Source organism: Canis lupus, chromosome 1 (genome assembly GCF_003254725.2).
Source record: "Canis lupus dingo isolate Sandy chromosome 1, ASM325472v2, whole genome shotgun sequence".
Lineage (NCBI taxonomy): Eukaryota > Metazoa > Chordata > Mammalia > Carnivora > Canidae > Canis > Canis lupus.
Window position 1 is genome coordinate 3,086,234 of NC_064243.1, and position 288,358 is coordinate 3,374,591.

Consider the following 288,358-nt stretch of genomic DNA (forward strand, 5'->3'; position numbering starts at 1 on the left):
GATCTTTCATTTCTTTTTTTATCTAAATAGTGATTTCTGATTGGTTTTTCCCTTAAGATCTTTAAATTTATACTTCTATAAGATATTTTTAGAATTTAAGGTTTTTTCCATTTTTACTAATTTTTCATTATTTTTTTCCAGTAGTAGTTGACTGTCTCTGTATTGTTAATTTCTGGTTGTTTGCATTGTGGCTCAGAATAGCGCCTTGATGATTTCTGCACTTTGGAATTTATCAGCAGTTCCTTGTGGCTTTTGTTCCTTTATTCTCTCATTTTGTTTTTACAATGACCAGTTCCACAGAGGCTCTATTCTGTCTTCTATAGTATTCCATATTTTGTTAGCTCAACTTTATTGACTGTGTTAGTCACAGCTATTTTATTTACTAGTCCATGATTTCTGTTATATATATGTTAAGTCCCCTGTTAGAACTGATGATTTGCCCATTTTCTTGAGATTTGATAATGCTTGCTTTCTGTGTTTTGAAGCTGTGTTGTTGGGTACATAAATGTTCATGACTAATCTTACAGCTTTTATCAGTTTGAAATATCCTTTGAATTTCTGTTCATCATGACTTTCTATTGTTTCTATTGTTACATTTTATTTATTTTTATTAATATTTGCCTGATGTCTATCCTTGTATATTTAATCTTCTTATTTATTTTTGAGCTCTCTCTCATGAAGAGCAAGTAACTGGATGTTAAATGCAGCCTTAGAGTCTTCTTTCTCACTTGTTTTTATTCATAACGTGTATTAAGTTGCTCTGCATATTGTGTGTTCCTCTATTTCCCGTCCTTTCTCAGTGTTTTTATTACCATTTAGGTTTTAACACATTTTTCTCTGATTTCCTTTATAGTTTCAACTCATAAATTTCAAACACGCATAATGAACTTTTCTGTCAATATCCAGTATTAATAAACTTTTTTCCACCCAACACAAACAATACCTTGACATGCTTTTTTCTACCTCCTTTGCTTGTGGGATTTGGGGGGGGGATTATTATTCCAGATAATTACTATTACGTGTCTTGTAACTAACGTTTTTTAAATGTAACAATACGTTCTCCTGGCTTCTTCACTCATCCATGCTTCTTCTACTCCTGGGTCTTTAGAAAATTTATTTATTTTTTGCTTCCAATTTTCTTTAGTCTGGCTTTCAGAAGAATTCCAGGCCCTGAGCCTGTCAAAACTTGGTGAGAGCAAAATATAAAGTTCCAATTTTACATTTGGAGGGGATTTTCATGAGTGAGGAAGCAGATCGAAGCGACAGCTGATGTCTAGAAGGGGCATCAAGATGAGTCTTGGGCCTGGAGGTTAGATTGGTCCCAAAAAGAGACCAAAGGCTTATTTCTGACATCCAGACCACTCAGCAGAACCCTTTCAACAAAAAGTCCTATGAATACATTTGCTCAGAGCAGGGGAGCCTGGCTTGCATGAGCATGAACATATTTGTAGGTTGTGACCCCTCAGGTGGTTCCATCAGCCAGGAGCAGAAAGAGCCTGAGGGCTATGTCCAAGAGGTCTGGATGCCCCTGTGGGGCGTCTTCATTCTCCTGATTTGCCTGCATTTCTTCAGACACCTTTGCATCTGCGTTAAATGTGCTCACACCTCTCCCACTTTCACACAAAGAGCAAGGATGGAAAGACCTCTGCCTCAACACCAAGGCCCTTCCAAGTAGTGACTGACTCAGACTCATCTCAACAACAACCTTGCTTGGCCCCTGCAGTCTGGCTCGTGCCTCTTGTGTCCCTTGGAAACTTCTCTCCTGAGGTTTCTGCAACAGCTGGTCGCTGTGACATGCTGCAGGTTCTTATCCCTTGGCCACTTCTCCCTCCTTCCTCAGGTGAGCTTCTCTCCTCCACGACAGCACTCCCACCTGCCTCTTTCTGCTCCTTCTCAGACTCCTTCAAAACTTCCCTGCCTCTGCCCAGATGGGAGATACTCAGAGTTTTGATCTTTGGGTTCAGTGGTATCTGACCTCCTAATTCTCCTCACTGAGGCCACACAATCTTTAAAAATTGAATCTGATCATGTCCGTCTCCCGTTGAATGCACTCTTGGTGAGCCCTGAAGGCAGGCGGTCCACCTTCTGTCCACAGCCCCTGTGGAGCTCTGCCCTTGGCATGTGCTCTGACACTCGCTGGGCTCACAGGTTGGGGAGGGAAGTCACAGAGTCGAGAGCTACCTCCGAAACAGACTGCTTTCAACTCGAAGACACAGAAATCCCTGACCTGAATGGTTAAAACAAAGAGGACAAGTTACAAAGACAGGGTGTCTGCTCTGAGAGTAGGAGGTGGCCACGGTACTCCTGCTCCCACGTTATCAGTGCTCCAAGTGATCGCCTTCCAGGACCAGTAGCAGAGCCATGTCTCCACCTCAGATTCCTTTCTCCACAAGAAGACCCTTTGTGAGAAGGGCACAGATGGGCCAGCACCTGGCAAGTACCCTGTGGCCTGAGGAGCATCCTCATGCTGAAGACTCAGGGCCTAGCTCAATACCTCACAACAAATGTGAATTCAATACACATTTCTTGAGTGAATGAAGGACTCTATGTCTGCTCATCTTGTGTATTTAATATATTATTAGAATTGTGATAGTGTCATATGCCGTGACGTAAGTCAAAAATTAACATGCTAGGTTTTATGACTTGCATGTGGTTTTGCTGATACTGTGTGCACTTAAAGCCAGATGTTCCTCGTATTCCTTTATCCTCTGAAATATTGCTTAATATCATTCATTTTTTGGAAGATGGTTACACGCACTTGACATTGGTTGATAAAGTTGAGTCTATCCAGAAACTATCCCAAATTTGCAGTTCATCATGGACTGCTACATTTTGTAAGAAAATCTTGGTTAGAGTAAGAATCATCGTTCTAAGATTTCTCAGTGTCCATATATCAGGCAATGTAGGAGTTATACAGATTGCAACAATGACACTGTTCCGCCTTAAAACCTTAGGATGGAGCAGTGTGAAATCACACAACCACAAGGGAAACACCTTCCTATGGTGTGAGAGGCAAATGGATTTTACGAACTCTATGCTTAGACACACAGTTCTTAAAAACATTGAATGAATTCCAAATGGTTCTGCTTCTAACTGTTAGACTGCATCACATAGGAAGTATAACGACTTTGCTATGGATTTTAGACTTCTTTTTAATTTTATTTTCCAAGTTTATTTACTTTTTTTTTTTTTTTTTTTGCAATCTTGGACCCCAATGTGGGGCTTGCATTCACGGCTCCAACATCAAGAGTTGCATGCTCTTCTGACCTAGCCAGCTAGGAGCCCCTTGAGTTTTAAACTTTTAAATGGTGTTAACGATATCACTTTGTTATTGTGAGCAGAATTAAAATGGAGAGAGTACCTCAAAACCAATATGTGTAAGTATTATATAATTATATATAATATAAAGCCCTCCTAGTATTTCAGAGGGAATATAACGGGCATCTGCTCTGATCACAGCTAGCACAAGAAGACACAGACACACATGCAACGGTGCTTTGGCTGCTGGGCAGTTACATGTTTCACAGTTAATGCATTCATTTGATTGTTTAGCTTTTGACTGGTAAATAATCGCCTAGAACTCACTGTCCCTACCTTCCTATCTAGGGCATTCTCTACATATTATCTCTGAGTTGGAAAATAGCATCTCTACACATGGAAAGAATTACTTGTGTCTTTATGGCTTTTATCCTCCATCCTAATGTGGACAGGACCCACCCAGACAAAGCTCCCTCCACATTTTGGAAATCATCGCTCTGTGTGTATTCACCAAACAAAATGTTTTTTACTTGGTTTCTGATAGTCTTTTTTCTCATAGTGTTAGAGAGGCAGACTTTTCACGTTCCCCTTACACACATGCTCTCTGTTTCCTCTCTGTTCAGTGAATCAAGACTAGAGTGGCCCTGAAATGAACAGGAGATTTGCCCCATTAACCTCCCCGTGATTCTGCACAGCAAGGAGGGTGAAGTAATATTGCACAACGGTGTATAGAAACACATGAGTCAACGGAAATTATATTGTTAGAGGTTCTTCTGGAGCACAGTTTAGTTTTTATTATCCTTTTTGTATTGTAGGTAATTGAAAGAAGGTTTCATCAAAATTTTCAATCAGGGGGGTGGGTATAGGTTGAGCACATAATTGTGTTTAAAAATAAGATGAAATTTCCCATAAAGGTAAGAGTGGTTTAACGGTTACCTCTGTAATACTTTGCAAATAGGTCTTTTTAAAATGTTGCCTTTGTATTGTTCCAAAGAAATGTTTTCTACTGTAGAAATATGAGTGAAGTCATGTTTTTATTATTTCCTAAAGCATATGAGATCTACAATTGAAGTTTGTTATCAGTTTGCCTAAAAGTTACTTTTCTGCTCCATCTGGGTGAAATCCCAATGTAAACAATTGATAAGCTCAATTGCAACTAAAAAAAAAAAAAAATGAAGTGTGGGAGAGGGGTAGGAATGGGGATTATCAGTTTTCCATCCTGTAAGTATGGGGTAATTTACTTTCCGGAAAAAAAGACAAAAGGAACATACAGAAAAAGACTTCCTTTTAAGGATTTATTTATTTTCGGTATTGACCAATACCGTCAATTTACTGAGGTATTATAACTCAGAAGCAAACCAGATGAAAAAGAAGAAAACCGCCACGCTCCTTCTGTTGGGCCACTTTGCACGGTGCTCCCGCTCGACAGGGAGACTGGGGCTGAGTGGCAGCCCCTCCTCTTTGAATTTCCTTGCTTTTGTAAATTTGTCAGTCCAGCCATGAACTTTGTTTGAACAGAGTTTGGTACTTAATGGAGGATTGTATTGTATTGTAACTCACAGTGTAACACATCTTTCCTGTATTTATTTTAAATAAAGGCTTTCTAGGAGCCAAAGAGCTTAAGCCGTAGGAAATAAAGAAGTAAAGTGTGTGCCCAGACCCTGCGAATGCTCCATGTCCACACCCCAGAAGTTTCTGCAAACTCAGAACCACGGGGAGGCCTCACTGGCTACAGGAGGCCAGTGAGCTCTGGAGTCAGGGATAAGCCCCATCCTGTGCCAGGAAGATTGGGGCACCACCAGGGGCGGGAACCTGACCCTTGCCCCACAAAGAGGGGAGCAGGTGGGGTGTGTGGGGGGAGCAGAATCCCAGCCCGCGTTTCACATCGTGCTTGGGAACACCTACATCAGATCCTGAGTGGAAAGATCCTGAGTTCTTAAACGTCTGTGAATTGGGGTGTGAATCCCAGATTTGCCTAGGCTTGACCTGCAATGACATCCCACCCAAACAAACCCAATTTTAAAAATCAGGGAAGAAAAATTGAATGGTTCTAGACATAGCCCACACTTCAAGAGAACTCGTACAACCTGGGATAGCATTTCTGATGCCTTTGGATACTTTAAAACAATGTATTGGAGCAATGTGGGACTGTATAATGTCGATTCCATCAGCAAGTCCGTGGTGAGGGAGACCCCGAATATTAGAAAGAGAACGGACACGTGTCCACACTAATGTACTGTTTCACAGCTGTGATTTCACATCATCAGTCCTCCTCTTCACAGTAATGCTGTTCCCAGTTTTCGGATAAGGTAATTAATGCAAATTCTTACTGTATTGCAGGTTGATGTTTTTGCTTCCAAACTATGGTGATCATCACTGTCTGAATATTTTCTGGGTAAAAATAATGTTGGAATGCAGTCCATTCTATCATCTTTTCTTAAATTTTTTTTTTAAATTTTTTTTTTTTATTTATTTATGATAGTCACAGAGAGAGAGAGAGAGGCAGAGACATAGGCAGAGGGAGAAGCAGGCTCCATGCACCGGGAGCCTGATGTGGGATTCGATCCTGGGTCTCCAGGATCGCGCCCTGGGCCAAAGGCAGGCGCCAAACCGCTGCGCCACCCAGGGATCCCCTATCATCTTTTCTTTTGAGAAAGTGTAGGAGAAATTTCACTTAGGTACTAGAATTAGGACACGCTATTTGTCTATAGAAACATGCACTTCTCATTTTATAGGTGCTGCAAATTAGTCAAAGTTTAGTGATTCCCTCTTTGTTTTGGATGCTAGGGAGCGCAGAGGAAAACCTGCCACCTCTAAGAACTCACAGGATCAATGTGCGCTTATCTTAAGCCTGGGGGAGGGTATCTGGACCTGGATTTCATTTTTTTATACTCTTATTTCCCTCACCTAATTCCTCAACTGCTTATGCTACCCTTCTGTATTTTATATACTAAAAGAAAAACAAGACAGAACAAAAAACACTGCTACCACAACAGTTCAAATCCTTTGAGAAACTAAAAGAGATTTTCCTAGAGACTCTTTGCCCATCCATTAGTAGGTATTCCTGCACAAATATGTAAGCCACGCCGTGTGTGTGTGTGTGTGTGTGTGTGTGTGTGTGTGTTTAAGGCCAACCGTGTTCCTCTGTGAGTGACAAGTGCCAGCTTGGGTTACACAGACGGCACGGGAGGTGTAATATAACTTACATAGGAGCATGAGCCTCGGTATGAGAGGTTGTGACAAGTTCTTAAGAAGACTATGAGAAAAGACAGATTTGGCCTCGTCCATCCATAGAATTACTTTGAAAAGAGCCGAGGCCATGGTGGTCTGGCTGGCGGGTCAGTTGACATGAGGGTTGGTGGTGAGGGCCAGGGTGGTCCCCTGGGTGCTGGTTTTGTCCCCTGCAACCCCGGCCCGCACCTGCTTTGCAGACCGGGTTGGGGGTACATGCCAGGCTGGTCCCTTGGCACCTGTGTGAAGGGATGACTGTGGCACCTGCCTCTCTGGATTATTGTAGGATAAAATGCGATAAAATGTAAACCCACTGAGGGTTTTCTACACAGTGAGCATATAACAAACATTCCTGACTCTCAGCACTGACTCTCAGGCCAGGGTCAGAGTGTGCAAGGTGGGATGACTGGCTGATGGGGGGGGAGGAGATCCACTGAAGACACAGGTGCTGAGGATGTAAAATCTCCTGAACTCTTGTCATCATGTGCTTGATTTATTTATATTTAAAGATTGTATTTGTAAGTGATCTCTATACCCAACGCGGGGCTCGAACTCCCCCCCCACCAGAGATCGGAAGCTGCACCTCCACCAACAGAGCCTGCTAGGTGCCCCCTGTCATCTTGTGCTCTAAATCATGTCTGCACACTTAAAATATTTTTTTAATTAAAAACTCTTTGATTTTTTTAAACATTTTAAAACATTCTAAAATTAAAACATTTATCATTTATCTTGGGATCCCTGGGTGGCGCAGTGGTTTGGCGCCTGCCTTTGGCCCAGGGCGCGATCCTGGAGACCCGGGATCGAATCCCACATCAGGCTCCCAGTGCATGGAGCCTGCTTCTCCCTCTGCCTGTGTCTCTGCCTCTCTCTCTCTCTCTCTCTGTGTCTATCATAAAAAAAAACAAAAAACAACAAAAAAAACATTTAAAAACATTTTAAAATGTTTAAAACTTTTTAAAAATGTTTCATTGCATATGTAACTTGAAATATTTTTAATTAAAAATTCTTTGATTTTTTAAAAAACATTTTAAAATTAAAACATTTAAAAACGTTTTAAAATGTTTAAAACTTTTTAAAAATGTTTCATTGTATAAAATGCTTCAGTAACTTAACAGTGTTAATGTTCCCTCTTAACACTATTACCTACCATACAGAGAGCAATGCAAAAGAAGAGCACAGGAAAGTGTGTTTCTCAGTGACTCGGTAGAAAAGAGACCCAGCTATTTGTCTCTTTCCACAATTCCACTTTGGCCGCCCAGGTTTAATATAATGCCGTGGTTTGATACATGTTTGGGGCACAAACACCTCAGTCCATTCTAAATCCAAATGCCTGTTGTCATCCTGGCATGGACGCCCCAGAGCTGCCCATGGTTCTATGGTTCTGACCCACCTCAGCTGCCTGGTGCATGAACTTCCCTGTTCCTTTTGTTGGTTTTGATTTTTAATTTTTTGATTAAAAAAATCTGTAACCTTCATTTTTGGGGCAAGTTGTCTGGGTATGAGGGATAAATAAGCTGTGAAAATACAACCCCAAGAATGTTTGACTGAAATTCAGCCTGGGGTTTGCTCCATGTAGCTTCAGCTGTACTGGTCTCCATTTGGGAAGAAGATGGGGCTTTCCTTCCTATTTCTCCTGAAGCTGACAAGGAGGCAAAGACAAGCCAAGACAGCCACATACTGGATCATTTCAGGGAAGAGATGAAAAAGTGTTGAGAATTGTTTTTGTGGAGACCATACTCACTTTGTTCATCAGTTAATTTGGTAAAGTTCTTGCCTCCATTTGTATATAAGCTCTGTGTCTTTTTTTTTTTTTTTTTTTTTGTGCAGAAGACAAAATACTACCTAGCCACGTGCTAGAGCATGGATGGACCTTGAGGATCTCACGCTGGGTGGAGTAAGCCGGACCCGAATGGACAATTGCTGTGATCCTGCTTCCTGAAGCCCCCCGGGGGGGGGTGGTGGTGGTGGTGGTGGTGGTGGCATTCACAGAGACACAAAGCAGGATGGTGGGCTCCTGGGGCTGGGGGAGCTGGGGAGCTGTTTAATGGGTATGAGTTCCAGTTTTGCAAGATGGAGAGGGTTCTGGAGTTGGGTGGTGGTGACAGTTGCACAACTGTACAACAACTGTAAATGTGCTGAACACTGGGTTGAATTGTACACTTAAAATGGTAAAAATGTTAAATTTTATGTTATGTATCTTTTGCCACAATAGTCACCCCCTAAAATGTACCCAGCCTCCTCCATCGAGGAAACTTTCTGACATCTTAATTATGTCAAGGACTCATCCATATCCTGACCTCTTATTTCCTTGTTGTTCTAACTCTGCCCAACTCCTAAATGCTAAATTCTGCTTTCCTTCAAACTGTCTCGTGGGGCAAGTCACTTGCAATCTTGGCCAAAGCCTCTGACCAGGTCTTCCTCCTCAGCTTCCCTAGAAGCGTGCCTGGCCTGCCCACAGTCAGGGAGGTCTTGCAGGTCCCCTTATGCTAGGATGGTTCTCTGGGCAAACTTTGCCTAAACATGCACATGTAATCAGTTACTCATGGTGAAATGAAATGAGATTGCGGGGCAGAGAAAGTCTATGGTTGTGCTATTGTAAGACAGGGTGATGTTAATAGGTCACAACTTCTCTGTTAATTAACAGACTGTAGCGATCATGAGAAAATGTAATAAGAAAGACAGTCCCTCTGCTAACACGGGAAATCATTCCTGAGAGGAATGTTTCCTGAATTTGTCCTTCTTAAATGAATCCTGCTCCATGGACTCCTTCCTTTTTTATTCTTCAAACCATTAAGAACCACATCTGTGGAATTCTGTATCAGCTCGCTGGCAGCCAGCTGTTGCTGAAAGTCTTTCACTTAACTTGAAATTAAGAACAGATTTGAGGGCTCTCTACCTGCTGGGAAGTCCTGAGGACTTTACCTTTCGCACATGGTAGCGAAACGTGACTGTGACCCCTTGAATCGTTGCTGTGTTTTCTACAACGCCCTCGCCACAACTGCGCATCTGCACTAACTCTATTACTGATGTCATAAATGACACCTTGGCCATTGACCAAATCATACACATGACAATCAGTAAAAGAATATCTGTGGTGGACTAGTGTCCCGGGTCAACACAGAGCGTGCCTCTGAGCAGACGACGAGCAGATTGGGAAGAATGCGGATTCCTTGGAAAATGGGGGGCGGTGGGGAGGAAGATGTGTGTACCACGTGTATGGGTACGTATTACAGAGAATCTTGGAGAGGTGCTTTGCCGATTATTAAACTATCTGAAAACTCAGGTACGGCTTCGTGTTGAAAGCAGCTTCAGACTTGGATACCTGGAAAAGGTGAAGAAACCTTCATACAAGTCTTGCAACACCACGCAGGTCTCTACCAGGAGTAATGAAGCCAGCCAGTCCAGGGCGCCTGGGCCCGGCAGCTGGTTAAGAGTGGTCTCATGCTTTCTGCTCAGGCCCTGATTTGAGGGATTTGGGATCCAGCTTCATGTTCAGCAAGAAGTAGGCTGGAGATTCTCTTTCTGGCCACGCCCCCATCCAAAGAAATAAATAAACTAAAACAAAACAAGACACTGCCAGTTTGACTCCAAATTATCCAGAATGTAAAAGACCGAAGAAGAGAAAGCAACTTAGTGAGAAGTTACGATAAATATGGGAGAATCTGGGTATATAGATCAATTAGAGAGGTGTGTGCATGTGTCTATAGGAAATGCCTATTATCTAATTCATTCCTAGAGTTCATTACCTTCAAGGGAATAAACCTAAAAAAAAACAAACTAAGATAGTTTCCTATAAACCAAGAATAAGACCTTCTGTTAGTTACCTCCAGATTCAAGATGTCTGAAACCATTTTGTAGAAGACTATTTAAAATAAAATCACAACTTTGTGCCCCTTCTACGCAGGGGATCGCCATATGTTAAATTCCCCCTCTTCCATAATCTAAAGATGGTGTATTCTCCCAGTTTCCAAGTTCTGTAAAAAAAAAAATATATATATATATATGTATATATATATATATAAAATTATATATTTATATATTTTAGGGGATAAAAGATCAAGTTAGGATTGGGCTGATATTTATGAAACCATCAGTGATTAAACAAAGAGCCAATTTCCATTTATAAATGAAATTGTTACCTACTCCACACAATATAAAGTTGGTCAGCAGCTGTACTGCTCTTATAATGGTCTGTACCTTGGAATATTGTTGACAATTCAATTAAATTTACCCCTACTCCACGCTTACCTCTGTAAGTTTAAGTTGGTTCAAAGAGTGAAAATTTAGCCTAGGTGCACACTGTCATTCTCCTTTCTCAGACATAATTTAGAATATAGGGTATAAATTTGCAGAGATAGAACTAACATTAAATATTTACTAATAAGCAGTGCACTTAAATTTTTGAGCATGCATATTTAATAAATATTTTTTAGTTTGTCTTGAATTTCATATCACAGTTTTGAGAGTTTTAGCTCCAGCTTTCAGATAGACCAGGCCTTTTCTGGGGTTTCTTTTTTTATGTTTGTTTCTTACTCTTAGCTATTCTGTAATGAAACCCCTCCAGAACCTTTCTAATCTATATGTTCACCAACCATGTTGCCTTCTAAGCTACGCAGACAAGCCACTGAACACTGTTTCATTAAAAAGCCATGTTCCTTAGCTTGAAGGAGCCGAGTCCCAAATGCTGAACAAATAATTCATTAGACAATCACAAGAGAAAATGTGTTTTCTTCTCCATCTATTTCATTAACCAGAATTATCATCTGTTATAAAATTGTAAATAGCCAAGTATATATCCAACTGTTATTCTATTAATATCACTAACTGTTCTCCACCCAAATATTGTAATTAAATATTTCAAACGAGGTGAAGCTCTTTTGAGGGATTTCAGGGATTTGTATTTTGTGCTGAAACAGTGTCCTTAATCTTTCATGGCTACTTTAAATATTTGAAGATATTATTAAACACTTGAAATTTTAGCAATGCTAAATATGTTGTAGGAGTAGTATGGGAACTCTCGCTAAATATTTTATTTTTGTACCTTTTTTTGTTTGTTTGTTTTTTGCCCCTGGAATAAGCTAATAGTGACTGACAAACGAACAACCATCAGTGACTTGGTGTACAAATGATGTAAACACATCTTGCCTGCCACGAATGCCACCCTCACCAGCAACAAAACCTGCTGGCCCTCAAGCTGCTGTTTTTCCAGAATGTAACCCTCAACCGTCTCTCAAATTACATTCTCAGATTCTGCAGGCACTGTAGAGAAACAGAGAAAGGAAATCTTTTAAAAGCACAGTATTATTGTAGAACCGCCCTGAGTGAAATCACATGTGGGTGATAAGCAGGCCACAGAAAGGAGGCAAGTCAAGGAAATCACAATTTTACATGGAGGGTTTTGGAAGTTTTACTCACCGTTCCTTGATCTAACTTGTCAATTTTGAACACATGGAAGTTACTAGTACAACACTCTAGTCTTAAATAGACCCAAGAATGCAGATAATTATAGATTTTTAGCATTGACTCAAATCCTGTCCAAAATATGACAAAAACTACTATTAAAATTCCAAGTATGCATAGTTTAATCTCTGTGGGTGCACAAACATTAATATGCCACTATTTATCTACGTCTGTATATGCCATGCCATTCATATCTGTGTCATTAGTTCAATTGGGGGCATATTTTCATTTGTGTATTTTTACCGGGTACTGTCAGGCATTTCGGGCAGTCCAATACTTTTCTGTGAATCAGACTTAAATTTGGTGAGGAATACATCCCATTTAAGCATTCATACCCAAACCTGCAATAATTGTCAACGACTTTTTACCATGCCTTGCTATCCAAATTAGTGTAGACCATTAATCCCGAGAAGCTTACATTTTAGTGTTCAAGGATCCTTCCTGCAAAGGTTCTCCGCCCTCTAGCTGCCCCCTTCCTCCACCAACACACACACACACACACACACGCACACACCCCACACGTGCAGAATGGCCTCTGTGTCTGAGAGGCCAGCTCGCAGGCACAAGCTCCTCCCTTTGGAGCTCTTCCCTAGTAGTTTCTGTTGTAAATGCCCTAAGTTGGAGGGCCCGAGCTGCCTCGGCAGGGAGTGTTAGCGAGCCTGGGGCACCCGGAGAAATCGCCGGGGCGGAAGGTAGCGCGGGCCTGCGGCGCTGATGGCGAAGCCGAACTACGTCGGTGTCTTGGACAGAATCCATCTCCACTGCGGAGTTATCACGAGGAGAGCAGAACAATATGGCCAGGAGCCTGGTGGGAGAAGACAGTGCCCCCCTCCGCAGGCCAGCTCCCTCGGCCTGCGTCATCGCTGATTCAGGGGCGCGCCCCTTCTCTTTCTCCTTCCCTCCTCCTCCCCGCCCCTCCCCGCCGCACCCCCTCCCCCCGCCCCGTGGACCGTGGTTGTTTCTTGGAGTCACAGTGGGATTTCTATTCCCAGACTTAACTTGCTGCCACTAACTACGGCCCCGCGGAGAGCAGCTGGGGGTGTGTGTGTGTGGGGGGGAGACATGGTTGGAAACAGAAAAATTAGAGTTGAATTTCCCAAGGATAAAAATAAAAATAAAAGCCCACAGTCCTTTTTAAATTGCCACAGAGCAGAATCCTCCTTCTGAGGTCTCTCCAGACTTTGATCTTGAGTCGGGACTTCATCTACCGAGGATCCTCAACACGTTTTACCAGGAAGTTCGGGGACACGCAGCCGTGAGGCGGGTGCAGTGCACACGCGTCTGGGACCACCCGCAGGATACCCACGCGGAGACGTGGCCTCGCGGCTCGTGCTCAGGTGCCCGAGCCGGCCGCAAACGCATCCCAGCACGTCTGCACGTATGGATGCGTGCGTGTGTGTCCGTGTGCGCGCGTGAACAGCTTCCCGGCACTGGGTCTGCGGCAGCCGGAGCCCCGGCGAGGAAGGGGCGACCACTAGCCGCTGGGGCCGTGATTCAGTGCTATTAGGGGAAGAATTATCTGTGTCTGAGTCATCGCGAGCCTCCAGACTTTGCCCGCAGTGTGGTAGAACTTTGTGCTGATGAGACAATAGTGGAGCGTGTGCGTTTCCTACAGGGCAGACCATTCCGTGGCTGGGGGAAGCCTCGGGCCTGCGCCCGGCCGCGGGGGCCCGGCCCCCTCCCCCCGCCGCGCAGCCCCCAGAGCCCGGACGGCGCCGGGGTCCCCGCGGGGCGGGCGCGTCCCGGGCGAGCCCGGGCGGCGCGGGGAGGGGGCCGGGCGCGTGGCGGGCCCCGCGCGCCCTCGCGCGTCCCCCGCGCCCGGGCGCAGCTGGCGCGGTCGGTCTAGTGCAGCGCTCGGCTCCGCGCCTCGGGCGCTAGGCTTCACCTTCAGAGGCGCGGGGCGTGCGCGTCCTCCTTCCCGGGCCCGCCGCCTCCCGCCAAGGTAGGGGCCGGGAGGGTGGGGGGGGGGGCGCCGCGGGGCCCGCAGGGGGCGCGGGCGCGGGGCCCCTGGCCTGGCAGTGCGGAAGGGGGGACCCCGGGGTGCGCCGCGGGGGCGGGGGGCGGGGAGGGGCCCCGGGGCGCCGGGAGGGCGGCTCGGCTGCCCTGTGGGTAGTTGCTCGGCTCGGCAATTCCAGGAGAGGGAAGATGCAACTTCGGGCGGCGAGGCGAGCGCCGGGAGGTGGTTTTTACCGCAGTGGAGGGGCGGGGTGGGGGCCGGGTGGGAGCGCGGAAGAGGCTCAGGCTTTGTACACTTCGTCAAAGGCGACGCGGGAGGAGGGGAGCTCGGATGCGCTCTCCATCCATTAGGAGACAAAGAGCAAATTGCCTTACTTTAAAGTAAAACGCTCCAGCTAATGAAGGTGGGTGATGGGGCTGCGGGACCCGAGGAGCCGCTTCAATTATTAAGGGTTTGGCTGATGGGATCGATGCCCGTGGGCACGGAGCGCTGCTGCCCCGGGTACGTGTCGGCGTGTGTGTGTGTGTGTGTGTGTGTGGGGTGGGTGTTGGGCCTCCCCCTCCCCTGGCCGCATGCCCATTAGCTGGGAGCGTCTAAGTGACCCTAACATTACAGAAGTGAGTGCGCCCGGGAGGGAAGTTAGGGCCGGGTGGGGGCAGGGGGCGATGGTCCCCTCTGTGACCGGGAGGGGTGGGGAGAGGGGTCGGGGTGGCAGGGACTCCTCGCAGACGCACCCAGCCTGGCGGGGGTCGGAGTGGGGGTGAGGGGGGGAGGGCTCCATCGCGGTACACACCCGGGTGTCTACGAGAAAGGAAGAATGCTGTGGGGCGTGTGTGATGGGGAGGGGGGGTTGGAAATGCGCCTGGTCTGCCATTTCCAGGGAGAACTAACAGACGGAATAGTTACCATCAGTATTTAGAATAAACCGCCTCGTCAAGTTTTAAAGAAACTTTGTATGAATAAGTTCGTTAAACGCCAGCCGAGTTGGGTATTTAAAACAGCGGTTTATGCAGGAGGTTGGTGTGCGGTGACAATCGGTGGTGGTGGGCAGGGAAGCCAGTGGAGGCTTGCCATTAGGGACCAGGGAGACCCAGCCTTTTACCCGAAAATGTGGGTCTGTAAGTCAGCCTCATTTATTATCCGCCTTAATAAGCTCCCCGCAGCAGACCGGGATCAGACCAGGAGCTTCAGGGGTTTATGTGTCTGCATCTTACTCATGCTGCTGGCTGACTGATAAAGAATTACTTGGTCTCCGGGTGTGCAAAGATCAACTTGCTCAGCCCTCTTTTTAAATATATTCATTCTGTGCCTCATTTAATCCAGATGCACAAAAAGCCATTTGCTGCTTCATTGTTGGTTTACATTTTTTGAAAAGGCGACTGGTGTAACCTGTGGAATTTGAAATGCAAATAGAAGCCTGTGGGAGTTGAGGCAGAACAAATCAGCATTTATAAAGTGAAAAAGATTTAATGTCTTTGAAATCATTGCAGAGGAAAAAAACTGGAGGGGGGGTGATTTTTCAGGGAGTGAATTGTGACGTCAGGTCTTTTTGGAAAAGATGTTATTTTTAAGGTCTGAATCCCGGGTATGTAAAGTGCTTACAGGAAAAACAGATTACAAGATTAACATCTGTTAACATGATCGTTTATCTCCAGCCAAAAATAGGTCAGTTCTTTCTTAAGGAAACACAATTGCTGGCGCATGCTTAAATAAAAAAATTAAAATCATGAGTTCATAAATGAGGACCAGCGTTTGTTATAATCTGATCCGTGAAAAACATTTTTTAATTTCGAGATCAATAAAGGTCAAAGTCTTTTTTGGGCGTTGAGAACAACTCTTCCCACTGCGTCCACCCCTCCGGATGACCCCCTCCTCCTCACCCCTCGCTCCCTCTCCGCCCCCACCAGGGATTGCTAATTTCCCTTTTCATCCATTGTGGAAGTACAAAATATATTTAAATGGATATTGTCTGACGCCCCCGTCGTTAAAGAAAGCAAACTCTCGGCGCAGATGGCTAACTTTCAGGGCTCTGCTGTTGTTTTACCATTAAATGAAACAGTAGGGAGGGAAGGAGGAAAAAAAAAAAAAAAAAAAAAAAAAAAAGGAAACAGCCTCGCAAAGTCTCCCTGCCCCTGGGCGTGAGTGATGGCTCTGCCGGCCAATCCGCAGCGGCTTTCTCCATCCCGGAGGTAATTTGGAGCGTGAGTGTGCGCGCGCGCGTGCACGCGCCCATGTGTGTGCACACTGTTGAGTGCGACCAGCCCCGCGCATCCGCGGGGTTCCTGATGTGCACAGCTCTGCGCCCCAGACGCGGGCAAGCGGTTCCCTGCGTCTGGGCAGCTAGAGGGGTGCTCGGCAGTCCCCATGGAGATCCTGCCTCCCCCGAGTGTTCTCCTGCAAAGATTGGGCGCTTGGAGGTGCTTTCGGATTCAAGTCGAAACCTGCAGAAGGGGAAGAAAAGAGGAGTGATATGATTATGCTTCTCAGCAGCCGGGGAATCGAAACGTGCAGTTCCCTCCGTGTCTTTCCCACGCGACAGGCGCGCCCTCTCGCGCGTGGGGTCCGGGTGGCGGGGAGCCCACCCGCCAGGCGCACAGCGTACAAAGAACGGGGACTGCTGAAATGGGCGTGAATTCCGCAGAAAAGTGAAGGACAGCACGAACCTTACAACTTCGTATTTTATTGTCTCGCCGAAAGTTCATACTTAGTCCATGGCAAATTCTAGAATGTGAGCCGCTCAGGGTCAGTGGAAGTTCTGGGCCGCCCGAGCCCGGAGTGCGGAGCGCCTGCCTGGTGTCCACCGCACAATGGGCGCATTCAGGGGCGGAGGCGCCACGGGCCGCCCCGCGGCTCGCCCCGGCCTCCTCCGGCCCCCGCTTCCCCGGGAATCCCGGTAGAGCTGTGTGGACGCGTGGGGACCGGACCTGGCCCCGGAGCATCTCCCTTGCGGTGTCGTAGATGCCGGGATGGATGCTGCCGCCGCCCGGACGGGTTAAGAACCCACGTGGGACGGCCCCTTCCCCGCAGAACCCTCCGGGGAGACCCCTGGGAGGGACGCCGCGCCCCGCCCTAGTCCACGCGGCGTGTGTCCGGGCGCCCCGGGGTCACGCCGAGGGTCCGTGGGCGACCCCCCGTCGTACCCCTGCAAGAACCTCGCTCAGTCACGAAGTAGCGCCCGAACCCGGTCGTCCCGCTGCGGCCGTGTTCGGCCCCCAGCCCGGAGTTCGACCGGGTTCTGCGCCCCCCGCCCCCACCTCCGTGGACTCGCGGATTGAGGATGGGCAGCAGGGGGGTGTCGCGGATTAAATCATTCCTATTTCCGTACCTCGGAGAGGGCGGCGCGGGGCCCCGGGCGCCGCGGGGGGCGGGGCGGGGGCGGGGGCGGGGGCGGGGGGATTTACCTGCCCGCCCCGGGGCGGGGGCGGGGCGGGGCGGGGGCGGGGGCCGCGGGCTGCCGGGCTGCCGGGGGGCGGGCCGTGGGCGGGGCGGGCAGGGCCGGCGGTGGGGGAGGGCCCGGCCCGCCCCCCGCCCCCCGCCCCCGGCGCCCGCCCCCCGCCCCCGTCATGTGGAGCGGACGTCACTCGCCTGCACTGTAACCCAAGAAGTGAAAGAGACGGGGACCCACGGCCCAACTTCGCACCGTAACAAAGGCGGGGGTCCGTGCGGGCCGGGGGACTGGCCGCGGAGGGGGCGGGCGGGGTGGGGGGGCCGGGCCGGGGCGGGGGTCTGCGCGGGGCGGGGGCGGGGAGGGGGGGCCTGGCCCGGGCGGGGGTCTCGGCGGGGCGGGGGCGGGGAGGGGGCGCCTGGCCTGGGTGTGTGTGTGTGTGGGGGGGGGGGTCTGGGGGGTCTGGCCGGGGCGGGGGTCTCCGCGGGGCGGGGGGCGGGGGGCGGGGGCTCGGGCGCGGGCCGCGCTCCGGGGGCCGAGGCGCGGCGGCGGCCAGGTAATTGGTTTCTATTTTAAACTTCACTTTGTTCTGGCGGAGGTGGGGCGGTGGGAAAGGCGTGGCCCACGAGGACGATTACATAAGTATTCGCACCTGATCCGGCCCCGGCCGGGCCCCGCGCGGCGGCGGGTGGGTGGCGCTGGGCGCCCTGGGGCGGTCCCCGCGAGGGGCTGCCGCGCGTGGGTGTGGCGCCCTGCCTGCGTGGCCTCTTTCCGTGCCGGCGGCTAGCGGCCCGCGTGGACGCGGGGGCCGGTCCTGGGAGCCCAGAGGTGCCCGAGGGCGTGGGGCCCGGCCTGCCGGCGGGGTCCACCACGCAACAAAGGGCGGGGGCAGCGGGACCCAAGGCAAGCCACAAAAGGAACTTTAGACGGGGGTCTTAATTAAACACGCCTCGGAAACGCATTTGCCTCCTGAACCTGCCACGGAGCCTGCAGTCCTGGGTACAGATGGTTTAGAAACCGGTGGTCCTCCGTCCTGTGCCCGAGCGCTGAGATGCCTTGGGAGTACTAACCCGAGTGGAAGCGAGGCTGGATGTTCCCCCAGCAGGATCCTCTCCAGATTATTTTTTAAGCCTCCCTATTAATATGATTGGAGTATTTTGGTTTAGGAATGTAAGTGCTACTTTAAGGAGCCAGGCATGCCTGCTATTTGATAGGATACTTTCTGCTGCCGCGTAGAAAAGCTCACTTTATCATTTGTTTGTTCCTCCTTCAATTTCTCTTACATTCTTCGATTGTGGCGTCAAAATAGCTGTGCTATTTATGTTGACACAGACCCGCTAGAATTAAATATACCGCATGCCTCTGCTGTGCATGATTGGGACCTTGCTTCCCCCTCTTGGTGAAATTGGGGAGCCCTAGTGGAGCTCGCTGGCCTGCATCCTGGGTCTGAGAGCTGGTTATCCGAGCCGGACGTCTTTGGTTTCAGCGGGCTCCCAAGCCATCTTGGACGGGCCCAGCGAGCTGCAGCCCTGAGCAAGCCTCAAGGACTTTGCTCATGAAATGAGAATTTTCATGGGCTCAGACACAAGCGAATCAGTCTCGTATTTTTCTTAGTTCATTAGTAGGACCTTGTTTTCTTCAATTAGCTCATTTGAATATACTGAAACATGGAGGGCACATTAACATTCTAAAAAAAATAACAGTCCCAAGGGATGTGTAATAAAACTAACCCAGAGGAGTGGGAATGCCTCTCTAAAATGAAACAAAGCAGGCAAAGCAGGGCATTTGGTAGGTACAGTATTCAGCAGTGGGGGGGTGGGGGGAGAGAAGCTTTGCTTATTTTTATTTCTGAAAGCTTTTGTTGGTCAGAATCGTCTTTCTAAATACCAAGACACACCAGATGAAGAACTTTTAACTTTGTTGTGTAACTGGTGTTAATCACCGGTGAGTATAGCTTACATGATTGGTGTTAATCCCATTGTCATTGGTAAACAACCTTTAAAGGTGACTGGCCAATTTAGAGATTAAAGTTTTCCTGGGACTTTGAAGTCCTACCTGTCTAACTTTGTAAAATGTTGTCCCAGAGACCCTCATGGAGGGAGGAGAGTAAGAGCCAGTCCATGGGAAAAGCCTATTGTTTCCATTTCTGTAGATCAAACGTCACCTTCATTTACTTTAGTTGCTTCTCTGTGGAGATATTTGAGTTTTATAGGTGACACATTCGATGTGGATGTTGTGCAGCGAAAGTCATGTGAAGAAGGAAAGAGACTTCTTTAGAGAATACTTTAGAATGAGGTATGCTCTCCCAGACGGTTTCAGTCTTACCAAATAGGGAAAAGTGGTAATGTGACCTAGGAAGTTGAATAGAGTTTTAGTCATGGGCTGTTCTTGAAAAACCAGCACTCAGTTTAATGGGTTGTTGTGGATTTTTATGTATTCGTTTTCCAGGGTAACTATTGGTCCTCTTTGTAATTTACCAGAAGGAATCTTTTAAACAGGCGTTATGTGGGAGTGGCTTTAAGTCTGGCTGGAGATGGTGTGTAGAGTTTCAAGTGCATTATACCTTAATGTCCTAGGAATAGGACACTGGGGTAGAGTACTGCTTTCCTTGAGCTCGAAGGAGCTTTGTCCAAATGCCTGCGTTTTCTTTTTATAATCTGTGTGTTTTCAGTGTTCAACACATGACATTATTTTATTCCTTTTTCAACCTTGGAGAAGAGGGCAAGTGTTAATTATATCATTAAAAGTGGTGTTTTGCTTGCAACCAGATTTCTAACTGAATAAAGCATCTGTATGAAAGGTGAAGGAAACCGAACTTTTTCTTCGGTGTTTGAAGGCCAGATTTAGCTGGAGACATCCAGACTTTCTCAAGGGCATGGACTGAGGCTGAAGTAAGAGAAATAATGTAAGAAAGCAAAAGAAAGTTACATTCATTTGATTACATATCTGCATTATAAATATTTGAATATAGACGTAACATTCCTCCCTCAAAAGCAGACATCTCACTTGCTGTAAATGTTTATGTGTTTTAGAGCTTGGATGGAGCTCTTCTGACAAGATCAAGTAGTTCTTTCAGAAATGCATCTCTTTGCTGCCCTACCCCCTCCCCCTCAAAAGTTCTAGAGGCTGTGGGAAAAGTTTAATTAGCTCTTCTCTTAGTGGCTGTGGTCCAGAGAAAGCTAGGGGTGTGTGCCACCCTCGCTGAGCTGAGTGCTCGACCCCCCAGTGGACTGTTTTGTACTTGAACTGACTGCTGAACTGGCACCTGGGACTTAGACCTTCTGTGGGTTGCTTACCACTTGGCACCTTTGACCCTTGCTTCCCGAGTCACTGATGTCCAAACGTGCAGGGTGATTGTGTTACTGTCTTTGGCTCCCAGACCGTGACTCTCTGCATGGGGAACTATGTGCCTTTTGGGTTTGTGTTTTCAGCTGAAGTGCACAGTTGGGATGTGGGTGGTTCTCAGGTCTGATCAGGTGGTGGTTGGACGGCATCTCCACGTGTGTTACAGGGATCGATAGCAGGGTGGAGCGTCTACAAAGGTGTGGGTGTAAAGCAGGTGTCAGTGTAGACCACCGATAGGCATCCATGGGCTGCCATTCAGTTTGCCCAGGAGTTTGGATACTAGCGATTATTCAGCTCTTGCTCTGTGTTTGGCTTGGCTCTAACTGGTGGTAGGGGCCAACCGGTGTGACTGTGACCCTCTTCTTCCTCCTATCCTAGCCTCCCTCTGGGGCTGTCACCACCAACCTTTCTACCCGATGGACAACAGCCAACAGTGTATTGGCAGCGGCCTGTTATGGGTCTGAGTGTGTCTCAGGGCCACGAGGGTGACAACATTTTTCTGATTCAAGCTTTGTTCTCACTTCTCACTGGTCCCTAGAAACAAGTGAGTTTGGGGTGGTGGTGGTGGGGGGACCTTCCCTTGCCTTTCTCACTAGAGCAGAGAGAGTGAGCTATGAGCAAGGGGGGTAGGGGTGATACCCTCTTTATCATCGGACTCTAGCTGGGACTATCTTAGAGTTTTCAGGAATATTGGTGACGTGTCACAAACCCATTTTAAGAAAGGACTCACATCAAATGTTTATTTATAGAAAATTTATTAATAAGATTAACCATATGAGAAGAATAAAGAAAAACTTTCACCATGGATTTAAAATGTCTCCTCTAGTTCTTTAAAATGCATGTTTATTTTAAAGCTAATTTTCTTTGACAGGGGACTATTTTAGGGGTATGACTTTAATAGCTACGGGAGAGTGCGTATACAGGCCCTATGAATGCATGGCTTGTATTTAAAATGTGTACCCCCCACTAAGGTATATCAAGTATATTTTAGATGGACTGGTAAAAATTAGCAGTTGCAACTGTCTGTTTTGTGTATTTCTTATCCCTTGCATCTGGCTACGTGTGATTTGAACAGCTGAAGCTTTTCTTTCCAAAGCTGGAACTGGCTGTCATATTTATGTCCAGAATGAGATGTTTTCCAGTGGCATACATTCGAATTGTAAAGAAGTGTAATTTTGTGGCTCTCAACATTCCTTAAAAGTAGTTTTCCAAGAAGATCTGGCATTTATTCTTCAATTCCACTGGTACTGAAAAATCACAAAGCAGGAGTAATTAGAAATGCAACTACTCTGAGAACGTAAACATGTAAATATATGTAAAGTAAGGAATAAAATCCCACACAGGAGAGTAAAAAAAATAAATCCTTTAGAAACTCTATTGGGTTTAGATACATTTTACTGTTTATTTCAAATATGAGTTCATTCTGGTAGATTTTTTTCTTTGTGTGTGTGTGTGTGTATTTGGTCAAGAATTTAATCAAGTTGTTTAATCGAAATTTCAGGCGTAGGTATTCTATGTGATTATGAATTTCAGACAGTTCCTCAGTGGAGTGCTGAACACAGGTTAGATTTTTAATATATTTTATTTTAAGACAAAATTAATCTGGCGTGTTATTCCTCCAGAAGCAGGTAGGCTGGTCTCTGGCGGATCTGGCACCCCGGGGAGTTGCTGATGTCAGCTCAGACTTTGGATACAGCTGTCCTGTTATTTTCTTGCTCATTTAGGGGATGGTGAGCTTAGGCTAACATGTGGTGTTAGCTTTTAGGACGTAGTTAAAGAGAGACTATGAAAAATTGAGGTTCTCTGTTAAAATTCTATAGTTTTTCCCCAACGGCTAAGAATTAAAGTAGGATTTTCAGCATTATTTAGGAACACTTGGAAACCCCTGTCTTCAGCTTTTCCTGTATTAAAGATAAAGGATATTTGTTTAGGAATTTTTTTCTTTGTTTCAGGAAAGGGCAACATGTGTCTGTCTTTGCCATATGGCACTATTTAACCTATATTACTTGAGCTGACTTGGCACGGTGTTAGGCATTGATTGATTTCAGCATTCGAGAACGTTCTTTGAAATTTGGTACAGTGAAGGCTGCATCCAGAGTGGTGCAGAGAGACTGCTCGTGGCTTAAGCAGCTTCCTGTTCGATTGATGAGTAGGGGTAGTGAGCAAGTGTCACTTGTTTCTTTCTGAAATCGTTTTTGTGGGAAATAGTTTGATGTTAAATGTTGACTGTGTTAATTCAGGGAAATCCAGAGCCCAGGGGGAGTAGTTAAAACTTCTGTGGGTTGCAAAAGGTCTGCTACTCCCTGTTTAGTTCCTGATTATTTCAGTGATTTTAAGCTAGACCTAAAAAATGTCCCCCCCCCCTTTTTTTTTTTTTTTTTTTTTTTTAGTGGATGGTCTAATCAATGAACAGATGGACAATCTGGTTTCACAGTTTAAACTTTTGTGGTGCTATTCTGGAATTATCCAGAGGCAGAGCGGGATGCTTTCACTTAGTGATTTGTTTTGTTTACAGATACTGCTTTTGAATTTTTGGAGAGTCTTGTGTTTAATTCACCAGAGTGGCTGCTAAGGCGACATCCCGGGAATTTATGAAGAGGGAACAGCATGGAAGATTATGCTTCCATTGTTAACATCCTGTACGGCTGTGGCCTTGCCACCAGAGCTCACGCGTCTTTCGGTGCCCTTCTCGTTCAGTCTGTCTCATTAGCTTTAATCAGACTGTTTTTCCTGTTTTAAGGGAAGAAGTAAACACATTTATACTCATTCGTGTGTGTGTGTGTGTGTGTGTGTGTGTGTGTGTGCCTTCAGAGCAGGGCATCTGTGGATAGGAAGGTGGGCCTGGGTGTCGCTTCATAGCATGTCAGCGGCGTGCACGAACGCTGCTTTTGGTGATGCATAATTTATATTGACATTATCAGTGACATGGAGAGAACATTTTTATGCCAGTTTGAGAAAATATCAGTCATTCACATTTGATAATCATATTCCCACCAGATTGAGATTCATCACACCAAAGCTTTTCATGTCTTTAGCGTGACCATTAGCATAATGACGATAATTTGTCCCTTTGAGTAACACCATGCGTAATTTACATTAGTGTTATTGTGATGAGTACAGCGCAGCCCAGGTGTTCGAGGGGTGTCCTTATTCCAAAAATGGCTTTTTACTTTTTAAAGTAAGAGGCGAGGAAGATGATCTTATTCCTAGAGCCAACTTAAAAAACATGACTGGTGGTAAATAAGTGAATTCCTCATGTAAAAGTACTTGCCATAGCAACGTAAACTTGGGGACTGTAGAGTCATGGGATTAGTGGTTTAGTGGCAGGATTAAAATTGGCCTCAGTAAATTACCCTGGTGACAGAAAAGCAGAATCTGTTAATGGTTTCACAGAAAGATTGGCTTCTCAGTTGTGTTCTAGATTGATGACAGATCACATGGGCTGCTTGGATTCTGAACTTTAGGAGGGAAGGTTAATTTTTATAATAGCTGCGCATATTTAAGTATCTGTAGGAATTGATTAAAAACGGAAGTGACTGCAGTTAGGATTTGGGATTCTGTTTGCCCACGGGAGATGATTTACAGTCCGTGTGTGGTGTTTGGCTGCAAACGGTAGAGGGGCAGTTGTCAGCGTGCATTTGAAGCAGTCATTACATGAGGTCTCCAACTGTCCGTGGGAGTAATAGACCATTTTGGAGAGTGTGTCAGCTCTTCTGAGCCACAAGGGCAGCTTTTAGAAGCGAGCAGGGCGGTGGTTTCCGAAGCTGGACCTTCCTGGCTGGGGCAGAGCCGGTGTGGCTTGTTACTCCAGGGTATGAGTTTCCTATCAGTGAAGAGCGTTAAATCAGTTCCATAGAATGACCGTGAAGGACAACATTTATTTTTGTGACAATTTGCCTTTCTTTGTAAATATATGTTATTTTTCTTTGAACTTGGTTTTAGAAGGTTCATGTTGAGGGTTCTCTTTGTGTTATAGCTGGTAGGAAACTTAGAGATGGTTTGGGGTGAATCCTGACGGTTTACAGGACCTGAAACACAGATGGATTTAGTGATTCAGCCAGGGCCACGGCTACAGAGCAGAGCTCAAACAGGTTTCTGGATTCCCAGTCTCGACACATGCCAGGAGGCTACCCAGCGAGGGGAGGTGGGTGAAAGCCCACCGTCAAGGTGACTTTGTCGGCGGTTCATTTAGCACTGCAGAGTGTAGACCTGGCAAGTGACGGGGTGTTTAGGACTGTGGGTAGTATAATGCTCCACTTTAGTTTTACCTTCTGATGCTCAGCACGAGCTCCAGAGAGAAGAAAAAAATGTGGGCTAAATGTTTGCCTCTCTCAGTGGGGATATCGTGTTAGTGTGAGAACCGGACGGGTCATCCCATTCCAAGGTCCCTGCAGCATTGCGGAGCTCAGACAAGGAGGGAAGCCCAGATCACCAAACACCTAGCAGCTGTTTGCACAGATTTCCAGCTCAGCACGGGGCCAGGATATAGATTTTCTTGGGAAACCCAATGGTAGCACCAATAATAACATCCCTTTTTAATCAGATAGTAACCATAGAAAGTAAATGACTAGCACGAGATAGAAAACCCATAAAAGAAAAAAAAAGCCACCAAAAATTTCAGGGAAAGGGATCAGAGAAGATGAATGGTAATTGTGGCTTCTTGTGGGCATGTGGTCCTAAACGGCAGTGGACGATGGTGTGTAAGGGTGTTGATGGAGAATATGCTAGGTGCTCTGAGAGGTAGGACAGAGGAGGACCCAGACCCAGGAAGGGAGCTGTTGGCTGGAACAGGGTAGGGGGTGGTGGGCACCTTTCCTGCAGCGGCATCCTTGGTGCATGTGGACAGCATGGCAGCTGAGAGGAAGGAAGGTGGGCACAGGAGCGAGCCAAGCACAGGGACACATTCGTTCCCTGTTCTTTCTCCCATGGCACTGAGGCGTGAGGCCACAGAGCAGCCCATTGCACTGGCTGGTTGCTGGAGGGACTCTGGCAGCCTGACCAGTATGTGAACAGGGCTCCAGCCCTCTGCCTGCCTTGGTTAAATTGGGAGCCGGGCCAGAACACAATGAATTTTGCTTCATTATGCAAGAGCTGCTCAGAAAGCCTACCCCCTTTTGCATCCTCCAGGTGAGCAAAAAGGGCTGACATTCTAGGTTTTCACTTCAGAGGGAAAAAAAAAAAAATCAGTAAATTGAGACCTCAGTTTAGAATCTGTTTTTCCTTTTCTGAAGAAGATAATACTGAGTACTTTTTCATTGGTTATCAAAAACTATATACATCCTAGGTAGTTTGCTGCCTTTCTAGAAATAAAAACAAAAACAAAAACAAAAAACTATATTATGTCCAGCATAAACTCAGAATTGCATAGATTTGTTTGATCAGTGTTCTACCTTATCGACAATCCTCCATAAAGAGAATATAGGCTCATTTGAGTATCTGGTAATTGAAGTTTTGTTATTTGTATGTTAGTAGTAAGAGTTTGCTGGTTTGTACCCATCTCATTCCATAAATAGGATGAGGTGTACCTGAGGTCACACGTTAAATATATAGTGAAACATTAATAGAAATCAAGAACAAGGAAATGAAATAATAGACTGTGTGACAAGGAGAAAATAGGATTATATATCCAGATCACAGTGGTCATTTCCAGTGGGTATACTTCAACCAAAATTTAGAATTGGAGCTTTTTTGGTAGCTCTTTAAAACAAAGAGTGAAACATACCATTGATTTGTTGAATTGATGACAGGGGCAAAACTCACCAGTTCTGTGGAAGGAAAGCCTCTTTTAGTGTTGACACTAAAGGAAACTTTTTACATAGATTCTCATATTGGCTGTTTTTATACAGATAACTTTTTTTTAAAGGTAGGCAGTGCCTTCATTGATATTCTTATGGCCAATGCATAGTGACTTTGGAAAGGTTATTCTCATAGTGACCATTTTACAAAGAACCAATGGCCTAATAACAAAGTCCAAAGCACCGAGAGCTGGGTTTTGAATCACCATGAGAATATATCCAAAAAAAAAAAAAAAAAAAAAAGAAAAGAAGAAAATATGATCCAAGTTACTGAGCATTACAGTTTCCCATTATATTAGAGAAGTTTAATTTTTATTACTAATGTCTTCTTAGAGACTTGAATCAAATTTGGTGAATGCCTAAATAGGCAGCCCCCAAATAAATAGCTCATAAGTGCTCTGTTAAGGCTCATTTCCTTTCTACAAACATTGATCACATGACCACGATGAGCAAGGTGGTGGCCCACGTTCCTTATGGGTATCATTTGGTATTTGTAGCAGGAGCTAAGGAGTCCTTTTGGCTCCCCGTTCCCCCAGGAGCATTCTGAGATCCACACAGATGACTTGGTCCAAGCCCATAGCTGGACTATCATCTTGGTGTATCATCTTGAGTTTATGACTTTCCTCATGCTTGCTAAAGGGTATGTTATTTATTTGAGAGTTGATCTGAGCCATCTGGAGTTGTATCAGTGTGGAGATCACCTTATGGAGGACCCATCCCTCCACCCTCCAAGCTCCTTCACCTTCAGGATGGCAGGGCTTACCCAGGAACCCCTGGAGAGGAGCGGGGAGCCAGTGTGTAGGCCCCATGAGAGGGAACCAGCTGCCTGAGCCCTTGGGGACTCAGAACGTGGTGGACTCAATATGTGGTCCTATCTGCTCTGGACAAAGATTTTGAGTAATCTGTCAGGGAACAGAGATTTAGAGGGTGGTCAGAGGATTTGAAGCAGGGAAGCTCCTGCATCAGCCCCCAGTGGTTCCAGTCAGTCTTTGCCCATTCTCCAGGTAGACTGAGGAAGGCGAGGTGCTGCCAAAGACCACCTGTGGGGGCTTGAGCTTTGGAAACTAGGGGTCTGTATTTATAAGACTCCAGGGCAGGGGGGTTGGTGGGCTTTTTCGGTAAAGGGCCAGATATTAAATATTTTGGGCTTTGTAGGCCAGCCCTTCTGTGTTGCAGCTGCTGTGCCTTGGAGCGCAGAAGCAGCCATAGACGGCAAGTCAGCAAATAAAGAAGCTTTATTTATGGACACTGAAACTTGAAATTCATATGATTTTATGTGTCACAAAATGTTATTCTTCTTTTGGTTTTTTCCCAACCACTTAAGAATGTAAAACACATTCTTAGCTCAGAAGCCGGACAAAACAGGTGGTGGGCAGGACAGGACTTGGCCTAGAGGCCGCAGTGTGCTGACATGGCCAGGACGGTGCTGCCTCATAGAATTCTGATGCATCTGTCATTTTAGAGTTTCTCGTAACCACATGGAAAAGGTTAGAGAAACAGATAAATAATGTTAATACGTCTTACACAACCCAAGAGAGGCAAAATGTTAGTTGAATATTTAAATGACATAAAAATTATTACTGAGATTTTTTTTTTGTTCTGTTTTTACACTAAGTCTTCGAAATCTGGCATGTACTTAACACTTAGGGCTTATCCCAATTTGGACTAGCCCCATTTGGCTGCTGTATAGGATGGTGCAGCTGTAGGGGGTGAGATGACACGCCCCGCCCTCCGCCACGGCCAGTCGCTGAGGTGAGTCAGAGATCTTCACTCTGAAAGCTCAGCTGTTTTTCCACAAGGACACATCGCGGGGAGATGCTTTGGGAATGTCTGTTGAATCCTAGCAGTTTAATTAAAAGGAAGAAAGCTTGTTTGTCATCCCTCTCAAGACCTGTGCCAGGAGCTGGCAGTGGCGGGGTGCTGGGGGGTCGGGAGGCTGGGGGGGCCAAGTGGCCGGGGCCTGACCCTCGGAGCGTCCCTGTGTCTTTCCCTGGCGTCTGCCCAGGTGGGCTTCTGGGAGGATGACCTCCTATGTGGCTTGTCTCCCTGCTCCTGTGGCGAGGCCCCTGGCTGGGACCCAGCATGTCAAGGGGCAGGTCAGTCCTGGACCTGCCCCTGAGCAGCAGGGACCATAGACTGGGGCCCCGTGGTCTCCAGCCCAGCATCCATGGTGACTTGGGGCTGGTGTGCCCTCACTTCTTCATCTGGGGGGTGGGACGGGATGGTGGCCTTTCCTGAGGGCCGGCGAGGGAGGGCGTGTGGTGCTTGGCAGGTGTGACAGAAAGGGAGCTGGCTCCCCGTGCATCGAACTAGTTACAGGGTCGGCTGACTAGCAGGTGAAGCCTGCCGGCCCTGAGACTGGCAGCAAATGGAAGGAGAATCGGATGCTAGGAGTTCATTTTCTGTCTCATCTTGTGATAATTTTATATCCAGCATATAAACCCCGTGAGTGACTTGGTTATTCTTCCTTTTTGTACATTAAAAAATATCTTTTTTTTTTTTTTAAGAAAAGAGGTAAGAATTGTTTTATTCAGTTAGGTAGATAGTGTTTATATTGCCTAGTAAGACTTAAACCTGTTTTATTAGAATCTGAGTTTTGCTAACCACACGGGATGAAATGCAGATGGACAAAACGTGGGGTGGATTCACTGCTAGGGCTCAGGGTATATCTGGAGTGGAAACCCGGGCAGAGCTGATTCATTGTTTTGTGGGATTTTTTTTTGGGCATCACCGTAGCCATGGCTTAGTGACGAAATGCTCTTTCTGTTGAGGGCCAGAATGGTGCACTAAGATGCTGGTTCTGCATACCGTCCCCTGTTGTTGGAGGAGGAGCTCATGGCCCCCGCCCCCCCTCATGGAAGAGCTCACGGGTTTCCCCAGGGTCCCCCCTCCTCCAGTTGGAGTAGGGGTCACTCTACGTGCTGCCTTGAGAAAATGCTGATGCTGTGCTTTTCTCGTATTAGGAGACCTCTTGGAAAGGCTACACTCTTTCTTCAGAATGGATCTGGAACAAGTATATGTGATTAGTCCTTTTTTCAGTAGGTCATTTCAATATAATAATGTTAGTAATCATGAAAATGCATATTTCCCACTCCCCCAAATGGGTAGCCAGAATGGTTCAGAAAAGCTGTTTTTCAGAAGGAAGAGCAAAGTCCTTCACTCAGAAGCGAAAGCGAAGTAATCTCCTTTAAGAGGATGCTTCTTTTTAAGGGGGTAAGGGGAAGACATCCCTCATTCCAGCAGTGTGTGGTATGATGGGTGCTTCCCAGGTGCCAGCAGGAGCTCTGTGAGTGCAGAGAGGGCTGTGAGGTCCCAGCCCCCAGGGACTTCAGAGCAGGCCATTCTGTGAGGGTTGGCGGGTGTTTTTTTTTGGGGGGGGGGGCAGCAGGGGCACAGGTAGAGGCTGGCAGGTGTAAAGGTGCAGGGGGAGCCCACTGTGTTGGTGAACTGGCGATGGGCCGCACACAGACACAGAACCCGGCCTTGTTTTCAGGAGGCAGGACTAGGCTGCAGTTGATCCCAGGTGTCCTAACACGGCTGTTCCTTTGCTTATTCAGTTTTGTCACATTTTCAAGGTGAGGCACAGTTAAATTGCTTCGTCATTGTGGGGCTGGGCCTGTTTTTTTGTGGCTTCCCTATTATCCCCGCCTGTAAATCCAGACATTCAGGTCAGCAAGTTTATTATTTTGACTGAGGGTCAAGTTCCATTTCTTGTCCTATCAATCACAGAAGTGCTTCTTTTGAGAGTTAAATGCTGTTGAGACACACTGGGGTTCTATTTACTGTCTCGTGTGTGAGTAGCAGTATCAGTGTTAAGAAAACTCAATACTTAAAAAAAAAAAATTAAGATCGACTAGCATTCAGGTGGAATAACACAGCCCGAGTCTGCTTTGTTCCGCTGTGATAAAAAGTGCTATTTATCTGTTTCTGTTTCAGCATAAGGGTGCTTTGGGCGGGTGCACCTTCAGGTGAAGGGGCATTTCTGCCTAACAGAGAAACGTTAGCCTTCACTGTTAGGATTGCCAGGTGCTGGTGTGCTGACCTAAAATTCTTGGAGATCTTTTGCAAATCCGCATGCATCTCATTGAGTTAGATTTCATCAGTGGGCCCTTATCTCGAAAATGATTAAAGCCTCCATAGCTGGTCACCCCCTCTTGGCTGTGCCTCTGGGGTCTCAGGAGCTTAAACCATTTCTACCCAGGCCTGTGAACCAAGATCTGCTGGTTGATGGGACTTCAGTATCACGATAAAGCCTTCTGATTAAAATACCCTTTCTTGGCTAGATTTGGGGGTTAGTGGAGAACAGAAACAGAACTGCAGGCTTACGTTAATCTCGAGGGCATAGTTTCTTTTATATTTATGTGAAAGTCAGTTTGTTTAATTCACTTTAAAGTCTGAGATTGGACTAAGAATATGGACGAGATCCTACATTTCAGGTGTCAGGAATGGTGGCGGCTGGAAGCAGGCATGCTTCCTTTCCCAGAACCCTGCGGTGTTGATTTTGTTTCTTCCGCAGAAGTCCCCTTGTTGGCAGTGCCTTGATCTAAATGTCATTATTCCAGGGAATTAATATGAAGCTACATGTGTTAATTATTTAATTACACAGAATTAAATTTTGACAACTGGTACCCAGTATCTTACACTGTCTCTTTGTCTCGCGTTAGGGGAGGAAGGGAGACATGAGCACTTTGCTTTTAAGATAGATACAGAGATTTGAAAAAATAAGTTACTCAGAAGTCCACAAAGTGGTAGAAAGAGGCATACTTTTGCGTTAGTACCGTGGAGGGGGCGTGGGGTGGGTGGTGTGCGATTCACAGCAGGTAACACATTACTTGATTTCCCAGCAACGTATTTGAGCAATTTAGTTAGAGCCAAATATGTAGGGTAGTGTTCTCCTTGCCCAAATTAAACTGTGTCTTTGAGGATAATTATACAAAATGCCTAGTTTGGAGACTATGAAGTTTTCATCATTTTTGCCTAGAGGATATTTACAACTTAAAGAGGAAATTGCATTTTGAGAAAAAAAGAACATGTTAGACATTTCACAATGCAGATACCATTTTACTGTATGCCTGTTACTATTTGTTGAGCGCCTTCTGTATGTCCATCGCTGTCTTTGGCGTTGAAATACGTAAGCTTAATAAACGTATTAAGATTTTTAATGTATAAACTTTAATTCAGAACATTACAATGGGGCCACATGTGAGTTTTTCTGCAACTCATTTTTTTTTTAAGATTTATTTATTTATTTTAGAGAGAGTGTGTGCACAAGTGTGCCCATGAGCAGAGGGGGAGAGAGAGAGAATCCTCAAGCGTATTCTCTGCTGAGCACAGAGCCCGACCTGGGGCTCCATCCCAAGACCCTGAGATTATGACCTGAGCTGAAATCAAAAGAGTATGGTATTTAACCAACTGACCCCCCCCCCCCAGCACCTCTGCAACTCATTTTTTAAATATATACAATTATAATAATAATTGTTCTCTTCAAGAGGTGTGTAGAGTGCAGCTTTTTGCACACATTGCACTGATTTCCAAATGCCCAATGCTCAGTGTGGCCCAGCTCTCCCCCATCTGAGCAACCAGTAGAGGCAGCCAGCACCCACCCTCCAGCGGGACGTCTGCCCCTCCTCTCTCCTCTGCCCTGTGTTTGCGCTGCTCCCCTTCCTTCATAGGATGCAGCAAACCTCTCTGATACATAGGTCTTTGTGCTTGTGGGAGTATTTTTTTAGGATGAGTTCCCTGGAGTGGAATTTTGGTCAAGAAGGAAGCTTTCATTTTACTTATTTATTTTAAGTAAGGTCTATGCGATTAAGGAAGGCATGTGACATGATGAGCACCGGGTGTTGTACTATATGTTGGCAAATTGAATTTAAATATTAAAAAAAAATAGGATAAATAAGGTCTCTGCCCAACGTGGGGCTTGAACTCATGACCCCAGGATCAAGGGTTGCATGTTCTACTGAATGAGCCCAGCAGGTGCCCCAAGAAGGGGCATTTTAATTGTTGAGGTATTGTCAGATATCTCAACAAAGATACTGATATGCTATGTTACATCCAGGGGAGTGATGGCTTTCTCTCTGTCGGCACTCCGTGTCATCCTTTAGGTCTTGGCCTTGTTGATCAGGTAAATATCTCGTTGTGTTAAAAATTTAAATATGTTGAGCATTTCCTTAATATTTCTAGATCATTTGGTTTCTGGTATGAATCGCCTGCTTATTTTCTTGGTCAGTTTTCCACCCAGTTATCCAGACTTTGTTGTTTTCTTAGGACAGTGGTCCTTGTGCTTTGTGCTCCAAGTGTCTGCTTATCTCTTTCATCTCTTACACTCTGAAAATTCCTTCTGCTGCAGCAGCATCAAAATAACCTGTGTCTTCCATGTTTCTCAAAAGATGTGTGAATTTGACCAGTTTCTTTCGCATGTGAGTCCTAGAGGAATCTAACATCTTTTGATTTCTTACATGATTGTTGGTCTGGTTACTTTTTCTGTCGATTGCTGAGTAAATGTTGATCACTTATATTTTACTAAAAAATCAATCATTTCTTTCGTTCATCTCATCAATATCTTCACCCAGAGTTTTGAAAACATTGTATTATTTCAGTTTTATTCTTTTGTTGGTCATTACACCTAATACCCTCCCCTATCCTGACTTTTTAAAAGTATTCAAATTAGCGACACCCGGGTGGCTCAGTGGTCAAGCATCTGCCTTCAGCGCAGGCATGACCCCTGGGTCCTGGGATCGAGTCCCGCATCGGACTCCCTACAGGGAGCCTGCTTCTCCCTCTGCCTGTGTCTCTGCCTCTCTCTCTGTGTGTCTCTCATGAATAAATACATAAAATCTTTTTTTTTTTTTTTAAAGGAAGTGTTTAAATTAGGCTGGCTAGTCCTTTAACTCCTTTGCTAGAGTTACCAAAGGGATAGTTACTGATTTATCAGTTTGACTGTTTTTTTTCTTATGTATTGCTACTTTTTATTTATTTATTTATTTATTTATTTTATTTTTGGAGAGTGAACCATGTATTGCTACTTTTTAAAATTCAAATTTAAGACGTTTGTTTCGTTGTTACTTTTTGAATTGAGGGTTTCATTTATATGTCTTCCTTATTTTTTAATCTCTGTAGCTAAAGGTTTAGCTTTCTTTGTGTCCCAGTGGGTTTGGACCTGGGTTGGTTGCAGGAGAGGTTTTGGGTGTGAGCTCTGCCCTGGGAGTTGTCGCGGAGAATTTCAGATTTTCCAAGTGGCTGAAGTGTTGTTAGTTTTGGTCTTGCTCTTACTTGCTCCTGTTGGTGCCGTCGTACCGGGTCGTCGCAGGCTCCTGAGCAGCGGAGCCCGGAGGGGCCTTGTCCGTCTTGGCGGTGGGGTTGCCGCTCGTCTGGCACGTGTGGAGGAGGCTGAGCCTGTGGGTCCTGCATGCCTTCCCCTTTGCTGCAAGCAAGTCCTTTATTATTTTTCCTTTTTAATCTGTGTTTTGGAGAGTTTCGTCATTTCTCCCAGATCTATTTTCTCTTGTTGGTCTTTCCATATACTCACTGGGATTTATGTATTTTATTCTGTTATTCGACTTACAGCTTTAAGGACAACTATATTCTTGTGATTTTTTTTTCCCCTTTAGTAGATGTGACTTCTGTGCAGTGAGTGCCTTTTTATACTGTGAATTAAACTTTTAATGGTATTTTCATTTTCACTGTTGCTCTTGTTTTTTTCTTTTTCTGGTGTATTTCGTCTCTGGGCCCAACTTTTGTGTGTTCCTTAGTTTTCTGTGTCTCTTGGAGAGAGCACATAGTTAGATTTTTGTTTTTCCCCAATCATGGAGTCTTCCTTAATAAATTTGTTCCGTTTATAATTTTATTGAAACAGATGTCCTCTTTCCTAAGTAAAAAAAAAAAATAGTCTTCTCTATGCTTTCTTCCTTTTTTCCTTTATTTTCTAAAAGTCTGTTGGTCTGTGGATTATATTTCTTCTTTAATTCTTGAAGTCAGAAGGAAGCCTGCAGAAAGTCTGATGTTTTTAGTTATGCTGGTAGTTATATTTATAACTTTTGCTTAAACCTGTGTTTCTCAATTTATCAAGTTCAGTAACCATATAATTTGACTTCCTCTTTGGGAAAGATGAAGAAATGGGCTACTTCGGTTACCTTCTGCTCTTTCTCCATCTCCTCCCCCTCCACACATCGCTCTTGCAATTCCTTTTCAGGGGATTGAGTCTACTGTTGTCAATTTATGATTTTTTACCTTACATTTTAGTTCAGGAAACATAATTACGTGTTTATTTTCTGTGTAGATCAGTTATTTAGACTCGATTATATTTATGCTGCTGTGCTTACTGGATGTAGTGATAATGATCAGATGTCTTTCATTTTCATTTTTTCTGAGTTCTTTGAGTCATCCTTTATTAGGCGTTGTTACCTTTATAAGTAGATTGTAAAGGACGTGCTGGTGAGGACGCTAGATCCCTGCATAGGGAGGGGTGCCAGAGCCTTGAGTGGGGTGTGTGTGTAAGCATATGTGATGCATGGCAGGTAGCCGGTGATGTTGGAGAGGTCATTGCAGGCAGAATCATGGCTCTGGATCATCGGGAGGACTTGGGGCTCCGTCCAAGAGGCTGTTGTTGCCAGCGGCAGGGTTTGTTCTGCATGACTCCTTGGTGGCCTGCTGCAGGGCGCTCCCCAGTGGGAAGGTGAAGAAGGGGTGTGTTCTGGGCAGATGATCCAAGGAAGATGGTGCTTGGGGCTAGTCTAGAGCCCGTGAGGCCAGGGAAGGGGAGCCGGGAGTGAGTGGTTCCCATTGGAAGGTGAAGTCCTGGTGAGCTGGCAATGTACCTGCTATCGTGAGGGCGGGGGAGGCCCAGTGGACCCCAGTGGACCCCAGGTGCCAGCGGCGCCTGGCGTGTGCCCCCACGGAACCAGCTGTCCAGCTGGAAGAGCCTTACACCCTGCGGGTTACCAGCTCTCACTCTCCTGTGGGAATAGGAGGAGCCACAGATTCAGATGACAAGGCCAAGGACACACATCCATCCTGGGATGTGGGCGTAAGGCCCGGGGAGAGCTCCCGCTGTGGGGTCGCCTCTGTCTCTTGCCAGGTGCCAGACGGGGCCGGAGACGCACAGCTCAGCCCTGCCGTGTGTCCCGATGGTGGCAGAGGATGCCTTCCTTGCGAGTTCTCAGGGTAGAGGGTTTGGTGACCGTAATAGTATCTGGGCTGATGATACGTCATGTGTTCTGCTAAATTTTTCTTTAGTAAGAGTTTTTTTTTTTTTTTTCTTTTTTTTTTTAAGATTTTATTTATTCTTGAGAGAGACCAGGAGAGAGGCAGAGACTTAGGCAGTGAGAGAAGCAGGCTCCCTGTGGGCAGCCCGAAGCGGGACTGGATCCCAGGACAACAGGATCACAACCTGAGCCAAAGGCAGATGCTCACCCACTGAGCCACCCAGGTGCCCCTTTAATAAGAGTTTTTAATAGTATCTTTTTCCTGTTTCTTATTTCTTTTGGCCAATAGATTGATGAGGAATAATGTAAATCATCATCTTTGATGTGGGTAGGATGCAGCTTCAGAAATGTGTCTTTTAATCAGTCAGCTTACAAAAATACTTTTAAAGAAGAACACTGCTCAGAAAAGTAAGGGAAATAGAAGGAATTTCTGAAATCAGGTTTATTGAGCTTTGTGGAAACATTTTCCAGGGCAGGATGGGCCTCACAGTACATAAGGTTTATCGAAAATCATAGGTAAGACCTTCTTAATGTGAATTAAGTCAGAACTTGAGCACTTTTGGCCAAGGCTGCCTGTGAAATATTTGTAACAAAAAATGAAATGGATTAAAATTCTCAGAATAAACCAGAGAGCACAGAATAGGATTCGTATGGAATTTCCAGGCAGGAAGAAGTGGGACATTCCAAAGCTGATTTTTCCTCAGATCCAGAAGCCACAGTGTCAGTTAAATAAATGCTGGATCTAAAGTAATTTGAACTTGGGGTTTCTCAAGCAGCGAGTGCAGAGAGTGGCTGTGGGAAGGCGTGTCGACGTGGGATGGAGATGCACCCTCTGTGGAACTCTTCTTCATGTTCTTTATGTATATGACTTACAGTTTGTGTCCTGAAACTTTCGACATGTTCCTGAGCTCAGTGAAAAGTTGAGGGAGGGAAAAAAAAATGCTTTTTTAAAGTTTGTTGGCACAGAGAACTCCCAGCAGAGCATGCAAAGTGCAGCAGGGTGATCCTCAGACAGACCGTTCCAAATCTGGCGCGTGAAAATTGGCGGCCTTGTCTAGGGAGGAAAAAAAACCAAAACCCAACACTTTTTTAAACAGTTTGTGGATTCTGGTGATGAACTCGGACATCTACAAATCTCATCATCATTTGGGACAGTGCTGTTTCAAGATTAGCATGTTGTCCATAAGTGGGACAATAGTTTAGATGCCTAAAAATGGCATTTATATTTTGTGTTATGATTTTTTTTCTGGGAATAGAATATGAAGGCATTTTAAGTGACTTCGAGCATTTATAATCTCTACTTTTTAATTTAGCATTTTGTATTGTGGCAAAGTAGATGTAATGTAAAAATTGGCATTTCATGATTACGGAGTATACAATTCAGTGCCCACATTGGTTTTTTATAATTAATGAATATCAGTTGAAAGGAACCTAAGTCGACCATGTCTGGTTTTCTGAGGACAGCGGGACTTAACCTGTCAGACTCCAGAGCTTTCTAGGATAAAAATAGGAACTGAAGTTTCTGTGTCATCCCAACATTAAATTATGTTTTTAAAAATATTAAAGTTTCTGGTCAGAGGACTCCCATCACCACCATTCCTTTTATCTAAAGAGTGAATGTCTTCCCTTGGCTCAACCCAGTAATTTTATTTAATTTCTTGTTACACTGAAAGAAAACACTTTTACCCTAAATGCAGTAGTGGAAAGTATTACTAGGTCTTTGGTTATTTCAATGTAGAAGGGAAAATATGTAACTAAAATCATGAGTACTTTCTTGTAACTGTCCCCCGGGTACAATACATACATTCATAGATCTTTGCTGAAACTTATTTTTAGAGAGCCCTCTAAATATAAAGGTATGATGAGGGTCGCTTTTTTGGTAATATAAAAAAAACAGGACAGCAAATCCCTCATAATAATAAGTTTGGGTGTAATTTTGGGCTGGTGACCTCACTGCTCTGCACGCTTTGCTCATTTTATGTTGTGCTGGGAGGAGGCTTTCCCCCAGTTGGGGCCACTGAGGCGCTGCCCATTCTGAGCACAGAGCTGAACGTGGGAGTGTTGGAGGGGGGACCTGCAGCGCCTTTCCTCACGTCCTGGGCAGTGGGGGGTCCTGGTGGGGACCTCGGGCCTGTTATGGCTGCAGAGGCCCCGATCGTGTGGCGGGGCGCTTGACACAGTCCGGACGCCCAGGGCTGCCCTTTGAGGACTCGTCCCCCACCCCCCCTCCGATTCGGAGCCCCTGCTGTACCCGCAGCTCATGAGACAGCTTTCTGAGCCACTGTGGGCCACCCCACATCACACACGTCGAAGGCCATCGCCGATCTTAATTTTGGTGTCTTTCATTTCAGATAAACTAAACATATTTCTGTGGCAGCTGAAGAAGAGCTTCTGCTTTCTATCCCGTCGGGGCGGGCTCCAGCCAGCCTTGTGGTCCTATGGCCCCAGGGGTCCCCAGACGTGGAGCCCGCCCTGTGGGGCCCAGTGCGGGTCTCACAGGCCCCCCGAGGGGCAGTCTGTCTAGGCCAAAGTTTGGGATACGCTGCCCGCCCCCTCTCGGGAGGGTGGTCCAGGGCCAGGGGGTGCTTGGGGATCCGTGGGCCGCCTCGGGAGGCTGGGATGCGTGTGGTTACTTTCTATGTGGAAATGAATTCTTTTGGTGACAGAAAAATCAGGAATTGAATGTACTTACGGTTTGAACGTGTCTGCCAGTGCAGGAAGTTACCAAACTTCTGCTTCAAACCTGAGGCCGCCCAGGCGCATTGCAAAAGTGGGCATCGGACTCTCTCAATGGATTCGATGAGGCATGTCTGGGGGGGTCACGGCGAGAGCACCCCTGGACGGGGCTGCGGCGCGCTGCCGGCAGGCGTGCTCTGAGTTCTGAGTCGTGTTGTCACCTGCGGCCGCCGGGGAGACCTGGCTCTTTCTGCCCCCAGGTACTTGCCATCTGGGGGGGCCAGGGAGGCCGGCCAAGGCGGGTGCCCCGCCACTTGTTCTCTGAGGCCAGCGGAGCGGCCAACCATTCTCCATCGGTCCCGGCCCCCAGCTTCTAGGAGCGGGTCATCCCCAGGCCCGACCCACGTCCCAGGGCCCTGTTCCCCGTCTGCCCGTCACCCTCTGGCGGGCCCCACACGTAGCCTCTGCCTGTCGCCATCCCCTGGTGTCTGTGGCCCCTCCTCTCTGGGGACAAGCTCTCCAGCTCTTTGTCACCTACTCGTGCCAGGACTTGGATGGCTTCCTGTGGCCTTTGAGTCTGATGTGAGGTGGTCTGGAGGGCGAGGGCCTTCCTCACGCTCAATTGCTTCACTGCCTGTCCCCTGGCCTGTCTCCCTGGCCCTTCACGACCCCTGTCCTCGCCGCCTGCTGGGGTGGGGGCTGTTGTGTGTCCCTCCAGGGACGTCTTCACGGCACCATCCCCCCGATTCAGAGTCCCCTCTGCCCTCTGCATGCTCTCCCTCTAGGCCAGCCCCTCCCTGACCCTGGATCTCTCGCACCCCTCTCCTGCTGGATGGACCTGGACCTCTGCCTGGTGTCTGTGGCTCCCACATTGGTGCTCCCAGGGTCCTGGGTGTCGGTGTCTGGCCCTCTGAACTGTCCCACACTGGCTTCTCCCCCTGGATGCCAGGCAGGGCCTTGTTGAACACCTCCTGTGCAGAGGAAACGGCCTGCAGTGCAGACCCCAGAGTCACAGAGGGCAGCCCGGCCGGTGCGTGGTGCCGACACGGGGTGCATGGCCCCTTGAGGAGCTCACCGGAGCCCCAGGGGGACAAAAGGCTCTGGCCACAGCATCTCCGTCCTGTGCTTCTACAGCCTCCTAGGGTAGTTGCGGGGCAGCAGGGCCGGCGGTGGGTGGTGGTGGGTGGAGGGCCCTTGGGGTGGAGCCAGGGCCGCCTCACAGGGTTCTGGGAGAGAGACAGGTGATCCTGGTGGTGGACGCCCTAAATGAGATACCTCACAGGAGCTTGGGTTGGTATTTGCACCCACAGGACCCTGGGAGTTTCATGAGGGACCTGGAAAGTCAGAAGGGGTGTCGGTGGTTGGCGTGGCCCAGGAGCGCGGCTGGTGTTTCGTGGAGTTAGTGCCTGTGCTCCTCCAGGGTGGGAGCTGAGGGATGTGGACAGCCTCTCTTCTTCCCCCATCAGGACTCTGTTTCTGGCTCTAGAAGTTTCTGCCCTTGGGTCCTCCGGCAGTCTTTGCCTGCTGCCCACTCCGTTCCAGCCGCTGTTGTGCAAGGTGGCATCTTGGCCGTGCAGGTGTGGAGCTGTGCTCTGCTGCTCCCCCGGACCAAGGACGCACCCACAAGCCACCCAAACCTCCCATGACTGCCAGAGGGGTCCAGCACTGAAACTCCCTGTCCGGCTACCTCCGCGCCATGTGGCATTCAGCAGCGTGCTTACCCTCTCTGGGCTCAGGTTTCCTTGTCCATTATGGGGAGAGCGTGGCCATGGTTACCGCACAGGGCCTGGTGGACAGGCACCGATGTGTTTGGCATGGCACCTGGCACGCGGGAGGCGCTGTTACCTGTGCATCTGAGCAGTGGCCTGCACGGGGCCTCAGGTGAGTGCATGGAGATTCCGGAGGATGCCACGAGGGCCCGCGGTCCCTGGACCAGGGGGCAGCTTTGTCTCCTGGGTTGGCCGGATGGCTCCATAGCATCGTGCACCTTCCCTTGCTTGGGGATTGGTGTCCGCCCCTCACAGATTGGTTTTGTTTTTTTCTGTAACTTTGTTTTATTGATGTATTCCTAACAGGCAAAGGATACTTTATTTAAATAGGGCAACAGCCCTTTTTTTTTTTTTTTTTTTTTTTTTTTTATAGAACACAAAAGTGATTTTTTTTAATTAGGAAAAAAATGCCCTATTTTAACACAAGCTCACTATGTATGAGAACACATACTAAAAGAACAGTAACAAACTGGTCTTAGGAAAAAAACAGTGATGACAGAAAACTTGATATACTACATCTCCGAAGTGCCTGCAAGCAGGCCCACTGGAAATAAACACACAACTCCCATCACCCCCACACACAAATCTGCACAGGTTCTATCTGCAAACATTTAGAAAACACATTGGAAGATAAGGATGAACTCACCCCCCATATGTACATCCACATGTGTATATGTGTGCATGATTTTCCAGATGCTCACGTTTTATTATTTTGAATGACCATTTTGAATGACGTGATGTGTGTTGGCCCAGCGTACAGGGCAGTGCCGTTTCACCACCATTTCACAGTAATTCTGGGTGGACGGAGTTGTCTGGCGTTCCTGACGTCCCTGCGCTGACACCTGCTGTAACTACAGTGTGTGTGTGCGCCCCGGGCCTTGTCGGCGTCCTTCCTCGTCTCCTGCCAGGGCCTCTCCTGCCCTCCCGGGACCCTGGGCTGCCTCCGGCTGTGTGCCCCGCCAACGTCCCTGCACCTGGACATGTGGAGGCCTCAGGGCAGCTGATCTGTGGACTGTTGTCCATCCAGTGGGGAGGCCACGGACCCGCCAAGTGTGCCTTGCAGGTTGTCTTCTGACCTCCTTGTATCTGCTGGTCATTCCAGCACCACTTCCTCTATCTGTGCTGGCTGTGCTGGTCTGAGCAAGGAGGCTGTACCTGAGTCTGTGTCCTCCTCCTGCACATCACAGTTGATTCTGGAGCTTTCCTCCTTTGTGCCGTCTGCAAAGGGGCAGCATCCACGCGTTTCTGGGATGTGCATGGACTCCTTGGCCCCTGGGAGATGATGGGTCGAGTTTTTAAAAGACTCCTTCCTCTGAGTTTCTTGGACTAAAGTATTCCTGCCCGAGAATAAAGGCTTTCATGTTCCTTCCTCCTTAGTGCATCCGAAGTGTCCAGGGACGGCACATGGTCTCTCAGCACTCGTAGCTCTGAAATGCTTGTTCTAGTCAGGGACATAGTCGGAAAAAAGCCAGTGCTTTGGTCAAAGGACCCACACATAGAAGAGCCACCGCCCAACGTGTGGTCTATGAGATTGCCCACTGCATGTGTCGGGCTCCAGAGTCTGGCACAGGGCCTTTGGGTGCCCAGAGAACTTGGGGGCCTGTCCTGTCCTGAGGTAGCCAGCACATGTGGGGGTGGCTGTTGCCTTCCTGGGACGCAGCTGGGGTTACATCCCCCTCACATTTCCCCCTCTGTCACTGGGATGCTGGGCCCACCCACACCTGGCCCTGCCTGTGTCCCAAGGGAGCCATGATGAATCTCAGGTCTCAAAAGACATGTCATTAAATAATTTTTTTAAAATGGGAAAAATAAATGGAAACCTGTGAACTTCTTTGTAAGTGAAGTGACCAAGCATGGGGAGTAGAAGAGGCCTTGCCAGGCTCTGGAGGCTGGCACATCTCCTTCCCTACCCTGTATCCCACATTGCCACTGAAGCTGTGCACTCCTGCCCCTGGTGACCTGGCACCTGTCAGCAGGCCTCCCGAGGTCCCCAGCTACCAGCCTGAGACACGGCCAGAGGCTCCAGGAACGCTCCGCGACCCTGCCATGAATTCTGGTTCCTGAGCCTGGACACGAGGACATGTTGCATGATCACAGAAAGATGGAGTGCATGAGATCTGATTTAGGAGGATCTCTACCTGTCTTCCTGTTTTTAGAAAAGTATGTGCAACTTCAGGTTGCGAGGAAAGACTTCCATGTGCTGCTTATGGTTCATACAGCAGAAATATTTTCTTTTAGATGGTAAGAGATGTTTGCAAGTGTCTTTTTTTTTTTTTTTGAAGATTTTATCTATTTATTCATGAGAGACACACAGGAAGAGGCAGAGACATAGGCAGAGGGACAAGCAGGCTCCCTGCAGGGAGTCCAATGTGGGACTTGATCCCAGGACCCTGGGATCATGCCCTGAGCCAAAGGCAGATGCTCCACCACTGAGCCACCCAGGCGCCCTGCAAGTGTCCATCTTAAAGCTCATTGTCAAGTATACATGGAATGCTTTTCCAGTTGGGTGAGAGCAGTGGCATGCACTGTAACACTTGCAAACCAAGCAAACTGAGATGTCAATGAAATGCTTCTTTTGATTGGCACAGCAGCTTAGTGGATAGGTCAGCATTGGTAGGCACACTCAGCCCTGATCTGAGGGTCGGCTTTGTAAATGCAGGCAGTGTGGGATGAGGTGCAGGGCTGCCCTTCAGATCCATGGTCCAGCAAAGACCAAGCCACCCACGGGGCATGGCATCTCTGGTGGCCAGAGGCATGACCTGTGTGTGGAGCATAGCACGCCAGGAGAAAACCACCACAGCTGTTTTCAGTGGTGATGAGTTGGTGGCCAGTCTAGGCGATCACAGCAGAGGCAGTTAGACACTCTGACCTGCTGTTCCCACTGGCCACTGTGCATAGAGGGGGCAAGAAGCCTCCTGTCTGCAGCGGCGGCTCCTGCCATGTTCTACAGGCCTCTGCTCGAGAGTGCTTGCATGTCTCCTGAAAACATCCATGTCTGTGCATTTACAGTAGTTCATTTTTTTCTTAAAAGCAGTAGCAGGGGCACCTGGTGGCCTAGTCGGTTAAGCAGCTGCCTTCGGCTCAGGTCATGATCCTGGGGTCCTGGGATGGAGCTCAGTGGTAAGTCTGCTTCTCCCTCTTCTCCCCCTGCTTGTGTTCTCTTTCTCTGTCAAATGGATAAATAAAATCTTTTTAAAAAATAGCAAACTTTTCTTAAAAGTATAGTCCCTTAATAGAGGAAAAAAAAACAAAAATAAATTGGGAAGAAACTAAAAATATATAACATCTCAAAAAAAAAAAGTATTATCACTTGAAAAATGAACTTGGGACGAGCTCAGGCTGTCGGAGAGGTCCAGGGGTGGGGGCGTTTCAGCTCCTTTCCTGAGAGCAGCAGCCTTGGTCAGGGTGCATCAGGACAGTTTTGTTACTCTCTTGACTTGGTCACAGGAAAGTCAAATTTGGGTTGATTAGGGTGCCTTCCTGTTTAATCTGTTGGATGTGTGTTTTGCAGACCTGGGACTGAGAGTATTTAAGCTAAGACAATAGTTTTCACTTTGACCTTGGCGTGGGGTCACTTTTCCTGACATGGCAGGAAAAATGTTAGAAGGAGTTTGGTGGGAAATGGGGAAATAGCTTGACAAGACCACCTGCCTGAAGCTTACAGGAGCGTCCTGTTTATCAGCTCATGGGGATCAGAGTAGAGTGGACCAAAAGCTCAAGAATTTTTCCTGAGCGCCGGTCATGTGAGCAAATCCTCAAGCCCGGTGTTCGTGTGTGTGTATGTGTGTGTGTGTGTGTTGAGGCAGTTTCATTTTGTTATCTGGGCAAGTGTGGCCTGAGGGACATTGTTTACATGGGAGCAGCACGTTTGCACAGCGTCTGCTGCGGGGTGTGCGGGGCGGAGAGCATGGGGACGGCTGGCAGCTGCCCGTCCCTCCTGGGAGGCGTCCCCTTGTGTGGACCCATTAATGCTGAACTCCTGGATGTCAGTCCTTCCATCGCTCGTGGAGGGACTGTCCATTGGTGTCCATGGGGGGAGAGGTTTTGTGTTCACTGGGCGGGTCTGTACCCAGCAGATCCCAGTCTTTGCCTGCCTGCCTGCTGTGTGCTGGGATGTGCATGGGCTCAGGCCCCCATGCTGTGTTTCACCTAAAGGGACATTCTAGAAGCTGAAGTGCGGTAAGCTTGCATTCCTTATAAGGAGATGTACTGGAGCACCAACTCTTCTTTCTTTTTTTCTGGTAATTGTGTGTGTTGTTGTCCTTTGGTGAAAGTGGTGCCATGGTGTGATTCAAATTTGCTGGAAGGAGTCTCCCAAATTTGGAGAACTGAAGCCCCACATGGAGTCCCCTCCAGCGGGGACCCCAGGCTTACCACTGATCCCTGGAGAGCACTTTGGGAGCGAAAACACTTTGAGAATAAGTTTACGAGCCCAAAGGAGAACACTAATGAGTTTGATTTTAATCTAAAAGATATTTTGATGTCAAATAGGGTGGAAAGGAGAGCTCATAGGTTTTATCTCTGTACTTGGGGGGTAATCATTTGGCTATAGTGCCAGAGGAGGAGAGAGAGGGAGTTTTCTTAGCATCTCCACCTGGACAGATGAGCCTAGGACCTTCCCTCTGCAGGTGTGGATGCCCAGATGTGCTCACACCAGGTGTGAGCAGCACCTGGTGGCTGCCCCGGCCTGCGGTGGGCACTCCGGGTATCTGTTGACCCCAAGTAAGCAGACCTAGGATGCGGGCCTTGGGACTCCCGTAGCAGGAGCTGCTCCTGTGTGGGGTGGTGAGCGGGTACTGGGTCCCAGGTGCTTCTGTGTGATCATTCACACTGCTACTGAACCTCGGAATTGGGGCCTCAGGGGAGGGGCACCTCCCCTTGCCAAGTGCCCCTTATGGCCCGGGCACTGTTCTAAGGACTTTATGTACATTTTCTTACTCTACGTTTGGAATACAAGTCTGCAAACGTCCTTTGAGTACATTTCTGGCAACTGTGGGACCGTATGTGGCGAATGACTCCACCTAAATCTCCTTTAAATGCCGTAAGACATAGGGTGGTCTCAAACAGTTGGTTCCCAGGCACCCTGGGTCCCCTGGCTGGTGAGGAGGCCGCAGGTGGCTTTGTGCACACGTTGCCGCATGCCGGACCAGCGCTCCTGTTTCTGGTTTGCGGCGGCACAGAGAGCTGGACATGCCACGGCCGATCCCCGGAGGATGCCGGCAGTTACCTGCTGCATAGAAAGACGGGGCCTGCTGTGGTGGGGACAGCTACCTCTTAGAAGAGCTGTCTCTCCCTGGTTCTGTGGCCGCTGTGAACCATCGCTGGCCACTGGAGTCCAGTGGGCCTGAAAAATCCTTTCTGCCCCTTCCAGAAAAACCAAGCGAGAGAACCGGTGTCCTCTGCAGGCGTCGGGCAGGAACTGCTCATGTGCACCCAGCCACCCCCTCGGTGTGCTCAGGCCCCTCCTCGGGGTGCCCCTCTGTGACAAGAGGCGTGCGTGGGGTGAGGGTCTGTGCCCGGTGGGTGGGTGTGCTGCCAGTGCGCGTGCTGCCAAGAAAACCGGGAACCTCTAGAACAATGTGACTGAGATTCTGTTCTGGAGGCTTCTCTGTAGGAGCGTGGCCCCTGCAGAGACAGGGCCACACATCCAGCTTGGCCAAAGTGAGTTATTGCTACTGTGTGCATCCTGAGGAAGCCAGTGTGGGCACACAGGCGGCCGCGGTGCTCGCAGCACGCTGGCTAGGCGTTTCCTAGGCGCAGATTTCATTTCAAACAAGCTGTGAGGCCCGTAGAGGCTTGACAGCAGGTGAGCGGCTCCCCCCCTGCGAAGCAGAGTGCTATTTTCCATGTGTTTCCTAGGGAAGCTGTGCTTTCAGAGTGTGACCCTGGTGGGAATTACTCCATTAGAAGGCAAGACTGGATCGGCATCTCCCGAAAGGAGCAGATCTGTGTTTGAAAACAAGGAAAAAGTTTGCTTTTTCCAGAACCTTCTACCCTCGGCTCTACATCAGAGCCTGCGGATCTCCCCTGAAAGCAGAGTTTGACTCTTGTCCTAATGTGGAAAGGTCCCCTGATGCTTATGCAGGGCCTCTCTTTAGTACAGTTTCCCTTGGGAGACTTTAGCATGCCCGGAGAAGGTGGTCATTACCCAAGAGAGCACGTGTTGTGTGTTCACGTAAAACACCAGGAGGTTCCGCCTGAGAAGCAGCTTGACGATCCCGGACGGGTCCTGCAGCCACTTTCCGAGAGCCTACGAAGAAGGAGGTGGACATGCGAGGATCTTAGGCAGATGTTTGTTCTTTGCCACATGTACGTGGTTGGACGTGTGCGCGCCTATAAATGTGTGAGAGTCTGTGTCTCTTTGCTGTGTGTGGTGTCCTACCGGCCGGGCTGGGGGGCCTTCCCATGAGCCCTGTCAGCTTCCCTGGGTGGCACGACGCGTCGAGTGCGCCTGGTGCTCCTCTCCCTTTCCGTGGCTTGCACTGTTGCACAATTAACAGCCAGCACCGTGCGCCTGACCCGCCAAGCCTCCGGTGCTCCGTGCCCAGGCACGGTGAGCGCAACAGACTGATTTCAGGAAAAAAAAAAAATCAAGAAACAGAACTTGGTGTAAGTTAGACATGGAAGGTGATTTGCAGTGTACGTGTATGTGAACGGCCCGTCCTGATGTTAAGGGAAGAGCCGAGAAATTCGTATTTCCGTATTTGTCATCCACCCCCCCCCCACCCCACCCGTGAATCAGTGGATGGAGCCTGTGCATTGCATCAAATGGGTAAAAATATGCGGTGGCGCCATTTAAACCAGGTCTGGAGCCCTGAGGGTCAGCTTTGATGGCTTGAGGAGGTGAGGTGCTGCCTGCTCACTCTGGGGCGGGGTGGGGGCCTGGCCGCGGGCGGTGACCCGAACTGTGATGTGTGCTGCCCACGGGGTGAGAGGCCGGAGGCCGTGGGGCGGGGGCGGTGCTGCCCACGGAGGCTCCAGGGGCCGACCTGCCCGGAGCTCACGCCTGGGTGTGGACGCAGCCCCAGGAGTGGGGTTTGGTTCTGTGCATGACCCGGTTGCTCTTCGTTATTTATGAGTCAGAGAGGGACAATTTTTTGAGGGGGGCCCTTAGTCGAGGAAGGTCTCAGCTATACTTAGCTCTTTGCCTGCATTTCTCAAACAGTAATCCACACTTCCCCGAAGAGGCACGGGTGCCCGGGACCCCTCCGGAAAGGTGGGAGAAGTGGCGCGTGGACGGGGTCAGCACCCCGGGAGTCTGGCGAGGAGCAGAGCCAACGTGAGCCTCTCTTGTCCCCGTGAGAGGAGGGAGGAGTCACCCTGTCCTTACCTGCCTTGACAGCATCTCAGGTGGGTGGGCCCTGCCCTTCCCCCCCGGGGCAGGAGGCCGTTGTTGTGGGGGAGCTGGGCACCGGAAGGGGCTCCGCTCCTTCATCGTGACTGTGAAGTAACGGAAAGGAGTTCATTCAGATAATTGAGTTGGAAACACACTTTAAAGCAATTCTATTTTATTTTTCCAGTACTTGGCTATTTGGCGGGTGAACTGCACACCTTCCACTGTTTGCTCTCCCCCTTGGGGAGGTCTTGCTCACGAGGGATCCGCTCCTGCAGCACAGGTGTGCTGTGACGTGGCATCTCCGTGCCACCGACTCCTGTTGACGTGTGTGTTGCGTGTGTCGTGTGTGTCATGTGCATCGTGCGTGTCGAAACAGGATGTTTACGAGGAGCTGCCCCTTCCACCAAGTTGGCATTTCCAGAGTTTGTCTCCATAAACTTGAATTCTGGAGTCATTTTCAGGAGCCAGGGTCCCCAGTGTGGATGGCACTGTCCCTAGACGCAGGAGCAGGGCCCCCGACCCCGTCCCGGGTCCACACCCAGCTGTGCGCTCGGCTCCCTCGCTGGGCCCGCACACCCCTAGAACCTTGGTCTGTCCCTTGGCAGTGCCTGCCGTCCCCCCGAGGCACTGGACCCCTGGCTGGGGGACCTGGTGCGTGTCGTGCTGCTGGGTGTTGGAGTGGTGGAGTGGCGGGGTGGGGGCCGAAGGGACAGAGAAGGAGGACCCTGCTGCAGTGAGCCACAGAGACACTACTGTGCCCCTTAAATAAAGCACTGCGCTCTATCCCCTGATGGTCCTGCCCGGGGCCCAGGGCAGAGATGCCTGCGGCCACCCCGAATCTCCCTCCCCAGGGGGCCCCCGGGCTCTGAGATCCGAAAGCGAGCTGGGTTGTATCTTTATCTACCTTCACTTTTCCCCCAAAGCTGTTGGTGGATAAGATGTTCTGGCTTCGAAAGCATCCCGCCCCCATTTCTTGGAGTTCCTCCACGATCGCTTCACACATGGCCTTTCCTTCAATTCTGTAGCCGAATAACACAATACCATTCTTATGGGGAGTTAACGTGGTATTTTGCGTGTTTATCCTTTTTTTTTTTTGTTCCTTGCAAGAAAGGTAGACATGGTCTGAAGATATCAGAAGTTAGAACTTGCAGGGATGTGTCATTAAGTGTGCTTGAAAATATATTTTTAGACAAGCGATGCAGGATAAATCCTAGGGCGATGTGACATCATGTTCTTGTCAAGAATTGCTCTTTGTAAACATTCTCTGACAGATCGCTCTCCTTAAGAGGCTGAAATATCCAGCTGCTCTCAAAGGTGCGTTGTGTGTTGGAGATAAACTAGGTCATGTTACAGTAGTTATTGGCAGTAATGGATCTGGAAAATTTAAGCTGGTTACCCTGTATGTGCTTTAGATTCTAACGCATTTGGGGAAGATCTGTCCGTTTCTAATTTTGATCCTCCTAAAGTATCGATTGGTGTCCGCACAAGGGCAAACAGGGTCTTAAATAATTTCTTGCGCGGGCGGCATGCCTTTCTGCCGTCCTACCAAAAGCAGCTCAGTCCAGGGTATCTTTACAGAAAACGTTTGGTGTGCTGTTGCTTAGAATTCAGTAAAATTGATCACGGAATGTTTATTTCTCAGTGTGTGCTCTTAAAGAAGGGATTTTTTTGGTGGGCTGGCTTCTCTGCTAAACAGCACTACCTCGGAAGGTAATGTTTAACAGAATGTTTTATGGTTTACTGCACATAATTATCTCTCTTTGTATTCTTGGGCACAGTTCTTTATTTGACGGCTGTTCACAAAAAGCAGAGAGGAAGGCGATAATGTTCGATAGGTATTCATTGCAGACTGTGTTCTTAGGCTGGGAGAAAAATGTTGGTTTTAGGTAAAAGTCTGGAAAAATAGGTCAATGTGAATGTGTTGGGGGGCAAGTACTGTCTTTTGTTCTTGGTTTCCATGGAGTAAAATACAGTTCATTTATAGGAACTTACTTCTGTTAAAATATGGTTTACAGTCCACTGACACAGATTTCAGAAAGCTACGTCCAGTAGACCAGGAAGTGTCACCTACTGAGAAAACATGGCAAGTTTCTACACGGGATTATTTTATTTTCACAGTTGACAATTTCTGTTAAAAAAAATTTCTGCCAGGCACTGACTAGGTTATCGTTTCTACACTTTGGGGTTTACGCTCAGTAAAAACTTATCCTCTGCTTGTAAATGGGATATATTTTTTTTCCCTTGCAGTTTACTAAAGCCTTCTTGTCTTCCAGGTTTGTTTTAAAACCAGAAATTTATGAGTCTTGATTTTTCTCTGGTATCCCCCATGTTTTCAGCACTTCTGAATTGATCAGAACTTAGGCTTTCATCCCCTTGATGCAGCATGGAAAAAAAGTCAACATAAAAACTTGACGGCTTTTGTGGTTCATGTAGTGAAGCGAATGATTTACTCTCTATTTTTGTAAAATGCTGAGCAGCCTCTGGTGGCTGCAGACTTCACCCGCGCGCCCAGTTTGGGGGATGTGAGCTCTTGATGGAAAGGTTGACTGGATCAGTAGCTGTACTGGCAGTGGCTGTGGGGTTCCAGGACTGCATGTGCCCTCAGGGCCCCGATATTCGCGGCCAGCCAGGGGTCCAGCCGGACATTGATCAGAACCTTACAGAGCAAGCTCTGGCTCCTGTTATTTTTCATTTTTTTCCTCCTTTTTCTTTCCTTTTTCCTTTTTTTTGTTTTTCCAGTTTAGAGAAGTTCACTTTTTTAGGGACAAATAGATTGATAAAGTCACTACATCCTATGAGACTTGGACATAGTAAATAGCCAGCGACAGGGATGTGTTGATTTTGGAGAGCAAAGGAAAAAGAACTAGGAAAAGCATGCTTCTTTCTTTTTGGTATTAAAACATCCAGCCCCTGCTTATTTTCACATGGATGCCTCTTATTAAAGTCTCCATGACTACTTTGGATTTTTCTGGATATGTTATTAATGACTGGGGAGGGAAGACCCCCATATCCTCCCCCATCTATTCTTGGGCTTTCCTGCATGTAATCAATAATTAGATTGTGTTCATCTGCTTTTTTCATCTCCCATAAGGTAAGATTTGACTGCCGGTCTTTCTAGTTTAGTAAAAGGACCTATGGGCAGCGTTTATACTGATGTTAACTCATATTTTCTTTTGGAACTGTCTGGGCATACCGTTGTGAACGGTGTGCTTCTATTTCCACCTTCTCTTGGGAGGTGATGATGGAATCTCTCTTTTCAGGACCAGGAGTTTATTTGGGTGTTTGACAGATTGTGGTAAACAACTTCATAAAAGGGAGCCTCCTCGCAGTCACAGTGAGGTGGGAGCAGTCGTTTGTGCTGTGCATGGAGCCGGTGGCTGCAGCCTGGGCCTGAGCTACAGGGTTGCAGTGAGTCTGGCCACAAGGCCTCGGAGTTTGCGTAGTAAAGCCTTATCAGAGACAGTTAACTACATTTGGGGACTACCGAGTATGTGGGCTCTTGCTTGCTGTGTTGGGTGCTAGAGAATTCACAGGAAACCTTTGTTGTTTGAGAAAATGGGATTTCGTCCTCGTGGCCCTGAGGGTCTGGTCTCCTGCCTTCCGTGCTGAACAAAGCATGTTTGAGACTCACCTTGAAAACAAGGGCCTTTGGCAGAAACGTCCGGCACATTGTTCTTGGGACACAGACTTGCCGTACCCGTGGGCGGTTGTGTGTTCCTTAGGCCCCAGGATAGTGGGTTTGTGTCCTCCTTCCCCTTGTGGGGGAGGTGGGGTGGGGCTCCTTGTGAATGCCGCTGATTCTGGTGGCCCTTTATTCATTTCTTCTTATTAGAGTGGAAATGTAGTTTGCTCATAATGGATTATTGATTGGCCTGAGCCAGGCAGCCTCAAGGCCTTGTCAGCGACGGTCCTTACTCGGAGCAGTGAATGCATCACTTCATGCAGTGGCTCGGACTGGGCTGCGGACTATAAGCCTGGGATTGTTCATGTGGGCCAGATTGGTGTATGCAGAGAGGAACTCCTCATTGTTGTGGGACTTCACCCCATTTGTTCAAAGAATGGGCGTTTTGTCTCTGCAGTAGATAAGCCTGTGCACGATGTTAATGATGTATTTGAATTCCTGCCCATAATACTATAGTGTAAGGAGTAGAGCCCCTGTCATTGTCTTCGGGCGAACAGACGGGCAGTGTACCGAGCCAAGTGGCCCAGCACCCACTGGGGCCCATGTGCTGGGCTTGCCCTGCAGCGAGTCCTGCCCGCCAGGGGCCTCGCCTTCAGACGTGCACCGCCAGGCCAGGCCAGGCCGGAGACTCATTCTTTTTATTTTATGACTTGCCTCTTGGAGCCATAATACTCCCGTAAATATCCTGAGCTGTGTGCTGAGAACTGTTTTCTTTGTAAGGGCATCCTCCCGGCCTCCCTGAGACTTTTCAGATTTCACCAACTCTTCCCTTACTCAGGCCAATCCTGCCTCCCTCCCCGGAACCCAGCCCCCACCCTGAAGGTGACCAGGGAGGCAAGACGAGTGACCCCTGGGTGCCCAGGAGAGCAGACCTACTTCTTACTAGCATGATACGGTTAACTGATGAACCAGAACTGAACAAGTACCCAACTGGAGACTTCTTTGAAAAACAGGACAGGCTTCAGGTTCTGCTTCCCTAAACTGAAAACTCTCAGCTCAGAGTAGGAGAGGCCTCTTCCAGTTCTCCAGGAGCCCCTTGGACCCTCTGTATGCCTCCTGTCCAGCTTGGGTGGGTTTAAAGAAACTTGCAGAGTTGTTTTGTTATGCAAATTACTCAAAATATTAGACGTTACTTGAAAATCAGCCTTTGGGTTGTTTGTGCTGCATAAGATGTTGATAGAATTATCTGTGATAGTTTTAGGGAAATCAGTTAAGTACAGAATCCATTGGTGGATTTATTTCACAGAGCAGAATGGCAAGATTTCCTGTAGAGTTAGAGCTGTGCTTACTGTTTAAAAATACAGGGAATTTTACCTTTTTCCCCTGGCGATGCCATATTTAACTGGTTAGAAAATGATTGGTTAAAATGTGGGAAAGAAAACTCAGCTGTATGACTGTTTTTTTTTTTTTTTTTGCCCTGGGAAGCGGTGGAAAGGGTCACTGTGAGTCCCAGGAACCAGCTGGGGTTAGTTCATGTGGCTGGAAAGCCACTGTGCTGTCTGCAGGAAGGCTGTGACCCAGCTTGGCGTGGATTCCTGAGTGTCTCTGGGCAAGCCTCTGAAGCATCAGCAAGCAGTCTCTTAAAATACTACTTTTCATCCAAACAGTTTACTACTCAGATGATCGATCTTTTCTTCTTTCTTTCTTCTTTCCTTTCCTTTCCTTTCCTTTCCTTTCCTTTCCTTTCCTTTCCTTTCCTTTCCTTTCCTTTCCTTTCCTTTCCTTTCTTTCCTTTCTTCCTTTCTCTCTCTCTTTTCTCCTTCCTTCCTTCCTTCCTTCCTTCCTTCCTTCCTTCCTTCCTTCCTTCCTTCCTTCTTTTTCTTTCTTCCTTTCTTCCTTTCTTCCTTTCTCCCTTCCCTTCCCTTCCCTTCCCTTCCCTTCCCTTCCCTTCCTTTTTTCTTTTCTTTTCTTTTCTTTTCTTTTCTTTTCTTTTCTTTTCTTTTCTTTTCTTTTCTTTTCTTTTCGTTTCTTTCTTTTCTTTCTTTTCTTTTTCTTTTCTTTTTTTCTTTTCTTTTCTTTTCTTTTTTTTCTTTTTCTCTTTCAATTCTAGAATCAACAAAAGGTAGTGTTCTCAAACTGTATTCCTCAGAGCTCTCTGATCTTCCTCCAGGACCTGAATGGGGGGAGGAGTGCGGGGGAGGGGAGGGAAAGAAAAGGCAGGAGGGGGAAGGCCCACCAGGCTTCCCCAGAGCCACTCTTTGAATTGTGTTCTTTACTGGGGTTGCAAGTGGGAGTAAATCTTTTTAAACTTCTTTTGTGAAAAACTTCCAAAAACCCATGAAAACAGGAAGACAAAGAAACATACATAGAGTCTCCAGCAATTAACAGTAAAAAACAAAATGATGTAGAGGTGCTTCATTTACATTTGTTTACTTTTGACTGAATAATATTCCAACATTCTGTTTTTTTATGAGGTGCGATTGGGATATAACACGATGCACACATAAGGTGTACAACATTATAATTTGACATCTGCGTACACTGCACTGTGATTGCTACCAAAAGACGAGTCGCCATCTGTCCGCGCACAGTGACCCCCATTTCGCTCACCCTGGAGTCACTACTGATCTCTTCTCTGTATCTATGAGTTTGTTTTAATACTGTCTTATTTTTTTCAGATTCTGTATGTGAGTGGAATCATATGGTATTTGTCTTTGTTCGCCTGACTTACTTCACTTGGCCTCATCTCTGAAGGTCCACCTGTGTTAGTGCATGCGGCGAGATTCCATCCTTCACGGCCGAGTTGTATTCCATTGTGTGTGTGTATATGCACCACACATCCTCTTGACCCATTCATCCCTCGATGGGTGCTGAGGTTGCTTCCAAATGTTGGTTACTGTCAATAGTGCTGCGTGAACATGGAGGGGGCGGTGCACGTATCTTTTTGAATTAGTTTTTTTGTTTTCTTCATGTAGGGTAGACACCTAGCAATGGAATAGCTGGATCATATCATAGTTCTAATTTTTTTCAGAACTCTCCATATGGTTTGATATTCCCACTGACAGTGTACAAGGGTTCCCTTTTCTCCAACACTTGTTATTTCTTGTCTTTTTGATAATTGCCATTCTAACAGGTATGAGGTGATATCTCGTTGTGGTTTTGATTTGTAATTTTCTAATAATTAGTGATGTTGAACACCGTTTCCTGTGCCTGTTGACCATCTGTGTATGTCTTTGGAAAAATGCCTCTTCAGCTCTTCTTCCCATTTTTTCCTTTTTTTTTTCTTTTTTTTTTTTTCCTTATTCTTCTTATTTTTCTTCTTCCCATTTTTAAATCAGGTTGTTTTTTAAATTGTTGAGTTGTAGGAATTCTTTATATATTTTGAATATTAACCCCTTGTTGGATATATGATTTGCAAATATCTTTTCTTAATAGGTTGCCTTTTTGTTTCGGTGATTGTTTCCTTCTCTGTGCAGAAGCTTCTTCATTCATTGTGCTCCCACATGTTTATTTTTGCTTTTATTTCCCTTGCCTTTGGAGTCAGATTCACAAGCACACTGCTAACACCAATGTCATGGAGCTTTCTATGTTTTCTTCTAGGAGTTTCATGGTTTCAAGTCTTACATTCAAGTCTTTAATCCGTTTTGAGTTAATCTTTGTGTATGGTAAGATAGCGGACTAGTTGCATTCTCTTGCGTGTGGCTTCCCACTCTTCCCGACACCATTTATTGAAGACACTGCTTTCACCATTGTATGTCCTTGGCGCCTTTGTTGTAAATTAATGGTCTGTATACATGTGGGCTTATTTCTGGGTTCTCAAGTCTGTTCCTTTGGTCGGTGTATCTGTTTTTATGCCAATACCATATTGTTTTGATTATTATAGCTTTGTAGTATAGGGAGAATGATGCCACCAGCTTTATTCTTTCTCAGGATTGCTTTGGCTATTTGGGGTCTTTTGGATTCCATACAAATTTTAGAGTTATTTGTTCTAGTTCTTTGAAAAATGCCATTGGAATTTTGATAGGGATTACATTGAATGTGTAGATTGCTATGGGTGATATTGATGCTTTAGCAATATTCTTGTGATCAATGAGTATAGGATATTTTTAAATTTGTATCTAACCATTTGTAATTTTCAGTGTACATGTCTTTATTCCTAGGTATTTTACTCTTTTTGATGCAATTGTAAATGGGATTGCTTTCTTCTTCTTCTTTTAAAGATTTATTTATTTATTTATTTTAAAGATTTATTTATTTGAAAGAGAGAGAGTGTGTGCACGCATGCATGAATTGGGGGAGGGACAGAGGGAGGGAATCTTAAAGAGATTGCACTGAGTGTGGAACCTGACATGGGGCTAGATCTCACGACTCTTGAGATCATGACCTGAGTCGAAACCAAGAGTCGGCCGTCCAACCAACCAAGCTACCCAGGCGCCCCTGGGATTTCTTAATTTATCTTTCTGATAGTTTGTAATTAACATATAGAGATGCCACAGATTTCTGTATATTGGTTTTGTATCCTTTAACTCTAATGAGTTCGTTTAAGAGTTTTTTGATGAGTCTTTAGAGTTTTCTGTATTTATATCATGTCATCTACAAATAGTGACAGTTTTGTTTCTTCCTTTCTGATTCGGATGCCTTTTATTCCTTTTTATTGCCTTACTGCTCTAGCTAGGACTTTCAATACTAGGTTGAATAATGGTGGAGAGAGTGGAAATCTTTGTCTTGTTCTTGATCTTAGAAGAAAAGCTCTTAGCTTTTCCCCATTGATTATGATGTTGATTGTGGGTTTGTCATATATGGCCTTTATTATGTTGAAATCTGTTCTCTCTATACCTGCTTTGTTGAATTTTTATTATAAATGGATGCTGAATTTTGTCAAGTGCTTTTTCTACGTGTATTGAGATGATCATGTGATTTTTATCCTTCATTTTGTCAATGCAGTATATGTATCACATTGACTTATTTGTGGATGTGGAACCATCCTTATATCCCTGGAATAAATCCTACTTGATCATGGTGAATGAACCTTTTAAAGTATTGTTGAATTCCATTTGCTAATATTTTGATGAGGACTTTTGGATCTCTGTTCATCAAGGATATTGGTTGATAATTTTCATTTTTTTTGTGGTGTTTTTGTCTGGTTTTAGTATCAGACAAATAAAAATACCCACACTTACTATCTAGATCCAGCAGTTGTTAACATTTTGATGTATTAGCCTTTCTCTTTTTTTGTAAACCACTTCTAAAATATTTAATAATGTTTCCAAAAAAAACCTAAGAATTTATTAGTTTATTAGAATTAGAATATTATCTATATTACCAATCTAACAAAATAGTAATCCTCAAATCTTATTTAATATTTAGTCTTTATTGAAGTTTAGTTTTTATAAAGAGTTTGGGAGCTAGAATGTGTTTGAGCATGTCTGCTGTGGGTAGTTATAGCTGGTGGAAGTCTTTAGAGTTGTGTTGAGTAACCTTTTGTAGTGGACCCATCAGACCCCACTGAACACATAGGGGTCACTAGTGATTTCTAACTCAGTTTCCTAAGCTTCTATTATTTTGTCCTTTTGAATTTATTAAACTGAATATTGTCACTGTCAGTGAGTAGGTATCTTTGGGTCCCGCACTGACATTTCATTTACTTATCTAACAGTTATTAATAATAATATGTAACATGTTAGCCATTTACCATGTGTTAAATATTGTACCTAGAATGCATCAATTTAAAGCTCACAAAATTACTATTATATAGTTTATCATTACCATCATTTACATTTAAAAAGTGAAGTGGACTGAGGATCAGAGAGATTAAGACAGGGGTCATACGGCTCATCTGAGTGAGTGGCATAACTGAGTTTGGAGCTTGGGTAGTCTGATCTGAAACTCACGGGCTACAGCACCTCGGTGACCAGGGTGTGCTTGGCTCTGTGCTTGCACGGGGCATTCCGTGGGGGGAAAACTTGTCCTCTAACATACAGGTGACCAATCGAAGAAGCAGTAACAGTAACACGTACAGATGTGGGCTAGGGTAGTGCTGGGGCCATGCAGAGACCTCGGGGAGGGTCCTGATGGAGTCGCATGGGTACCAGGGGTCAGGTGAGATGTCACATGGGTAGGTGGGCTGAGAACCATGGTAGGCCCAGAGGTGAGAGGGAGTGTGCATCTGCCTGGGCATGTAGGAGCTCACGGTCATTGAGGGGGTCTGGGGGACACACACCCAGCAGCACAGGGGCTCAGGCCCTTGTAAGTCCCGTCGGGGAGTTGGGGCCTCATCTTCAGGGCATGAGTGCTGTGAAGGGCAGATGTGTCAGGCCGGCCCAGGTCTGCACCTGGAATGTCTTTAGGCTTGAGATGCAGGGTGCGTGGATTCAGCAGTGCATTGAATGGCCTGCCAGCAGGCCGTCGACGGTGTTTACTGGGTGTTGGTGGGAAGGAGGAGAGAGGCAAGGTCACATGGGACCATCGGGATTCTTGGTTGGGTCCCTGCCTCGGGAGAGTTGGTCTCTCCGCTCAGTTCTGCTGCATTCCGCATTCTGGAAGGAGCCTCAACTTCTCTGAAATACCGAGCCAACTCTGTCAATTCAGGTCATCATGTCCCTCCCTGCCCTCCTGGAAACATCTACCTGTCCTGCTGGTGCTTGGGCAGTACTGCCAGTACATTGTTTTCTGCGTGTTGACATGTTTCCCTTTCTGACTTCGGATTTTCTCGAGCTGAAGGTGGTTTCTTACCTTTGAACTGTTAAGTTCCTGTAAGTGGCCCGGGGCCCTGTAGGCTCTCAGGAACTGGGATGAAACTTTTGTTAAACAGGCCCTGCTGCTGACCTGTGGGGCTGACCATGAGGCGCTCACCCAGGAGGGGGCTTGGGCCGTTAGCAGAGACAGCAGGGGTGCACATGGGTTCTTTCTAGGTCCTTCGGCTGTCCGGCTGTCTCTGTCTGTCCGGGATGTTAGGTGTGCAGGGCTTGCTCGTGCAGGCATCCCTGGAGGGCAGGGGGCTGGGGCCCTGCCTGGGGCCAGGATCCTCACTCAGAGAAGTGATTTACTAGTTGGAACATTTACCCACAGAGTAAATTAATCCCAAATCCAGTGAGTGCAAACAGTCTTGAGAAAGTCCCTTCATTTCAGTTGTGCTCTGCAGGCCTGTGGAGAGAGGATCTGTGGAAGGTGTGACAGCGACCTTGCGTCTGTGGATTTAGACCTAGTAACTTATTTATGTGTTCACACAATTGCTCGGTAAAGTTTAGCTGCATGTCTTACTTTCACAGCTTTTCCATATTGCCTCTTAACACCTGTCTCCATCTCCACTGGATTGCTTTTTTTTATGTTATGAATACATAATTTTATTTTCTTAAAAACTTTACCTATTTTTTTTAATAAATGTGATGACATTACGTTTTATAAAATGACATTTCAAAAACTGTAGAAGATATTTTTAAAGAGTGGCTTCAGACCATTCTCAGTAGAGAAGCACACACAGGGAGTGATCCATTGGAAATCTATTTTAAAACCCTAATCAGCAAGCCATTTTTATGCATAAACAATTAAATTATAGTCTTGCCTGGCAAGTTTCCAATTACAGCCCCGGAAAAAGTTTGTAATACGCGACGACAAGACTGGTTCATTATGAGCAAGCAGTGTGTTCCGATGGGGTTGTGTGGTTTGTGTATGTGTGTGGGTGCTGTGTTGTCCTGTGTCAGCTAAAATGCGTACGTGTTTGCTCCTCCCCTCCTTGTATTCATGCCTCTGGAAGATGGATCACTCTGGTTCTGCATCAAGAGCTCACATTTATTCATACATTTTATAATACAAGTTATCTTTAGGTTAATGTGTTATTGTGGGAGAAGTTGGAACGGTAAATCCTGTTTGGTATGTGCTTGTCCATCTGGGAGAGTCAAAGACAGGCGGCTCCATACGGCCATGTACCTGACTTGGACGGAGCAGGATGACACTGCCTCTCGTGGAGGTGTTGGGACATGACCCGCACCCCACCAGGGAACCAGATGAGCGTGGAGAGACCATCTGAGACCCCATAGGCCCAGCCCACGGCCATGGCCGGGGTGGTGTTTTCCAAAGGCCGGCAGAGCAGAGCCAGCAGCCCTGGAGGGCTGGTTGCCTCCCCGTGAGCCTCCTAACTGGGGCGGCTGCCTGGGGTGCATTTTTAAGTTGAGAGCTCTGATGCCAGCATTCTTGTTCTTTTTTGGAAAAGAAGCGATGACCCTGTCTTAAATAGCAGTTTTTGCTTGTAGCTAAAAAGAATATCAAAGATCTGTTGATTTGGCCGCTGATGAAGGAGGGCCAGTTGCTGGGAAATCACTTTCTGACTGTTGCTCTAAAGGTTCTCAAGGAACTTTGTTAGTGGACTGTGGGTGTCAGGAAGGGGGCCATTTAGGGACCTTTTTCAAGAGGAGCTAGTTTTGTTGATGTTACAATTTCCTTAAGATAGTGGCGTTTGGGGCTTAAGTTATTACTTCTGTTACAGTGTTTTTTTTTCCCCCCATTTCCACATTGATATATTTTCACCTTGGTAATATCTCTTAGTTCTTTCACACTGTGCCCGAGCAGCTCTCCCAGGGATTTATAGTGAAGCTTAGTTTTGAAAGTGGGGGTGGGTGAGAAGAGGAAAACAAAAGAAAGAAGAGCTTGTTTTGCTGATGGCAGGGGCACTGCTCATGTCCTTCCTTGAGGATCCTCCTGGAACTCACAGGCCCCGTTGGCTTGGGGCTAACGCTTCTCAGCTGGTCTTGGAGGGCGCCCATGAGAACCGACCCTCTGCCGTGTTTGGGCCCCGAGGGAGGGTACCCAGGCCTGGGCGGATCAGGCTGTTGGGAATCAGACACCTCAGGAGGCCAGGCCTGGGGAGGAACCGGCCCTGTCAGGCAGCGAAGATGGCAGCCGTGTGTGGACAGCGGGGGACGAGGACCCCCCTGGGAGGGAAGGGAAGTGCAGTCACTTCCCTTGGACTGGCAGCCCAGCTGCCCAGGCTCTTGGGGGCCTGAGACCACCTGGCAGGTCCTGCGCCTGCGCCCTGGTGGCCTGGTGCACACACCCCTGCGCCTCCCCTCTGCGGCTCACAGGGCCTGGGGAGGCAGGGCATCAGGGTGGCCGGATGCATGTATCCCTGTGCCTCCCCTGTGTGGTTCACCAGGGCCTGGGGCGGCTACGCAGGATGCCGTCAGATGTCCCATGGGAGGTCTGGCCCCAGTAGGTGCTTGCTGCCTACGGATGGGTGCAGGGATCTGGGGGGCGTCCTGAGGAGGGGCTCCCTGGGGCTTCCCTCTCAGCCTGGGCTGTGAGGGCTGCCCCCCAAGAGCCAGCCGGCTGGTTAATGGGGGGCCAGGGCCCCTGGGTCTGCTCTGCCGCACTCCATGCTGGTGCTGGGACTCCCGGCCTGCCGCACCCCATCCCTGGAGCTGCCCGGCAGCCTGGGGAGCCTTTCCCGGTCACAGCCCCTGGGCTCCTGAACTTGGGGTGGCAAAGAAGGCAGGAAATCAGCCCACCACAGAGCATCGGCATTTGTGATGATTGGAACATGTCTTCTTGCTAGAAAAATACACTTTTATTTCCAGGTGCGTTTGTGAGTTGAGCACAGCACTCCGTGAACCTTGTCTTTGTGGCTGGTGTTTGGCTGTTTGATCCCCTTGAATTGAGACCTGTCTGCCTCTGATAGTCGGTCAACCAGCGAGAGGTCCAGTGAGGTCTGTAGGATCATTTCAGAGCCACCAGTTTCCAGTGGTGTTTTCCTCTGTATAATTATTTCTGTGTACTTCTTTAAACTCCGAAATCTTTATGCCCAGATTAGATCATTGAGCTAAGTGTGAATAGTGTGTTTCTTCGTTCATATATTAGTATATCACAGTCAGCATCTTGAGGGGATGAAATAAATCTTGGGGTAGGATGCAGGAGGATCATTTGCCATGTAACCCATACATAACACACAACCATCCAGAACTGGTGCCAGGACCAAAACAGCTTGAAAAAAGTACTTAAGTTTGCTGAAATTATCACTGAGAGGTGTTCTCTTTAACCTCATTTGTCCAATTTTACGGGGAATTTTTCTGTATTTCTCTTATTGGAGTTGTTGATTTCGGGGAGGCTCTCTCTTGGCTGCAGGAACTCCATGCACCTGTTAGCGTAAGGAGTAAGCCTTACTCCTCTCTTGTGTGCCTCTCTGCTTCCCACCTCTTCCCACACTTTGCTGCTCTGGCTGCACTGGTTTCCTTAGGTGCCTGGGAAACCCGCGGCATGGCGCTTTGTCAAGACCTGTCTTAGAGTACATAATTTAAAATTTAAAATTTTAATAATTAGAAATTTAGGTTTTAAATTTAATTTAGAAATTTAAGTTTCTACTAAATAAGATTTCTTCTAAGGGTCTCTGGGAGGCGGGGTTTGAAGGAAGCAGGAGGGGTGTGGTCTGTTGGGGGGGGGGCGTCTGCCAGCTGTGGCAGCTGCACCCTCGTGGCCAAGTGGACAGGAGGTGTCGTGCGCTCAGATCCCTGCTGGTGGGCAGGTTCCCCATACTCATCATTTCCCTGCTCTACTCTCAGGATTCTTTCCTGCATCTACTCTGCAGAAGACAGGTCAGGCTGGACAACCCAGAGCAGACAAGGAGTCGCCACCCAGGGTCTTCTGGGACAGAACCTTTCCTTTGTGAGCAAAAAAATGTGTATTAGTACATTGGTTTAAAACGAGAAACCTTTAACTTCTTCATGCTTTGTAAATTTTACAGAAGAGTTCTTAGTGTGTATGAGGTTGTGAGTTTATACAAAACATGACTTCCTTTTTATATATGTCATGGCTAGTTTTAAAGAAAATCTGCCCATCTGGGTGCCTCTCTGCAAGTCTAGGGTCCCACCCCTGCCCCCATAGGGAGACCCTATGAGAATCCTCTCATTTCTGCTTAGAGGTAAGAAGGATAAACAGACCACGTCCCAGGGGAGCTGTGGTGTAGCTCTGCCTCTCTTTCTAACCCCTCAGAATACTATTCGGAAAGATGCCCTGTCTCTCTCCCATCCTTTCTAATTGGCTCACTGTTTTGTTTATTCTACTGATCACACATCAGATGGAAGTTCTCTTTTACTGCAGATAATTGCTTTTTTGGTGTGTACTGTCTTGGGTCCATTTGGCAGCTTACAGGCACTCAGGTTGGCTTTCCTGCGGCGTGGGTGGTTGCCCGCTGTGTGCCAGGCACGGCACTCGGCCACCTCCCTTGTCTGCTTTGTCTCTGCTTGTGCACAGGGTGCTAGAAACACCTAGACACCTGGAGGAGTGGCCCCTCATTCTCTGGAAGGTGGGATGGGCATGCACATGACAGTGATGGCACAGTGTGACTCCTGCTGTGTCCAGGGAGAGGCATACCCTGCTTCCCTGGGAAGGTACTATGGGAACCTATGCAGAAATTGGGGGTTCGGGGGGGTGACTGCAAGACTCCTGGGGTCCAGAGGGTGTTCTGTGCTGGGGCCCACACTTAGCCCTACAGCAAGAGCCTAGGGTGCCTTTGGGGGACTGGGGTGGTGGTGCAGGATAAAAAGAATAGGATGGGAATGGGAAGGGCCCACAGGTTGGGGCTTTAGGAGGCCATAGCGGTTTCATGGCCATAGGCAGCTAGAGTGGTGTCAGTTGTGGCCTCCGTGCCGAGCAGCCGCTTCCAGGTGGAGACCTTGCATGAGCTCAGGGTAAATCACTTGTGCTCTCAGCTGAAGTCTTGTTTCCCTGACGTCTAAACACAGCAGTAGGTTTGTGAACTGCCTTTGCGGCTCACTTGTCCTGGCCACGAGCTGTGCCTCTGTGTCCTTGGCCGCCCTTCTCCCTGGTCCTGTCTCCTTGGTTCTTATCCCCACACTCTCTCCTTGGTCAGTGGCCTGTGTTTCTCACCCTCTCCCTGCCAATGTTACTCATTCTGTCTCTCCTTAAAGACTTGATATCTTTTTTCAGAAATACTATTTTAGGGTGCAATCATGTACAATTATTTAATGATTTAGCGCACACTTATCAATAACTGTTTAATTATTGATCTTGTAGAGGAAAGCAGCTGCGTGCACATCTATTTGAATTTGTGTTGATGTCTTCTTTGGACTGGATCGCTATCTTTCAGGAGCCCCCATCACTCCCTGTGGATGTTACTGGGTCCCTGTTTCGGGGGGAAACCTTGTTCCTAAGATCTCTGTGTCTTTTCTGTTTTAGGTGCTCTCTGCTGCTTGCCATGCTTTCAAGGTAGGATACACGGGCTGTCCTGGCAGGTGCGTCTCTGCAGCTGGGAAGCAGGAGCCTCATCTGAAGATGGAGAGATAAGACGTTGTCTGGCAGGCTCGCGTGACAGAAAGTGCCCACCCCGGCCGGGGAGCCCGTGTCCTGGAGATGGATCGCAACCGAGAGGCTGAGGTGGAGCTGAGAAGGGGCCCGAGCCCCAGCAGGGCCAGCAGGAGCCCCGAGGTGGACGGAGACAAGGCCATGAGCCACAGCTGCTGCATCTGTGGCAAGAGCTTCCCCTTCCAGAGCTCTCTGTCTCAGCACATGCGCAAGCACACCGGGGAAAAGCCCTACAAGTGTCCCTACTGCGACCACAGGGCTTCCCAGAAGGGCAACCTGAAGATCCATATCCGCAGCCACCGCACGGGCACTCTGATCCAGGGCCACGAGCCAGAGGCTGGTGAGATGCGCGTGTCTGAGGGCCTGGACGGCTGCACCAGCCCTACCAAGAGCAGTTCAGCCTGCAACAAGATCCTGAACGGGGCCACCCAGCTGGACGACAGCAAGATCCTGCTGAGGAGCAGCAAGAAGGAGGCTGAGGGGGCTGTCTGTGTCCCAGAGGAGGGCAAGGTGGCAGCCCAGTGCTCCTTCTGCAAGTGCAAGTTTGAGCGGAAGAAGGACCTGGAGCAGCACGTGCACCAGGCTCACAAGCCATTCAGGTGCAGGCTGTGCAGCTACATGACCCTGAGGGAGGAGTCCCTGCTGAGCCACATCGACAGGGACCACATCACAGCGCAGGGGCCCAGCGGCACTGAGGCCTACGTGGAGAACGGCAAGCCCGAGCTCACCCCCGGCGAGTTTCCTTGTGAGGTGTGTGGCCAGGCCTTCAGCCAGACCTGGTTCCTCAAGGCCCACATGAAGAAGCACAGAGGCTCCTTCGACCATGGCTGCCACATCTGTGGCCGGAGATTCAAAGAGCCGTGGTTCCTCAAGAACCACATGAAGGCACACGGCCCCAAGACAGGCAGCAAGAACAAGCCCAAGAGCGAGCTGGACCCCATAGCCACCATCAACAACGTGGTGCAGGAAGAGATGATTGTGGCCGGCCTGTCCCTTTACGAAGTCTGCACCAAGTGTGGGAACCTGTTTACAAACCTGGACAGCTTGAACGCGCACAACGCCATCCACCGCCGGGTGGAGGCCGGCCGGACGCGGGCCCCGGCCGGGGAGGGCGCGGCCCAGGGTGGCCCCCCGGACTCCCAGCAGCTGTTCCTCCAGTGCCTGAACCTGCGGCCCGCCGTGGCCAGTGTGCCTGCCCGCGGGCAGGCGGGGCGGCGTGTGGCCGAGCTGGACCCAGTCAACAGCTACCAGGCCTGGCAGCTGGCCACGCGGGGCAAGGTGGCCGAGCCGGCCGAGTACCTCAAGTACGGGGCGTGGGACGAGGCGTTGGCCGGGGACGTGGCCTTCGACAAGGAGCGGCGCGAGTACATCTTGGTGAGCCAGGAGAAGCGCAAGCGCGAGCCCGAGCCTGGCGCACCGGGCCCCCCGCGCAAGCGAGCGGGTGCGCCCGGGGACCCCACGCCTGGGCCCCTGGACCCCAGGCCTGCCGCGCGCCCCAGCCGCCGCGCCGCCGCCCCCGCAGGCCACGGCAAGTCGTCCGAGTGCTTCGAGTGCGGCAAGATCTTCCGCACCTACCACCAGATGGTGCTGCACTCCCGGGTGCACCGGCGCGCGCGCCGAGACCGCGATGGCCCTGGGGACCGCGCACCCCGTGCGCGCTGCGGCTCGCTCAGCGAGGGCGACTCGGCCTCGCAGCCCAGCAGCCCGGGCTCGGCCTGTGGTGCTGCCGCCGACTCCCCGGGCTTGGGCCTGGCCGACGAGGCTGCGGATGAGAGCGGAGAGGAGGGTGCAGCCGACCCCGCACCAGGTGAGCGTGGGCGCCTGGGTGGCTGGCTGGGTTCAGGGAGCTCTGCACCCAGGCGACCCCATGTCGGGATGGCCCAGAGCCCGGGCATCCCAGGCCCAGGAGCCCGGCATTCAGGCAGCACAGGTCCAGGGAGCCCTGTGCCCTGGTCCCCCTTCCCAAAGTGTCCCCAAACCCAGGGAGGTCAGGTGCCCAGGTAACACGTGCCTAAGTTATGCAGGCTCGGTGGCTCTCTGACCCGGTAGTCCTGGCACTCGCATAACCCAGGCCCAGGTAGTGGGGGCTCAGTCCTGCACCCTCAGGGCCTGGTTTCCCATAGCAGTCTCATATCTGGGTAGACTCTGCACCCAGGTAACGCTGTGCTTGGATAACCCTTGCCTGGGTTTCCCAGGCCCAGGTGGCCCCACAACCCAGCCATTACGTAGCTAGTGTATTCTTAGAGTTAGGCTGGTGGGTACAGACACAGGTGCCTGTCAGCTCCACTTCAGGCTCCTTTCTTGCTAATTTGCCCGTATGTGTTCACATTAATTAGCACCTTTGGCCTGTTGAATTAATGGTTTCTCTGGGGCATCAGCCATTTCTGAGCAAAGAACAGGTGATGGGACACCTCCATGCATAGTCCAGAGCCTGCTCCCTCACCATGTGGCATGTGCATGCATGTACACATACACACTTTGCTCTTCTCTTTTGCACCAGACAGCTGAGTAAAAGAGTAACTTCAGATTGGTGTGCAGTTATAATTAATCTCCTTGGATTCAACTAGCCCTGTGGGTTTAGAGATGGCTCATTGGAACAGATGACTTTCCAAAGAGTAGCTATGTAAATATTTAAAGATGCTTGGCTGACTTTGTTTTCATCATTTTCCTAGTTTTTATAAATCTTAAGCGTTTTGATATTTTATTCATTATTTTTTAGGAGAAGGTGATGTTCCAGTTAGAGAACTTAGACCTTTCTCTGCATAACTGAGACTGTTCCTCTCTTCTCCCTGGAAACTGGTTCATGGATGTTGCTTTTACCTGAAAGGCCAGGGATGTAGAAAGTCAAGTGCTTCAGAAGGGCTATTTTATATTCTCTAGTGAGGAACATGACCCTAGTGCATTTCTCCAAGACAAAACACAAATCTGCGTCATTTTTTCCTTATTAGATTTAGCCATTTTTCTGGAACAGAGTTTACTGTGGGTTTATACAGTGTATTATGTGAGAGTCTATTACACTCAAATTATATTGAGTCAATAAAAGTGTACAAGAAAGTTGTTTGTCTAATCCCGTAGAGAAGCCTCTGCTGAACCCGCACCTCCATCTTATCAGCATCCGTATAGATAACTGAACAGTAACACATTATGCCCTGACCCTTGTTTCCCATTTCCTTTCTTACTCATTAACCGTGGGAAGGAGCAGGAGAATACACTACTCTCTGAAAATGCAGTGCTCATTCTGTGATTCTTGGAACAGTTTGTCATGTAAAGTCTGGCAAACCCAATCGCGACCTTTCGTTTGCATTTTTGAAGAGTAATTCTTGGTTTTTCTCTTTAAAAATTTTGATAATGATAGATTTTACTGATGATATTCCAATAATACTATGTTTTTTTGGAGCACACTAAACCTTTTTTTTTCCCGGAAGATAAATATTTTTAATATTTGGAAAAGCTCTTGAGCCTTTCCCTCATCTGTCATGGTGGTGGTCAAATAATTAATAATCTGATTCCGTAGTGCTTTGAAAATCATGATGCTGGAAAGATCAAATGATTTTCTTTCACTCTACGTTGGAATTTACTTTTTTTCATTTCAGCTTCATTGAGATAATCATTTACCTCTTAACGAGATTGTATGTCTTTTCTCTGTGTGATCTGCTTTTTGAGAAACTTGATACATCACGTTTCTGTAATAAGTGCCTGTATCCTAGTGGAGTTCAACAAGTTGACAGTAGAATCAACAGACTACTGTAGATCATCCAGCGGCTAGAGAAGGAAGTTTATGTCATGACAATGGCGTAAAGTGTTGAAGAACATGTGAGTCCACATTGGGTACCTTTCGTGACTCTGAAGGATAGAATCTTACTGTCTAAAACCACCGACTTTCCAAGCTCAGCAGGCCCTTAACTGGTCTAGCGTGGGCATTAACCGCTGCTTCCTAGACGTTTTTAAGGAGAGAGATGCACTTTGCATGTATGTAACACCCCACAGACACTCCCATTTGCAGGGTTTGGCTAAGGACTTTGGGAAAGTAAATGAGTATTTTGAATCCTCTGTTGCAATCTGCGGCGTGCCTTTGCTATTACTAAACGATGCCTTAGATCTTTACACATGGAGGCAAAACTTAAAATTCTTAGGGAATTTTGATGGGATAGCTAGTGAAAACTGGTAGATGAAATACGTGGAAGTTGAGAACAAAACACCACTCATTCCCATAAGAATCATCAGGCTTCTGGGGGAAGCAAGGTTGACATTAGAATTCTATCTTTGTGACCCTTTTTAGCAATTCCCCATCATGCCCTAATTTTACCCAAAGGTTTCATGACATCTAGGAATGGATTCAAATGCTGCTTTTGGCTCTAGAGAAGCTTTGCATTATCAGATTAATTAAAGATACCTTTTTTTTTTTTTTTCCATGAAACATTCTTTGTCGAGTATTACCGTGTGCTTGTTTGGAAAGCTCCAATTGTTACATGCTTTTATTTCCACAGAAAACCGGGTCCCAGCAGCCCCCTTTACGGACCAAAAATGGTAGAAGAACAAACTTATGAATAAAATTACATCAGATATAAAATTATTGAGTTAGATTTCAATCCTCCACCAAGAAAGTGACGTGGCACTGATGGAAAGGACACTTTTTGGAGCTCATGAAAAAAATAAAACCTTTCAATTAGGGAAGAAGAGCTTTAGAAGGGTGTGTAATTCTGTGTAATTCAAGTTTATAAAAATGAACATTTCCAAACACAAAACAGAGTCAGGGTGCTTTGAGGTCATCATGAGGACCAGGAGTGTTACTTTATAAGTAAATAAGCCACAGCAGAATTCTGCTCAGGAAGCAGGTGGGTAACTTAGGAATGATGGACTCTTGTGGGCTTGTCAAGAGGTCGGTTCACCACCTGTGCCATCGTAAGAAGCACCTTTGCGTGGCCTGGCTAGTCTCGGCCATCACAGGTGTTTCAACCTGCCTTTGGGCAAAATGCTGAGGACTTCTTTCCTATCGTCTATCTGCATATTGTTTCTACAAAAGTCACTTATGGGACTACCCAGGTTTTGCCCATTTCTTGTTATTCTGAACTCTGCTATCACATCAAATCCATGTTCTGTTGCGCCTGCTTACTACATTTTTGGATGCTCAGGGCAACATAATCGATAGTAAAACCACAAGTTTTAGATAAAGTCCTATGAAAGCGCAAATACTTGTTTCTGACCCATAAAAATGTCAAGCCCTGCTCAGCCTGATAGAGCAACAAGTTCTTAGAGCAAGTGCCACAATGTTATATGCAGTTTGAAGAATTAGGGAGAGAGTTTCCAGAATGAAGCCACATCATCAGGGAATGGAAAGACAGAGGAAGAAATGGATTTGCTTCAGAAAGCCCCCATCTGCCTGGCTTTCTCTGCTTGTTGCCCCCTCAGGCCAACAGCCTTGTATGTCAGGGCTCATCTTCTTCCCATCCCACAATTGAAGGAAGACCGCCATCTTTTAACCATGAAATAGTAGTTAAGTACAGGCCTTGAGACTGACTAGTGGTCCAAGGAGTGCCCAGCACGATTATGCAGCTGGTACACAGGGTAACAACCATCCTGCTATTCAGAGCAAGAGCAGTCATTAGAACAGCTCAGGGAGAGAGTGTTCCCATCCTGTTCATCCATCAGAGCAGGATTTAGGGTGAATCTCGCTAACAGAGGCCGACATGGATATGGGGTGTGCCAGTGAGGGGTGTCTGTGCATGGCCACGGGGTCTGCTGACCTGGGAAGTGTTCATTAATACCTACTCTTTGAGTTTGCTTCAGTGTCGAGCAGAAGGAGCTCTGCAGGATGCTCTGTCCCCACTGTGCTTCTGGCCAGTGCACCTTGGATGTGTGTCCTGAGTGGCAGAGTCAGCCCTGCGTGGCGGCTCCATGCAGAGGGGGTGAGTGCGTGGGCCCCTCACAGAGGCTAACCATGGTACAGTAAGTCCAGGGCTTGTGGAGGGAGGGGACAAAGCCAGTGGGGTGGGATGGGGCAGCCCCAGGTGCAGGCAGGAGGCCACAGGTTGTGGTTGACCTGGGGAAGGAGAGCATGCACATTGGGGGACAGGTCCAGCCACGCACCAAAGCGCTGCTGGACGGGGCGATGGCAGGTGGTACTTCTGATGAGGGGCCTGGGTGGTTGGGCGCATTGGTTACAGATGAGCTCGTGGAACTGGGAGCAGCAAACCTCTAAGGGCCAGCTCTCCAGTTACCAGGCGGGTCACCTAGCCTCCCTTTGTCCAGTGTCTCCCTTGTGCTGGCCACATGGAGGCCATTGCCTGCAACATCTGATAAATGTCCCCCCCACAGACTGCTGACGGCTCAGGAAGTGCCCTCGTGGCACGCTGTGACACTGGCGGCAGGTGCCAGACTGTCATGTGCAAGGTGCTCTCCGCTGTGTGGCTCGAGCCAGGCCTGCCGCGGCTCCTCCTGAGGCCTTGTTCCCCACCCCCCCACAGTGCCATGTAAGCTAGAGAGCAGCACCACAGTGGGGTCTGCTGAGAGTTGATTCCAGTGTCCTGGGAGCCGGAGGTGACAGATAAGCAGGTCTGGTCCCAGTTACAGGAGAGCCGTGCAAGGAAGTAGTTCTTATCAGTTTTAGGCCATCATGAACACTGAGTTGGAAACCCTCATATTAATGTCTTATTTAGTATAAAAATGCAGTGAAGGGCTTTAAGAAAGCTGTTCAGATGTACATGGCAGTGGGAAGCAGAAGGCCTTGTGGTTTTAGCCTGTGTCTTAGCAACCAGAAACCACTGTGTGTCTGCGCTGCATGCGTGTACCTGTGAGGGTAATTGTTCACATGGCACCCAGCACCCTGGCTCGCTTTCTGAGTTATCGGAGGATGATTGAATTACAATGAGAATAGTGTCTTTTGAGTATGTTTTCTTCTGTTTTGATTCATCTTCAGACATTGGTATCTATGCATGGCATGCATGCTAATATTTGCTGGAGCAGAATGCTGCATTCCCTGACCTTCCAGAATGAATTTATTATAGGAAAGGCATCAGACTCTAGAGATTATACTCTGGGGTTTTCTTCCTATCGCTGAGAGACAGCGTAACTGGATAGACATACCCGGTATCATGAAACAAACACCGCACAAACATTTGGATTTGCTAGCATAATTCAAACACTTGACTCTCTCTCTCTCTCTTACTTTTTGACACAAGACAGATTACAGGATTTTAGAGCTGAAAGGGAACAAGAGGTGTTTCGTCTGTCCCCATTTTATCAGGGTGGGAACTGAGCTACAAGGCAGTACCCTGATTTGCCGGGAGCTGTGAGGTGTCGTTGCAGAAGACAGCACGGTGGCAGATGCCGGGTAGGAATTCACCGTTTGCACAGAGGAGTGGTGTGCGGTCGTGGTCTGCTCTTGAGCATCCAATCTCCTGGCAGTAGTGTGGGGTGTGTGGTCCAGCCCCCTGCCCTTGGGCTGTCCCTGCCATGTCCTCTGCTGCCTGGCTTGTTGTGGGCATCCTGTGGACACATCTCATGTTGGGACTTGAGTCAGACCAGAGTCAGGGGCCACAGCACCAGCTTCCAGCCTGGGAAGTCCCTGTCCTGCTCGTTTGTTGCTGAGGCATGGGAGGGCTTGGACCCCGTGCAGGCCCCAGATCTCCAGTCTACACTGAGGCTGGCTCGGATCCCTGTGTGGGGCTTTGGATCCCAGTCTACACTGAGGCTGGCTCAGACCTTGTGCATATATGGATCCCCAGTCTACACTGAGGCTGGCTCAGACCCCCTGCAGTTCTGGATCTCCAGTCTCCACTGGGGAGGGACACGGTGGAGGTTGCCGTGCTGCATTGTGCGGAAGCTGAGCTGCTTGGAGGCAGGGAGCTGGTTCCATCTGTCCCCTGGGAGCCTGCCGGCGCCCTGCGTGGGTGTCCTCTAAGGGCACAATGAACGATGTTCCCATGTTCTGGTGAAAACACATGCCATGTCTACAGAGAGTCTCATTTGACATGTGACCACTTTCCAGCCTTTGCGCCTCTGCATCTGTCCTCTGTTGTGTGACCCTTGCCCTACCAGGTGTAGCTTCTCTCATTTTGCCGTGGGGACGATGCTGGCTCTGGTTTTCGGCTCCGTCCGGGTTCTAGTGTCACTGGTGCCGTTTTGTCACCAAGAGGAGCTGTTGGTCTTTTCCGGTTCACACTTGAGATATCAGAGCTCCTGTTTGTGGGTCTTATCCAGCAGCAGGTTGGTTCTTCCGCCCTGGTCCTGGGAGATGCGGTGGGGCATGCGAAGGCATGGATTGCACCCGGTCTGGAGGTGTCTGCAGAATAGGTTCCATTGATTCGGCTTCTGGAAAATCAGCCTTTGCTAGTTGGGGTGGGGGTGATTCCTGGTCAGCTCTGCAGGAGGGTGGCCCGTTCACCAGGTGGGGGGAGGGCACAGCACCTGCTGAAGATGTGGCCTGTCTCAGCGCTGTCCTAGACACGGCCAGGCCTTCCTGTGTCTGCACACCTGCTGTGTGTGTGATGATGGCAGTTCCCCTGCAGCAGTGATGTGGCACCTGTACCTGTGTCCACTTCTTCACACTGCTACCAGGTACTTGCTGGAAGCACAGATGAGGTGGAAGACTCCGCTCCTTACGCGGCCCTTCTGGGACCACAGCCATAGCCTTGACTAGCTGCCACTGTTGCATCTTTGCTGCACCCCGAATGCCTTGTCCAGAACCCCCCACCTGCCCTGTGCGGCCTGAGCATGCCCTGGATCTGGAAACCCATCCCTGCCACGTTGGCCAGTCCCAAGGTCCCTGCTGGATCACCTTGTTGCTGCACGCATCATTTCCGGCAGGGTGACTGCTCCCGCTCTGTCCCTAGAACTTCTGTTTCAGTTCCACGGGTGTTTGTCCTGTGCCACACAGTGTCCTCGTGTCCCGTGTCTGTCATTGAGTGGTGATCTCACAGAGGACAAAGCTTCACCTTGTTGGCCCTGCCAGCCCCGTGTGGCTTGTGCTGTGGCTGGCGCTGCACTGGGACAGCTTGTCTTTGGTTTGCATCGAGCCACGCTGAGACACGTCTCCCTCAGGGAGAGTTTGCGTGGGAGCAGTGCGCTCACTGGCTTCTAGGTGCCACAAGGTCACTGATAGCGGCTGGACTGCCGACTGGAAGGCTCAGGTGAGAGCAAATATTCACACGAATGAGTATGTGCCTCCAAGATTTTTAGCTGTGTGGATGTGGACTGGCAGTGTGGCCTCTTGGGGTGGCAGGAGCGCGCTACGTCTGGCCTTTCCCGCCAGCATCAGACTTGGGGTCGGGACTTGGGAATTTGCCTGCCTCAGAGCTCTGGCCCTCCTGTCCCAGGTGGTGGCTGGTGTCCGGGGCATCGCTGCTGCGCTCGGGGAGCAGAAGCGGGCAGGGCCTGTCCGGTCCCTAGCACCCGAGGACACACAGCCTGTGCTCCCCCAGTCCTGGCACAGCTCGTGGCTGGTGTGTCGGGAAGCAGTGACCAAGGTCACTGTGCGGTCCCCACCTCCCTGCCTTGAGTCCCCAGCGGTTGCTACTCAGCACAGGTGGAGGGCATGGCGCCCTTGGCCTCGCCCCTCCCAGAGCCATGCTGCGTGTGCAGGTGGCAGGCGGTCAGAATGTCATTCAGGTGGATGGCCCGGGACCAGCAGGACCCTCCTGATCTGGACGGCCCAGAGCACCCCACCCTGGTGGTGGCCCTCCCTGTGGGCCACATTCCTCCCCACCCCGCAGCGGCGGCTTGGTGGGCCTTCTCCTCGGCGGGCCTGTGCGTGGCGGGCACACTGAATTATTCAGTGAGTTTAGACTCTTTTTTTCAAGCATTTAGCCTTTATTTGGTCAGTGTTTTTGCTGTGTGCCCATCTCTGGCACAGATTCTTAATGTTTCATTTATAAGTTTTTTTTTTTCTTTTTGACGTTTCTTAATGTGCATGTGCTAGACCTAATCCTAATCTGAGGCCAGTTCTTGGTGAAACCTTCATAGGCTGCTGATAGGATCAGTATTTGCATACACGATTTGCATAAGCCTTTGCGTGTTCAGACAGATTGTGGTTTTAGATCTGTATTTTACTAGAATTGAAAGGTGAGGCGTGGTCTTCTCCAGAGAAAGGTTAGAAGGTCACAGTTTCCTTTTCTTTTTAGAGTCTTGCCTGATTCTGTGAGAGGCCAGTGCAGCCCTCTCCCATTTTGCAGGATGTCTCACCTTCTGTTTTATTTACAAAGGCAGACGTTGATTTGAGACAAGTATTTTCACAGATTAGTAAAGACATTTGGGCTGATTGCAAGCTGCCAAATACATTCTTGTAAAAGTGTGCCAGAGCGGAGTCTTACTCCGAGTCTTCCTTCTGACTACAGAATAATTACTTTCAGCACCGTGAGTAACCTGTTCCAAATTTACCATGATTGTCGTTATCATTGGTGACCTCACAGGTTATTGAGATCTCTCCTCTAAAATGATCACTGAGTGGTCCCCTCTGGTGTGGCAGCTGTCCCGTAGAGAATCTGCTGTGTGCTCAGATGTGGCTCTTGACACCTGCCGAAGGGCATCAGCTTCCTTCCAGGTAGTCAGATCGTGTTGTTCCTGTGCATGAGCATCCTGCAGTAGATTCCTGGGTGAGCATCATTGGAATAGTTCGTTAATTGGGTTGGACACCTGGAGGACGTTGTTTGTGATGTTGAAATGATGATCATTTCTAGTTTTCACTTCAAGTTACCGTAGTTCGTTGATATGAGACTCATCTATAATATTGCTGGTTTTTAACACGATGACTGCACGACTTATGGGATATAATCTACTACAAGCGGGTTTGGTATCAGATTAGAAATTGGTAGTAGTGGGGTGGATGGAACATCTCCATTTTAAAGAAATATCAGGTACTGTGTTTTCGAAAATGACAAAGTATGGTTGAAGAGATCCATGAGGTTGAAAGGGAGGCATAACCTTTTATCATAAACCTCCTGTATTGGTGGGGAGGATTCGATGAGAATCTCAGAAAGCAGTTCAATGTGTCACCAAAATATGACTTGCCAAATTCCTGCTTTTTAAGCGTTAAAGGCATTGCAAAGTTCTGACAGGAGATTTTTGGGATATATGAACATGAAGGTTCTGGACAGGTTGTATGCACAGTGTCTGCAGTTTCCATGGTGATAAGCCTACACACCACTTAGAAACAAATTCTTGATATTGTTTTGAAACCCAGTTACAAAAGGGCATCGTGCTTGCAAGTTAGTTGTGAATAGATAAAATTGCTTCCGCAGAACTGCCTTGCAAGCTGGACAGCACTTGGCAGACATTAGAGTCTTGTACCTTCTAAATCGCCCCTGTTCTGAATATATCTTTCCATTCTAGATCAGAATTCCTTCCTGCCTTCCTGCCTTCCTTCATCTTTCTCTTCCTCTTTCTCTCCTTTTTCTCTTTTCATTTATTTTCTCCTCACATTTTGAGTTAAAGATCTTTACCTTTGAATTTTAAGATCTAATGAGGGGGGTTTCTGTGGATATTCGTAAGAGTTTTCAGAGCTATGCCATGCCTGGGAGCTGGGTGGAGATGAGGCCCTGGTGGTGACTTCCTGTCACCCCCTGGTCCAGCACCACCCACCCACCTCACAGCTGGCCCCTGGTCACTGTCTCCCCTTCCCGTTCAGCCTCTGTGCCCCTCCTTTCCCTCCTCTTCCATTCAGAATGATCAAAGGCAGTGTGGAAACAGGGCATCATGTAACAGCAAATGCCTAGCACACATGGTAGGTTATGATGTTGGGGAGCAGTAGGTCTGATCTCGGAGGACACCCGTGCTTGCCTTCTTTGTTCTGCCCTGAGGCCAGACACAGAATCCCAGATGGTGGTCATCCTAGGAAAACCAGGAATGGAGCGCCCTGTGAGCCTCCTCCTGGGAAAGCCCAGTCCCTCTATACCGGCTGCAGCGTGAACCTGTGGTATCTCAGCTCCTGCTGCTGCCTTGGTGCGGACAGGGCAAGGCTAGGGGCCCTGGACCTGGTTTTCTTGCCTTAGGACTTCACACCCCCCTGCTGCCCAGGCTGCCTCCCTGGGACAGTGCTGGGAGGTGGAGGAGAAGGAGCCAGACCGTACTGGGCCCATGCTGCTGATTTGAGTTCTGTTCCTTCTTCAGGAAACCGACAGGTTTGTTGGTTGCAAATAACCCACGTTGTCTGGGAGTGCACAGATGAGACATCCTCCTCCTCCACTGCTCCCCCTCACCTTCCAGAGAGACTTGGGTTTTGCCCTCTCTTGTCTTTCTAAATGTGCTTAAGTGTGTTAGTATATATGTGTATGTAGATTTTTCTTGTTTTGATACCTAAGAAGATTATCCTGTGTGTTTCATTCTAAAGCTTGCTCTTTCTGCATAGTCATGACTTGGAAATCATTCATGTCCATAAAGGTGTCTGCTTCACTTTTGAACTGCCTAAAAGTGGACCATGGTCATAATCTGTTTGCCTTTTGGTGGACATTCAAGTTCTTGCATTACACATAGTCCTGCAGTAAACCTGCTGGCAATGTGGATCCTTGAGCACGCTTAGGAGTTTCTCGAGACCGATTTCTTCATGAAATTGCTGGTTTGGGGGTTTTCATATTTTATATTTCAGTAGCTCCTGCCAGCTAGGTCATAGTAATCCTCACATCCACCAGCAGCTCACGAGCCTGGCCATTGTCCCCACCTTCCATAATGCCAGGTATTATAGATTTTCTACAGCTCCCTCTGTGAAAGATGGAAAATGTTATTTATTTTTTTATTGCTTTAATTTCCATCTTTCTGGCTTCTGGGGGGAGAGAGCGTGTTTTCATGTTTGCTGGCCATTTGCATTTCTTGTGTGATTTACCTGTTCATGCACTTTGTCCATTTTTATAATGTGATGTTTGCCCTTGTCTTATTAACAGGAACTCTGTACATCATGGAAATGAATCTTTCATTGTTAGCTTTACTTTCTGCTTACCTTGTTTGACTATATGAAGTCTTCTATCGTACAAGTTCTCAAAAGTCAGAACTGTTCATTTTTTCCTTGATGGTTTTTACACATGACTAGAAAGACATTCCCTGGCCTACTGTTAAAATATTTTCACTGAATAAAGTGAGTTTGCTTGATTCTATGTGCTTATTGCACATCACATGGATCCATGTGGAACTTTTGGTTGGTCCTGGGAGGCGTTTTAATTTTTTCCCTTATTGCTATTCTGTGTTTCCAATATAATTTATTCAGTCATCAGTCTTTATTTCTACTGATTTGAAATAGCGGCCTTAGCCTATGCAGATGTCCATGGGCCAGCAGCTTCACCCAAGCATTTGAAGGCTTGGTAAACCCAGCAGGTATAGGTGCTCGTCTTAAGATATGGATGCAGTAGCTGAGGTGTAGAGGTTCAGAGAGACTTTCTTAAGGTTGTACCAATAATACTCTTGAGGCCAGCCTGCAAGTCCCAGGTTGGTGCTCTGGCAGTGAGGGAAGGCGGGGAAGGGGTTTCCAGGAGGAGAGGATGGAGACATGTCCTGTGCGTCCTTGAGCTCTTCCTGGCCTGTCTTTGGCTCCTGGGCAGTCCCGACTTGTCCTGACCTTCGTCTTATAGCCATGCTCTCCTCCAGAGCCACCCAGCTGCAGCTGGGCCTTAAGCAGGGCCCAGGGGTGACATCTCAGCAGCCTGCTCAAGGAAGACGCAGGAGGGCCGCCGGGTCCTGCAGGTGGACCCTTGCACGTGCATACGGGACCTTCAGAGTCGCAGGGCATCCCAGAGGCCCCATTGCACTACAGCCTGTCACTGAGCACCTGTGGGTTGGGGCTCTGAAAGGTAATGGTCTCTCCTCCATTATCTGCGAATAGACTATTCTTATCAGTGAGAGAATGAGACTGTTCATAAATGACAAGTAATGTTTCTCTTCGTATGCAATGCTCAGATGTTTCCGTCAGCATTTACACATTTTGGACCGTGTGTCTTAACTCACACTGCGCTTCCTTGGAAGTAATTCATTCAGATGACATGTTTCCAATAAGAACAAGTCGGAGTTGCCAGGTTTAGTAGTAAACATAGAGGACACCTGTTAAATATGGGTTTGAGATAAGCAGCGAATGTTATTTTTTCAGTTTATGTGTGTCCCATGGAATATTTGAGACCTGCTTGTGCTAAAAATGACTCGTGTATCTGATATTCAGGCTACTTGGCTGGCCTGTGTTTCTTCTGCAGAGTGTCTCTGTGAGCCATCTCTTCTTCAGGCAGGATGCTATTTTCATGCATACAGGAAATGTCTAGTCTTGTTGCCCGGCCTACTTGTTGGTTGGTTCAAGCTTGTTGAGCAGCTCTCTGTTTGTTTACTACTAGACAGGGATGCTGGTTGCCACACACCAGTCAGTGTTCCAGGAATAATTAGCTGAGGAGAAGGAGAGGACCCCGTGGTAGGGCTTGCTCTCTTTCAGCAGTTTACACTTGTTGATGAATTAAGCACACGTTAGCGCTTGGGAGGGTCAGAACAGTGCTTGAAGAAATAAGGGATTCAGGAGCAAATAAAAATGAACCTCAGTCCATTGGCTCAATTCAGAAAAAAAAAAAGACAAACACGGTTGTGTCAAGTTTCTGGAATCAGGATGATCTGCCGTAGTTGAGTATGTGGTGTGGCGGGAAGGAGCATGGATGGCTGGAGTTTCCTCCTGGTGGCCAATGCCCTGAGGGATCATGCTGCAGGTGCCACTTCTCTGGTACAGGTGTCTGTCATCAGACTGGAAAGTTCTGTCGTGTTCGGAGTTTTGTAGGTGAGGTTTCGGTGCTGAGGCCCTGCTGGCACCCTCGTGTGGGTGCTGTTCATGGGCATGTCAGGGTCCCCGGGGTTGCCCAGGGGCTGTAGCCTTTCCCTGATTGTGGGAGGGTGTGTGTGTGTTGGCCAAGCTGCTGAAGGTCACAGGTGTTAACAAAAGACCCGAGCCCTCAACACAGAAACTCAGGGCCTCTCTCACTAATTCAAAATAAAGAGAGATCCTGAATCCTTTGTGTAGAGCATACTTGAGATGTGGAGGGATGCTTTGTGATCATGCTGGTACGCGATCTCTGGGCTGTGACTTTCAGAAGAAATAGCTAGCGAGTGGTCCCAGATGGACTCTCTCCTCCACAGAAGAAGAGGCAGTCCGTGTGCTGTGGTTTATTGGGCACATCTCTCTTCTGGTTCTAAATGGATTTTGTCTGCATATGTATGATCTATTTCTTTTTTTCTTTTAAAGATTTTTATTTATTTATTCATGGAAGACAGAGAGAGAGAGAGAGAGAGAGAGAGGCAGAGACATAGGCAGAGGGAGAAGCAGGCTCCATGCAGAGAGCCCGATGCGGGACTCGATCCCGGGTTTCCAGGATCATGCCCCGGGCTGCAGGCTGCGCTAAACCGCTGCACCACCGGGGCTGCCCTGTATGATCTATTTCTATTTAGCTTTGGTTTAAACAAATACTAAGTAAATATGCATGGAAAAACAAATCCACGGCAAGCCAGTCTCCCCTCGGGATTTCTTTGTTCCGTGTCCAGCCGTGGAGAGTCACTGACCTATTAGCCGTAGATTCCACGGCACAGATGATGACATTGCAAAAACCATAGGCTTCCTTTGTTCCTCTGGCCTCACAGAATATGCAGAGATCTTAGGTTCGTTTTAAAAGACGGGTCTGGGGATCCCTGGGTGGCGCAGCAGTTTGGCGCCTGCCTTTGGCCCAGGGCGCGATCCTGGAGACCCGGGATCGAATCCCACGTCGGGCTCCCGGTGCATGGAGCCTGCTTCTCCCTCTGCCTGTGTCTCTGCCTCTCTCGCTCTCTCTCTCTCTCTGTGACTATCATAAATAAATAAAATTAAAAAAAATAAAATAAAAGACGGGTCTGTAATTGAGATAGAAGGTGCGGGAACCTGGTGTTCCTTGGAGATGAGGCCTCACCTGAGTGCTGTCCAGGTGCCCTGTTGCCTGGACAGGTGTCCATGGTGGGGAGTGCCTGGCACTCTGTTCCCTCCCAGCCCTTGGTCCAGGAGCCTTTTCCCTTGGAACTTGTCAGGAAGCTCCCTGCGGTGGTTTCCTGGGGACTCATATGCCTCTCCTCTCATGGGAAGACAGTGTGGAGATGCTGTCGTGGGGTTGTGCTGCGAGCCACTGGTGTGAGGGCCCACTGTCCCTGAGCCTCCCCGGGGTCCTCTTGGGCATGTGGCACCCAGCAGCTCGATGGCAAGATAGTCGGAGAAGTCAGCAGGGTCTTGAGAGGTCATCTGGTCTATTCCATGAACCAATCCCAGAAATGAATTATCTGCACTATTTTTTTTTTTTTTTTTTAAGACTCATGCAGAAGAGCATCGCTCTAGTTGGTGGTTCTTCTCTGTTCTAGTTCATCACTTGTCATGTGTCACAGGCTAGGATTTCCTTCTCGTCTTTACTGCCTGCAGTGGGACCTGTTGTGGCCGGTCCCTTCAGTGGCAGAACTGGGAACAGGTGTCCCGCCTGCACCCCTGAGGTTGTCCCGCTTGTCCTTCTTGGCCCCCTGATCCTGCACCTTCTGCATCTCTGGTCTATCTGCCAAGTGTCCCCGGTCCCGTGTCTTTGCAATGCTCGGTGGCCTGTGCTCTTGCAGCCTCAGAACTGCCCCCACCTTAGTTATTTTAATTCGAGCTTGTGGGTGGTGTCACCATTGCCTTGACCAACATTTCTGAATCCCAGGCGACCAAGCAGAGCTGCTCCAGTCACGTGCTCTCAGGTTGGGCCCGCTTCTGTGTGTCCCCCACAGTCTGATGGCATGGACGGATAGTAGGGTCCTTCGGGCTGAGCCAGGTGGAGCCCCCCAGGCAGACAACACTGTCAAGGTGGTGGGGACGGGCTGTCTCCTGCTTCCCTTGGGGGACAGCACCGCCCCTGCCTTGGTGCGGGCACACTCTCCGTGTCTGCACCTGATGCTAAGTTAGCCTCCCCAAGTTCTAGGCAATGCCACCCAAAGCCGATTGGGCTTTATTAGCATCTATGGTAACTTGGCAGAGATTTGCCGGGGTTTACTTTAAATTGCTCACGTCCTCTTAGCTTGACTTAAAACGACCATAGTAATCATTAGTAGTCTGGTGTATTAATTGATTTTCAAGATTAAAAAGAAAAACCTTTGTCTTAAAATGGCCAACGTTCTGCAGTTTGGTGCACGCCTGGCACAGAGAAGCCTGTGGTGAGTTGGATGCTAGGCCCTTTGTGTAACTAAGATCTATGGAAATGTCTTCCCTGTGGAAAACTCTTCTTTTCTTTGAAACTATAACTTCTGTGGCACCATATATGCATTTTTAGTGTGAGTAAAATCACAGATATGTGAAGTGTTGCCAAAGTATAAACAATACCTGGTGCAACTTCAAGTACTTTCCATACCAGTGAGCAAGTGTCCTTGTTCCCGACGGTCCTGCACCATCTGGCTTGGCTGCTTCCAAGATACCAGCAGTTAGTGGTGTGGACCTGTGTGTCCCTGAGCCAGCTCTCGAGCAGTCCAGCAGGTTCTTCCTCTGGCATAGAGAGGGAACTCAGCCGGGGCACAGCTGGATCTGGTGGCCTGGAGTATGTTCAGGAACACACATCTGCTTCTTACACCCCCAAAGCCCTGACCCAGGATAGGCCGGCTTCGTGTCCACCACCCGCAGGTGCCTCTGACTTCCTGCTTGGACATGGGGACAGGTTGTCTGCATGGGGTGGCCAGGAGGGCAGCAACTGGATCTGGGGCCCCTCCTGTGTCTTTCAGTCTTGAGGATGACCTGAATGTCACCTGAAGCTGTGACTCCAGCTTCCTTTCCTGAACATTTTTTTTTTTTTAAGATTTATTTATTTATGACAGACATAGAGGCAGAGACACAGGGAGAGGGAGAAGCAGGCTCTCTACAGGGAGCTGGATGTGGGACTCGCTCCTGGGATCTGGGATCACTCCCTGAGCCAAAGGCAGGTGCTCAACCACTGAGCCACCCAGGGGTCCCAGATTGTGTTTAATTTTAGAGTGTGAGAGCAGATATGCAGAGGGAGGAGCAGAGGGGCAGGGAGAGAGAGGAGTAGGAAGGAATCTCCAGCAGACTCCTCAACGAGTGTGGAGCCCGACACAGGGCTCCATCCCATGACCCCAAGACCTTAACCTGAGCTGAGACCATGACCTGAGTAAAACCAAGAGCCAGATGTTGGACGGACTAGGCCACCCAGGCACTCGTTTCTGGAACTCCTTCCCAGTTGTCTTTCCTAAGACATTTCTGAGTCTTGGGCGGCTGTGCACGTGGTGGTGTTCGTGAGCAGAGCGTGGCTGACACGTGCTGTGCTGTGAGTGGGGAGCTGAGACCTCGTCCCTGTGAAAGGGGCTTTGGGCTGCCACGGGTGTCCACAGAATCCCGCCCTCTGTTCTCTGCTCTGTATCTCCCCTTGGGAATCACCTGAATTCAGGACTGTGTTTTGACTGTTAGTCATGTTTTCAAAGTGTTTCCAGGCTGTGGAAGCTCCCTTAATCTTTGGTGCTCTTGTGGCGTGAGAACCTGTCTACAGCTTCGTTGGGAACTTAACTACGAGATATAACATTTTCTGATAAAGAACCACATTTTTGGTTTTGGGTAACTAGCTTATAAATGCTTTCTTAAGAAAACAACGTAACACGTTCAGGAGGGGTAGCCACCCAGACATCTGAAAGCACAGTAAGGCACAGGAAGCTCAGACTTTATAGGCACCAAAATGGACTCTGTGGCTGAGTTCTTTTGAGCATCTGTCAGGTTTAGAATACTTTTGTGGGTATCCCCAGTTTTCCGTGAGCTAACAGGACCCTCGTGTCCTGCCTGCCGTCAGTGAGGTCGCACAACAGTGTGTCTGCACTTAAACTGGGAAACATGCCCGACCATGACTTTGCAGGGGCTCTCCCTCCTGTGTCTGGCACATTCCTGCTGTTGGCAGCCCCGCTGGCCACCGTCCTGGACTCAGGTGTGTGGCTTATGCCCTGCAGTGGCGGGCGGGCCGTGGCAGGAGGCCCCCGGGGAGCACCGTGGCTGGGTGGGGTGTCCCCGCCATGAGCATGCAGCCCCAGCTTGCTTGCATCAGCCTCAGCCCACTGAGGGGGAAGGACTGGGAGCCGACATGAGCGCCTGCTGGGAAGGGGAGCTGAGAAAGGCAGAGGTTGAACAGATGCCAGAAAGACCCTTGCAGCCCCCGGAGCTGTGTTGTGCCCCTGCATCCCTGGCTGGGTTGACTTTCACTGACGACTCGCTTGTGCACTGGGCCTTGCACACAGTAGCAGTGTCCTGGCGTCAGGTAAGGAACGGGGGTGGACAGGTCACGGTTTATGAGATGATTGATTGGTATTCTTATTGTGCATGTTCTCATGGGTATTACGTATAAGTTAGTCGTTGTGGAAGATGCAGATAAGGAAGGAAGGAAGGGATCCCGTACTCAGAGATGATTGGGTGGGATGTTTTGGTCTAGCTGTTCCTTTCTAGGCATATCCTTTGTGTTCTTCACGTACATTTAGCAGGTGTGTATCTTGTGTGTAGTGTGTGTACACAAACACTGGCGTGCATCTGGAGAAGAGTTGTTTTACCAACTTTTTTTTTAAGATTTTATTTATTCGTGAGACACACACAGAGAGGGGCAGAGACGTAGGCAGAAGGAGAAGGAGGCTCCCTGCAGGGAGCCTGATGTGGGACTTGATCCCAGGACTCTGAGATCATGACCTAAGCCGAAGGCAGATGCTCAATTACTGAGCCACCCAGGTGCCCCTTTACTGACTTTTTAAAAACTTACCCCATTTGGAACTTCTGTGTCCAGTCTCAAGGGCAGTTCTGGACACTTGACACCCACAGGGTCTCAGAAAGCCAAGACCTAGTTCATCTCTGGCAGTCGGAGGGTGAGGTTTTCGGGGTCGGACGGTTGTGACTTAGTGGCAACTTCTCCCAGAAGATGGGCTTTATTGGTGGGGCTATGTGGGTGCTGGCTCCAGTGGGACTTCATCATGGGCTGGGGCACCGGGTCCCCTTGGTACCCCCCCTCCCTGCCTCAGTAGCACCCATGTGCTTCCAGCATGCATTTCCGTGTTCATCTCTAGAAGGAAGCATTTCTGTCCTCACTTACTGGCAAACTGGGTCTACCATTATTTTTTCAATTTTCGCTTCACAGGTCAATTCTGTATATACTGTAAAGCAATTGTTCATTTTTCTCTTGCATAGTGTTGCATTCTGTTTCCAATAGGAAAGGAGAAAGTAGAGATCGATTACGTTTCAAATGAAGCTATTGATAAAAGATTTTTGTTTCTACCTTAATTTCTTTTTTCACATGTAGAGTAAATCCAGGAAAGACAGTCTTCCTTTTTCTATTTTTCTTTTCCTATCTTAGTTTGTTTTAATCCACAATCTGAGTGAGTTACTGTTATTGAAAGATGCCATGCCCAGTGGTGAAACATTGGGGACAAACCCCCAAAAGCACTGTGAAAGAGAAATTTAAAAATCCCCGTACCTTACACATTTATTTTGCCAACAAATTATTTATAATTTGATGTTAAGAATTCACAGTCATTTTTGATTTACAGCTTGATAATTAGCTAAACTGTAGGATTTCATGCTTATGGGTGACCAGGCTTTTGTCTTTTGTATATTTATAGATCACTCCTCAGAGGTTGAGATGATGTCAATTCTGATCATGGAATTTCTGACACCTCTGCAGAAAATCAGTGACGTCAGTAATTCCATAAAAGGAACTGTGAATTTTTTTTGGAATAATAAGATGTTTAATGTGGGATTCTAATTGAAGGCTACCAAGTTAATATAATTGATGACATCAAAATAGGAAGAAAAAAAATCCTTTCCAGTTTTATCGCTTCGTGGCTGTGAGTGGCAAAGAAATACTAAGAGATAACTCTTGAGATGACAGGATGCAGGATGACTTAAGGTGACAGCTGAAGATAATGAAATTGTGGTCGGGTTATGCACGTATTTAAATATTTTAACAAAACACGTGCTAGAGAAACTGATGCATTTGGCTTGCAGATACACTTGGGAGAGACAAAAAGTCACCGATGTTTTCAAATCGGGTGAAGACAGAAGAGTTTTCGGATCTTAAAAATTTCTTGAGGTTCTTGGCGTCGTCTGTATGGCTCTGGTGTCCACATTGTCACGGGTTAGTAAAATGTTGAAAGAACTGGGAGGTTTTGGGCCAAAATTGCGCCCCTGGATGGGTGCCCCTTGCGGGGACGAGGGAGAGCCCGCTCTTTGAAGTCGGGAACGGGGACCAGACGAACCACTCAGTGTTTGTTCCAGGGTGGAAGCACTCGGAGTTCAAAGGCGCCTCGCGGAGGGCCTTTGCCAAGTCCCATCGAATGGCTGCAAGCTGAGGAGTGTCGTGAAAATCTGTTTATTTCTCCGTATCACAGACCGTCCTGACCTTGTATTCTTTGAGTTATTTATGGAGGTCTTTCAGGCTGTGTTTGCCAAGCCTGGGAACGGCTCAAGATTTCCTTTTCCTCTTTGAGTGCTGATTCACAGCAGCGGTAATTGGAGATGAAAGCCCCCCTCCTCCCCCCAATTTAATTTGGAGGAGGGAGAGTGGAGAAATGAAATATGTATATATTTGTCTGGAATCCACCCAGGAAAGAGGCCGTATTTAAGAAAAGGAGGGAAATGTGTATTTTCAGAGATTCATGTATCTACTTCTGCCAGGGATAAGGTTTGAGTTTGTACGAGACTTTAAACCCTAGTCTCTGTTAGAGGAGAGGTCGGGCGTGTGGTTATTGCCTGTTGAAGATGGCCTTCCGTTTACTCTTCAGATATTGAGATGTTTCAGGTGACGTCTGAGTGGTAGATATTCGGGAACTCTTGGTTTGTGTTTCATGAGGTCTGCGGGAAAATCTAAATTGTGGTGTTCTAAACTGGCGTTTGGGCTTGGGTTGTTTTAGGATTTGAAACGGGATTAAATATTTGACTAAAAACCAAAAATCCCCAAACAGTAAGTTTGGGCAACTTACACGTCTTGTCCATGGTCATCATCAGGGAAATCTGTGGCCCCTGACATTGTGCAAAGCCCACACGCCATTCCATGTTGTCTGTGCCCATGGGCAGACACATGGGAGACGTGACCATGGATCTGGGGAGCCTCACCAGCTTTGCCCAAACGGAGAGAGACTGCTGTGGTTCTTTCCTAGTGTGTGATGCCTGAAAACACATTATTCCTATGGAATTGGCCGCTTCCGGGACGGCTCAAGTGTGACTTCCAACTCTGACGTTCCTAGTACTTCCATAAAATGTCTTCCTGCAGAGTGCATTTCATCCCTGAGTTAGCAGTTGTGTTTTTTGGAAGTCTCTCCTTCCCTTTCTATAAGATACAGCAATTCTGTATGCGATGCCGGGTGACCTTTTATTCAAAATAATGCCTCATTTAATGTGGAAGGCTGTAATGTTGGAAACAGTTTATTCTGTTCCTGTTTATCAGTGAACTTAATTTCTAGTCCCTGAAGGAGGTTGCTACCATTATATATAACTCATTTGCAAACAGACCTGGTTGGTAGTTGGAACTGAAGCACTTAAAACCATACCCTTTTCAGTCATTGGGATGCTAGCTTTCCTAGAAGTGCTTTGGGGAAAGGATTTGGGTTTCATTGACAGGCATGGATGCTGAGCCCAGAGAGTCTGTGCTGAGTCAGAGACTCGAAAGTGAACTTGGTCTTTAGGACGTAGAACTGACGTTCCTGATGCTCTTTAAGCCAGTTTCTCTGTGCAGTTGAAATGAGAGAAATAGACTTTCTGATAAGCTATACAGAAGCAGTCTTTCCTGGGCAGGTGGAGGTCTGGCCGTTGGTTCCAAGGGCCCAAGAGACTCTGTTCCTATCATAGTGACTTTTCTTGAAAAAGCCCACTCCTGTCCTGGAAGCCCTCGTCTGAGTCTGAACCATCAGGCATGGCCTCTGCAGGAGCCACCGCCCAGAAACCACAGGGCCTGTGCCTCTGGAGATGTGGCCTCTGCCTGGCACACCACCCCCCCCCGCCCCTGGGACATCGGCTGCACCCTCTCTGTGGTCCTTGCCACTGCAGCACCGGTTCGGAGAGCTGCTCTTGGCGGTGAGGACCCTGACACTGAGTGGTGTTAGCTAGGTGTCCCAGCAGGGCGGGTTTGTTCTGTCGTCAAGAGAAGTGGTGAGCACAGGGATAGGTCGGCTATGTCCTTGCATCTCCAAGTCCTGCCTTCATGTTTCTGGATCAGTTTTCAGTTTTGTAGTGTCAGAGTTCCACTTTGCCAGCTCCAGAGGATGTGGTCTTAGTAGGTCACAAAGTTGACCCACCACAGTGAAGCGTTTCACTTAAGAGTTTGTGTGTGGGAGTACGTGTGTACCTGTGTGCTGGGTGTGAGCCTGTGTGGGTCTGTGGGGTGTTAATACGACTGTGATTATTTGTGTGTGTACATGTAGGTGTGTGTCATTTCTTTTGAAAAATAGATCAAGAGCCAGATTCACTGTGGGTTTCAATACAGAATGTGTAGTGGGAACATGAATAGTAGTATATATGCTTCATTAGCATCCTTCTCATGACATGTCATTGAAGAAAAATTAACACTGTGATTTAAGAACAGAAGTAGAATTTACCAACTCACTTTACCTTTCTCTTAATTCAGTTATTCTAAGTAGGCCAATTTGGCAAGATGGACGTCCTTAGAAAAGCTCCAGTGCTGTGAAGTAAGTAACCCGTTTTAGGTGAAGAAAAATCTAAGAAACCCTAAAAAGAGGGTTTTGGTGGGCGGTTCTACTACATCAATTTTGGCAGTAGGTTGTGGCTTCAACATTGAGCTCTTTTGAGGGTCACTAGATCCACGAAGGCTGGCTTTTTGTGTATGTTCCCGTCCCTCCGCCATCTGGTGGTGTATACGGCAGAGACTATTTGTCCTGTGATCAGCTAACTTTTAAAACCTTACTTAAACTTTCGAAAAAATTCCACAAATGAGGAAAATCATCGCTAGCTAGTATGCCAACCTCAAATAAGATCATTTTTCAGTGAAATCTCACTTAAGTACGTGCTAGTCTGCTTCTCCAGAAAACACGATGACTTGTTTCAGAATAAATAGGATTTTGCACAGCAGGATTGTAAGCAATCAATTAATAATGCTGGAAGCCAAACAATGAAGAATGATCTAGTTTATTTAACTTAAATATAGAGCAATATGTGTTATATATACACACAAGTCTTTAAAACCCTGTGAGAAATGACTTGACAGTGAATTTGTTCAGAGCAAGGGCAAGAGATAATGTGATTTTTGAAGGTGTTGGAGTTTCTAAAAAAAAAAAAAAAACCCTCTCTGCTTCAATGTTTCATTTTTTAGAAATAAAATTTATATGAAATCCTTTAAGCAATTTGGTAGTTCTATAAACTTATATATTGTATCAATTTGAGAAACCATGTAATGAGACCTTATATAAATAGGCTGATTTCACTCGTTCCAAAGACATCATGATTGTGTTGGAACAGTTTTGTTCCCAGAGATTCATGAAGAGTTTTTACTTGTTCACTAATATTATGTGCTTATGTCATTCTTTAAAGACCTGCTTCGGTTTTAGTTTTATCCGGTCATCGTTAACTTATGCCAGAAGTGGGTTTAGATTAAGGAAGCGTTTTCTGTCTTGGCATAAAATTGGTTTCTGGGGGCGGCAGGGTGGGGATGTGAGAGGGTGGAGTACTTGAGAGGATAAAAACCTGACCCAAGTCTCATTTTTATGGATAAATAACTCAGAATGCCTCAAAAATGTTAGGAAATATTAGGAAACAGGCAAGTAGAAATCCTAGTCATCCTGCATTTTTTTTTTTTTTTTTTTTTTAGAAACTTGCTCTTTATCTTGTCCACGCAATCCTGACAAGTGATTTTAGTTCACTGGTGTGCATGTGGTTGTATAGAGAACATGGGTTTTTTTTTTCCCTCCGTTCATCCTAGGATGTGCCTATCAATCAATCGATTGGTTCAGCAGCCCCTCATTGGCCTTCGTGCTGCAGGGAATCAGAGGCAAATGAGGTTCCATGTGGATGTTAAGGAGGTTTTGAGGAGAATTGAGGGGTGTGTCAATATTTATCCACAAATTATCTGCCTCTCTCACACAGATGTAAATACATGGTTATGTTCTATGTGTGTGTATGTGTATAGAACTTTAAAGTCATATAGTAGCAAGATTTAGTTACTTAATTCTACTTCAAAGAGTTAAGAAACAACTTTTTAATTTTGGGGGGCAAGGTTGCGATTGTGATGGGGGAGCTGAAGGGAAACCCTGTGCATCTCGAATCTTTGGGCCGTGTAAACAGCATGCCATGTTTCTACAGCATCATGCTTTCTCAGTCCTTCTCGGAGGACCTGGGTTTCAACACGCTTGTCTTCTAGATGTGGTCAGAGGACCACAGTCCTCCGTGGGCCTCTGTGTAGGGGGCACGTTGGGGCCGCAGGTGTGCCTGACCCCTGCTTGACCACCGTGTCACTGTTGGGGACTGAAACACAGGGCTGTGTGCAGGTGCAGATAAGGGAGATGTTGGACTCCATTGTGGCTTTTCACCACAACCAAGCTGAGTTCTTAGGGACACAAGTGATCTGAATGCAGCCCAGGCCTTTGTGGCCACCCAGAAATTGTGTCCAGAAGGGTCAAGTTGCCCACAGTGTCCTGGTGCCCTGGTTGCTGTGTCACTAGAGCCACACTTGCACTGCAGGCCTGGCCTCCCGCCTTTTCCAGCCACAGGCCTCCTTGTCTCCGTCTGCTGTCCTCTTTCTTCCCCAGTTAATCCAGTGTTCTGCAGCCCCTTGGAGCAAGACGGCTGTAACATCTGTAGCCAGTGTCTCCCCAGGGCTGACCCACCAGTCACCAAGCCAGTTCGTCTGGTGTGTGCAGACCTGTTCTGGTTCCCCTGCAGCTGGAGGTGGTGTGCGGGGCGTGACAGGGGCAGTCCGGGAACATAGATGTGGGCTGGGTGGGGGTGTCCCTGGGGGTTCCCTGCCCCCCCCCATCCCAGCAGGGAGCTCAGCCTCCCCACCCTGGAAGCTCTAGGAGCAGTGGGCAGGATGATGTCTGCGGCCAATGACACGGCTGCTGCCATGCCTCTCTTTACCTCTGTGTGTGGTGGCCTCTGGGCTGCTGGCACATTCTGTCCCCTCAGAAACTCTTAGGTTTGATGGCCTCAGGTTCAGACATTTTCAATTTAAGCTTATTGGTTTTTTTTAAGACTTTATTTATCCATCACCAACATCTCACTTCTCCTATTCTTTCCTTTCTGTGAATTGACAGCCCATGATCATGATTTTGTAATTTTTTTGTAATTTTGCTTTACCTCCTTCCTTCCCCTGCTGCTTCCCAGTGTCAGGGAACACTGTCTTGTACGTGAACTCTGATATCTGTGGTCCCAAATGAGGAGCGCGAGCTTACAGTTACCCTTTGGGTTAACATGTATTTAACTAAAGCAACACCCTGCTTGCTTAATCGTTGGGAAGTTTCCTTGTCTCACCTATGGGGTGTTGGGGACGTCTGTTAATATTTGTATTTTGGAAGATGCTTACTAGAATCAGGAGGAAGAGAAATCCTGTCCATAGCTGATGCACTGGCAGATGTTTATCTTGGGGGCATTAGAAGGTGGTAGAGCAGGTGTGTTTGTCCAGGACGACATGCATGACACCTAAGGCCGCTCTGTCCCCTGCACTGGTCCTCAGCCACTTGAGGTCACGGTTTGGACCAGGGAGATGACAGGGCCTGTCCGTCACTGGGGCACATTTACCAGATGGTGCTGACCATGGATGGCTTCAAGGTGCTTGTTGAGCATCTCAAGAACACAGCTTCTCCGACTATGATGTGTCCCAGAGGAGAAGCTGTTGTAGGATTCCAGTTGTTCTTCCCTTTCTTTTGGCACCTGCAAGTTGGTGTTCCATGTAGGACACACTCGTTCCTCTGGTTGAGGAACAGAGAGGGACTGGAGGATGTGCTGTGCATGTGCTGGAGTGCGGGCAGGTGTTCACGCTGTACAGTATTTAGTTGCCTGGACCTGAAACCTTAAAAAAAATTCTCGTGGGAGACTTCTTGCTGGCTGGGTGTGAGTCATGCAGGGTGGCTGCCCGATGGACTTTGGGGAGTGAGCAAGCCTGTCCCAGGGGACAGGAGCCACCCGGGGATCCTGAGTGGAGCCCCCCCCCCTTTCCCTGACCCACGCAGCACCATCGGATGTTTGATCCAGCAGCAAATGGAGGGCAGGAGAGAAGTTTCTGTTCCAGCTGAATAATTTGAGGTTTTCAGTGGCATTGGGCTGCTTCTCCCTTGCAGGGGCAAGGCAGTGTTACCTGTCGGGGCTCAGTGCAGGCGACAGGAACCGCTGTCTGTGTCCTCAAGCAGAGGCACATGTAGGACAGGGCTTTACAGAATCGTGGGGCGGGCTGAGAGGGCCTGGCGTGGGCTGGGCCTCCCGGGGTGGCTCCTGGAACATTCCAGAATTGTCTCCCTGCTGAAATAAAGAAGCCACTGTTCACAGTCTTAAAACTGCTTTGGAAACCCAGGGCTCAGGAGAATGGATGCCTAGATCTGGGACCCAGAGTGGGAGGCTCTGTCCAGCTGCCATTGTGGCCACTCCTGGGACAGCCTGTGGGGGGTATGGGGCCCACGGGTCCCCTATGCTCCACATCCTCCTTCCCAAGCCTGCCTGCAGTGCCAGCTGCACCCCACCCCTGCAGGGCGGTGCAAAGCCTGTGGCCCGAGGACGAGGGGCTCACAGTGGGCCCGCCTCATGACAGCTCGGGGGTGGCTCTCTTTTGGCTCTGGGAGGCCACCAACTCCACAGAGGCGGTGGGAGGCTGGCCCATGCACCCTGTGCCCCTGTACCCCACATCCCTGCACCCCTGTGCCCCTGTACCCCACATTGCTGTATCCCCATGCCCCTGTACCCCTGCACCCCATGGCCCTGTACCTCACATTGCTGTATCTCTATGCCCTACTGTACTCCTGCACCCCATACCCCTGTACCCCACATTGCTATATCCCTATACCCCTGCACCCTGTGCCCCTGTACCCCACATTGCTGTATCCCCATGCCTCTGTACCCGTGCACCCTGTGCCCCTGTACCCCGCATTGCTGTATCCCCATGCCTCTGTACCCCTTGCACCCTGTACCCCACATTGCTGTACTCCCATGCCCCTGTACCCCATGCCCCTGCACCCCTGTGCCCCTGTACCCCACATTGTAGTACCCCATGTCCCTGCACCCCTGTGCCCCTTCTACCCCCATGCCCCTGTACCCCACATCCTTGCACCCATGCCCCTGTACCCTGCATCCCTGTGCACCTGCATCACTGTACCCCGTGTCCCTGCACTGTGTATCCCTGTACCAGCATCCTGCACACAGACACCAGCAAGTGTCTCAGGCTGGCTGGGGAACAGAGTTTTGTCATCTTGTCCATATAGTTAATTTTGGTGCATGAATGCTTGGTGTTCCCACTGGCACAGTGACCTCTCCTGAGGTGAAATTCAAGTGCCTAGTTTTTTGTTTTATTTTTCAAAATTAAGTTTTACTGTTAACTTCAAGATAATCTTCATAGTTTTTCTCTTTTAAATTTCATTTGGCAGAAGTATTGTGCGGGTGGTAGGATTTCCTGTCGTCTTGTGGCATGAGGTGAAGGCCGTAGGATTTGATTAATTTTTGTAATGAAACTTTCATCGTAAAATTTGACAGTGGAACATGGGTCATCCAAGAGTTTTTCTCTGGGTCCCCGATCTTACAGAAATAGGGTTTTCATTGATTTATGGTACGAACCCCCGCAGGGGAATGAATGCTATAAGGGCGGTGTTAACTTAGTTCTCGGGGCCCCCTCTGCTGGCTTGGGGTTTGTGTGTCTGCGAATGTTGGGGGGTACGTGTGTATGGGTTCTACTCAGGCCCCGGCTGTGGACGCGTCTGGAATGATCACTGCTGTGAGCTTCGTGTTCCACAGCCCTCCTTCGTCCCTGAAGGTGAGTGGATCCGGTTAATGTTCCCGTGTTGGGCTCTGGGTGCCGACTGCGCCACGGGGCCTCCGCTTAGGGAGCTTTGTTCGGTGTCGGTGTCTGCACCCGCCGTGGGGCTTGAGCTCGTGACCCCGAGGTGGAGTCACCCGCCCGCCCGCGGAGCCAGCCGGCTGCCCCTCGAGGCCCAGGGCTGCCCTGGCCGTGCTTCCCAGGGTCGGGGCTGCCCGTGACCACGCTGGCCCGAACCTCCCCAGGAAACCTGTGCCTGGAGCTGGGCCTCCCTGGACACGGGACAGCTCCGTGCAGGTGGGTTCCGGCGAGGAGTGAGAACACGCGCAGGTTTCCCAGTTTCGAGCCCCCCGGCCCCTGGCCCCGCTGCCTCGGTCCCCGGTCCCCTGCCGGCGGGCACGTCCCTCCCCGAGCCTGGCTGCTGCCTGTTCCTAGTGGCCATTGCGAACGTGTCAGAATTCCCACGTGTGAGTGATGCCAGAGCCCTTGGCTATCTCCAGTGGCTGGTGGCGCGCAGAGCGGACGGGTCCCGGGAAGTGTGTGGTTGGGGGGCCCGAGGGGACACGACTTGGCTCCTGGGCTGGCCAGCCCTGTCAGTAGCAGCTCAGCATTGTGACAGTGGTGCGGGGCTGTTGCCAAGGACTGAACTGCGTCTGTTTCGAGGGTGTGTCCTGCTCGGGCCGCTTCTGTGCCCCGAAGGGCCACGTCCCCCTCTCCCTCCAGTCACAGCAGCCCCATCTTCCTCCATGCTCACCCAGAAACCCATGGGAAAAGGCATCCAGGCCTTTCTAAAACAGTGAGGCCATCCTGCCAGACACGTGCTGTGGCGTGTGGGTGACCCTGATAGGCAGGCCAGCTCAGAGGTGACAGGGGAGTGTCCTGCATCAGGTAGGCTTGAACAAGCCAGGCCTCCGACCAGGTTCTTCTCAAGGGACGCAGCCTGGAAGCAGATTTCAGTGTGCCTCTTGTGTGGTGCTTTGTGGGGACAGAAGTGACAGTGGCGTCACTTACTGGGTCAGTGCACAGTGTGTCCAGGTGGAGTGGAAGCCGCTCGTCCAGATGGATCTCCAGCCCATCAGACTGGACACGGCCGCCACGTGCCTGTCCCCCACTGGGATTACGGGGTGGGGGAGCCCAGAGCACAAGCCGTTGTCTTCTGACCCCAGTTGAGTCAGGGAGGACCGGCCGTCGCCCCTGCATGTGTGGCACAACACCTGCACGCGTCATGTGCTTTACACCTGAGTCACAAACTAACATGGGATGTTTTGTAAAAACACAAAAGGGTTTATGACTGGTTGTTGTCTGTGGAACTGGTGAATCCTTCATTGTGCTTTTCACGTGAACTGTGAGCAGACCTGCTGCTGGATCACAGACACTGGAGTGTCTGGAAGATAAAGGGGGGGGAGAGACTCTACGGAGCCCTCCCCTCGCGTTTGGACACCTCCGTGGGGGCCCTCTGTCAGTCCGGTGCCAGCCTCCTGGTCTGCACACCCCCTCCCTACTGGTCTGCCGCCATCCCCCCAGCCATCTGACTGTTTTGAGTGTGCCTCCTCACTCTTGGAGGCCTCAGGGTCCCCCCATCATCCAGGCAGCCTGCTGGTACTGCTTGAGCCCTTGCAGGGGTTCCTGTCCTGCCCATAGTGCCAGGGCTGTCCCGGCGGGGGGCAGGGGCATACCTGGGAAATCTGGGCCCTAGCCTGGGGCTTCTCCTCCTCGTGCTGCTGACTTTCGAGCTGGTGGCTTTGTGGTGGGGGCTGTCCTGGGCTCCAAGGGGTGTCTCACAGCGTCTCTAGTTTCCAGCCCTCGGTGCCAGCAGCCCCCAACACCAGAAACAACCCAGGCGGTCTGCAGACTTTGCCAGGATGCCACCAAGACCCACCGTGTTAAGTGTGTGTGTGTGATAGCTCAGGACGGATGGAGTAGGTGGGGTGTGGCAGAGGGGGTGCTCACGTTTGCCAGGTGTGTCACTTCTAGGGGCAGAGTTGGGCCGATTCTGGCATTGAGAGGGTTCATCCTGGCAGGGCCTGGTCGCACCGTGAGGCCACACTGTGAGCGTCTGATGCATGCCCAGAGTCCTGTATGCAGCTGGCTGAATTGTGTCCCCTGCTTGATGTGGCAGCGGGTGCAGGGGGCCCTGGCTCGGGGCCCCAGAGAGGACACTGATACAGGCCTGACCCCAGGCCTTTGCTCTTGTGTTCTGGCTGCAGGTGCATGGGGCAGAGGGCAGGGCCCAGGCAGCTCTCAAGTCCTACCTGGGAGGGGCTGAGGGGCCGCCCCCACCCTAGATGGAGAGCGGACTCAGCCGTTCTGCCCCCATAGCCAACGTTCTGGCGGGGGCACAGTGGTGAGTCCTGTCCGTGGCTTCCATCTGTTCAGAAACTGTGTGCTTTGTTCACTTGGAAGGTATTTCATTTGCCATTTTGTAGACTTCCTGAGCATGTTTTAGTTTCTACCCAAATCCGAAAGTTTGTACAAAGATTAGGTAACACACGCACTCCTTGAATGGTAGTCAGCCTCCTTTCACAGTTAAACTATGCTGAGACCCTGTTGGAATGTGCTGGAAGTGTGTCTGGCAAGGGGGGTCGGGCGTAGAGGTGTCTTTTGACCCGTGGTGCTTTGCGGACCCTGTTCTGGGGGACCCGTGTCCCCTGTGAGCTGCTGGGTGGTGCCATTGCCTTGGTTTCAAGGGGGGATGCTGCTTCATCAGGCACTTTTCAAGGAAAGATCTGTCGATCCTGTTTCCTGCCCTGCACGCCTAAGCCATGGGTTTGGAGTCTTTTTTTTTTTTTTTTTAATTTAAATTTTTTTATTTATTTATGATAGTCACAGAGAGAGAGAGAGAGAGAGAGAGAGAGGCAGAGACACAGGCAGAGGGAGAAGCAGGCTCCATGCACCGGGAGCCCAACGTGGGATTCGATCCCGGGTCTCCAGGATCGCGCCCTGGGCCAAAGGCAGGCGCCAAACCGCTGCGCCACCCAGGGATCCCAGGGTTTGGAGTCTTTACAGATCTTTTCATTGGTACATTTGCTTAGCTGCTTTCCTGTAACCTCCAGTACCTATAATTGGTTCCCGCCCACTAGGTGCTTTGCAGGAGGCCCTGGGGAGGAGCGGAAGGCCAAGGTCCTCGTTCTTGCACCTGACCAGTAGAGTGGACGTGTCGTGATTTCTGTCCCAGGGCTGGCGAGCTGCAGGTGCTTTCAGACACTGCTGCATGGGAGTGGGTGAGCCTGTGGCACATCAGCCCACGTGGCATGGGAACTCTCTGGGGGTGGAGAGAGCTGCCTGTGACCCATCTGGATGCGGGGTGGTCAGAGCTGTGGTTATGAAGACATTAGGACTGTTGCATGTGACTAATAGGGGTTTTAACCAGATTCTAAAAATAACACGCATTTCATTGTTTGCATTATGTGTTTTAGTTTTGGTGTGGGAATGTCGTGTGAATCACCAAGTGGACGGAGGTCTGTGAATGGAGGCAGGAAGATGGGGCCTCGGATTTTGGCCCCTTAGCTCCTGGTGGCACTGAAGATCCTACTCTAGAGGCTCTTTTTCTTTTCTTTTCTTTTCTTTTCTTTTCTTTTCTTTTCTTTTCTTTTCTTTTCTTTTCTTTTCTTTTCTTTTCTTTTCTTTTTTTTAAGATTTTATTTATTTATTCACAAGAGGTATTATGCCCTGAGCCAAAGGCAGATGCTCAACTGCTGGGCCACCCAGGTGCCCCTCTCTTGAGTATGGATTGATGCTCTCAGTTTTTTTTTTTTTTTTTTTTTTTTTACGAATAGCTTCAACACACAGTTTCTCCTTGGAAAGAATGGTCTGCTTATCGGGATTTTAAATTTCGGACTTTGTAATCATCTGGCTGTGGGAAAAGGAGCAAGTTCTCAGGACTTGGTCCTGTGTGTAATGACCTGGTTGGATCCCTGTGGTCTGCCCCACCCCAACACACCATGGTTCTCTTGTGGGAGATTGTGTGTGCACGTGGTCACATGTGGTGGGCCATCACGCACACCGTGAGTGCACATGTGTGGCATGAGTGCCCCTGTGACCATGTGTGCTAGGTGTGCAGGGTGGAGACAGGCAGACTCAGACACACGGTAGAGAGTGCCGTAATCTGGCCTCGAGCCTGGTGATTTCCAGGGCGGTGATAGGATGACTCAGCAGCACTGTAGATAATTAACATACATGAACACAGTCTGTTTTTCAATGTGGTTTATGGCTCTCAACCCCATGGCTTCAGCTCTGTCACCAGGACCAGTACACCTTGGTGGCCCTGTATGAAACTGTGAGCTGCCCACTTTCTGACAGATAAGGAGGTTATACGTTGGGGGCAGTAGGAACGTAGTAGCCAGACGAAGGTTTTTTTTTTTTTTTTTTTTTTAAGATTTTTATTTATTTATTCATGGAAGACAGAGAGAGAGAGAGAGAGAGGCAGAGACATAGGCAGAGGGAGAAGCAGGCTCCATGCAGGGAGCCCGATGTGGGACTCAATCCTGGGTCTCCAGGATCACATCCTGAGCTGAAGACGGTGCTAAACTGCTGAGCCACCTAGGCTGTTACGAAGGTGTTTTGAGGTCAGAGGGAAGATGTAGTATGAGATGCAGAGCCAGTGAGGCCACCGCTGTTCTCCAGTGACTTTAGGTGACGGGATTTGGACACCGGGATTGGTCCTGTTCTGCAGCCACCAGTCACACTCACTGCCTGAGCACCGCTCACCGAGCCCTTGGGGAGGGTTGGCTTCTGCTGCGTTTCTAGCGCCTGTGGGGGCCTTGGGGGAGAGGGTACAGAGGGAGAAGGCGGATCACACAAGGCCCCCAGAACAGCTCACAGACTTAGTACAACAGGTAAGGCCCCAGGAGCTAGCAGAACCTTCCGGGCCTCTGGCACGCAGCTCAGGGAGGCCACGGGCCGATTCGGGGCAGTACTGCTTCCACGCTGGTGGAAGTACTGGTTCACGTTTGTTCCTGGTTATCCGATAGCTCCTGCCTTCCATGTAGGTAGGTGAGCTTTGTTCGTATGGTGGTGTGTACTTGGCTCACTTGTGAATGAACGAGAGGAACTGGCGACTCCTGAGGTTCTTATAAGGGCAAATAGTATTGACTTCAGTGACACCTCTAGCAAATCGGAAGCTCAAGGCTAAGGTGTGACTTGTGCACGCAAAGTATGTTCTCGGAGCCCTCCCACGTGCACACATGCACACATGTGCAGCAGCATCGCTATCTGGAAATAGCCTGCACAGAGTCCATGTTCAGAAATGCTGGCTTCCTGGGTCACCCTGCAGAGCTGACCATGTTCCTATGAGTGGGAGAAACACAGTAGAGGTGTGAGTCACTGGCCGGGAAGCCGGGGGCAGTTCTGTTTCTTGGCCTATTGGCTGTTCACCTTTGCCCCAGGTAGCTGGTGACCGTGGTGGGCCGAGGTCCGGGCTGGGCCCCGGTGTGATCTCCGTGCAGGGGGATGCGGGGGGTGGGGGGGTGGGGGGGGCAGACAGGCAGAGCCACGGGGCCCTTCCTTTTGGGTTCAGCTAACAGAATTTGATGGAAACACTTCCCTTAGTGGTAAAGTTTCAATTCATAGATGCAGGCCTCTGGCTCAGTCATGCAGCTCCTGGTAAACAATCTCAGAAATCCTATTTTGCAACTCCTTCTCAAAATAGCATTATGACTGAAATGATTGAGAAAATAAATGAAGTAATCGGGGCTTTTCCAAGGTCCTCTGAGGAGCATTGTTCCATCAGGCTTGTGATTCTCTCCGTCTTGACTTTCTAAAAACTGGGTAGGCTGACGTGAGCCGTCACTCAGGAGCAAAGCTGAAAGTCCACAGGCAGGGGAGCATAGTTACTGCCTGTTTATCAAAAGAGGAGGAAAAATGAAAAGTAAGGGATGGAGAAGTTCACGAAGGAGGAACGTACATGAGCTCCTTTCTCCTTTTGCGTTTTAACGAAGAATGTTCTAATTACAACCCATGGCCACAACTCCTACTAATGTGGTTTAGGGCAGCCTGCCTGAGATTCCAGAAAAAATTCAGTGATGTGATTCAGGAAGAGTTGTTTAAATTATTAAGTGAAATATAAAACAGTTTTTTCCACTAAGTATCTCTGGTGGAGTGGAACTGTTGAGACTTAATAGTTCTATCATGGTTGAAACTCTTTGTATGAGATAGAAAGTCTACGTGTTTTATACTCATTTATTCATTTATAGCCATAAAAGGCTGTACAATCACCGGCTCAGTGTCCCAGTGGATGAGACCACCCGCTACACAGACTCTGGCCAGCTTAGTTAATGTCTCTGCCACCGCTTCTCTGCTCATGGCTTTGAGGTTCATGCTACATCCTAAGCCAGGACCATCCCTGTCTGGAATCTGCTAGAGCCATGGGGGAAGGAACACTTGATGTTTATTTTATATATTTAGTTTCATGAGTAGTTTTAACTTTGTGGACACTTAGATGGCGAATCTTGGTGGGTGCTCAGAAAAATCGGTCCCCAGAACTAATCAGTGCATCTCGTCAGAAGATACACAGGACACAACCCAAAGAATGGAAGTGATTTTAATTTTGACAGATGCAAGTTTCTGTTTGTGGAAGGATGTAGAAAACCAGGCCACACCGTGCATGCAGTGGGCCATGCTCCCCTCTGAGGCAGTCTGTCTTGGGGCAGTTGCCCATGGCGGCTGTCTGCCATCCCCCACCCCTGCACCCCCAGCAGGGCCAGTCCCCCGAACCCGGCCTTGCATGCAGCTGCCCTACGCGGCCCTGGGTGGGTGAGCCCTCCTGCTGTTCTAGAGTAAGTGTGCATGGGGAAGGGCCTGTCCACACTGAGCACACTCATGATTCTCCTGGGGTGCTCAGTGGTCTGTCACCTGGGTAAGTGCAGCAGGGCCCCATCCGGGGGACCAGCTACACTGAAGAGCCAGCTGTAGAGACGTTTTCAGGTTATCACCTCCATCCTGCATACAGTCTTCAATTACTCCTGTTCCTGGTTTTCCAGCTCAAAGCCCAGAGGGCTGGTAACTCATCCATTGCAGGGTGGAATGTGAGACACAGGCCAGATGTGCAGACCTTACTTGTTGAATGAGGTGCCGTTACCCAAGCTGGGTTATCCTGGGTGAGGGGCTTCCCACATTAGACATTGGTGGCCCTGCAACTAGAACTTGGGCCTTCAAACTTGAGTTGGAGGAAACAAGGCCAACAGACCCACCTTCCTAGGCCGGCTACGGCGCTTGCACCCCTAGAACATGCCTCTGTCTTAACCTTGAAAGGAACTGCTTTGAAGCCACAGTAGAAATACCTGCTGATAAAACTTTTCAAGGCATTTAGTGAATTGCTAGAGTCTTTCAGATCAATCCCTAGATTACTAAGTTAAGTTTCAGCACGTTGGACACTCGTGGGTACTGGCTGGGATCCCCGAAGGCTCGTCTTCTAACCTCATGTTTGCCGAGAGATTCAAGGGCTTCATTGGTTTAAAGCCTTCTGCCTTTTACCCCTCTAAAAGTATCGATGAGCAAACACACACAAATGTTAGGTGCTTGGAGACCTTTTGATGGATGACCTGATGAGGCCTTTTCAGAAGAAAAGTGCAGGATTATGTTGACCAGTGTTTAAGGCATGTTCCTGGTGTGCATCTGTTGCTAATAAATCGTGTTTAAAAGTAGATACTTCTCTACTCCCATTTCTGAGCTCCAGGGACCACACAGGTAGCCGAGTGGGAGTGTTGGGGTTTTAGATTGTGAGCAGCTGCCATCTAGTGGTCGGTGGCCCGCACGGCGCGGCGCCTGGCAGCCTGAAGCTGCTGCTGCTGCGGGGAAAGCCGGTCTTCCCCGCCACCGTCCCTGGGAGCGCACGCCCTGACCTGGAAGTCAGACACATGTCCTGATTTTAGATCTGAAAACTATTCCAATAAATAACTTGAGTTTTTTTTTAAAGATTATAATTTCTTCGCAAATACTCAGAATTAGGTGTTTGTTTTGTTTTTGTTTTTTTTGGATAATGAGCAGCAAAGAAGTTTTAAACCCCGTAAATGCTAGCTTGCGTGTATGAGTCTTATTCTTCTTGTGTTAGAGATTCACAGTGCTACTTCTCGTCTCAAATCTTACCCATTCCCGATCTCTGAAAAACACTTCTTGTGAAACAGAAAGCAGGCGGTTTTAGTTATGTGTTTTTCACCTGAAAGCAGCTCGAGGCTCTGTCCTGTGAGCAGGGAGGGCCCTGGAGGGTGAGGGGAAGAGGCGTGGAGCTGAGCTGTCCCGCACTTTTCTCTGTGCTAACGTGGTGACGTTTTAGAATCCAAAAGTTGTAGAAGTGCTTTCTTTCCAGCAGTTCCTTTGGCCGTTCTTGGAGGTTTGATTTTCTTTCCTTCTGTTTGTGTCAAATGGAGATGTTTGTTCTGTCCAGAGCCTGGAGCCTGGTTTGTCTAGTTTTATTTCATGATTTCTTTTTGCTTTTGTCTGCATTTTTTTCAGACGAGTTGTAGTTGGCGGCTGGATTTTGAGGGTGAAGGAGGGCATGTAGAGGATGGAAGCTATGAAAATAGACTTGAATTCTGTTCACTTTAGCAAGGATAGGATTTAAAAAAACAAAAACCAAAAAACACAGCAACCACCCCAGTGATGGGTTTTCACAGTTGAGTCAGGAAGCAGTTAGTGAGTTCTAGATTTCTAGGATATGACTGTGCTGATGGCGGGATGGACTGCTGGTTCATAGCTGAAGCTCCGTGGAGACTCTAGGTGTCTTTTTGACCTTTAAAACCTCGTTTTGTACGTAATGGATAGTAAAGTTTTTGAAAAAGTTCTCTTCCAGATTTTTTAAAAATTTATTTATTCATGAGAGACACACACACACACACACAGAGGCAGAGACACAGGCAGAGGGAGAAGCAGGCTCCATGCAGGGAGCCCGATGTGGGACTTGATCCTGGGTCTCCAGGATCACACCGTGGGCTGAAGGCAGGTACTAAACCATGATCCACCCAGGCTTCCATATCTTCCATATTTTAAGCTTGAGACTTTCTTGTGTAACCTGGTGAATTTGTTCAGACAGAAATCCTGTATTTGACTTGTAATAACCCTTTTTTCTTCAGCAATCAAAATATGGTTTCCAAAGTGCAAAGATGCTTCCTCTTTTTCTATTAATGCAAACAAGTTACCATTTTGCAAGTTGTTCCTGTTATTGCATTGATTCTTTAACATGAAAACTTGGACACTGTGCTCACCAGAAAAGTAGCAGGTGCATGTCAGGATAAATACATGTTCATTTATATAAGGACTTGAAAATATCATTATTTAGCTGTCACCCCATTATTTTAGTTACTGGCACTTTCCTTATCTTCCAGGCTTTCTTCTTCTTTTTGACATTCATGTGGTGTGCACGCATGATGATGTAAAAGAGCTTTAACAAACGTAGGAGAAATTTTCCTGGCTGTGGCACGGACCAGCCCTTGATGGGCACTGTCCGAGCCCGTCCGAGCCACTGTGTGTTGTCGTTATCGGTGGACGAGGGCTTGTCGCTGTGCTACTGCTCCGCTCTCGGCGCTTCTAATCTCATGGCAAACATGAGGTTAGAAGACAGCTCCTGGCCTGTCCCGGAGCGGGGGGGGGTTGCATTCTCTGTGCTGTGGCCCCTCCTTGGTCATGCAGCCTCTGGCATGTGCTCTGCTCACCTGCTTTCCTGGCTCCCTCCGTTCCTGCTCTGACTTTGGCTCTTGGTTATTTTTCCTCCTTTTCCCAGAAGGAGAATTTCAGGGTTAAACCAGCCTGTGGCAGTGTTTTTCTGTGTTTCCTTTGCTTCACTTGCACGGAACGCCTGAGTTATGTTTTTTAATTGAAAGGCCCTGTGGTTTTTACCACTAAAACGTTTCATAAGCATTTTCTACATCATACCCCAAACATCTTATGGTGATAATGCTCCACATCTCCTTTCATGCCGAGTGCTAGATCTTCATCACATTTCATTGAAAATCGGTGTTCCTGTTACTGAGATTTTTCTCACTGAAGGATCTTTCCAGGGGCTCTTTTTTTAAATTTATTTTTTATTTTTTTATTTTTTAAATGTAGACATGTGTGCTGTTCTCTCTTTGCTAACATGTTGCATGTCGATCATCTGAGTAACTCCAGGCTTCAGTTAAACCTTGATGCCTTATTGCTCCCAGACATCTTACCTTGACTCTGGCCTGTATTTGGTTACTGGTTATCCCTTTGTCAGGCAGGTGCAACAGTTATAAGAGAAGAATCTGCTGAGAAACATTCAAAAACTGTAATGTTCTTGCTGTCACATCAAGGTGTTTGTAACTGGTAATATAATAAAAGTTACTAGAAAGTCACAAATATTAACTGTGGAAATATGAGACTTATTTTTTTCCCCTCTTCTGCTTCTGGCAAAGCCTGGTGCACCCCTGGGAGGTGCTGGGGAGGCGCTGGCTGTTGCGGGGCATCAGCAGGAGGAAGTAGCCCTGTCTCTTCAGCTTTTGGACCCCGGGAGGTGGGCCGGGTGGTCCTCACCATTTGCTGCTGCTGCCCAGGGTAGACCAGTCGCTGGTGATGGGCTTTAACGTGCAGTCTTTTTTTTTTTTTTTTTTTTTTAAAGATTGTATTTATTTATTCATGAGAGACACAGAGAGAGACGCAGAGACATAGGCAGAGGGAGAAGCAGGCTCCATGTGGGAGACTGAGGCAGGATTTGATCCCAGAACTCCAGGATCATGACCTGAGTCAAAGGCAGACACTCAACTGCTTGAGAGCCACCCAGGCATCTCATGTCATTTTTAATTTTACTCATCACTGTGTACTCCCGCTTCCTATCTTGGACAGAAAGTCCTCTTCTAGACTTGCATGACTTGAGGCCATTTGGGTTCCATGTGGACAGTTCTGGAAATTGGCTGCTTCTGTGAGGCCCAACGCTTTACCCTAAGTGCACCCAATCTAAATATAGTCATGTCCCAGGAGAAGCCGAACCGAGCCTTGCTGCCATGGCATCGGATTCTCCCCCAGCAGGTGCTCAGTGCCACACAGCCAGGAGGCGGCTGGCTGACACCCTTCCGAGGTAGAGCTTATCAGACCTTTCCCCTCTGAGATCGCTTCCATCCTGTGGGTCATTCTGCAGGGCTGTATATCGGCACAGTGCTCCTGTCTTAACTGGGAAATTTTTAAAAAAGTCATTTTTTTTGTCCTTTGCATATTTCGCTCGCATTCATCACAAAAATCCTATTTATTTTTCAAGAGGAGAGGATGCAGTCTTTGGGAACAAAGGTGGAGCCGTGGGTTGGTTCAGGTGTTAGCCCTCACAGCCAGAGTACTGATGGATTGGCCCCCACGGGGCTGGCTCGCAGCCTGATCGATGACACTGGCGGAGCTCATGGGGGATCAGAGCTGGAGTTAGGTCATGGCCGGTGATGAAAACCGAAGTTCTGTTCTCAGGTCTGTGGGAACTTGGCGGTGGAAAGACGGTCTTAATAATAAGAAGTCCTTATGTTTTAGTGAGAGCAAGACAAAGGTTATTGCCCCGGCCAGACCATTGTGCGTAATGTCCGAGCAGGTGTCTCATTTCATTGGTGGACCAAGGAATTCCAGAGGGTGGGGTCACTTTAGGACTTTCCAGGTCTGAGCAGTGCGGGGATCCAGTCGCCACAAACCACGAAAACCGCCATGCGTGCCCCTGTTCCCGTAATGGGGTTGTCATATTTCTAGGACATGCACCCCAATGCATGCATTAGGTTGGTAACTAGGTTAGTGGTTTTGCGGCATGTTGCTAGGACCCCAAGGCCTCGCGACTACCCATGCCCGCTTTACTTTTCATCTCTGCAAGCTCTTGAGAAATATTTACTGCATTAACTCATTTATATTCCACTTCATACTTTTCAGGGTGCTTTCCTGCGCACAGGAATCATGTACGTTAAATGGTTTGTTTTATTCACTCATTAATTCAGTGTGCATTTGTGGAACATCTACTCCCAACCAGGTGCACTAGATGCTGGCAATCAGTGTTTGAGTAACACGGGGTTTGTGTTTTTGGAGCTCAGATCCTTTTGGGGAGAGGCGGAGAGGACACACACACGTACAACACTGAGGAAGACAATGCCAGGGAAACAGAACAAGTGGTGGGAGTGGGTGTGCTGGGGGGTGTGATTTTAGGTAGGGGGTCTGGGAGATGCTCCTCAGGGAGGAAGCAGAGTCTGGTGCAGTCCTGGGGCCTCAGTGGTGGCTGTTGGCTGTGGGAGGCCCCCTGCACTCTTAGCAGACATCCTGGATTAGGTGAGAACGCCTTTCTCAAACGTTCTCTCCTTGTGGCCTAAGGAGGCATTCTGCAGACCACGGCCGTGACTTTGTTCTGTACCTTAAAGAACATCCCTGCTGTGCCTTTTGTGACCAGACACTCATCCCCGTGTTTGTCTGAAGCGGCAGGGTGTGAAAGAAACCTTGAGACACACAGAACCTGGCTAGAGCCCGGTTCCCACCACTTGTCCGTAGCTGCATTAGGGGGACAGCGTGGCACTTGGACCTGATCTGGCGTGGGCGAGCCCTTCCTCCTGGCGCCGGGCTCCCTGCCCTGGAGCCTTCGCCCCCCTCTCCCCCCGCCGTTCCGTCCCCATGACCCCCTAGGGGAGCTTTATTATCCTGTTTTCCCCGGAGCCCGTTTTTAACCTGGTGAACGCGGGCGGTGTGGCCGCCGAGAGCCTGGTTGACCCAGGGATTCCAAACCTGTTCCTGGGCCTGTGGTTCCGGCGCCTCTGGCCCCTAGCGCGCCTTCCCCTCCACTTCTCAGTCCAGCTGCTCACATTTGTGGGGACAGAGAGCAGAGAGTCCAGTGCACGCTGGGCGCCAGGTGCGTGGCTGTAGAAGTGTCCTCTCTGGTCATCAGCTGGTGCTGTGTCCGGGTCGGATTCCTTCTGGGGACAGATGGGCTGCGCGGTCACTGCCGCAGGACAGTGAGTGGCAGGAGGGGACCCTGCGCTGCTTATTTGCACAGTCACCACCCTTTTGCATTTCTGTCGGGCCTCACTGGACTTTGGCCTCATGCTCCTGTGATGTTGGTGCGTGTGGCTGTCTGGCTGTCCGCCTCCTCCCTCTGGCCTGTCCCGCGAATCCGGCTGCGGACCCAGCCCAGCACCTACCCCAGGGCCGAGGCCAAGCAGATGTGGTGACACCTGAGCACCCAGCCACCTACGGAAATCTTGCTCTGTTTCTCATCTTTCATCTTGGGGGCTGTGGGCTGCATCCCACCGCGGTCAAGTTTCCCTAGGGGTCCTGGTGGGAGATGTGTGGCCTTCAGTCCCCAGAACCTGCTGTGGGGGCTAGAGGAGGCGACTGTGAGCCATGGAGAGCAGCCAGGAGCCCTGGCAGCCGTGCCTCCAGCTCCTTTCCTGAGATGTGGGGTCGGCTCCCCCACAGGCAGCCCTTGTATCGCATGGACCCAGTGCCCTGCCTGTGGCCAGGGGTCCGTGACTCCCCCGGGTTTGTCCTGTGTCACCCCACAGCTCTCAGTCTTGGCCACGGTGTGAATCACCTCGAGGTTTTTTTTTTTTTTTTTTTTTTTAATTATTTATGATAGTCACACAGAGAGAGAGAGAGGCAGAGACACAGGCAGAGGGAGAAGCAGGCTCCATGCAGGGAGCCGGATGCGGGACTCGATCCTGGGTCTCCAGGATCACACCCTGGGCCAAAGGCAGGCGCTAAACCGCTGCGCCACCCAGGGATCCCCACCTCGAGGTTTTTGTAGGAAAGGCAGGTGGCATGGCTCCCTTCCGCCCCCGGGTCTGGGCTTGGGTGTTTCCCACCTGAATACTTCATGTTTTTCTGGATGGTTCCAGCATGCAGACAGATTGCTGCCCTGGACAAATCATTCCTTCGTTCATCCCACACCGAGTGAGCGTCAGGTTGAAGCAGTGCAACCGCCAGCCCCATTTTCTAGGTGGGAGCATCTGAGACCTCACAAGCCTTGTCCCTCTTGCTCAGTTTCCAGAAACCTCCCCCGAGGAGGCCTTCTCTGGACATGCTCCCATCCATCCCGTGCTGAGGTGGCTCAGCACCAGGGCTGGGCTCCTCCAGAGCGATGTCAGCCTGCGGAGGCTTTCCTGATCACACACGCTGGGCTTGTGGTCGTCTAGGGCCCTGGAGTCTTTTTCACAGCACAACTCTTAAGCCAGACCTTTTGCTTCTTGTGCTTTCTTTTTTTTCCTATGAGCTTTCGTGTTCTTTTCCAGCCTTTATTCCATCTTGTTGAAAACTTTCAAGTCTTTCTTCTGTTGCTGAAGCTTTTGGCTGCCTCTCCCAGTGGAGTGTCAGTCTCAGATATGATAAACTTGTCTAGTCCCACTTCTTCATCGAGGTCACTGGTAATAATGATGTCATGAGCACAGACACTATAGCATCCGTCAGAGTCCTTCACCCAGCCTCCCTTCGCCTAGTCCCCACACCATCAGGAGAGGCCAGGCCCAAACCCCACGCTATCCCCCGAATGACTGGCATGGTATGTCTCCCTACAGGGGATCGTGCCATACAGTCCACGGGCTTTTACGGTGCTGGGTGTCTTATTGCCAAACCCAGGATAAAATATTTTGAAACTCATCCTATTTTATAAACGAAAACACCAAGGCATGCAGAATTGACCTACTCTTGCTCAGTAGGTCAGTTTCAAAGTATGTTTTGATGGTGTCACCGTTCCACAAGGTGCCTCCGGTGCTGTTCCCTGGGATTCAGGTCCCGCGGGTGTGTATGGGGCAGCGCAGAGGTATTCAGAGTCATCATGCAGGTGTGCTGCAGGACCTGATGCGCCTGCCTGCCTCTGTGGCCTGTCCTCGCAGGGCAGGGCTGCGGAAACATGGGTTTATTTAGATGTGGCTGAGCTGAGTGCATGGCGTGGAGGTGAAGGCCCTGTGGTATGTGCTCCTTGCTGTGTAGCCCGCCTGGGAGCACAGCTGCACCTGCGCAGGTGCTGCTTCCCTCACAGGAACCAGGCCGTGTAGGCAGGGGCTGTGTCCTCATGGAGGATGAGTCCGCTCCTGGCACATGGCCCAGAAGGGATGGGAGGGAGCCCTGTGGCACGGGACGACCATGGGTGATGCGCTCGGGCTCCTAGAAGGCTGTGAGCAGCCGTAAAGGTGTTCGGCTGTGAAGATAAGATGTTACATGTGGACAATGGCATCTGTTTGTAGGGACCCACAGTGGGAGATATGAAGAAGTCAAACTTCTCATTTATCTGTTGAGAAAAGAAATCCTAGTGATCAAGGGCTGGAAAGAACTAGATTAAGTCCTTATGAGAGACTGTAGTACGGTTGTCAAAGGAGCCCTTGTTGGCCGTTCCTGTAAAGCCGTTTTGGGTTTGGGTAAAGACAGTTGTTTCCAAGACTCCTTAGAACTAGGGCAGTGTCACCAGCTTCTTTTTTTTTTTTTTTTTAAAGCATCTCAGCAATGGGGCTCAGACTTTGTTCCTTGTGTAATTTTAATAGCTTTGAAGTTTTACCCTTTCTTAACCTTGAAGGCAGCCCCCCTCATTTTCCTTGTCAGCTGGAAGCATGGTGAGGCCAACTTTGTATGTGGCCCTGGCAGTCGCCCGTGTCGTCATCCATGTCCTGCTCCATTGCCGCGGGGAGCCCGGCATGAGAGATGGTGGATGTGGCCGCTTATGGGTCTCCTGGCAGCCCTGCAGACTTGAGCACTGGGAGGCTGGGCAACAAGAGAAGCCGTGATGTGTATGGAGTCATGGACATCATAGTTGTCACAGAGATCAGCGAGGACCGTGATGCAGCCAAGTGCAGGGGGAGGTGGGTGCATCCCCTGCAAAGCACCTCTGAGCAGGCAGCTCAGAAACGCAGCTCACTCGGGGAGGGCGGGCAACCCACGTGGGAGTCTCTCTTAGGGGAAGGGGGAGCCCGCCGGCGGACAGGGAGTGTGCGGTGGCCTGTGTGTCCCCTGCCCTGGTGAGGACCCACCTGGCCCCGCGGCCCTGCTGCTGTCGGCGCAGTGAGGACACACTTGCCGGCTCCATGCTGTGGGTCTGTGCCTAAGGGGGGAAGAAAGGAGGCAGCTACAGCCACTCAGAAGTAAGTGCCTTAACATGGGTGTGAAAACAAAAACAGGCCGTGCAGTGAAACCCAGGTCAGTCACAGAGGTGAGAGGGGACGCAGAGGAGGGTTAAATGGAGGATTTTTTGTTACACAGGTCTCACTGCAATAAAAATAAATCAAAAAAGAAAAAGTCAACAGGGAGTAATCTTTCTTACACCAAGGAAACAAGATTACTCTTGTTTCAGGGGTAGTTGTGTGTGTGCACGTGTGTATGCATGTGAGTGTCAGGTGTTGCTGCAGGGATTTCAAACAACAAAGTTTCCACCTTCTCAAACTTCCAGGGCTGGTGGGCATCTCCAAAGGATCTGCGCACATGTGCATGTGAGTACCTGTGTGTGCACATGCAAGTGTGTGTGTATGCGTGTGCACATGCACAGTAAGCACCAGGTATCTCCAGATGTGAGGTACATGTCACGGCTGCAGAAACCTAATCAGTGCTGCACTTTGCAAACCATTCCCAGAAGGGGCCTGTTTAGAAAGAAACCAAGAAATTTAAGGCGTGTGTAGTTCACACACTATCATCTAGGCTGAGGTGAGAGCAGACCCTGGAAAAACGACTCTGTGCATGTGCAGGCAGCCGTACATGTGTGACCGTGTGTGCCTGTATGCACGCGTGGACCCGGTCACCCTGCACAAGAATGGTGCGCTGCAGCTGGATGTGCTGGCTCTGGCTTCCTGCAGGGGTGCTGAGGGCTGTGCCGCTCGGAGCCGGTGTCTTTCTCAGCCTCGTGGTCGAGGTTACCCGCAGCCGTTGATGGGCAGGATGTGGAATCCACACTGTGGCCGTCCTGCCCTTCATTGAAGCCTAAGAAAGTCCGTGGTGTGGGCTGCCCCGAGACAGGTGTGGCTCATGGAGCAGTGGGTGGGGAAGTGTGGGTGCCCCATGGGCCGGGCAGGTGTGGCCCATGGGAGGTCTACCCCGTGGGTGACTTGGCCTTGTGAACAAAGTCAGAGATGGCATTCAGGAACCCGGGGGCAGGGGCCTGTGGTGGGTGCACCGAAGCCCGGCAGCCACAAGTGACCTTGCTGGTTCATGGGGTGTGCCAGGGTGCCAGCCTGCGGTGGTGACCTGGGGTTCATCAGACCTGGAGCCAGGGAACCTCACAATGGAAAGGGCTCCAGGTCCAGCGGGGGTTGAGGGGGGACGGGGAAGAGCCACAGACGGCTTCTGGTTTGAAGAAGCACCTGGTTGCTCAGCTGCCCACCTTCCCTCCGTGGACGTCTGATCATCGGCGTCCCCGTTCTGAACTGCCCTCCAGGAGTTAGAGGCCATTGGGAAGGACCAGGTTCCTTTTTTCACGACTGGTTTCCTGTGACAACAGCTTTGCTCCACCCCCACCAGTGGCTCCATGGACCCCGTGTGGTATCCCGTGCTTCTTGTGTTTTAGTGTCTTGGTCAGAGGCCCTGGAAGTTCTGTCGTGATGTATATAATCCTTTCTGGGAGTATAAAACGTGGGGACTTGGGCAGGTGTGCTCTGAAACCCTCACAGATGTGCAGTGTTGGGTTACGCTGGCCTCCCTTTCAACTCAGGAATTTGACTCAGTCTCTGGTGTGTGTTTTCATAAATCTGTGTTCTTATAAAACAGGAGACACGAGGGCCCCCAGCCCCCGGCATTTCTCTCTTTGAAAATGTAAAAGTGACTTTGACATTGCGAGCATCGGTCACAATGAGCGAAGGCCATGAGGTTTCTGTAGGTTTAATTCCAGGTTAAGTGGAGAGTCCCAGGGCCGCACCAGCCACCTTCCGAGGAGCAGGGTGTGATCCTCAGGACAGGTGGGCACTCCCGAAGCGGCTTACCTGTTAGCATCCCAGAGCCAACAGGAGCCTGAGTGCTCATCCCTCCTGTGTCTTATCTCCTCATCCCTCTGCTCATCACTACCTGCTGCTCATGTTTTACGTGGACAGAATCCTTTAAAATTGCTGAGGGTGGTTTGCTAACTACCTCTGCATTGAAACTGCGCATTTGTTACTGTGCTCATCCTGACCTGTGTCAAAGTGCGTTCTCTGAAGGACGCCTTCATGCTGCCATGAAGATCCTTCAGCATACATTTTAAAAAAAATACCAATTTGATGGGATTCCTGAGTCTTAACTCCAAAAAATATACTTAGAAAATGTTTAAAGAACCTTTTTTTTTTTTTGTAAATAGATACATATGTTCTACTGCAAATGTTTAAGTCTCTAAATACTCTTACATTAAGACCATCAAGGGGCACCTGGGAGCTCAGTGGTTTAGTGCCTGCCTTCAGCCCAGGGAATGATCCCAGGGTCCTGGGATCGAGTCCCATGTCGGGCTCCCTGCATGGAGCCTGCTTCTCCTGTCTGTGTCTCTGCTTCTCTCTCTCTGTGTCTCTCATGAATAAATAAATAAAATCTTTAAAAAATAATAAAAAAATACCATGAATATTGGGCCTCGCTGTAAGTAGGCACCTGACATTTTAACCCACCCATTCCAGAGGTGACAGGGTTTTATCTAAGGAGATAAAATATGCCCAGTGGCGTGTCCATGATGAAGAACTCGTGTTCTGTAGTCGGGAAAGTTTTAAGCTATCCAGAAGCATATGCACACCTTCCAGGCGTTGATCTCATAACACCCGAAGTCATCAGACCCCAAATGTCAAATGGGGTTTTTCCCATGTTGTCTTGAATCCCTTTGGGGTGTGGTGGGGTCCAGCACGATGGTGTGAAGGGCATGGAGCCCTGCTTCCACCTGGTGCCGATGCCCACCTGCAGCCTGGTTGAGGAGGAGGTGGGCCTCCTCGTGGCAAGGCATCCAGGTGCACCAGGCTATGTGTCTTGCATGAACACTGCAGGTGGAAACTGCAGGCACAGAGAGTCCAGGGTCCCTGACCTGGGCATGCTCTTTCTCTTGGGCATCCCTCCTGGGAGGAGAGGGGAGGAGTAGCTTCACTTAGCCTTCCTGCTCAGGCCTCTGAAGGAAAACTTCGGGTATCACGGTTTTGGACTTTAAGGGAGAGAGTCACGGGGGCCCTTTCTGGATCTGTCTACAGTCAACCCGTAGCCCAGAAACTCCTGAGGCAGCCACGGGATCCCCTGGGCAGAAGAAGCTGTTTTGGGGCCCAGCCTCTGTGTGACCATGGGCTGCACATCAACCTCTCTGGGTTTTCTTGCCTTAAGTCCACGGGATCCCTAACCATGACTACATTTAGGGAATTGTCTGAATGTCACAGTGGGGGCAGAGGGGGCCCTGTGCTGTTATAGAGCAGGTGTTTCTTGGTTCTTGAGGTAACTAGTTAGCCTCTGTTAACTAGTAGCTGTGTCATTATAGGCAACTAGATTTTATATTTCCTGACAGTCTGCTGAGTTACTTAATCTTCTGAAAAAAAAAAAGAAGCCCCACCCCAAATACCATCCTTTTGCCCTTAAATCTGGTCAGCTCTTGACAGTGCTTTGGGGAGTGGCCACATTGTGTCCCCGAGGACCAGTGCGCCCTCTGTGCGGGGGCCACAAGACCTCTGGATGTGCTGCTCTGTGTCTCCTTCTGTTCTGACAAGAAATGGTAACTTCACGTTTTACATTTTGATCCTCCAGGGGGAAAGCCACACCGCTTCTGCTTTTCTGAAGAAGTAGCACCGACTGTGCTCTCCAATGGAGACCAGAGCCATGCGCCTGGAAATAACGCGCCGGAAACAGACACTGGTGAGCCCAGAGCCGGGAATGCATCGTCATTGTCCACCCTTGAAAACAGGAGCAGGGATGCTTCCAAGAGATCCGAGCAGCCCAGGTTTTCTGTGGACTTGAAGACGACAGGGTTTCACCTGAAGCAGGAGGTCTCCGTCTCGAGGGATGCTGCAAACTTCCCTTTGCATTTGGGTCAGACTTTTCCAGAAGGAGCCAATCTGCAGCTCTTGTCTGAGAGCCCAGCCAACCACCTGAAGGAGAAGCTGTCCGACCTGCTCATGAAGGGACACACAGGCGGTGGAAGAAAGGGGCCGGCCCCAGACTTGATCCCGCTGGACCTCAGCGAGAGGTCAAGTCGGGATGACCCCAGCCGTAAGGAACTGGCCTCGTCGCTGCAAGCCGCGCTGGCTGTTCACCCGTGTCCTTACTGCAATCACAAGACCTACTACCCCGAGGTCCTGTGGATGCACAAGCGCGTCTGGCACAGGGTCAGCTGCAACTCCATGGCCCCCCAGTGGATTCAGCCCAATGGTTACAAAAGCATCAGAAACAACTTGGTCTTCCTAGCCCGGAGTGGACGCACGGGCCCCCCACCTGCTCTGGGGGGCAAGGAGTGCCAGCCTCTGCCCATCGCTCGGTTCACCCGCACCCAGGTGCCGGGAGGGGCTCCAGGGCCCAAAAGCAGTTCCTCGCCGCTGGGTGTGACCACAAAAGCCGCTAGCATGCCTAAGAGCAAGGAGAGCCACCCCGGGGGCCCCTGCGCACTTTGGGTGGCCAGCCCTGAGGGGCACCGGCAGGCCAAGCCTGGCCATGGCCCCGAGCAGCACGGAGCCCCTGCGCAGCCGCCCCTGCCCAAGCCCAGGCAGGAGGCCAGCCCTAGACCCGGGCCCACGGGGGGCAGCGGCTTCAGCCGGAGTGCCACCCCCACACCCTCTGTTATTGCTCGGGCGGGCAGCCAGCCCCCGGCTGGTGGGAGGCCGGGGGACAAGTACATCATCCCTCCCGCGGGGGCCAGCCTCGGCCCCCCAAATAAGCACAGTGCCCCGGACCCCCTGAAAGCCAAATTCAGCCCTCAGCCTCAGGGTCAGCCACACGTGAAAGGTGATGGGGGCCCTTCTCTACCTCCCCGCGAGCCCCCCTCCAAGGCCGGCCAGGAGCTGCGGCCACCGGCCAGTGGTGGGGCGGGCCCCAGGGGGAACGCAGCCTTGCCTGGCCCGCCCGCCCTGCACGCCAGCAAGCAGGAGCCCATGTCTGACGGCCACGAGAAGCGCCTGGACATCCTCAATATTTTTAAGACGTACATTCCAAAGGACTTTGCTTCTCTGTACCAGAGCTGGGGTGCCAATGGTCCTGCACTAGAGCACAGAGGTAAGACGAGCGGGCCCCCTCCCTGCCTGCCTGCGGGAGCGCTGTCACCATGATCCTCATCCGGTCCTCAGGCCTCATAGACGAGCCCCTCCTTAGGAGGTTGGGATGCTGCCTGTTGGCGGGTATCTAAAACAGGACAGAGAGGAAGGAGCACGTGCACCCCTCTCCTGCCCCTGCTGCTCTGCCTGCTAGGGTGCAGATGCCTGGTGCCGTGACCATTAACCTGACGGTCCCTGTAGGGCTTCCCTCCTGGTTATGTTCACTTGGAAATGCTGCAGGTTGACAGCAGCAGGCAGCCTTGATGTCCTTTGTCGTTTAATTTTTATTTTTATTTTTTAAGTGAGCTCTGTGCACAACATGGGGCTTAAACTCATGACCCTGAGATCAAGAGTCCTGTGCTCCACCGACTGAGCCAGGCCACTTCACTGGCATCAGGGAGCAAAGCCCTCCAGTACAAATGTACCATACAAAGTTTAGGGGACAACTGAGCTAAAATTCCAGAAAAGATACACATTTAGTGGCCTTTTTCCTTTCCTGCCAGTGTCTAAGTATTGACCTCTCACTTAACAGAGCGCTGGGAAATCTAAGGATTTGCTATTAAAAACTGAAAAGCAGGTCCGCAGAAACCCCTATGAGCTCATCAGGCACCGTCATTAAAATAGGTCACCATCAAAAATGGCCTGAGAGCCTCAAATTCCAGGAAGCTGGAAGGACTTTTGGGGAATGTGGCTCAGGCTTTGGTGGAAGCTGGGTGACCAGTGAGGTATCCCAAATCTGTGTGGGATGCACGGGTGGCCTGGGTGCCTGGCACAGAAAGGCGGGTCTCTCACAAAGTTCCAGGTTTTCTCCAGGGACTTCGGAACCTGCCCGGATCCCCACGTGCACTGGAGCCGTCCTGGCTCCGTTAGCCATGCCTCTGGCTCAAGAAGAAAGCGAAGGTGTTTATCAACTAGGAGAACACTCGGAGGTTCCTCAGCCTTAGAGGTTTGCCCGCAGGGCCTTTGTTCGAGACTGGTGTCTGTTCCTGGTTGCTCAGAGCCAGCACTTCCTGTGAGCTTTCTGGAACAAAGCTAAAGGCCTGGAGGCCCAGAGATCATTGAGACATGGTGTTTGCTGAGAAGCTTGTAGGCACAGCGAGCACCCTTGTGTCTAAGAGTGTGGTCCCTTCAGGCAGAGGGGCTCCGTGCGTGGGCGTAGCCAGGCACGCGCCCCTTAGCAGGTGGCATGGCACGGCTGCCATGTGGCTTAGAGTTTCCACATTTTCAGATTTCAGTTAAATTAAGTGAGCTTTTCATAGTCTGGGGGTGTTTTCCAATCGTGCAAATTATTTGCTATGAAATGAGATAATGTATCTATTGAACTTCAGACCTGATGGCAACCTCATCCCTTTAGGCTTGGGTTTTCTTGGATCTGAAAGCTGAGACGATGTAGGCACCCGAAGGTGGGCAAGTTTCAGTGAATACCTGTGTTTCTGGCAACTGGACCCTCTGCCTGGTCCTTCCTGGTGACTGCGGCCCCCAGCACCCTGAGCTCTAGGCTCGCGCCACGGTGTCAATGACTTCCATTTAGTGCCCAGACTTGTGACATGTCATGCAGATGTGCACCTGTCAGTTGACGCCCAGTGAGTGCATTCCTGCTTCTGTAAAGGCCCTTTGTGCTGCTTGTGGGTCTGTGTTGCTCCCTCCTCAAAAAAAAAAAAAAAAAAAAAAAAAAAGTGAATTTAAAGGTAAGGTTTGGAGAGTTTCAGATGACAGATTTGAAGTACATGGTAGCCTGAAATGTCTTTCTCATTCTTTAAAAATTTTTAAATAACTGGTTCACAGGGTTTTATGGGTTTGTTTGTTTTAAGAGAGGTTACATAGTCATCTTTTGCATGTGAAAGATGCGAAGTTGTTCATAATGCAGGTGTGCTCCTCTAGGGTTATTTGCTCTTCCAGCAGGCGCACCGAAATACAGCAAGGTGTGAGTCAGCAGTTGAGGGTGTTTACGTTCATGCTGCCTTGGGTTTCTAAAGGGGAGTGTTCTGAAGTTTTTGGCTGTAATATACTAATCAGTGTGTTTTTAGAACTGTGGCTTCCCGGGTTTAGGGAAGAAAGGAGATCGGTTCGTCTGGACTGGTGTCTGAGTGGGGGGCTGTGCAGCTTGATGGGATGCCCCGGGGAGGGAGTGGTGCTCCCCTGTGCAGCCCTTCCTTCTGAGGCTCCCCCAGGGCTACAGTCTCGACTTTGGGGCCAGGCCTGCACTCCTGGAGGAAGTCCTACTGACTCTCCATCACCCTAGTGGGTCTGCCCCCTTCTCAGGTGTCCCACCTGTAGCGGCTCCTCTAGGGCCTTGGCCGGTGCCTTTCTCCTGTTTGAATGTTTATGTGTGGCTCTCAAAGTGCTGTAGGGGAAGGAAATCTGAGGGGTGGACAGAGAATGTTTCCTGTTATGGAGGCTCTGTTCCCCTTACTGCAGCCTGGGAAGTGTGGACGGCTCCCCCAAATCACACTATTGACGCATTACTGAATATGCCAGGGACTCAGATTTTTAAGGTTTTTGCCTCCCACTTGGCAGCTGTGGGCCTGTTCCATGTGGACTGGGCCTGTTCCATTGGTTTGTGCGTCGCAAATCTAGAAAGTTCAGTGCATCTCTATTCAAAGCCGTCTCGTTGGCCTGTCTGACCCTACAAGTCTGTCCATACGACTCATTCTGTGGTCTGAGGCATTTGCCACATGCTCGATCTGCAGAAGAGGTCCCAGCTCCTTGTGGAGGCCTCCGGGTGAGCACATGTCCAGCGTCACTGTGTAGTGGGAGAGGCAGACACACACGGGAGAAAATCTTCCAAGTAGAGCCATCGTCCGTGTATCCGCGAAGTGTTTGTGAGTGGCTGTGCAACTCTGATTTCTCAGTGCCTGCCTCTTGTTGGCACGGCAAGCACTGCCGTCGGGAGGTGCCTCTGAGACATCGGGTCCTCTTGGAAGTCAAGGAGGATGCGTCTCGGAGGCCTTACCCTGCCTGTCCGTGGACGGGGTGATGTTTGTGCAGAGGGCCTGGCAGAAGAGGCAGGGTGATCCAAGGGATGACCATCGTCGCGTCCTGGGGGGAATCAGGCTACAGCCATTGAAGTCAGAGACGCGCTGCTTTCCTGTGACCGTTCCGCAGCATGGCCTTCAGGTCAGGTTCGCAAACATTGATCAGTGTAGGAGAGGTTTTTTGTTGGGATAGTAATAAAATGATACACAATCTGCGTTTCATACTTTGTGGTCAACCAATGTGGGATGATAATATGGATTTTAGAACAAAAACTTGAGGATAATAGAGCGAGGTTATTCTTTTTATTTTTTTTAACAGATTTTATTTATTCATGAGTGACACAGAGACAGGCACAGACACGGGCAGAGGGAGAAGCAGGCTCCATGCAGGGAGCCTGATGTGGGACTCAATCCCGGGACTCCAGGATCACACCCTGGGCCGAAGGCAGATGCTCAACTGCTGAGCCACCCAGGCATCCCTAGAGGGAGATGATTCTAGATAGAATAAGACCTCAGGACCCTGTTACTGGGGCTCAAAATCTTCTACCAAGGACATGTTGCTGTGAGGATGGTGGAGGTCTGTGCGTCCTTCGTTTGGCTCTGGGCAGAGTCCCAACACAGCGTGTCCAGGCTCCTCCTCCTTCTTGCAGACGGGCACGTGTGTGGCAGCCTAAGCGGGTTGAGCTAATCCTCCTTTCTCACACACCCCAAGTTTCTGGGTCACAGTGTTAGAGCTGTTGCTCACCAGACAGTCTTCGATTCAGATGAAGTTTATGACCTTTTTGATGAGCTCAGAATTGTGGAGTAGCTTGGGCGCAGTATTATTGACCACTAAGGGCAAAGGGGTCTTTTAAGACTTAAAAGCGAAAAGAAGACGATAAGGCAAAGTGCACTGTAGGGCCGTGTGTAGGCGCGCGCACACCGACGCATCCTTGATGCAGGGAAGTGTGGTCAGCCAAGCAGAAGAGCTGCAGCCTGGGTAGGAAATAGGCTGCTGAAGGGTCATGTCCAAGAAAGTACTGTGATGACTTAGCGTGTGAAGACGAAGATGGTGGGAGAAGAATCCATGGGTCTGGAGGGATTGGCCAGTGAACGTTCTCGTAGGATGATGCACCTCAGTCATGCTGCTAAGGGGTAGGGTTGGGCAGCAGAATCGCCTTAGAAGTTGAGCTCTTTGCGGATCAAATGCCGGGCGAGGAGAGAGCTAGTCCTAGAAGATGTTCGAGTGCCGTTGGTGAAGCTTCCACGTCAGGAAGGTGTGCTCAGGACCGGGTGTGTGCGGATGTCTGGATGCAGGCCTGTGGTCCCCGTAGTGCTTGGGGTCAAACACGGCGGCCACCCCGGGCACCAAGGATACTGGCCAGTGATGCTTCCCTGTGTGAGGGCCGGCGAGGCCTGTGTACCGTGGTCCCTGTGCTGTTGCGTTGGTGACTGTGGTGTGAGTGCGGGTTAAAGTGTTCTGGTCCCCTAATGAGGCAGTGGGAGGTGGAGGACGCTGTGGGCAAGCTCTGCAGGGTCTCCAAGGCCCATGTCCACGACTCGCCCGGTGAGAAACCCCACACGGGTGGCCTGACAGCGCCTGCACGTTTGGGTTCTGATGTCTGCACATCGTCTGCGGCCTAACAGCAATTTCGTATGATGCTGTCAGCGCGCTCTGAGTTGGGGCGAGAATTTGGTTTCAGCTGATTTGACAGAGATCATTTGTCATCCTTTCCATTTGCCTTTCACATTTTTGACACTCAGGTGTTAGGGACAGACGCGCTTGGTGCAGTGAGCATCGTTTATTTCTATAGCTGTTGCTCAAGGCAGAACTTTTCCCAGTTGGGGTTTTTGTGTTCCCATCGAGTGAGAATGGGGCTGGCGGGAAGCCCCCGGGGAGCTCCCCGTAGGCGGACCCGTGAGGGCCGTGTGCACCCCGTCCTCGCAGAAGGGACTTACACCCGGCCCGATTCCCGGGGGTCCTGGCTGTGCCCCAGAGGGCGCAGGCACACAGGTAAGGGGCCAGGTGGGCGGTCGGTGCGGGGGGCCCGGCGCGGTGGAGACAGGTGAGCAGGAGGCCGCCTCCCCGTGCCCGCACATGGCTGTCCCTGCGGCGCCACCCTGACCCGCCGGCGGTGGATGGCGGGAGGGCGTCCTGGTGCCCTGAGGCCCCGCACTCCACGGGCCGCCGTGCCTCATGCCGCGCCGGCCACGCCTCAGGCCCTCAGGCGCCCCCGTCACCGTTAGACGGACTAATGGTGTTTTCCTCTCCCCCTCCCCTGCCGCCGCCCCTCCTGCGCCACCCATGGCCACCACCGCCCAGGGATGCTCCGGACGCAGGCCCGCCAAGGAGACTTCGTGTGCGTGGAGTGTGGGAAGCGCTTCCACCAGCCCAGCCACCTCAGGGCGCACACGCAGGCGCACACAGGTACCTGCCCGCCGCTGGGCCTGGGCCTCCGCGGACCCGGGAGGGCACTGGGGGCGGAGCCGCCGCTGCCGTGGTGCTGTCCCCAGCCACTGGCCCGAGGCGGGCGGCCTTCTCCCCGACCCCGCGCCCGCTTGTCCCATCGGCCCCCCAGTCGGTCTTCCTTTGGCATCGGGGTGCCCTGTGCTTTAATTGGACATTAGCCTGTTTGCAGATGTCCCACTTTAATCAGAGAGTCGAGTCCTGGGTGGTGACTATGCTGATGACACCTGCTGCCCCCAGCAGCACGGGAGTCGCCGTGGCCCTGTCATCCCAACATGCAGCTCAGGGTCCCTGCCCGCTGGCGTGGGCAGTCACGGCACCGGGTCCCTGAGCCCCTTGTGCTGGTCTGGGGTGGTGGCACAAGCCCTTGGCCTGTCCGCATGAGCTGGCCCGTCACTGCCCAGGCAAGAGACGCACACTGGGACCCCCACCCCGGGAGGAGGGGGCTGGAGGGCTTGGGGTCGGAAGCCCGTGTGACGTGAGCTGACTGAGGCCAAGGGGTAAGTAGTGCAGGAGGAGGGCCCGTGTGCCGGCGCCGATGATGAATGTCGTCACAAGGGCGAGGTCTGCGTGGGCGAGTGCGCCCCGGCTCTCAGTCTCTGACACTGAGTGTCCAAGGAAGTGGGTGTTTCCGGCCACAGGCTGGGCGCCGGTATGTGTCTGCTGCCCGTGCTTTCTGTTGATGGCCTCGCCTCCCATGGCGGCGCGTCATCACTGGCACACTCCTGCTAATGCGCCCCTTGTGCCCACGGTGGCGTGTGAGTCTCAGGACCTCCGAGGTGCTGGAGACCACGCCGCCTCCGCAGAGGGCCCCGGGCCAGTAGGTCTTCGATTCATCAGCTGTTGGGGTTTCTCGTGGCATCTGGGAAGAGGCGTGTGTGAGGCCCGCGTCACCAGGGCACCGACGGGCTTGTACCACAAGCGTGAATACCTGTGCGTTGCTTTGGTGCCGAACCTGGCCCTTGGGGACCACCCTGGACCCTTGCCAGACACTGTTGGCCATTGTGGCCACGAGTTACAAGGACACAGCAGGTCCTCACAGCCACCTTGGGTCCTGTGGGGGGTGAGGCTTTGCCACACTAGACGGCCCTACCTTTCTCCCCACGAGGTTTCTGTGCCAGTTTGTTCCAGAGCACTCTGCCGTCTTCTTCCTTCAGCGTGGCGCTTTTGTATTTCCCATGAGAAGTGCCCTGCTAGCGGCCAGGGCGCCGTGGCCACATCCCCTCCTTGATCTGCTTCCTGCCAGCACAGCCACCGTGCACAAGTACCCGTGTGCACACACCCCTGATGTGCGTGTTACCCCCGTACACTTGCAGCTCGGCGTCCGCAAGATGTGCCCGTGCTTGGGCACGCGCTGCTGGAAGACTCAACTTGTGCCCCCCAGGAACTGGGTGCACATATCCTCGTGGCCACCTCACAGGTTGTCCCGGGCTACGAGCCCCCCGCCTTGGTCCCCTCACAGAATGTCACTGCGCCCTCTCCTGCTACCTGCATCCTCTGAGGACCTTCTCACTTCTAACAGGCCTCCGAGTCCACACACGGTCCCCCTTGTCAGGGCAGAGGTGTTTCTGTGCTGCCAGACAGGCATCCAGGCCCTGTCTCGGGGTCAGACCAAGCTCGCGCACATCCTGTCCCGACAGACGTGACCATCTGGGGGACTCTGGGCTGTTGAGGATGGCGATAGTGATGGAGGCGCCCCGGGAACCGCTAGAGCGTTCCTGGTCTGGAAGGTTAGCAGTGATGCAACCGGTAAGGCCGGGCCGCTCCCAGGTACAGGTGGACCTTGGAATGGCCGTGTCCACATCGGGGCCTCTGTTCTTGTTTTATTGCAGTTTTAGAATTCCCGTTTGTTGCTAAAAAGCCTTTTCTTCATATGAACTCGATTCAATGCCCTGTTGTGTGTTACGGTTTTTCAGTCCTGATTGTCCACATTTGAGATGGTGACCCTTGCTAGTAATTTTGTCCGTTGTTACAATTGCCTTTTTTTTTAAATAAAGATTTTATTTATTCATCTATTTATTTACTTATTTGTTTATTTATTTATTTGAGAGAAAGTGTGCACAAATGAGGGAAGGGCAGAGGCAGAGGGAGAAGCAGGCCCCCTGCTAGTAGGGATGCGGGATGTGGGAAGCCCGATGCGGGACTCAGTCCCAGAACCCCAAGTTCACAACCTGAGCCAAAGGCAGACGCTCAACCGCTGAGCCCCACAGGCGTCCCACAGTACTGTTACCGATGAATCATTGAATGTTCTGATTCTCCACGAAAATTCCATTTCTTTAGCTTAAACCTTCAGAATTCTCAAAGAGGTGTGTCTGTTGAGACGACTGGAAACCATATCAGTCACAGGTAGAGGTTTACATCTTGGTATTTCCCTCATCCTATAGTTCTCAATGTTTAAAAAAAAAAAAAAAAACCCACAGCTGCTGTGTTAGGTTTAGGGTACCACAGATCCAGGGAGCTATTCTGTGGTTACTTGTCCAGAGCAGGACTCATGCTACTTACCAGCCATGTTCTGTCTCATGTGTGGCATGCTTTCCTAATATTAAATAATGGAATATGTAAGTCAGATTCCTTTCTTGACAGCTTGAGAAGCTGTGCATTGTGGGCTTTTTTTTTTTGTGATCATATAACATCTTGTATTCATGCAGAAATCATTTGATGTTACACTTAAAGTTAATGGACTTTTACAAATATTCATAATTGATGCAAATTCAGTTTTAAAATCATTTACTCACCCATTAACGATATTTATTGAGCACCTACCACGTGCCAGGCTCCGTAATACTAGGGAGACAACCAGAATATTGGGGACACACGGCAAATACTTTTCCTGCTCTGTTGTGTGTTCAGGGCTGGGGGGCGGTTTAGACAAGGAAACAGGGCAAAGCAGCACAGCAGCAATGGTGCAGGTGAGGGTCCTGGACCTGGACTTGGGCATTTGGAAGACCATGTGGGGGCAAGGGTGGTGTTGCCCTTGGGAGCCTGCCCAAGGGTGGAACAGCACATTCCCTTGGAAGAGCCACACCGAGTTCAGCGGTGCTGGAGGATGGAAGCTTCTTAAGGGCAGTGGAGAGCCCTGAGCCGGGGGGTAGCATGATCAGTGTTGTGTCCTTAGAGGGGGTGTCAGGGTTCAGATGGGTTACGGCATCCACACAGGTGGCTGAGCACCACTTTGGTGGTGCATGGGGTCGTCTGCATGGGACACGGGGGCCCAAGTTAGGGTGGAACTGGGCATGCAGGTGTTTGGGCACAGGAGCTGAGATATGGGGGAAGGAAGGGAAAGGGGTGGAGGTGACCCCGATTCTGGCTGCAGGTACCAGCTCACGTGAGGAGTCTGGCCCCTAGCATGGAACTTGGAGGAGGTGCAGGAGGAAACCCGGGTCATGGGCGCACGTGAGCCTGGGTTGGGGTGCTTCCTGGGGATCCATCTCAGAATGTCCAACAGGAACGCGAATATGTGGGTTTGAAGTGGAGGAGGATGAGGGGATCCTGGTGGTGGTGGCGATGTGTGTGGCTTCCAGCGTTAAAACTCTGTCACGAGGAATGAATTCTGTGTTCAGAGACCTAGATGATACAAACTGATACAAACTGTTGAGATCTTGGGCTTCTGAGTGGAAAGCTCTAAATCTGAGCCACCCCAGGCGTGTGACTCCACGCAGTTCCTGCATCTATAAAGTGACTGCGACAGTGACAGCGACAGCAGCGCTCGGCACCCTTTCTGGACCAGTAACACGGAAGCACCAGCTGAGCACTGGCAGCCGCGGTTACCCCGGGCCCAGCCCCTGCCCTCCGTGACCAGAGGAGCCTTGGTGCAGCGTCTACACGGCGCGTGCTTGTGGGCAAGGGGAATAGGGTTCATGCTGCCGTGCAGGTGCCGGTGGGCAGGATGCTGACTCACGAACGGGGCTAAGAAACCAACATTCAGGGCCATTGCCCTTCCTCTGGGTCTCCGGGCTTTGCCAGAACCCAGCAGCATGCTTCCGGAGGCTCTTCTTCTGTCTTGTTTCGTTTTACAGACTAGTTGTTCCATGAAGGGCGGAGGTATGGCTTGAGAACAGTGTTCTCACCCAGACGTCGGGCCCTAGGGGGCTGCCCTGTGCTCCCCAGGGTAGGCAGGCATCATTGTACACTTGCTGCCGTCTGGCCAGCGGCCCTACTCTGCCGTCTTACAGCAGGATGTTCAGTGTTGGCTGATTCTGACAAATCATCATATACTGCGTATCTGCGTGAAAGTCCGTCAGGCACGAGGTCCGGGTCCACGTGTCAGAATTGATCTGATTCCATTACGTCAGAATGAATGAACACTTTGAGATGTGAATTAATGTTCTTTTGATGTGGTTTCGGGAGCAGTGCCCCTTTACATACCCTGGTCAGCAGGCATTCCTCCGTAGGTGGAGTGGAGACAATCTCCGAGCCCCTAGACGTTGCGTTGTGGATTCAATAATAGGACATCCAGACCGAGGCTCAGGGTCACAGTGCCTGCTCCCCAGGCATTCACGGTACCTCCTGTACCGTGCTGGGGTGCTGGAGGTGAGGAACCAACCTCCTGAGTGGGGCACGACCTGGCTGTGGGCTAATTGTCCCTAACCTCAGGAATACAGGGCCCAGTGTTTGTGCTTCTAGTAATATACATTGAATTCCGATCATGAGGGTGCTAATATTTGGAGCAAACTTCTAAATGAGAGAAGGGCTTCATACATATTGTCATTTTCAAGGTGCTTTTTCATAGATTTAGCATGACTGAGTAAATGTTTAATTTCTAGTAATCACCAATATTCATCATTAGGAAGAACGTGTTTTGAAAATAATAGGCTGAAATATTGGTATCATGTCATATGGATGTTGGGGGTGAGGGGAACAAACCTAGGAGGCTTCTTTCGGTGTGTATCGTGAAGAAATTGTCTTTTTCTGTTATGTTGTTAAACATTAGAAATTAAAATATTTAGCACCAAGAAAAATAGCCCTCTCTCCCTGCAAATCCCCCGTCCCCCCTGGTTTTTGGATTTAAAAGACCAGACTGACTTTTGCTGGAATAATGAAGTCTGGTGTTTTCAGTTTGTTTGGATTCCTTGCCAAAATTTAAAGGCAAGGCTATGATTAATAGTTTATTTCTTATTATTCTAAATATTATTTAAAAATAGTTAAGCTCAGAGAAATAATCCTATTAATCAAAATAAGAAGAAATGAGAAAATAAATGGGACGCTAATCTATCTCGTGTTTAGCCATGGGTATTATAATGCAGATGATGGAGAAGGCATGTAGCAGTTGTACCTGAATGCACGTACGGTCTGGTTTCCCATCACTTTCACATTCTTGGCGTCAGAGATCAAATTCAAAATCCAGCTCGTGTCTAAGCAGCTTTTGTAATCATAAAACCAAGCAAACACTTAAAAACACTTTATCCATTTTTCTCTTAAGTTCAACAAAACTATGAAAAGTTGTGGATGTGATGAGTGATTTGTCTAAAGTGATACGTGTGTCAGATGTGTGAAGACTGAGGGGTTTCGTGTGTATCCTGGGAGGGTCCAGGCTTTTTTCATGTTTATGTCATCGACCCCCAACGCATGAGTACATATACATCCCCTTAACCTTTTAAAGATGAAAAGAGTAGGCCTCATAAAGTTCCAGAAGTCAGTATCCATCCCTAGAACATTGAAATGCATTAAAGAAAGATATTTGTTTCCTTCCGCATTAGCTGAAAAGCCCACAGTTCACACGGCAGCAAAAAAGAAAGTCAAATTTTCTAAAAACATGTTTCTCATTTTCTGAGTACCCTGTCTCATAGGACTGAGAAAGCAACCTGCATGTGTCAAGATACTATGTGTGCACTTAATTTAAGTATTTCTGTGACTCCTTTCTTCTGTAGCTGTATTTCTTCTTTGCCTGATTTCTTGGATGAATTTCTTTCATTTCCTAAAAGGCCTGTAGGACAGCTGTATGGAGTAATAATAAACTGTTGGTCCCAGTGAATCAGTAAGTGAAAATGACTTCCTTAAAAAAAAAAAAATGAGATGCTATTTGAACACATCCCTTCAGTTTTAAAGCAAAAAATAGACCTCTCTGTGTCTAGATTTATGGACTGACTTTAACAACCCAGTTATTAGGGTTTTCCAGATTACACAGTCCTTCGAAAATAAACATTTTTTTTTTAAACTTTCTGACCTTTGCAATTTAAAACTTCTGTCCTTTATGGAGGTGGGCTCCTCCCCCTGTTACTGCTCTAATGGCGTGTTTTCATTGGCCTCGTGCAGGAGTGTGTACGGTGGTCCCACGGAAGAGAAGTCCAGGCAGCTGTTGGGGGGGGCGCGCAGTCCCTCTTGTATGGAATGCACACTGCTGGGGATCGCCAGCAAGTCTGTTTGCTACACACAGTTAACTTTGTAGAGACTTCAATGACTAACAGTAGCTCCCATTTCTCTCCTGGCAAACACGAAGGCCACCTCTCTTCCTTGAAGGTATCTAGACGCAGTTCTCAAAGTGCCTGGTTGACGATCTCTCTGTGATGGGATGTCACCGTGCAAAAACACGAAACCTCATTTTCAGCTTTCCTGCAGGCAATTCACCTTCTACTTGAGGACGCTGAGTTCCTGTGACGTGTCACATACACCTCTGTCCGTGCCACCACACCCACCCCCTGAACCCCGGAAAAATTTTCATTGGGTCTCTTACCAGATGTCCTTTGGTGTTGACTGCTGGATGTCAGCAATGTAGGGCTTGTTTTAAGTGGGAGCTTTCGGAAGTTATTAACTGAAGAGAAGCGCTTAATTCATTATGTCACCCAGACGCCCCCCTCCAACCCCGCCCCGCACACATGGCTTCCCAGGGTTCCTGGAGGCATTGCTGGAAACCAGTTAGAACCCAGGGAGTGCTCTGGTTTAGGGATGCATGTTCATTTCCGGCGGTTGGTTTCACTTCATTGAGACTTTAGCTGAAGGTTAATGCGGTTGAGTGAGATTAATCGTGCTCTGTTGTTTTTGTCCTCGGATTGTAAAACCCATTGTTCAAATAGCGATGCTTCCGACGTCGTTGGAGAGCCTTCTCTAAAGGCGGCAGGCTCACGTTTATAGTCCCATTTTTACCTCGCAGTGCACTTGACTTGAGAACACTCCTTCTGTGTTTCCGCCGTGGTGATTTTTTATGGAAATTAGCGGGAGCACCGTGGCTTCTCCCAGGCCCCCGTGAGAGCTGTACGTCTCTTACCATGTTCGTACAGCCTCTGAATCTGGCCCTGTTTGGCACTGTTGCTCACCTGTACATGTGCTGTGGACTACAGAATTCTGCTTTTTGGGGCATCTCCCCCCCCCACCTCCCCTGGTTCTGTCTTGCCACCTTTGAACCTCTGGAGCTGGTTTAGATGGTATTATGTGCCATTCCTGGATGCGAAACACAGGTTTGATGATCCTCTCTGAATCCCTGGAAATGATGGTGCAAAGCTGCCTCTGTAGGCCAGGAAGGCACATTTAAAATCATCATGCTTGAGCAAAATGAGTTGCCGCTAAAACCAGGGGTGTTGGCCGACCTGGCGGTGTTGCCGTGTGAAGGTCATGGTCAGCGTTCTGGGGTGTTGATACAGGAATCGATAGGAAAAATGCACTTAGATGCCAAGAGGCAGAAATGAGCTTTTCTGTTGTGTGCTTTCTCTCATCCAGGGGAGAGACCGTTCTAACACAGATCCCGTCCCGACAGTGCCTCTCAGAAAGGGAACCTGAAGACACGTTTCCAGCGTACCCCGGTGCCCCTGACAGCCGTCAGCAGCCCCCTTGCGGATGTCCCCACAGCGACACTGACCACCTCGTGGAAGATCAGCCGCAGGACTCCCGCCCGGACACCTTGAATCCTGGAGCCGCTGAGCCGGAGTAGAGACCGAAGGGAAATGCTTCTCCTCCTTGTTAAACATTTAAGAATAAATGAAGATGGTGTGTCTACTCTAGAGTCACCCGTAGATATTCTCTATGCATATATGTGCTCATCGACCAGGCCCCGTGCTTTCTTACCATAAACAGTGGTGTCGGCAGGCACAGGCGTCTGTGCTGTTCAAGACAAGTTTGAGACACTGGAGAGAGGTTCGTGTGTGTGCAGAAGACACTGAGGAAGCCCTGAGCAGGAGCCGCCGCCGCCACCCAGGAGGACTGTCGGGTAATGTCCGGACACAGTGGTGGTGGAGCTGAGGTCGGCCAGGTGTTAACACCACGGCCTCTCTGTGTCCTAGGGGCTACGTAGAGTGGTCCGTAAGAGAGCAGAAGGTGGTGGCGCAGGGCCGTGACGGGGCCCCACCGTGCGGCAGCCCTCGGGGGTCCGTGTGCATTTCCTGCGGGCACCCCTGCCCGCCCACCCCACCCCCCGCCCCGTCCTTCCCATCATTTGCTCTCAGTGAGCCCGCAGAGGAGACGCAGCTCTGGGAGTGCTTCTGTTCTGCTTTGGAAAAGAGCTAGTTGAACACTAAGAAAAGCAGGCTTCTTTGTTTATTCTCAGGACCTTTTTGTAACAGGGCTACATTCTACAAACTGCTCATCAAGGAAGACTGCCCGTCTTAACAAATTCTCTAGCCACTGAACCCTCCTGGTCCAGACCCGTTTTACTGATCGCGGGAGAATCCCTGAGCAGATTTGGGAGCCCTGGTGCTCTGGAAACTTCTGCTCCCCCTCCCTCCCTCCCTGCCTACCCGCCCTCACCACCTCACCCCCATCTGTCCCTCCACCAGCCCAGCAAGTAGGTGTCTTTTCTTCTCGGGCCTGGGGACCCCCGCAGGATGAGTACCTTCATCATCCCCAGAGCGTGGAGGTCCCCAGGCCCCTGGGTGGGGGCGGCTTTATATACCTCTTCCTCAGTCCCGCAAATGCAAGTTTTTATGGTGGGGGTTAAGGCCCGTAACAAAGGATCTTAAACCGTGCAGTGTACGCCGTTAAAATTGTATTCCACAGATATAAATATTTTCTTTTCCTGTTACCGTGACACTATGTGTGATGGTAATATTTATGAGAGTTTCAGATTTTTGCACATATGATTTTATGCATTATCAAAAGTTACTGCTGCCTTGAATGAAAATGTTCTGTGAAATTTTTTGCAAAAGCTTTACTAGGTTTTTTTTAATTGTGAAATTTTGTAAAGGCAGGAAATGGATTAAAATGAGCATGCTAAATATATTTTTCAAAAAAGCAATAATTTTACATGTACAGAAATTATCCTAACCTTTAATACTGGTGAGAGCGACAGTTTACTTAATACGGTAATGGATTAGTGCAGTTTTTTGTAGAAAATGGGCTTCTGATACAAAGATTTGTTTAAACACGTGCGTGCACACGCACACACATACACACACACACACACACACACACACACAAACCCCGAAGTGTGGTTTTCCTGTTCTAATGATTTGTTGAATTATTATTATATTATTATTGTTGATGTTGTTATTAGTTAATGTTTGATTCTGAATTCTACTTGTTACTGAATTTAAATTACTTGAGGTTCAGGTTACTTTGCAACACTTGCAAACAATGCAATGTAACTGGCTAGCTTCTCTATACATACGTATGTATACACACGTATGTATGTGCACATGTATATGTATGTGTGTATATGTAACGTTTCTACTTATTTTTTTCCTGATACTTATACACCAGATATGTACCAGAATGATCTGTTGTGTTGGTGTAATTAGGAATATCCATGCAGATTCTATCGAGCAGCTGTAATTGACTGTTTTCTGTAAAGTTATTTTGAGCAAAGTTGCAGAGACACATTCCTCTGTCCACCTTAGAAATCAGAATGCCGCCTTTCTGTTGACTTATGTTTGATCATTTTGATAGTTTCCCCAAAGTGATAATTTCTGCATTTCATTTTCTTGGCTGAAAGTGAATAGTGACAGTTCAGGAATGCACAGGGGTTAGTGATTCAGTCCTGTCTGTTTCTCTGTGTTCTAGTTATTAAAAGCAATTCTGTACCCAAAGTGACACGGAGGTGTCGTGTACATTCTTACTGTTTCAGAAGCAGCACCCGGGAGCCCCACTGGCAGTTGGAGCTGCCTGGTGGAGACAGGGGTGCGTGCCTGGGGTCCCGCTGGTGGAGTGTGCAGCCGAGTCATTTTACGTAACCGTGTGTGCTGTGCCGAGTGCAGAAATAGGTTTCCACGTAACTAATCAGACGGAGGAGGACCCTCCGAGGATGCCACCCTCCAAGACACGCTGTTCTCGGGCCTGACTGTGGTTTCTTTCTTCCACTGGTCATCAGTATTGTATTGGTTTGTTAATGCGTTTATGTCAGTTTGACCATAGTATTTAATATGATTTGTGTTTTCTTATTTATTTAGCCAATATGTTTTGATTCGCTTTTTTTTCGAATGGTAATTTCCGCATGATCTCTCCTGTAAGTCACCTTCTGACTGTTACAGACTTTCTACTACCTCTACCGATCTGCTGTTTCCTTGTTTCTTAACAGGATTTTTACAGTGTTGGCGTCTAATGTAACTTAGACAATAAAGGGTTTGGTTGTCTACACTACAGCTTCTCCGTGTATCTCCCCGCCCCGCCTGCGCTCTCGCTGTTCCTGGCGCGGCTCTGTTGGCCTGGCTCTCCTCCTCGCCTCGCCCTCTCCGCCTCCCCGCTCAAGTCTCTTACTTGTTGTCGAAGTCAAATAACACGTAAATAATGAGCTTATAGGAGTCTTTCAGGTTATTCACTCATATTCCTTAATTTTGAAGAATGAACATTTACATTCTCTGAAAAATCGTCTGGTATGCCTCTTCTCTGGGAGACACTTAGCTGTTTTGCCACTTTCCTGCCTGCTTTTGGAAGGTCTCTTGGCACTCCCAGACGGAGACTTTTCATTGTTGGTCAAAACACAAGTAGATTTTCAAGGCAAGCGGATTTTGCCTTCCCAGTTTTGAAAAGTATTCAGTGCTTTTAGAGGTCCCTCCAATACTTACTTGTTTTCGAAACCAAGAAAGACCCTGGTTTCCTGATAAAAACATGCTCCAGGAAATCACTCTAGTTAATAATTACACACGGCCACTGGGTTAGGTGAAGGGCTGTTCATTTTGCCCAGGGTGTCAAGAGCCGTCTTCAGACTTGGCGACTCTGGCACAGGCTACGTACGTTTATAGGAGCATCTGTGTCAGGGCACAAGCGTCCGTGTCAGGGCACAACACACGCACAGATTTAGTAATCTAGCACTGCCTTCCGATGGATGTAGTGTTGAATGCAGCCAGTAACCGGTGCCGTCTCTCTGACGCCTTCCAGGGCGCTGGCTCAGGGAGCTGCTCAGTCTTCCCACTGGATAGAGAGGCACGAGAGAGAGCGAGAGAGTGAGCACTCCTGGCTCACAGGATGCATGTCCCCTGGATCGCGGACAGCAACTGCACCTGTCAATCTATGCCCAAAGGACACTGCACCTCTTGGACGCTTGTGGCCATATTTCACTTTATCAATAGTCCTGCTTTAAAGCAAAATAAACGATGACTCCCCAAACATCGATGATGTACAAACAAGAGGGACTGTATGTGTTTGACTTTCCCACTTTCCAGACAAAGTAGCATATGCTGTTTTACTGCTTTAACTTTGGTGAGTTCTGAGTGCAGAGCATTTTGTTCACTGAGTAAAACAAAAATCACAGGCCAGGACTTCAAGAGGTGGTGTAAGTGCACTGCAGAGCCCTAGCACACCTGTGTGAGGGGACCCATGGAGAACGTTCATTCTTCATCAACTTTGCTAATGATACTTTGAGGCAGTAAAATGCAAAAGACCATAGAATTTGTATTTCTTTTTTTTTAAATACAATTTATAACATTATATTTTGTACTCTTTATATTAGAATTTGTAACTAGATTGATGTATTTAACTCTATTTCTGAAAGAATAAATCAATGTTTCAGTTATGTGATAAAAATATTTAGATAAAACATATTCATTCTATTGGAATTTGAAATCAATAAAAAGATCTTGGAGTTCTTGAGATTTGTAAGAGCTTTTTCCCCCGCTTTCAGGAGGTGGCCTAAATCCTTTGTCTTGATCTGTGGTTTTCTATTTTTCTTGGTAGAACACAAAGCAAAGTGTTGGCGCTCTTCATATGAGCAGGAGAGCTTTAGTGTGATTCACAAGATCATTCATCTAAAACTATGTCAAGATGGCCAAAGTAGTTTTTAAGGTTTTTTTGTAGACTCCAGGGCATACACACTGTTTGTTTTTGAAGACAACAATACCTCAATTTCTCCCCCTGCTTATCTCTTCTTTCCTGCCCCATGTACACACACCATTCTTACCCTTGCTGTGTGAGCCATACAGGATGTACGATATGGACATGAAGGGAACCCCGAGTCAGATGAAATCATTGTATCAAGGGCTTGGGTTCAGAGGCACTGATGGAATTTTAATTTAAAAAGATAAAAAGCGTTTTAAAGGTAGAAGGTATAACTATGTCTCAGCTGGTGGAAAGGAGAAGGGGTGTGTGGGCACTTGCACATGGCCTTCTTGCTTAGACAGTAGAGGGCCACACTTTCCAGAGCCGCAGGCCGGAGCAGCTATCGAGCAGCTGGCATCTGTCCGTGGGGGCAAGGACCACACACCGAGTTCAGCCCCTCTGCACTCTAGGGGAAGAGCACCAATTTGAGGACTTTGTAGGCTGTGGAACCAGACCTCGTCAGAGGGGGTTTATGGCTCAAACTTCAGAGAACCTCTGCCTGCTGGGTAGCTGGTTCTATGAGAAGGGTCTTGATTCTAAATGAGGACTTGGCATCACCAGTGACTTGAGAAGGCAGCTGACATTAACTGAAAAGCAGACGGCACTGTGCTGTGATCAAGGAGAAATCCCCTGCCTAGATCTCTGTGTTTCCCTTGATTCGGGGAACTCTTTCCAGATGACATGGGGATGTGAGTTCATTGGTTTAAACCCACATAGACACACCTTCCCCAGGCCTGGGATTTCTACAGGAAGCCATACTCCTTTCTCCAAGAAGGTGGCTTTCCTTTTGTCTATCTGCTGGTTGCTGAATAGCTCATGGCACCGCACCCTGCCATGAGTTTAGGGGCTCATTGGCCATTGGGAGTTGGGCAGAAGGTGGCCATTGAACGTTTGCTGGGCTGTAATTTGCCACATATCATGCTGAATGTGGGCACTGGGCTTGGCCATGCTGTGCACACACACACACGCACACGCACACTTGAAAAAGATCCCGCTATTTATGACAGCACCTTCTTTCCCCTGCTGTCTTGCTGTTTGAAAACAATGGTGTGCATTTCTAACCTATGCTGTTCATGTTCTCAACCTTACCTTTTCAAAGGTGAGTTCTCATTCAAAAGATTAGCAGAATTTTTGAAAGAAAATGTAAAATGCTTTGGTCTGGGCCCGTGTGACAGGTTCTTAAGGTGTCTCTCCCCATGGATGTGCAGGGCCGTGGCTGGGGTCCGTGGCAGGGGAAGCACTGTGGGGACCTCGCAGCATGTGACCATCATGTCACACACCTTTCCAGGTTCCTTTATGGGAAGAGTGAAGTGAAGATTGTAATGAGAACACTCTTTTTTTCCAACCAAAGAAGGTACTATGGAGTGTCTCATTACAAGCCCTCTCCTGACAGGCTTCTGAGGAAGCCCCAAATTCGGTGGCCAATAGTCCCAACTTTAAGAGGGCAAGAAAAATCTCGCCTTTTTCTGTTTCTGGGTTTGTCAGTAGAGGAGCAGGGTTCAGGGTACAAGGAATGTCATCCCCACTTGACCTGGTGCTTCACCGTGTCTCCTTATGTCACGTTCTCTTTGGTTCTGGAAATTAAAGGGTGGTGAACTAGAATATGTCCAGGACAGGGTAACAGGAATCGAAAGAGGAGGTGTCTTTTAAAGAAGAAAAACTTCACACAACGCAGGTGAGTGGTTGTGAGATCTCAGATGTCTACCAAGAGAAATAGCAAGTCGAAACTTGTGGAAATTTTGCACTGCAGAGCTGTGCCTAGTCAGTGGAAGGGACAGATGGGCTTGGGCTCGACATACGGAATTACCTGAGGGTCAGGCCATGTAACCATAAGACCATCTGCCCTTTAACCTGATAAACTCCCTGACCCTGGAGAGGTCAAGCAGAAGCTTGATGGATGGGCATGTGCATTTTTAAGGAAATAAAGATCAAGGTTCCTGCACAGAGAGGCAAATTGGAACCAGATGAATGTGTAAGTCTCATCAAAAGATTTTAGACTTCTTTAAAAATGTAGAAATTGTACAGGAAGTTTTTGACATTATAGATTCTTCCAACGAATCTTGGGCGCCTGCCACAGCAACGCAAAGCCCTAGGTGCTGGGTGAGAAATATGAGTGAAATGGAACCTGCTCTGACATTCTCTCACCGGGGGAAGGAGGCAGACATCCAAGGAGTTCCACATCAGATGGATGAAGGCTGCAAGGAGTAGGTGGAGGAGGCACAAGCCCACTTGAGGAGAGAGGATGAGGATCTCATAAAACCAACCAAATGCTTCTGTGTCACCGAGACCCAGTGGCACCAGCCTGAAACTTTTGAAATGATTTTATAAAATGATTGAGGTGATTACATAGAATTAAAATTTGCATCTGATCTCAAACCTCCGTGGACTTGGGTAATCTACGGGAAGACTTTGATGTGGGTGAGAAAAGTGACACGTGAATTTCAGTGAGGGAAAGTATTTGGATAACTACCCCACAGTACCTTTAGAACATATTTTGAGTTGTCAAGTTTGAGAGAGGAAAGGGACCGATATCATCAATTATTCCTTGAAGACCGTAACTCAAAGTGAGGTGTCAAAGAGATAGGCAGTGTGCCTCAGCCTCCACTCCTCGGAGGTCATGTGCATCTGTTCTAAGTACTGTGACCTGCCGTGTTTCAAGTTCGAGGAAGCAGAGAAGCCAGAGGTGGGCGATCCAGTGGTTGGTTAACGAAGGGGAAGCTTGAACATGAGATAGAACAGGGTTGAGAAAGACATGGGTCGAACAGTTTTGTACAGTGACTTGTCACTCTAGATCTGGTTCAGTCCAGAGAGATAAAATCAGAACCCAGTCACAGGGAGCTGACGTCTACAAGGACAGCCTCTGTGCTGGGAACTGTCAATCCTATGTCAAGTCTCACAGCAGCCTTCAAAGTTGGCATTATTAACTGTGGTTTATGGGTGAAAATGTAGAAGGTCTAAGAAGGGCACGTTACTCAAAGTGACACAACCAATAACTTCTGGACACACCACTGGGGTCCAGGCCTATTGGGCATGCTCATCCTCTACTCCTGCCTCGATGCTGTGTGTGCAGGTGAGTAATGGCGATAATCTCTACATGATGGGTTACCACCTTCCAAAGCACCGAGACATCCATTACCCCATGGACCATGGCAGCGATCCCGCCAGGTAAGGGGTGTAGACGATATCCTCTGTGTTCCAGAGATGGGCAGGTGACCCATCTGGTTCTGAATCAGAACCAGATGTTTCAGATTTCTGAGCCCTTGTTTCAGGATCAGAGTATCCCTTGGTTAGGCTTTATGTAAGTTCAGAACTAACATGTAGGGATGAAAACACGGATTGGGATTTCTGAGACCCTGGGTGTGAGTTCCAGGTGTGTCCCATGCTGAACACGTGCATCTGTCAGCCAGTTTGTCCCAGATTTGGTCTTTCCTTCTCTGTTGATTCTTTCCTTCATGCTTGAGACATCCTGTTCCCCTAAACACCACCTTTGGTCCTTTGGTCCTCTGTTCCCTCTCCATTTGGTGCCTGTTCTGGCTTTTTTTTTTTTTAAATTTTTATTTATTTATGATAGTCACAGAGAGAGAGAGAGAGAGAGAGAGAGAGCAGAGACATAGGCAGAGGGAGAAGCAGGCTCCATGCACCGAGAGCCCGATGTGGGATTCGATCCCGGGTCTCCAGGATCGCGCCCTGGGCCAAAAGCAGGCGCTAAACCGCTGCGCTACCCAGGGATCTCTGTTCTGGCTTTTTAAGGTGAATCTTCCACAAAAAGTAGTTTCTGACCATTTTACCATTCCCCACACTAGCTTTGAAGACCATCACCTACTTCACTGAGTTGTTTCATGTTTAGGTTATGAAAGACCTATTAGTTGAGTATTGTGATTTTTTTTCTCTTTCATTCTACATGTCATTCAAACTCCTTTGGAGAGCACACACGTGCACATGCCCATACATTCTTTATAAAATATTTACAACATTTTGCCAAGTTTTGTTGCTGCCTTTCACTTTGTTGTTATGGCTGGGCTTCTTTTTTTTTTTTTTTAATAAGTAATTCCCAAACATGACGCTTCCACTGTAAATACTTCATCTCTGAGTGATGTTTTTTTAAAAAACATAATTCATGTCATAATCCTTGCACTCCATGATGCTTGCATGAGATTTCTTCTCCCTCCCCACTTGGTTTCTCTCACCCACTCCTTTGGTCTTCCTGGCCAGTGTCATGCTCTTCTGTGTGTCTCTTATGCTGGATCCACTGAGGGCTGGGCACAGACCGCCTGCCTCTGCAGTGAATGTGACTCCTGCACTCTGGGAGTCTTACCCACATGGGGCTTAGCAGGAAATTGTGTACGGGGACCACACATGCTACCTCTCCTCTCAGGCCTTCCTCCCCCAAATCCGTCTCAGTAAATGGCACAACCACCTGCTCACTGGTCACCCGTGCTAAAAATCAGTGGGTGGTCCTGAATTTTTCTCTCTCTCGGTCACACCCCTGTCCATTCTGCAGACCAGAATTGGCCTCTCCCCTGCACTCACTGCTCCAGCCCTGGTCTCTCTCTCTCCTCTGAGCCCTGAGGACCACCTCCTTGGTCTTTCTGCCATGGACTGATTTGCCTTCAATTCACTCTCCCTCTATGGCCACCACAAGAATCTTCTGGAATGCATGTTAGATCTTTCTATTCTCCTGATTGAATTCATCAATAATTTTCTGTTACCTTTAGAAAAATGCTGAATTCCTTTGTGTGCCATGCAAAGCATCAAACAATATCAAGTAACTGGTGTTTTGTGAGGGTGCCTTGCTCTTGTATACATTCTTTATCTTCTTTCCTCCAAGCCTTGGGTCATGCAGATCCCCCCGCCCCCCCGCCCCCCGCCAGGAAGCCTCTGCTGGGGCTACCTTCTTTCCTTGTACCTCCCATCTCAAGGTGGTAGCTACCTCTCCTCTGGGCTCCCTGCAGTACACTGGGATCCCCTCATTTGAAAGTAAGTAGACCTTTTCTACCTCTCCCACTGAGCCCTGAGCTGTTGGAAGGCAGAGAAGGTGAGCTGCTTGAAAGTCCCTAGTAGGACCCTAGTGTTTGTTTCTTCAGTCAGTATCCAACCTTCAGTGCCTGCCTCAGTTTCCACAGCCATACAGGGATGACCCCTCTCAATCCCATCTCTCTTCCACTGTTGCTGTGCCAAATGGTGTTATGCGCTGCCTTTTATAACCTTTAATGTGATACATAAATGCAAGTTGGAATTACTTTCAAGAAATTTCTTAAGAATGATTTTTGCAGTTCCATAAAATCATCATTAAGTAACATGGTCTCTATGTACCAGCCTTTTAAAAAATTGGTATTGCACTTAGGAATCAAGAATTTTCCATTACTTACTTGAGATACTAAAAATGGATCATTTTCCTTTGCTCGCAAAGCTTTTGGACCAGCCAAAGATAGTTGGGTTCCTTGTATCCACAAGGTTAAAACTAATAAAAGCAAGCCTATCACACACTTAATGAAATAAATTGTGCTTTATTAGTAGTATTATTGGACAATAATTGAAGAAGAGCTGATTGTACTCTCTGTAGACAGAACTCACTTCATGAAGACCAAGCGAACAGTCTTGGAGTGTTAGATCTGCGTTTTAGGTCTGCGGCGTGCCTTTGGATTTGTCTGCTGGGGTGTGTTCTGTCGTCTGGCTCTTAATAGTGCTGTTCAAGGGAGAAGCCTAACTAATTTCTTCACATTTCATGTAGTGAGTGCGACAGCTCCCGCAAGGGCCTGTAAGTCAACCAGACCACTCCACATGTGTCCTGGTCATTCAATGGTGGCACACTCTGAAAACAGGCTTTTTTTGTTAATTCTCATGGGCAGGGAAGATCAGGCCATTCCAAAGGAGATAGGGTGCAGTTCCTGGAAGCTCTGTGATCATCACTGTGGAGCATCAGGGGTGGAAGTTTGCTGGCTGTGCAGCTGCCTGGTGGGGGGCCGTGGAGAAGGTGATGAATCTGGGGCCTGATGGGCAGTGAGAGCTGGCACGGGCTGGCTGAGGATGTCAGGGTGCCAGGGTGCCCCAGTAACCTTGAGGGGCTCTTTTCACGCCCACTGAGGGTTTCTGTGCCAGCCTGGATGTGCCATACGAGCATTCGGTAGGCGATGGCTCTGCTCTGTGGTTCTAGCACAAGGACATATGTGAGCAATTACCAGCTTTGAGAGTGTGGGCGGAGGGTGGGGTGGGAAGCGTGGGAGGGGGCGCAGCTCAGAAACCCACTCCTTCCTGCTAATTTCCCAAAGAATCAAACTGGCTCCTGTCCTACAGTTGTCTTTGTGGCCTGAAGTCAAGGAGATGCCTGGGATTTATTAATGCACAGGCTGAGAGATCATCATGGAAAGCATTTCTCAGTGCCTACGTGACATGTGATTGTCCCTGCAACGCAGCCTGCCCGCCTTTGTGCCCAAGGCCTTGCCACCCGTCATGTACCATGCTCTTAGACACTCGTTGCCTGGATCCCCGTGTGTCTTCAGCTTTGTTGAACTTCTGCAGGTCTTCACAGAAGCTGCGTGCAGGCCAGCGTGGTGGTGAATCACATAATGTTTTGTCCCCATTGCCACCTTCGGTTTGGGATGAACCCCCATAGGAAGAAAGCAGTGATTCAAGGACATAGCGAAAGGCTGTGTCCTTGTTAGGAAGAAGATACATTAAGGTTTGGGATAGGGATTTGCCTTAAGTTAATTTAAAATTAGACAGTTAAAGAACTTGAAGGTGGAAAAATCTGTTTGAACCATGTTGTCCAAACTTTTTGTTCTTACAGATGGAGATGGGTCTGGAGGGGTTACTGACTGCCACACCTGACGGCCTGCAGGTTTACTGTATTTTGTGATCTTAGGCAGTAAGTGTGGTGTTAGTCTTTTGACTTTATGCTTGGGGGTGGGGGTGGGGGCTTTGTCATTTCTACTGCATTTTATCCTGTTCTTCCCCTCAGGTTTGCATTCCTCACAAAACATTAGTTTATTTTAAATTTCCCCAAGTTCTCTCAAGCCTTCTTCTTCAACTGAGGAAGCTGGAAACAGCATTCCAGCATTCTTCAGCTAAAGCTTCTCTATGGATCTGATCTCTGACACATCAGAAGCAAAGCACAAGTCTCAGGACTGTCGCTCTGAGGTATCAGGTGTAACTTGGAACACAACCTCCCCATGGATCCCCTGGGAAGCTCACATCTGCATTTCCTGCTGGGCCTTCTTATCCTCCTCAGCCATCCCTTTACTTCCCCCAGGAACGTGCACAATCCCTAGCACTTGCACTAAGGCAGCGACAGGGCCCTCCCACGGGTGCTGACCTGCCCCCGCCTCCTCCCTGGTTCTTGTCCAGAAGCAAACCACCCTGAAGTTGCCTTCTCCCACCACTAGATGGTAGATGGTGGTCACACATGAATGTAAAGTAGCCCTGATTTCAAATACATGGCCTCTTCATTATTGTTTCCAGCAACCACGTACTGAGCACCCACTGTGTGCCAGAGAGCAGGCTGCTGCCGGCCAAGGGGCTCCCAAGGTGAAGACAGGTGAAGGGGCTCAGGCTGCACAGCCCTTGGCAGGCGAGTGGCGAGGGTAGTCCTTCCTCCCTTCCTCTGGTGTGAGCACCTGCTGCATGTCTCCCTGGGTCTAGGCACCTGGAACGCTGAGGCACATCAGGTGCTGAGCTCCCGTCTCTCAAGAGCCTTTACCTTCTTCTGGGTATACACGATGGCCAAATACACAAATCCCCAAATGAGAGAAGGAGGACGAGAACACAGGATGGCCGTTAGGGCCTCTGGGGGACATTTTCCCAGTCTGGAAGGATGACCTCCATGAGAAGAGGGTCCAGGCTGAGGGAGAGAAGGACCAAGGGCTGAAGGGGAAGCCACTCTGGGTGCACAGACCAGGAGGCCAGAGAGGCTGAGCCCCGCTGGCAGGGGAGCAGGTCCAAGAGGGCTCAGGCAGGGGAAGGCCCCAGGTACAGCCACAGTTGGGGTTAGGGCTCCCACCTATGGGTTTTGGGAGACAAAGTCCATGATTATGAACATCTCCCCAAGAAAAGGCTGGGGAGGAAGGGAGAGGGCAGACTTGGGAGGGTTGCTGGTCATGTAGAGACATGACCCAGGGACAGTGGGGAATGGAGGGAGGCAGAAGCAGCTGCCCTTGCTTAGCCTGGCACCGGCCTTCTGAGGACCAGCTCTGCCACAGCTGAACGTAGCAGGAGCAGGCCATGAGCTGAGGCCTCAGGGCCTCACCATCTGGGTATGTAAGGGCCCACAGGGAGCCAGACAAGTGCACCCTCAGCTGATTGCAGAGTTGACATGGGCTTAACAGAGGCCAGGCAAGTTCATATGTTTGTCACAGGCCCTGGGGGGTGTTTACTCCTAAATGTTTCATGAAGAATGTGCAAGTTAGTGAGTTGTCTTAAAGGTGAGAATTGACCGTTAAAAATAAGTGATGGCAAAGAAGCACAAGTGCCAGGCTGGGTATTGGGGCCCCACGTTGTCTGCTCTTTCTGCCAGGCAAGTGTGTATGATGCTCACCCTGCCAGCTCTGTCCACTTGGCTCCACCAACATCCAGGATCCTGGCCAGGGCAGTCTGGTGACAGGAGTAGAGGTCCCCTGGGATTTCACTAAGGAGAGGCAGAAAGACGGCTACTGTTCTAGGGCCACAATCCTGGGACATGGGGTGGAAGGTCCAGGGACAGGACACAGGCCCCTCCTTCGAATCAGGAATTGGTCTGTGATGAGTGACTCCAGACAACTGCGGTTTTCCTCACTTTTTTAAATGACAAAAATCACAGGAAGATTCTGGAAAGCAGATATTAATGAATAAGTCAAATGTAGGTGATTAAACTTATAAGGTCTTCCTAGATTTTCAAACTTAAGTATGTTTCTAGATGAAAGCTTGACAGTAAATCTACCCATAATCATAATTAATTCCACTAATGCTAGAAATATTTCTGGTTTGGAGAAAGACTCGTATCTAATGTTTTTGGTCATCATTTTACAATATTGCTGAAGCCCAATATAAACCCTGTATTTTTCTATATTCTAGTCAACAAACATGCAACATCCTGGGGAGTATGCAACCTGTTTGTGGTACATAAAACATTATCCTTGGCAAGACATTTGTGTTTCGGGAAACTTCTTTCCTTAGATCTTTCTCACTGTGTGTCCTCACTTCAGTCAGCTCCTGGCTTGATGCCCCTTTCAGAGGCACCATCGTCACCACTACCATCAACACTATCACCACCACCATCATCATCACTAACACCATCATTACTATCACCACCATGATTATCACCACCAACATCACCACTTTCAACACCATCACCACTATAACCACATCATCATCACTATCACTATCACCATCATCACCACTATCACCACTGCCATCATTATCACCATCATCGTCACCACCACCATCACCACTATCACCACCATCATCACCAACACCACCATCAACCCACATCGCCATCACCACCACCATCACTATCATCATTCTCATCATTGCCATCATCCTCATATGTAAATGAGTGTCCTAAAAGAAAAGAAAATACCTGAAAACTTAGAACTCAGATTTAGGGAGGAGGTAAGATTAAAAATGAAGATTTGTGTGTGACTCATTACTCATGGCTAAAGCCAGGGAAATGTGTGAGCTTCCTAAGGAAAAAACAAAAATAAAAAAGAAATCAGAGTATCAATAGGAGATTATGCTCCTACAGGAGTGAAGGGATGTAGCCAGTTATAGGTTCAGAGAGAGCTGCCAGGGAGGGGAGCTTGAAATGTAGAGTGAGATCCAGGCACACACTAACTACAATGTGTTTTAAGGAGACCTTATGTTTTAAGGAGACCCGTCCTTGTTGAGGTGAGGATGAGGGTCTTGAGGAGCCATGGAGATGGATTCATTAGGTGGAGCACACCTACTGCAATAGCAGATATGGCAGGATGTCCACCATCCACCTGCCTGTGCGCCTCCATGTTGCCCATGGAAGTCAAGCCTTTTGCTTGCTGGGTATCTGCTGGCTTGTAATCAACCAAAGTAAGGAGCCCCTTCTGAGAGGTTTGCTTGGAGAAGTAGAATTCAAACCTGCACTGTTAAAGGAAAGCATTTGGGAGCCACTTAAATCAGTGATGTAATTGGCAAATGGTCTCTTGGCAGAGGGTTGTCATCGGGGATGTCCAGATTCTTTTCTCATAGCACTACTTCAGGAGATGATAAAGAAGGATCTGTTAAGGGTGAGATTGCAGGGGGAACGTAGTGACCTTATTGCAGGAATGATAGGCATACCTGAGAGATTCTGTGGGTTCGGTTGCAGACTGCTGCAATAAAGTGAGTATTGCAGTACAGTGAGTTAAATGAACTTATTGGTTTCCCAGTGCCTATAAAAGTTATGTTTACGCTATACTAGTCTATTAGGTGTTCCATAGCACTGAGTCTAAAAAAATAATGTGTGTACCTTAATTAAAAATATTTTATTACTAAAAAATGCTAACCATCATCATTGCTTTCAGTGGGTCATAATCATGGATCACACATCACCACAGCTAGTGTAATAGTAATGAAAAAGTTTGAAATATTGCAATAATTACCGAAATGTGACACAGAGACACGAAGTGAGCAAATAAATGCTGTTGGAAGAAATGGCGCTGATAGACTTGCTCAGTGCAGGGTTGCACAAACCTCTAATTTGTAAAAAAAAATGCACTACCCATCAAGTGCAATAAAGCAAAATTCAGTGTATCATGATGTATTGCAGTGAGTTTATCTTGTCACCTAAATATTTTATTAAAATAATTGCAAGGCAAATAGGTAAGTGATTGTCATATAAAATGGCTGAAATCGATAAGCTTGTTTATTATTTTGGGATAAATTATCGATTTTCTAACCATGAGCTGGTATGTTGGGAAAAGCCTCCCGACGGGAAGCAGAGCTGTGTGTATGTGTCTGGTACCTCACAGCAGATGGGCCCTCTGGCAAAGGTTGGTGGGGGCAGCATGCAGGGGCAAGAGGGAAGGAGAAGGAGGGAAAATGAAATTGTACAGTGTCTCCAAAATAATCTGAAATGTGCTTACATGTCCTAACACTGGATCGATTCCACCTGGAGACACAGAAACAAGTTGCAGATGAGAGCACCGTTGGTGACCTTAGTAGGGTTGGGAAAATCGAGGAAGTGCCAGGAAAGAGACTCATGTCGCTCTGATTTTCAAAAATAATAAGGTAGGTGATCCGCAGAGTGCCTACCGGTTTGCTGGAGTAGTCTTCTGGAAGACGTAATTAAGGAGATGGCCTGAGAGCACCTAGAACAGAAGGCAGTTCACTAGGAGCACATCATGGCACCCCCCCTTCACCTCCCAGTCCAGAGCTGAGGTATAATTGGCATTCTGGGGCTGTCTCTTGAATAAATGAAAATTGTCTAAACAAGTATTGTGAGTCTGACTGCATTTCCCTCTTTGAAAACTTAAAAAAAAATTTAGGCAAAGAAAAAAAATTGAGAGGAATTCTGTATTTGTCCAGGTATTCTCATAGAAAAATAAAAAAATATATAAGCTGGACTTCAGTTCAAATGAGACCTCTTTGTGGGTTATGTATTTGTTCACACACACACTATATCTTTGTTTATTTGGTTTGAAAGTTTTTATTTTTTGAAAGCAATCTCTAGGGGCAGCCCAGGTGGCTTAGCAGTTTAGCACCACCTTAAGCCCAGAGCGTGATCCTAGAGCCCCGGGATCGAGTCCCACGTCGGGCTCCCTGCATGGAGCCTGCTTCTCCCTCTGCCTGTGTCTCTGCCTCTCTCTCTCTCTGTCTCTCATGAATAAATAAATAAAATCTTAAAAAAAAAAAAGCAATCTCTACACCCAACCTTGGGCTTGAACCTACCACCTCAGATCAAGAGTTGCACGTGCTACTGGTTAAGGCAGCTGGGAGCCATTAATATACTTAATGAATATTTATGCAAATACATTTAAAAATGGGGGTTCTGAAGGAACCTTTATCCGAAGTAGTGTTGAAACTGAGCCCAGAAGGGTGAATAGGAGTTTGCCAAGGGAGGGTCAGGGAAGAGCGTCCCAGAGGGAGGAATTTGGCTTAGCAGGGGAAATGGGAGGCTGTGTGTGCAGGGGAAGAATGGGGAGGTAGAGTCACACGAGGAGCCATCAGAAACACAGCACGTAAGGGTGACAGTGGGGCAGGACTTCTGCTCCTAAGGCTCAGTGAAGACATGAGACACTGAAACGTTTTTAAAAGCAGGTTATGACACGAGCTGAATTATATTTTTTAAAAGCCCGTCATGCTGCTGGGTGAGGAGTGGGTTGGAAGGAGAGACTCTCAAGTACGGGGGCGGGGGGAGGACAGCCAGTTGCAGGCCAGGTGTTGAGGGGGCAACATGTGGCCGGTGCGGCCATGTGTTTGGGAGGCAGACGGGGTAAGACTCTGTGATGGATGGGACAGGGTGCGGACCCGGCTGAGGGAGGTGTAGGGCTGACTCCCCACATGTGCAGCGGGGTGGCATGGACACGGGCTCTGTGTTCTTCATATTCACCTGATGACCGATGAAGATGGAAAGACATGCAAGTCAGATTTTTTAGGTAACAGATGCAAATAGCTTGAGGACCCCTAGCTCCCTCCTGGCCATTGGCAGGCTGGGCCCCGACTGCAGGCTCCCCTGGGAACGTTAGCACATGGCTCCAAAGAGGAGAAGGAAAGAAAATACACCAAGAAAAAAGGCTTGATCCCTTGTAATCCTTACCCCAAAAGTCCCACAGCACATAGGGAGGACCCATTGCGTTGACTTGACGACCCAGGGGTCTATCATGTGCCCCTCTAAAGGGCTGGGGGTCGGGTGGGGGCTCCTGGAGGCTGCGAGCTACCTGAGGCCTGCTGCTTCCGTGACGTAGGTCTCCAGAGCTTTCTAGCCTCTATCGTGGTACATGTGGGCCCTTGGGGACACATCGAATCAGAGCGAATGACCGCCTCTCGCAAGCAGCGGGAGAGTCCCCGGGGCTGGCAGGTTCCCAGGGTCCCTAGGCTCCCATGCTTTCTTCTCTACCACACTCATCTGCTTTCCTTGTTTGTCCATGGGCCACCTCCCTGGGGTTCCAGGATGGGCTGGCAGCTGAGTCCTCATCTGGGGACTCGTGCGGGCCGGTGAGACACAGGGACCAGGGAGGGATGCCCATGGCCGGGGAGGCGGACACGCATGCACCTGTGGTCTAGCATTCGTACTCACCTCTGCCCCCAGAAACACTGCGCCCTGGGCCTGCAGAGAGGAAGATGGCTCGCCGGGTGAGGCCTGGAAGCCCCTGGATGACGTCGGCGATTCTTTGGAGATGGGGTGGCCCTCCCTGGGAGGCACTGACCTGCACACGATCTCGATAAGAAAAAAGTCAAAGGTAAAACAAGTTAGGTAACGCAGTTGATACCGCCCTTCTGCTGCTTGTCGGAACGATCCAGGCCCTTTACACAGTGTCCTACGTCGCTTGGTGTGTGTTTTCCCACGCAGAAGTGGCTTCGTGCTGTGTCAAGTAGGGAAACTCTCCGGCTTGGGGGTCAGGGCGAAGCTAGGCTAATTCTTTCAGGGATGTGGAGGACAGTTAGCTAACACGCCTGAGAAGCCCCTCCCATGGGGCAGAGTGCTGCGGGCCCAGGCACGGGCCCCAGGGCTGGACTGGGACTGGCGTGGGAGGCAGGGCTGGCGTCTGGCACACTCCTTAGAGCTGGGGCTGGCTCCCGGGGACTTCACCCAGGAAGCAAACCCGAGTCCCTGTTACATTCATGCAAATCCTTTCTCTTTTGAAAAATGATCCTTTTATAGGTTTGTCTTGGCAGCAACACCAAAACCGTGCAAGGGATTTGGAAAAAAAAAAAAAAGTGGACATTTCCAGTAATGTGCTATGGAGAAAGCAGGCTTACACCAGCCCGCTTGATTTCACCATAGAAATGAGGTTAATGAAAGAAATACTTTTCACATAGGGAAATATCATGGCAATGGCCTTAATATTGATGAGGTAGAGAAGTGACGAGGGGAAGTGTGGCCGACATCCAGTGGCTGTCCCTAGGCCAGTGTGGCCGGAGCCTCTGCTTTGGCTCATGTGCCACCAGCAGCCTTTCTGGGAGGCGGGCGCCCGGTGCATTGGGACGGGGCCACCGTGTCCCTCCCCACCGTCGCCCTGTGCTGCCAGAGTTGCCCGGCGGCCCCGAGCCCCTAGGCTGTCTGGCGTCCCCTCCCGACTTCCCCGCTGGCCGCCAGCAACGGTCTGACCGTAGATCCGTGTGTGGCTGCTTCGTGCTCACCCCGCCGTTATTTCAAGACGTGTCACTGTGGTAAGGGCCAGCCTGGCTAGTGAGTAACTATTGTCCAGGCATGTCACCTCCCCTTGTACAGGGAGTAACAGTATTCTCTTAAATGAATTGGTAGGAAAAAAAATCAATGGCTGGGCTGTTCCGTGCGCTCTGTCTCCGGCTAATGATGAACCATGTAATCTTGCAATGCGCCTTCCAGAGCCCTGTAGAATCTCCCAGCTCCTGGCGGCTGGGACACAGGAAATTTCCTGTTACGCTTGGGGACGGAGGAGGCTGTGACCTGTACTCGGGTCACACTTCGGGAACCAGTGGCCAGGGCGATCACAGGCTGACAGCCCATCTGTAGCCACCGCAGCCGCATGCCTGCAGCTCTCCGCCTCTGCCCTGTGCTGGCGGCGGGTTTCTTCTGCGTCGGCTTCTTCTCTCCTTCTCTCTCTCTCTCTCTTTTTTAGCTTTCACTAGTATCCACCATTTTTTTCCTTTTCATTTTTTTTTTTATTCCAAATGGCTTCCCTCTAATATCAGGTGAAATATGCTAATTTTATAAAAAATGAGAAAAGACAGGTAAACAAGAGAAAAGGTAACAGCCTGAAATCCCATAATGAGGAGACAACTGCGGTTAGCATTTTGGTAAATAGGACTCCAAACAGAGTTTATATATGATATGATAACTAATATGATAGGATATGATAGACTGTATTCTCCAAAATGAGCTATTTTACATACTGGTTGCGAACCTGTTTATTTCATCTATGATGTAAACATCTTCCATGCTTAAGGATTTTTATCTACGATATCATTTTAAGTGGTGGCAAAGTGATTTGTATTGTGGATATATTATTTGCACACTCACCTCTGTTTTGATGGGCCTATGGGTTATTTCCTATTTAAAATAATTAATATCAACAAAGCTCTGATAAGCACCTTTGCTCCCCCATCTATGGGCACTACTTCATTCTTTCTCTGGTAAGTTTCTTGGATACGAAGCTGCTACTCTTTTTTTTCAATGCTGCCCATACATCTTGTCAGGTGACCCTTAAGAAAGGCTCTTTCGCTCCATCTCCGCTCTGGTCGGGTATGGCAGGCCCATCCCGACACCTGTGCGGTCTCCCCCAAACGCCGTCATGCAGGTCCTTTGAAAGCAATCTCTTCTTTTACATTTGGTCTGTACTGACTGTATCAGTCACTGTCTAATTGCTACCCCAGTTTGGGGCCTGTTCTCTAATCTCTGGTTAAAACATCCAAGGTGCCAATTTGAATACTTACAGCAATCTCTGCATTCTAGTGACAATGAATGAATCCAGCCCAAAACCTGGAAATTGTCTCCTTTCCCTTCTTTTTAGCATACCAGGGCCTTGACCTCTCTTCTCAGACCCTGCACAGAGTCATTTGCAGTCCGAGTTGTAAATTGTATTGAGATGCTCCAAACCCCAGATATCTGAATGGTAGAGGAATGTGTTATCTTGGCTGCACTCTTGCCAAATCTTACATTCCTGATAGAGCTTTTCATTCGTGATCAATTCTTTTTTCAATCAAATTCCCGAAAGTTTCCACTATTTTTCTCCAGGTATTAGATGCTGATGGTGTAGACATTTGCCTCTACCCCATAATTTGTTTAGCTCTTTGTGCAATAGATTTCATTAAAAAAAAAAAAAGGTTTATTTGTTTTGACAGGTCCATGTGCCACCATCGTGTCATGCCATGAACATGTCATAATATAAAATAGTCCCCGCAATTAGCTCGGTGGTACAATGACGTAGAAATGGCTGTCTTATAATTTCTGAGATTTTGAAACCCAATCCCAGTGCTCCCTATAAACACCCTCATTTATGAGATGGCTGTTTCTCTGGTTTCAGTAGGGACAGGAGCCAAGATAAACCGCCGGCCTCTATCGTCATCAGTGCTGTAGAGGTGGCCGACCTGCAGAAGGGACAGCGGGTCCAACAGGACAGTGCCCATGGTAAGTGAGTGCCCACGGGGTCACCACCTGTCTACAGTGGGTTGGGGGACGCATTCTCCCCCAGGCCACATCCAGGGAGAAAGGCCTTCAAGTTTCTGTATCCTCCTTAGCTTGGCCAAGACTTGGATTTATATCCACAGTATACACTTACTAGCACTTCTAGTAATTTCTTCCAGAATAGTAATTCTTTTTCCTATTTCTTGACATTTTGGGTTCTATTCTAGCTTTGGTTGGAATTTTTTTTTTAAGTTATGGGATAAAGATTCAGCCAACAGCAAGATTCAGCCTTTCTCCCTACCTCCCCCCCAACATTTCTCTGGGTTCTTTGGAGGAGGTGTGGTAACGTACTGACTCTGTGGATGTAAATCATGTGCTGTGCTAACAGCAGGAACTGGATTCTTCATTTGCTGTAAAGCACCAACGAAACATCTGACTGTGTCAGACCATCAGGAGGCTTGTTTTATGTCTTTGCAATTGTTAAGTAAAAATAGAGACCATATTATTGTCTGTGTTTGGTAAAATGTCTTACTCACTTAACATGCTTTATAAATAATAACATTAATAATAGTGCAGTTGGATCACTAAATGTCTTCTGATTTTTTTTTCTCACTGAGTTTGGAGCTGGCTTTTCATTCTGTCCTCTTCCCACTCACCCGTGCTTTTTGTGGCATTTTAATGAGTTATTTTAGTCTTAAGCATATTGTTGTGCTCTTCATATACTCATCTTGTTTTTACCTACCTCTTGAGGATGATTTTCGTTATTTGCACTTTGGAGATTCAGAGATACTAGCATCACCAGTCTAGGGTTCCACAGGGGTCAGCAAACTTTTCAAACTTTGCCAAATTAACAAGTGGCAGAAACAGGATTTGAGCTTGGGTCTGTGTGGCTCCAAAGTGTGATTGTTTTCACTATGGTGTGGTGATGCTCTGAATGGACCAGGCCAGACAGCATAGAGACTCCAGTCTCGTCAGCGTTGTAGGGTGCCCAGCTGCTCACAGGGAAACGATGTGAATATTGCTTTTTTGGAAATCAAAGGAATTGTTAATAAATGCAGCCAGCATAAGCTTGTCACTTTATCATTGGTTTTGCTGATGGGGTCTGGGAGTGCCTACCACATGCCACACACCCAGCATCATGGGGGCACAGGGTTCTGGCATATGCAGGTGGCCTCATCCATGCATTAAGATCCTGGCACGCAGACACAAGACAGATGTGGGTTCTGACTCTGGGAGCCCAGAGTCCAGGCAAGTAGGGACACGTGGATCTGTCCTTAGTCCACACTGTGATCTTGGAATGGACCAACGCTGGGTGTGAGTTGGCCATGGTAAAGTTGGGCAGTGCACCAAGAACCCTGTATGAGACATTCCAGCTCTTTCCAACTAGCTCTGTGGTTTAAGAAAACCACAAGAAGAAAGAGGAAAGGAAAAGGAAAGAAAAGAAAGCCAGGCCCACTTTGTAAAACCTACCCCTCTCAGAAGCTGGGGTGTTTTCTGAAAATCAGAGGCTGGTGCACAGATGCAAAATCCTTTACTATTACCTTTACGAAATGTGGCTATTTGAAAGCTTTAAATGGGTAAACTTTGAATAGACTTGTATAATTAACTGTAACTATTTGAGTCTTCAGAAAATATCAACTAAAGTATTTGAGCAAAATTTTTTTTTTTTTTTTTTTTTTGTACCTTGAGACCTGATTTGTGGGCCAGCATGTGATCTGTGCTGGAGGATGTGCTGTGCGTGTGCATGAAGAATGTGTTTTCTGCTGCTTTAGGACGAAGCACTCGGAATATATGCGTGAAGTCCGTCTGGTCCAGCATGTCATTCAACACCCTCGTTTCCTTGTTGATCTTCGGCTTAAACCATCTGTCCATTGATGTGAGTGGGCTGTTAGAGCCCCCTACTATTATTGCAGTATTATCAATAGGGTATCTTCAATTTTGTTATGAACCGGTTTATATATTTGGCTGTTCCCAAGTCTGGGGGATAAATACACAACACTCTGACTCCTAATATCTCTTTGGCTTTGTTTGGTACATTGATTGGTTTTCCTTAACAAGGGAGAAATGTGAATGAACTCTTCATCGAGCCCGAGTACTGCTTGATGCTTTGGCCAAAACTCTGGTGTTAATATAGGGATCCTCGAGCTGGCTCCATGTTGATTACCCTCTCCCCATGTACATAAGAGAAGAAGTCTATGCCAGCAGAACTTTAGAACATAGAACACCAGACAAATGCCTTCCAAATAATTTTCAAATAAAGCCACTGTGCAAATATTTTGCTACCTTGCGTCAATTTTGAGCCCCCACTGACTGTCTTTCCTTCCTGATTGAGATTGTGGCAATCTCAAATGCCATGCCCTGAGTTCGTACTTCCTTCCCATCCTCAGCCCAACGATAAAAAGACGGCTATCTCGAAGGGTTATGTGAACCGCTCTGATTGACATGGTGCCTCATAAGAACAAAATATGACAGCAAAAAAAGGTGAGCTGGGCACATTACCATCTTTTTAATTCCAGTGTTGGATTTTTCTGAGGCCCTGGGCGTGAGTCCCGTGAGGCTGCCTGGATTTAAGTTCTGGTCAGGTGAATGAGGGAACGTTCAATTATTGAAGTGATAAATCACACTCAAAATCTATCATTTGGACCTGAAACGAGGGTCAATGTGTCCAGCCACTGATGTGAACTTTCTCACATAGGCTTGACCGTGCATGTACTTTGGTGCCATGCGTTACCACCAGAAGAGGGGGCACCAGGATAGGCCATCCCTGGGCAGGCGTTCCCTTCTCAGATGGTCCCAGAAAACCTCAGGGTGAACCAAGCCGACCCAGGGTGGATGTTCTTACTGTTGGAACAGTTAGCTAGATCATTGCTTTACCAGGCTTGCTCCATGGCCATAGATCTTTACATGTGAAGCTAATGGAAACATAAGCACACACGTCTGTGTAACCTGTGTCTGTATCTGTACCCGAGCTTGTACCTATGTCTGTAACTAAATCTGTATCCTATTAAATTCTATCCGTAGCAACATGACATAGATACAGGACATATGTTTGACAATAGGAGGAAGCTAGGAGGAGGAAAATAATTAGGATGGTTATGATGCAGTTGTGTTTTTTGCATTTCAAAGTGAAGGTCATTTTCACGTTTCCCCTCTGGGTTCAGAGACGATGAATGTGAATTCCGGGCGTGACGGAAGCCTCAGTGCAAGGAGTGGATTTGGGGAGAGTCACTAGCAGGTGAGCTGGTGTGGGAAACCTCTGCGGTTCTCTGTCTCTTCGCTTGGCACAGCCCTGCTGCTTCCTGAGGCAATGGCTAGCAGGACTTGTCAGTGCCTTTAACCAAGTAAACCAAGTGACCCCACCCTGTGCAAACATGGCTCGGTTTACTTCTGGCAGCCTATTGCTGTCAAACCCCCAAGCTCGCATAAGCCCATGTGAAACTAGGGCTAGCAAAGCCCTGTTTTATCTTCTATTTTAATTTCTGCATCCTCACCTTCTTAGGTTTCCAACCCTCTCTGTATGTAACTTCCCGCTCAACAAGCAGAGGGAGAGAAGAAGCCCCGCGTGCCTCCTTGCCTTGTCCGGGCTCAGTGAGCAGGATTCAGCCTTTGGTGTGGGGCTGGAGCAGAGGGTCAGAAGCACGTGTGCCAGGAAAGGAAGGGTTTCATGAATCCGCAAAGGAACAATGACTGAGCCTCCTATAAAACTATCATGGGATGAGTCGACATCTGCTCAAAATGCTGAACTCCCCACGGTGGCACCGAGGGAAGGAGGCCTCACTGCTCGGCTATGGCTCCAGCCCTGCACGTACCTGGTGCTCACAGCCACCCTCATGGTTCCTCATGGCCTCCCCATTCCGTCTCCAGTGCTGGAACCTCCCCAGATCTGATCCCTCCCCAACTGCATTTCTGACTTATGCTGTCACCTCAGAGGTTTTAGTCGCATCCCTGCAGGGACACCCCAGCACGTGGTCCTATCGCCGAAGCCGGCCCTGGAGGGACTGTTCCGAGTGGTAGTTTCCAAGTTCCAGGTCACCTTGGAACCAAGCCCTTCCCTGCTGGGAATGGGGGTCTTGGGCTGGCAGGGTGGGGGCTGCCTGGGAATAAAACAGACATGGCGACAAATGGTTTGATATGTTCGATGGGCAGAAAATACAGTTCTCGGCTTTCACCCGGGCAGTGACAAGGCCTTGAGGCAGATCCTGGGTGGGCCGCAGCCTGAGCATAGGTCGGGGTGGAGCATCTGTCACGCAAGTGGAAGGCAGAACTTCCGTTGTGTTTATGGTAGTGTTTTTGTACTTAATATACAAGAATTTGACAAAGCACTACAGTCTAATCATCTAATAATATCTATTTTACCCCTTCAAATTATTATCTCTAGTCTTAAAATGTTAAATATGTCACTATCCTAAGAGAGTAACATAAAACTCAGTTTATAATATTAAAACTCTTGTGACACAATGGTATCAATCACATTCCCTATAACATTAAACTTTTCTTGTTTTTCTTTAATTCTGCATTTTTAGTGTAACAAATGGGGAGTAAAACAGCAGCTTTTGTTCATAATTTCTCGGCAGAAGAGTTACAAGCCGAACGACGATGATGACGACAACCGCAGAGTCACAAGGGTCCTGATGCCAGGAAGGTTCCAGGTGGATGATGGAGCTGGCGGTCGGGGCGGGAGTCGTTCGGACTCAGGTCGGCCCCAGGCTGCCTGCAGAGGACTGAGGGCGATTGGGAAAATTGCAGACCTTGGAAGAATATGAGCTGTTCCTCTAAGGTTTCATTTTTTTTCTCCGTCGATTTTTATGCGCTCTCTGCATATTTTACTTTAAAGGCAGAGTAACCTGTCCTAGACTTGGAATTATTTTTTTAATAAATGTGCTCATATAGCTTAACACTTAGCACGATGGCTGCTCTCTGTCCCTTTCCCTAGTATGTTTAAGGGGCAAAAAGCGTTTCCCTGCGCGAGTCGTTAAAAATGTCCTGGTGCGCTCACTCACGTTTCTTAGGGAAACGGATCTGTTAAAAGTTGCCTTCTTGAAAAAACAAAACCAAACCAAACCAGTGAGTTGGGGAACGAGTTTTAGAAATCTCTGTGGTCATTTCTGAGTTGAGGGCCACTAGACGAGAGAGTTTTAAGAAGAATGCCGTGTACGTTTGCCAGTCTTTCCGCTTGCCCATCACCACGCCGGCTCCTCTGCGGGGCGTCCCGGCCCCGGCTCGCTCTCCGCGGCCCAACTCACTGCGCGGGCTCAGCGGCGTCGGGCTCGGGCTCCAGGGCTCCGGGCGCGCCGGCTCCCCCCGGGGTGCTCCTCCCCAGGGGCTCGGGTGGCCCTAGTGGAGCTGCTGTGCTCTTTGACCAGATTTGCTCACTTGCCAAAGGATGCGCTCTCTCCAGGCAGGAGGAGGACTCTCGAGCCGTGGTTTTTGTGTCGAGTGCCTCCTGCACGCGACCTGAGTGTATCCACGGTCCCCCAACGGCGCGTTCTTTAGTGCGTCTTAAAAATTTTTATTAGATGTTTGCAGTTGTCTGAGAACTGGTTTCACCAAGAAGTAGAGGAGTGGACGACAGTGTTGTGGGAGGGCCTACGGATTTCTCCTCGTTGTGTACCGGGAGCCACCTTTTTGTCGTTGCCAAAGAAAAGCCTCCGTCGGTCCACGGAAGAGTTAGTAGTGGTTGCACGTAGCTACATAGTGAGATTTACCAAAAAGCCTGATAACTACTAATCTGAATGGCCCAGGGCCCAGACAAGGTCTCTCATTGCCTTTCCAGAGAAGGCCGACCTTCTGTGCCTCTGGTGGTACGATTCCTCCCCATTTTCTTGCCCGAATGCTTTGTGACTCGTAACAACCAATGATAAGAAGGCTGCCTGGTATGAGGTGAGCTGTTTGTGGCCACAAGAGAATTCAAAGTTAATCGGTCGGCATGGAAGTAGACAACAGTCCCTCTTGGAGTCTGCTCGATGTAACTAGTCCAGTCCACTGGGCAAAGGGACAAGCACTGCCTCGGCTACAGATTCACTTTGGGTGTAAAAGTTATATTCATGACTCTCGCTGTGCACGTTATGGGCTGCAGGAGCATAAAGTAGAACTCTCAAAGGTCTAATTCATATCTTCTATGCACAAAAAGCCATGAGAGAGGGACAGAAAGTATTCAGAGAACAGACAGTATTTATATAATAGTTTTGAACTTCCGCACCATGGTAACTTCCTTTCGGGTATGTGTGTTTTTTTAGAGGTGGGGAAAAGAAGACAGATGTTTGGGGGAAAGGGTACATTTGGGTACAATAATTGTTAGCACTGTGGTACATTTGCTCAGCAGACATCTGAGGGCGTCATCTGAGGGCGTCTGGAGCGGGAGCGAGGCTGCCCTTCCACCTGCTTGTTTAGCTCACTGCCACCACATACATAAAATAATGTTTATTTTCACTTAATCTTTAAAATCAGCTTGGCACACGTCTCCACGGCAAGGTTATTCCTGTGTAGGCATCTTTTTCCGAAGGATGTGGGGCCTGGTCTTTGATGGGAAATATTTTGAATGGGAAACAAAGTATCGGCACAAAATTTAAGTCTGTATACACAAGCTTTCTTCCAGAGCCTCAGCCAAAAGCAACATGGAGCCTCTGCTAAATCATGGTAATGAGTTAAGTGTTGCGTGTGGTTTTGTTTCCATAAGCAGATGCATTAGTATCTGTTTCTGAAACTGTCAGGTCAGTCAAGCAAATATTGCTGTGGAAGAGAAAAATATGTGTGCCCAAAACTCGACTGGACTGATTTCTCTCTGTGGTGAGAAGGGTTTGTTCAAGACAAGGCTGAGCCACCGGGTTCATCCCTGTGCAAAATAAATACATCCTTCCTTTCTACATCCGCACCCAGGCACTTTTATCAAATCCATATGCTGCACAGAATGAGCCACTTCTCCTCTGAAAGCAAGAGAACTCAACCGGCCAGATGAGAGAGGTGATTGGAAGGGGTCCTAGCTCCCTCCCTTGTCTCTGCCGTTAGAAGGAGAAGGGTGATGGCCACGTGGAATGGATGTAGCTGTTAAGGTGCCCGAGCACTGGCACATCCGTAAGGGCAAGCTGGCCCTGTGTGCAGCTCCCAGCTTGTCTGCGGTGCCGCTTGCCCTGGGCCTGCCACCCACCCCAGCCTGGAGGGGGTCTGTACACACCTGCCTCTCCCTTCCTCTCTGCAAGCTCCCTTCAGAGAGACTTTCCTGGCCAAGGTGGAGGTAAAATCCTTCTCCAGAAGTGATAACAAACGCTCATTTTCTTTTCAACTTGATGCTAGAATTTCACTTTTATGAATAAGCAAACAAAATAGTAAAACTATTTCCATGTGTGCAGCCAGCAGGTTGTTGGGACGTGCAATCAACGTTCAAAGTTTGGTTTGTGCCTCTCGAAGTCCTGTTTAGACCCTTAACAGAGTGGGTGGCTCCTCTCGGACTCATGCTGCATGTGATCCGTGCACTTCTGCAAGTCCTCCTTTCCTTCTAGACGACATGCTTATTGCCTGTTTACTTTTGGGAAGTTCAAGTTGTGCTGGAAAGGTTTACAGATTGCTCAGCTGCTGCTGGTGTGTGTCATGAGGTCTACAGGTGGTGGGGGGAAAAATGTCCAGTTTGCTGGATCTTGGTTTAGTCATGTGGTCAGATATTGTTTTCCTTTGCCTGAAAATTTTCGACTTTGGCAGATGCTGTGACTCCCCACAGTAATAAAAATGTGCCTTTGGGATAATCCCAAACACTGGATGATCCTGCAGCCATTCCATCTGCTTTGGGAATGCATGTTTGTACCTGCATTTTCAGAGGCCCATGAAGGGGACCAAACAAATAACAAAGCTTGGTAAGGCTAGTCTGTTTCTGAAAGCATTGTGGATAGAGCATTTTCGTTTTATTTTCTCATTCAGACATGATTTATTGCCCCCCTTCATGCCTAGGCAGCATTAAGCTCTTTTGGTTCAGATCTTTCTCAGAACAAGTGGTCCACCATGAGGCCATCCCCTCCTTGGCCAGGCCCATCACAGCTGAGTGCCAGGCGTGACAACAGATGGAGAGAGAGGAGGTGCACGTCTTGAATAAGCTCATGGTTAAGAGCTTGAGGTCAGACCCACATTCAAATTCCTTTCTTCCACCACCAACCTATCCATGATTGCAGACAAGTTGATTTCTCTCTCTGAAACTTGGGGTCTCCAGCTGAGAACAAAATCTCAGCCCCAGGGAGGTAAGCAGAGTGACTATTAATGATATGGTACACATACCTTGGGCAGCCCCAGGACTGACATCTAGTAAGTAAGAGCTTGCAGATGACAGCTGCTGAGGTTACTCTGCAAACCAGCTTCCTGACGTGACAAAGACATGTCGCAGAAGTTGGGAGAAAAAGTCTGAATGCTTCATATTCCAAAGTGAAGATTCATTGCCAAGGAAATTTGTATTATCTCAACCATACTTGTTTCTCTAACCAAGCTAAAAAAAATAGCACATTTTCCTAGATGCTAGGGTGAATGGGCTACATTTTATTTTAAAGATTTATTTATTCATGAGACACACATACACACACACATACACACACACACACAGAGAGAGAGAGAGAGGCAGAGGGAGAAGCAGGCTCTTTGCAGGAGATCCCAGATCCCGGGATCACCACCTGAGCCAAAGGCAGCCGCCCAACCGCTGAGCCACCGAGGCATCCCTGGACTACTTTTTAAAATATTCTTTTAACTAATAAAATGCAGAGATGATATTCTTTCTGTTTTGATGGGTGGAAGTGTAATACTGTTATTTGCCGTCACAGATGTTTTGGAAATGTGGATATATTAGATACCTATAGTTTTTTTTTTAAATTTTTTATTTATTTATGATAGTCACAGAGAGAGAGAGAGGCAGAGACACAGGCAGAGGGAGAAGCAGGCTCCATGCACCGGGAGCCCGATGTGGGACTCGATCCCGGGTCTCCAGGATCGCGCCCTGGGCCAAAGGCAGGCGCCAAACCGCTGCGCCACCCAGGGATCCCGATACCTATAGTTTTTTACATGTTTTTTTTTTTTTTTTTAAATTTTTTTAATTTTTATTTATTTATGATAGTCACAGAGAGAGAGAGAGAGAGGCAGAGACACAGGCAGAGGGAGAAGCAGGCTCCATGCACCGGGAGCCTGACGTGGGATTGGATCCCGGGTCTCCAGGATCGCGCCCTGGGCCAAAGGCAGGCGCTAAACCACTGCGCCACCCAGGGATCCCAGTTTTTTACATGTTTTTGCGTGGACCATCAGTCAGAAAGATTTCCATCCATCTTTCTACATGGATTTCCATCATCTACATTTTTGAGGAAAGAGAAGAACAGGATTGGAAATGGTGCATAAGAAGGAATATCAGGTGAAAGAGTGGAAGCAGGTGTGGATGTGACCTGAAAGGGTGAGAGAAATCCCGAGAGTTGTTTTGAAGGGGGTGTGAATCGGGTCCAGCATCATAAATGCCCACAGGTCACACCCACTTTTGGTCTCCAGCCTCTTTCCTACTTCTTAGCGCTGCACACTCATGAGCCTGTCCTTTTACACACAGGAAGATAGAGTCAGGTCACGGCAGGCAGCTTAAAACCCTACAAGTGAAAAATACAACTCTTTCTTCATCGAACACCAACATATCTTAAATGATGCTCAAAGTTTCAGATGGGAGTTAGGATAAGTGAGAGAAAAATGTTTTCTGAAATTTGAACTTACACTAGGCAAGCACATGTGCAATGTCCTGGGGTGGAGGGGAAGCCATTTTGGGGAGAAAGTAACAATTACACTTCTGTCTTTTCAAAACCACAGTGCAGCTCTGAGTATCAGATTAAGGGAGGTTTGTAAACTCTGTTTCTGAAAAAGTACAGTATATTCCTTGCTCTAGAGGGTAGAGAAATGCTGGTAAGAAGGCTGAAGTCTGGTTCTTGATGGGCTTTGGCCATAGCTCTGGACAACTTTTCTAGGTTACATTTTATTTTTAAGATATCATTTTGCAGAGTAACATTGAGTCTATACAGCTTTGGGGGCCACTATTTTAATATGGGAGTTTAGCAGCCTTGAACTAATCTACCCATTGGCCAAGGCAACAAGCCAGGTGAAGGCTCAATATAGCCATCGCAGCCAGTGGAACAATGGAGTTTGGCAAATTAAAAAAAAAAAAAAAAAAAGAGGGGATATATTGATCATGCAAAGGGAACAGGAGGTGCTCCCTTTTTATGGGAGATCACAGAGTCATGATTGGTGATCTCTTTCTATAAGGTGATGATGCAGTAATTCAATGATGTTCTTAAAACTTCCAGTAAATTTCCACCATTTCAAATCCTATGGAGGCCATTAAATCAAGGCCTGATTTGGACAGGAATATTTCTCTTCTACAGAAACATATAAATGGGATCAGATGGTCAAGGTAGTTCGGGTAAGTGGCAACTATTAATTTTATTGAAGAGACCTCCCTCGATTGATGTTCTTGGTTTGAAAGGCTAGCCCCTCTCCTAAAGGGTTAACTGGTGTCCCATTAATGGAAACGCTATCACAAGACAAAGTAATATAGTTTAATGCACCCTGCTTTGAATTCAGAGTTCATGCATAGTCTAGACTAAAGGCCAAACAAATTTACAGCACTTCATGCGTTTCTATGGAGGAACATTTTTTCCTGAAGGATATGTAAATATTGCACTAATCAGAGGTTCTGGAATTCCAAATGCCATAAAAGGTTATGACCTGAAGCCCTGTTAATATATGAGTGAGGGCGTAGACCGAATCCTTTTGAATGACAGCTAACATGGGGTGTTTTGCATGAAAAATAACCTATAATAAATGACCTCTGCTTTTTTCTCTTCAAATCTATGACAGTAATGAACGGGAAGGGGGAGTTTCCTCCCCATCCCGTGTTATTTACACCTAAACAGATGAAAGTCTTGCCTGAGTGTTGGCGTCCACTCAGGAAGATGGAGGAGCAGAGGACTGATCGCAGAGAACCGTCTTTTCTTTTTCACATCTGGGCTTCCCAATGGACTCCAAGGAAGAGAGAGAGAGACAGACAGACAGACACGTGCAAAGTTGTTAAAAAGGAGTGTTTCATTTCCTAAAGAATCCATTCCGTGAGAGGGTGTGTGTGGAATCTCCTGGAATGCTGATAAAACCCTGCCCGCTCAGAGAGCCGGTGACCTTTAGCCTGTCAGAGCAAAGCTGTGTCTCTCGCGGGGCCTGGAGAGGTTTCAGCAGCTCAGCATCCCTGCCAAGAAGCTGTATTTTCTTTGGGGGCTGCATTCACACGCACAGACAATGCTGTGATTTTCCCAGATTCCAGCTGGATCAAAAAAGCAATATATCGCCTTAAATATTGGAGGTCTCCCCCTCCTCCTATAGTGCGAGCAAGTCTTCCCCTACCGGGTTTTGGGTTTTGGAAGGCCAGGAGCCTTCCCTCGCTCCAAACCTCTGCTCAGGGCTCTGTTTGGTCTTGCGGGGTGTCGGGCTGTGACCCTGCCGGGTGGTTTCGCTCCCGGGGTGTGGAGGAAATACCTCCTGGTGGCTGGCCCGGTGTTCCCTTACAAAATTAAGATCGGACTCCTCCCAGTGACATCCCTTTGAATTTTATGTCAGGATTTGTCTCCAAACCTCGTGTTCCTATCGGGGTTAGTATTTTCGGATGTTGTTCTGGCTCCTGGTCCCCACGTTCCCTTGCAAGCTCTTCCCGTGGCTGCATGTGTGACGTCCTGAGCTCTGGCCCTGCCCGCACGCTGAGCTTGGGCTGCGCACGGTCCTCCTGCGGCCACTTGTTCTCTGTGAGCGGCCCTTGTACTTGTTAAAATGTTCCTGCTTAGAACTAAACGGCCTCCTTTCATGTGTTTAGAGAAACGCGGTGTAGGGCTTTCCTTGCCTGTTGCCTGAAACCTCCCCTCCAGGCACAGGATCTGTGAATCTGTTTGAAGGAGACTGTGCTGGAGTTGGCAGGGAGCGAGGACATCCCCCCCCACCCCCCCAACCCCCCCACCCCACCCCCGCCCACCGCAGGGTGAGGTCCCACTCAGAACGCAAACCAGCAGGGCCCGGGCTCCCGCTTACTCTCTCGCCGAAGCTCCCTCTGCCCTGCCCAGTGCAATCTGGGGGCCAGCTGTGTCCCACTTGGTTGCACGCCCCCAGATGTCACCCCATTGGCCCAAACAGCCTTTTGTTTCATCCACTCACAGGAAACTCTCACTCATCTTCAATAGCCGAGACGAATACCACCATCTCGGTAGGAATCGTGGAGGCATGGTGACCTGCCCCCCCAGCCCCAGATCCCTAGCCCAGCTCTGAAGCCAACCCTGTCCTGCCCATCCATAGCATGTGGGTTATATATTTCCAGATCTCTTTGCAGGTTATCAATCTGGGGGATCAGGGATTCTATTTTTTCATATTTATATCTTTGATGACTGGCACAGGGCCGGGACCCCATCTGTGCCCCTCGGAGGAAGAAAAGCCTGCCTCAGGGGACAATGGGCTGCCAACGGTTCTCAATGGAGGCTTGGGAGGGGTCAGGAATATGCTCTTTCAAGTCTTGAGTTCACTTCGTGCCCAGTCTCCAGGACTGTGCCCTGGGCAGTCTTGCAAACAGTTTTCCATAGTTTCCAGAAATGCGCCTGCTCACAGACAATCTGCAGGTGCATTCTAGGTGGGCACAGCTGGTACTGAAGCAGTGGTATCACCGTGGAGCACTCAGGACCCCCAGAATCTCCCCATCTCCAGTGTCGGTCGGTTCCACATCCATCCCCAGCAGCAGCCCCACGCTTGCCATGATGCTGGACAACAATGCCCTCTCGGGAGGCTCAGCTGACGGCACTAATGGCGCTCTAGGCACCAGGCAACAGGGGTTGCACACAGGGCACTAGGCACCTAGGATTGCTGGGGGGCTGGAGATGCAGACGCGGCTGCCTTCTGGGACCATCTCTGGAACAGTGGAGCGAAGCTGCTCAGCAAGGGAACCTTGGCTTCAGGCAGGAAGCCGCCACTCTGCTTCGATCTCTAGGACGGCACCTGCTTCACCACATTCTACAGCCCCGAGAGTCAGCGCCATGCCTCTGGTCTCCAGGGCCACAGTGTCCTCACTGTCACCAAGCACTGGAGAACCGCTCTCAGAACTTTTGGCCGTGGAGCCAGATGGACCTGCCAAAACTGCTGCGTGAAATAGCAGCTGACCAACCCGTGCAGAGTACGGGGGGGATGCTGGCATGCATGCAGTGCAGGATCTGTTGTGACATACGTCGTCCTGCCCTGCACCCCGCTCTGGATACCAGCCCCTTCTTGGGAGCTGCGCACGGCCTGGAACCATGTGCCCTAGAGATCTAAGCCCACTGCTAGAAGCCTGGCCATGCAGTGTGGCTGGGGCGTACAGCCAGCAGCTCATCCCAACAGAGGACTGAGGCTGGACTTGAGGCAGCCTCCTGGAAGGAACTGGAGCTCAATCCCACCTTGATCTTTAGTTGGGATAGACCTGAGCTAGAGGGGAATGCAGCTTTGTCATGCTGGCCTAGCGAAGTCTCAGGTGAATGGTGTGGGGCAGTTCCTGGCCGGGGGTGGGGAGGGCAGCTGGAGGATTTTAAGTGAGCATCTGTGGCCTTGGGCATGTAGAGGAAGGAGCCATCTATGCCACCTTACTGGGCGTGCCTGTTGCTGAGAATCACCTGCTTTCAGGTGCTTTATCACCGAAGACCTCCTGCTGGGAGATTCCTCTCATTCAGAGGTGGACAGTGATGATGTTCATCTTCAACCTGCCCTCTGGATGTTTTCTCCACCGATCACCCACCCACTCCAGCGGGCATGTCTTACTCCAGAACCCTTCTCTTCCCATTTGTCTGTGGCCCGACCTGGGCCATCTGACCGTGTCCTGAAATAAGAGACTCCAAGTTGCAAGTTTTTGGAGCAACACAGATCACCTGAAAATAAAACAAACGTGAGGCAATTATAACATCGAAGAGCAAAGTCACATTTCCTTGGGACTGACTGCCTGGTTTTATTGCTCTTTAGCCTTTTTTTTACCCCTTCAGCTTATCCCTTCTTCCTTTTGTGCCTTGGGCATTAGGTTACATTTTCAAGGCTCACAGGTTTGTGACACTCCCACCTCTCAAAACAATCTTGGTGGGTTTTCCTTCTGCTCAATTTTCTCAGCAACCGGATCCAAAAAAATGTAAACAAAAAATAAACAATTCCCAGCTTCCATTTATTTGAATTTTAGTTTTTGAGTCTGAGAACTCAGGGAAACTTCCCAGCACAAACTGGTAGAATGGGAAAGAAAGTAAATATCAAAATAAACACAATAATCTCAGGCTCTGTTATCATCTCGGTTTGCACAGAGCAAGCTATTGCAGCTTAAATATTTAACTAAACTTACTCCTCTTAAAGCCACAGCCAAAAATCTTATTTTCCTCTTTTTTTTTTTTTTTTTTTTTTTGGGCCAACTGGTTTAAGTACAGATAAGGAAGGAGAGGGAAGGCATTTCCTTTGGTCAGACTGGGAGCCTGTAACAGAGGTACCTTTACATTGTCGCTTCCATATTCTTGTGACAGGGCTTCTCCGTTAGACATCTGCATAAAAATTTAATGACCGTGTTGGCTGCATTCATTCATGACCCATGTCCTCCAGGGGAAGTGAACATCTTGAGTCCCATGCAAGTTCCATATTCCCCATCTGGAACCGTGTTTAGATTCAGTGAGCGTTTAGAGAGTAACTCTAGCCTGGTTGGCACCAGACCAGGCACCGTGCAGCGGATGAGGAAAGAACTTCTTGTCCCTGTGAAGCCGGGTCATCGATTCTTGATACTTTAGTGGACGAAAATAGTTATCATCAAACTTAGGCTGAGAAAATGTTTACATTCTGATTTACCCTCCATCTTTCAGAGTGAACTAATCTGTGTATTTGTTCTAATTTTAAACTTACTTGGATTTGTTGGTGGAACATCATGATACATAATATTCCAACTGTACATATTTGTAACTGTTAAAAATTTCAACTCAAGATTCTGTTTTGAGAAAGTAAATAGCAATCAAATTCTATGTCTGCATGCAGATAATTTTTCTGTGGGCTCTACACTGTATAGTCTTTATCCCAGCCTGAGGTCTTGTCATCCGCGTGCTTTGTTTTGGAATAATGCAAGCCAACTTTACCATTAGCTTGAATAAAGCTTCATTTTGATGGTAAATATGCTACAAAATCAGTATAATACAATCTCAGGACAAATAATTTGGGATTATGCACATGGATCTTTTTAACTGTTTGAAGAATCTGTGAGCCGATCAAATATATTGGCTTGGTAAATTATTTTTGCATAAGAAATTTGGAATATTCTGTACAAATAATCCATTTATTCTCCAGTGCTCATATTTGTTTTATTATGTTTCCCTGTTCCTCCTTAATTCAAACATTCATATAGTTTATTTTCTTATAACTAAACAAGTAATGGAAGGCAATAGATGTTTCAGATTTGTATTTTCACTTCAACCTTTTTCCCTATAATCATATCTACTCGTGTGGTGATGCTGGAAGTCCTCAGTCATGTGAACAAGATACTAAGTGGTCAATTGGAGACAAATTTTATCTTGGTCATTAGGATTTGCTAAAGTTATCCTCCAGAACCAGAAGCAACCTATAATTTTATTCAGAGATGCAAAATGTCCTCCCTACACCTCTCTAGTCGAATTAGGATTTTGGTGACAAAATGACTTCTGATTGAGAATCTCTGTCTTAGATCAAGGGAAAAGACATGTCTGACATGACATGTCCCTGGGGGGCAAATCTTTGTAGCTGGGACACCAGAATAAAGAAGAGAGTTGAGCAGAGATCAGTAGAACTGCAGTAGAGCCACAGTGACATGTAGCATAAGCAAAAAATAAACCATTGTTGTTGTAAATGCACTGAGATCTTGGGGGTTGTTTGTTATGAAGAATGACCTGCAAGAGCTGATTGATACAAGGAGTCAGCACAGGCCCGAGGCACAGGCTCTTTCCATGAGTCAGAAGACGGTCAACTCTATAGAATTAAGTGGGTGTGAATGGGTATGAAGGCCTGCAAGGGGCAGGCCTTCTGAGATGACAGTGAGGAACTCCTTAAATTTGTTTGTGGTGGGCTGGACAACAGCTCCCCAAAGATGTTTGTCTCCCAGTCTCTAGAACCTGTAAATATGTTACCTATCCTGGTGAAATGGTGAAAGGGACTTTGAGGTATGATTGAGTAAAGGATCTTGAGGTGAGGAGATTATCCTGCTTCTTTGGGTGAACTCAGTGTAATCACAGGAGTTCTTTAAATGTGGAAGAGGGAGGCAGGGGAAACAGAGACAGAGGAAGAGATATGACGATGGAACCAGAGGTCAGAGAGATGTGATTAATGGCTGTGAAGATGGAAGGGGCCACCATCCAAGGAGAGTGGGTACCCTCTAGGATCTGGAAAATGCAAGAAAACAGGTTCTTCCCTAGAGCCTCCAGAATAAATGCAGCCCTGCTAATATCTTGATTTTAGCCCTGTAGGACTCATTTCAGACTTTTGGTTTCCAGAACTGAGATATGATATATGCATGATTTTAAGCCACCACATTTGTGGTGAGTTGTTATAGTGGGAAAGTAATATACCAGTCCTCTATGTAAGTAAGGAAAAATACAGGCAAAATTGTTAAAATCAACTTTTCCAGAACTGCAGAAATTAACTAAAAGCTGCAACTAGATCTAAGAAGTATTTATTAAAGAAAAGCTACTGAGACTTCCAATGGCGAGGTTTGTGGTATTTTAATATGGTTGACTCCCAGAAGCTTCCCAAGTTCTGTTGCAGCCTTGAACACAAGTAGCCTTGCAACCATGATTGCTGTGGAAACCAACAGACTTGCAGCTACCAAATAAGGATGAACACATTTGGAATTCCAAAAGCTCCATTCCCAGAGTATTCCCACCAACTGAGCAGCTGCCTGGAGGAACTGCATTAATAGGTTATTATAGTTGGACTTAACTCAGACCTCACTCTGCTGGAAGAGCTCTGTCCCCAGGGCATTTGTTGAAAACAATCAGCTCTAACTGTTTAATGACATAGTTGCCTAAGACTGTGATATCAATTGGTGCAAACAAGAGTATGGCCAAAAATCTGAAAGGACAATCCAGAGAATGAATTGTCCATGAAAGATTGTGAAAAGCTCTGCTCTTTTCTTGGTAGGCTGCAAGACCACATGCATGAGCAGGCTGTATGCACAGCCAAGAAAGATAAGGACCTCATCTTTCAACTCCAAATGACCTATAGTCCATAGGGAAGTAGGGAGTGAAAGCTAATGCATGCTTATCTGCACCCTAAGTATTGAAGTCATGTCCCTACATAGGAGCCAACAAGATGCCTGCTCCTGGTTCAGCTTTCCAGAACCTGCACACCATCTTATATTCCACAAATATTTGCATACAGATGTTGGAATTTCTGTGCACTAGAGCTCTTTGTCAAAAGGCCAAACACATACTGGATTAAAGCATTTAAAAAAAATCTCACCAATCATTAGCTCATGTCTAAACTAACCAAGTAGAGACTTAGTTGGTCACTCACTACAAAGAATACAGATTTTGAAGAATTAATCCATCCTGATGAACCATCCAGGTGCAGTTGAAAATACGCATAGATTATAGTTGTGTGGTTAATAGTGTTATCTAATTGTCCAGTAACTTACTAAGAGAGTACTGTCAGAATCTCCAACTCTGATTGTATGGGTGTCTATCTCTCTCTTTAGTTCTTCCAGTTTTTGCTTCAGGTATTTTGAAGCTCTTTTATTAAGTGCATGCATGTTTAGGGTTGTTTTGTCTTCCCGATAAGCTGATTCTTTTATCATAATGAACTATGTCCATCTTTATTTCTGATAATACTCCTTGCTTCAAAGTCTATTTTTCTGATATTAATATAGCCATTGAAGCTTATTTTGATAAATACATATACATATAATATTTTACTTTCAACTTGTATATATTTTATATTTCTTTTTATATTTACAGGTATCTCTGGTAGCTAGCACATAGCATCTTTAATAACATTATGTGTAGGGTTAGCATTGTATTATTTTATGTAATAGCTAAGAAATTTACAACAGTATAGTTCTCTTCTCATCCTTTGTGCTGTTGTGATTATATATATCACAACTACATATGTCTATAATATTTGCTATAATATTTGTTTTAAATAGTCATGTGTCTTAAATTAATTAAAAAATCATTATTTTAATAGTAGCCCTTATAATTACTATTTCTAGTGCTCTTCTTTCTTTGTTATAGGGTCATAGGGCCATCTAGTGTTATCTACCTTGAGCTTAAAAAAATTAGGATTTCTTGTTATGCAAGTATGTGGAACAAGAAATAAATGCATTTAAGTTCATTTTTGAAGAATATTTTTTGCTTGGTAAAGAATTTTCAATTTATATAGTCCCCCCCCAACACTTTAATGATGTTCTGTTGTTCTGTTGCCCTTGGCCTCCATGGTTTCTGATGAGAAGGTAAATATCATTTATATTGTTCTTTTCTTATATATAACATATCATTTTTCTCCAGTTACTGTATTTTCTTTTTCTTTTGCATTTTACTCTTAGGAGTTAACTGAAAGTCTTGAATGTTTAAGTTGATATTCTTTGCTTAATTGGGAAAATTTCACCCATCATTTCTTAACTTTTTTTTTTTTTTTTTTTGCTTTTCCCGTCTGACACTCCAATTATATGTATGTTAGACTTGATATTCTCCCTCAGGTTTTTGACTCATACGGCCCACCCTTCCTTCCTTTCTTCCTTCCTTTTTTTCTTTCTTTTTTTTCTCTGTTACTTAGATTGCATTATTTTATCAATTCATTTTCAGTTTTTGAAACTTCTGCTTTTGTTTTTTTACCATATTCAATATAATTTTTATTTCAGTTAGTATAGCTTTCAGTTTGATAATTTCCATTTGGTTGTTTAATAGTTTCACTTTCTCTGCTGTTTCCCCATTTTAAAAAATCATTATGACCATATTTTCCTTCAAGAGTTTGAACATACTTGTATTTGATTAGAAATTATTTCCTGCAAGTTTCAATATTGGTGGTCATCTTGGAGTTGGTTTTTATTGACTATTTTTTCTCTTGACCTTGGTCTTATTTTTGTTTATTTTTTATGCTTGTCTACTAATTTTTTATTGTGTACTGAGAGTGTAGATATTACATTGCAGGGACTCTGTACTTCATATTTTTTTTTTGAAGAGTTTTCCAGCAGTCAACTAACCCGACTAGACTCAAATTCCAAGCCCTATCTTCTCTATGATGGGCATCAGCTAAAATTGCCCCCCCCTTTTAAAATATTTTATTTATTTATTCATGGGAGACACATCCTCCTATCTGTGTTTCCTCCCTTAACTTTCTAACAATCTGACCACCCCAGAGTTTTTACTGACTTCTCATGCTAGTAATGCTTGGCTTTTTGTTTGAGTCTCAGCTGCCTCATTTGACTCAGTTGGGTGTGTGCTCTCAACTAAAAGTCACATCATCACATTTATCACTCTATGCAGTTCCCCTCCTTCAAGGGCCATCCTCACCTAGTTTATGCTTTTTTTGATCACTCCCTAATTAGATAATTTTTATATTTTTTTCAGACTTAAAATTTCTTACATGTAGGAGGTTGGTCTAATATAAGCTATTCTGTCATACTAAAGTAGAATTTATCGTCTTATTTTGTTTTCCATTTTTCTTATTATTGGTAATAATGATCATATTTTTCTGAATTTTGTGCCATTTGAATCCCTTGTAAGCTTATTTATATCCATTACCTTTTTGCCTAGCTTTTTCTCATAGATTTGAAAGAGCTCCTTGTATTTTATGAGTATTGACATTTTGGGTCTGTTTTAGCTACTGTATTTTCTATCTTTATTTATAATGTTTCTTAATAAAAAATATAGAAATTGAGAATATCTTTTAATCTTTCCTTTCATAGCTTCTGGTTAATATTTGTTTGATAAAAATATCTCCAGCTGGGATTATAAAAATATCATCATATTTCACATTAATATAAGATAGCCATCCTGAATTTACCACAGGAAATGAGACAGCTGTTCTAGTGAGTTTATTGAAGAGTTAATCTTTCCCCATTGATTTTGAACAATATTTATTTTATATTTAATTGCTTCAGAGAAAACTTCTATTTCTGGATTCTGTTTCTTCTATTGTCAGTTCTTTTTTTTTTTTTTTTTCTATTGTCAGTTCTTTCCACAACATAATCTTTTTCAATTACTATGCTCTGTTATGCTTTTATTATCTGCTGAGGCAAGTTGTCTCTTATTGGTCACTTTAAATTCAATAGTTGTCTTGTGTATTCCCTCTGTTAGATGTACTTTGGAGTCAGCTAACCAGACTTAATTAAATTATCTTGGGATATCAATTAAGATTTTTCTTTTTTTTTTTTCTTTTTCTTTTTTTTTTTTTTTTACACATACACAGAGAGAGAGAGGGGGGGGGCGGCAGAGACACAGGCAGAGGGAGAAGCAGGCTCCATGCACCGGGAGCCTGATGTGGGATTCGATCCCGGGTCTCCAGGATCGCGCCCTGGGCCAAAGGCAGGCGCCAAACCACTGCGCCACCCAGGGATCCCTCAATTAAGATTTTTATGGGATTCATTAATTTATTTTAGTAAAGATAACATATTTAAGCATTGAGTCATCACAGCAAAATGATTTTCCATTTATTTATATTTTTTATGTCTGTCAGTAAAGTTTATATTTTCTTTAATGTTGGTATTGCACATTACTACCATTCCTGGGAAAGTTTCTTTTGCATTAAGAAATTAATTTTCTTACCTTGGGGACCCTGGGTGGCTCAGTTGGCTAAGGGTCTGACTCTTGATTTTGGCTCATATCTTGATCTCAGAATCATGAGACAGAGAGCCCTGTGTTGGGCTCCACACTGGGTGTAGAACCTGCTTAAGATCCTCTCTATCCTTCTCTGCCCCTCCTCCTCCCTTTCTTGAAAATAAAAGTCAATCTTCTTCCTTTTATTGACATTTTTGGGTTTATTTTGCAAAATAAACCATATATATATATAAACTTTTATATTATCATGTAGTAGGATGAAGTCAATGACAATTTTGATTTATCATTTGGATTTACTAGGAAGGCAACTATGAGTTTCTCTTTCTCTGTATCTCTCTTTCTATTTCACTACATGGACTGAAAAAAGCAACATTGAATAATGGTAGCAATGGTACCTGTCTTGTTCTGATTTTAATGGGCAATGGTGTGTGTGTGTGTGTGTGTGTGTGTGTGTGTGGTTAAATAGAACTTTCACTTTTTTACTCTATATACTTATACATGGTTATATACGGAATAAAATTTCCAGGGTTGGTGCCCAGGAAATGAAATTTTCAGAAGCACCTTTAAGTGATTCTAATATATGGCTAGTTTTGGAATCAAAACAAAGAGATGTAAAATTAAAACTAATAGCAGCTTAGCTCCAGGATCCTTGGATTTCTGGTCTTAGGCAAACATTTGCTTTGAACAATTACAGAAAATAAGAGAAACATGCATACACAGACACACGCACACACACACACATTTTCTCTAGTAAAGGTCGAGGTAACTAAGTGGAAGGAGACATCTCATATTAGAAATGTTAAATACTTCATATTCATATACAGTATTCCACATGATTATCAATATGTGGCCCTCTCTGGGGTATAAATAACTGGGGCCTTCCCTATCAATCAAAGGGTCACCTATGTCCACAATTAGTCAAAGATAGGGTTACGAGTTGTGGCCTGGTGCTCAACCTCAAATTTTCTGTAAAATGGGATCAAAATGGACTAATTTATAGGATTATTGAGAATTAATGATGGAAGTAACTATGGGATAAGAATGTGAGAGACTTTGGGAATATTTTTTGCTATGTATAAACACTAGGAAGTGAATTGACTTTCCATCTGTATCTTGACCCCAAGTAGCACAGATGTTTTTCTGTAAATAACCTGTCACAGGTGCAATTATTTACATATATGTTTCTATTTAAAGGATGTGTACACAAACAGTTATTTGTAGAAAAAGGAAATCTACCATTCGTTAATACAGCCCTGATTTCCTAAAGTTGTTTTTTCAGAGTTAAGAAAATAATTTTAATTCTACCTACTTCAAAGGATCATGGGCTATTGGCATGAAAACTCTATAAATGACAACTGGGTAAATAGTTTTGAGAATAACCTAAGGTAACCTCTTTAGTTTGTGAACTGGCTGGAATAGTTGCAAAGTTTTCCTGTAATAATAAAAGATCTTGAGAAATGGAACAAATAAACAAATGAACAAAAACTATTAGTAAAAAAAAAAAAAGAGGAGACACAGGAAAACAACCTTGAAATATTGAGTGTTATTAAGATTGGAACATGCTACCAAGGGAAATTATAGAACACTCCTCTCCAAAGATCCTTTGAAAATACAATAACTTCCCATATATTTGAGATAGTTGGTCTAGTTGTAGTATAGTCCTATTTGAAAACAGGGATAGGAGGCACAGAATATGTAGCTTAACCAATTCTGCAAGCACTAACTCATTCCAATCATTGTGGCTTTGTGCTGAAAGCCCTCAGAGAAGCTGAACCCCTGAGGGGTAAATGCTGAGCGCCAAGTCAGCCATACTCAGCCGTGTGCAGTCACTTCTTTCCCCTTTTTGATTCTTTGGTTGTCATCCTTGAGAGAAACCCCAAAATTTGTGCTAACGTTTGCTTTTGGTAATAAGCCCAACAAGCTTTTAGGCTCCTTCCAATGATCCTCAGGCTTCGGGGAGGGGCATGAAGGGTAGTACACTGGCCAAGTGCTGTACAAAAGCAGCAAGTTTGGTATGGAAACTATGTCTCCCAATTTATACCAGCCTGGGAGTAAAACCAGTCATACGCACAGGAGCAAACAATGGTGCTCAGTGCTTACCTATGCCTGAGACTCTTATGATTCTGGAAGGTCCTGGGAGTTGGTGGGGTAGATGGGGCAGACTGGCCTCTGCTTGAGGTCTTCACTCCTTGCCATGCAGTAGCTTTGCTTCCTTCTCTGTCCTCTGGGCCCCAATCTGATTTCTTTTTCAGACTGCCATTGCTTGCTGCTGAATGCCATGATGCTCATTGCTCAGCCTTGCCCGGCAGAGAGGGGATTGAAGTGCAGCCTGAGGGAAAGAGGACTCTATAAGAAATACAAGAAATGTGTTTACTGTCTCATCTGCTTCACTTTGACTTCCTCTCATTCTTTATGCACTGAGGTGTCTCTGGGTTTTTCTAACGAAGCTTTATTCTCCTTACCTCTGGGTATCAAGTTGTAGTGAGCAAAGTGACAATACAGGATCTGTGGGATATTCATTTTCTTTAAAAAAAAAAAACCTGTCCATTCCCAGAAATCATATAAACATTGGAATAAACTCACCATTTCTGAGAGAGAGAGAGAGAGAGAGAGAGTTTCAGTCTTTGAAACTGAAGAGATGGGAGATATATTAGGGAGATATCCTGTTCTGCTTTTGTTGAACTGCCTGCTAGCAAGTGGCCCCATCCCCCCATGCACAAGGTCTACCTTCCTTGGGTATTTCAGACTAGCATGTAGGGGAGCGTGGGGGAGAACTATCTTCTTCTGAGCATGTCCTCATCCAGCGATGCCTTTTTAAAAATAGAGGTCAACCTCATGTAACATAAAATTAACTATTTTAAAGTGAACAATTCACTGGAATTCAGTGACAATTTTGTGTAACCACTACCTCTCAGTAGTCTGAAAAGAATTTTATCACCTCAAAAGATTTTTCAAATCCATTAAGACATTTCTCTCTCTTCCTGCCCACCTCTAAACCGGAAACCACTAATCTATGTTTTTAATTCCATTGATTTATTTATTCTGGATATTTTGTATAAATGGAATCATAACATTTGTGGTATTTTGCCTCTGACATTTTAAATTTAGCATTGTTTTCAAGGATCATTCATATTTTAACATGAATAAGTGTTTCATCCTACTTTAAGGCTGAATATAATCCCATTGTATGGATTGTACTCAAATCCAAATTTGTTTATCCATTCATCTATTCGATGTACATTTGTGCTGTTGGCACCACTGACTGTTGTGAATAGTGATGCTATGTGTGTGCTATAGACTTGTTTGAGTACCTGCTTTCAGTTCTTTGGAACATATACCTAGGAGTGGATCAAGTGATACGTTTTGATTAATTCCTTGAGTGAGAATAGGTTGTCCAGATGCTTTTTATGTCTGTGATGAAAAGAAACCCCCTTCCCTCACTGTGAGTTTTTTGATGTGTCATTTAACCTTGGCTAAGTGAGGACAGATGGGAGGCACGAGCTGCCATTTTGTAGCATGCACACACACCTTGCCCACTTAGACAGGGGAGCACTAGGGTACACCTGCTGTGAAGGGACTTTACAGATGCAATTGAGCTCCCTCATCAGTTAATCAAGTAAAGGAGATTATCCTGGTAGGTTGGCTGAACCAGTACCAGGGGAGGTCATGTAAAAGAAGGCTCAGGCATTCCTTGAGCCAGACTCCAAAAGGCAGCTAGGTTTATACCTGCAATTCCTTTGTTGGATCATCCCTCCCTGACTACCTGCTCTACAGGTTTTGGATCTGTTTGGCTCACAATCATGTAGGTGGATTCTTGTCATAAACTTCTTACAGGTATCTATCTATCTATCTATCTATCTATCATCTATCTATCTATCTCTCATCTATTTATCTATAATATCTCTATCTACCTATCTATCTCTCTAATAATCTATCATCTTTCTTTATCTCTCTCTAGGTTTCTATCAATCTACAAATCATCTCTCTCCCTATCATTTATCTATCTTCTATCATCTATTTATCAATTATTTATCTATAATCTCCATCTCTCCCTCTCTCTCTTTATAATTTATCAATCTATCCATATATCTTTTCTACTGGTTCTGTCTTTCTGGGTGGACCCTGACTGATACTGACAACAAATCAGACCCTCCCTTACTTGGCTGTGTCTCTTCCCACAGGACCAGGCAGGTAATGGAAATGGGTGAATGTATCATTGGCAACTGAAGGAAATGGAACAACACTGGACCAAATGTAGGTCTTACCAGCTGCTTCTCCCAGGGAAAAAACTTATGATTTTTCAAAAAAATTATAGAAGTAGACTTACAGATAATTTTGTAATGTTGACAACTAATTGGCACTCTTTAAAAACAGTAGACTTCTATATTTAGGTAAACCTACTTTTTTCTGTTGAATACAACTAAAACATTGCATGGAAAGCACACTTAAGAAGACAATGGTAGACAAAGAAGACAAAGGTAGACAGAGAAGACAGACTGGCTTGGGACTGTGGTCCCACGGAAGGACTCTGGTTTTCCTTTTGCCTCATGTACCCAAGACCTGGAGGCGAAGAAGCTTGTGACCTGGAATTGCCATGTCGCAGACAAAATCTCAGCTCCAAGGGAAGTGCTGTCCCTAGCCAAAGGGGCGGGGAAAGAGGCAGCTGGGTAAGACAGACAATTTTGAGCAATAACTGCTGGCCAAACACTGCAGCAAACTGCGTTGCTCACCCTTTTACCCTCCCAGGAGAAGCCTAGTTGGCTGTCTCCATGACTGCATTGGCTAGGCTATAGGGAAGGCCTCCCTAACCTTGCCAAGCAGGGTGACGTGTCAGTGGAGACCACATTAAAGCCTGGCCTTCCAGCCCAAACATAGCCTGAAATGGGTCCCCCAATTCATATGTTGGAATCTTTTAAGGAACTTTAGGAAGATGATAAAGATTAAACAAGTCATAGGTTGGAGTCTTGATCTGATAGGATTGGTGACCCTATATGACAAGGAAAAGGGACATTTCTCTCCCCCGCAAGTAGGTGCACCAAGGAAAGGCCACATGGGGACAGAGAGAGAAGCCACTATCTGCAACATGAGGAGAGAGTTCTCATTGAGTAATGACCCTGCTGGCCCCATGATCTTGGACTTTTGGCCTCCTGAACCAAGAGAAAATCATGTCTGATGTTTCAGCCCAGAGTGTGATACCTTGGCATGGCAGTCTGAGACAGGACAACCCCTATCATGGATCAGGTGGTAACAAGATGTCCCCAGAAATCTCCACTGGTTTGATGTCAGAGCCACTGAGTACAGAGACAAGACATTCATCACTGCCTAGGAGTAACAGGGCCAACCCCTCCCATGGTGTCAGCTGAGGCCATGTATTAAGTGGTCACCACACAAAGCACATCTCTGCCAGAAGGTGCGGGTCCAAGGGACCCAGAACTACCTCCCACTCCCTGCCAGCAGTAATGACAGCCCACCCTTGGGTGCCCATGGAGTACAGTTGAGGGACCCGCACTGCTGCCCCCTTCTGGCAGTGATGGGGTGGTGGAGCAGTGTAAAGGAAGCCCACTAAAACCCAAGTTTTAGATAAAATCCTGACCTAACATGTTACCCCAAATGTCCAAGCTTCAGTTGAAAGTCACTCGTCACACCAAGAATCAGGGAGTTGGGTGGGGGGAAGGGATAACTGGATGATGGGAATTAAGGAGAGCATTTGATGGGGCTCAGTGGGTGGCTCAGTGGTTAAGCATCAACTCAGGCTGTGATCCCAGGGTCCGGGGATTGAGCCCCACTTTGGGCTCTCCTCAGGGAGCCTGATTCTTCCTCTGCCTGTGTCTTTGCCTCTCTCTCTGTGTCTCTCATGAATAAATAAATAATATCTTTTAAAAAAAAAGAGGGCACTTGATGTAAGAGCACTGGGTGTTATATGCAAATGATGAATCACTAAATTCTACTCCTGAAACTAGTAATACTGTGTATGTTAACTAAATTGAATTTAAATAAAAAATTAAAAAAAGAATCAATGAGATCTCAAATGGAATGAAATGAGATAGTCCATAGATGCCAACACCAGATGACAGGGATGTTAGAATTACCTGAAAAGATTTTAAAGAAATATCCGGAAAATTGTGTCAATAAGCTATTATGAACATGCTGGAAACAAAGGAAAAAAGAGGAAGTATGAGAAAAAAAAATAGAGAATCTCAGCCAAGAGCTAGAAAGTCTTAGCAAAATACTAGAAGATATAAGGGAGCAGATGGAAGTTTTCAGATGAAGAATATCATCAATGAAATAAACAACTCGATGGATGGACGTAACGGATGAGGGGAAGGAGGCAGGATCTGTGAGCTGGATGTAAACTCAATGGTAAGGAAATAGACAATCCAATTAGAAAATAGGCAAAAGTCATGAACAGACAGTTCACCCAAGAGGATATACAGATGGCAGAAAAATGCCTGAAAAGATGTTTAGCATCATTAGCCATTAGAGAAGTACCAGTTAAAACCACAATGAAATATTCACATTCATCATAATGATCAAAGTAAAAAAATAGTGTCAACATCAAATTCTGGTGAAGATGTGAAGAAACTGGGTCTTCTGTACATTGCTGATGGGAATGTAAAATGTGGCAGCCCCTCTGGAAAAGGATTTGGCAGTTTCTTGAAAACCTGATGTATACTTGCCCTACAATCCAAACATTCCACTCCTTGCCTTTACCTCAGAGGACTGAAACTTATTTTCACATGAACATGGTACATGGATGCTCAAAGTAGCTTTATTCATAGGAATCCCCAACTAGGGACAATCCCAAATGTTCATCAATGGGTGGGTGGTGAAACAAGCCGTAGTCCATCCACCCAGGGAACACTCTTCTGAACAAAATGGACTTTCCTTGATACAACAACCTGGATGAATCTCCAGGGAACTATGCTGAGTCAAAAGAGCCAATCCTAAAAGTTGCGTACTCTTTGATTTCATTTATATGACATGGCTGATAGGATAAAACTATGTAAATGGAGAGGAAGTTGATGGGTATGGGGGAACGGACCTGGAAGGGTGAGAGACTGGCTGTACCCAGGCAGGCAGGGGCTGGCATGTTTTATGTTTGGCTGAATCCACGTCATCATCCTGCTTGTGCTATTGTGCTATGGTTTTATGAGACATTACCTTTGGGAAAACAGGGTAAATGGTCCAGGAGATCTCCGTTATTTCTTGCAACTACCTGCAAGTCTACAACTACCTCAAAAGAAGTTTAATTAAAAACAACAACAACAGAGATATTGGTATGTGAATTTGCAAGATTTGCTGCAGGATGTCTGGGGCCCCTTTTAACACACCGAGCTCCCAGGGCAGGGACAGTGGTCTCTGTCCTTTCTTGCTGCTGATGGACATCTAGAAAGCCCACCATCACTGCAGGCCCTCAGATGAACATTCAGCATCAGTAAGAAATGGGAGATACTGGCTGCAAAGACACCTCTGTTTCTCTAAACTGTTGAATCCATTTCTGGAAATTCTCTTTCCTTCATGAAACCAAAATTTGGCCCTTGCAGTGGAAGCACCACGTAGGGAGGTACAGCCATCATGGGGAGATTCTAAAATGCATCTGGTCACCCCAGGATCACCTCTGCTGGGCCACGTATGAAAGGCAGCAGGGGAAATTGTAAGCTGTCTTGACAGATGGACCCCATGTCATCAACACATCCACACAACAAAGCTTGTGAGCAGGGAGACTGGTGTCATTATTTCACAAGATCGAGAAACTTTCAGAGACTTTTGCTCAGTTACTGTTCCAGTGAGCTAATTATAGTATATCAAGTCACTTGGCAATATCTTCATGAGACTAAGAGACGCAGTGTGATTTAGCTGGTGACAGTTTTGGAAACACAAATTAACCGTAACTTGTATCTCAGCTTTTAAAGACAATATATTTCTCACATTATGGAACCATGTAATTTGTTTATGCCCATTGGTCATCTATTTATTTACTTATTCTGCAAATATTTGTCAGACACTTAATATGTGTTCTTCTGACCCAAGGCCTTGTATTTACACGTCTACACTTTTATGTAACACTTTAACTTTTGGGAAATAGTCATCCCAATGTATTGAAAGAAGTGAAAAAAGAAAGTATGTCTCGAAAACATATCCTTTATCTTCTACTCATGTTTTTGTGATATTTGGCACTAGGGGAAATGGCCTGTAGGTTCTGCGTGAGGGCCCTTTATAGGATAAAGGAAAAATTTCCTAAAGTCAGTGCTGTGCTCCCTGCATGGAAGAATGAGATATTTTTGCCTTTTTGTTTCAATGACTTCCCTATGCTGATTCCATATTTGCTGTGCCTACAGTTTTATTTTCAAATAAGTTATCCTGTACATGGCAGATCTCAGAAAAGTCTTCTTGTTTTCCTGGTTATTTTCATTACTTTTATTATTGCCTTTCTGTGGCTGTTGAATCGGTTAAATTGTCCTCAAATTCAGCTTAGACTGAAATGCTCATACTGAAAAATATATGCATTGAGGAAGTAACGCTTACTATGAACTGTTTCATTTGTGATCATGTCCTTTCTTTTTGTGTGTGTGCAAACATTTATATTCTGTGCAATAATTTTCTTTTTTTCAGATTTTAATGTTTAATTGATTTAATCCACTATCCAAAAATTTTCATCTGCAAATTTTGTCTCCTTCTTGAACCAAACTTATTGGAGTTGAAGTGCTATTTTCTCTCCCTCCCCCAGAACTCATCATGTCGAGAGATGCTAACGAGACATGACGGAAGAAGGGCACACAGGTGTATTATGTGGGCTCAGATTGGCAACTCTCTGAGACACACAACACAGGCGCACACACTCACGCACATGCATACACAGAGAGCCAGGCCTGATCAAAGACTTCCATTTGGTTGAACTTGGCAATGATTTTGAAATGTTGACAACTGTCAAATTAAGATCACCCAAGCCATTTCACAGGCTCAAATTTGGATGCAGGTCTCAGAACAGAAGGAGATAGCTACTGGCTACTGCCCAAGTGACTTCACCATCTATCATTCGGTTAGCTGTGCTTTATGAAACGAAGCCACAGAGAGATGGGGGAGGTCAGCATCCAACTTAGAAATCATTTCTTTCCACATTTGCCTTGATTTACAGGAAGAAAATACATTAGTCCTTTATTGAAATGTCCAAATAAGGAGCTTGGTTATGTTTGTTCAATGTTTCCTTTTCATTTTTCCCCTGGCTTCCCGATGCACCCTGGGAGAAGCATCGGTGTCCTGCAGTGAGTTGGGGGCTGCGACAGGGTGGGGCATGTTCATTCTTCAAATCTCCAAAGTGCCGCGTGCTCGGTTTGGTCATGGTGATGTGTTCTGTTGCTGTGCTCCAGGGCCTGTCTTCCCTGCCAGTCCTGGTTAAAATGTCCATGTTTTTATTGCCTTCCATTGGTTTTAAGCTATTTAGAAGCCATGACTGCATCGCCTCGATTTGGGCTCAGTGTTTTGGCACCCAGGACAGCACTCTGCGCACAGTAGGGGCTGCCTAATAAGTGGCACCAGTGCATTGAGAAGAGAGCATTTTGGTGCCTGAGAATTAAGTACCTTTTTTTCTGGTGTTACTGTATTTATTGGAATGGATAGCAGAACAGAGACAACGAAGTTATTCACTGAAAACTTTTTCTTTGTCAAGTTTGGTAAATCTTTCAGCAGGTTACTCAGCTAATGTTTGAATAGAATCCTTCTGAATGGTGTGGAAAGTCAATATTCTGAGCGCTTGCAAGAGAGGTACTTCTCTGTCCAGTTGTCCCTGGGAGGTCAGTTTAAGGCCTGGGAAGTCCTCTGACCGAGTAATGGATGTCAGTGAGGGCGCGGCCGCCAGTGCAAAGGCTACAGCATGTGCTTCCCAAAGCCCTTCTATCCAAGGGAGTAGTTACAGTCTATTGGTAAGTTTATATCCAGGGAGAGGAAACAATCCAACCACCAACTAACTTCAGAGTCTGCTGTGAACCTACAAAGCAACTGAAGTCAAAGCTGGAAGCTAGTCTGATGACACCCGAATGAACATGCTGCCGCAGACCTCCTTCTGGGCTCCTGAACAAAAGGGCTGCAACCCCATTTGGGGCTGTTTGGGGTCCAGACCAGAGGCCAGTGGGCTGTCAGAACAAAATGTGTGGGTAGATCATCAACACATTTAATATTTTTGTGATTTCTTTTGTGGAATAGAATTGATTTGGGGACTGTGACAATAAAATGGCCCCAGATCAGTTAAAAGCAGACCCTTCAATTAAACAGTCAATTTTTCTTGCCCATAGTTTGCAAAATCACAACTGTGAGAACACTGCATGGCTATTTTGGGGTGACACTGGCCCACGTCTTGCCCGTGTGTAACACACAGGGGACTATGGCAGTGCTTCAACACATAATAGACTCCTGTATTGTGCAATTCTCAGGTTCTAGGACATTAATTGAATGTTTTTTAGTGGGGAAAAAAATCTCTGCCTTTTTGTTTCTCACTGTCTTTTGAAACTTGAATAGGAAAGGGAATTCCCTTGAGGCACCAGCCATCAAATTTTCTTTTATCCTCCATTTGGGAGCCAGCATCTAGGCCAGTAGTGAAGGTAGGAGTACAGAAAGAAGGCTCAACCTGACCCAACCCCTGCCGTGCCTCTCCCAGGCCATGAGGCTGAAGTACAGAGCATCGAACATACCCAGAAGCTGGTGTTGATAGCTGTGCAGGCTGTGTACTGCATCACATTGGGAGGGGCTATCTGTGTACACAGGTGCATTGTGCAAACTGAACATCCCATATGAAGGACACAAGGCCGGGTGGGCTCCTTCTCTAGGAGTTCTGAATTTCCTTTTCTTGGGAAGCACAAGCTTGGGCTTTTCTGCATCCAGCACTATTCTGCTACTGCCAAATAGTGGGGACACGGTTGTCCTGAGGTTGTTGAGAGAGAGGATTTGAATTTATGGAAGTGGTGCTAGGCCCAGCAATAAGGGAGGGGGGGGTCTACTAGTTCTTAATATATCATGAGTTGAATAATTTTAGAGAAAAACTCTATCTTTCCATTTACTCTACAGAAAAAAAAAACGAGTATGGCAATGTCTCCATATCCTACCTTGAAAGATTGTCCTGAAAGTAGATTATGCAATAGTTAGGAAAGCGCCTGGAATGGTAAAATTGGTGCAGTCAAGATGATGTGCTGTAATAATTATCTTTGCAAATAATGAGCACCAATGCAGTATGTTTCATAGATTAGATTTAAAAGATAGTATGTACTCAAAGTAAAACAAATTCATTTGTATTCGATATCTTGGTGGCCTCCAAACATGAAATGTGGTTTCTTTAAAAGAAATACATCATCCCATTTGCTTTGATTAAATAATGTTATGTTTTTCTGAGAGTCAATGCCTCAAAAATTATCCGAACTCGTAACTCACTGTTTATATAAAATGTCTCTTAATTCATTTGAATAAAATGTAAGTGCCGGGAAGAGCATGGGGGAAACACTAGGTGTCTCTCTTATCTTAACCTTTCACCTTCCCTGTGTCACTCTGCATGGGAAGCACCCAACTCATGTTGCTCTGAGGACGGTCCTGCTGGTGTTTCCTGGAATGTTCTCATTGAGGGGCTCAGGGTTCTCAAGTATTGACTTCGGCGACACTAAAAAAAGAATATTTTTGAATGAATTTAACAAAGATTACAACTATGATGTGACAGCGACCAACTACTCTCCAATTCGAGGGCTTTGCGGGGAGAAAGAAACTGGCACATCTGGGAATCGAGAGGCTCATCAACAGGGAAGGAGAGAAGGTTCCAGCAGGTGCATGAGCGGATCCTGGCAGTGGCCTATCCACGCCCCGGGTGTCTCTCTGTGGATGTCTGAGTGATGACATGGGAGGGTGCTTGATGCCCCTGGATGGCTTGTGTCACCAGGGCAAGGTGTGAGGAGCGCTGTCGCAGGCTGCAGCCACAAGATGTCACTAGCACTGCTCCGTGTCCTTCGGTACCATGAGCACGTTGCTCACAGGATTAGCCCGGTTGCCTTCAATTGTTTAGACACTGTTCTACAGCATCTTTATTGAAGGTGACGACACAGGCTGCTGAGGGGCTCCGTTTCTTGTCTAAATGCATGCAAATCACAGGGCCGTGTAGGGATTGCTTGATGCCCTGGAAACACGGATAGGCAAGCAGAGACGAGCAGTGTGAAGGGGCTTAGCGAGCAGTGCCTCGCACCCAGACAGGGCAAACAAACACGCGCGTGTGTAGAGGTCACGGAGCGAGTGCCGACGTCTTGTGTCATACCTTGGTGGCTAATACCAGTGCCAGCTTGCCCTCCCTGCCGGGTTTCAAGTGCTCTGGGTGCGTGAACAGTTTGCATGTTTCCCAGGACTGAGTGTCTGATCCCATCAGAGGGTCACGACTTTGGTGTCGCTGCCATACAGATACTAAGCCTCCATTGCAACAAAACTAAACTCCCTTGTAAGGGGTCTGGGTGCCAGAGAGAACCCACCCTCTGCTGAGATGCTGCTACCAACATCCAGGTGCTTTGTGTCTCCAACCTCTTCGAACCTCTTTCCCGCAGGATCTTCTGACACTGGACATTATTATGTATCCCGCCCAAGAGCCACAACTGTTCAAGCCCAGTTTTCCCAGGAGGCTGCAGAATGGTTTTGTGGTCTACCAGTTGCCTCAATCTTGAGGGATCTGTGTGGAAGTCTCGAGATCCAGGCCCGAGCTGGCGGCTGCCTCTGGGCACAGGGGAGGCCGCTGCGTGATGGAAGCACTGGGGGCCCAGGACACGTCTCCTCGTTATTCCCCTCTCTGCACTGTACATCAAACCCCCCTGAAGGGCAAGATCTTCCTTCACACTTAACACAGACCCATACTTTGAAGCACGTTTTTTAAATGGATCACCTTGACAGAACAGATAAACTTTTGGAAAAAATGGCTGCACACTTATCTGTATATCTCTGCAGGAAAAGGGGGTGTGAGCACTTACACATTTATATGGCAGGTGGGCCAGACATTGGACAGGGTGTCAGGGCACAGAGTAATGTCCTTCTGAATGGGGAGTGAATGGGGGAGGTGCGGGCAAGGGGGCTATATAAAATATCATATGTTGAAAATGTTAAATTACAAAAATGTTTATATTTTGTGGCTTAAATCTTTGAGCAGTGTATTCTTTCTTCACGGAGTGTGAACTCACATCCTGGAAATCAAGATCTGAGCTGAGATCAAGAGTTGGACGCTTAACTGACAGAGCCGCCCAGGTACCCCTGAGTGGTGTGTTCTTATTAAAATTTATCATCGGGGGTGTAAAATAAGTTTTGTGCAGTTACATGTTTTCTGAAGATTTTAATGCATCTCGAAGTGACAATTGCTCAGTGAGACATAAAGCCCCTACCTCAACAGTTATGAGTGGTTCAACCTTAAGTAGAAATTGGTTGGGATTCATTTTGCATGGAAGTTATACGGTTTTAAAAAACCCTAATAGATATTTTTAGGCCTAATGTACATGTACTTTGATGGAGGAACTGTCACCTAGTGACTATGCAGTAGGAGTGGAATGAAAACCTGAATATGTAATAGTGTGCGGGGCTTCGCTGTGGCATCTTTGGAGTTCGGCTGTCAGATGGGCTGTCAATATCTGACGAGAGCATGATGGGCATGGATCATGCCTCCTGCATTGTCTCGACAGGACCGCCGTTCTCCCCGTGGCCACCACGGAGTCATTCTCTGGTTTATCACCTCACAGGGTTACGCAGTGCTCTGTGGCCCAGAAGCTGTCCCTACAGCCCCTGAAGTACCATGGAGAGTGGTTAGCATTCCCGGGGAAGGTGATGGTTTGCGATGCTGCCCCTTCTCCAAGCCTGTCCCCTTTCCAAGGTGGAGGCTAATGTGAGTAAGGAGTGAGCTTCTCACAGTGGACTGGGGTGTTAGGATGGCCCAGGGGGTGTGAACAGGGACATCACTGCAAGCCAGCCCACAGCCCTCTGCTAGCACAGCCTTGCACAGCATGGCCCAAGCATCCTTTACATACCTGTTTCCTGTGTGTCCTTGCAGTGGGTTGAATTATGCGCCCCTTCTGCCCCGAGAGATTTATTGAAGCCTCAACTCCTGGTATCTATGAATGTGAGCTTGTTAGAAAAGATGGTCTTTGCAGATGTCATCAAGTTAAGATGCCATAATTGACAAGTAACGTTCCATTAGTATCATGTGCACGACAAAATGATCCAATATGTGGAGGTATTGTGAAACAATTTGTTAACTGTACAATTAAATACCTCAGGTACACACCAGTTAAAAAAGTAAGTTAAAAATTTTAAAAATCGTGAATATATTATATTATATTCCTTGATTATTGTAGCTCTTCTTATTTATTTGTTTGTTTAATATTTTAGAGACTGAGAGAGAAAGAGCATGAGCAGGGGTGAGGGGCAGAGAGAGGGGGAGAGAGAATCTCAAGCAAACTCCTTGTTGAGTGCAGAGCTCGACCTGGAACTCCATCTCATGACCCTGAGATCGTGATCTGAGCTGAAACCAAGAGTCAGACGCTGAACTGACTGAGCCACTCAGGTGCCCCTGGATCTTCTTTAAAATAAAATTAAAATAATGAAGACGAGGTCATCCTTGAGTAGGGTGGATCATAATCCAGTGACTGGTGTCCTTAGGAGAAGACAGACGCTCAGGGAGAAAGCCTGTGGAGACAGAGGCAGAGATTGGAGGGATGCAGCCAGCAGCCAAGGAGCTCTGAGGACTTCCTGAAACCACCTGAAACTGGGGAGGACCTCAAGGCGGGACCCTACCCCAGGCCTTTGGAGTGAGCATGGCCTCGGAAGCATGAGAGAGTGAACTTCTGCTGTTGTCTGCCGCCTGGTTTGTGCTTTTGTTTTAGAAGCTCTAGCAAACCAATATACTCCACTAGACATGCACATACTCTTATAAAACCCACATCTGTCCTGCCCTGGCCAGGCCTCCCAGGTTCCCATCCAGGCACCTTCCTCCTCTCTTCTCTCTGCCCACCACCACTCGTCCTGTAGGAATCCCACCCACCACCCATGTTCCCCCCGCACCGCCTCTGCTGCGGGGCCTCTTCTGACCTGAGATATGGCTGGTGAATTTCTCTCCTCTGAATTCTTGAAGGATCCTGAACTTTTCTTTTCTTTTCTTTTCTTTTTTTTTAAGAATTTATTATTTATTTATTTATTTATTTATTTATTATTTATTTATTTATTTATGAGAGACGAGAGAGAGAGAGAGAGAGAGAGAGAGAGAGAGGCAGAGACACAGGCAGAGGGAGAAGCAGGCTCCTCACAGGGAGCCTGATGCAGGTCTCGATCCCAGGACCCCATGATCACACCCTGAGCCAAAGGCAGATGCTCAACCACTGAGCTGCCCAGGTGTCCCCTCCTGAACTTTTCTGATAGCATTTATATTTGTATTTTATTTCTTTGTTTATTTCTTTGCCTTTTCTCTACTAGATTTAAAGCTCTTTGAGGGCAGAGTTTGATATTCCCTGAAGCATGCAATTTAGCTGGCATGTAGGATGCTGTCAAAATATTATTAAATCAAAATAAATAGTTTAATTCTAGATTGACGGGCTATTTGGAAATTGTTGATGCCTAAGATTCTTCCAGTATTCCTTGAGCATCTGTCTAGTTCTGGGCTCCCTTGTACCTGGCTAGTACCATGCAGTATTAGAAATGGACCATCCAGCACAGTGCTGGGACGGGACAGATGCAGAATTTGTTGAATGCAGGAATGCATTTATGCCAATATGACTATCCCTCCTACCCACGAGGAGTTTATAGTCAAGCAGGGAGTGAGTAACCAGATGTTTTAGCCATCTGTAGAGCATGCCCCGAAACCGTGTGCACAGAGTGTGCGTAGTGCAGAGCCAGGCATTTGGTGTAGCTCCGTGAAAGGTCAGAAGGTTCCCAGAGGTGCAGAGTCTGGAGCGGAGTCCGAGAGACAAGACTCAGAATGAAATGAAGAGGCCTCGGGGGCAGGGAAGGAGGGGCAAATGCTCTGGACACATGCTTGAGCACTTTCCAGTGTGTTTCCTCCCTAAGACAATATTTTTCAATTTCTTGTCTATTTATTTGAGTCGATTGACGTTGAACATCATTGGGTTGTTGGAGATGAGACATGATCAGCAGTACTGGGGGCAGACTGCAGACTTTGATTATTCTGCTAAATACCCATGTAAGATAAGGGTGTGGTTCACAGGACATGGTTAGAAATTATTTCAAAATCATATTCTTGTTGATTGCTGTGTAAAATCTACACAGATTACTCTTTGGGCCAGAGGTATGAATCTGAGTGACCTATCCTGGCCCCGAGCAAAATAATCATGATAATGATGATAATGGTGATCGTGATAATGATACTTCTAGCCACGAGCATTTGAAAAGCACTTAAATGTTCCAGGCACTGTTTTAAGTGCTTTTCATAAATTATGCCCCTTAATTCACACACAGTTTTAGGTTGGTAGTATTTTAATTTTAGCTTAATTTTATTTTATTCCAATTTAATTAATCTGAATTAATTAAATCAAATTAAACTTTAATTTAATTTTATATTATATTAAAAAATTAAATTTTAACATTTTACTTTAACTCACATGCAGCTTCTGATGGGCAGCATTCATGCCCCCATTTCATAGATGAGGAATCTGGGGATGATTGCACCTTATCCGGGGCCGCACAGCTTGATTTCCTGCTCTCTAGCTTAGGGACGAGGCTCAGGTGTCCTCAAGGGTCATGGCAGCTCCAGGACAGAGTGAAGAGCCCATCTGAGGACCAGTAACCCTGCTTTTTAATTCTGGCTTGTGTCTGGTTGTATAATTCCAGCTTCTGTAAGAGGAGGACTGCTAGAGCATCTCCCAGGCTGGTGGGAAGGAGGGAGAGGAGAACACCTAATAGTCACCTGTAGGGGACGCTGTTTCCTAGCAGGTGCCCCGAGCATGTGTTTCACAAGTAACCACTCAGAACGTTGCATTATGTGAGCTCGTGGTCAAGTCTAGTTAGAAATGCTTTATTAAAAAAATGTAATAGGGGCACTTGGGTGGCTCAGTTGGTTGAGTGGCTGGCTGGCTCTTGGTTTCAGCTCAGGTCGTGATCTCAGGGTTCTGGGATTGAGTCCTTTGCGGGCTCCCTGCTCAGTGGGGGAGTCTGCTTCTCTGCCTCTCTCTCTTCCTCTGCCCCTTCCTCTGCATGTGTGTGCTCTCTTTCTCTCTATAAAATGGATAAGTAAATCTTACCCACCCCCAACCCCCCCAAAAAAGAAAGAATAGAGTGAAAAGAATGTAGGAATGTAGAGTCTGCAACACAGAGGCCAAATTCTAGTCCTTGGCTCACTGTAGCTGGGTGACCTTGAATAATTATCTACCTCAGTATAGTGAGTGCCCAGAGCCCTCACCACGCTGGGTTGTCTAGAGTAGCCCAGGTGGGTTCTCAGTAGAACTCAAAGGGACTCTAACTAAATGGCAACTGTTTGTTGCTTTATGTTTATATCACACCTCTCCATAGCATCCCTTTGGGGTAAGCAGGGAAGATGCTCTAATTTCCATGTAACTGATAACAGACTTTTTCCCCAAATCTCCTAAAAAGTAAGCATGTCTACCCTTTAACCGTGCTGAGTGGTTTTCCGAATTTATTTCTTCAGTGGGCCCCATATTTTCCTTGCTTCATGGTGCTGCAGGCCTTCATATACACGAGTGTGGACAAATGTTCATTGAGGGTCTGGGACAGGACTGCCTGTTATATCAGGACCTTCTGATCACCAGAGATCCCCTTCTGTGGGTTCTCTTGCTAGTTCACCTTCATGGTCAGCACTCTAGTTGGCTTTCACTGGCTACCCTTTTTCATGGTCTGTACCACATTTTGGGCCATTTATTGCATAGCATTATTTCTTCCACTAATGGTTTGTGATGGTTGTTTGGCCTACTTTGAGTGTTCTTTTGCTTTGCTTTATGGACAGGGGTTATGCCTCATATTTCTATGCGCTTAACTCACTTTGACCTATATTAGGTTCTTATACTTTTCGATCATGACCCAGAACTTACACTGGAACTCTGACCTTGCCCAGCATGGGTGGAGGGTGGAGGTTTCAGGAGAGGTTTGGATGTTCAGTGAAGTAGGTAGATGAACAACCACACACCTAAGAGAAGACATTTCACTATGGAGCCACTTTCTCAATGATTAAGATCAAGTATGTCTTATGAGGCAACACAATCAGCAACGTTTGAAGAACTTAGATCCAAGTAAATTCTGGATCCTCCAAAGACAACTCATGGAAATGAGGGCCTTGCATTGTTCCAGGAAGAGGAACTTAGTGGGGGTGGTTTGAGGGTGTAGGGGGTGGCTCTGAAGTTCCCTCTAAGGCTATGAGACCACCTGACCCGGCCACAGACCCTTCTCATGAATTCCTACTCTCCCTAGCTGCTTCTTGCTCTTCCTCGGACCCTCCCGGCCTGAATGTCAACAGTACAAAGTGGAATTCCCTTTGTAGATACAGTTTTGTTTGTCCCTTGACAGATAAAAATGTAGACTAGAACTGGATGGAGAAATCCTAATAGTATGGGTATTTTCTTCCTCTCCCTGCCAGCCCGTCCTCTTCCCGTTTTGTGGCTGTTGTGTGGGGCCTAGATGAAGTACAGAGTACTAGGGGGCCTCAGAGCAACAGGGGTACATGGTGCCCCCCTGGCTGGCGGTGGAGGCTGGAGACTGTGGCTGCTGTCCCTGCGAGCCGGGTGCCCTCCTCTGTCCCAGACGCTGCGCCTTGGCAGTGGGATAGCTGGCCAGGGGCCCTTGCCAGCTCCTTCCAAGGGATTTCACGGGATTTTTGCTTTAAATGCAATCAGGAGGAAGTGCAAGCAGCTTTTCTTCTTGGAGAAGTCCCTTCCCCCCCTCCGCACCCCGCCCCCAGCCTTCGCCAGTCAGTCTCCCTAACGGAGCTTCAGAGAGAGATCAAAGTCAGCAGAGAAGTGCTCTTTTACACAATGTTCGTGACACTCCATTTTGTAAACAGATTTTTTTATTTTTTTGGTTTAAGGACGTATAAACATGCCGAGGGAGATGGATGGACCGCGGTGCTCTTTCATTTTCTCCTCCCTGACTCGGGAGGTGGCAGCGTATCCAGTTGCTGCGATACCCCCCCCCCGCCCCCTCCCCGGGCCTGCCCCGAGCAGGAGGGGAGACTGGCCCACGAGGATGGGGATGTCAGGGGAGGCCACACGAGGTCACCCCACACACCCCGCCACCAAGGACCTGCCCCAAGCAGGATGGGAGACTGGCCCACGAGGATGGGGATGTCAGGGGAGGCCACACGAGGCCATCCGCATGCCCACCTCCTTTGGCACTTGAAGGCAGCCTTGCTTCCTTCCTCTGTCCGTGAATTTTGTAAGGTAAGGACCGCACGATGGACCAGGAACAGCGTCCCCACCGCTCAACTCTCTCTGAGAAAGGAAACACCAGACAAACAAAAACTCAGAACAACGGGGGACTGAAGGCTTTGCTGTTTTTTCTTAGTTTCTCCAGAAACATGGGCTAATCAGACACACAGACATAAAGCCAAAGAGCACCGGTGAACACCTCGGGGACAGCTCTTTCAGATCTTTCCCTCTTTCCCCACTAATTGCAAACAGGTTTTGATTACTTCTGGTGACCAAGGATTTTACCTGTAGGGATCTGGGCTCTGGCACCCGCGACCCTGTGGGCCGGGGCTGGGCACAAACTTCTATACTGCCCCCTGAGGGCAGGTTTTCAGGAGGGTTTCTTTCTTTTTTTTATTTTTTTTATTTTTTATTTTTTTTTATTTAGGAGGGTTTCTTTCTTTTATTTATTTTAAAATCTGTAAAATAGCAGGTAACTTCCTGGGGCTTGGGGGAGAGGGAATGCGCGGGGGACATGGGTCATCAGGCCTATGCCGCTTCCCGCCTCTGGTGCAGCTGGGCCTCACTGGAGCAGGTGTGGCCATGCCGCGACGGGAAGGGTTTCAGGAAGGGGACTGGCTGGCCCTGCTCTCCAGGACTCTGCAGGCTCCGTATGTCCTGGGCCTTGCCGGGCCGGGCCATTTGCTCGGTATCAGTGAAGACTTGGGGGGAGCTCCCAGGTAGGGGGGAGGAAGTGCAGGTGGGGGGCTTACCGAACCCCCCATCGGTGGGCCCGCGCCATGTCCTCTGGGACCCCCCACGCCCCTTCTCTGCCCTGAGGGTTGCGGGTCTCTGCCATCAGAAGTTGCCAAGACGGGGTACAGCCCCCGGAGGGAGTCTCTCAGCCCCCTGCCTTCTGCGGGTTCCCCTGAGTCTCCTCCATTCTATCTTGATGGCTTGGAAAGAGATGCTTTTCCTGAGACGCCTACATCTTCTGGAGTCCGCTGACCGGTGAGAACCTGGGTATATCAGTGAGGCCTGCAAGCCTTTCTGAGGTGCTAAATCCCATTCCTTGTGAATTCCCAAATTCCTAAGTGAGACAAGTCCCCCTGCCTTGTTTTTATGGACGGCCCGTCCTTAGGCCCAGCCTTCCCACCTGGGACCAGGAGACCCGCTGCCTGCCTGCACCCAGATTCCCAAACACTTCAAAGTGGTTACTGCTTCCACAAGATCCAGGCCCTTGATGTGTGCAAGATCTGATCCAGTCACTCCGGCGTCAAAGACCTGGTTCTGCTATTTTGCATGAAAATTTTTCATTTAAAAAAAAAATCCAAAGAGCAAAGTTGCTGAGTGAGCAAAGGACTGATCGGCCTCTCCGTGCTGGGGCTCCCTGCAGACCAGCTCGCGGCCCTAAGAAAAATGAGTCGATGGTCTCAGCTCAGTCCCTAATGAACAGTAGTAGATCACATCACAAAAACTGGACACGCATAATTTGGCACCATTGACAGCGGCCTCCCCACCAAAGCTCGGCGCTTTCATGTCTGAACTAATGTGAAGCTTGGAAGTATGTTTGACCTTAGTGTGTGAGGAGGGAGCTGGCGGGGGAGGAGGAGAAGGACACTGGCGCCCTCGGGGATGGGGCTGTCCTGGGCAAGGAGCCCTGGGGCCCCTCGCACGCCTTCCCTCCCCCCGGGGAGGGCGGGCACTCCACCACCACCAGCACCCCAAAGGGCACGCTGCCCAGGGTCCCCTCCCCGCGGACTGGGCCATGGGGACAAACAATCATAAATCAGGGCCCTGGTGATGAAATCAGGCATGGATGGCAAGAAAGTTAATTGTGGCAGTGATACACTCATTTTTGCAATGTCTTTCAAACACCAGTTGTGATGGGAAACAGCTGTTAGATCCAGGAAAAAAAATGAAGGGAAGAAAAGAGGAGAGCTCGGGATTCAAAATCATAATCGTGTCTGTCTTCTCCATCCCCCTCCACAAAGGCTGGAGCTGCTCCCATTCTCCCCGAGACAATCGCTCGCGGCAGGGGGTCCGAGGCGGAGCGCACTACTGCGCTGCGAGTTCATCTGCCGGGACGAGATGGCAAGAGAAGAAAGAACCCCGTCTCCGAATGTGGGAGAAATGGCATGTTTAAAATAGGTTAGAGATTCAGGTTAAAAGCGGGAGAAGTCACAGGGAATAGGGGCAGAGACGGCGTCAGCGGTGCCGTTGCCTGCAGGCTTCAGGCAGACGAGAGAGAGCGAGAGAGCGAGGCTCCTTGGGGATCTTCACCTGAGGGAGACGGAAAGTGGATAATTCGGGTGTCCCGAACGTTTGGGGAGAACCCGTGGAGGGAGCGTTGGAACCGGCCAACGAGCCGGGGGTCCGGGTCGGGAGGTGGGTCGGGCCAGGGGTGCGTCTGCCCTCGTGGGGTGCAGCCTCCTGTCCTCTCCCCTGCTCCTGTCCCCTCTGGTGGTCACCGCCAGGCCTGGAAGGACGAAGCGGGGAGCCAGCCCCAGAATCAGCCCTCTCCCCGCGTTTCCTGGGCCCCAGTTGTTCTCCAGAAATGTTTATTTACAACATCTTGCAAGACGTTTCTTCAATTTATAAGGCCTGTGTCATTACATAATGGGTCGTAAATGATGTAGCCCGCGGTGGAGACACAGAGAGTCGTCTGCCAGCATGTGCCTGTGAATAGGCCCCCACTCCCGGGGGCCCTCGAAGCTCCTGCGGCCTCAGAACCGGTGGAGACCTCGGTCCCGCGTGGGCCGGGGTGGCTTACTCTAGCATGGGCCCCTTAGTTGTTCTGGCAGGCCACTAAATGAACTTGAAATGTGGAGGCCTGAGACTTGATCCTTTACTTTTCGGATCTAACACAAAGCGCACCAGAGTGTTAAAGATGTACAGGTAAGTAGAGGCCACGGATCAGCTCCCTTGGGGCTCCCTGTTTTGTCAGCCCTGGGATTCCTGTCCCACTCCCACTTGCCGACTAAGGAACCCGCCTCAGAGACCCCCACCACCCACTGCTGCTGTGCTGTGCTGTCTATGGGGTCAGGGTTCACCCAGGACTTCTAGAATTTTCTGTATCTGAGCTGTGGCAGGTGTGGGTGTGTGTGTGGGGGAGTGCCTTATGGTCCCACACAGCTGGCTCTGCCTCTCTCCATCCCCTTGCTCCAGCTGGCCCCTACAAAATGCCCAGAATTCCAGAAATGGGGCTGTTTCTCTCTCCTTTGGACCAAGGATACGCCCCCATGCACCCTGAGAGGTCTCTCTCCTTCCCACAGAGCAAGCAGCGAATGCTTCCCGGAGCGTCTCCCCTTCGGGCTGGAGAGCGGGCCATCCTGGTGACCCATTTGCTGGGTGGGCTTCTTCCCAAACAGGCGTCCTACAGAGTGTGAAGGAGGACCCTTGCTTCCACTTCCGCTTTTTTAGATCTTTCCCTACTCTGCACAAAGTTGCATCCCTCAGCAGGCCTGATAGCCTTTAATAGACTTTAATAGACTTATAGATATGAGTATGAGAGAAAAATCAAGATTCTCTATTCTACGATCTCGAGTGTTTCTCGATTCTTAAATTCCTGTTAAGGAAGCGTCCTGGTGCTCTGTGGCTGCCATTCGCACAGCGCCTTCTAACCCAGGCCCAGAGCCCAGGCCTGGAGCAGGTGGTGCCAGGCTTGCTGGGGCGGGCGGGGTGGTGGGGGGCTCTAGGACACCCTGCCCATCCTGCTGGGCTGGAGGGGTGCTCTCCTTCGCGACGAGGTGCTGGCTTTGCCCCGCTGGGCTGCAGTAACTGGGCCGCATGCACCTGCTGGCTGCCCCACGCGAGATGGTGCCGCAGAAACCACATGTTTCTGTGTGAGAAGCATCTCTGCTCCCCTGCTGCAGCCATGAAGGGCTGCCCCAAATGCAGTGCTCCTTTCAAGGTTCAGTTTCTCTGGCTTTCAAATCCACACGTTGGGCCTGAAATACAAGGACGAATAAAATTGAGGAAAACATAGTGGGATCCAACCAGAATTGATGGAAAGGATGCAGCCACTCTGACCCTTGCGAGCTGTGCCCATGCCTGAGATCAAAATCGAGGGCATATTAGGGGTGGATGTCTTCACACTCAGAAATCAGGGTGAGCCCCACACCCCAGAAGGCAGTCTGCTGAGTGGCTCCAGGCATACACTTTTTTTTATATACATTGTGGCCCTTGTAATTAGTAAGGTGTTAAAATTATGATGTATCAATGGCACAAACACATTTGTCACACTCCGAGGGTGGGCATGTGCTGCGGACACCCGAGCCACAGAATCCCCTTCAGATGTGGATCATGTGGAACTGCCTTTAGGATCTCCCTCATTCCTTCTGGGTCTGTAACCCTTTTATCCAGCTATTAGAGAAAGAACTCGCATCGCCACTTTGCCAAACGCTCAGACACTTGTTGGTGACAGAGGGTGCCAGTGTCCTTACACATGGGCTAGACCAGAATTTGGATAAAAAAACAGGGAAGAAGGGGGATCCTAAAAAAATATTAATTGTCCTGGAGTTTTTTCAAATAACGAACTTCGTGCTTCCACCTCCTTCTTTCAAAGTGAAAGAGCAGTGGAATTTTGTGTTCTGTTGGTAACGAGGTGAGTAGATGTTTGCCCTCTTGATTGTGAAACGCTGGTCGGGTGCTGCTCTGGCGAGCCCTCGTTTATGCAGCCGTGGGGGCCATGCAGGCAGCTTCGATGGGAGTTTCAGCTCTGGCCCCTCCATGACCTCAACCACACCAACCCTGACTGGCCAGCAGGACTTTCTCAACCAGGGGGTATTTGCTCGATTAGGACTGTGTCTACCCTTGGGGTTCCTTTGGCAGGAGACAGGATCATCAGCACCTGAGGCTGTCACACTTGGGGGGATGTGTGTGTGCAAATATTTTTTTTAAACAGGCAGCAACTTGGCATGCTGTACGGCGAAAATAGCCCTGTTAGCAAGCTCTGTGCTTGCAAATAGAACTCCCTATTCAAATCAGAGCAAGAGGCAAAGGGATCATGAGGCAAAATGAGCCGTGTGTGTGTGTGTGTGTGTGTGTGTGTGTGTGTCCTGAATAAATGAATCAGAGATGCAGCAGGGCTGGCCGTCTGTCCTGGGTCTCTGGATCGTTTCCGAGGGTTAATGCGACAGAGGCGGAGGAGGCCGGGCGAGGGTTCCCAGCTGATCTGCTTCAGCTGGTCCCTGCCAGGCAGCTGCTGTGCATTAACCCCCTCCTGCCCAAGCTGCAAGCTGTGGACAGGCCCAGTGGGCACCAGCAAGCGCTGGGATTCCCTCCCAGGATGCACAGTCTTATACATTCAGCTCTGCGGTGGCCGCCAGCCTATATCAACACTCTGGTGACATGGCTCTTTTCTCCGGGTGGCCGCCAGACACCGCGGGTACAAAGCTAGCTCATTGGGATGAGTTCAGATGGATTCTCCCCCAGAGGAAGGCAGATGACCCATTGAGATCCGTCATGCCAGGGCTCTGTGAAGGATTTCCTCGTGCTTTATTCCACAGCACTGGGAAGCCGTGCCTTGCTCCTTCCTCCTGTGCATGTAGGGGATACAGTGCACTGGTTAGCAGATATTTGCAACATGAAGATAAATTCAATTTTCCCAAGAGAGTCTCCCTGGCCATTCCTTAGGAAGGCGCAGTTCTTACCTGTCTATATGTGACTTGATATAAACGAAAGAGCCAGCTCCTTCAGCTTGCTCTTGCTGTGTCCTCCACTTGGCACATCACCCCTGAACGTCAGGATCTTAAACTATCAATTACAAGTATAGAGCAAAATAACACAGTCTAGAAGGTACGTATTTACTATTTCTTAGGGCAGAGAATAAAGTTTTATAGTGCTAATTTCACTTTTTCTATTCTTGTTCTCTTCTATAACTTGAAAGAATATTGGCTTGTCTAACAGATCGGTTTTGCTGACTCTATGTTTTGAAACTATCATTCCATAAACACTTTCTCCTGAGCTTCAAAAATGTTCCAACCATTTGCTCCAAGCCAGAAAGTAAGGACATACACCTAATGACATCAAGTCTCCATCTCCCGCAGGTAACATCAGCCTGAACATTTGTTCGTAGCATGATTTCTAGGATAGATCCTGTCTCTGGTGATTGGGAATCCACACTGACTTGCATGGTTTGGTCACTGCAGGAAGCAGAGTAGCATACAGCTTCACCGCTTGGAACACGTTGGCATTTGTGTGTGTGAGAGGATGGCCTAACTCAGACCCATTGCTGGCCCTGGAGAGCACTGAGAGCCCTGAACCTACAGCTGGCAGCCTCCAAGTATCTCATTTTATTTTTTATCAAATGTGCAGATAACTAAGAGGTTTTTCTGGCAAAATATTCTAGTGGCCATTTTTAATTTTATTAATTTTATTATTTTTATCTTTATTTTTTAAAGATTTTATTCATTTATTCATGAGAGACACACAGAGAGAGAGAGGCAGATACACAGGCAGAGGGAGAAGCAGGCTCCATGCAAGGAGCCTGAGGTGGGACTCGATGCCAGGAGTCCAGGATCACACCCTGAGCCCAAGGCAGACGCTTAATCGCTGAGCCACCTAGGCGTCCCCATTTTTTAAAATTTTTTTTAAATTTATTTATGATAGGCACACAGTGAGAGAGAGAGAGGCAGAGACACAGGCAGAGGGAGAAGCAGGCTCCATGCACCGGGAGCCTGACGTGGGATTTGATCCTGGGTCTCCAGGATCGCGCCCTGGGCCAAAGGCAGGCGCCAAACCGCTGCGCCACCCAGGGATCCCAGCCCCATTTTTTTTTTTTTTAATGTGAGAAGAGGACAGGTAAGTGGAGAAACACAAAATAAGCATGTAGGCAGTTAAATAAAGATCTCATTTGGATTCCCAGAAGCCCAAACTAGAGAAATCTCACTGCGTCTTTGTCAACCTCCCGGAAACTGGTAAATTCACTCGGTCTTTGAGATGTCTTTTCATGCACAGACATTTTCTCCACACTTTCTTTTTTTTTTTAATTTTTAAATCAAGTAACCACTTTCTTATCCACATTTCAAATTTCCAACCTCCTTACAAATACAGTGAAATAGAATTCTGAAGATGGAAAAAGGACCTGCAGTAGAAATGTCCAATTTCACACTGTGGCTTCTTGGGCAGGAACAAGAGTCATTTGACTATAGCTTCAATTTCTGAGGCATTTTTAGCTGTGCATTTGGTACACATACATGGCAGCCAGACTGACAAGACAGGCCCTGATGGCTCCGAAGGGTCAATAAAATACACACCATGAAGGATTTACACAACAGACAGTAATGGCTTCTTTGGAACTGTTATGGTCTATTGGGTCAATAATAATCCACTTTTTAAAGAGTGCCAAAATATGAATTTACACAGCTGACTGTAATAGCTCCTGATCTATCAGGTAAATTATACGAATTCTCAGAATTTATATATGTGCCATGGCACATGGATGCCTATCGCAATGCACCTTTGCGTAAAACAAGCATGCTGTATAGACCAGTATGCAGATTCTTTCCCAATCGCTGGTAAAAATGATGCACTGTAGCTCAGGAAATGGAAATATTTGTTACCATTCAGAAGTTTAATGCCATGATTTGTATTTCATATTTAATTGACTATATTTTGATAAATATTCTGTATTGCTTGCATCAATGTAAACCCTGTTTTCCCTAAAATGAAGTTATTTTCAATCCAAACTATATTTAACATATCCTGACTACACATTTTCGGGGTAGGTTGACACATAATATTTAATTTACATGTGATGTTTATCAATAAACATCTATTCTACACATTTACAATTTCTATTTTCCCCTGTGATATGAAAATAGGCATCCCCGATGCACAGTGCCTCAGCTGCTCTTAACAAAGATGCTCACATCTTTCCAGCAGGTGGAGGCATTCTGCAAGAAGCTCTACGAGAAACAACTAAAAATATTTTTCCCCCAGCAAGCACTGACATTTAGGGGAAAACAAAATATCTACAAAAGAGGGAAATTAAATGAACAGTTTCCAACAGGAATGGTGGTGTGACATAGTTTTACCTAATAAAGAATCTAGAAGTAAAGATATTTCAGAGCCCCTCCTTGCCATAAACATTCTTCTCTCTTGGCTTTCTTTCTGTTATAGTTGGAAATTTTTCCAGGAGGAAAGGCTAGTGAATTATTTAATAAATAAAATCCTTTAAGACAACGATGTTCAAAGATATCTTCTCAAATGTCCTCCAGATAAGGGGAGCAGGAAGAGTGCCACCGGCAGCTGGCACACGCACATAGGTGTATGGGCTCACGAGCGCATGCACACACACACTTGTGCATGCATGCTGATGCACACGCCCGCTCACAATGAGAAACTCTAGGCTTGCTCTTACCTTGTTTCATGCGCTGCCAGTGTGGATATTCGATTCTTTTGGCTAACACAGTGATCGCTCTGATTCTTCTGTGTTGGTGTGCATGTACCTGTCTGTGCATTAAAGCCATAAAAAAGAATTTAAAGCAGAGACTAACTAGGAATTCTCTTCCTGAAAATTGGGCTTTCCTAGAGGTAGAGAGATTTCTTTCAAAGATCACGTTACATGGGTTGTCCATTATGGTGCAATGATATGACCCAAGAATGTCTGTGCACATGTTAGGATGGTCTACCTGGAAGGATCTGGATGTTTCTGGATTTGTGGTGTGATAACACTATACGACAAGTTGTAGGTCTGACCGTAGACCAGAGCTGAGAGCAGGTGCCAGCGTGAAATGCTTCCATCCCCACCCCCCGTTCTTTTCGCAGTGTCTATTTCCTGCTGGTATCTACCATCTGCAATATTGACTGGTTTATCAGGAAGCAGGTACCATTATCAGTTCCTCCTGAATTGTCATCCAACAGAAGATTAAAAGCTGCCTGCCTCCTTCTTGTGATTTTCAGTGTTCATGTCACAAAGTTTTCAATCAAATTTTAGCAGTGTGCATTTAGCTCACAGAACCCTGAGCACTTATCTTCCCAAAGCAGGGGATTTAGACCATGTTTACCTCGCACGGTTTCGAGATATCTCCCTGCAAACCTGTCCACATATAGGGTGTCAGATGGTTCCCAAATCTGGTGCGGGCTCACTCTCTTTCATCCCCACACAACTAGGCTCTTGGCTGAACAATGACCAATAAAAAATACGAATAACGGACGAGAGCCAATTTTCTGAGGAGTGATTCCAGTGCAGTGGCCCTGTGTTGTTAGTTTTCAAGATGAAAGAACCATAACTATGGACAGCATTGTTCTAAATGACTCTCTTATTACCAGTCTTCAGGAGGCCCCGATCACCATGGCTTTCCGCTTGTGCAGCAGCCAGAACAGACGGGGGATGTCAGCTGTGCACTTCTGGCCGCACCATCGGATGCCTGGGAGGAAGCTGTGGTCTGGGAGGGATCCGAAGGCATAAACGTTGCTTCCATTTATGAGGAATTGGGCACAAACACGTTGACACCAAACCAGCATTTATCTGCCATTGAGCCTCTTTGATGCTTCAGATTCCCAATAAATAGATCAAGGCAATGTTGGATAAACAGCAGCCAGAGCAAAGGACACATGTGTTCTCCCCAGAACGGCTGTAGGCACGTGTTCACGGTAAAGGCAGATGGGAGCCGGGGAGGCCCAGCTCCTGTCCTGCACGGACACAGTCATGCTGACCAAGATCCATTGACAGTCATCCCACCCCTACTGATGTTTTTTCATTAAATATTGGAGGATGGAACCTGTCCAGTGGGGACAGGGATGGGTTTGCAGATGGTCAGGGGCATGTGCAGAAGAATCGAGATTCCTGAATGCAACACTTGGTTCAAGAAAGTGCTGGAAACACTCGCCCTGGGTGCTACTTTCCAGCTTCTTACTATCTGTCTCACACGTATGATGCTCGTTCAGTGTCTCATAGACACGGGCAGAGGGGCTCATGCTGCTGAAAAGGCAGGTATCATCCCCCACCAACCCTTTGGCATTTTAAAAACCTATGCTATCGCTCAGACACGTAACGGTGGAATCCGGAGTTGAGGAGAACGGCCTAATGCCATCCCCCTGCCAGTGACTTGGAAATCGGGCTACAGTTTGCTCTGATGCCTGCAGCCTGTCATTAGTCTACTGCTGCTCTCGCCCTTGGAAATTGGCTCTATTATGTCACAGGGGCTGGGGCTGGGGCTGGGGCCTCACCAAGGAGGCTCACAGCCCACTCAGACATGTGGGTTATGGGTTGGAGACCAGGGTGGGCCTTTTACTCTCGAGCTGGGTTCCTTCTGGTGAAACCAGCCTTCAGGTTTTCCAGCAAAAGGGAATAAATCTTTGAAGAGAGGCTTTGCTGATGACTGGGGCCATCGGAGCAGGATTGTTATGCTTTGTTGAGTGCATGTTTGGGACCCCATTTCTGCTTCTGCAGCATCAGAATATAGGTGGAAGGTAGAGCCTATGATGGGGGAGAGTCCCATCCACGCACAGGCCTTGAGTACATGGGGCCAGAACTAGGACTTTCGTTGACAACATGATACACAAATGTCCCCAGAGCAAGGGTGATGTAGGCTAATTATCAACCTTCCCGCCACATATCCATGAAAACACAGGCCTTGCAAAAAGTTTCCAGGTGGTTTCTGAAACCCCAAACCCATTGCCTACACAAATAATCTCACTGGGATTAGGCTGCCTGACCCATGATACTGACTGAAACACTTTGTTTTTAATATCCACCGCCTAGCGCTTAAAGAAAAAAAAAACATCATCCATCTTTAGCTCCTTGCTGTTTATGGCAAACTTTGGAAAGGTTGAACCATATACAGTCACCACAAAAACGTCATTAATGCCATCAAGTTTACACCCATTAAAATGACCAGAGGTGTGAGGAATTAACAGCTCAGTAGAACAAATAGACCCAGATGAGGTTACAAGCAAGTGACGGAAAATTTCCTGTGCGCGTTCTCCTGTGTTAATGCCTTAAACTCCAGGAAGTGCCATTTCTGGAGCCAGGGGGAAGAAACTTATCTTAGAAGAATGGGTTCACCTCTCACTGCCAGGTTCTTTGCAGAATTCCTTGTGTCTAAATTGCAGATGCTTGCATATGAACTTGATTTCAAGGGGGAAGTATCTTAATATGGCCTCTAAATTGCATAAAAGCCATCCTATTACTAGGAAGAGGGTGGTGGGAAATGGCAGGTCTGTGCGTCACATTGCATCTCTAAACTAGATGCAGAAATCAATATTTGTTGAATTGATTTGAATATATATTGATTTAATAATTTTTCTACCTGCATGGTATATAGGTAGGGAGATCATTTGCAAAGGAAGGGGGTGGGTAATATTTTGTTTTGGAAGGCTGCTATAAAATTTGTTCACTTAATAAGCTTTCATGTGCTAATAACTGGAGATTTGTAAGCTATAGCGTCTGATTTGAAAGCTATAGCATCCCATCTCTGTCCTGTAGGATCGTACAGGCTAAATTTTGGGAGTGGAGAGGATGGGAAATTGGCATGAACACAGGAATGAGTTAATTGAATTAAGTGTCATAGTTTAATGTGTTTGGTGAAAATAGATGCATAAAAAAGTTAATAATTATTAGTTTTATCTGGAAGAGCTAATAGAACAAACAGCGTTTGGCTAACATCTTGTAGGATGAGTTGAAGTGTTGGCGGTGGATGAGGAGAAAGTGGAAATTAGGCATTTTAGACAGAAGAGCACTTGTTTCAAATTTGTTAAATGTGCGTTTTTGCACTGGCAAACTCAAGAGCCATTCCTGCCATTTTACACTGATGAGAACAATTTTGTTATGTTTGCTCTACATTTTTCTCTATCAGCAAACCAGAGAGGTTTTCCTGGCCAACACACACAGGGCACCACAGTTGGGAGACTTTACTTAAAAAGCCTTCCCACCTCATCCTATTCCACAGCCACAGTATTTGACACAAAGCTCTCTGGTGTGGGCCTTTCCAAGCATTTGCTTAACTGCTCGTAGCCCACACGTGGAGGGTTTAGGTTAGCTATTTCTTGGATCAAAAAATAAAGCAAAAGCCTCAAGGATCTAGAAATTCACTTTATGCAACAATCACAAACAGTAGCATGCAAAGTCCCTAAAAACTGTGTTCTCCACAGTGTGCTTTGTGATATGATGGTTTTGAGGTAAAACAAAAACAAAAGCAAAAACAAAAACGTGGTTTCATCCCCTTCTCCCCATTAATCAGAGTTGGTGCCTTAAACATAACTTGTGATGTCTCTGAGTGTCAGTTTTCTGCTTGTAAATTTAAGCCAATAGTCAACAAATCATACTGCAGTTTATTGTACCATACGTGGTAGGAGGTATGTGAAAGGATTTCAAAAACGAAGAATATTATCATTAACCTTATTACATCAGTAATGATCACTATTATTTTAAATTTCGGTTATGTCAGTCCAGAAGTATTTCTTAATTAAACATGCCAAAACATGGGAGACTTCCTTTTCTATCAAAGTCCTGGATTGGATTTACTTTATAAAAGTTATCCATTTACCCAAGTATGGATGCAGCTACGCCTTTACACATTGTAAATAGAGAGACTGTAAAAATCAAATATGCATATTTTAGACTTTTAAATTTGCAGGGTGTTAGATTTTGAATTTATCTCTCCAAAGCGCCATATGGGGATGAGATATTTAGATATGAAAAATAACCTGCAGTCTTCAGAATGTTTGGTGTAACAACGCTAATTCCCTACTCAGTTGATCAGGATGCAATGATTTCATGAAAATGTCAGAGCAGGTGTATGGAAAAGACATTATGGTGTCAAAATGAGATGAAACGATGTTAATTTGTCTGCGGAAAGTCCATGCCTCTGCCAAGACGAAACCAAACCCAGTATTCAGCCATGTTGAATCTTGGCACTCCGATGCCCAGGGACATTGAGTGGAAGGCCCCAGCACGCCGGGCGATGTGACAACCCACAGGGAACAAGATTTATCTCCCTCTTCCTGCCTTGGGGCCGAACATAAAGTAGGCAACACGGTTGGAGGGATTAGAGTATTGTAGAAAGGAGTCCAGCCCTCCAGCAGTCTCTCATGCACAGCATAGCACAAGCACAAGGAATACCCAAGCTGGGGGGGGGGGGTGAGAAAGAGAGAGAGAGAGTGTGAGAGAGAGAGAGAGAGAGAGAGAGAGGAGGGAGGGGGATGGAAATCCCTTTCTAGCAGCCAATACAGATTAGGATTTAAGAGTTTGAGGGTCCCACCTCTTGGTAAATTGGTGTGTTTTTCTGGTGTGAAATGTTCTTAAGTGTTAAAATGTGTTCAACACCTCAGTAACATCTGGGAGTCTGAGTCTGCAGAACAAAGGTGAGCATTAATTCCAGTTTGGATGTTAATTTGGCCTCAATAAAGCATTCTAGTAAAACTAACATTTGAACAGGACCCAGAATTCAAGAAGCAGCCAAGGATATGAAAGGCAAATAATAATTCTAAGTACTTTGAAATGTATAGCAGTTTGGTTTTTTGTTTTGTTTTGTTTTTAAATGCCCCCTTCCCCTCAACCCTTAGCTTTTTTGCAGCCCTGTTCCCACGTCATCATTTAATATGGCTTGTCTGGAGTTGACCAGCACTCTTAAGAATGTCAAGTCTTCACTTTCCATTCAAGAAATAAGGGCCTCCCAGGACCTTCTAAACATTTCTGTTTTCCATCGAACGAGAATTACCATCTGCTGTAATGGAGCGAGGGCCTGGCTGGTTTCGGAGACCCTGGTTGATGGGCTGGCTTTGACAGGGGCTGACGTGAGAAGTCCTTTCTCTAGACTGTGGCTTTTCATCTGTAGGTGTGGGGCAGACTGGGTGTTGGTTTAGGTAACCCCTAAGGATGTCTGCTACGATGCTCCTCAGTTTTTTTTTTTTAAAGATTTTATTTATTTATTCATGAGAGACACAGGGAGAGAGAGAGAGAGACAGAGACACAGGCAGAGAGAGAAACAGTCTCCATGCAGGGAGCCCAACGTGGGACTCAATCCCTGGTCTCCAGGATCACGCCCTGGGCTGAAAGCGGCGCTAAACCGCTGAGCCACCTGGGCTGCCCGATGCTCCTCAGTTCTGTGGGACTTTGCTAAGTGCAGGCATCCGCTGGTAACATGTAAATGGAAGGCTGTGTCATTAGTGAATTTGTGATAAGCAACACGGCCACACGATTAATGCAAACAACAAAAAAGAGCTTATTACTGAAAAAGTGGTTGTTGATGGGGTTTGATTCCAACTGTGAGGGTGCAGGCCAAATGTGCTTCTTGGTGCTGGGCTTCCATTTTGGAAGAGGGGGTTACTAAGTGGACTCCCAGATTTCCTGGTTTCATGCACCTTTGGAGGGGCCACTTGATGCTGGGTGTGCAAGGCCATGACATCCAGCTTCCCATCCAGCAGTGTGGGGATCTAACTTCCCTATTTACCTGGGGAGTGTTTTCTGGGGGAAGACAGTTCCCTTCCATGTTTCGAGATGTATTTATTCTGGTGCCCTACTACATCTCGTCTTCTTCCTCCAGTACTCCCAGGAGACTTTGGATCAAAGGTGTTTCCTTCTTATGGTCATGTTCTCTGCTCTGCAGGTGGAGAGAGTTGATGTGGTGGAGAAATGCCTTTCAATATTTTTAAGTGCAATATTAACTCACATCGGATATAACAAGTAACAGTGCAATGAAATGAAGTCAGGAACAGCAAAGCCATTAAGAAAATGTGCCATTAGGGAAAGGCTAGTGTTTTCTATGGAAGAGATTCACCAGGTACACACGGCACACATTCAAGGAAATGATTAAAATGTTTATGGCCCTTCTAATTTTGTTCCTTTTAAGAAGTAGAGATTTTGGAGCCAGAAACATTTTCTTAATTCACTTTATTGGTAATGAGATCTAGTTTTTTCATTTTGATGTGATGGAATCTCAATTCAAATGTACATATGTAATATGTGGACATAAGTACAATCTGTACAAAGGGAAACCTTCTTTTATTTTTTTTTTAAAAGGGAAACCTTCTGAGGGAGCCATCGGCCAGATTAGAATGTTGGCTCTGTTTTACCCATTCTTTTTTTTTTTTTTGGGAAAGCTCAAACTTCAGGTTTTGTACAAACCTGAAAAGCACATATCAAATGTTTCCTTGTTTCTTTTTATGATATCATAGGACAGGCTGCTTTATCCTTTTTTCCTGAAATTTAACATAAAGAGAAATAGTCGACACTCAATAGTTGTTTGTTATGTTCAATGATGAAGTGCTTGCATTGTGGATCATCCACCAGTGTAAGCAATGTCTCTTGAGTGTCACAATAGCAAGAAAACCTGCTAAACTGTAATGAGAAATACAACAATCTGGAGGGTGTGGATAGGATGTGAAAGGCGTCTGGTGTTTGCTTATGAAATACACCCTCTGCCCCCAGACTCTGCCCCTCCTGCGGGAGTGCCCTGTGGTCTGAGGCATAGAGACCTGGGCACTGGTCCATGGGCCAGGATGATCCTCATGCATCCCTGGGCTAGGAGGTGGGGTTCCCTCTGCTTCTCTCTGTGTGTCTTTCATGAATAAATCAATAAAATCTTATAAAAAAAAAGCTGCTGTCCCCAATTGTGTGTAGGTTTTATGTGGATACAAGTTTTCATTTCTCTGGGATGAGTGCCCAGGTGTGCAATGAATTATATGGTAGGTAAATGTCTAGTTTTTTAAGAAACTGCCAAACCATTGTCCAGAGTAATGCACATTTTACACTGCCCCCATGTATGAGAGGTCCAGTTTCGCCCCATCCTCCCCAGCATTTGGTGTTGTCACTGATTTTCACATTTGCTATTGTAACAGGTCTACAGTAATATCTAATTATGGTCTCAATTTGCACTGATTATTGGTTATTGATGTGGGACACCTTTTCATGGGCTGGTTGCTATCTGTATATCCTATTTGGGATCATGCCTCTTACTGTCTTCTTCCTGTTTTCAATTTCAATTTTTTTTCCAGTTTTGAGAGGTTTTTTTTTTTTAATTTTAGATATGTGTCCCTTCTCAGATATGTGGTCCACAAGTATTTTCTCCCAGTATGTAGCTTGTCTTTGCATCCTTTTAACAGGGTCATTTGTAGAGAGTTTCTAATTTTGATCAAGTCCAACTCATAGAAAATTTTCTTTTATGGCGAGGGTATCATGTCTAAGAACTTGTTGTGAGATCCTAAATCCTGAAGATTTTGTCCTGGTTGCTTCCAAAAGTTTTATAGATTTACATTTACATTTCGATCAATTACTTACAAAAATTAATCCTTGTCTAAGATGTGAGGTTTAGGTTGCATTGCTTTTTCCTTTTGTTGCCTGTGCATATCAAATTGCTCCAACACCTTTTGCTGTAAAGACAATTCCTCCACTAAATTGCTTTTGAAAAAATCAGTTTGCATACTTGTGATGGGTAATTCTGGGTTCTCTATTCTGTTTTATTGATCTATGTGTCTGTCCCTCTACCAATACCATCCAGTCTTGATTATTGTAGCCAGATAGTAGCCAGATACATGATATCATGTAGTGTGATTTATCCTACTTTATTTTTCAAGATTGTTTTAGCTATTCTGTGGCCTTTTGACTTAAAAGCTAGATTTTAGAATAATCTTTAAATATTTGCAAAAAATCTTGTTGAGATTTGATATAAATTGTGTTAAATGTGTATATCAACAAGAGGGCAATTGATATCTTTACTTCTGAGTCTTCTAATCCATGAGTATGGTATATCTCTCTTTTATTTAGATGTTATTTGAATTCTTTCCTCAGCATTTCTTAGGTCTCAGCATACAAGTTCTGTGCATGTTTTGTTGTACTTACATCTCAGTATTTTTTGAAAGACTAAACTATTATTTCATTTTTAATTTGCTTCTCCTTGCTGATTTGTACTACATAGAAATACAGTTGATTTCTGTATACTGCTCTCCTATCTTGAGAATCTGCTGAACTTAATTGCTGGTTTCATCAGTTCTTTTTGTAAATTCCAGGAGATTTCTACATAGAAAAATCTGCAAATAGGGATTTCTTATTTTCCAGGCTGTGTGCCTGTTATTTATTTTTTTCTTGTCTTACTGTGCAGATAAAACTAAAAGTACTATGTTGAACAGCAGTGGTGTGAGCAGACATCCTTGCCCTGTTTCCAATTTTATGTAAACAGTCTTCAGTATTTCACCCTTAAGTATGAGGTTAGATGTGGAGATTCTTGTCGATGTTTTTTATTAATTTGAGGAAGTTCTCCCCTTTATTCCTAGTTTTATGATAATTTTATCATGAATAGATGCTGAATTTTGTCAGATGTCTTTCCTGCATTAATTCCTGTGGCCATATGATTTTTCTCCTTTAGTCTGTTAATATGGTGGGTTATATTAGTTGATTTTCAAATACTGAATCTATCTTGCATCCCTGAAATAAAATTTACTTGCTTATCATAAATACATAGGTTCATGTATATGAATCATAATAGTAAAATATAATAGTAAATAATAAAATTGCTGAGTTCTATTTGCTAATATTTTGTTAAAGATTTTTATGTCTATATTCATGAAAGATATCACTGTGTAATTGTCTTTTTCATACTGTCTTTGTCTGATTTTATTATCAAGGCAATACTGACATTATAAGATGAATCAGGAACCCCCTGAACTAAGGGGCTACTGGCCACATACAGGCATTATTCCCTTTAATTGTCTAGAAGAAGTATTCCTCTTCTTCAATATTCTGTAAGAAATTGTGTGGTTTGGTTTAAATTCTCCTTTAAAAGTTAGGCAGACTTCACTAGTGAAATGATCTGGGCCTGGAGGTATCTTTTCCAAGAGTTTTCAAATAAGAAACTCAACTCCTTTAATAGTTATTGGGCTGCTCAAATAATTACTTCATATTGGATGAGCTGTGGTTATTTTTACTTTTTGAAGAATTGGTTATTTCAGTTATCAAGTTTATGTTGTACGTTGTTTGTGATGTTCCCTTGTTCTTTTGGTGTCTGCAGAGTCTGTAATGATATCCGCTGTTCCATTCCTAATGTTAATGATTTAATATAAATATTTCTTTTTTTTTTCAATCTCACTAGAAGTTTGTTCTTTCAAGGAACTATCTCATTGTTTTATTGATTTTCACTATTGTTTTTCTGTTTTTATTTTTATTTATTTATTTGTAAAGATTTTATTTATTTATTCATGAGAGACACCACACAGAGAGAGTCAGAGACACAGGCAGAGGGAGAAGCATGCTCCCTGCAGGGAGCCTGGTATGGGACTTGATCCCAGGACCCTGGGATCATGACCTGAGTCAAAGGCAGATAGATGTTCAACCACTGAGCCACCCACGTGCCCCTGTTTTTCTCCTTTTAATCTTACTGATTTCTGTCCTTGTCTTTATGGTTTCCTTCCTTCTGCTTGATTTAGGTTATTTTGCTCTTTGATTTTCTAGTTTCCTGACATGGGCATTTAGATTATGGGTTTGAGAATTTTCTTCTTTTTTAAGCTAAGCATTTAGTGCTATGCATTTCCCTTACTGTGTTGCTTTAGCTACATCTCACGAATTTGGATATATTTCTGTTACTATTCATTCAATATATTTTTAAAAATTTCCCTTGAGACTTGCTCTTTGACACAGACTGTTTAGAAGTTTTGATTAGTTTCCAAATGTTCTGAGTCTTTCTTGTTCTTACTGTCACTTTACTAGCTTGAGTGAAGTATAAACACTATTTCCCTTTATGTCATCTGTTGTCCCTGATTTAGACTGTACCTGTCTTTTTAAAAAAGATTTTATTATTTATTTGAGAGAGAGGCAGAGACGTAGGCAGAGGGAGAAGCAGACTACCTACAGGGAGCCTGATGTGGAACTCAATCCCAGGACCCTGGGATCATGACCTGAGCCAAAGGCAGATGCTCAATCACTGAGCCAGCCAGGTGCTCCTAGACTTCAATTGTCACAAATATTTCCTCTACATACACAGAAACTACATTGTACAATACTATTATTTTTGTTTCAACTGTGATGTATAATTTAAATGAGAGGAGAAGGAAAATCTATTGTATTTACTCTTATTTTTTGAATCTTTGTATTTCTTCCTTTCTAATGTTCCAGGATCCACCTTTTAGTATTTTATTTCTGAGAGCTCCTTCAGCCATCTTTTTTTGGGAAGGTTTGTTGTGTTTCTTCAGTCTCGTAGTGTTTCTTCATCTTAAAATACTTGGTTCCTCCTTTATTCCCAGCTATAGAATCACAGGTTGACAGTTCTGTTCTCTCAGAGCATGAAAAATGTGGTGGCAATTCCTCTGGCCTTCTGAGTTTCTTATCATAAATCTGCTAGCATTCTAATTGTTTTTTCCTTTAGGTAAGATGTCATTTCACTCTTTGCTGCTTCAAGATTTTTTTTTAAATTAGCTTTCAGAATTTGACTATGATGCATCTTGTCACGGATTTCTTCAAGGTTATCTTGTTTGGAGTTTTCTCTGCTTCCCAAATATGTATGTAGATTTATGCCTTTTTCCAAATATGGGACATTTTCAGTGATTAGTCTTTGACTACTTTTAATATCCTACCTTCTTCTCTCCTTTCAAGACTGACATCACGCATGTTAGATATTTTGTCACAGTCAACAGGCTCTGGCTACTATTATTGATTTTTATTTTCTTCTTAAATCTACATTCTTTCTGTTGTTCACACTGGATAATTTCTATTTTCCTGTCTTCAAGTTCATGGATTCTTTCCTCCTCTTCTAGTCTCCTGTTGAGCCTATACATTCAGTTTTTTTTTTTAATTTTAGTTGTTATTGTCTTTTAGTTTTAAAATTTTTATTTGGTTCTATTTTTATATGTTCCATTGCTTTTTTGAAACTTTCTATTCTTTTCATCTTTCTCAAGCATGTTTGTAACTTCTCATTGAAGTATTTTTTTGATGATTGCTTTCAAGTCCTTGCTAGATAATTCTAACATCTCTATCATTTCAGTGTAGGGGTCTATTATTGTATTTTCTCATTGAAATTGAGATTTTATTGGTTCTCATTATGATATATGATTATTGATCAAAAGCTGGGCTTTTTATTTTTTGTATTATGTCATGAGTCCTGGATCATATCTATCTCTTCTGTTTAGCAAGCCTTTTCTGACATTGCTTTGTTAGGGCGAGGAAGGGTAAGGATGAAAATCCATGCTTCTCACTTGGCCTCTGTTGACATGGGAAAATGGAGAGGTATGGGCCCCTTGTTACTGTTGAATGGTATGGGGGGAACCTGGACTTGCCACTCAGCCTTTGCTAACACCACTTGGCTTGGAGGGGCTCCCCATGTGGTGACCATGGTGGGTGACTTTGCTCTTCCTGTTCATTCCTGGTACTACCCTGGTGGGGAGGGGGAGGGTTGCCTACTACTCTGCAGCAGGCTGGAAGTCTAGGCTCCCCAAGTGGCCTTCTTTGATGACACTGCGGGGGGAGAGGGGGAAGGTGGGATGCCTTGTTATAGTCCAGCGATGATGGAAATCTAAACTCTCCACTGACTGGCAGGGATGAAGTGGGCCACAGTTTTTTTCTGTAGTATTTGGCTGGAGTTGAATGAGTTTTGTCAAAACTTTTCACTCATATTAAACTGACCCTTTGTTTAGTGAGAACGCTCTTTCTGTCACTAGTTTTTTGTCTGCTCCAGTTAGTATTGCTGGGTTCCTGGCTTCTCTAGTCTAGTACCTAGTCTAGTAGATACAAGAAAAAAGATGCCGCTGCTGATGATGGTGATGATGCTGATGCTGATACCATACGGTGTTCCTTGGGTTCCAAGGTCCTGCTGGTATGGTTACACCTCTCTAGCCTTTACTCTCCTTGTGTACAGGTAATATGTAGTTTGTTTTATAAGTGATTAGCTGTTCTTCATGAGAGGGACAAGGAAAAGCATGTCTACTACATTTTTGGAAGTGTAAGTCTCTAGACTAATGTTTAAAAGACTGATATGAAGCATCATATTATTTGCTGAATATGTCAGTACTTCCAGGTCAACTCAATGCTATCCTTGCAGCTCTATAAGGAAACCCCTCCCTCCCTTCTGTGCTCCTCTTCATTACTTCTACCTCACTGTCTCTCAATTTCTTTTGAGCTTTTTCTTCCAAAAGAATTTAAAATAGGCAATAACATGGGACACCTACGGCTCAGGGAGTGAACCCAGATCTGGGGATTGAGTCTTCATCGGGCTCCCTATGGGAGCCTGCTTCTCCCTCTGCCTATATCTCTGTGTCTGTCATGAATAAATAAATAAAATCTTTAAAAAATAAGCAATAACAAAAGACCCTAATGTAACTGTTAAATTTTTTTTGGAAGTTAAAAATGTTTGCATTTTTCTAAATCCTGTGAATGTTCTCATCCCAGGTACTTCCCACATTTTGAAAGAAATCTGGATCTACAATATACTTTCTTGATGTGAGGCTGGAGAGCTTTAAATACAAGGAGAGAAAAAAGATGTGACAAAATGATCACCTTCTAACTCAGGGAGACTTTTATCACTGTTTTTGATGATGGTTGATGGCCTATGACTATTTTTGTGCTCGTAGTCCTGGCAGCTTTCCCATTCAGCATTTTCTCAATCATCTCATCCATGTGGCCCTTGGTAAAGTAGAAAGCCCCCTCTATGTCATGTTTTCCTTTCTATGAGGAAATGAGCTGCTTTTAGATGTAAAATTCATACTTGATTTGTCCCTGGGATAAGATCAGCTGAGTGCAAAAAGAAGTTACATCAGTACTGGGTTTACCCCTGGTCATAAGGAAGGTCATAGACAAGGAGGATTTTAAGAGGTGGCTTCTGCTTTCCCTTCTTCATCCCACCGATTTTCATTCCTTCAGTTGCTTGGTCACTTTATCATTGCTTTCTTGGGTTTGTGTTCAAGCTAACACCAGTGTATTCTCTCTGCCAAGAGTGTATATACCTCAGGAGGTATCTTAGCAAGCAGGTGGGGAGATGCCCATCATAAATCATAAATCCCTTCCTCACTCCAATCATGCCATGTCACAGCCATAACATGGGGATAGCTTGTCATTTGCCCATGTGTTGGACCTGTCCTGCACACACAGTGAAGGCCACATATTGAGGGACCATTATACATCATGAACTAACCTACACTCTGAAGGGAGCCCATTGTCACCTGCATCCCATTCCAAGGGACAGTGCTGCGGTAACACCGTGACCAAGGATAGAGAGCTTCGTGAAGGTGCTCATCCTCAGATAAACTGCCCTCAAATTCAAACCAAACAGCAGCACACATGTGGGATCGGTCTGTTTAGGAATGAAGTATCCTGTTGCCGGCGACCACTCATGGATTCATTATTTGTTCAGTTCACAACCTCAAACCACATGGAAGTGAGAGGGCCAGGAGAGACCCCGTTGTAGAAACTTTGGTCCAAACGAAGAGAACAACCCTTTTTCCAGGTTGCTTTCATATTCAGGCATGAGATGCATGATTCTTCATAAATAGAGAAAAAGGGGACACAATGTAGATAGACTTTGTCATCTGTCAAGCAGAACCTGACTCCTGCTGATGGGCTTCGGGTGTTAATGGTGAATGAGGTGCACATTATGGGTCTTGGGCATCCACAGGCCGGGAAGAGACCCTTCTGAAGAGGAAGGGGACATTGTGGGGATGTGACACTGGCCACCTGCGTGAGGCGAGCCTGGCACACAAAGCAGGCTCAGGGAAGACACATCATCCATGAAAGGAGCCAGCCATCAGGCGGAGAAAGCCGTGAGCAAAGGCAGATGCAACCCATCTCCTGTAAATAGCAAGGCCTCGGAAAAATAGTCAATGAGCCCGGTCCCTTTTTGTTTGGCTTTGCTGCCATTGACTGGTTGTCTCAAAGTAAGCGATTGTGCGGAGCGCGGTGGTGGGAAGCAGGCCAATGCCCCGAGCCAAGAGCTCCAGGCAACTTATCAAGAAAAGCTTTTCTTTTTTTCCCCCCCGCCCTCCCCCTTTGCTTTTTTTTTTTCTTCTTTTTTAAATTCAAGAACATTTTATTTAAAATGAAATTCCCTGTTAAGTTGTACATTGCCTTTTATTTAAAGATGTAGTATCTCTGAGAATAAAGGAAGGAAAAGAGGAAATTAAAAAAGCAATGAGGGAAGACGTCTGGCGGCTTGGCCTCTCACCAAGTGACCCTTTGATAGACCACATGGGACGCAGAACTGTATGAGCCGACCAGGGAAGTGAGCGATTTATGGGCCTTGTTTGGGCATTTGATAAGTATCTCTGTAAAGCAATGCAAGGAAAAGCAACCCTGGGCCCACTATCATCGCAGGATTCCTGTAAATTATTTTAAGATGAGAGAGGCCATCAAGATTAGAGAGAAATAACCCCCAGACTCAGGATATTTATGTGTGTTTCATTTTAAAAATCGGTGCCACAATGTCCCAATGATCATTAAGCAACCTGTCTGGGTGTCCTTCGAAAGCCAGAGGATTTTTTCCCTGGGGAGGATGAAACAGTTAGTCATAAGGCAGGAGGTGAGCACCATTGGGCCACGTCCCATGCATGAAACATGAGAAACCCTGGGACCATTGGGATCACCTGGATCATTTAGAAGTTCCCCTATTGGAAAATCTCTTGGAAGAATGTAAGGGATTACCCTCCCCATCCCCAAAGCTGAAGTGTCCTAGTGTAAATACGTTGGTTCATTTAGTTGGGAGACAGTCATAGACTGGTATCTGATGTCACAAATGAAGGAGACCTTGTTAACTTAGGGCAGGGGTTCCCAACAGAAGGCAGATTTTGTCACTCCCACCCAAAGGACACTTGGCAATCGCGATGGACATTTTGGATTGTCATAACTAGAGGGTGCTACTCGTGTCTGGTGTGTAGAAGCCTGGGATGCCGATAAGCTTCCTACAATGCACAGGACAGCCACAACAACCAGGAATTATCCCCCTCAAAATGTCAATAGTGCCAAGGTTGAGAAATCCTGATTTAGGGGCTCTTTTGCGGGTCATTGATCTTACTGTCAAGGACTTAATCTTCCAGGACCACTGAGAACATTCTGTCTTCAGAATATCTAAGTTGGCTCTTTTGGAAGGTCCTGGTTAGCCCTGGTGGTTAAGGAGAACTTACATTGAGTTGTTTTAGCATAAAATTACTTTTGCTTCATGGCCAAAGCTTTTCCCCCAGAAAGCTACATCACAAGTTTATACTATTTTCCCTAAAAGGGCTTCAGAAAATCCAACACCATAGTTGAGAAGCATCATTTTATCCCAAGTACAATGGGCTATTACTACAATTGGCCACCTATTGTGATGCTGCATCATTGCTGGGATGAAAATCTCTTTCTATTTTAAAATATTAATGCTTCCAACTTCCTGAGATCATTATAAAATAACGACATCATAATCTGGGAAGACCCGCCAAAAATCCTCCCAAAATGAAGTTACGCATGAAGTGGCCCTTCTCCTGCTGTCATCCTGGAGCTCACCTGCATACTCTGCACCCTCTGCCTTTGCGGTGATGCTCTGTGGGCACCCCAGGCCCCCGAAGGCTCCATCCATTTTGTGCTGCAGCTTTACACATGACTTCTGGCTGCTTATGGAAAATATCAGCATCGGGTGTTTTTCTGCTAAAGCAGAACTGAGGTCGAGGGAAGCAGGAGCTGCCTGTTCTTGTTCAACTTTTATCGATGAAAAACTTTGGGCCTTGTCTTGTCAATCTCCACACGAGGCGCGGCTCATTAGAGGCCCTCTGTGGACGATTCCAGTGTTCCTGTGTGTTTGATCTTCGGAGATAAGTAGAACCAGCCCTGCTGACTGGCTCTGTGGTGCGGCGTTCTTCCTGGCAACGGGTGTCTTCTGAGACTGATGTAATTCTTTCAAGATTGATGTTTCCATTATGACACAGGAGCGCTGCGTGTTTGAGGTGTGTTGAACTCAGTGAACTACCACCACCCTTGCTCTCTGGTCTCTCTCCCTCTGTTTTACTTTCAGGCACACTGTCTGTTGAGGTGAGTCATTATGGGCAAACAATGCAGTATTCACTGATGACTGGTGGCAAACAGGAATATCATGCAGAATTTAAACCCTAAGATTCCCTAACTTTTTTAGCATTGCAAGTGGATTAAGCAGCCAAGGGGATCTCCCTACTCAGTTCCACTCTGCCGTGAGTGGTCCCCGGGAAAAGGATGTATCAAGGCCAATTCGACCTTTTGTGAAGTGGACTTCTTGGTCTCCAGAGCTGGCTGCCTCACAGCTTACCTGATATGCCCTCTTCTGGGCACACTGGGACACTCGGCCTTCCTCTGAGAGTTTCCAGTGTTTGTAACTCCAGCTGCTTGGTGGTAGACAAAGCGTCATGGACGGTACCATGGCACTTACAAAGAAATACAGCATGAGGTGCCCTTAGCAATCCAGTTAGAGGGACTGCATCACATCTTAACATAAGAATGCATAAATGGTATTTGAAGAGTGTACGTGTTTGTGTCTCAAACAAGAGTAACATTCAATTAAGGCTGTACATTCCCAAGCGAGAGAGATTATCATAGATCAAATTTGTGTGGAAGGCTTCCTGGTGGTGGTGGATATGGTCTGGTGTTTCAAGGAAGTAAAAGTAAGATAATCGTATGAACATTAAAGCTATCATTTATTGAGAATTTACTACAATCCATTAAATGCTCAATGTGAAGGGTTTTTGTTTGAACCTTGTTATTTTTCAAGGTGAGTGCTATTATGATACCCATTTCATAGGTGAAGAAATGAAGGCAGAGCAATTGGCAGGGGGACATTTAGGTGGGGACCACAGAGAAGCAGGGGCATGGTGTCAGGACCTGTAGCTTTGGAAAGGAAAGAGGTCCTAGAGAACATCTGGTCTAGATGGTACCAAGGCACATCAGGGATACACAATTGCCTGAAGCCACGAGGCATCCCCAGAGAGCCACAGAGGAGGCTTTTGTCAGCCCCTGGCTCTCTGTGTGAGAGGAGAGCATATTGACTGGTCAGGTTGGAGCAGAGAGTTTATGAAAGAACAGGAGAGGTATCTGCACAGAGAGCTTGATCTACCCGTGGTTGGGCAATCACGAGTGGCAGGATACAGGCAGTGACTTGGTTCCCAAGTTGACCACAAGAGCAGGTGGTACTGAGGTAGGGCTGGAACACAGGCCTGAGACAGTGGCCACCTCAGTTCCTCGGGCAGCACTGGGATGGGGGTGGATAGAGCTGCAGGAAGACCACTCACCGGTCCCTGATGCACCAATCAGAAGGAAACAAGTCTTCACTTTTGATCAATTCAATGCAGATAATTATCATTACAAGAGGAAATGAACAGCAAATGAACTTGAAGGATAGCAAACAAAATACAGCAACAACCAAATCAATCCAAATGCTCTGGCTTCATGATTTGTCTGAGTAATTTCCTAAAGAATGTACTGGTGAGGACCAGCGGCTCTAAGTTGGTTTTTGGCAGTGATTCTCTGGAGGTTTCCATTACCTCGTCCTTCCCCCCAGTGCTCAGGGGACACGTAATGTGCCACTTTAGGAAGGGAGGGCAAGAGGTTCTCCGCGTACAGATTAAGAGATCACACTGGCTTGGAGCTCCCAATCCCTACCTCGGGGTGGCCTCATCATCCATCACCCGGGAAGCACATCCTCAGGAAGGCTCTGCTTCCCAGCTGGAACAGAGTGGTGCATTTGGAGGAGAGAAAGAGCTGCCCTTTCTGGCTCCAAGAATTCTTGGCTTGGAAAGGAGATCTTTGGGAAGCTGTCCTTCCCCAGAGATCTCTCAGTGACATTGTTTAATTCTCCAGTTAAGTCCCAGAGGTAACTATTAATAAAACCATTTGTGAGGGGAAAATGAACACTAAAGAGGATTAAAGCAGGCCTCTGAGGGAAGCCAGTGTTCTGACACAGGTGTGACCCCTGCCCTCCACGTCTGCACTTCCTGCTCTGGTGACTCTCCCCACAATATACACAAGTAACAAATAAGTGGCTGTCAGTCTGGAGGTTAAAGAGTGTGGAACAGAACATTCTGGTCTGTGAGCATTGGCGCTGTCAGCCAAGGCATACTTTAATTTGGGGATTGTTGTGTCCAGAGATGAAAAGGTGAAGCTCATTTGTGACAGTGAGTTGATACCAGCTTTAATACTGTTGAATGTTATTTACAGGAGGTACAACTCTTGGTTCCCAAACTCTTGTGCAAGAAGTAGAAAAATCTTAAGTTTTTGGTAACCTGATTTAATTTTCGATTCAAGTTACCCTTCCTTTCAGAGTGGCAAAGACTTATTAAGAGTCAATCAGTCCTACGAATACCCCATCCCCTCACCCCCCAGGATTGCCGGGATGCTGAGGAAAGCCTGTGTCCTCACTCTTTGTCTAGGGCCACCTGCTAAGTCCAGAGAATCTGCTCTGGCCATGGTCCCATCTAATTGTCACACTGATCTCCAGTGTGGTGCTTGGAGTTGTCTTCTTCTCAGCATATGCTCCCTGCTGGCTCTGCTGATACTTCCATGCACTTTATGGTTTACTGTTGCCATATATGAGAGGATGGAAATCTCTGGAGGATCATCATGGGCTTGCTTACCCAGACTGCAGACCTACCTCTGAGGATGTCCCCTCCTTTTTTTTAAATTAAAAAAAATTTTTAAGATTGCTTTTGGATGTTCCCTCCTTGTCTTCTCCCCGGCACTCTATCTCAGGCATTGAAGAACTCTGCGTCTCACAAATCCCTTCCTGGTTGTGCAGGCTCCCAGGAACCTACCTGAAACTGGGCTCTCTCCACTTTTCTTCTCCACCTTTCTTTCTTCTCTTTTCCTGCAAACCATGAGATTTTTTACCTCGTCTGAGAATGTGTTGGGGCAGATGGCTGGGGAGAGTAGTCCACTTCTACATGTCTTGGCTTACTGATTTGTTCCTGCAAGGGACTAGAGTTCTGGAAAACATGAACAAGAAGACATTCACCGATTCTTTCTTTTCTCCTTTGCAAGTTCTTTCACTTGGAAGGCAATAAACACAGAACAGCATAGGTGCTTGAATGGAGTAAGAACAAAGGAAGAAAAGGGATTACCAGAAAAAAGAAATAGGGCAACATTTAAAAAAATACTATCTTGTCATTGCTAAATATGATATTTGGGCTTATGATGTATGAAGAAGTGAAGGATGCATGAAGGTTTTGCGGCAATGTGAAATCAAGCTCTTTGGACTTCTGGTCCATAGGAAATTGATGTAATGCATTGACTAGCTTGCTTCCAAAAGAAATAGTTTCAGAAAGTGCACCAAATGCAAATTTTTCCTGTACCTACAACACTTTTTTCAAAGCAATACCAACAGGGAGGGCCAGATTTTATTTTATATTTTTACTAAAATGTTTGGCTATCTGAAATCTTTTAGGTTTATGTATCCATGAAACTCTGGGTCTATAGTGATTTGCATGTGTTTCTATGTGGAAGGTGAGCTGAATCTTTGGTCAGGATTATAAATTAGATTTAATTTATATATATACATACATAATCATATATATTTATATATTTTAGATATATTTTACATTTGTTGTTTCTTTTATTTTAAGAAGAATAATCAAATACATGCCAAAGTCAGAGACAAAGTACAGAAGTCCTTCTGATGGGACAGAAAATCTCTATTTGGGTAGGCTTCCCTTAAAAAGATTTATGCACTCTTTTTAAGAAACTTGGTCATTTTCACAGAAAGGAAACTGAACTCTAGCCTAGCATCACTATAATAATTGACTCCAGAGGAACCACAAGCTGTTTTTTGAAAATCTTATGCATAAACCTATCAAAGCAGACCCAGATTTGGCAAAATCCTAACACAAATTTATCTTCCTTTTCAGGAAGTTGCTGTATTCCATTATTGTGGGTAAAATATACCCAACCTAAAATGTACCATTTTAACCATTTTAAAGTGAATAATTCAGTGGCATTTAGTTCCTCAGTTGTGCTAGACACATTTCAAGTGCTCAAGAGCCCCATGTAGTGAGTGGCAGCTGCACCTGGTGCTGCAGATAGGGGGCTCTGTTACACAGCACTGCGCTGCTGAGGGAAACCCGGAGCAGGTGGTTGATATTTGAGAGAGAGACAGGATGGAGTGTTTGAAAACACCCCTTCTAGTTTTCTAGGCTCATTGAGAAGCAAAGTCTCGAAGACAATATCTTTAATGAACTAAAACAAAATTCTGTCCTAGAAAAGAACTACATTCTATTTACTTTTGCAGTGTAAGAGTATTTTACAATAATGCATTAGTTTTGGAATTTACAAAAACAATGAAATTAGGCTTTTGATTTTATCTTAAAGGAGATGCTCAAATAACCAACATGTTCTCATGTTCTAAAAAAATGTTGTTAAAGACTATTAACAGCATTATTCAGTGTCTTTTATATTAAGTGTAGAACTTCATAGGGGGGAAAATGTTTGCTTTTTTGACAACTGTAATATCCTTAGAAAACAATAGGTTTCATTTTTTGACTCAACTGCCAGGAAGCTCAAATTCAGTTAAGTATCCAACCCCTGGCTGCTTTTATAATTAATTTACTTTCACATTTTTCATTTTGAATTTATTTTCACATTTTTTAGTTACCTGACTTCTTTCTTAAATGCTTTTTCCAAAAATGTTCATGTGTATATATATTTTGCAATTCTAAGCTCCCTGAAAATATTTAGGGAAGTAGACCATATATGTGTAATAATACTACATTAGTATTATTTCAGAATTATCCACGCAGTCTCAGAATTTTATCATCTTTGAGGTCTTCATGCATAAGCTTGTTGTCACTCAGTAAAAAGAAGTGTTTGCATAGTTTTTGTGGGAAGTATCATTTGGAAGCTCAAGAAGCATTGGATTCTAGGATATGACACAATCTTTGTTGAAGACGCAAATGCAGTTCCCCATCAACCTCTCCTACCCTTTGTCCCACCATGGGGGGCACTCATATTTATGCTACACGGCCATGATAGAGCCACCAGAGGCCATACTAAGCTTTTGGTCTGTATTTCTCCATAGGCCAAGGCTTCTTTTACCTTATGTGCTTCTATTATTTTGGTTATCATAAAATATTTTTCCTAAAAGTCTTTGAAGAGCCTCACAGAGCACTCTGAAAAACCAGGTTACCTGAGAATGTGTGTGTATGTGCTCCAGTGTGGGGACAAGCCTAGCAGTCAGCACCGGGTATAAAAAAACAACAGCAGTCGTTTCATAAAGCAGGAGATACATGAGCCAACGGCACATGTAACTGAAGTCCACACTTTCTTGGGTGTCTATTATGTGTCAAGAATTAAGACAAAAATGCTCATCAGTACAGCAAGATCCCTGTCCTCAAAAACTTTGTTTGCTGGAGGAAACAGCTGTTGTAATATAATGCAATCATTTATTTATGTGAACAATGTTTAGGGAACACTGTTTAGGTGCCAGGTGCCACGATGAACCCTGAGAAAAACAGAGTCTCTCTAAAACACCCTTTGACCCTCAGGGAGCCCAGAGGAAAATGAGGAAATGCGAAGAGTCCTGTCATATGCGGGGCGTGCACAGTGCCCTGCTGGGTAACCCAGGGACAGGCATCCTTGCTGTCACCTATTTGTTGATTGGGATATTGCCCCTTTTGGCACGTTTTCTTCCATTTCCTAGTCCCGATATTAGCTGTTTTCTGAAGATGTCCTTTGTGATGAGGTTTCCAGACAAACAGATGAGGGAAAGTTGGCTGCCACCACCGCTCTAGGGACCCCAGGTTGGAACACAGCTCCTCCTGTGGGCTGGGATTCTAGGAAATCTTCCCAGGTCGGGACTGTAGCAGCATTCCCACATGAACAGAAGATAAATCTGTTTGAAGAGAGGAAATCATTCATTCAGAGAACCCGCAAAGCCAACCTTGCTTCAGTGCCATGCCGGGCTGGGTTTGGATGGGGCCACGCCGACGCCCAGACTGGTTATGCTGAAGAAGTGGCAGGAACTTGTTTGCAGCCAACCCCTCGTGTCCACAGCCATGGCCTCCCCACTTTCCCCTGGGGCGCTCTCGGTGCCCTGGGCCCCTGGGGGACCGGTCGTCATCAGAGCCTGAATGTTTCTGCATGCTTTCCTCCTCTGATTTGAAGACAGGGTTGCCCTACTTGGTGGGGTGGGGACAGCATCCTTGGTGTTGCAGCCTGTACCCCGCCACCCCCTTCCCGGGACGTACCTGTCGGGAGGGCTGCTGGTCTGGGCCATGGCTCAAGCAGCTCGAGGACCGGTGTGTCAGGCCATTTCAGAAGCCCTGAAGGAGATATGAACCCCCACCTGCTGCTTCCATGAGTTCTGCTGTCGTTTGTATTTGGTGAAAATATTGCAATCATTTGGCTTTTTAGGCCACGTGTCCTGAGGCTTTTAAAATTATTTTGCAAGAATGCCTGTAGCTGCGGACACAACACAGATGTACCCAATCGGGCCGACCCCCTGAGTGCAGGCCAAGGCCTCCCCTCTGCGGCGGGCCCAGCACCGGGCGGAGGGCCTCTCCCGCAGCTGGCGGGAAGCACCTGGACACAGTAGTGCCCCTGTTCTCTGGTTCCTGAGGCTTCCGGCCACTTGGTTCTGGATTTTTTTATTGGTTGCATAGCAATTTTCTTAGCAGATGGAGTTAAAAGAAACAAAAAGTCTGTGGCAGCTCCCACTAGGAATGAATTCCCACTAGGAATGCTGGGGGGTGCTCACCGGGGAAAGTGGACCTGTGTTCCCACTGACTGGGTTGAAAACATCTCGTCGAAACCACTTCAGAGCCTGGCTTGATTCTGCTACCTGATTCTGTCTCCTTTCTTGGAAGGTCGGGATCCGGGTGAGTGGCCATACGTTTTCTTAAGTTGTGAACCTGTTGAGCTGTACCCAGCTTGGGCATGTGGAAGGGAACATTTGGGTTTTTTTCTATCTGCTCCTTTTCCAATGCTCAGCCTCCTAGAAGCTCTTGCCCACAAAAGAGCCGGGCGTCTGCCGCACACCATTCTGGGAATGGGACAATTGGCTCTGGAAATCCTGGCCTCTCAGGATGCTGTGGTGTTTGCTGTGGTGAGTGATTTGCACAGAGGTCCTGAAACGCCAAAGCCATACGTGGGCTACACTCTGCATTTGCACCAAACTGCAGAAATTGGGCTGCGTTGTGCAAGAGGTGTGGGTGACTCACATGCTTCCTGCCAAGGTTAGAACACTGACCTTGAGTCAGGTTGATTGGCTATTATTTCCAAAACTTTTCTGGTGAGAAGAATTGCCTGGGTGCCTGCTACAGGCAGACCTACAGAGCCCTACAGAGCACCTGATGTTCTGGGGCTTGATAAGCAGCCCAGCAGTTCCCGTCATCAGGGAAGTTTGGGAAGCCTGAGGCAAGCTTGTGTGGGACCCAAGCAGGTTTCCTAGACCCGTGTGCCTCAATTCCCGGGCTGAGGAGGGACAGCCAGGGACACTTTTCTAATGGCTTCTGCCTTAGAAATAGTTGAGCTGGGCTTCATGTGCTCTTGCTGGGAGACCCAGAACTCACTGAGCTGTCCATTGTGATATGAGGCTAAGGTATTGTAGACCTGGAGCACCTACTGATGTTGGCTTAGCCTGACCAGCAAAGAGAGTGCCTCCCTGTCTCCTTGGGAGTCTAGTTGTTCCGCTGTTTTAACAGGCTCAAGACAGGGTGAGGGCTACTGAAGGGCAGTTTAGCGCATGGGGTGAATGGGTGAATACTTGATGTCACCTATAGAACAGGTGACACTTTTTCTGATGACAGCTCTTGTGCTGATGTTTCAGGCCCTGGGCTGATGGGAGCAGTGTCTACACTACATAGACTTTTGGGCAAAGGTTGGATGGTGGGGAACACAACAAGGGATTATGAACCCTTCTCTCAGTCATGTGACCATTTGCCCATGATCTGGCCAGGCTTCCTGCTCCTTCTTGGTTTCTTCATTTGTAAAACGCCCACCTACCTCCAGGGTAGTTGAGAGGAGCCATTCAGAGAATGATGTTAGAGTACTTTTCAAGGAGAGACTGCTGGGGAATTGCTTCATAATAGTGAAAGTTTTCACTTGAGTGGGTATTGAAAACAAAGGATTGACCTTCCAGAAAAAGGAAAACACTCCTAATCTACTACAAATAGAAACAAATACATTGCTAGTTTGTAGCTGTCAGGTCACTGGCTTGCAGCGGCCAGAGATTGGCATCATGAAATAACCACAGATTCATCTTGCCAACTGTTTAAGTTGGAGCAAGTTTAGAAACACTCCGTCGGAATCTCTTGAGGCCATCACCCTACGTTCTGAACTGTGGACGTGGTTTAAAACAGGCACAGCTTTGAACATCCTTTGGTTAACCCCAGGGAGACAAGTTCTTTAGTGGCCATAGTTGGCCGTAGCCTTTCCTAGAGTTCTCACTATTGGATATTGTGGTTATTCCACCGTGTTGGGTAGATTTATATGAATACCATAGAAAAGCCGATGTTTTTTGTGTTGGAATTAATTAGTATGCTCATCTTCAGATAGAAAGGAGACCCATTCATTCCTTCCCTGTGAGGACTATTGCCTGATCAAGACTTCTTATAAACTCAATAAACTATGGGGGTATTGTCACCCTCATTTTATGGATGATAAAACTGAGGCCAGAATATCAAATAATCATGTAAGTGACACAGGATTATCAATATAGATGCATGACTAGTGGCTAAATCTGAGATGAAGTGTTCCCCATCAGATTCTGCTGCCTTAAGTAACTGATTCTTCAGGTATTTGGCCAAGTGTTCTTGTGGCCAACAAAATAAATTAAATTTAGTCCCTAAGAGAGAGGCTATGGGAAACAATCAAGTTGTCTTGTCTAGCTTTTTTGGGTTAAATCTTACCTTAGAAAGGAAATGCTTTCTTATTTGTTGGTGTCAACATGATAAATAAATGTACCCTATTGGCCACGAACATCAGCAAGTAAAACTGGAATTGACATTTTATAATTACGAAATTTAAAAATGTTCTGGTGTAAGAGTGACACTGATAATATTGATGTGTCATGGTCCAAAGGCACTCACTTTAATGTTTATGTATCCCTAATACATAATAATAAAGTAAGTGGGCAAGCATAGGGTTCTAAGCATTTTTCTAATTTATATGATTAATAAACAAGTACTTCATCAAATGGGATAAAGTACTGGTTTAGAATTATGATGTTGCAGAATTTTTTTCTGTAACCCCTTGCAAAGACCCCTTCAGTAAAATTTTAATCTTTGCTTCTAGAGGACTTTCGTTTTCCAGACAATGGTAATATACCTCTGGCCTACTGGGAAAAAACGTCTACCTAACCCTTAGATATTTTAAAAGAAGTCTTGTGAATAGATGATACATCTATTGTGATTACTGACATTTGTCATCCACACCTAATTCCGCCTTTGTCCCGGCTGGTTGAGGAACGTATTACCTTACCCAACACCTCGTCACAAAGGACCCTCTCTGTTTCTGCTGTAATCAACGATGTGTTTCTTAGTTCACACAGGTAATCCCTGGTCTGTTAGCACAGGGCTGCTGAAGAGGGAGTCCATGGAGTGTCATCCTGTATTTTTTAGTGATTATTATTATTAGTTTTTCAAAATATTGATGGAAATGTTTCTCCTCCTTTTTGGGGGTGGCCAGCATCCTTGATCTCTGGGTGTGCAGAGTAGAGCAGATCCCTGAATGGGGTTGATGAGCTCCATTCCTGGCCAGAGTTAATTTAGACACAGACTACCCCCACCCCCCCGCCTCGAACAGACCTGGGGCCCATATACAAGTCAAATCTGCTATTTTTCCTTGGGCAATGATTTATTCCCCTCTTAAATTGGCTGGACCAGTTAGTTTTTTATTTTTATTAAGTCACACTATTCTTAAATGAAACTATTGATTTAAAGTCAGCTTAGTGAGGATTTAATTTGTTTTCACGGGATTAGAGCAGGTAGCATGGGATAATTTTACAATAAAGTGGGACAGAAGCGCTCCTTCACACAACCCGCGCCTTTTTATTCTTGCCAGGCTGCACAGACATTACAAATTTTCAAGTAAATTGTGGAAATACATTCATAAATCAGTCCTAATTCCTCTGCCTGCTTAAGAGTGATTCAGAAAAGTGTTTTCCCATGACCTTGTCCTGTTGTCCTTCAGTGATGGCCCCAGGCTTGGGGCGAAGGCCCCCTGTGTGCACCTGTGGACACACACGAGTCACCTCCCCCAGGGCCAGCAGACCGTTCCTTCTACCTGTACCTTCCTTACTGTGTACCATTCTCTCCATGAAGGGAGTAGAGGAAGAAGAGCTTGGTGGGGGCTCCCTAGTGCTCCCTCTTGTCCCCTCCATCCTTCTCCATCCCTCTGCTCTTGCTTCCCCAGCAGGGAGTCTGTGGGAGTCTGCTCAAGGCCAGTTCCAGTTCTGATGGTGGGAGGGCAAGTGGAGAAGGGGAATATGAGCAGCCCTCATGATGGCCTTAAAAACCAACTGACCGAAACTATCCAAACAGCTAGAAAGGTTTTCTGTTGTTTTTTTTTTAAAGAAGTACAGCCTTGTCACTGCCAGTCTGTTATCTCTGAACTTGGCTGTCACTATCCATTTCAAAAGGAGTCTTTTCTTTCTATCGAAATCAAATAGACTCAGAGCCATTTTCAGATTAATGGCCCTTAGTCTAGAGATTGCTAAACCATTTTGGTCAATCATTCTGAACATTTCCAGTTGTCCCCAGACCCCTCCCAATGGAGTAGCTGGGATGAGTTTGCCAAGCATGAAGTGACTAGGAGCATCTGCTGAACCCTCACCGCCATGTCGGGTTGCCCGAATTGCTCCCTGACCAGCCCCGTCTAGCAGCTGTGCATCCTTAATCCCCATTCGTTCACCGCAGTTTTGACTTCCCAGGGAAACAGAAAGCCAGGGTGGCTTTTCTCTGGAACCACAGGTGCTCAGTGGAGCATGGCATGCAGATTGGAGTTGTGGCTTTCAGTGATGGGATGAAGGGAGATGGCAGGCTTACACAGCAGACAGAGGCACCAGGGGTTTCTGGGCTTTTGACACACTGTGGCATTGTCTTGGACTGCAGGGAACAGAGGAGTGCCTGAGTTGTGAGACATGAGAAACTGAAGATGTGGTGAGGCCCAGGACCTGGGAGTGCAGCCATGGATACACGTGGCCCAGTCAGCCCATAGGACAAGAAGAGGGCCTATCCCTGCCAAGAACAGGCCACTGGAAGGCTGGCCCACAGAAATCTAGGGACCCAGCCACCAGAAGAAAAATACCAGGGCACACAGTACAGTAGTCTCTGTGGCAAGAGGAATCTGAGCTGAGCAAGGATTTGTGCGGGTGCTGAAGATGCAGAATCGCTAATGGATTAAAATAAAACTTCATTTGTTTTCTGAGTAGTCAGAGGAAAGTGTCTACTCAAAAGTGTCACAAAAGCAGAAAGAAACAGGAAATGCCAAGAGCTATAGCATGAGGATAGCAGCAGGAGTGGAGACGGAGATTGCAAAGTCACAAGGCCCAGGGCTCTTTCCACCAGCACGGTTCCAGAGAATTCCAGCATCAGAAGGGGAACTGAAGAAATGGAAGGTGCTCAAGAGAACATCCATGGGGGAAGTCTCACAAGGAAACTGGGGATCTGCTTGTCTGTGTTTCAGAGAGGATGCCAACATCTTACCAAGGAGAACCTTCCAACCCACACCTCCCTCTCCCCCAAAAGAATGGTTGGACAAATAAGAAAAATGCTTTTTATATACATATCAAGGAGTTGATGTGTATGTGAGCTAATGGTTCATTAAACTGTCTGTTGGTTATTTGTAGGGCTTTCCTTTTAATTCTTCATAATCAGTTGATTCATTTTTTTGAAGCCTATAAACAGAAATGAGTCAATAACTGAGAAAGTAGAGGGATACTTGGGTAGCTCAGTCAGTTAAGTGTCCAACTCTTGATTTCAGCTCAGGTCATGATCTCAGGGTCATGGGATCAAGCCCTGTGACAGGCTCCATGCTGGGTGTGGAACCTGCTTAAGATTCTCTCTCTCCCTCTGCTCCTTCCCTCCCCTCTAAAAAAAAAGGAACTGAGAAAGCAGAGCAACTAAATTGTCTACAGTAATCTTACCATTAAATTCACCAAATTCCAAACACTTGACTTAATAAGTAGGGAAGGATTACCCTCATCAGCCTTATTAATCTCAGGCCCTGAGCCACCAGTTACCTGACTGGGGCTAGAATAGGCCGTGTTCCTTGTAAGGACTTTGGAATTTCATATATTCATGAGAGGAAGGGAGAATGTTGTATTTAAGAATCCTTATGACCAATTATGTCTGTTGGAGCAGGCCCCTGCAACTGGCCAACAAATCTTTCTAAGTAATTTATACTCTAGAAAAATGATAGTACTCTTGAGTCAGAACAACAACAAAAAACCTATAGACTGAGCTTCAGAATTAAAAGCTTCTGCTCTTTAGAAGACACCATTGAGAGAAGGTGATGAGCCATCATCCTGGGAGAGGGTATTTTTAATACACATATCTGATAGAATATTGGTATCTAGACTAGATTAAAAATCTCTCATGGCTTGAAAATAAGAGAAACATCCCAGTAAAAAACATGAGCAGAAGATTTGAATGAGCCTTCCTCAAATAAGATAGACAGATAGCAAATCAGCATGTGACATCATCCATCATCAAGGAAATACACCTTAAAATCATAGTGAGATGCTAGTGCACACCTTAAGATGGTTAGCAAAACAATAGCATGGGGTGCTGGTGAGGATGTGGAGCAACTAGAATTCTCCTGCATTGCTTCTAGGGATGCAAAGTGGTGCTCCTCTAGAAAACAACTGAATAGATCTTTACAAAATCAGACATGTATTTATCACCTTACCCACCATCCCATCCCACTCCCACATATTTATCTAGGATAAATGAAAATATAATACGTCCACATAAAAATCTGTCTTATATTGAGTTTGAGAGGACGGAATACCCACCTTTGAGCAGTGGACGGTCAGGGATTTTATGAATGTGCATGTGGCTTTGTTCATAACTGCCCAAATCTAGAAACAAACCAAATATTCATCAACTGGTAAATAAACAACCAAGGAATAGCCCCAAAGATGAGAACGCACTTCGCGTGTGTACAATCCGTAGACGACTCTCAAATGGATTATGAAAGTGAAAGAAACCAAGTTCAAGAGGCAACACACTCTGTGATTCTGTTTATCTGAAGCCTTGGAAAAGACAGACCTATAGAGACAAGAGCAGGTCAGTAGTTGCTAGAAAAGGGTGTGGAGAGATTCGCTACAAAGGGGAGTAAGGGCGATGGAAATGTTTCATGTCTTGATTCTGGTGCATGCGCTCACTGAAATTGCCAATTGCCAAATGATACCTCAATCCATCTGACTTAAAACCTGAAACAAAAGGGAACAAAGGAACCTTTTAATTTACCTTAGGAATTTTGTTAGCTCCACTATTTTTGTGTGGTTAGGAAATGGCTGATTTTGTGATAAATTTATACAGTTTCTTCCAAAATACATTTCTTCTAGTCAGGAGTGTGTTTCCTATTACCAATAAAACAATAGCCAACTTATTGAATGACTTCCATTAGACAGTGCTCGCTGCTGTAAGTCTCAAGGGATATTTTCACCATTACTTTGCAAATTAAAAGAAGGAAGTCAATGTAATGGTTTTGACAAGACACAGCCTTAAATAACTGGGAATTTTATAGAATGTAGACTCGGTAAGGCCAGAAGCAGTATAATTTGTGGGTTTATTGGCTTTTCCCCCCTTTTTTCATCACTAAGTTTTTGAGAATTAACATGACTTCATTCTGTTATTATTTTTAAAATGTGCTTTTATCTGTATGAATGACTTTTAACACGTTTTTAAGAAGAAGGGAAACTGGATGTAGTGTTTGCAGTTTACAGAGTGTTTTCATACCCGCTTGATTTTCTCCAGCCCCTCATAAGCTAAGTCTAGAATCTTCCTATACTAATTTTATAGAAGAGGAAGCAGGAGCTCAAAGATATTAAGACTTTTCCCAGTTAATGAGCAGCAGGGCAAGTGCTTGAACCCAGGCCTCTTCAGACCAAATCCCATGCGTGTGTCCCTTATTCTCTGTCATCAGGGTTTTTTTTTTTTTTTTCACTAAGTACAGATTCAAACAGCACGAGGTATGAGGGGAATGAGAAATGACCCTTACCCTAGATTATTTCACATGGAAATTACAGTTTAGAGTAGTCTTACTCGGATGTAAGCAAATGGAAGACCCATCCTATTTGAATGTAAAGGTTAACTGGAGTTTATATGTCCGAGAAGAGATATAATGAACGATTGGTAATTAGATGAGTGAACAAAAGCAAAACCTGTGTGTGTCTGGTTCTTGGGGAGGTCATCAGACCACAAAGTGCTCATTGTCATCACGCACACCACCAAAACTGTTACTGCCATCAGGGGAAGAAGAAAGAAATCAAATAACCCAAGGCACTTTGTCCAGCTCTTTCAACAGAAGAGCTTTATAATACAGAGTGGCTATTATACCCCTTTCAGCTTCTCCACACTGCTTTTATAAATAGGATGTGCTTCCCTATAAAGAGTATAAAGGCAATATACTGCATAGGCCTTTGTGAAGCCAGGTTTAGTGAGGGCAGCGCGGGATGCAAGGCAAACCCCCTCCCTCTGTTGCAGCGTCGTCCCAGCAGAGACACCAGCCAGGGGGACACCTGGGGATGGCTGCCTTGGCCGTCCCGAAGAAAGAAAATAGATGCAGGTTGACCAGACCCAGAAATCTGGCAGAGGAACACGAGGAAACCCACTTGCATATGATGAGCGATCAGAAACGATTCTCTGGCTTGTATTTGGGTCATGGGGGTTTCTGCATCTTCCAGTCTCGCTTTTTGCTGGCCTGCAGTCCTTTCTTTCTCTCTCTCTCTCTGTTTCTCTCTCTCTTTTTTTCCTTCTCTCTCTCTCTCCCACTCTCATTCTTAAGCAACAAAAGATGTTTTCTGTAAACCGAAGGAGCAAGTACAGTTGGCCTGCTCTCTGGCTGATGTACCCATGTGTAACTGTAGGGTTTAATTTTGCTTTACATTAATCAAACAACAATAAAAGCCATAAAAACCCCAGGATGAGGCATTTTAACTTAAGACTCAGTGCTACCCACCCAGGGACTTTACCTATTGTCTTCTCCAGGGCCCCTGTAAAAGCAAGTAGATAGCAACAGAAAAGAAAGAAAAATTGAGCCACATTCTTTCTTTCTTTATTTATTTTTGCATAGAAAGGGAGAAAATATGTAATAAATTAAGGGTAGTGGGAGTGAAATCGGGCCAGAGGTAAACGACGTTTAATTGTGTGAGCCGCTCTCCCTTCTGGTCCCTGCCAGCTGCTGCTGTTACTCCTACCTTCCTGTTTTAAGATGGAAGCAATGATGGTAGACACGTGCAGACACACAAAAGAACCTATTTGGACTGGCGTGTCAGCTCATCTTTATCAAATGTTGCACAGGTATATTTTGTTGCCATGCTTCATTACCCCAGAATGGCATGCCTGAAATGTTTGTCTCTTCTATAAACCCAATAGCTTTCCCAGCCAGGCACATCTGACAGAGCAATAGACGGCTGTTTCTTTCGCAGGCATGGGTTTGTAAAGGCCGGGCAATTAAGGAGAGAGAGGGAGAGAAGGAGAGAGGAGGGGGAGGAAGGGAGTGAGGAAGGGAGAGGGAGAGTGGGGGAGAGAGAGAGGGAGAGGTGGGGGGGGACAGAAAAGAGGGAGAAGAATTTATTTTAAAAATGAAATGTGTGCTATGTGTGCATTTTCCATGTGCTGAATAAATAAAAAACACACGAAGAGCTGCACGATGGGTCTGGAGTGTGTTGTAGAAAGGGTCATCTCCCCGTGGTCGGGAGAAATCTTACTCAGACACCCAGGTGGTTGATTTAAAATACAAAGTTTTGAAAATGATTTATGTGGGACGAAAGGAGATGGGGGCCAGTGTCAGGGAGAAGAGCCACGATGGTAAACACAACAGAAGTCACCAAGAGCAAAATGTGACTTCCCGCACATGTGAGATCCCACCTCGAAATCCACCTGCTGTCCTCCAGTAGCCTACTGGAAAATCAATATTTTAATCCTGTGTGATATAGATTAAGTTCTTGGAAATTAGACCTGGGTAGGCCTATATTTTATTTCGCCCCCCCTTAGAGGAACCGTGGTAATGGCTTTTGCAAATCAGAGAGGGAGGCATGAAGATGTGGTGGAGGGGGGTGCATTTGATTTCCAGCAGTTCCCCTGGGGATACCCTGCCCATCGCATCTGCAGGTTTCTGCATCGCCCCCTGGAAGGGCCCCAGGGCTGTGTCATTGGGAGCTCACTCAGTGCTCCTGGCACAACTATTGTTAACCAAGACTGTTACAGAATCTCCGGGAAAGAAAGGAGAACAGGAATGGATGGGCAATTTCAACACGGGGGTGGGGTCCCAGAAAAAATCGTAATGAACTCCGTGTTCCTTTGCAGTTTTTTTTGTCTTCCCCAGGAATGATGGGATGCCAGCTGATGTCTGAACAGAAATTCGCAGCACCCTTCATATCTGAGGAGGAAAGAAGGGTAAGCTCCATAAGGTCTGGTCCAAGACCGTCCAGCCAGGTGTATTTTAGAGTGCAGAATCTTTGTGATTTGAGAAAGATGCCACAGTGCGTGTGTATTTTATACTCCATAACTTCTCGAGGAGTCAGGGGCAGTGCTCCGGAATCAAATGCGTGAGTCACATGTAGGAATCTTCAGTTTAAATGGGATAAATAGATGCTATAAATAGGCTCATGCCAGTGAAGGTTAGGTCAGGTTTTGTCGCTAAAGGGGCTATAAAAGTATTTCCAGCTCTCAAACATCTTTGGATTTTGTAATTGCACAAAAGGGCTCATACACCTGCACTCTTTTAATAGAAAACACCTCTCTGACATTGTGGAAGTGATGTGGCCCTCTCACGGACCCACTAACCCCTGAGGAATGTGGCAGGCCCCCCACCGAGGGGACAATGCACCTCAGCAGAGCAAAGTTGTTCTATATGCAACATCTCCACCACCAGCACATGTGCAGTCATGAACGGCATCACAGTTACGCACAATGTGGGCATGTGGCATGGTGACGGGACCCTAAAATAATGTTTTCCGTGGTCTCTGAATATGGTAAGCTTGTTTCTATTGCTAATTTGATATGTCCTTGGCCTGCCCTTCCCCAGGAGGGAAACCTACACTGGTCCTCTGGCCTGGGTGTTCAGGGCTCCAGAGCATGGACACTCTTTTCCTCCTGGCACCCAAGGCCTGTCCTCCCCGTGCTTGTAAGAGACACAGCCCGAGCCCCTCACAACACCAGGTCCATATCCCACGTTTACCATCGACTTGCTTTTTCTCTCCCCATGCCCCATGGAGGGTTCCCTCCGTGGATCTTTTGCTCCATCCTGAGCAGTTCGCCCCCTAGGCTTGCTTTGCCACTGTCTGGGTTGCAAGGCCTTAGGTTGCATGGCCACTCTGGGCCTTAGCTCTTTCTGGCTATGAGCCCCCTCTGAGCTGTAGTGGCTCTTTGGCTACCTTCCACCCTGGAAAAAAAGGTATGTTATATTTTTCTTTTTCAAGAATTGAAAAAGGCCGACTGTGTGTGTGTGTGTGTGTGTGTGTGTGTGTGTGTGTGTGTGTGTTTCATCTCCCTACAGTGGAAGAGAAACATATTTTTGTAATTTATGAACAGTTCCGGATGGTGGCCTAAGTTTAAATTCTGGGCTTTCCATTAAAACTTTTAAAGGAGTCTATTTATGGCCCATCAAAGAAACACACATCCTAGACCCTGGGATTGCACAGGCCACGAAGATTCTATCACAACAAACGCTTGACAGTCTCCTTCTGGGAGCATAACTAAATATGGCTTCACAACAAAAGTTTCTCCAGAAGAACTCTCTTTGTTGCCAGGGTTTCAGGGTTTCCTTGGGCTGAGTTAATGAAATGTTCACCAGAGGCAGACACAGCATAAGGAAAAACGTGGGTCATTGGTGGAGATTCCTTGTGGGAGATTCCAAAGCTTCATATAACCCAACCATTGCTGGATTACTTCATTTTCAAGTTGTCTGCATTTACAGGAAATGAAGTGGAAAACCAATGTGAGATCTCAGACCCTGTCCCTGAGTGGGGACAGTGGGGCTAGCCATCCAGCTGCCCACGCACACTTCCCAGTCCTGGTTTGTGTGTGTGCAGCTTGGCTCTCAGGTTACCCATGGGCTTATCCCTGAGCATGAGCAGATCAAGATGTGTTCTTTGCACTCTGGGTGGCATCCTACCCTGCCCCATCCTGCCCAGCACCAACCACTTCTTCTTCCCTCTCCAAGGGAGCCAGCCGTGTGAACTCCAGGGGGAGAAGAGAGGAAATGGAGTGTCTGTTATTTCATCCAGTAGAAAAAAGCAACACCTCGGAGGTGAATGATCGATATTATTATAAGCGAGGTGTAGCTCAGGGCAGGTGAGCAGTGTGTTAATGAGGCGCCACCTCCTGCTTTCTGACAGATGACTGTCATTGTTCAAGCACGCGCCGGTGTGATTGATGGCTGGGTCATCCTGCCCTGCAGTTGGAGCATACTGTCTTCTTTCTTCTTTCTTCTGCTGGTGTCTCTAATCTGCTGACCTGAGAATGACCCAGCAGAGGTGGATCTCAAATTAACATGCCATTTTCTCTAGTTAAATTTAAAAAAAGGGGGGAGTGGGGGCAGAGGGAGGGAGGAAGAGAAAATCTGAAATGGAGAGAATGTGTATCACTCAACAGCAAACACACGAATCCTGCAGCAAGTCCCTATGGTGTTTTAGGCTAATACGTTCCTAATAAAGATTGAAAACATATGTTAATGCTCACTTATGTCATGTCAGTTTAGCCCATATGAAGAGACACTCAATGTCTTCTCTGAATACATAAGGGAAGGTGACACGGGAGCTCTTGAGCAGCTGTGCGCCTGCGTCAGCAGGGTCCCTATCAGGTCCACACTCTTCTTCGCTCAACAGTTTATGTACTGAGAACCCATCATTTGCCAGTCATTATTCTGTCTTCACCAAAATCTGTTTTAAAAAGTATTTTCACACTGCACATTAAATTCAAAACATAGCAAATCATAAAATATTGTAGCTAGGAAGTCCCAATAATTTCATTTCATGTGTAAGTCTAACGTCCTACACCCTCTGAGGTTGTCTGACCTACACGTCTAGTTAATAATGAGTTAGTGGGAAAGCCAGGTGAGACCAAATCCTTCTAAATGCTTCCTCTTGATTTTCTCTAGAAGGTGGGCTTGAAATGGTCTTGGCCGCCCCATCCCTTCTGTCCCCAGTTAGATGCTCTTTCTCTAATTTCCAGACAATAGTAACTGGTTTTTATTTTTATTTTTTGATATAGACCCTTTCTGGACAGCTAGTTTAACACTGTAATAATTGGCTGATTTGTGTACTTCAGAAGTAAGGAAAATGTCATGATTTCATTATTTCATTAAACATCCAGAGACTTTTTATGTCATCTTGATATAATCTTGATTTGGGTATCTATCTAACATCGTGAAGGTGTTATCTGGCCTTTATGTGTTCCTTCTCAGTATTAATAACAGAACACGACACTTGATTTTAGTAGGTGTGAAGGTGGCAGAGATGTCTACTGGAAAAACCACACAGTCTTTGTGCACACTTGCAGATTGCAAGATAAACACTCAGAATGGATCCACAGGCTAGGAACAATTAACAAGAACGGATGAAGCAATGTTACTACATTCCGAATGAGCTGGTTTCCCCCCACTTGTAAGAGAAAGATGATGTCAGTGGCAGGTTATGGTGGGTTTACCATAATCAATTAGATCATTGATCTTCCTCTAAACTGATCCATCTGGGGAGTTATACATTACATGGTAAATCTGGAGACAGTGCAATTTACCAAATCATATTCCTTTGAAGATGAGAATTACTCAAAATGAGCATCGTGAAGTCCAAGTTGTTTGGCTCTGTTTGTGATTGAATCTTTAGACCTTGCCATACAGTTATTTTGGATTTTTTGAGGCTGTTCTGAATTCAAGTAATTTAAAATTTTTCCAGTAAAGTGATTCACTAATGGTATAATGAAATGATGAATATTTATAAATTAGTTCATAAATCAGAAAAAAAGTCTGTTGTTAGACTTAGCATTCCAAGATTTGGCTCAGAAATGGTCATGCTAATTCTATAACAAATTGCCAAACTGTATTATCCCCAGTAGGGAAGTTGTCAAGGTCCTATTGGTATCTAAGAATCATTTATGATTGGGACTTCCAATGGGATTAAAGGGGGCTCTCGTTTGCCTCACTTTCAGGAAGAATTTAACACTTATTTTTTGGTATCTCTTGTACCTCAGGCACTGTTCATCCACATCTACGATTAGCTACTTGGGAAGTCTACCTGACCTGAGCAAAGACGAGTAAGTGCTGGCTAGATTGAGGGGCTCGCATTTCTGTGTGTAACAGCTACCAAGTGGTGGGACATGGGGCCCCAGTCTGGAAAACCCGATTGTGTAGGCTCCCTTTGTCGTGATCTGCCCGCACTCTATCCGTACTATCAGGGAGTGGATGAAGATGTGTCGACGAATCTTTTCTGATATGGATGTGGATCCAGATGGGGATGAATCTTTTCTGCTGCTAGGACAATGAACAAGCTTTGTTAGTAGACTATAGAAACATTGTAGGAATCTCTGCCCACGTCTGCTCAGCATGCATCATTCTGCCCTACATTAAAAGACCACAAGAAAGAATTCATAATTAATGAGTTGCTCAAGGATATTTTGTCCTTTCTGGATTAGAAATACAATAAAAAGTATGGACATTCAAATTTGGGGTGAATGTTGGGCACGACAGTGCAACTCACAGAGTAGGTAATGTATTTATGTTTGGGCTGGAAGCTGATTTTTTTATTCCTGGGACAAGCCACTTAATCACGTTTGGGTTAAAAAGCGTGGACCAGTGAGGAGAGGACCCACTCAGCAACAATGAGCTCACAGGCTGTCTTCCTGATGGCGTGGCCTTGCTTCTTCCCGCTGATCCTTGATGCATAGGCTCAGAGGAGAAACCTCGAGATATGAGAGAATGAATCTGTCAGATCCATTTTTCTTCTTTTTCTTGAGGGTGAATTTATTTTTCATGTTTTGAAAGGAGTGTGTGACCATGTTGCGACAAAGTCCTTTTTCCCCTGGAATCATATTTCCATTTTCATTTCTAACAAAGCACATATCTGGGTCTCAGTATCTCATTGGTTCATCTCTCTCTGTCCTAACAATCCTTTGCATTTCAGACCTGATGCCAAAGGAAGAAATGTTGTGAATGCAGCTCATAATGATGATGGATTACAACGTGAGGAATCGTGGCCAGCGAGTTGGCCAAATTACCCGAGCCTGCCGTGGTGCTGACTTGGGTCTGAATTATGGAGAAGATGAATTTTGGAATCTTTTCTGCTGCTAGGACAATGAATAAGCTTTGTTAGTAGACTATAGAAACATTGTAGGAAACAGTGGTTGTGAAGAGTCAGAATATAGCAAAGAGGGGGCCGGCAAGATTTGGGCCAGTGTCCAAGAGCCCAGAAGCATGTGCAGACACAGGAGGCAGTTGGAGGAGGCAGGCGGCTCTTGTGGGGCCCATCCTGCAGACTCTGCCACTCACTCAGCCCCCTCGTCCCCTGTGCAAGATCCTTGACCTCTGCCTGAGGGGATGCCGGGCCCTGCAGAGACTACAGACTGCCATCAGCTCAGCTCTCAGGGACACTAGAGGACTACTTTGTCCCTCCTGGATAACAACCTTCCTCATGACTTTCCTTGTTACCTTTAAACCCTGTCAATCTGCTGGAAGCCTGTGCTTCCCCTAGACTGGCTCTTTTAACAAACAGCTGCATACACAGAGTCAGGTACCCTGAAGTGTGCTTTGAATATTTGAGCCACATCCATCTTACCTCTGACAACTTTGCAGTGGAGGCCTCCCCTCTACAGGTGCCCTACACCAGCTCCCCTCATTCCTGGGGGTCCTTCCATGAGCAGTCCCCTCACACTGTGCTTCGGTTTTGTTTCTCTCCTTCCAGTGGTTTCTTCCTCTCAGCATGTCCTCAAATTCTTTCATCCTATCAAACCCTGTGTTGGTCACACCTTTGCCCTGTTCTCTCCTCCCATTCCTCACCTCACTCCCATTCCTCACACCCTTGCCACCGCCACCCCAACCCAAACCACCAGGGACATGACTTTCCAATGATGCTCTACTAACAAGACTACTCTGAAGAGCCTGCTACTGTTGACCGCCTCGGACAGGCTTCCTGGGGATCCAGCCAGTGTTCCAGGAGCTCGCTGGGCTAGGAGCGAGAAATTCACAGTCCCATCCTCAAGTGGTTTATTGTTTAGCAGCTGGATTCTTTTTTTTTTAAGATTTTATTTAATTATTCATGAGAAACCCAGAGACAGAGAGAGAGAGAGAGAGAGAGAGACAGAGACACAGGCAGAGGGAGAAGCAGGTTCCATGCAGGGAACCTCATGTGAGACTCGATCCCAGGATTCCAGGATCATGCCCGGGGCTGAAGGCAGGTGCTAAACTGCTGAGCCATCCAGGTCTCCCAAGCAGCTGGATTCTGACAAGAAGTCAAAAAATCATAATATATAGTCTGGTGAGGCCATGGTGGTGGTGATGACTGCATGTGATGGAAGAGCCATTTGTAATGGGGACTGTGCTGAGCCTGCCAATGCATGAGGTCTCCCTTGCTTGGGTCTTTACTGATTTCTTTCATCTGTGTTTTAAATTTGTTCAGTTTATGGCTCCTGTATATGTTTTCTTAAAGTTTATACCTAAGTATTTATTTTTTTGTGTGTGGGGAGGAGGTGATTGCAAGTGGTTCAAATGTGGTCAACTTCTGTGTGTTGGTCTCCCTCCAAACTTGCTGAACTCCACTTTTGGAGCATTTCTCATGAATTCTTTGGGATGCTGGAGAAATAATGAAGGAAATAATGTCATCTTCAAGTAGGGATAGTTTTATTTTTCCATTTATATTCTATGTGCTTTGTATTTATTGTTTTCTGGCCTTACTGAAGTTGCTAAAATTTCCAGTAGGGTGTGGTCATCCTTGCCTTGTCTCCAATTTTAAGGGAATATCACCAAATCTTTCATTATTAAGTATAATGTTAGACAGAGTTTTTGGAGATATGCTTTATCAAGTTGAGGAGGTTTTCTAGTATTTCTAGTTTTCCTATTTTTCTGAGAGGTTTCTTTTGTTTGTTTTATTTTGTTTTTTAAATCATGAATGGATTCCATGTGGTCAGAGAGCATACTATGTATTATTTCAATTTTTAAAGGTTGTTTCATGGCCCAGCATATCAACATATGCTCCTTTTTCTTGGTCTCATGGATGTTTGGAAAAAAGTCCTAAAGATGAATATTCTGTTGTTGGGTGGTGTGTTATTGGTAGGTTCTGTTGGTTGATTTTTTTTTTTTTTTGCTCAGAGCTAAATCCATGCTGACTTTCTGTCTAGAGTCCTATCATTTATATAGAGTGTGGTGCTGAAGTCCTTAACTGTAATTGTGGATTTGTCTGTTTCTCCTTTAGCTCTCTCAGGCTTGGCTTCATATATTTTGAGGCTCTGTTGTTTGGTGCATTCACATATAAGATTATATATCTTCCTGACAGATGGATCCTTTTATCATTATGTAATGTCCTTCTTTCTTCTCTGATAATTTTCTTTGCTCCCATGTCTACTTCTTCTGATATTAATATTGCTACTCTTGCTCTTTGGGGAAAAATGTTTGTATGATATCTTTTCACATCCTTTTACTTTCAGTCTATGTGTTTGCATTTGGAATGAATTTCTTTTAAGCAGCATATGGTTGGATCCTTTTTTTAAAATCCACTGTGTCAATCCCTGCCCTTTACTTTGTGTATTTAGACCATTTACTCTTAAAGTAATTATTGATGTAGTAAGGGTTAAGTCTGCCATTTTATTATTTGTTTTCTGTTTCTGTCTTTTGCTTTTTGTTCCTCTATTCTTATTTTCTTGCCTGCCTGTGAGTTACTTAGGATCCCATCTTGATTTATTTACAGTGTTTTTAAATGTGTCTCTTTGTATAGTTTTCTTAGTGTTTGCTCTGAGTGTTACTAATATACATATGTGACTTATCACAGTCTATGATAGATGAGATTGATACCTCAACATTTTACCACTTTGAGTGAAGTGTGGACATCTTACTTCCATGTAGGTCCCTTCTACATTCTAAACACTTAAGTGAAATATTCTTGAGTGTCTGATTATCTTATCATCTTTGTTTTAATCATCACATGTTATTTAGAAAATTCACAAGGAAAAGGATAGTCTATTACTTGTTCTCATACTTTTGCTCTTTCCATTGTTCTCTTATTCCTTCTGATGCTCCAAAATTTCTTCTTGAAGGATTAACCTTAGTCATGCTTTCTGAGTAGATCTGCTAATGGGGAATTCCTTTTTTACCCCTTTCATCTAAGAATGTTTTTATATCTCCTTAATCCTGAAGAACAGTTTTACAGGTTCATAATTCTTTTAGCACTTGAAAAACACTGTGCTACTTCCTTCTGGCCTCCATGATTTCCACTGAGAAAATATGTTGTCACTTGAGCTCCTGTTCCCCACTAGGTAATATATCATTTCTTCTTAGTTTTCAGTGGTTTAATGATGCTGTAATTCAGTGTAAATTTCTTTGGGTTTTATACAGCTTTTTCAATCTGTAGGGTTAGGGCATTCACCAAATTTGAGAAGTTTTCATACATTATTTCCTCAAATATTCTTTAAGCCTTGCAGTTTTTCTCCCCACCTTCTGAAAGGATATGATGGTCTTTTATCAGCCCCACCTGTGGCATCAGTTCACTTATTCATCTTGTGTCTTTTCTCTGTTGTTCAGGCTGGGTATGTTTCATTGATCTGTCCTTCTGCTCACTGATTCTAGCCTCGGTCTTCTCCATTCTACTATTGAATACGTTACTATTTTAAAAATTTCTCTTATTGCATCTTTCAGTTCTATTATTTCCATTTGGTTCTTCTGTATGACTTCTGTTTCTCTGCTGACATTCCTCTGCTTTCTCATTAGTTTCAAGTTCTATTGTAGTTTCTTACTGGAGCATTTTTATGAGGGGTATTTTAAAATTCTCAAATAGTTCTAACATCTGATTCATCTGAGTGTTAGCATCAATTGATTGGCTTCTCATTCAACTTGTGATTTTCTGATTTTTGGTATGATGGGCAATTTTTTTTTATCTTGGGTATTTTCACTATTATGTTAGGAGTCTCTGAGTCTTTTTAAGTATTTTACATTAGAAGAGAGTCATCCTATTTAGGCTTTGCATGTAGGTCCTGACTTGTCTTTGTAGGCTGTCATTCCAATGACAGTCTAATTTTCATCTCTGTCATGTCATTTTGGTATTCTAGGTTTATTTTGTGTTGGTGGGGTTCAGGTTGGTTCCTATCAGTGCTGCCTGAGAGGGCAGAAGACAATTCCCCAGACTGGGCCACCTGGGAATTTTGGGTAGAGAGGGAGAGTCTGACCTGCAGGGATAAAGAGGTTTCCTAAGTCTGGCCACTTGTCATGGTAGGATGCCCCTTACTCATGCTGCCTGATGTCACAGTGAGGGGGAATGAGGTGAATGAGAGTGCCTAGCATAAAATAATTAAAGAAGTAAATAAATAAAGGCAATGTAGTTATGATGGAGAAGGTAGGTCAGTAGCCAGATAGATGAACAAGAACCCAGAGACAAAGAAAGAGGAAGTTAGGTGGACCATGACTGTTCATTAACTAAGATGATCTACCCTGAAGAAATACCAGAGGGTGGGGCAGCCAGGTATAAAATGGTCAGTCTTGTATTAGACAAATTAAGTTTAAAGATATTTAGAATATTTTTCTTGAATTTCTTGAAGTTAAGAATTCTAAGTAGCTACCTCAGGTTTGTGTGGACAAGGCCATATTGGCAACGGGTGAATGTAGAGATAGCACCACGGAGAAGAAGAAGTTGAGGATTCGAGATTGTGAATCCCAAGCCAGCCAAGTTCTGGGGAAGCCATTGCCGGAGAGACACACTAACTATAAACAGCATTGTATCATCAATAACAAATGAAGTCAATTCAATGTGATTGGCTTACTAAGTTATCTGAGTGAAAATATTGGAATAGAGGAAAATTTAAGGCATTTAGCTCTATTCAAGATTAAATATAGTTTTCATGTAATTAAATATTTGGTTGATTCTGTTCTCAGCAATTCCAGGATTATGTATTGTCTTTTCTATGAGCTTCATGAAAAGAACTCTACATTTAAACCATGAATATGAAGTACATAAAGCTGTTCAACTCTTTTAATGGTATGATTGCCTTGGATTGAGCTTAAAATCAATCCATTCTAGACCATATTTAATTTTAGCAAATCCTGTGTTCACTAAGATATCCATCATGAGACTGGGAATCATAACATTAATTCTCCTAGAAGTTCCTTTGGACTAATCTCACAAAATTCAGATCTTGAGGAAGAACAATGACTTTATGAAAAAAATTGCCTTTAAATATAATGACCTCAGGCCTCAAAATCTAAATACTGTTAATATCAGTATTGGCAAAGGTGAAACACAATGATGGGACAGTAACTAGGTACATTTCTGGAAGGAAATATACCTATATAAAATAACAGACTTAAAAGTGTTCATGTGCTGTTATAATACCTTAAGAGGTTATTCTAAGGCAAGATTTAGAGATTATTTTAGAAGAAAATCACTGGCATGTTATTTGTTAAAATTGGAAATTCTGTCCATAGTTTTTGTGGAAATTGCAAATTCAATAGAGAGGACCTATTCCTTACATTTATATTTATTTGAGTGTCCCTCACAATTTTGTTGAGTATGTGAGAACAGTGGAGGAGTCTTCAATGTACATGGTGCAAAGAGCAAGTGCTCAACATAGGGTTGTGCTGGGCAGCTTGCCGCCCTCAGTTTCGGGGCACCTCCAGCTATCTCTCCTTCCTTTTCTTTTCCCTCCATTCTCTTCCTCCACTCATTTCCTTTGTCTTTTAATTCCTTCTTCCTAAATGGTTTTAAGCCTAGGCACAGTAAAAATTTAATAATACTTCTTGATTTTGAGTAGAATACAGAGGTGAACTAGTGGTCATAAATTAATTAGGTCCTATTTTAAGGGCTCTAAATACAGTAACGTGCACATTTCTGCACTTCCAGGGATTTGAATTAAGGAGCACTTAAAGCTGGGTAAGCCTCTGCCTTCACGTGAAAAGTCTCTTAAGCTCACCATGCTGAATGACTCAGGGAGCAAGTACATGCTAGGTCTCGTGAGTCACACACCCAAGGAAATGTACTAGCTGTTCACATTTTTGCTAGATCAGAAGTGTCCCACAGACTGGCCAGCGATGTGCTTGAGCATATGATAACGGTCTCCAAGGTTGAGTTCTTCTGCAGAGACACTGAGGGCTTTGATGTCAGCACATGAAAATTGTTGCCTGAACAGGGTAGCATCATGTTTATGCTATTTGGTGGTAGGCAGGTGGGTAAAAATTTGGGCTGAGTCCATGGTTTAAGGAGGGAAGGCTCTTTCAGTCTCTCATTTTTTTGTGTTTGTTTTTTGTTCTTTTTCTGAAAGTAGGCTTCTCAATCCATTAAGTTGTGAGAAATTATTTTTAAGTAAAGAGCTGCAACATTTGAATTCAACTCCGAAAAAGCTTGGAAATTCTGGGGGAAGGCAGGATATCATGCTCACGTGAGCTTTGGCCTCTACTGGTAGAGCAGTACCAGGAAGAAATGGTACATATGGCATGTGGGCCAGAGCACTTCTTGGATTTTGTAAGGGTGGTTCTGATTTTGGTTGCTTTAGGAAACTGTAAGTTAAACCTCTCAAGGCAACGTGGTGAGTGACTGTTGTGTTGTCTACACTGCAGGCACAGGTAACACTATGTGCGTGTAGACACAGAAGCTACCGTGTCTTCAGTTCTGGCTGTTGTACGGAGATGGTCAGGATGGGCCCACCACAGAACACTTTGTGTTCAGAGGCCACTTAGAGGAGTGTGGCTTGCCAGTCTTTTCTCACTTGGACATGGGGATATTAGAATGTCATGTGGGTCTATCTTGTAGCACCTGAGGTGCCACCTCTTCTGAACCTGCCAGAGGTGCCAGCACTTTTTTTCTGATGATAGACATAACAATATGGTCATTGTAGGAACTCTTAAATATATAGAAGTATACAGTAGAGAAAAGAAAGGCACTCGTGCCCCAGCTCGATAAATGAAAAATAGTATTTCATTATTTTTCTCTTTTCTGATAATTACTGAGGATTATTTTTTCATAAGTTTACTAGATATTTATCTTGCATAGATGTGTGAAAATTGTCTGTTAGCACACAGTTTTCTATTGCATTTTGTATTCATGTTTTTGTTGTTCTGTTACAACTTTAGATATTAGGACTATTCTCTTGGTTTGCCATACATGTCGCATAGGTGTGCACATACACATGCATAGATTCTTCTTTTTCCCAGAGAAGTTATTTTGCTTTTAGACTCATTCTTCAAAGAATGGAAGCATTAGTTTGAAATATATAAATCTGTAAATGGGTGTACATTACATACGATTCATCAGCCACAACAAGGATCACCGAATTTTGGGTCTGGGTGAACCTCCTTTCCTGTCTCTCTGGGATGTCAGGATTCCTCATCCAGGGATGCTGTTATCTTTTCCCAAAGCTTTTGGTGTCCTGCCTGGGGGTCCCTGATCTATATTTTCCACCTGACCCCACACAAATCTACCTCAGTCTCAACAGCCTTTGGAATTAGAACATAGGCTTTGACATCAAACAGGCATGGGCTTGAATGGCCTCACCACTTTCTAAGAGCAGTATATTCACCAGAGCCCTCAAAGTCACAACTGTGTGAAGGGAAAATGCCAACTTTACAGGAATGATGTCAGGATACGTGTATGTATACACATGTGCATGCACACATATGCACACCACACACATAGACATATGCATAAGCTTACACATATGTACATACACTACATACATAAACACAGGCATCTACACAGAGATGCACATGTGCTCACACAAACATTCATATACACATGTACACACATCCATATACACATAATATACATATATACATAAGCACATATACATGTAGGTGCACACACATGCACACACACATATACACATACATACCCTCATACGCATACACACTTATGTACAATTATATGCATGCATAGGCACACATGCACACACCAGAGAGAGGAAACACATAGGAGGCCTGCAAGTGGAGGATTTAGTATATCATCCTGCAATCTGAGAGAGCAAGTTAACGGCAAGCCTATGTAACCTTGTAATGTTATAACTTCTAATGTTCCATTACTGCTCTGTCACCCATAACAAAAGCATTGTGGGCTGAGGCAGAGGACTTAGGAACACACATCATGGTTCTGACTTCCTACTTCCTTGGCAGTTGGGTGTGGCCAGTGAAGCTGGTGAGGTAAAGTGAATTAGAACAACTGCTTGGCTTACTGCAGTTCTGGAGCGTGAGCAGGTGTCGTGAATGGAGAGTGTTTCAGAACAAGTGGCACACAGGAAGCACATGGTGGCCTGCTGGACGTCGCTGTCAGCTCTGACACAGGCTCATTTGCTTATAACAAAGCATGAGATCACATCAGGTTATTAACAGTCTTCATTAATGCTTCGGGGAATGTGGACAAGCAAAATTTCCACAGAATTTTTAAGCCTAGAAAATGCCTTTAGAAACCTTTAGGTGTGAGTTAAAGCACTTTCTGTCCCCACAAGACGAGCTTCTTGGCCTCCTTTGGCATGTTCTTGTGCCGGGTCCTCACCAGCTACTTACTCCCTGCCCTTCTGGGCTCTGGTGACTTTTCCAGAAGGATGTCATGGGACAGCAGACCCTTGGTTAGGGCCTTGGTGACTTGTCTAGGCTCAAGGTGATTCCACTCTTATCTTGAATGTTTATTTTAGCATATGAATGCTTGCTTGGTTCTGGGGGCCACATACATGCATGTATGTACATCTTCCAGTACCTGCTCCAGCTGAAAGCCCTGTGCAGACACCTGCCCTGTGTCTTCCTTCTGTGTGAGCCTGCTCTCCTCATCGACCTTGGGGATTCCAGTTACCTCTGGAATGTTCCAACTGAGAAACCATCTGCTCAGTCCAGCCCTTGTCTTTGGGGACTTGTGTTGACTGCCTGCTGGGATTTCTAGACATCTCTTCCCACCAGTTAGAGATGAGCCCACTGCAGGGGTTTGCTTGGCTCTTGGCTGGTCCACTTGGATCACTCATCAGGCTTCCACCTCTCAGGTGCTGACTTTATTTATGGAGTGTGTGCACACGTGTGTGTGTGTGTGTGTGTGCGCTCGTGCACAGCTCTGCACCAAGGGGCCCAATTTGCTCATCAGTAAAATGAAGATAAGAGTAACTGTCTTATAAGAATTTGAGGAAGGGGATCCCTGGGTGGCGCAGCGGTTTGGCGCCTGCCTTTGGCCCAGGGCGCGATCCTGGAAACCCCGGATCGAATCCCACGTCAGGCTCCCGGTGCATGGAGCCTGCTTCTGCCTCTGCCTATGTCTCTGCCTCTCTCTCTCTCTCTCTCTATGTGACTATCATAAATAAATAAAATTAAAAAAAAAAAAAGAATTTGAGGAAGAAAAAAAAGAATTTGAGGAAGACTGAATGAATTCATCCATGAAAACTGCGTGGAGCAATTCCGGGTACCCAGTAGTGTTTAGTAACCGTTATTCTATTGCAAAGGAGATCCAACAGAATGGGCAAGCTGGGGATGAATGGAAGTGCACTGGGCTGGTGGGCGTGAGGTCCTTCTTTGCTCTCCATGTGTGAGTCTTTGAAATGGTTCATTACATGCACACACCCTACTCATCAGCACTTGGTTATTGCGAGAGCAACCTCTGCGTTAACAGGGACTGGAAGGAAAGGCAGTCCTCGCCTTCGCAAACTTCTAGTCTGATGTCAGCAGTTTCAGAGACACTTGCGCCAACAGATTTAGCTTGTATGGCATCTTTCTATATGCATTACAAGGTAAGAGGGAAAATATTAAAATATTTCACCCTACTTTTTTTTCTGCATCCCCCACCTCCCTGTAACCCAATAAATTGGCTTGTGGGATAAAATCACATTCTCCTGTCTGGGTTTTGCATTGACTCCCTGCCTATTTACACTGGAGCACTCATGGAGGACTCATGATTTAAGCCACCACGGACACCCTGCATTTGCCCATTTGTTCTCCCAGCATAAACATTTGCAAGTCTTTTTAATACCAAACCCAGGACCACAGAGGAACAGTTTTGTGAAATGAGGCACTCAATTCTTTGGCTCAATTTTAAAGGCTACCCTGTCAACTTATCTAGGCGTATGAGTGATTCATCTAAACCTGCTAGAAGACAGGGTTTAGGGAGAAGAGTTGTCGCAAAGTACTTATAACATTTACCAGGAAGTCACACTTAAGCCAATATGGGATAGAATATATTTTCTTTGTAGAATGCTCACTAGTCACAACTAAAACAATAGTTACCATTTATTGAGTGCTGCTCTATGCCAAATGCTTACATTCATTATCTCACTGTGTTCTTACCACAATCTGGGGAGATTACATTATTTCTTCCATTTAGCAATTGAGAAAAGCAAGGTTTCTAAAAAGTTAAATGACTTTCCCCAAATCAAAGAGGGAAGAAACAGTAGAACTGGGATAGATGGCATGTCCCATCAGAATTCAATGTTTGTGTTTGAAGAAAAAAAAGAATAGGCCTGCATCTGTGTGATGTTGAGTCTGAACTCTTCATCATTCATTGTAGTTTGTTATGTATGACAGGTACCGAGAAGAAATGGGGGCCAGCACACTTCCTTAAATGAAATCCAGGTAAACACACAGTGAAATCCAGCATAATTGTCATATTTCAAATAGTTTACAACTACCTCTTGCAACTACAGAAAGTCACCAAATTCAGGCAACTGGGACAAAAGTCATTGAGATTTTGTAATTCATTTGGATTGCATTTAGTTTCCCTACTTGCTAAAATACTGTGCTTGTGTCATGTCTGTTGAAAGTATTTAAGTAAGGCATTTGGTATTAACTTATGGTCATTGGCCAAGTATGGAGATGCGATCCTTTCCTCTTTGTTGAAATTTCTCTAGAATTCATTCCTTACCTAGAAATAGTAAAGGAGCATGAACTTTCTAGCTGCTCACATTGTGAGGACTTTGCTGTGATAAGCACTGCAGGTAGAATTGGAAGTGTCCTGAATCCTGGAAGGGGGTCCTGGAGCCACAGTTGGGGGAAGCAAGGTGACACTGTGACACCAAGTGCAAATGAAACATTGGTGGTAGGAAAAGGTGAGTATATTTCCAAAATGACAAATCAGAGAACATTTCAAGATATCTCCAGGTGGTGAAAGAGTGAAGGAAAGTGACCATTTACTACCTTGGGGAACTGTATCCTCTCTTCTGTCAAGATGCTTCCCATAATTATTCATTCTTCTCTGACATGCAGATTGGGTACTTGGCATCAGTTTTTCTTAGACCTGGTAATGGAAGTCCATACATACCATGAACCTGAAGGGATGTTCTTTGGTCTCATTTATCTTGATATTTAAACTCATACAGGGCATGCTTGTGGATTGCTCATTATTAGCCAAAATGGCTAGTTATTTTGGGGGGAGCATGCAGCTTTTCAGATTAAAAATTTTGACTGGCACAAGGCCAAGTAAAGATACTATGGCCAAGTGCTCTGAGAGAGCATAAACATAGATTTCTGTGGCAAGTGTTTGCTCCATTGAACCAGATGAGGATGTCTGCTTCTATGAGAAGTAGCAAAATCTGCTGCATTTTAATTTTTTACTTTGGTATCTGGTTAGTTGCCTTCCTTAGGAAACCCTATAAAAATCTCCATATGATGAAATTTATTTCTTTTGGAAGAAGGGTTGCTGTTTCAAACCCAAGACAACAAATGGTTTATTTTGCAGGAATTTCAACAAAAAAATATTTTTTTCATAGTTACAAGTATAAAACCACAAAACAAATATCACTAAATAAGTAGATTCTAAGTAAAATCCTTGTGCAAAATGAAGGTGCTTATTTTTCCTAATTCTTAGTGACAATTGCTTTTTTTTTCACCCCTTTCCCTTGTTCGAGCTCTGCACTCAACACCCATGGTGTCTCTAACTCTGACAAATCCAGTTCCTCTTCATGCTTCAAACAAAGCTCTGCATAGGACTCTGTCTCATTCTCTCTGGGCTCTAGATCGGGTCCTTCCTAATCAATGAAGGTCTGCAGTAATTCAAATGGTATCCTCTCATTATTAGATCAATTATACCCAATTTGTGTGATGAAAGCCCGGGTTGCAAGAAGAATGGCTATATTCGGAGGCATAAACCTGACACTTGCACATTCTTAACATTCTTAACATTTTAATGTCACCCTAGAAATCTTACTAATAAATTTTGACTGTTGTCTTTTGATGCAGCTATAAATCTAGGAAAATCATATGACCTAACACAGAAAATGAAATGTCCATTTACAAAGGGAATGTAAAGTTTAAATCACTTTAGTCTATTCCTAGTAGAATTTAAAGTAGCCTGTTCAGAACATGCTTACCAAGCCATATGGGTTGACGCTTCTGGAGATCTTTATTATACACACATCCATCCCTGGGGAGAAGGAATGTTGACAACAAGCTTTCATTTATTTTTTAGGCATTGTTTGTATCTGTAAGCGGTTGCAGCCTCCTTTCTCTTTACTCTTCCTGATTTACTTGGTCTTAACATCTTGATTTCCGGGATTCATCTATTTTGTTCCACGTCTCAATGATGAGAAGCCAACACTTGCATCAGCAAGACTCTCTTTAGGGAGCAACCTCTGTGAGGCTGCAGGCTTTATTCCTGCCACTAGTCATGAAACCAAAATGTTCTAACCGATTCTTAAGCTGTGGAGGTGATGTGAGTTAATCCTTTCTGTACCGTGTCATTAATAATTATTTTACTTTCAAACATACTGGGGCACCTGTTGGAGCATTTGGAGAGATAGTGCTTTGAGTCTCTTGGAGAAAAATGATGCATCATTTAAAACAATAAGGCAGTCATTTTATTAGACCGTAATTTCTCTGCATCTGTATAGTTACCAAAGCTATTAAGTAGTATTTATTCATTTCCTTATTAGGAATCGATTTTATGTGATGCTTATTGGCTGAGTTAAGTGATTGAAGAAGTGAAGGATTGAAATTCAGAGGTTTTGTTTTTGAATCATAATGAAGTTGGTGTACTTTGAAATGGGATTCTTTGCTGGTGTTAGATGCTGGAGGCTCACGGTGATGGAGGAAGGAAAAGGATTCTGTTCATCGCCTGTGAGTTTTCCTACAAATCTGTCACAGTCCTTGGGCATATTTTTGGGAGGCCAGATTTTAGAAAGATAGACAAGGCTGAACGGCACAGAGGAAAGGGAATTACTGCATCCTTCCTTCCGATTACTTTGCTCCACAGAATGCACGTGATTTAAAATGTGGCTTAATCCAATTTGCCTTACTTTTACTGTTCTTTGTCGGTGAGGTCTCTGTGGTTTGCACTTTCGATTGGCAGATCCATAAGCCAGTATCTGTGCTCTCACAGCTGGAACAAAACACAAAACTAGAGGAAGATGAGTCTTGAGTTGGCATTTTCACTTTATCCAAGACATCCTGATGCCCCTATTTCAAGCAGTCAAGAAGTGGGACAGGAGCACACCAGTTTTCAACGTTGCTGCATGGTGAGGCTTTAAAAGACTTGAAAAAATGCAGACACCTGCACTCCCCCCAGATATTCTGCTTTAATTAGCATCCTCATTTGATTCTAACACGCAGTAGAACTTGAGAATCACTGGCGTAAAACAGGGTCTTGGCTTCAAGGAGCTCTTAATTTTAATGTCTTTTATTTGAAAGTATCCTTCATTTTTTTAAAACATAAATGGTTATTTTTTTAATGAAAATTATTTCTGTTTATATAAAGAGCCCGATGGATGTCTGCTATAGTCAATGCAATTGATCTAGGCCCACGTAGAAATTTAAAAATTTTGCAGAAATAAATGAAATCAAAATACCTAAGAACTTTAAAGTCAGTTTTGTATAATGCATATGTGCACAAATTAGAAAAACTTCCTGGGCCATGTCTAAACAACCTTCTTCTTCACCTGAGCTACCGGAGAGGTGGTCTGCTGGCATGTTCCATCCCTGCTTTGAGACAATAGCGTGTAGTGTGCCCCTGGCTTGTAAGCCTGTGTGGGAACTGGAACAGGGCTTCCTTCCTTCCTTCCTTTCTTTCTTTCTTTCTTTCTTTCTTTCTTTCTTTCTTTCTTTCTTTCTTTCTTTTTTTATTTATTCATGAGAGACACAGAGAGAAGCAGAGACAGGCAGAGGGAGAAGCAGGCTCCCTGGAGTCTGATGCGGGACTTGATCCCAGGACCCTGGGATCACAACCTGAGCTAAAGGCAGACGCTCCACTGCTGAGCCACCCAAGCGCCCTGGGTATCCTTTCATTGGGGCCCATGCAGCCTGCTGCCAGGCTCTGCTGTGTGCCTGGCCTATGAGGGTTGGGCACATGCAGCCCTCATGTTAGAGGGCTGGTTGCACCAGCCAGGTCTCCCCTGCTCAGCTAGAATGGCTTTGCCTGTGAGTCCCTTCAGTGTGTGGTTCTGGGTGAGCAGGGACCACAATAGGCATCTGCATGCTATTTGAGGGTGCAAGGGAGGTTGTGGCATCTTTGATGCTACTGTAGCTCATTGCAATTGCTGTGACCTGCTGGCTCGCTGTGGTCCTGAGGGAGCAACCAGGCTTCCAGGTCCCCAGCCCCAAGGGGCTTCTGCTGCAGCTTCTCCAACTGCTCAGCTGGGCACCTCTTTGGCCTGGGGGGAGGGGCCACCACCCCTGCAGACCACCACTCCACAGAGGCCCCGTCCATCCATGTGGGGGCCAACTGTCTTGGGCTTCCCAGCTGATGTCAGGACCAGCACAAACTGCACCTACACGTAGGCGGCTCACACCTGCCTTGAATCCTGACTCATTGGCAGGCTCCTGCTGACTCTCCCAGCAACTGAGGGAAGGGTGTGCTGCCCCCACCCCAAGCCCAATGCTGTCCAGCAGCGCCCTGGCTGTCTCAATGGCTCTAGCTTTCTGGGCCGGAGGCAGGAGCTGTTTGTTGTCTCTGCTCTTCAGTTGTTTTGTTTTGTTTTCAGGGAAAGAGGTCCTCTTATCCTCAATACCTAGAAATGACGACTAATGAATGTTTATCAAGTGAATGAATGTATGTTTATTTTGTAAGACTCAAGATTTACTGTGATTGATCTAATATCCTAATATTACCTTTTTCAAACAGTATTTTGCTCTTAGATGCTGGGTTCGGATTTGGGTAGGCTTTGAATGTGGAGCTCATTGACTCATTGACTCTTTCATCACCCAGCATGCCTAGATACAGCCTTTCTGTAAGCACTTCTCCCCATTCATCTGACCCGAGGGGGCATTGCGCAGGGCTGGCCCTTGTCATGGCTTCCCTCACAGTCACTGCAAAATATTTATTCCTGGACTGATGTCCTCTGAGCTTGGTCAGAAGGGCAAATAACACATAGGCACTTTCTGTTATCTGTTCTGAGCACAGGCATGTTATCTCATTTAACGTTCTCAATAATCATGTAAGTTGGGTTTTATCCACAATTTTGTATGAAGAGTTGTTACTCCAGATGTTTAGAGACTTGCCTAAGGACACACCCCTAATTAGGGCAGGGAACAGCATTCATTTCTCCTTGGCTCTAAAATGTGCATTGTCTCCACTGTTCTGTGTGTAAAACCTAATGTTATTTCAACAATTCCATCTCCAACAACTATGTATTTGCTGGTTTACAGATATCTGAATTTTTAAAAAGATTTTATTTATTTACTGGAAAGAGAAAGAGAGACAGGGTTGGAGAAGAGCAGAGGGAGAGGGACAAACAGACTCTGCACTGAGTGTGGAGCCTGATGCAGGGCTCCATCTCATGACCCTGAGATTATGACCTGAGCCAAAACTAAGAGTCAGATGCCCAACTGACTGAGCCACCCAGGTGCCCCTGAGCTTTCTTATTAATGACAAGGTCTTTCATCTCACAGAAATAAAGGCTACAGATACAAATACTGATTAAATTAAAATAGTGAATAAAACTAAAATTTATTTTAGCAAGAAGTATCGAGACTCCTAGAGATAAATGACTAATCTGGCAAATTTGTTGCTTTCCACTGGTAGTGGGTGCCTCTGTAGTGAAGGAGGAACATGGAATTTCAAAGGTGAAAAGGGCACAGGAAATGGATGATGGAACTTAGACTTTTTTGATGGCCTATGCTCTGTAGAAACTTTACTCCAGGTCATGTTTTCCTGCTAATTGTCCTAAATACCTCATAATACTTATGTGCCTGTATTATTATTAGTTAAATATGGGAGGCTCTTTCATGTTGGACTCATCAATGAGGTTGGATACCATCAGGCAGCTTTATGCCTTTTCTTTGTTCTTGTGGTATAACTGTTGATTGTGCTACTTACTCTTTGTAGATGATATGTTTTACCTACTTCACACTACGTCTGAAAAATCCAGTTGCAGACTTAAGATTATACTAGACCTAGGTATATAGAGTGTAGACTCAAGAGACAGGATATTGAAACCTTTCTCATTTAGGAGAAACCAAACTTTTTGACACTGGAGTCCAGTATGAGTACAAGTCAGGAAGATTGGGTGTATGGCTCACCCCAACTCTAAGTCAGGAAAGAGAGACTCAGGCACACAAATTTGGTCTATGTCATTGGATGGAAGAGACTGAGCATAGAAGAGTGTTTGCAACTTGCACTAATCTGTGATCTTCCACACACTTATTTCTGAGCTTGAAGTGGGAGCTCAGTTCCTCTAATAAAATCCTCTAATAAAGTGACTTATATTAGAACACTTTTTAGGTATATGAAAAATAACCCTAAGGAAAGAATTCTTTGATACCCTTATTACATATAGGGAGAGACATTCTTCTAACTCCTACAGGCACAATGGCCTGGCATTACCCATTGAGAGTCCTGGGAGACCCAGTGTCTTCTTGGCAGCTTAGATCCCTCAGGGTTCCTGTGGTGAGGGGCCCAAGTGGGCTCAGAGAGATCAGAGCTGCAGGAGGGCAAAGCTGTGTCTCCATGCACATTCCAGTGCCCCATGGGAAACATGTTCACAGCAGTGTTGGATGTCACAGCAAGATACCTCAACACCCTGTACAGCTATAGAACTCTTGGGATTGAGTGTTGAAAACACTTATTGAAAACACCCCAGCCTGGGACACTCTCAGAGAAAAATTGGATGAAATCTTACAGGGTCTGTCCTCTTATTCTTACAGAATGCCTATATTTGACCCTACAATTACATGGCCCATGAAGCAATACAACATGATTGGCTGAGGAACACCCCAAGATTGTGTTCCATCCCTAGAGGTGAGACTTCTGGAAAGCACATAACTGCCTTCTGGCTTCTTTCTAGCTTTCCTGTTGGTGGTTTGCTCCACTGACCTTCATGTATCTGGATGCACTAATGACTAAAGGTCAGCTGGAGGTGTGCTCATCTGCCAGTCACTCTCCCTTGTAAGGATGAGTCCTTTGACAGGAAAACAGCAGTCAGTGAAACTTACTCTCAGAACTTTGTGACACATACATGGATGCAGCTTTACTTGAGAGTTAAGTCAATGTTATCTTTAAATTGGCTGTTTGGGGGTGTTGTTAGTTAACCAATTTCCTGAATAGATATATGATAAGCAGTTCTTGTCATGTGTTGACACGTTGGCAGAAACACGCTGGGCTATTGCCTGACTGTGGAGCCCTGCATTTTGGTCTGACCAATGGGTGAGCTGGGACTCCTGAAGGCCCATTTGGTCTAGCAAAGCAAGCGTGCTGATATTTAACCTTTTCAGGTAAGAGAACTACATTGCTGAAGGCTTTGCTGGTGGCTTTGCAGAGTTGGGCCAAAGCTTTGTTTGAGGGCGAGGGGGGATGGCAATGTTCTTTCGGAGCACAAAGCACAGAAAGGAGAAGCTGTGGACACTGCTTTTATGTGAGCTCAGCTCCTCTCCTGGTCCCCACAGGGAACCCACACATAAGCCCCTTTAGAGTGGAATCAGAGCCCCAGGCAGGCATCTTGTCAGAGGAGGAAATTGTCCACAGGTTTTCCCAAAGTATTCCATGAGAAGCTTCAACATTTCATAAAAGAAGGGTGCTGTTGCGCTTGAAGCTGAAAATGGGCTTTTACTCTAAGGAAAACAAATGAAGAACTTCAGATCTAATTAAAGGAGGGAGCTTTGATCCAATTGTACATATGCAGTGCCTTCAGCAAATCTTCTGGCCCGGAAGCTTCACAAGTCTGTTTAAATGATGACTAGCTGCTGTCACTAGTGGCTCAAACACTAATAATGGCTCTAGCAGTAATTTGTCAGCCTCTCTGGTGCTGCTTTCTGCTCAAGCACACTGAGGTTTTCTCAGTCCTTTGTACAACCCAGCTTGTTCTCACTTCTGACCTGCTGTTCAAGACCTTTCTTCTCCTTAGAACAGCTTTCCTTCTCTCCTAGCCTTGCTAAACCCTCTTTATGTCTTGGGACTTCAAGTAGATATCTCTTCTTGCAGGAAGCCTTCCTGAACTCTCAGACTCTGGTATAACTGCCCCAAACACCAACCACCTTTCTCATAAGAGCTTTTATTATGCTTCCTGCTGCTGTTTGACTTCCCCGTAAATTAGAAACACTGGATGTGGGGACCATAACATTCCCAGTCACACTATAGTCAAACAGCAGACACTCATCGCAAGGATGAACTATATGCTTACCAATTATATATCCTCCTCCTGAGCACATGGCAAGGTCATATTTTTCTAGCTGTGTTTGGAGTAAGGTTGGGACTAAGTCTCTGTTTTTATTCAATGGAGTATGGGCAAAAGTTACAGAAGCCACTTCCAGACTGGGCACAAAGACATCTGCTCCTTTGTCCTCCTCCATTCACCATTCTGTAGTGATCACAGAGGCCAGGTATGTCAGATGCCAGCATTGCAGATAAAGGGGATGGGAGGTGAGCTGCCAGGGAGAGCTGTGTGATTCATGCTGGATTGTGACACAAGCAAAATCAAAGCTCTCTTTTTTTTTTTTTTTTTTTTACACTGCTGAGGGTTAGGAGAGGCTTGCTTATCATTGCAGAATGTAGTCCATCCTGGCCAATATAGCACTTTGAGTGTTATCTGTTAATAGAGCAGTAAGTGTACACTTAGCCCTATTGCTCTTAACAGTGGGTCTGTTTGACCCTCAGGAACTGTATGTTGTGTCAGAATGGAGGACACCTCTTTAAGCCCTGGGCTGGTGGGTACAGGGCAACCAAGGAAAGTCCCTGGAAGGGCACACACAGATAGAGAAACCTCTACAAACAGTTGTGTTACATAACCCTGATATGTTCTGCAGGCCACCATCCAGACTTCTTCCTGGAGGAGTTCCAGTGTCTCTGTCTCAATGACTATACAAAATCTAGAAAGTATGTAAGGACCATAAATGGTGCCATTTTGAGAGTCGGGATTGTATTTAAAGAACACTGCTGCCTACCGGAGCGTGTTGTCCTGGGCAAGTTGCATAGCCTCCCCAAGGCTTGAGAAGGAAGAAAAATATTGAACAGAGGAACGTATGAATCTGTAAGATGGAGGTAGTATTGTCCCTGCAGGGCTGATGTGAAGACCAAATCAGAAAATACCTGTACAGACGCTTGACATGCAGCTGTATGGCCAACAGATACTCCATGTTTGTGCAAGCAAGGATCCATAATACTGTGCTTGTTATCTGGAGCTCCATGGTACTGATTTAGGACAGAACTTGCAGATTTGACCTTGTTAAATGTAATCTATGACCGGAGCATTCTCTGCCCATTATATTGGCCCTCTAACCCAATGCCCAATTCAGGAAGCCCAAGGATGCTTGTGATCTCTTCAGGGAAGCTTCAAGCATCTCTGGCTTATTATATGAGATCATATTAATTTTAATTCAGTATAAAAGTTCAGTGCCAAAGAAGGAAATCTTATAAATGTTTTGTTAAAGTGCCACGCTCCCCCATTTCTGAATGTGTGATTATATTCCATTGGCCTGCCTACAAGTAATCCTGCCATTCATTCCTGTGTAACATCAGAAACTGATGAAACAAATCATTGCTACTCCAAAAAGGAAGCTTCTGAGTATATTACATTTAAAGTTCACTTAAAAAGGCTCTTATAAAAACAAAACTTATGTAATAAAAAGGAACAAAGGGGTATAGAGTCCTGATTGAGCTGCTACATATGTGAATTCTGACTTATTTTTTAATCTACTTACTGATTTAATTTACCAAATAGTTTTGTGAGGCTGAGTATATTATTAATTGATTTGTTGAGGGGGGAAGTCTTTGTCTGCCTTCCACTACCAGATGGGAGAATTTATTCTAAAGTACCTGATCTGGAGTCAGAAATAATTGAAATGAAGGCTGCTGGTGTATAGAGTTTAGCACAGGTGTGCAGACAATGACACCCCAGCTGAGATGGTTTCTGGCTGAACGTCATGAAGTGGTCAGAGGTGGGATATGGGATCAGATGGCCCAAGTTCAAATCCCTTCCCCATCACTTCCTTGCTGTGCAAGCTTAAGCAAGTCACATCTGTTCTGTTCCCTTTCCCAGCATCTGTATAATGGGAACAAGAAGGGCACTTACCTTGTGTGATTCTTCTGAAGATTTCATTTTGGACCTGTGCTTTCACAGTGTAAGGAGTGCAGAAGCATTGGGACTTGGTAGCTCTTCCTCCTCTTCTTTCAAGAGCATTGAAACAAACAGTCACTTTGTTCTGCTCATAACTTCCAATAAAAGAGCACTTGGATAAACTTAATGTAGTTCTACATTTTATTTTGAATTGTGTTTTAGCGGCATCCATAAAAATACCATCACAATATTATACCATAACACAAGACAGTCAAATGCCAATCAGGTTTCAACAGTTAGTGGACCGTAAAGTTTCTATTACTCATCTCTTTTTCTTCAAATAAACATATTTTTAATATTGCTTTATAATTAAACCTGAATAAAATACTTCGTTGACAATGAGAGCTCTGTTCTGCTTTTATGAAGCAGTAACTCCCACCCTGATTTGATAAACTTTAAAGACTTTTTCCATTTCCTTTTTTTTTTTCTCTTAGAGGGAGAGAGCGAGTGGGAGGAGGGGCAGCCAGAGAAGGGAGAGAGAGAGAATCCCAAGCTGACTCTCCACTCAGCACAGAGCCTGACATGGGGCTACATCCCATAACCCTGAGATCATGACTTGAGTCAAAATCAAGAGTCAGATGCTCAACTGACAAAGCCATTTGAGCACCCCTTTTTTTCTTCTTTAAAGACAATTTTTAGGACAGTTTTAGGTTCACAACAAAAATGAGAGGCAAGGTACAGAGGCTTCTTATAGACCTCCAGCCTCCGCACATGCACAGCCTCCCCCAGTATCAACAGTCTCCAGCAAAGTAGGACAGGTTTTCCAAGGATGAACCTAAACTGAAACATTGTGATCACCAAAAATCCATAGTTCACCTTATTAGTTCATTCTTGTACATTCAGTGGGTTTAGACAAATGTACAATGACATCTATTCATCATTATAATTTCATACAAAGTATTTTCCCTCTCTAAAAAAGTCTTAGTAATCTGCCTATTCCTTTCCCTACTCCTGGATTGTACTCTGGAAACCTGATCTTTTTACTGTCTCCGTAGTTCTACCTTTCTTGGAATGTTAGGTAGGTGGAATCATTTAAGATATGCAATTTCTCAGATTGGCTTCTTTCACTTAGTAACATGCATTTAAGGGCCCTCCATGTATTCCCATGGCTTGATGGCTCATTTTCTTTTAGCATTGAATAATAATCCATGGTCTGGATGGACCCTCATTTATTTATCTGGTTACCTTCCGAAGGACATCGTATTGCTTCCAAGTTTTGACATTATGAGAAAGCTGCTGTCAACATGTGTGCATACAGGTTTTTGTGTGGCCATCCATCTTCAACTCCTTTGGGAAAATACCAAGAAGCACAATTAATAGGTGCTCCACATCCTCACCAACATTTGGTGTGGTCAGCATTCTGGGTTTTGGCTGTTTTGATAGGTGTGCAGTGGTGTCTCATTGTGTTGATTTGCATTTCCCTGATGATATCGGACATGGAGCATCTGTTCATGTGCTTACTCACTGTCTGCATGTCTTCTTTGGTGAGGGGTCTGGTAAGATCTCCAGGCCTTTTAAATCAGATTGATCCTTATTGTTGAGTTTTAAGGGTTTATTTATTTATTTTTTTATAATAAATTTATTTTTTATTGGTGTTCAATTTACCAACATACAGAATAACACCCAGTGCTCATCCCGTCAAGTGCCCCCCTCAGTGCCCGTCACCCATTCACCCCCACCCCCGCCCTCCTCCCCTTCCACCACCCCTAGTTCGTTTCCCAGAGTTAGGAGTCTTTATGTTCTGTCTCCGTTTCTGATATTTCCCACACATTTCTTCTCCCTTCCCTTATATTCCCTTTCACTATTATTTATATTCCCCAAATGAATGAGAACATACACTGTTTGTCCTTCTCCGATTGACATACTTCACTCAGCATAATACCCTCCAATTCCATCCACGTTGAAGCAAATGGTGGGTATTTTGGATGATGTTTCTTTATCTGATTTCTTTAACATATCTTTATTGTTGCAAATGTTTTTTCCCAGCCTGTGATCTGTCTTCTCATTTCCTTGACCTTGCCTTTCACAGATCAGAGTTCATAATCTCAAAGAACTCCAGTGGATTGGTTATTCCCTTCACCTATCCTATCTTTGGTGCTGTACCTAAAAAGGCATCACTACACCCAGGCTAGGTTTTCTCCTATGAGATCTCTAGGAGTTTCATAGTTTTGCATTGTACACTTAGGTCTATGCTGCATCCTGAGCCAGGTTTTGGGAGGCATGAAAGGCTCATGTCTAGTTCACGCACTCTGCATGCAGACGTCCAGTCGTCTGGCACCAGTCACTGATGATGCGTCCTCTCTCCAGTGTGCTGCCTTTGTTCCTTGGTCACAGGTCAGGTGAGTATACTCCTGGGGTCTACTTCTGGGCTCCCTGCTCTGTTCCATCGATATGCCTTGTCTGTTTGTTCACCAGTCATTAGTGCTTCTCAATCATCATTCCAAATGTTCCTCCACTTTCTTGCTTGCTTTCTTCTTTGGTGTTCCCAGACATTCCTGTTACAGCTGTGATGGTTATCCTCCAATCCTTGCACATGACGTTCCACTCTTTCAGTTTTGTTCTCTTTGCTTTTTGTTTTTGAAGGATTCTATTGGTACATCTCTAGCTGAGAGATTCCTTCCTTGGCCGGGTCCAGATAATAGGCCACTTGAAGGGGTTCCTCACTTCTGTCAAAGAATTTGTGATCTCTAGCACCTCTCTCAGGTCCTTCCTGAAGATTTCCATCTCCTTGATCACACTGCCCATCTGCCCTTGCATGCTGTCTGCTCCACCCACTAGGGCCCTCAACATGATAGTTATAAAGCTGCTTTAAATTTCCCATCCTGTTCCAGCATCCTGTCCATGTCAGTTCTGATGCTTATTCTGTCTCATCAGGATTGTTTTTTGCCTTTTGGTGTGCCTTGTAACCTCTTCTTGATAGCTGGCAATGATGTGCTGGTCAAGAAACTGCTGTAACTAAGCCTTCTGTAGTGTGGTGGTCAGTGAGTAGGGGGAGCTTCTCCTTAGTTCTAGAATCTAGGCCCGTCTTCAGTGAACCGGCGCCTCTGGACCATGGACTTCACACATGCTTCAGTTTTTCTTTCTCTGTAGGCTAGAGAGAGATGAAATTGGGTATTTTGCTTCTCCATGTCAGTTAGGCTCTGGGTTACTAGTTTTCTCTGTGATAAGGCCTGGTTAAGAAGAGAAGAGTTTTGTTCTTGCATTTTGGTTATTGAACGATTCTATTGGTACTTCAGCATTGGTTCCCTTCTCCCTCAACCCCTGCTGTAGGAAGCCCAAAGAGACTTTTCTCTGATATTTAATGTGAGAACCAGGTCACAGTGACTTAGGGTCACAGTGCAGGTGTCCCTGACCTGGCACCTGTTCCTATAGTAGTTTCACCGTGAGTCTCCTCTCTTGATAAGCTGTCACTCCTTTTTGGTGTCTCCAGTCATGTGGGCAGTGGCCTGCTCTGTGTCCTCCCTTATTTACTTCTGTATGCTTAGCTCTTATTGTTAGGATGAAGTGACAACTGCAATGCTCCCTGCATGCAGGACCAAAAACAAAGGTTGATTTATTCCCTTTTGGAGTGAACAATGGCCACCAGAACTACACAATCTGGTGACAAGCCAGGGTGGCCCTTTAAAACCATGCATAGGGTTTAATACTTGTTGAGAATACTGGAGCCCATGTGGTTGGATCTAGAGCAGATAGGACTTGAATTAAAGATGAGATACATGGCCAATGCGATCCAATTTAAAATAAAAATTAAGAGTCCAGTTAAAAAAAAAAATAAGAGTCCACTCAGAGATTTGCATATTTTAAGGTGAATATCACCAAACATGTGTTTAATAAAAAAGATCTTTCTAATTATCCTTGGACCATTAGTAAATATGTATCATGTAAATCATTTATACAATATACCTTTATCCCACATATAAATATGTTTCATAAATACATATATATTTTATAATAATTATTTATATTTATACCTCATTGTGAAGAGTGAAGGTGGTAGAATAAGGGGCAGCATTATTTCGTTTTTAAAGTAAGCATGAGCAATTAGTTTGGCCCATTTGAATTTTTCTTCAGGAAGCCATAACTCATTATGTACACTAAATCTGCAAGATATTTCCATAGAGACATATAGTATGGGTGCAACAGTGAGTCCTGATGCCACGAGGATAAGATGTGGAGATTAGGTGCCCATTCCTCACCCAATTCCCTAACTTCAAGAGGCTCTTCCAGGATTTGGCAATTCCCATAAAAAATGGCTGAATTTATCCCACCATGAAAATTTGTCCATTTGTCATCAAGGCCTCTGTGGCAATGTACTGGGTGGAAGTAAAGTAAAAATACTGCTCTTTACCGTGTTTTATTTGGTATTCCTGCTGTCTCATAGGATGTTCTCCCCTCATGAGAGAACCTTCACCATACTCACATCGAAGGGCCAGTGAGCATAGCTCTGTCTCAGTAGGACCACGAATGTGGACAAATGGGGCCTCTGCCCTAATCAAGCCCGAGACACCCCGTCTGGAGGTGGGGTATGTCCAGCACCCTAGGGTGGTAGCCAGAAAACCACTATGGCTGCAGCACCATTGGAAGTCTGGCGCCGTGAAGAAACAAGCCCAGTGGACACAGATAAGTGGGTGGAAGGAGACGAGGATGTTACCCCATAATGAAATACATCTCTTATAAGGGACAGCATTTGTGCTCTGTGTATTGCAAATACATATATAGGGATGGAATTCTAAACTCCTGATGGTCAATGCAGTAGACAGCATGGTGGGCATCCCAGGCAACCTGTCAACTCCTGGTGTGGTCATCCTGGCTTGATGACTAAGCACTGCCCTGAAGATCCAACAGTGATGTACTAACAGCTCATGCACAGGTGTGTTGGCATACAAAACAGGAAACAAAGTTTCTTTGTAATTTGTAAGAAACATTTAATAGAAACTCCATTTTGTTCAAAAAATAAAAAAACTGTCAGAATCAAATTGCTTAAAAATGTAAACCCATATGCTATTTTAACAAATGGCAGATATATTTTAGATAAGCTTAACAGAATATGGAATTGTGAAAATTTACCTTCCCTATTTGAATTCTTATGACACAGAGTAGGGCAACAGATCACTTGAAATCAATTGGTGCCCTTGAGCAGTGGAGCAAAGAGAAAAGTGCTATCATTTGGGCAGGTCTTTGACAGCATAGTTCTTAAACGGGGAAAAGTCTGCAGTGTTGGATTTCTTTGGAATTATTCTAGTTTTCTTATAACATTTAAGCCAAGCTCAATATGATTCTACACTTTCAGCTAACACTAATCAGGAGATGATTTATTAGGTTTTAAACATATTTGTAGATTGCCTTGACATTTAGTTAATATTGCTTCCTACATCATGTGCTTGCTAGCCAGGGAGACTGAAGATATTGGGCCTTTAAGGAGGTTTTGTAGGAAGCCTACCCCCAAAAGGCATAATTATTTATCTTTATTTTCCTTTAAGGAAAATTCCATCTCTCTCCCGTACTTTAGGACTCCAACAGCCAATCTTAACGTTGCACATTGGGTGTGATGCTATCTTTGCAATAAAAGCACATATGGGTTCTGAGGTTGTGCTACAAGTGGTCCTCAGCTGGATGCTCTGTGTGCAGGAGACATTTTTTGGTATGTCCCATAGAATTTTCTCTATTCTTAGAAAAAAGGCGAATAGCCAAGGAAGAATGATGAGTGATTTTCATGTGAAGAACAATACATCAAGAATATCTAAATTAATTTAACAATTACAAGGAATATTCTTGGCCACATCAATTTAAGATATGCTGGCAAGCGGGAAATGATTTCCAATTTATATATGTCATTTCTGATATTTCTTCAGTAGCTAGGAAAAAAAAGAGAGAGAGAATTTTGGATTTCTGTTAAATTGACCCATAATAATTTTTTTATGGCTTTTTGTGTTTGAATAGTTAGCAAGGGTCATATAAAGGTCAGAGATTTAACTCAAAATATGTCCCAGGCTTTTCTATGGAAATAAATAAGCAATGAAGGAAAGAATAAATAAATAAATGAAAATTAAATTTCAGAAGTCAGTACAGTGCAAAATGTTGTCTAATGATTAATTAATTATGATGAGAAATTGCCATTTATGATAAATTCATTTTATGGGAGAACAGATTATTGAAGCAAATGATCTGCTATAGGATGAAAATAGCAGCTGTGGTTGCTATTTTGATTTGGGTTTTGAATGAACAGATGTCTTATATCAGCATGGATTTGTCTCCTTCATGACAATTTCACCAAAAAGGTGAAGGAGAACCCCTTTGATTTCTGGACCATCAGGTAGATATTGGTGGTTTAATTTTAAAACCTCATGCTCTGGTGCTTAATGTGGTTATCCCTGTGGATTAGTTTGCTGGGGCTGCCATCACAGAGTACCACCGGCTGGGTGACTCAAATACTAGAGATTTGTTTTCTCACAATTCTGGAGTTTAGAAGTCTGAGACTAGAGTGCTGGCAGGGCTAGTTTCTCTGGCCTCTCTCCTTGGCTTGCAGATGGCCATCTCTCCCTGAGTCCTTGCAAGGTCTTTCTTCTCTGTGTGTCTGTGTCCTAACCCTCCTTTGATAAGGACATCAGTCATTGGAGGAGAGCCCATCCTAATAACCTCATTTTAACTTAACCACCTCCTTGAAGATCCTTTTTCCAAATACGGTCTAATTCTTAGATACTAGGGATTAGAACTTCAACATATGAATTTTTGGGAGACGTATAATCCCCTAACATTCCAACCATCAAAAAGTAAGACCTATAGAACTCCACTGGATGTTCAGAACCTATTGAAAATATTGTATTCCAAAAAGTAAAGCATAGGAAATATAGTCAACAATATTGTAATAACTTTGCATGGAGACAGATGATAATTATACTTGTGGTAAAACTGAGTAGTGTACATAATTGCCAAATCACTAAGTTGTACACCTGAAACTAAAATAATATTGCATGTCATCTATCCTTCAATTAAAAATAAAATTTAAGAAATAATACGTTCCAGTCAATAGAAACGTGTGACTTCTGGTGTTCATTCTCAATAAGAGAATGGGAAGCAGAGCAGTTTCTCTGTCTGAAAGAAAAGAGGAGTGAGTGTCAATTCCAGGTGGACTGTATGCATGCTGGTTTCTTTGTTTATTTATCTCTTTGTTTCTCAAACATTTATGGACTGCCTGTTCTGAACCAGGCACCGTACCAAAGGCAGGGAACACAACATGATGGACTGAGGTAGAAGAAGAGGTTAGCACATGCAGAATGAAAGATATTAACTCATTCGACAAGTAGCTGTTGAGTACCTACTATGTGTCAAGCCTCTTAAGGTTGTTTGGGGTGTATCCATAAATCAAAGAACAAAGACCCTTGTCTCATGGGGCCACTTCAATTCTAGTGGAGGGATAGAGTCTGTGGATAATAAATGCAAGAAATAAGTATGTGATAGTGTGTTGGAAACGTTAAGCCTATGGAGAAGAGAAATAGAACAGGGTAAGGAGTTCAAGATTGTGAGATGGGGGACTTGCTCTTGTTCAAAGATCCCACGGAGCCTGAAGTGGGTGGAGCTCAGTGGGTGAGGCAGGGAGAAATGGAAGATGGGTTGGAAGATAACATGAATTCATATCAAGTAGGGCCATTGGAAGGATTTTTTTTTTAAATTTTTTTTATCAGAGGCACTGGAAGGTTTTGAGAAAAGTGGAGATAGGGTGTGACTTAGGTATTAAAAAGTCTTTTACCAGCTCTGCTGGGTGTAGATTAAGCAGGTGGCAAAAGTGCAAGCAGAGAAGCCAGGGAAGCAATTGAGGTGGTACAGGTGAGAAGTGGTGGGATGTCCAGGGCATTGATAGTGGACTTTGTAAGAATAGGTTGGGTGTCTGTTGAAGGCAGCAACCACGTGACTGCTTATGGATGGAAGGAGGGGCGAGAAAGAAGCCAAAAATGATGCACAGGTAATTCTTTTCTCCTGAGCAACCTGAGTAATTACATTTCCTTCAGCTCAGGTAGGAAAGCCTGTGTGAAGAGCAGGTTCAGGTTGGACTTGTTCACTTTGCAAAATCGATTGACATTCAGATGGTGAGTGGGCCACAGGGCCAATACTCTAGAATTAAGGAGAGATGTCAGGGCTGGAGATGTAGATGTGGGAACCACTGGCACTTGGAGGGCATTTAAAGCATTGAGGGGACAGATGGCCAAGGGTGTGGTGTAGATGTGGAGGAAGAGGAGCAGAGCTCCAGCGAATTTCAACACTAGGAATTCCAGGAGATGTGGGATCCGCCAAGGAGACCTGCAGGGAAGGGGCCATGAAGGAGGTGACTAAGTCTGGGAGAGGCTGAGAGAAGGCCAGTTAGTGAGGGGCCAGTGTACCCACTGCTGCCCACAGGTTGAGGGGGATGTGTATTGTTGGCTTCACCAATGGTCAGGCATTGGTGACCTGCACAAGCAGTTTTGGGGCATAATAAAGTGAAGGCCTGGTTGGAAGGACATAAAGACGGACCGGGAGAAAAGGAAGGGTAGTGCCAAATATGGACCATATGGGGTGGGAGTCCAGAGCACAAACAAGCCACTTCCCTGGTGATTGAGAGAACAGGTGGCCTTTGGTCCAGGTCCTTAAGAACAGGAAGCAGAATAGTGGGTAGATAAGATGAAAGGAGAACACTGGGTAGGACAAACCATGTCTGTGAACATGTGGCCTGGTGACAGCGTGTGCATGCACCTGCAAACAGAAGCATGTGTCTGGTGCATGTGCTGGAGGCGGGCATGAAGTGGTAGCCAAGCATGTAATGTGGGCAAGTGTTGCCTCCTTCACAGAGGACTTTGGACTTTGTGCTTCCCTTTCAATTCTCCTCTTGGATCTGTTACATTCAGAGTTCTGACATTGATTCCCAAATTCGAACTCTTGGAACTTTTCTAGAAGATTGAACACATCGTTTGCTATTTAATTAAATGATGTGAATAGCTCTCTGTCGAGCCCAGTGGGATCTGGATTGCAGAGGGGTTTGGAATTGCTTGCCGCCATCTTGAATTTCAGTCCTTAGAGGCAAAGAGAAACGTGTGGAAAGTATCCAGCTTGAGGAATAGCCTGTTGCCCTCGGGTGCCCACGGGGGGCCTTCACGTGCCACTGTGGCCCCAACGTAACCGAGATGTTTGAAGACAGAGACAATTAAGGGAGGTCAGGATCAGAGAGAAAACTTCACTCTGAAGGGCTGGTTTCACAAAATGATTCTCCCAAGGGGCTGTCACAGATGTCAAGGAAAGGGTCCTCTCCAGGGGAGGGAATGCATTAGGAAAAAGCCTCACTAGAAATGGTGTCAACATGCTGACAGGTGCACGCCTGGGTGAAATGCACGAAGGGGCTACTGGGGAGATACCTTGTTCTCCGTGACAAAGCCCTTTTGTTGTGATTGCCAAAGAATGGCACCAAGGTGGGGACGGAAACATCCAAAGGGGTTTCTTAAGTTTTATGGCCTCCTAAGAAGGTACCCACAGATTCTGGCCCTGCTTTGTGCTTGTCTCCCACAGAGAAGGCTCGCCCGCCAATTTTTAGATTCTCCGATTCCCCATGAAAGAAGTTATTTTTGTCGGATAGGGAATTGTAAGCTGGCCCTTGAAGTCAAACCCCATTGTCGGTTGCCTTGACCTGCCCCTGCCAGTAAACGTTACAAAGAGACACAATTGAGAAGGGCAGGAGATCCGAGAGCCGAAGCCTGCTTGTCTTAGAAGAAAGCTGTTGGTAATGATTTTCAATTAGAAAAGTTTTATTGGATGTACTTTGTCCTTCTTCACCTAGTTAAAAACTTCATGTGGAATGGGTAAAACCAAAACTAAGTGGGAATATGAAAAACTGCCTCCCCACTGCAAACAAAATAACTTGCAGTTTATTAACTTTCTGGGACTCAGAGTTCTCGTTCAGTTACTTTGGTGACTATTCTGTAGCCTTAAGACTTGAATAGCAATTTGTATTTTCTCTGATGGTCATCATTAGATTCTTAAAGACCCATTGACGGGAGTCATTTCTCTGTCACACAGAGTCTTACTCCAGAAATGGGGGATTGTTTGTGGCTGATTAAGCAGTGGCTTAGATGCCTGGATTAATCTGTGTGACGTCCACCACGGACGCAAGCTTTTACGTGTCTTTGTAAGCCTGAGTCCTGATGCCGGGGCCGTGGCGTGTAGCCCATATCCCGGTGATGGCCTGGGAGTGGGGACCCTAACGCCAGGGGAATGGCAGGTGGCCCCTGTCTGCGATTGGTGGTCAGACACTAGGCTGACCTTCTCCCTGAATTTCCTCCCACGCATCTTCGGAGCTGAGTCATGGGTCTCATCACTTGGTTCCTCTACAACTGGATTGGCCACGGTCTGGCCTTCTCTCCCTTGGTGCCTCATCTTCCATCCTGGTTCTGGGTCTCGAATTGCCTTGTCTGCCTCCATTTCTACCGCCCGGCCTCTCCTTCTCCCTGCCTGTGACAGCACCAAGCCCCCCACTGCCTCCCTAACCTGTGCGATGGCTCCAGCCAGAGTTACGTCATACGGCAGCACCTGGAGCCTCATGTAGGAGGCCTGTGGCCCACAACGGCCAGACAAGTAACACAGGTAAGTGATCTTGGCCGGATAGAAGGGGAGTGGGCACAATGAGTCTAAAGGAGGCAGAGTCTGTGGTTCTAAAACTCTTCCCCCAAGTAAGAATGAGGTCCGACTTGCCAGGAAAAAAAAAGTTAATGCAAAGATAACACAAAGACATAGAAGTGTTCTAGGCACAATCCTATGTACTTCATGTATATTCACTCATTTCATGCTCATGGTAACACTATAAGGTACATATTTTTATGATCTTCAATGCTATCCATAAAGAAAGCACAGAGAGGCTAAGGAACTCACCTGAAATCACACAGCAAGGGCAGGGCAGCAGTGGAGTTTGAATGCAGGCACTCTGGCTCTAGAGCGTGTGCTTCGAAGCCTGACACTCCCCCAAGCTTGCTTGCTTGCTTGCTTTTTTAAGATTTAGTTATTTATTTAAGAGAGAGAGAGAGTGTGTGAGCAAGCACACATGCACACTTGATGGGGAGGAGCAGAGGGAGAGAGAGAGAGAGAAAACTCAAGCAGACTCCATGCTGAGCGGGGCTCCATCTCACAATCTCGAGACCACAACCTGAGCCAAAACCAAGTCAGAAGCTCGACTGACTACGCTGCCCAGGTGTCCCTCCACTAAGCTTTCTAAAAGAAGTTAAGATAATTTGCTTTCTAACAGAATATGTTTGCATATTTATGAGAAATCTAACCAATTTTGAAAATTGTTCAGTAATTCAGATTAACAGGGGAAACAAAGCACGGTGGGCCGGGTTGAATCCCTAAGCCCTGGGCTGGCCACTTGGGCCTAAAGTATTAGCGTCGGTCCCTAAGAGCATTGTTGCAGCCGCCAGTCCCTAGCATCGCACTTACACGCAGAGGCTGGCCCCGAGCTCACAATTCTCCCGACTACGACTACTCTGTCTCTGCTCAGTAAGACAGGAACATGGAGAAGCCGGCGGCCTGTGTAAGCTTGAGGGTGATGGCAAGGGAAGGTTTTGTGGAGGGACAGGATGGGAGAGGTTTGTCTAACCCGGGGAGAAAGAGTACTGTGCCCCGAGAAGGGGCCGCAGGATCTTGTGTCAGCACTTCCTGCAACACAGCAAGGCATGCACGGTTGGCAAATGTTTTCTTCGAATCTCTGTTTCCTCAGTGGATTTACACGAGGCCACACGCAGAGTGAATCGCAAAGTCAAGAGGCATACCTAGGGTGACAGTGGTCTCAGCTTACAGCCGTGGCCCAAATGACCGACTGCACAGATAGGATTTCCTTTCTGTACTTGCCCTCCAGCCCTGGGGCTGGAGTGAGAGCCTGGGACCTTGGGTTGTGGGAGGTGGGGCCCAGGGGTTTGTTCCCAGGGCTAGAGGTGGCTCTTCCCTGGATGACACAACGTGGCCCTTCAAAGCGAAGGAAAGGGTTGGAAATGGGCCCTTGGGAGCTCAGGAGAGGATGGCAACAACGAGAAGACAGAGTGATTATTTACTGGGGCTCCTGAATGGACTGGGGGCTTTTTCAGCTCTTTTCTCCTAAGTCTTTCCGGCTGTCACCAAGAGCATCCTTAAAGTGACAAGGAGGCTCTAGGTCCAGCCATGCTGCTCTGGCCTCTCGCTCTGCATGGTAGACAGACACCTGTGTGTATAGCTAGAGCCCTGTGCACCTGCTCTAACCCTGGCCACTCCGCAGACCTGAGATGGCTCCAGCAGGCCCTGGGCTGGGCTCTTTCTCAAGCAGCCTGTGTGTTCCATTGTGTCCTGTGGGTGGATCTGGCCACTCATTAGAATGTCTCTGAGATGCTAAGATGAGAAGAGCTGACACAAGATTCTCTCTGTTCTTCCCATCCCCCTGGGCCAGGCCCCAGTGCTCTTCCCAGCTGTGTGTGAGCACGCGTGCGCAGTCACATCTGCTTCAGAAGCAGCCCTCATGTTTGTTTCACACACACACATGCACACACATGTGTGCACACACATGGATTTAACAGGAAGGTCGTGGTTGATGAGGAGTGGCCCTTTTGTGCTGGCCGGGGCAAGGTGCTGGAGAGCTCTCAGGGGTAAAGCACATCAGTCTTGAATGTGACATGGTTCAGCTTTAAAAACAAAATAAGACAAAATAAAGCAAAATAAATTCCTACCGACGCATTCTCCAAGCCTGTTCCTTCTGCAGTGGCCGGCAGCACCCCCTTGAAACCTCAGGTCTTTGAAGGAAATCACAGTCTCATTCTTCCGTGCAAGCAAGTCTTGTCCCTTAATGACAGGCATTACGTTTGCACAGGACCATAAATCAAATCTAGAGGCTGTTTTAAATAGGCTGCAGATGCTGAGGACACTGGCCTGCTAAGTGACACTTTGCAAGGGAAACAGAGGAAGGACAATGCACCCGCACCAGGTGGCCAGGAGGGAGGTGGCCGGATCGGCACCCCCAGGGCACACCTCCACTTTCCTGGGGGTAGTGTTTATGTGCAGAAGCCTCTGGATTGGAGGGTGCAGTGGGTGGGTTCTCCTGATGGCCTCTGAATGGCTTAATTAGGATCTAGCACCCCCCCCCCCTTCAATTTCCCTAATTTCCCTCCCGTGTGGGTACTTGGGACCCAGTTTACAAGGTGAGCAGCTTCCCGGCACTACCCTCCCCGCAGCGACCCCACCCCTCCCACCGGAGGCGGCTCAGGCCAGATAAGCCGGGACGCTCTGCAGGGGAGTGTGCACCGTGAAGCCTCCAATTACCGCCCCTGATTTCACTGTGAAAACTTTACCACAGCGGCACTGAAAAATCTTCCTTTACCCTCCCACTCCTTCTAAGAGAAGGGAAAAATCCATCAAATTAACACATCAATGAGTTGATTGTAATCTCCTGGGCTCAGTGTAGCACTCTCCAGCCGCCCAGACAGGAGGCCAGCATGATTTATCAATGCAAACCTAATAGCATCAATATGAATCTAACTAAAAATCAATATTTCATTACCAAATTGTTAGTGAGAATGAAGAAAAATGGCCAGAGTCAGAGCATTCTCTAGGGTAGGAGCATCTGGAGTTCAATGTGACAACATGAGTGATGTGTGACTCGAGGCCTGGAGAAGGACACTGCGAGGACAGGCCACGCGGACGCCCAGGGCGCTCACAGGGAGTGCTCCTCGCCGCCGCTGCCTCCGCTGCTCTCTTTTTCTTCCCTTTCTTGCCTCTTGGAAGGCAGAAAACCGTGTGTGGGGGGAAAATGAGGAAGGCGAGACACCCAGCTAGCTCCCCAGCCCGGCCCCCCTCCCTGGTGTGGGACCTCCCTGGGGTCCGAGGGCAGAGGGAGGGCTCGGAGGGCTGCCCCTGTCCCCGAGCATCCCCCACGGGCCACAGTCGGGGCTGCCCCTCCCCGAGCCCTGCCCTGCGGTGGCGCCGTGCCCTTGCTTATGTAGAGGGTAGGCGGCCCAGTGAGCCCCACAGGTCGGTGGGATCCGCGGACGGCACCCCGGGAGCAGGCGAGAAAGGTGGTGACCCCCAGCTGCGGTGACAGGTACAAGTCCGGGAGTGATGAGGCTCGCCCTTGGTCAGAACACGCTTCCGACAAGGCTCATGAGCAATTTATCGCCACAGCTGCTCTGTTTCTGTTATCGCTCAAAGACCCAAGGTCATCTATCAAAGAGGCCAGTTATCAAATGGGAGGAAAAAAGGAACATTACAAAATGTTTGAATGAGCTAACGAACCATAATGCAGGATCGCACTGCGTGTGCCCCGCGGGCAGAACGGCATCCGGACTGTTGAGCCCTCCGGGCCTTCCCACCCAGGCCTCCCTCAATGCCCAGGGCCCTACTTCATCCCGGCTGCTCGATTTTGAGCTGGGAAAATGCCTGGTGACCCCTCCCTAGTGTCCTAGGAGGAGCCCCCCCCCCCCCAGCAGTTGGCCTTAGCCCGCAGTCTGATCCCGGGGGACTGACTCCACCCCTGACTCCTGCCTTGTCTCCACCTCACCCTGATTCTGCTTCTGTAGGCCTTGCCACCCACAGCGGCTGAAGGAGGGAGGGTAGGAGAAGACACAGGTGGGTGTATCATCCTGGACCACCGGGCTTGCACAGATGACTTGGTGTAGACTTTGTTTTGACCCAAAAATTATTTAAATACCCAGAGGTGTAAAATAGTGACTAAGAGCTTGGGTGCTGGGGTTAGTCAGATCTTGATAAATACCACAGCTCTGTCCCCTACCAGCTGCTGGGACGGAATGACACATTTTTGCAAACTCTAGTGAGCCTCAGTTTCTCTACCCGTCCTAACTATGGTACCTCGTTGCAGGCTCACCCTGAGCATTAAGCACCCACACATGGGATTTGGGACCCTGGCCAAATATGGTCAATGTTCAGTGGATGTGACCGGACTGCGGTTCCTCTTCCCTGATGAGGGGGGCAAAATACAAAACCCCTCGGTGATGTCCCTTCGAAACGCTGTAGGTCTCAAGCCTTCCGCAGCTGTTTCTCCCGTTCCACTGTGGGCTCTGGCGCTCCCTGGAACATGAATGCTTTTCCCATCTTTGGACTGTTCTGTGTAGGGATGCATAGTGCGCCGAGCTCCTGCGGCCAAGTACGGCCTGGCGTGGCAGGGGTTACACTGAGTCAGATTCCCAGGGCGACTTGACAGACTTAGACACTCAGCTCATCCTCCAAAGCCTCAAAAGTGACCCTCCTAGGATCCCATTCAGTCTACCTCCTGTCCTTGGCCATCCGTACCTGACATGCACCTGGCACTTGTGCCGACGCGAACAACGGGCCCATCACCTCTCTGAGATTTCCTTCTGGCCTGTTTACCATGTTTCTCAGCCCGGCAGACTGTTTATGTTGATTTGTTTTGTAATAGTAGCTCAGTCTGACAAATGCGGACGTCACCAGCACATCCTTGACACATGTTTCTGGAGGGTGGCCCCTGGGAGGAGAGAGGGTGCAGAGCTGGACATTCTGAGTACATGTGTCGCACTGCTGTGCCGGGTAGCAGAGGTCTCTCCTGATTCCTCTTGTGGGGGTTGGGGGCCTCTGTCTCTCAGTACCTGGTTGTGCGATTCCTTTGTGTCGGCAGGTGTTGAGCCCCTGACCCCTACACTGACCTTATGAGACAGGCAGCTACTGTTGCCTTCTGGTTGATGATCCCTTGGAAGTTCAGAGGAAGCCTAAATGGTTTTGGAAGTAGCTGACTCTTCCATGGGGCTTTTCAACTCTCTGCGGCCTCATGTGCTTCGGAGCCCAGTGGCCTCCGCCTGCTGCTCCCGCTCACTGGGGTCCCTGGCAGGCACCAACAGGGACCTGGTCCCTCCTGCATAGGCCCCACTGTCACCTAAGAGGAGCGTCAGGCATGACTTCATTTCCCTTCCCTAATAGTAAAGGCCCTGCAATGCCGTGCGAGGATGTTGGCACCAAGGATCTTTACTGGAAATGGGGAGCACTGCTCCAGTCCAGGTGGGACGTAGAACCTAGTGCCGGCCACCTTCCCAACAGTCCTTGCACAACCTTGTCCTTCACTGCTGCCTTGGGAGGCCAGCACATTTTTCCTGGCGGTTAAACATTTTCCAGAGTCCCCCCTCCCCCTGCCCCTGCCAAGAGGCACCTGCAGTCACCACCTGCGCAGTCACCACCTGCAGTCACCACCTGCGCAGTCACCACCTGCACAGTCACCATTTTGCTTCTCTCTTTTCCTGTAACCATGGCACCTTGCCTTCCTTCACCATCCACAGATGGGGCACTACAAAAGACTGCTCGGGGAGCAGGGCCCTGGGACTCGGGGGACCCTCTCCCCTGCTGGCCCAGGCTCTGGGGGATTGAGGCACGCTCTGAGGCAGGACCCATCTCCTATGGCCTTCGGGGACAAATGGGAATCCACTGGCCACAGCCCAGCTCCATCTGTGTGGCCCAGGAGGTCCATGGGCACCGCGGACTTAGCAGAGGGGGCTGCATTGCCTCCTCCTACCTCCCTTCTTATCCCTAGTCCCCCTTTGATCTACCCACGCAGCCACAAACCCCCTACCTTGTAGCTGTGACCTTCAGGCTCCTGGGAAGATGTTGCTCAGAGGTGGATGCTGAGGGCATCTGAATTCTGGCCTTCCCTGTGGCCTGGAACCCCCTCTTTGCCGTCCCCCTCTGTCTGAGCTCTGTTTTCCTGCGCTGCCCCCACAAAACACCTCCCCTGCCATTCTCTGCCCTCTCCCTTCCTGCCCCTCCCCCCTCTGCTCCCAACTGCCCCGGGGGGGTCTGGACTCAGGACCCTCCAGGTGGTGGGTGCTCAGTTCCCCTGGGGCTGTCAGGAGGACTTAGCTCCCGGGACCCACTGCAGGAGGCTGGCGCACACCCAGAGAGCCCCTCCGCCCGCAGGTGCCCGCAGGTGCCTTGGGCTCCGCATTTGGAGGGCGTCCAGTTCTACAGGCCCCGCCACAATGATCCTCCCCGGGCCGGTGATTTTGTGCTTCGAGCTTCTTTGCGGCCCCAGGGTTGTTCCCACCTGAGCAGGTGTGTGGGCCCCGGAAGCAAAGCGGGGGCCTGCCCTTGCGGTGAGAGTCGCGTCTGCCTCAGACTCGCAGGGCTTGGCCGTTGGTTTCTGCGCGGCGGCCGGCACGTCCACACCCGCTGGCACGTCCACACCCGCGGCGCCTCGCTGGCGGCCCCGAGGGTCCCCGCGGCGACCCCCTGCGCGCCCAGGCTCTGTCCTCGCCACCCCTCCTCCTTCCTGCCCTCATCATTGCTCTGGCTTCTCCTCAGGGAAGAGCCCGCTGCGCCGGCGCCTGCGGACCCCAGGAGCGCCTTATCCCCTTGTCCCCGGTGACGGCGCAGCGCGGCTCTCGCTCGGGTCCGGTCCGTCGTGGCTCGCCCGACCCCATCCCGCACACCGGCCCCTGTGGCTTCATCTGGGGAAGATGATGGCCATCGCCGCGGCTGACCCCCAGGGGACGCACCGCAGCTTCTAAGGAGAACTTGGGGAAGGGACAGTTTTTCACTACATTGGCTGGTGCCTCCTCCAGAGGCTTCTCATGCTTGGAGCCTTGCTTCACATTTTTGGTGCATAATCCTATACCGCTTTGCCCCACAATAAGGAAATAATAAAAGCGGCAGGTTTCCTGGGGGTGCCCCCACCCTGCGGATGGAGGGACCGAGCACAGTGCGCGGGGGCTCAGGTGACCTCGCTCAGTGCCCTGGATGCGCTTCGGCCACACCTGCACTGGGTCAGGGGGGCCACAGACTGCGCCAGGTCCTTGCCCTGCGCACCCTGGACCCTCAGGAGGGAAATCCCACTGGTCTCTTGCAGCTCTAGGTTATTATGAAATAATGAAACATTCCAGCTCCCTGCCCTTAAATTTGAAACCCGAGGTCTCCAGAGAAAACTTATCTCAAAAATTTTGCCTTGAGACTTCACCGCAGGACTAACAAAATGATTGTTCCCAAGGACTTTTAAAAATATATCATTATTATAAAGTCAGCTTGTAATTCTGGGAGCTTGCTATCTTTTCATTTGCTTATCTGCACAGCTGGTAGGTAAAACAGACACTTTCTAATTGTAAAGCTATCACTAGTGTTAAAAAAAGGATTTTTTTCACAGGTTTAGTCTTTACAGCTGAAAAATCTTTTAAGAAATTTTCCATTTCCATTCCACTGTATAAATTGTCTCACAGGAGGCCGACTTCACAACTTTATTTGTGGAAAACGACAGCACTCTTGTATGTCATTACTTTGTCTTTTGGGGATTTTTGTTAATAGAATTCAGAGTTCCTCCCCCTTAATCTACTTTATTTTTTAAAGTTTTCCTTTAAGTTTGGTAAAGAAAGCAGGATACCTGAGAAGGATTGGTTCGTGACACTGCTGATGAAGGAGAAGAAGTTTCTAGAATGTGACTGTCTAAGTCTTCATCTAACAAGGGCTGAGAGTAAATATCATGAGCCTTTGTGTTTCTACAGACTCTTTCCTGTAACAACTTCAACCTGTCATGTCTGTTTTCTTTTGGTCATGATAGCATCCCTGTAAATTTTAGGGATGTTGGCTAAAGAAATCACATTCACCAAGAGAACACCTGCTAGAGAGATGTGCAAAGTGAGCAGGCTTCTTACCCTGCAAAATGTGCAGAAGGAGTGTGCAAAGGGAAAAGGGAGGCGAGGCCCTGGAGTGTTATAAATTATACATGTGTTCTGGTGGATGAAGAATTAATCACATTGCATTAGGGACCTCAGAAGCAATTCTTATTTGGGATGCCACCTAAGTGTGCCCCGGTACCCGCTGACAAACTGCCAGGTGCAAGTGCAGCACCCAGAACAGCTCCAAGGACGGGGACATGCAGAGGGTCCTGGGGCTGCTATGGCAGGTGGCAAGAGTCTAGAGAGCTAGGCAAGGATGGAAACTCAGACTCTTCAGGCTCAGTGTTATCATCTTGGGAATGTCGAATCTAAGCTGCAGAGAATGAATTCCTTGCCCAAAGTCCTACATTAATTAGGAAGAAATGTGAGGACGTTGGGTCCTTCTATCCCTCACTGCATCGACACTGAGAGGGAGCGTCCCTTTGCAGAAGCCCTTCCTTTTTTTTTTTTTTTTTGATTTTTTTTTATAATAAATTTATTTTTTATTGGTGTTCAATTTACCAACATACAGAATAACACCCAGTGCTCAGAAAAGACCCCGAATAGCCAGGGGAATTTTAAAAAAGAAAACCATATCTGGGGGCATCACAATGCCAGATTTCAGGTTGTACTACAAAGCTGTGGTCATCAAGACAGTGTGGTACTGGCACAAAAACAGACACATAGATCAATGGAACAGAATAGAGAACCCAGAAGTGGACCCTGAACTTTATGGTCAACTAATATTCGATAAAGGAGGAAAGACTATCCATTGGAAGAAAGACAGTCTCTTCAATAAAAGGTGCTGGGAAAATTGGACATCCACATGCAGAAAAATGAAACTAGACCACTCCCTTGCACCATACACAAAGATAAACTCAAAATGGATGAAAGATCTAAATGTGAGGCAAGATTCCATCAAAATCCTAGAGGATAACACAGGCAACACGGTAACTTCTTGCAAGATACATCCACGAAGGCAAAAGAAACAAATGCAGAAGCCCTTCCACAGCTGGGCATCCTCCTATCGTCCCGTGAGCTTGCATATCCATGCGTTTTTCTTCTCCCAAGATCAATTCACACTTTTACTTTGAGGTTGCTGTGCAAGGAAAAGGAAACGAATAAACCAAACCAAGCCAAGCCCCTCTAAACAGGTGAACAGCTGTCCGTGACTCTTATGTGAAGCATTTTGTTCAAGGATCAAGTAACTAGTAAGGGTTCAAGCAGAAATTCTTGAGATCGTTGTTGTCAGGACACCATGGAATTGCTTTCAGATGTGGGAATGAAATTTTTAAATGTCATTGAAAGTGCACCAGAGCTTTTGGCATAAAGAAAAGCATCCCATCTTTCAAGACTAAATATGTTTAAATTGATACATATGTGTTAGGGGTTGGGTTCTGTCCTGGAATTTGAACCTAGCCTCTGTTATGCCTGTAGAAGTTCACACCAGGACCGTTATCGTGAGCAGTCCAAAAGGCTAAGATTTTAGCATAACGCCCTCCATAGAGTTTTAACTTTTAAGAGTGAAATTGGCTTTTGCAAAGGCAATATAAAACATGGTGCTTTCTTCATGCTCAGTTATAGATCTGCGCCGCTAATAATCAATGTTCCACCTTAATTTTAGAACAATACTTGAGGGTAAAGCCACTGAGGGGACATTGTGCAAAGTTTTATCTTTAGGATAAGGAATTTTTTTTTAAAAAGGGTTTTCAGCCCAGATAAAAGACACATAAATTCTGAAATTTAAAATAGTCTATTCTTTTTTTTTTTGTTTTGTTTTCCTTTTCATTTTTCTCTCTGCTTCAAACATTCAGAGACACGGTCTAATTTAGGAAGATTGATTTCCAAAAGAAATCATTTTCCGCTTACATTTCTCAATTGATTTCAAAATTGCAAAAAAAGGAAAATAAACACCTCCTGGTTGCTCTTAATAAGATTACCAAGCTTCACTGGGTATCTATTTTTATTATCCTGTGTACTCACTTTAGCAGCCTAAATTAGCAGCCGGAGTGTTGGCACAAGAACATCCTCTGTGCTCAGGCTTCTTCTACCCTGCTTTGAATATTAGCTAGAAGAGCCCTGTATGGATTCATCTAAGGGGAGAAGAAGTTAGCTGAAGCCATAAAGATAATTAATCTTTGTTTGAAATGATATTTTCCTTTCTGCTGCCATTTGTCATGCAGAAGCATTTAATGCGGAAGCATTAAAAAACCCTTTCACTGCAGAGGAAGCCAAGGGGATGCCATTTGAAGCTGCTTGAAAATACTCCCTCCCCTTTACTTCCTCCTCACCCATCTCCTCCCAAGCCTGGGTGCATTTGCTCCCGTTTCAAAGGCCATCATCCACCTTCTTATAGGTGATTGAAACCCCACCGATGTCCACAACTATCCCCAAAGACAAGACGAGGACAGCCGACGGCTGGGCTGGTGAGCAGAGGGGCCGGCGACTCCCAGGCCCTTACACGTGGACATTGTCCGCTTTCCAACCTCCCGATGACAATTCTCTTCCCATCGCGGGGGCTGTGATGCGTTATGTTTCCTGCCTCTTCTCCCTCCGAGCGTTCTTTTATGTTTCCTTCTTGTCTTCTGATGAGTTCTTTATATCTAGCGAGGCTTGGGCTTAATTAGATATTCAAATGATTTTGAGCAATGCTGTTTCTTTAACTCGTAGCCGCGATGAACACACGTGAAACATACTGTTGGCGGCGTTTAATCAACAGCACTCAATTTATCATTTTCACAGTTTTAGTGAGCGGTTATGAATCACTAAAATCACAGGTATTGTGGGCGCAGCGCGGTGGCGCCGTCATTAACAAACCCGCGGCGCGCAGAGGGATGCCTCGGTAATGGAGTGGGACTAATAGGAACACATCGTTTAGCCGCGTGTGACAGACCGTGCCTCCAAACACAGGCATGCAAAATCCACGTTTTGCTTAATAAATAAATTACACAGCCGATGTATTATACATAATTTGTGTCCTCGTGGATTTGAGTGATATATAATGCATGGTCCAAGCCATTTATTTATTAAGACTAACTATATATATTGTAGGAGGGGGACGGAAAGCACCGGGGTGAGCCCTGCCTGGGGATCCCCCGCCACTCGGTGAGGCCGGCCAGGCGGCAGGTGTGCTGTGGGGGGGGGTGTTACAAAGCTGGGGCCCCAGCCCCCTCCCAGTTCTCATGCATTTACGAGCCTCACTGCTGTCTGTCCGTGTCAGAGGAGGAAAGGCAGAGGAAGTTTTGCAGCGATTTCTGAGATGAGAGAAATTAAAAAAAAAAAACCAAAAAACAAAACCCTTCAGAATATGGGGCATAAAAAAAGATATCCCTTTTTAAAAAAGATTTATTTATTCATGAGAAACACAGAGAGAGGCAGGACAGGCAGAGGGAGAAGCAGGGTCCCTGCAGGGAGCCCAGTGTGAGACTCAATCCCTGAGCCAAAGGCAGATGCTCAACTGCTGAGCCACCTAGGCTAGGCCTCCCTAAAAAAAAGGTGTCTTAAAGATCATTGCCTCAAGTGCATCTTGAGAAGGCCAGTTTGCAAACACGTGGCAATTCACTTTCCGGAGACTGGATCTCAGGGGGGGACCTTATCCTGTGGCACACCCAGGAGGAGGAGGAGGAGACCGGGCTGGAGGCAGCCCGCTCCCCTGGTCCGCAGAAGGCGGGAGCCAGAATTTGACTGGGATCCTGGGGTCAACCTGTGCCAGCATTCATGCTCGCCGCCCCCAGCTGGGCAGTGTGGCTTTAGGGCATTTTAGCTCGCCCCTCTCGTGTGGGGTATCGCCCGTCACTTCCGAACTTACACACGCGTGCAACACTGAAGAGTGAGGGGCGAGGGGCCTGACGGGTATTTCAGGTCCTTTTCACTCAGGAACGGACTGCAGAGAGCGACTTCTCTGGGTGGGCTCTTGCGAAGCTGAATCCCGGGGATCCACGTGGAGGCCCCCCCACCCCCCTCCTCCATTGAAACCGCTCTTTGCAAGATGACTGGAAATCTCCGTGTTGCTCCATCTGATGGCGGGTTCTTGGACTTCCTCCCCCTCAAGCCAGCAGCAGCTGGCTGGCTGACTGTCTCCTCTTTGTACTGATTCTGCATCGCTCCTTCTTGGTTCTCCTTCTGCCTCTGCTGTGCACGTTCCCCTCGTCTTCCCAGGCCCTGGCTGCCGCACTGCCCCAGGGCTTAGTTCTGGGTCCCCCGTGTAGCACGCTCATCCCACCCAGGCCGCTACTCCAGTCCACGACTGTGAACGTCATTTACAGGTGACGCCTCCCTGTTTACGGTCTCTGCCCTGACCTGAGTTTGCAGTGGCCACTTGCCGCTCCACCGGATTTGCACTTGATGTACAATATGCCCCCAAATCCATTCTCAATCACCCTCTAAAATCTGCTTTCTTCCCATTTATATCCACTTCAGGAAATGGCAACTTCAATATTACAGGTTTTTGGACCCAAGCCTTGAAATTATCTGCTTTTCTTTTTTTTTTTTAAAGATTTTATTTATTTATTTGACAGAGAAAGAGAGAGAGAGAAAGAGAGAGAGAGAGTGCTGGGGGAGCAGGTGAGGGAGAAGTCCCGATGCGAGGCTCCATCCCATCCCTGATCGATCAGGATCCTGGGATCACGACGTGCACCGAAGGCAGAGGCTTCACCAACTGAGCCACCCAGGCGCCTTCCTAACTCCTTTCTTTGTCTCATTTCCCCTCATCCAGACCTATGGGCAATCCCTTTGACTCTGCTTCAAATATATCCTTAAAATGGAATCACTTCTTGAGTGAGGCTTTCAAAATGCTGGTGTGAGGACTTCCCTAATCCACACGCCCATGAAACGAATGAAAATTTTGGCAAAATTATCACCAGCATCCTTTCCAGGCTCGAAGCCTTAGAACAGTCTGGAAAGCTTTTCCTCGAGAGAAAGTGCTGACGCTGGGTAAGAACAGTAGGGCTGTGGTGTCCCAGTGCCCCCCGCTGCCCTCTCTTCATCCTTCAGGAGCCTCAAAGACCAGCATTTTGCATTCTCAGCTTCTGCGGAAGGTGGCAGCTGTGGGGAGCTGGTGATCTTGGAGCTCCTGAGAATGGCCTTCCCCAAAGCACTATCACTATTCTTGAGTACCCAAGAGCTCACTGGAAAAGCCCCTTCCCACAGGGCATGGTGGTTATTTGACCTGACTCCCAGCTCTATGGAAAGATCTTATCTCCTGGACATTTGTCAAAAATAATTAGCTGCAGGGTGTTTTGTTTTGTTTTGTTTTTAGCATCACACCTGCTTAAAGTTGCAGTACCAGTTGGGGCAAAGAAGAGCCCAGCTAAAAAATTTAAAAGAAGTATCTGGAATATCTGGGAATTAAGATACCCATAGCAGTTTTTGAAGGCTGGCTTATTTCTGGGGGGTTGGAAGCCCGTCTACCCATACCCATACAGCCCTGAAGACAGGGCTGTCTTCATGCCTAGGAAAGGCCTGGAAGGGTCCTCAGATTGGCCTCTATACCCTGCACCAGGGCACAGGGAGTCTAAGGAAGACTAGCAAATGGCCTGAGTGCCAATGTGTCCCCTACACACATGGATGGTGAAAAGGGGTCCGGAGGACTTGCTGGGCCAGACATTCCCTGAAAGCTAACGGAGCAGTGACTTTAGCAGTTCCTGGTGACAGGGAGGTCAGATTTCACAGAATCCTACAAACAGACATCTGTAACCACAAACTCTGGGGAGGACCCAGGTTTCTGGGCTTGCTGCATTCTGTTATCTGAAATGTCTTGTTTTCAACAAAATGTTATGAGACAGAGAAAAACAGGAAAGTATGGCTCCCATGAAGGAGAAGAGGCAACCAGCAGAGAGTATCTCTGAGGGGACTCAGATGTTGGACTTGTCAGACCAGAGCTTTAAGTCATGTAACCTTAAATGCAGGGCAAGAGCTAAAATCCAGTTGCTTCTCATCATCTGTGTGGCTGCCCCTGTGCTTCATTTGCCCTGGACTGTTGCAGATGGCTTCCCACCAGCTCTCTTTCTGCAGCTTCTCCCACAGGGGTTCCTTCCAACATGCAAGGCATGGCCTGGCCTTCCTTCTTACTGGTCGCTGTCCCACGTGTGCTGGAAACCCGGGGTTCTGATCACAGCCCCACACGTCCCCAGATTCGTCTCTATTCCTGCCCTGGTGACTCTCCCCCTTCCTTCCTGTTTCCCAGGCACCCCGGCCTCCTGGTCTTCCTGGGTGCAAACTGCTTCTGCCCCAGGGCCTTGTGCTCCCCTCTGTTGGAATCATGTCCATCGATGGCCTCATGGGTAGCTCCTTCTCTTGAGCAAACATCTGTGACAACGGCCACGTGCTTCCCAGAGACCATGCTAGGAACCTGCCATCGTGGAGCTTGCAGATTGCTGGGTAAAGACACAGCCAAATCTCTGTAGAGATAAGTATATGATCAGAATGCTAAAACACTATAAAGCTGCCGAGGACTAGGACAGGGCCACAGGGGTTGCCATTCTTGCACCCATGGAGAGGGAGGGCTTCTGTGAAGGGGTAATAATTTCCGGAGACCTGAGGGAGGTGGGGATTAACCAGACATGGGAGGGGCAGGTGTTTCCATCAGAGAGAAGGGTGGACACAAAGCTGTCCAGGCGGGGTCAGAAATGGGAGAGGCTGGCGAGGTTGGGCCTTCTTGCAGGGCGGAGGTGAGGCAGGAGCTGCGGGCTGAGCTAAGGGTCTGAGGTTTATTGTCAGAGTGCGCAAACCACCCGTCTCCAGGAGAGTGATGTCATCTAGTTTGTGGCTTCTTGCAGGACACAGGGGTGTGGCAGTGGAGGGCGGGATGTGTCTAAAATGGAGAGGGTGGGACGTACATAAGCTCAGATGTGAGCCTGAGGGTGTCTGATGGCTGTAGGCAAGTACCACAAATTGGGTGCCTGAAAACAATAGAAATTTAATCCCTCATAATTCGGAAAGCCAGAAGGCTGGAGTCAAGCTTTGGGCAGGGTGACTGCTGCTAAGAGCTCTCGGGGCTTCTCTCCCGGCTTGTGGTGGCGCAGATGCCCTGGGGCTTGTGGCAGCCACTGCAGTCTCTGCCTCGTTGACACATGGCCTCTTACCTCATGTCTATGAGTCCTTCCCTCTTGTTAGAGGGCCACCCGTCATTACATTCAGGGCCCACCCTCATCCCCAATGCCCTCATCTTGGTTTTAACCAAGCACATCTGCAAAGACCCAATCTCCAAATAATATCACATCTTAAAGTTCTAGGAGGACACAGGGTTTTGGAGGATGTTATCCAACCCCACCCCCTGCCTGGAGCTGAGTGGCATTTCAAGGTTGAGCTCTGGGACTCCAGGGGACAGTGGTGCCATACATCGTGGATCTCATCCATGGGAGCAGGGTGGCCGGGCCTTGAAGGGAGTGCGTCAGGCGGGCCAGGGTGGACCCTGTGGAGCATGGAATATGGGTGCCTGGTGTCCCCCTGAATCTGCAAGGCTTCTGTTGTGATGAGACTTGGGCAGAAATGGTAGCCGGCGTTGTGCTCAGGCTGCAGAAGTGCATGAGTTTACTCAGGGGGAGAAAAGACAGTACAGAATTTCCAAAATCTTTAAGAATGTTTGTTTCTTTGAAGAGAATTAAAACAGGGCTGAGCATTTTCTCATAGTTTCCCAAATGTCATGAAGTCAATGTAATTTTCCAAGTTAATATATTTTTCTTTCTAAGCTTCCCTGGGGTTCTGAGAGCCGCACTAGTCCTGATGCTCGTCCGAGCTGCTCTGTGTATCAGGAATGAAAGTGCTGTGCGGGTCCCCACGGTGGCCCGTTCCCAGGGCTGGGCCTCTACAGCCGCACCCTGGGGCTCGGGCTCGGGTTGGGAGGGTGGTGGGCTGTTTGTCCAGGGAGCAGGTGGTTACCTGGACACGCACCGGGGTGGGGGCAGCCCCGGGTGGTACCCTGAAATTGTGGCACCCGGACAAGAGTCATCTCAGCTTTTCTGATCTGTGCAATTCACTGACCTTCGGCGCCTTGGTCTCTTCAGCTGCGAGGGCACTTTTAGAGCCAAACTCACAGGTAGATGTGAGGATGATGGGCCAGTGTGCATGAGGGCCACCTCCAGGGCCAGGACCATCACCAGAATCTCCATGAGCCTTTTGGAAAAACACGAGGACCAGTGTTGCATTTGAGCAAATCAACACTTCTCTGTTAGGATACAAGCGGCGAAGCTCCGTATTTTTGGAACTCAAGGTGGCCTCTGTGGGTGTAAAGAAGCAGTGGTTGGGGAGGTAGCTGGTGTGCACCTGGTAAGGGTATCTCCCTTGCTTCCAGGCCACATCCCGAGAGGGATCAACGGTGGAGGGAGGGGTGGGCCGGGGACTGTTCTTTCTCTGCAGGAGGCTTCCAGGTCACACCTTGTAAGCTCTCTGAATCCACTGCAATGTGGGCCCATGTTATTCCAGATTCCCTTGGCCCGGAGTAGCCCCCACTGGCTCGTCTTGGCTTCCTGCAGGAGTACCGACCTCTGGGGCTTCTGAGGACCAGTTGCTGGTGTTGCCTCAAGGACACACAGAAGCCTGCAATGGGTGCACACGGCAGTTTATGTTGCAAAGTGCCCGGGCAAGGGACCCGAGCCACTGGGACAGTGAAGGCTGCTACGCAGGGCCGTGCCCACCTCCACAGATGAGGTTGGGACCACCAAGGAGGCCCCTCAGATTGACCAGCATCTTGCTCATCCCTCACGTGCAGACTCCTCGTGGGCATCAACAACAGTCCATGTGTGTCCACGTCACACAAAAATAAAAGCACCTCATAAAGCTGTCTGGCAAGAAAATATTCTTGACACCACCCAGGTTGTTTCCTTATAACTCAATCATGAACCATCTCTGCAGCCCGAGCAGAAATTTGGATCTTCCTTAATTTCTCCCCACCCCTGCTGTCATTTCTGATCCCCTTTTGCTAAGCCCATTTTAACAGGACTGAAAGATAAAGAGCAAATACAAAAATATCTTGGCCCCTGCGGTCACTGAGATAAATTTAATAATTTAAATTGACCTAGGGGCCTCTGTGTGGAATAATCCTCCACTTAGATGACCCAGTGAGTCTTAACTCATTTTCGAGTCTGTACCCAGCCAGTGTGAAAGTGTTAATGTCCCTCTATCACACTATGCTGGGTACACTTATCTTCTCATACCCAATAACCAGAGACAATGATTATATTACTCATAAGATATTTTTACCTGAAGTGATAACGCATACTGGTTTAGTGATTATTTCCTAATCTTTTTTTCTTAAACTGGCACCTTTCTAAATAGCCCTGGGAATTGCCTTAATTTTTATATTAAAAATTGTCTTTTCCATACCTTTAGTTGTTGTTGATCTTTCAGAAAAATAATAGAATAAAATAAACAGTGGGAATTTAGAAACGAAAGCCTATATCCCTGTAGTAAATAACTAGAGGCGAAAAAATATAGAGGATTCTATGGGAAAATCTTTGGGTGATATCTGTGAGCTTTTTTTTTTTTTTTTTTTTCCTGGTTATATATCCCTCTGAAAAACTGATGAGGGCTGCAGAGCCATACATAAGTAGTGGGCAAATTTGAGTGGAATTTGAGGTTGAAGTTAGCGGGGCTGAGAGTTAGGTTCCCTTTGCAACATGCCTGTTTTCTGTAGCGACAGAAGTGACATCCAGTTCTTTTGAGGTCAAAGGAGCAGCAAGTAGCCTCCGTGAGCTCCCCCAACGAAGCCCTCTCACTCAAGAATTTCCCTCGGGATCCTTCCCGAAAGCCTCTGAGTCTGTTGAATGACACACATGTCTTTCTTAAACTTTAAATACAATTGGACTATTAGAATGTTTCAATATTGAAAATATTGGAGCTGGAGTCATTACCGTGGGGTTAGATATCATCAATAGGTTATGTTTTAATATTTTTCTCCCTTTAAAATTTTTTTATTGAGATATGATTGACGTATAACATTGATATTAGTTGTTTTATTCGTTATGTTTACAGTAGGTCACCTTCCTGATAGACTGGAAGAGTCAAAATACCTGACTTATTGTCCCAATTTATTGGTTTCTCTGTGGCCAAGTCTTGTCACCTCTCTTGCAGGGTTTTCCCTGTAGAAGAGGGGGATGCCCTGATTTCTACTCCTTTCCGGTCTGCTGCTGTGTCATAATCTTCCCTTTTAGTTCCCCTTGAGAAGACCTATTTGATTGCTTCCACTAATTCCCTTCAACTTTCTCATTTCTGAGGTGTGTTTCTGCAGAATTTTGTGGTTCTAAGTGCAGCTTTTCAGTACCCTGGCACTCATAGTCACCTGCTCTTATGACAAATGGTGCCCAGGGACCCACATACCACATGGTCAGGCAGCCACAGCATATCCAGGATCCCCAGGGAATTGATCCAAAGGAGGTGACTTTGTCTTCAGCACTTGAGCAGAGAGAGAACTTGGGTTTGGAGTTCTTCCTCCTGCCACATAGTACCTGGATGCTGTGTGCCCTCCACTCCAAGTGAGGCTGGGCCTGGTGGCACAATGCCGCTGACCTACACCTGTGGGGACCGGTTCCCTGAAGGAGGATAGTTCCTCATTCTTGGGGCTGAGTTCAGCTCTGTGTGGGGGATCCTGATAGGACGCTCCTGATGTCCCTGCGGTTGGCATCTTCGCTGTCCTACACATACTCCAGGACACTAGGATACCCAAGGCAGCCAGGAGAGGAAAGGTTGTGTGCCACACTGTGGAGCCAGGTATCCACCTGCCATCCTTCCTTGAAAACCCCCAGGCAGAGGTCAGATATTTATTTTGGTGCCAAACTGCCCAAACACAATGTCCGAATCCACACCTTTTCTATAGAATCGAGGCACATTCTAAGGTGAGGGATCCCTTCATTCCTTCCAGGGACCCTGTTGCATCCTTCTGAGTGGGGAGCTCCAGGACATGAAGATCAGTTAACATCCAAGGGGACCCATCCCTGTGATTCAAGGGCTTTCATGCTTACTCTTCTGGGAGGGTTATTCCAAGGTGGTTTTCTTACTCCTCTCTTTCTAGAAGACTGTATTTAAACTCTTTAGGGTACCTTTCTCCCTCAATATTTGAAGTTTTGTCTTTTTGACAATGCATTGTGGCATCCTTCTGAGGGCAAGAGCATCATTTTTTGGGAAAGCTTGAAGTACAAACCCCGATGAGCATACAACATCTTTGAGATGGACAGATTATCACTGGCACCATCTAACTGAGCAAGAACTTACTGAGTGTCTGTCCCCTAGGTGTACTGTGAGGATTATCAAGGAAAATGTGTTTAGTGGTTAGCAGAGCCCCTGACATGCACCCGGGCCTTGATAAAAATAAGCAATTATTCTTCTTTGCTATTATTTTCCATTGTAAAAGACATCATTTTAGTTCTGGAGGGAGTAAAGTTGAGGTGATGAACACATTCGCATCAGGAAGATCTACTATGGCCAGTCGTGGTGTTGGAGAAATTCTGTCTCTTTATCAATGATTGTAAATTTGGTTGTCAAAACTACCAAAGTATAAAGACGCCAACTGGACAAATGATTTATGCCTGTCTAGCATTTTGAACCATATGAAGATCGGGAAACATAACAGATGATGGATTCCAAAATTACACGTGCAAGAAAAACCAACTAAAAACTTGGCAAATTAAAGCACAGTGGGCATAGCTGTAACCTTGTGCCACCTACACTGGGAGAACCAACGGAATATAACATGTGAAATTATTGTGCTGCACATGTGATTTCTAAAAAGAGCGTAAGATCACGGTATTCCAAAAGTTTAAAATTAAGCTTAAATATTGTTAAGAAGAAAGAAAGCTGTGACACTAACTTTTGTATATCAAGTTGCAACAGAGACTAAAAGAACCTTTGTTATCAGATTTCAGTGCTTACTTACAAGGCAGCTGTGGTTAGGTCATCTACGAGATTTTTCACAGGAGCCTAACTGGCCATGGAAAATAGGAAGGGAAGTGAGAGCCTATGACCTTGTCCTCAGACACTGAGAAGCAGCCATGAAAATGTCAATATTTAGCATGTATCAGACTTGGCTCTATACTCTGTATAATTTTTTAAAGCATCCCCAGATATACAAAAAAATGAAGCTGGAAAATATGGGAGCCAAAGAGTATATCCTGGAAATTTGTTTCTGTTTCTTGGTCACACAAAATCATTTTGTAACAACAACGACAACAACAACAAAATCAATGCTCTTTTGTCTGATGCTTATGAAAGGAGAAAAGCCCTCAGTTTTATCTAGAGCCAACTTTGCCCTTTGTGAGGCATCCTGTCATTTTCTTTCCCCAGGAGCCATAAATTCCCATCTCATCCTTGACCATATCATGTCCCATTCTCTATTTACTATTAATGCATATTTTAGAGTGGTGGTAAATATTGGCACATTTTATTATGCAGATGAATAATGTTAGATTGCTGGGTAAAATGTGCTGTCCACAGTGATTTTTTTTTTCTTTTCTTCAGCGTCTTTTAAATTTCCTTCTGGACTTCTAGAGATGAAGCTCCAGGATGTCGAATCATGCAGAAGCCTAATTCTTTTCCTATGCCTTCTAAGTTGATGTGTTAAGAAAGAAGGTAATGGAAGACATTATTCGTCACACAGAAACACAAATTACAGATGTCACAGAACACAGCCCTCTTCAAATACTTAAAGAACATATTCAACAGTCATTGACATTTAAAGCCAGCAAATATCCTTCTCTAAAGACATGTAATTTTGATCCTTGAACTATGAGGAGCAACAATCCGACAGTGAGTTTAATTGACTAAGATGTGTGGCCCCCAAGCACCCACCTATGATGCTGAAGAGTAAAAACCAACTGAATTATGGGAACTAAGTTTCTCCACCTGGCAGCCAACCACAGACACAGCTTTAAGGCTATCTCTACCTTGCGGGGACGTCACAATGCTACAACAATATGTGAGGCACATGGCAAATCCAGATAGAGTTTACAAATATCTATGAGGACACTTGGTTTAAATGCACTATCTTAAAAGACTAATTTCTGAGCCTTTAAATAAGCCATTGGTTTCAGCTATATCTAGGTATTTCAATATGACATTTTTTGTCGGTGATAAAATGGTGAGGAAAACATGATATGGCTTTCTGGTGTTCGGGGATAGTTTTCTGTTAGGATGTTTGTAATTCTATGTGGGTTGGGGGGTTAGGGGCAGTCTCAGCCTGAGAGGGAAAACTGTGATATATCTCATTATTTTTAAAATTCATTTATTTTTCTTTAAATGTTATTTAAAATCTAGTTAGTTAACATATAGTGTAATATTGGTTTCAGGAGTAAAATTTAGTGATTTATCACTTACACGTAACACCTAGAGCTCAACATAACAAGTACCCTCCTTAATACCCATCACCCATCTAGCCCATCTCCCACCCACATCCCTCCATCAACCCTGTTTGTTCTCTATTGTTAAGAGTCTCTTATGATTTGCTTCCCTCCCTCCCTCTCTTTTTTCCTTAGCATATGTTCATCTGTTTTGTTTCTTAAATTATACCTATGAGTGAAATCATATGGTATTTATCTTTCTCTGACTGATTTATTTAGCTTAGCATAATACACTCTAGCTCTATCCACATTGTTGCAAGATTTCATTCTTTTTGATGGCTTAGTAACATTCCTGTGTGTGTGTGTGTGTGTGTGTGTGACATTTTCTTTATCCACTCATCATCAGTCAATGGACACTTGGGTTCTTTCCATAGTTTGGCTATTGTTAATAATATTGCTTGGTGCATGTATTTGAAACTGTATTATTTATCCTTTGGGTAAATACCTAGTAGTGCAATTGTTGGATTGTAGGGTAGATCTATTTCTAATTTTTTGAGGAAATTTCATATTGTTTTCGAGAGTGGCTGCACCAGTTTGCAGTCTCACCAACAATGTGAGAGGGGATCCCCTTTCTCCATAGCCTCACCAACACCTGTTGTTTCTTGTATTGTTAATTTTAGCCATTCTGACAGGTGTGAGGTGGTATCTCATTGTGGTTTTGATTTGTATTTCCCCGGTGATGAGTGATATCAAGAATTTTTTTTCATGTGTCTGTTCACCATCTGGATGTCTTCTTTGGAAAAATGTCTATTCATATCTTCTGCTTGTTGACCAGCTGGATTATTTGGTTTTTGGGTGTTGAGTTTGATAAATTCTTTGTAGATTTTGGAAAATACCCTTCATCAGATGTCATTGCAAGTATCTTCTCCCATTCTATAGGCTGGCTTTTAATTTTGTTGATTGTTTCCTTTGCTGTGCAGAAGCTTTTTATCTTGATGAAGCCCAATAGTTCATTTTTTTTTTTTTTTTGCTTTGGTTTCCCATGCCTTCTGCAAAGCGTCTACTAAGACGTTGCTACATCTGAAGTCAAAGAGGGTGCGGCCCATGTTCTCCTTTAGGATTTTGATGGTTTCCTGTCACATTTAGGTCTTTTGTCCATTTTGAATTTATTTTTGGTAATTTTATATTTTGGTGTATGGTATAAGAAAGTGGTCCAGTTTCGTTCTTCTGCATGTTGTTTTTCAGTTTTCCCAACAGTATTTCTTGATGACACTGTCTTTTTTCCATTGGATATTCTCTTCTGTTTTGTCAAAGATTAGTTGACCATGTAATTGTGGGTCCATTTCTGGGTTTCCTATTCTGTTCCATTGATCTATGTGACTGTTTCTGTGTCAGGACCACACTGTCTCGATCACCACAGCTCTGTAATAGAGGTTGAAGTCTGGAATTGTGATGCTTCCAGCTTTGCTTTTCTTTTTCAAGATGACTTTGGCTATTTGGGGTCTTTTGTGGTTCCATACAAATATTAGGATTGTTTGCTCTAGTTCTGTGAAAATTGCTGGTGGTATTTTGGTAGGGATTGCATTAAATGTATAGAATGCTTAAGCAAGTATAGATATTTTAACAATATTTGTTCTTTTCGTTCTTCCCATCCATGAGTTCTAAGTGTTCTATCATTTTCAGAGTATGGATCTTTACCTCTTTGGTTAGGATTATTCCTAAGCAACTTACTGGTTTTGGTACAGTTGTAGTTGTAAATGGGGTCAATTCCTTGATTTCTTTTTCTGCTGCTTCATTGTTGGTATATAGAAATGCAACAGATCTCTGGACATTGATTTTACATCCTGCAACTCTGTGGTATTCATGTATTCGTTCTAGCAATTTTTTGGTGGAATCTTGCAGGTTTTCTACATAGAGTATCTTGTCATCTGACAACAGTGAAAGCTTGACTTCTTACTTGATGATTTAGATGCATTTTATCTCTATCTGTTGTCTCATTGCTGAGGCTGACTTCCAGTACTATGGTAAATAGTAATCGTGAGACTGGACATCCTTATCTTATTTCTGACATAGGGGAAAGGCTCTCAGTTTTTCCCCAGTGAGGATGGTATGATACCATAGGTATGGTAGCCCTACTTTGTTGAGGATTTGTATCCTTTCCTAGAAATGATGCTGTATTTTGTCAAATGCTTTTTCTGCATCTATTGAGAGGACCAAATGGTTCTTATCCTATCTTTTATTAACATGGTGTATCACATGGATTGATTTGTGGATGTTGAACCACCAGGAATAAATCCCATTTGATCATGGTGAATAATCCTTTTAATGTACCATTAGATTTAAGTAGCTAGTATTCTCTTGAAATTTTTTACTTCCATATTCATCAAGGGTAGTGGCCTAAAATTCTCCTTTTAAGC

The 288,358-nt window shown here is 46.6% G+C and overlaps 1 protein-coding gene and 3 long non-coding RNA genes across 18 annotated transcripts; 3 read left to right on the top strand and 1 right to left on the bottom strand.

The window, feature by feature from the left end:
- Positions 1–13,716: 13,716 nt before the first annotated feature.
- ZNF516 (zinc finger protein 516) lies at positions 13,717–138,342 on the top strand. 12 transcript variants are annotated; one of them, XM_049111715.1, is made up of 7 exons: positions 13,720–13,891; positions 47,245–47,429; positions 61,585–61,687; positions 63,221–65,153; positions 111,853–113,310; positions 118,626–118,730; positions 126,420–130,718. In XM_049111715.1, exons 4-7 carry the CDS (start codon positions 63,395–63,397, stop codon positions 126,434–126,436), a joined length of 3,339 nt encoding a protein of 1,112 aa, XP_048967672.1. In that variant the 5' UTR covers positions 13,720–13,891; positions 47,245–47,429; positions 61,585–61,687; positions 63,221–63,394; the 3' UTR covers positions 126,437–130,718. The 12 variants fall into 12 exon arrangements, with proteins under 12 accessions (XP_048967674.1, XP_048967672.1, XP_025277759.3 ...); XM_049111717.1 differs by lacking the exons at positions 61,585–61,687; positions 118,626–118,730; positions 126,420–130,718 and adding exons at positions 137,731–137,808; positions 137,902–138,342 and having other exon boundaries at positions 13,717–13,891; XM_025421974.3 differs by lacking the exon at positions 61,585–61,687.
- LOC125755329 (uncharacterized) lies at positions 15,922–16,710 on the bottom strand. Its single transcript, XR_007411536.1, has 2 exons — positions 16,570–16,710; positions 15,922–16,347 (listed from the first exon to the last, which is right to left on the bottom strand). It is a non-coding gene; the product is annotated as an uncharacterized LOC125755329 (long non-coding RNA).
- Positions 138,343–146,712: 8,370 nt separating the features above from the next.
- Positions 146,713–152,093, top strand: LOC112643950 (uncharacterized). Of its 3 annotated transcripts, none has more exons than XR_007411053.1 (4): positions 146,713–147,195; positions 149,580–149,673; positions 150,354–150,427; positions 150,692–152,093. It is a non-coding gene; the product is annotated as an uncharacterized LOC112643950 (long non-coding RNA). The 3 variants fall into 3 exon arrangements; XR_007411050.1 differs by having other exon boundaries at positions 151,716–152,093; XR_007411052.1 differs by lacking the exon at positions 149,580–149,673 and having other exon boundaries at positions 151,716–152,093.
- A 58,941-nt stretch (positions 152,094–211,034) lies between these two features.
- Positions 211,035–254,137, top strand: LOC112643952 (uncharacterized). Of its 2 annotated transcripts, none has more exons than XR_007411539.1 (5): positions 211,035–212,270; positions 228,725–228,814; positions 232,610–232,672; positions 250,641–250,734; positions 253,967–254,137. It is a non-coding gene; the product is annotated as an uncharacterized LOC112643952 (long non-coding RNA). The 2 variants fall into 2 exon arrangements; XR_003125997.3 differs by having other exon boundaries at positions 228,744–228,814.
- The last annotated feature ends 34,221 nt before the right edge of the window (positions 254,138–288,358 follow it).

Excerpts from the sequence above, each read along its gene's own strand:
- ZNF516 (XM_049111715.1), top strand. The coding sequence starts at position 63,395 with ATGGATCGCAACCGAGAGGCTGAGGTGGAGCTGAGAAGGGGCCCGAGC. Across the intron at positions 65,154-111,852 it reads TGCAGCCGACCCCGCACCAG|GGGGAAAGCCACACCGCTTC; the intron begins GTGAGCGTGGGC and ends TTGATCCTCCAG. Across the intron at positions 113,311-118,625 it reads TCCTGCACTAGAGCACAGAG|GGATGCTCCGGACGCAGGCC; the intron begins GTAAGACGAGCG and ends ACCACCGCCCAG.